Here is a 270,070-nt window from a genome sequence, read left to right as displayed (position 1 = left end):
TCACTCATATGTGGAATTTTAAAGTATTTATCTCATAGAATAGAATGATAGTTACCACGGGCTAGGCTGATTGAGTGTGGAATTTGGGGAGATGGACTAGCATTAGGGGTGGAATATGGGAAGACTGGGCTAGAATTGAGGGAGATTTCCAAAGGAGAGGAAATTTTGGTTAGGGGGAATAAGTTGAAGAGATGTGTACAGGGAGATGATAATAATAATATATTCTCAAAAAAAAAAAAGGCAAGAGTGGATGTTAAGTGTTCTCACAACAAAAATGATAGCTATATAAGGTAATCTTACCTGAGGCTTAGGAAAGGTGATGGTGGAAAGCAGGAATGGGACTTTAATTGGTGTAGATATACCAGAAGGCACATGGGACCTGTGTCCTCAGTCCTGCCTTCGAGGATAATGAGGACAAGGGTTGGGGGTTCAGATAGCTGGAGGGCTGCACTGTTGTCAAAGCAGATACTCTTGATCAGGTGTGGTCTGTCCATCATCATCTCAGGACTGATCAGGCGGGGCCTTGTGAGTGATCAAGTTGCTATTACCTGGAAACAGTTTGAACTGAAGGAAAGATGTTTATCCACCAGACCTGTTATTCCTGGAATCTAAGGTGATGCAGGGCAAAGGAGACAGATGCATAATGGAGGCAGAGGTGCCAACTTTTTAACCCTGCTTTTAGTTATCCATCAGATATTTGCAGGCAAAAGTGAAGAGTCCAAATATTTGTTATAGTAATATTATTGTTAATTATATAGATTTAGTTACTCCACAATGTATATGTAATTCAAAATATCATGTTGTGCATGATAAGTATGTCTTGTTCTGTTGGTTTAAAAAATGAAATAAAAATAATGAAAGAAGTTAACATCTGAACTACAAATTTCCTATGACCCCTTGCCTTCTTAATTGGTATAAGACCAAACTGTGCAACTTCACTCTTGCTTACTCAGTTTCCTGGTTACCTAAAACTTGCCACCTACACATGCTTCTGCCTTTGTTTTAAAAGATGGTTTGCAAGCCCGGATGCTAGCCATACATTAGATTTCACTCACTCTCAAGTTTTACTCAGGCATATGAGACATATATGTTAATAAGCTTCTTTCTGTTGGGTTTTTTCTTATTAATCCGTCTTTTGTAACAGACACTCCGGCTGAGGAGCTAGAAGAGCAGAAGGAAGAGATTTTCTTTTCTTGCCCTACACTGCTGACATGTTTGCCGTTTGTTAAAGGCAAAAGAAATAAAAACAGCATCAAAGTCTTCAGAATGTCTTTGTTAGCCTGAATAAGATCTCACCTCTAACAGAGGGATTTACTTGCTGCTTCTTCTGGTTAATTAAGACTGATGATAAAATGATATTGAACCACTTTTAGATTGTAACTGGTATAAAATATGTAACAATTAGACTATTTGCATTCAGTATACTTAATGCATTTGTATTTAGGGGAGTGGAAATATTTCTACCTTACAAAATGTGTCAAAATATAACTTGGATATGTGTAAGCATGGATGATTAATAGCATTCTTATTGGAGTCTAGGAAATTAAGTCAACAGGCAGCCTGCTTTATATGCCAATAGTTTGTCTTTACATTTAAAAAATATATGAATTAGATAAATGGATGCTTTATCATTTGTAAAAACAGATATTTTAGAATGTCTCAATATGACTAGTACTGTGAATACAAAGATAAATAAGACAGTCTCTGCATTTAAGGATCTCAAACTCCACTGTGGAGGCAAACATATAAGCAGAAATTAGTTCTGGGAGCCCAGGAGAAGGAGAGGCTAGCTTTATCTAAATTTTAAAAAGTCACACAGAGCCCTTAAGATTTAATGCTTCAACTAGATCTTAAAGTATGGGGAAGACTTAGAGACAGGGAACGGTAGGGCATTCTAGAAAAAAAGTTCAAACATGGGCAAAAAAAAGGGGGAATTTGGAATCTTACAAATAAAGGATGTGAGGGGATTTCTGAACCCAGAGTTCAGGTAGAATTTGAAAAAGATCTTAAAGGTCAAAAGAAATTGTTAAATTAAGTCTTGAGACTTGCTTGGAAGGCAACAAAAAGTCAATAAAGTATTACAGAAGGGGAATTGGTTTTGGTTTTTGGAAGGATGGTCTAGGTATTGCCACTGAACAAGGGTCTAAATAGGTTCAAGGAAGACCTTAAGCCAGGATGAGTGGATATCTCGACAAACATCTCAGAAAAGAATGTAAGGACATGTCAGATAGAAGTGCAACCCAAGGTGTATTTAGGAAAGCAAATATTATGCACATAGAAAGGAAAAAGTGGGGATGCTATCTTGAAAGGAAGAGGCAAGGCCTTGGTCGGGGCTTTAACATTCACACAGCGACGGCAGCAAGGAGCTGCAGCCAGGGTAGTAACACAAATTTATGCCACTTTCCTTCACGTGGGCATTGCTGCTTTCTGCAGGCAAGGACAAGGGTACAAGGCTGGGTTGCTTACAAGTTGCTTAGTTTGAATTCCAATGATTCATGAGCATTTCCCACACTCTCATGGTTCATTGGGGATTCTCTTTCGATATGCAGTATTATTTTCCCTCTTTCCCCAAATTCTTAGGTCAGTATGACATTTTATATGACTATACACTGCAGCAACAGTAGTGAACACAAGGTTTGAAAAGTCCAGGTGAGAGACAATCAAGTTCTAGAGTAGGTCCTTGACAAAGCATTCAGAAAAGAGAGATTGGGATGCAGAGATGTCTCTGAGTATAGAACTAGAAAGACTTGGTGAATGACTGGGGAAGCCCACATTAAAGAGTTGGATGAACACTGGATTTTGCAGCCTGTGATTTCTGGCTTCGCTCTAGGATTTGCCATTAAGTTGTATTTTGATCTTGGACAATCATCGTGTCCTTCTTATTAATAAGTATAGCTATCTCTACCTAATGGAGTTTTTGATAAGCAGACAAGATATTTATAAGTCTCTTTCATATCATTAGCTCTATTATCAGGACTATTCAGAGTCTTGAAGAAAAGGAAATCCTGTGATGACTCCCAAGTTTTTGACATAGGAGACTATCTAGGTGAGAAGGTCATGACCAAAGGAACAAAAGAGGTTCTTGGAAATGAACATGAACTCAATTTCAGACTCTGTAGGACTCAGGTCAAAGTGCCCTGAGAATAGTTAAAAATGTAGTCCAGAAACTTAGGAAAGAGAGTCTGAGGTTTAAAATGTAAATTTTAGAGTTTGTAGGTATGTAAATCACTTATGAAGATGGGTCAAATGGAGAGGAAAGCTAGAAAAATGTATTCCAGTAACTGATATTAAATGACCTTGAGCCTTGCCTTGAAAAACAATAAATTGTCTTAGAAGTACTTTTAAGAAAGATCTGTAATTTCAAAATATCTACTTTGTATTAATATAGGCTTGCTTTTGTCCTTGAATTGTCCAGACTCTCAGTTGGGGTAAATATTGACCAGAAAAAAATGAAAAATTATTGCAAAATTTAGTAGACTGGCAGGAGGTTTTGCAGAAATGCAGCTGTTAGAGCATGTGTCCACTGACACTGAATCCTTACTCAACGCATTGGGCAAAGCACATTGTAACCCAGAGGTAGGCAGCAAGGATAAGCAGAAGCCTAGGATCCATGGCAAACCAGCCAGTCACAGTTAAGGAAAGCTGCCCAGGGTGGGTGGATTTATGCATGTTCCACGGAACACTGTAGCTACAAGCTCTCCTGGTTTTATACCCTACATATGACCAGAATGACTGAGCACAAGTGTTGTAGAATTTCCAGTTCTGGAAAGAATGAGAACACATCTTAGATTGGTCTGGACCGTTCCTTCCTATCTCAAGATGTTGTATTTTTGGTGTATTCTGCCCAAGAATTACAAGCAAGTGGGGCAGGGAGATAGATCAGACAATGTCTTCTGATAATTTTTCCTCCAGAAAATGGAGCCCAAATACTGTTATGAAAGTTTAGGACTATGAGAAACTAAACTTATTTGCATAACATAAAATTTGTCCCTGTTAAGTAGAGAAAAAAATGACTGCTATCTTAGTTTACTCTGGCTGCTATAATAAAATACCGCGTACTAGGGAGCTTATAGGTGACAGAAACCTGTTTCTTATGGTTTGGGGGCTGGGAAGACCAAATCCAAAGTGTCAGGAGCTTACAGATTTGGTATTTGCTGGGGGCCCACTTCCTCATAGATGGCACCTTCTTGCTGTGCTCTCCCATGGCAGAAGGGACAAACAAGTTCCCTCATGCCTCTTTATCAAGGACACTGATCTCATTTCTGAGAGCTCTGGACTCATGATCTCATCATCTCCCAGATTTCTCGCCTCTTAATTACCATCAATTCTGGAGTTAGGGATTCCACAGATTAATTTTGAAGAGACACAGATTCAGACCATGGCCACTGCACAGATAAATATAACATTAAGTTGTCTTCTTCTCCCATGTCTCTCTCACAGAAATGTTCTTCCCCGGCTGAGCACCATCTGTAGAACCTCTGGTATTGAATTCACTTGGTTATTTAACTTAGTATCGAAGCTTTAAATACAAAATAAATACCAGTGACTCTCAGACTCTTAAGTACAATCCAAATATTTCCTCTGAACTACAAATTTATACATCCAAAGGACTCATCAACTCCTCCACTTGATGTGAAAGAGCACCTCAAGTTCATCAGGTTTAAAACTTAACTCCTGATTTCCCCCAACCTCTGATGAAAGATCCTCCTTCACCAGTCATTTTCAGAAAAGGACAATTCCATCCTTCCAGTGGCTCATCTGAAAACCTTGACTCTAGTCTCTCTCTCTCATACTATTTAGAATGTTTGAACTTCAGAATATATCCACATATCTAGTATCTTCTTGTGAAGCAGGACTTTTGGAATCAGGTTGCTATCAGCACTTTAGACATACATAGTCTCAAAAATACCAACAGATTTAACAACACACCTGCAGTATCTTATAGTTTCCTTGTGTCTCTCCTACCTCGTGCAGCAGGCTGCTTCCAACATGGCTCCCTGCTCTCCCTCTTCCTGGTAGCCATGACTCTAGGTAATCCCGTTCCCTTGAATGTGGGCTGGACCACATGACTTCCTCTTTCTTTTTTAATGGTGTATATTTAAGGTGTACAACATGATACTTTGATATACAAATACATAGTGAATTGGTTACTATAGTCAGGAAATTAACATTTCCATAATCTCACATGATCACCTTTTTTGATGGCATGAGCATCTAAAATCCATTCTGTTAGCAAAAGCACTGAAACAATATAATATGATTAACTCTAATCCCCATGTTACACATTAGACCTCTAGGCATACTGATATCAGCAACTGTGCATCTCTTTTGACCTGTATCTCCTCATTTCCTCACCTTGCTCCCCATAACCACTGTTTTAAGTACAAGCTCTGTGCATTCATTTTTACAATTTATTTTAAAATTTTATTAATATTAATTTTTAGTTTTCACTTATCTCTAATTTTTATTCTTTTTTCAGTGCTGGGATTTGAACCCAGGGCCTCATTCTAGGCAAATATTCTACCACTGAGCTACATCCTCACTCTTAGTTCATTCATTAAGGTCTTAATGAATCAAACATTGCCAAATTGAGAAGATATTGCTTCCATAGTAGGTTAAAATGCCCCTGATGTTCTTCTTGCCGAGATCCCTCTCTTTGACTATTCCAGCTTGCTTGTTCTGATGAAGGGAGCCACCTGGTAAGGAGTTGAGGATGACCTCTGCCCATCACCACAAAGAACTGAGGTTTTCACCCCAGAAACCCACAAAGAACTGAACCCTGTTGATACCCCCTGAGTGAATCTGAAAGCACATTCTGCCCAGGTGCATGTTGACATTACAGAGAATTTTGATGCAGCTTTGTGAGGACTCTTAGGCAGAGGACCCAGCTAAGCAGTGCTCAATTCCTAACCCAGAGAAACTATATGATAAGAAATGTGTAGCTGGGACTGGAAGCCCATGCCTGTAATACCAAACCTGGGCAGCCTGAGGCAGAAGGATGGCGAGTTCAAAGCCAGCTGTGCGACTTAACAAGACCCTGTCTCAAAATAAAAAAATAAAAAAGGCTGGGGTGTAGCTCAATAGTAAAGCACCCCTGAGTTCAATCCCTGATACTGGAAGAAAGGAAGGAAGGAAGGAAGAAGGAGGGAAGGAGGAAAGAAAGAAGGAGGGAAGGAGGGAAGGAGGGGAGGGAGGGAAAATGAGAGGGAGAAAGGAAGAGAAAAGGAGAGGGAGGGAGGGAGAGAAGGGGAGGGGAGGGGAAATGTGTATTGTTTTAAGCCACTAAACTTTGAGGCAATTTGTTATGCAGCAGGTAGGTATCTAATATATTAGCTGAAGTTTAATCTTAAATAGCAGCAAAAATGACTGCTGCAAAAGTCAGATAAAGCCACTGATCCACCACAAATCAACCAATGCCTTTCAGTCTCACTTGGAGGAAAAGCCAACAGGTTACCGTCCATTGCTAATCTGTTCCTATTGGTTCTCTGACTTAATCTCACATGAGTCTCCAGTGTCTTGCTTCCCACTGGCCCTTAGACTGTTCAGGAACATGAAAACACGCTCCCTTATTCAGAGTCTTGCTCTTTCCTCTGCTCAGAAGACTTTTCTCTGGGTGTCCCCATGGGTAGCTCCCTCACTGCTTTTAGTAACTGCTCAAATGTCTCCGTATCAGTGAAGCCTTCAGCATTCACCGTATGAAGCCTCAGTGATTTCCCTCCCTAATACTTTCTATCTTCCTTTCCTACTCTACTGTTCTCCCTATTCATCACAGCTGATCTATGCCTTTGCTGGTATACTTCTGTTGTTGTCGTCTTTCTCCCCTGATCAAAATAAAAGCTCCAGGAAAGAAAGGACCTTTGCATTCATTGTCTGCTTATCTCCAGGACTAGAACAGAGCATGACATATAGTAAACACTCAGTAAATATTTGCCAAATGAATGAGAAAATGACTGGTCCCTTAGCAGCAGAACTGGTATATGTGACAGTTCTAAACATTTAATGGGAGAAAAATGAGATGGCACAGGATTTGCCTCAGAAACTCAATGGTAAATATACATAAGCAGCCATAGGAATATGAATTACCATTAACAACCTACCATTGATTAGGAGACGGAGCAAAAACATAATTCTATGTTATTATAAACTAGTAATTTTTCACATAAAGAAAAAAATCTGTTTCATGATCACAGACTGTACCCCTAACCTTGGTTAATCATCTTGCAAATGCATGCGATTAGTCACGATGGGTAATGTGAACAGGAGTGCCAGTGGCTCAGGCAGCGCCATCCATCACCCACACAGGGGAAATAACTCAAATTTTGTGTCCTACTAATGGTGGGTCAGTAGCATCAATTTTGTATTTGAAGGGCAATCTAAACCAAATTCCCTAAAATGCACCAAAATTTTGACAACTATTCTCTACTAAAACTAGCATTTTCCAGCAAAATGACAGATTTAGCATTAGAAGAATTTGTAGCAGTTGGGAAAGCAACAGAATTAAAAGCATAAAAATGAATCATGCAAAAAAATCAGGTGGCTTGGTTTTGATAGCACTTCTGAATATATGACTATTTAAGGGGACAGCACTTTATCAAAATGTCAGAAAAATCTTACTCATTTTTTTAGGGAACCTAATAATTTGTTTCAAATTGCTCTTCAATCCAAATACCATATATTGAAAACAAGTTGAAAGGTAAGATATATTGCCCTATGTGGAATTATCATGGCATTGATCCTATATTTATTGCTTTAAGACTGGAAGTTGAATATAAAAATGTAACAAGAACAAGGTTCAAAAAGCTAAGTGAATAAGGGTATCTAAAGACATTAAAGATGACAGAAAGGGCTTTTTCAAATGCTTAGAACAAGCAAAAGTGATGGATAGGCTCACCATTTAAGGAATATAATGCTAACAGGTGACAGAACACTAAAATATTTCTATTTGGTCTCCTTCAAGTTGGAAAGGTGCAATTTAAAAAGGGGAATTCTAGCCCAAGATAGTTGAGAAGATAATAAAAAGGGCACATAGCCACTTTAACTGAATTTAAGTCTCTAAGACCAAGCAAATTACATTCTCAGAAGCTGAAGGAATTTGTAGATGGAATCTCTGCACTGTTATTTAGGATGAAGAATGGTATAGAAGTCAGAAAATTGAAGGTACTCCTCTATACTACTGTGTTTTTTAAAAAGTAAGAAATACATGATTTTTTTTTTTTCAAGTGACAGATGCAGGCAAAATCCAAGGATGGATTTCCTAACAAGACACATTTTAAACATCTAGAAAATACTGTAGCAATGGTTATGCATCAGTAAACGGCTTTACAAACACAAGGTCTGAATGGAACTAGTTTTCACTGTTGTGAGTTTAATTTATTTTGTTTTTTTGATTCATTTTCAGAAGAAGCAGGTTTGAGCTTTAGAGGCAGGGAATTAAACAGATTGGAATTGTGGCTCTACCGTTTCCTTCCTGAACGACCTTAGAGATGCCCCACTTTCTCTTTTCTTCTCTTACTCTTTCTCGTGATACCCCGCTCCATGACTACCTCAAAGAGCAGCAGAGCTGTGAACTAATCAAATTGGACGAATCAAAGTCAAACACCTTGTCACACCATTCCTAGCACATAGCTGACTTAGTTTATGAGTTAGTGGAATCCTCCATTCTCTCCCACTATCTTCCATTGGAGAAAGACCAGCTGAGTGACACCCCTGACTTCTCTCGCTACTCCTTACATTTACTGTATTTGTGAACGTCCTATCCAGCTCAAACCCTCTTTCCTTTTGGAACCAGCTTATTGGAAGGACACAAGCATTCTAATTAATTCTTCTGCAGGCAAGAAACTTACTAAGATAGGTTTGCCTCATCCAAAGAGCAGGCACACAATTGTCCAATACTATAGAATATTCTCCTACATTAGGTAAGTAAAATTACCTGCTGTAGGAGGATATCTGAAAGTCCCATTGGCCATAAAGCAAACCACATTCTCCCATTCAGTTTTATCAATATTCAAATTTCCACCCAAGTCTAACTTCTGTTTCTGTTTCATTGGGGGTCAAATTTAGAGCTGGAAATGGAAATGGAAAAACTTGGTTGGTACCAACCAACTAAAACAACAAGACGACAATAACAATGTTGTTGGTGATAAAAACTAATAGAGACTATCAGAATAATTCTTAGATATTTTACACTTGAGTCTCAGTTCCTTAAATGACAAGATCTCCTATTGCATTTTGATGAAGAAAATGGTGAAAGATATATAACTAGATAAGCAATAAACCACATAATAGCCAAAGAGAATTGGTTAATAATGGTCATAAATTATTTAGCAGCAGGCACTTAGCTAAGCCGCTCACATGCACTATTTTACATATATTTTTTTCATCAGTCATATATGAGGCAGATATCATAATTTCTCACTTTAGAAATAAGGAAACTAGAGCTCAAAGTGGCTATGTGAATTTTCCCAAGTCACAGAGTTAACACATAGAAAAGTCAGGATACAAAGCCAGGTCTGTCTAATTCCAGAGCTCATACTCTTATCCAAGAATTGGAAAGCTACAGCCCTATAAACCCAATGTGGCCTCTTGTCAATTTTTGTAAATAAAGTTTTATTGGTACCCAGCCACATCCATTTGTTCATGTATTAGGTAATGTTGTTTTTGTGTTATAATGGAAGAGTAGAGGTATTGGTGAGAGAAAATCTATAGCTTATAAAGCTGAAAATATTAACTATCTGTACTTACGAGAAAAAAATTATATACCTCTCCTTTACTGTAAATTAATGTACAATATTCTTCCAGTTGAACATCTCAAGGGCTTCCATCTCATACTCTGAAAATAAATTGAAACCGATCTTTCGCTTTACACTAAATGACAAAATAAAAGCTGAAATCTTTGAGGTATACTCACTCCTTTTTCAAAAATTGAAATTTAACAAAATAATCTAATAGCTCCATAATGTTCTTTTTTATTTATTTTCTCCCAAGAGCTTCAACATTGATTTAAAATGACTACAAGTTCTCCTGACTGTTGCAGACTTGACCTTTTGGATGAACCAAGGCAATTGCTAACTGGTGTAACTGTTAGTACCAACTTCCAAATTGAATGTGCAGAGTTTTTTTTTTCTATAATTATATCATTAAAAGTTTTCAAATATATACAAAATCATTCTGAACAATATACTAATTTCCTGTGACTTCATCACCCTGTTTCACTTATCTACTTTGAAGCTAATATTATTTCATTTATTAGCCCTATTCCCCTCAACCTCCACCAGACCATGTGAAACTGTTAATAGACAACATACCATTTCAGTAAAAACTCGAAAGCTCCTAACCCAAAGGTGGAGAAGATGTACCAAGATCAGACAAGCACATAGGACCTATAGAATCTTTATTCTCAACCAACCTGGAATCCTGCTCAAACTTGGATGTCTTTACTAATTCTCTGCTTATAGGAATGACATTGTGTACTATATTTTCTGTCAAAAAAAAAAAAAAAAAGGTTACTCTACAAGAACATGTCCAAAATCTGTTAGGAAAAGACTCTGGGAAGAGTCATAGTACTTTATATTGTGTGATATCAGATGAACTCCATCATTTACCCAGCAGTGAGTTCCCAAAGGGTCAGGAGTATGGGAATCTCCATGTAATAAGTGAACAGGAAGGCAAGAAAGAAGACAATACCAATCATAATGGGCCAGCAAAATGAATATCCCACCTACCAGGTAATCTTGTTTTGTTTTGTGTTTACATGCTAGGAATCAAAACTAGCCTTGAGCATGCTAGGCAAGTGCTCTATCACTGAATTACATCCCAGCTCATATTCCTGAAAAAAAATCTTATACCAAAGTTACATACCTCTCAAGATAACAATGATAAGACCATATGGCAGTTGCTGTTGGAAGATGTGTTTTAAATGTTGGGGGAGAAGTGATCATTTATCTTTTAAAGAGGCCAATAAAAACTAGCCATTTGTAAACTTTCTTGAAAGCTAAAATCATAACTTTTTTTACGCCAAACAATTTTTAAAAGCTCTCAGAGACAAGTGGCTCCTCAAATATCACTAAGCACAACCTATTGATAAGGCAAAGCTCAATTAATTGTTCACCATATCAAGGGGGAACCCCGCTTCCACACGACTTTGGTAATTCTCAGTAGGGGAAAGAGGTCTGAATTCATGGAGGTTAGAAGTTTAGCTTGGGGTGGTTCTTTCAGTACAAGGAGGAGTGACTAGAATTCGGTGAGGATTAAGACGTAACCGCCCACACTGGTGAGAACAGAAGGTAAAACAGCCTAACCAATGGGGGACAAGCAGTCTTGTCACACTGCCAGTGAAGAATGGATGGGTATACTGGGAAGTCACACCAACAGAGACAACAGAATAGTAAGTCATAGTAAGGTGAGCAAGCAGCTGTGGGGGTACGAATGCATGGGCATTTGAATTCCTCCATCTCTAAGCAGTTAGTGAGCGTTGCCAGTGTCAGTTCTTGACCTTCATCTTCAAATAAAAAAAAAAAAAAATGTCTTCACATAAGCAACAGAGAGGTAGATAAGCAGTAAATATAGTCAAAACATATCCACATAAGTATACAGAGATGACTTTCTGTATGTAGTGTATGTTTTTAATAAAATGTAATGTACGCAGTGCATAATTAGCCTGCCAGGTTCATGGTTAATTTGCTAGTAGGCTCTGAATGTGAGTATTTGGTTATCTTCATTTTGGAGACCTGCTAATCTTCAAAGTTTAGATCATTAAAGCAGACACACCTTTGTCTGTAGTAAAGGAAAAGGTCTTTCTTCTGTTCTCACATGCTTGCTCCTAGTTACATAAAACCCAGAAATGTTTTGTTTGTTTCCAATTTTTGTTTTATTTTAGTATTAGGGATTGAACCCAGGTCTTTCATATGTTAAGCATGCACTCTACCACAGAGCCACTGCAGCCACCAGAAATGTTCTCTTTCTTCTTCTGTTAAGTAGCACTTTTGCAATTCAACCTCAGGTAGTTTAATGGAGGAAAGTACGGGCTGCTATGATAAAATAGGACTTAAGAATACATTTTTAGCTGAGCCCAGTGGCATATACCTATAATCCCAGTTGCTCAGAAGGCTGGGGCAGGAGAACCACAAATTTAAGGCCAGCCTGGAAAACTTGGTGAGAGGTTTTTTCAAAATTTAAAATAAACAAACAAACTGAAGGGCTGGGGATGTAGTTCAGTGGTAGCACACACACACACACACACACACACACACACATCATTTTTATACTTATTTATGTTGTAGTGGCACCCCTTCTCCCCGTCTTCCACAGAAAATCTTAATTAAGCTTCTCTAGAGACCCTCACCCTAATTGTTGTGTGTTCTCAGCAAAATTTCTGCAAAAGAATTTTCAGGTAGGGGATATGCCTGCAGAGGCAGAGTGTGATAAGAAAGACTAACCCAAGAGGCATTTGCATTTCAAAGTTAGGTCCTTGAAAGCCAGCTGGTCAAATAAGGGGGTGGGGGGCGGATTCTGTCTTTCCCAGGCACTGATCTTCACAGAGAGCATCTTTGAGATTATTTTTGTAAAACCTGTCCTGAGTTGGGAGCCCTGCAGAATGGGTAAGAACCTACTGTTATGCAGACTTAGGCAGATTATGAATTTCCTGAACTCGGTGTGGTGTTCAGGGGGATTGACTGATTGTACTGAAAGCTTTTTCCCTCTGACCTGGCTGCAGCCAAAAAACCTGCTTCCTGCATCTTCCTTGGTGTCTAGCTTGGTCTGTCCTACAACAATGTTATCACACATTCAATACGGGAGGCTTCCTTGTCCCCAGGTCTCTACTAGAGGTTGAGCCAGGGGAATTATGGGGTGGCTGAGGAAAAGTTTTCTTGGAAAATGTCTATTTTACAGCATATTTGCAGCCAGGGAGTTTTCTTTAGTTTCAGAAATCTGGCTACTGATCTGGGACTCGATTTTGAGAAATATTTTTGGAAAGTTGAGTACCTGTTATGGACTGAATTGTCTCCCTAAAATTCACATGTTGAAGCCCTAATCCCCATTCCTGGAGATAAGTCCTTTAAGGAGATAACCAAGGCTAAATGAGGTCCTACGGGTGGAGTTCTCACTCAATGGGTTGAATGTTCTTATAAGAAGAAACACCAGTGCTCTCTTCCTCTGTTCTTCTTTCCTTCCCTGCCTTCCTGTGTCTCCCTCCCTTCTTCCCCTCCTTCCTTCCTGTCTATTCCACAGGAGCACACAGTGAGAAGAAAGAAGCCATTTGGAAGCCAAGAACCAAAACCTCATCAGAAACCAGATTGGTCAGCATTTGATCTTGGACTTCCCAGGCTCCAGAACTGTGCATAAGTAAGTTTCTGTGTTTAAGCTACCCCAGTCTACAGAATTTTGTTATGGCAGCCTGAGCTGAGTAGTATAGTATTCTGTCATCAAAGTTTATGGTCCTTAGTCAGCTTTTTTGCTGCTGTGATTACAAGATCCGATCGGAACAATTATAAGGGAGGAAAAGTTTATTTGAGGGCTCATAGTTTCAGAGATCTCCACCCATACACTACGGGCTCCATTCCTCAGGGCTCAAGGTGAAGCTGAACATCATGGCAGAAGAGTGCGGCAGAGGGAAACGGCTCACACTGAAGCCAGATTTAAAATTAGGTAGTCAGTGTAGTTAGGTAAATCGGGTCTAATATCATATTGAGTGAAATCTAAAATGGAGGCCATGCTGATAATGATTCCTCGAAACGCAGGACAACTCATGGAATGCTAATGAAGTCCCAGAAAGGCCCTAGGCCAAAGTCCACCCCAAAGAAATGTTAATGGAACCCTGGGAACAGCCCCAACAGATTTGGAGATAGCCCATCCCAAGAAGTGATAATGAAGTCCTTCCTGCCCAGACTACTTCTTTGGCCCACCTGTGTCCCACCCCTCGGGCCTTCCAATCTACATTCCATCACCAAAACTATAAAAAGGGGAGACAACCGCACTTCCACGGATTCCACCTCTTGGGTCCCCTTCTTCCTCCGGGAGAAGTCTTTTCTGCTGTCCTTTAATAAACTTCTAATTTCTACTCTGACCTTGCCTCGGTGTGCTTTTCTGGTGTTATTCTTCAACATTGGGGAAGCAAGGACTCGTCACCGGCCAACAGCGGTAACAACATGATGATGAGAAAGCTGAGAGAGACTCCACTCACTAGATACAACATACATATACCCCAAAGCCATGCCCCCAATGCCCACCTGCTCTAGCCACATCCTAATTGTCTTTAGTTACCACTCAGTTAATCTCTATCAGGGAATTAATTCTCTGATTGGGTTAAGACTCTCACAACCCAATCATTTCTCCTCTGAACCTTCTTGCATTGTCTCACACGTGAGCTTTTGGGGGATACTTTGCATCCAAACCATAACAATCCTCTAAATGTTTGTGTCTTTCATCTGATCATGGTACAACAACCCATTTTAATCCATATCTCGAAAGAGAAAAAGAGTGAGAATATAAAATAAAGATTTGACCTCAAGTCAACAGAATGAGTTGGTTTTGTATAAAGAAAGAATAATATGGAGAAATGAGGGTGCTTTTCTAAAAGAAAGTCATCAGACCATCTTGAGTGTAAATCTGTCAGGAGGAATTTGCATGACCTCATTGCTTAAATTTATGTCAGGTAGCCTTAGACAAATATGAAGAATGAAACAACTGTAAGAGTTGTACTACATTCTAGCCTACTAGATGTTATTGGCCCAAGGCCATTTCAGACTAAGGGCTTCTGAGCATTCAAAATGCAATTCAAAAATTCATATTGATTTTGCAGGTGATACCAAAAGAAGAACGTCTTGGGTTAGACTTCCTCTCAAAACGTCTCTAAGTGCTTATAATTACATTTCAAACATCTGCTGCAACAATCACAGCTCTGTGCTAGTTTTTTCAACACATAGATTGACAGACACCATCTTTACTGACAACAATTCTGATTCAACTTCAGCTGGAGTTGTGAGAATTTATAGTCCGGAGCCTTATCTAAACTGTCACCATTATGTCTTATCAACCCCAAGCAAATGGCCATCCTTGGATGGTGCAGACTACTAAGATTGCCTTAAATAAGAATGTTGGAGGAACTGGACTCCAATATTTGCCAGGTTCCTCCCTCCCCCCAAGTTTAACATTTTCACTTTCAACAACTGGAATTGAATTTTCTGAATTAGTTATTGGTGGTGTGAGGAGGGGATCAATTGATGACAACCCCAATGAAGACCTGCCATGATGCTCTTTGTCAGAGCAGGGATCACCTACCATCTGTTTTTTTAGAAGACCCTCAAGTTTTTATGGTTTTTAAATTTTCAAATGGATTGGGGAGACATTTAAAAAAGAATAATGTGAAAAGCATATTCAATTACAAGTTCATGTGAAAATTATACAAAACGCCAGTTTCAGTATTCATAAATGGAGTATAATTAGAACAGAGTTGCGTTGACTCATTTTTTTTTTCTACCACTGCTTTCACCATAGTATTGCAGCTGAGGCCATAGAGCAGACAAGGGTGACATATATACCTTTGTGACACTTTTTACACAAAAAATTTACTGACTCCTACTTTAGCATGACAAAGAAACTCCCTCTGAAAGTACCAATACTTTTACCTATTTTTGCCCAAAGGGTCAACTTTTGCCTGAGACTTTGTAGAGAACTAGACTAAATATTTACCTTAAAGACAAAATGGGCAAAGGCTGGCCTTATTCAATGACTGATCCATAAGATACTCTTCCCTCATGACCTGATGACAATAGAATTCTAACGATTACCTTGTCAGATGCCATCTGCCAAGGAATTTTTAGCTTTTGTCTCAAGAATTGAGCAGAGACACAGAGAAAATTGTCATTCTCCCTTAAATCCTGCAACAACTAAAGGAAACTCAGCAAGAAGTTCATGTTTATAAGTGGAGCTCAGAGGCAATCTCACAAAAAGCTGTGCCACCAGTGGCCATAGGGTATGTTGGCTCTGGGATGGGACCAAGGGAGGGGAGGACAGAGTGTTCCAGGGTGTGGGGTGTTCCAGGTGCTTTGGGCGTTAGAGGTTTTTGTCCCTTTGGTATCTCAACCACTGTTCTGCTCCTTTGGAATTCAGGAAAGCAATATACAAACAGTTAATGTAAGACAGATATTATTCTTGATAAACAAAGATTACTTAAATCTTGGTCATTACTAAGTGATCTCATTAACTCAATAAAACAAAAGGAACTCAGATGATCATAAGGATTTGTCACCTCTCTCTTATTACATTGTCCCTTTAGAAATGCTAGACTTTAACCTGGTTCTGCCTTCTGGTGTCAACTGTCTCTGCTACCAAATCCTTCATCTTCTACTTTTGCTTCTTCCTTCTCCTTTCCTGACTTTTAAAGTTGAATATTGACACCAGCTAATCCCTTTTCCTTTCTCTAGTTTCCCTACTCAGGAAATCTCATGCACCCCTATGGCTTCAAAAACAATTTATATACTTTGATGAAAAAGAAATGTTAAACCCTAGGCCTTGCTGAAAACTCAACTCTTCGTAATACTCCCTAATCAACAGAGCTGTTGATTGCTTAAAAGGGATCTCACACTCAACACCTTCCATACCTGCCCATGAAAACTGGTCTCCCTCTGGGGGCTCCTGTCTTGATAGATCTGTCTTCCTCCACTCAGGCCAACCAGAAAACTGGGAGTCATTTTGATGTCTCCCTCAAATCTTCCATACAAACAACCACACAAATGAGTCTCTTGGTTTCTTAAATATGGTATGATATTTTTTTTAATCTCCATTCCCACCACCCTAGTGTAAGCTATTTGAGTTTATGATCTTGTGTAGTCCCCATCCCTCTTCCATCTCAATGTGAGAGCCAAAGGAAGCACATATACAGGCAACTTGTATTGTGTCTTCTCTGATTTAAAATCTTCAATGTCTTTCAAGTGTTATTAAGGTGAAAAACAACATTTTTTCCTTTTTCTTTTTAGATTTTATTTTGTTTATTTATTTACCTGGTGCTGTAGATTCACCCAGGGCCTTGGGCACGCTAGGTAAGCACTCTGCCATTGAACCGAATCGAATCCCCAGTCCCCAAAACAACATTCTTAATTAACAGGCTTCTGCTAGATTCTATCTCTGCCCATATTGCTAATCTCACTGGATGATGTTCTCACTTTCTCAAATATGCCATTTTCTTTCCAGCTACAGGAACCTTTTATAAGCTGCTCCCTCTCCCAGGGTTCAGCTAAAATATCACTCATTCCCAATAGAACTAACTACCTGAAGACCACTAAGTCTGTCACTTCAGGGGGTCCAAAGGCTTCTCCAAAAGCTAAGGAGATCTTTTCTCAGAACTTGTAGGTTCTTGGCCATGTCACGAAAAGGAATTTGAGGACACATTGGGCATCAGTAGCAGAGCAAGAGGTTTATAATAAAGGCACAGTACATGCTTGAGAATGGGAGCGAGGAGGTTTATAGAAGGACAGTAGCAAGGGGGCTGCTAGAGTGGAGTCAGGGCAGAGTTACACAATTTCCTGCCTTTTTCCTTGTGCTCACTCATTGTCCTTGCACAATTCAAATCAATCTCCTTCCTGCATCACATCTGGTTAGCATCTACCCAGGGGTGTGTGTCTTACTACTATGATGGGGCTAAGGTCATTTCTTGGCCACCAAAGCCTTTAACACACATATTTCCTAAAGGAGCAGTACCTCCAGGTACCTTCTGGTATTTGTGGTTTTGTTGCCTTTTCAAGGCAAAGATCAGGGACTGGGCTGCTCACCAGGTGTTTGTTCTGTATTCTGAGTTCATGGGCATTTCTGAAGTGTTCTCTTTGTATTCCTAGATTCTCATCTCAAATCCATCAGAGATCTGAAGCTATTGAGTCTGAAAGGGGTTTTAGTCTTAAGAGCCTCCATCGCTTCACTCCTGAGAATCTCCTCTGCCCCCTGCAAATTTAATCACATCTGCCTCCTCCAGCCCCAAAGACCTGATTCGCATTTGAAGAGATATTTAAAAAAAGAAATTTGGGTCAACCTGCTTTTGAAAAAAATGACTTCTCCAGAACACAAAGGGTACCACCGTCCTTTACATTCTTTACTCTTGCATAATTAAGAGACTTCTTTCAAGGACCAACACCTGTAAGAAATAGAACATGCTCTGAGATCATTTTTTATCTATTGATGCCAGAAAATTGAAAAATGTATTTACAATTTTGTGCTCTTTGTCTCTTTTTATACTCAATGTGTCTTTTTATTAAAAAGCAAATACATGTATAGAGCTTTTAAAAGAATCATATAATTTAACAAAGGTAAACCCAATCAAGCATAAGCCTTCTTATCCCCGAGCCTTTCTGCAGAAGCAAGCAACAGGCTGCTCCTCTGCAGTTGTTGTTGACTTTGCTCTTGTGCAAGGTTGTTGGTCCTCCCTAACTTTTTTACATCACCTCTCATTTGCAGGGAATGCTAAATTCTAAAGAGAAGACCCACATATGTGGTTAAGATGTTATATCTGGTGACTTTTGTCACCGCTTCTTAGTATTTAGTTTCATGCAACAATGACACAAAACATGTAAATTAAACCGAGATTTAAAAGAACAGATCTGTCTAAAAAAAAAAAAAAAAAAAAAAAAACAGGAGCTAGCCCCAGGAGGTCAATTTCCACTGTATTGTTTGGAGAAGAAAAAAAAAGGAGACTCCCACTGGGTGAAGACACTTGCTCATCACATAGCCTTCCTGCTCTGCTCATCCTCTCTTCCCTATTACAGCCTCACAAGATGGAGCTTTGCAATTCTCATCTCCTCCATTTTCTTGAGATGCCGAACCCCCACCCCATAAACCTGATTGCTTCCTGCCAACATTCCGGTCACAAATATTGGACTGTGAATAGTAAGCAGCCTGGATTTCTTACTGTAACTTCTTAATGTAACTTCTTCATTACAGTTTTTATATATCCTTGCAGAAATACTCAATGCATGCACAGTACACACACACACACACACACACACACACACACACACGCTTGTTTATAGAAATGAAGCTCTCCTGCTGGGCATGGTAGAACACACCTATAATCCCAGCAACTCAGGAGGCTGAGGCAGGATGATCACAAATTCAAGGCCAGCCTCAGCAACTTAGTGAGGCCCTCAGCAACTTAACTGAACCCTGTCGCAAAACAAAATAAAATTTAAAAGGGTTGGGGGATGTTGGTCAGTGGCAAAGCACCTCTGGTTCAATTATTCCCAGTACCAAAAAAATATAAAAGGAAAGGAAAAAAGAAAGAAAAAGAAATAGGGACCCACTGTATCTCTCTTTTTTATGTAATTATGTAGGAAATGATCAAAGATGGCATAGGAAGATCCTCTTGAGGCCAGAGAAAGGGTTAAAATAGGCAGAAAGGAAATGTGGGCCCCTTCAAGGTCAAGTCTCTGTGTAGCGGGGCTGAGAAACTACAGACACAAAGAGCCAGGCCTCATCAAGGTCAGGCTGATTCCTGTTTAAGCAGAAAAACTGATAGTGAGACATCTGTTGCCTAGTGCCCAGACCTCCTCCTTAAAAAGGCACAGTAACCTGATTGGTGTGTGAAGAACTGAGTACACCGAGTGCCTTACCCAGGATTGGGTTGGTGGCTAGCTTCCTTAACCCTGTAGATTCATATAAACCCCTAGACAACAGACAGGAATTGGCAGCCCTTTCTTGGGGCCCCTCACCCTTCAGGGGGCTCTGCTTTCTTTCTTTCCATTATGCTAATAAATCCTGTTACTTTGCTCTCACCCTTGAGTCTGTGCATTTCATTCTTTGATTCATGAGACAAAGAACCCAACCAGCCCTGCTCCATGCTACACTCTTACTGTTCTTAAAATCCTCACGGCCCTCTACTTTACTTTCCAATAATTTATTGAACCTGTTTCCTTTGCTCATATGTTATCTCCAGCCTATTGTCATGACAAAACAACAACCAAAAAAATGTGTGGCATTGTTCCACGTGTACTCTTTCTGCACACATGCCCATGTTGACCTGACGGAAAAATTTCTAGAAATAGAATTTCTATATCAAAGATATTTGCAGATATCTTTTTGAAAGACGGTATTAAGTCATCCAAAAAAAAAAAAAAAGTTGCAACAATTTGAATTGCCTCCAGCAATGTAAAGAATGTTGGCTTTCCTGCAACAGGAGGTGACTAAATATCAATGTTAGGTAGCAGTTAGACATAAAACAGTGGGTCAAGAGTTTAAGAAAATAGTTAGTATAAAGCAATTGAGCAAATCAATTAACGAACAGCCTTGGCTCAGTGGCACCTCAAGGTCTGACAAGATAGCTACTTCAGACCCCTTGTCCAGTTGTAGCCCTATGGGCTATTTCTGTTAAGGCAGGAGGAAGATAGATAAATTCAGGGGGAGCAAAGGTACATTTGCTCAAAAGGACCTAATTGCTAAGACATCTTAAGCAAGACCCTATACAAATAGCATGACTTACTAAAGCAGGATGATTAAGATTGGAGCCCACCCACCAGAAATTCTGTAAAACCAATTCCAAATATGACCTGTCAGCCAGGCAAGATGACCAGCAGTGACCCTTCGGTTGTTAGCTAATGCAGTTGGTTACTCTAGAGCCAAGAGGTGATACTTGGGAGGTACCTTCTAACAATCTCTCTCCTAACAATCTCCTACACAGATGAAAGAGGAGAGTTGTAGTTCTTCTCTTGAAGAAGATTCATTCCCTTGGGGATGGTTTTACCCTCTTTTTCTTTCTCTTCTAATAAACATTATTATCTCAGGTATGATCTTATCTCTGTTATCAGTAAGTCTTTTTTTCCAATCCAATTTGATGGGTGAAAATTGCTATCTCAGTTTTTGTTTGTCACTTGGTGTGTTTGCTTGCATTTCTTTAATTATTACTGAGGCTTGGCATCTTTTCATATTGTACAGCTTTCTATTACCCTCTGTCTGTGACCTAGATATTCCTATTTTTCATCTATTTTTATTTAGTTGAACATTTTCATAAAATTGATAGTTTTTAATATAATTAGGAAATCATCCCTTTGTCATATATAGTGTAAATTTTAAAATTTAACTTGATGATTTTTTTTTTTTTGGTACCTGGGATTGAACTCAGAGGCACTCAACCACTGAGCCACATCCCCAGCCCCATTTTGTATTTTATTTAGACACACTGTCTCTCTGAGTTGCTTAGCACCTGGCTGTTGCTAAGACTGGCTTTGAACTTGGGATCCCCCTCTCTCAGCCTCCCTAGCTGCTAAGATTATAGGCGTGTGCCACCATAACTTGATGTTTTTCTGTGTTTTTTTTTTTTTTCTGGTTGAATTTAAAATTATCTGAGATAAAGTTTATCAATTTATTTCTTACTATGGTACATGGGTGTACCCATGTATGTATATATAATTTTAAAAACATTTTCTATTTTTATGTTTAAATCTTTGATCTGTTGTGGAAGACAGTAATTTGGAGGAAAGCAGTGAACAATAATAGCTGACTACTTTTTTTGAAATGCTGGAGATTGGACCCATGGCCTCATTTATACAAGGCAAGTGCTCTACCACTGAGGTCTGACCCCAGCCAGTAGTTTGTAAATTTTAGTGGCCATTATCCTTGGCTGAAGGATTCAAGGAGCCTCACAGCAGAAATTTAGTGGATTTGTGTTTTTCTTCCTTATCTAACAACAAGAACATTGAAGACAGTAACCAAGCCTGTCTATTCACTTAGTTCTTTCTGAGTACACAAAAGACTGCTTTGCACTGAAAGGATAAAAAAAAAAAATTGAAATGTAAAGGATAAGGTTTGTCCTGAAAAGTTTTTAAGTTGCATTCGGAAACTGAAATTCATGTGGCAGTAAAACAATTCCCGGAACTGCCCATTAGATGTGTGTCGAAATCTCCCCTGACCACCTAGTTGCTCAAGGAGAACAACCCCCTTTCCTCAGAAACCGTGCAGTCCCGCACATATACACCTCAGGGCTTAAACCAATCAGTTTAAATATATACCCATCTTAGTACTGACCAATCACCCCCACCCGACCTGTTCCCGCCAGTGAATGTGCTAATCATGTTTTAGAGTTGTTATTTGATTTTCCCTCGGTTTGTGATGATTTGCTAAAGGATGCTATGATGTATGTAAAGTTCCTGCCCCCTCCAAAGAATGTATATAAGCTCTGCTCAAGTTGTTCCCAGGGCTCTTTGTTCTTTGCTCCTCTGAAGTGAGCTCTGAGCCCCAGCATGCTGGACCCCCAATAAACCCTTTGCTGTTGCATGAGACAGTCTCTTGGTGGTATTTTCCTCCGACGTTCGCCCGACCTTTACATCACACAGCAGATTCTTAGTAACAATATTTACTCATTTACTCAATAAAAAGAGATTTACAGCATAGTAGTTAAGTTTTAAAATTATATTAGTTTGTGTACTTTTTAAATGGCAAATAAAAGCAAATTAAAATTCACTTATAAGTGAATTTTACCATCCAGAGATAACCATGATAAACATTTTTGTCTCTATTCCTTCCTATTCTTTTGTCTGTGTCACAGACTATTAGGAGAAAGAATAGCATAGCAGATGGTTTTGTTTATTTTGCTTTGTTTTGCTTGTGTGACCCAAGACTATGGACCCTATTCTTCACTGGGAAGGCTGTGAGGGTAGACTGATATTTTTACTCCATTATTATTATTATTATTATTATTATTATTATTATTAGTAGTAGTAGTAGTAGTAGTAGTATGATTATAGGGAGAGCTTCCAGTGGCCTCCCAATTACAGAGTGAGGAGTTCTTTCCTGAGAATAAGTTACCCAAAAGACCTGGAGGGATTTTTTCAGACCCTAGATCCAGCTATGCCTGAATCCATTTCCTATTTACATGGAACAATACATTTCTTGTCATGTTTAAACTAGTTGGAGCTATTTTTCTGTTACTTTTACTGAATTAGTGTTGACTAATGTTGGAGGAAGTTTTGATAGTATTTCATGGTTATGATCAGAGACTTGATTCTTGATTTTTCCTCCTTCCTGCATTCTGTTGAACAGAAGGAGGTCAGGGCATTGGATAGCCATAGGAGGAAAAAATTAAAAAAAAAAAAAAAGAAAAAAATATTCTTGGCTTACTAAGAAACAAATAACCCTTGAGAGTCTCAGATGCTGGACAAGTCCTAGGCAGAATCTCCTGCTCAACTTAAGACTATACATTGCTATATTCATTGCCAGAGAGGTTGTTTTTATTGTATATTTCCATCAAAAGGGACTGCTGAGAGTTATTTAATGATGATTAAAGAAGCTAATTAAGTAGATTTATAATTTAATATACAGAGCCTTTACTGCCAAATAGACTTCAGACAGATGACTAATCTTCTTGATTGGGACTGGCTATGAATTCAGGCTTCTGGGGCTTTACCATTTATAGTCTAGCAATGATAACATCAAACACACAAAATGTTTTAAGGAGTTTTAATGCATATTCAACTAAACTAAGGGCTGGGGACAGGGGGCAGGAAGCTCAGTGGTAGAGACTTACCTGGTGTGTGCAAATCCCTGGGTTCAATCCCAGAATTGCAAAAAATAAAAAAAACAAACCTCCTCCCACTCCAAAAAAAAAAAAAGCAAAATTCCGGTCAACTGATATGAGAGTTGAGATCATTAAAAAAAAAAAAAAGTTTGTTAAACCTATCAGAGTTTAAGTTGTAGTTATTTTGTAACATGAAAAGACAAATTAATGAATTCAGAAATATTATTCTGTCTTTTGTTATTTATTAATCTATCCATTCATTCTGTAAATGCTTGTGGAATGTCAACTGGTGTGCCAGGCTTTAGTCAAAATGCTAGCAAGGGCTGGGATGTAGCTCAATGACAGAGCATTTGCCTGGCATGCAGGAGGTCTTGGAGTTTGACCCCCAGTAGCACAAACAATAACAACAACATCCACAACAACAACAAAAAACCAACTTAGGCATACACTAATAAACAAGAAAAAAGCTTGTCCTCATGCAATGCACATTCAAATGCTTTTCAGTTACATTGAAGTGCGCTTAGGATGCATGTTATTAGTCTTCTAAAGTGATGAGCATTTACTTGCAAAGTGGTTAAGACCACTGAGCCATGACCTGGATAAACAAGACTGCAGGAATTAGGCAGTGTGGAGAAGATGGGCTTGCTTTCTTCTGACTTTCTGTATCACTGTCTCAACACCCCATTTTGTCTTGCTGGTAGAAGCATTGTCTAAGAATGTTTAATGCACTTATTTTGGAGGAATTTAGAGATATGGAGATAGAAAGAGCTCATATATATAATTGTAATGTAGTACTATTAAAGATGAAAGGCATTTATACTGTTTATAATAATGCTTGCATAGAATATTTTTCCCAGGGATTTCTTTGATGTATTACTTCTTTACCTTTCTAATATTACCAGATAGTAGGCAGCAATTATTATCCTTCAATTTTGCAGGTAGGGAAACTGAGATTTAGTGAGTGACTTATCCAAATCATAATGCTTGACCATTTTTCTAAGAAAGTTGGATTATGGATTTATAAGGGAAAGAAATCATACCTGAAAGCTTCTCCAGCGATCTGGTTCAGGCTTTTACAAGAACCAAGGATATGACCCTGGATACATTAATTCAACTTCTTTGGGTTTCAGCTTCTTCACAAGAAATATGAAGCAGGGGATCAGCTCAGATTTAGCTATTCTTTATGAAGTACCTATTATATGCAAGTTATGTGCTACCTGCTTTCAATGTTACTTTAAATTAAATTTAAATTAAACTTCATAATAAATAAAGGAAATTAGGTGCCAAAAAAGTTATATAATTTGCCCACGGTAACCCAACTTAAGATATAGTCAATATGTTAATCTGATCTCCTGACTCTAAGATCAATGCTTTTTTTTCCTGTACATTTTATCACTTTTCTCTATATTTTATCATTCTTGGAATTATACAAAAATATGCATGTGTTTTCGTGTCTGAACATATAAACTAAAATAGTCCTATCATCCTCAAACTAAAAATGTATGGGTGATGAGTGAAGTAATACATTTAGATTAAGAATTTTTTAAGTTTGATAAACTTTATAAAAATTCCTTATGATGTAATAATGTTTGAGGCTTTCAAATGATATAAGAGGTTGTTAAAAAAATAAATGTATTATCGAAACACAATTAACAAGAGATCCAATGTGTTAACATACTGGATCAGAGATTGATTCAAAGTAGTCATTACTTTGTTGAGAAAGGAATACTTTCAATATAACTTCTCATTTTGCTTGAATCAACAGGTGGATTTTGGTACATTCATTGACACAAAGGAAGATGGACGCCACTGTTTAAAATAAATAAGGTTTAGTTGGAAATTTTGTGATGGGTAAATCTGCTTCTGAGCCTATCATTAATAATTATTAGCCAGCTAACAGATGTTAATCATTACACTTGGTACCCAGGACTAAGCTGATAAAACCCTAGATAGTCAATACGAGAAGAGAGGTTATAATATATTTGGGAGATTGATACTCAGGAAACACTGCTGTTCAGAAAAACTAGCTTCATCTCTGTGGTGGATCACATTTCTAAATTATCCCAAAGGCTGTTCTTTCTTCCGTCATGTAATATGTTTTCAGTATTAAGAACTTTTAATTCTACTATAGAAAATTGGGGGCAAAGGCAAGGAACATAAATGACACTATGTATAGAAATAAATGGCTCTTGAATCATAGCAGATACAGGAAAAGTACAGAATACAGTGAACCGGTAAAAATGCAGGAACGAATGAAAAAAATCACACATAGAACAGAGTAAAAAGACGAGGAGGCACCCGAATCCATGATTCACTAAGTCCATGTGAGTTATATGGAGCACTCCATATTTATTGGGTTGAATATCAGCCTCCCATGGCTGAAATCTAACTGACCTCACATGTCCTCCATCTCAGAAGCACACATGAATTCACAGCTGCTTACTGGACCATTTGGTAAGTGGCTAGGCACCACGGGCCCAGTGTTTCTCCCAGCAGAAAAGTAGCTCCTGGTATCTTTCCTGTGTTGGGCCTCCATCAAGTCTAGGCCTTATCACCAGAGGGGAAGAGTGATGTGGCCGTGTGGGAAGGGAGAGAGACAAATAGATGGACAAATCTAGACAGCTCACATGAAGCTTGACCCAATACTCAGGTAGTGTGACCTTTTATTTGTACCCTATCCTTTGTGAGCTAGACTATTCTCTTTCTCTACTTCTCATCATGTATTTTAAACCTGTACTAAATCATGCTATTTGAGCATCTTAATTTGGGCTACACCCTGTTCCATGACATCTGTGCCATCACCCTGGCCATACATATGTTTGGAGGCTACAGTTACATGGAGGTAATCTCTCACACAACACTGCTGGTCAATTTCTCTCTTGTGTCTCTGCCTTGTATTTACAAACTGATGGTAATTACACTGGAGTGGACCAGGAAGATACCGTTTTAGAAAAGTGTTTGGTCATCGACAGAGAGCATTTATCTAACACAGGTATACATTCTAATACTAGTCTGGCTGCAGCAAACAAAAGAAGAATTTATGGTTCAACAGGACAAAATCATAGCACATTAAAACTACTTCCAGTTCAAACTCTTATTTCCAAAGATGAGACTTGGTGACTTGTCAAAGGCCACTATTTCTCAGAACTAGGAAGCCAGAATAGGAGTCAACATTGTCTAATGAGACTGGGGGGATATTTGAGATAGTACTGCTGATTCTATCTGGGTCCTGGGTAATGACCAAGGACACATTCTAGCACATGCTACGTAATGACTAAAAAGTAAGCTACAGCTGTCATAATTAAGAGATTAACATTAAATGATACAAAAATAAACAGAGCATGTCTGTTTATTCTCAGGGCTTATTAGAGGTATCACTAAGACATTTGAAGTGCTAAAAATTGCTGTTCTTTCCAGTTGCTAATTTGATCATGATATGATACAGTTCCATCTGATCAGAGAAGATGGAATTTCAGTCAACCATTTCAAGTTCACTTTAGCTGGGAGTTTATGCCTGGTTATCCAAAATACATAGTTCAAGAAAAATTGTTAGCTAATATAGGAATTTTGTTAGTTGTTTCAAGCATAGAAATGAGTAAGATTTAAGCTATGTGAATCAACAAATGCTTTTGAGTTACTTCTAAGTGCCAAGTACTGCTTCAAGTGTTAGAAAACTATGATAACAGTGACTACAAACACAGAGTATTTACTGTTGATTAAAAGAAGCTCAGAACCTTGATTGGCAGTTCACTTACAGCTTCAGTGAACCAAGTGTTTTTATCTTTCATTTCTCCTATTATTTTGAAATTTTCCTTTAGGCTTTTGCCTTGTGACCACAAAATACCTACTTCAGTTCCAGGTGTCATGTTCTCATAGGACCATATCCAAAGCAAGAAGAATAAAAATTGTAGAAGAGAGAGAGAGAGCTATTAGTTTCTTTTTAACACACACACATAATAGATGCTTTTGTAATGTTGTATTCTAAAGTCTGTGCTGTCCAAAATAATATCCTCCAGCCTCATGCAGTCAGTGAGCACTTGAGCTGTGATTAGAATGATGATGAAGTGGAATTTTTAGTTTAATTTCAATAACTTTAAGTTTATATACCCATATGTGTTTTGTATCTACTACACTGGATGGTCTCTTTTGGGCAAAAGTAGGTTTTTTCCCACCAATAGTTGCAAAGGAGGTTAGAAAGTGATTATTTAGCCCCGAAAGACAAAAAGTTTTAGAATGGCTTTTTTTTTTGCATTAACTAACAGTGGATGCCGTAAAAATTAAATAAGGGTATCATAGAACTGATATTGTAATGGGGGAGGATAATGATGTAAAATGTAAAGAAAAAAAAAAAGGAAGCTACGTTTGGGTTTGAACAAGCCATAAAGTTTACCTAGCCAGGTATGACAACACTGCCTGTTATCCTAGCAACCCAGGAGGCTGAGGCAGAAGAATGACAAGTTTGAGGACAGCCTGTGCCAGTTAGCAAGACCTTGCTCACAATGAAAAGAAAAGAAGGGCTGAGGATATACCTCAGTGGCAGAGCATCCCTGAGATTAATCTCTAGAACAAAGAAAAAAAAAAACATTAGTCTCAATAATTTATCTAGAGTCTAGAGTAACATAATAGGGGGTGATGAAAACTGGGAGACAATGATTTAAAAAGGGAGTCCATAAGCTCACTGTCCGGTAGAGAAGGAAGACAGGCATATAAAATAAATTGTTAATAATAAATATGGATACACATGTTCATTTTATATATATATATATATATATATATATATACATATACATATATATGCATATATATACATATATGTATATATACATATATACAAAATCACATGTTTAAACACATATGCACATATTTATTTTATATATATATATATATATATATATATATATATATATATATATTTACACACATACATCTATACACACAGTTAATACAGTTTATCTATTGAGAAGAGCAAATATCTCTGAGTGTTTCTCTGGGATCACCTACAAGCTGCACATAACATGGCAAGACAGGATTCGCAGCATAGCAGCTCTGGAATGTGGTCTATCTACCATCCTTAAAGCAACAGTTGATGCAATAGTGTTTTCCGGCGCTAAGTGCACATAAGTACGGTTAACAAGCAGTTCCTTAGTTTCTATAGGACTTTCTAAAGTGGCACAACCACAAACATAGTAGGGACTTTGAATGGACCTATGAAGTCCTATAACTTCAACTAGTGTGATGTTCTTAAGGCCTGAGGGGGATCAGCAGTAGATAGACCTGTCTGGCAAGAAGCTGTCAGGGATGGGGTAGCTTAATGCAAGCTTAGGTTCTGTGTGACTGAAGGGTAGGAGACAGGAAGTTTCAGATAGTGTCATCCTCTGAGATCTTTAGAAGTGGAAAGGACTGCTTGTCATATCCTCATGAATCCGTGATGATACAAAATAATAACTGTGCCTTCCAAGGACTATAATATCGTTACTTTGAAGGCCCTGTTCAGCTTTAATATCCTATTTGTGATCTCTAATGATCTTTATTTTCAAAGACGTTTTGATCTTTGTGCAAGAACAACTGATACTATCCATAAAATAAAAACATTTCTTTCATATTTCTCCTTGGATTAACTTGTGAAATCTATTTTTCTCATAATTCTGTACTTTATATAACTTTCTTGACTTTAGGGAAGCAAAAAGAAGACATGTATTAAATTGATGTTAGTTGTGGTAAACACATTTCAAAATTAAGACAAGTACATTATTACTTCAAGTATTGGCTTTAAAGTATTCATGCTTGAAGTTCACATGCCAATCTACAGCTATATGGTGATTAAAAAATTCCCTATTTCTATGTAAGTTTTTACTTTATAAAAAAACAGGTGATGATGATCATCAATAATTATGTTAGGGAATAATAATTCTTCTAATAAATTCAAGAGAAATGTGAATTTTTACCCATCTTAATACAGGTTACCATTTTGCCCTCTAGGACTATATATATGTTTAAAAGCTACTTAATAATGGTGATAATCTCCCACTATTTATTGTAGTGTCCAGACCTGGTGCATCACCAACAGGGCAGCCACCAGACACTTAAACTCAAATTTACATTAATTAATATGAAATAGTATGAAAAACACACTTCTTACATTTCAAGGGCTACACAGCCACAAATGACCACCCTCTTGGACAACAAGCCCATAGAAATTTTTTTCTTTTCTTTTCTTTTTGCAACGTAGGGAATAGAATCCATGGCCTCCATGCTTGGAGCTCTACCACTGAGCTACATTCCCAGCACCAGATCTAGAACAAGTCTATCATCATAGAACGCATTATTAGACAGTGCTGGACTCTTTTGGGTTTATATAGTTAAATCACAAAAAGTGTTGGTCAAATGATCTGCTCTTCAAATTTATTTAAGTGTATGGCAATCCGGGATCATTTACTATTGAGAATGTTAAATAGATTCCTGGGAATTGATCTCTGAAATAAACTTCGTAGGGGCTAAGTATTGCTGTAGACCCAGGCAAGAAAAGCCTGCCCTGGCCTTGCATTTCAGAAGGCAGCAATCTAACTCCTCTCCATGGGGTGAAAAATCTCCAGGGACCATGCCCAGAGAGCCTTTCTACTCTGGACTATGTCCCCGGGACTCAGACTCTGGTATTTTCAGATGAAAATTTCCGCGCGAAATTCCAGACCTTGGGCTGGCCTCTTTTCAGAATCCTCTTTTCAATACCAGACCAAGTAACTGGTACCTGCACTCTTGGGCCCAAGGAGCAGCTAAAGGGTGGCCCTTGGAAGGGGTGGAGAGAGCTTGGTGGAGTGGGCTGGAGTGTTCACACCTGTAGCAAAACCCTCTTGTTGAACAGAGCTGGGCACAGGAAGCAAAAGGAGTGGAGATGTACAGGCCAAGATTCAGGTCTGACCCTCTCCAGACTGTCATTCTGGATGGAAGAACTCCCAGGTATCTGTGAGTTCTGCATTCAAACCTGCCTTTCGGGTTATTTTGCAGGTATATTTCTCAAGGTAGAATAAAATTCATTTTACTTGTTAACTTGATAGATTCCTTGTAAATTTCAAATATAGGGTAATGATCCCTGGCCTTGCAAATGTTAGGGCAGGGTCTGTGTTCTTAGACTCAGTTGGCCTTTCCTGGCGGTTTGCTCACTATGGCTCGGGCTGGTTAACTTTTGGCTATCTTTGGGCTCTGAGAGAAACTTTTTTTCAAAAGGCTGCCAGTCCAGCGAGACCTTCATGAAACCTTTGAAGGGTCCATAGTTGTGGCTGAAGGCTAGAAATAGCTTCAGAGTTCGTTTTATTGGAGAGGAACCTGTATGAGGAACACAGGAGAACCCTAGTGCGGTGGGAAGGCGATGCCTTTCTTGATACTTGGTTTGGGGTGCTTTCACCCTCGGGTCCTGGGAAGGAAACTCAGCTCTCTAGCAGCCCCGGGCTCCATCCTCAGGGCTGGGTTCCTCAGGCGCCCCGGGCGGTCCCAGGGGCGCAAAGCGCGGCTTTGTCTGGAAGGCGACAGCGAAGAGAAACCTGCGGGAGGGCAGCCACCACGGCTGGAGTTTCGACTAGAACTTTGTTCCACGCCCTGCACGAGTTACTGTCCTCCGTGGGCCCCCAAACTCCCGCTTCCAGGCGCGCATCGGGTCTGGTCTGGCCCCCGAGTCCGCAGCGCGCCTCCTCCGCGAGCGGCGGGCAGCGGTGGGCGAGCCCAGGGCCTGAGCGGCGTCGGCGGAGGGGCGGGGGCGGGGCGGGGAGGAGCCGCCGCGGGCCGGGGGAGGCGGCAGGGAGGGGGCGGCGCTCCTGCCGGGCCGTAGAGCGGCGCTGGGACCCGGCGGTCGTGACCCTGCGGCTCCCCCGAGGCCGAGCGCGGCCGCAGCGGACAAAGGAGCATGTCGGCGCCGCGGAGGGCCAGTCCTGCGGCCGCCACGAGGCTCCGGGCGCCGCCGAGCCCGCACCGCGCCCCTGTCCGCCCTCACCCAGGAGCCACCCGCTAGGCCAGTGCGCCGCCGCTCGGCCTCAGGCCCCGGCCCGCAGCATGGAGCCGCCCGGGCGCCCGCGGGGCCGCGCGCCGCCGCCGCCGCTGCTGCTGCCGCTCGCGCTGCTCGCAGTGCTGGGAGGCGGCGGCGGGGCCGCGGCGCTGCCCCCGGGCTGCAAGCACGACGGGCGGCCCCGAGGGACCGGCAGGGCGGCGGGCGCCGCCGAGGGCAAGGTGGTGTGCAGCAGCCTGGAGCTCTCGCAGGTCCTGCCCCCGGACACGCTGCCCAACCGCACGGTCACCCTGTGAGTAGCCTGCGGGCCCCCGCGTCCTCTTCCTCCCTCTCTCTTGTCTCCCGGCTTCTCGCTACTTAACTTTGGAGAAGGGTCCTGCCGGCATCCACGCGCCTTTGTGTGAATGGAGCTGCAGGCATCGGGTGGTGCCGGGGGAAGGCTACTTGGCGTGGGTGCAGTTTGGGGCAAGGCGAGGCAGTCTGCTTCTGAGCCGCCTCCCGGGCTCTGCTAGTTTGCAAAGTAAAGTTTTCGGGCTCCTGGGCGCTGCGCTTGTGTGGCTGTGCCTTGCCACGTGAGGATGCAAGTAAACATGCAGTCGGCACAGTTAAAGCTCATTCATCCTGGTTTTAGACTTCTAGAAAATAGCGCTGGCTTACAAGAATTCGTCCTGCCTCCATGAAGATTAAGTTACATCTAGGTAGTTGAGTTTGCAGAGTACAAGAACTTTGAACGCCCTTGTGTACTCCCCAGACCCAGAGACTTCCCTTACCCTTTGCTGCCCTAATTTTCTTGCAGTTAAAGAGCACCTTTTGAGGTAGACTTGTGATTAAGGGCTGCAAACATGCACCCACTTTCCAGTCCCATTTTCATTTCTGTGAGAAATCATCTTGAAAAGCCAGGAACTACAGAATTAAAACTGCTTTGTGGAGCCCTCCAACTCCACTGTGATTTTCGGATTGAGTTACCACCTGGAAGGAAAAATTTTGGTAACTCACTTTGTGTTAGGATTCAAGGTCCAGGTTTTTGAAGGCATAGTTCTGCCAGTTCTAGCTGAATCGTTGGCTCCAGTGACTCCAGACTGTGTTTTCTGAATGATAAATTGGTTTGGAAAAGTTTAAGTCTAAGTGTTTCTAATGGATATTTTGTCAGACTGAAATATGAGTCCCTTGGCTCCGTTTTCCTCTATGTTGTTTTGGTTGGTTTCCTAAAAAAGAAGGCTTCCACTAAAAACATGAAGGCAAAGGCCACAGCATCTTCTATGAAAAAAACCCAAAATATGTTTTTTAATTTAACCCAAATTCCTCAGCGGGATATACAGGTATACCAGGGAAGGCTGTGACACGGGGGGGGGGGGGGGGGGGGAACTGTGCATATATATAGAGAGGCAAAAAGATAGGTAAAACAGTTGTTTTTTTTGTTGTTGTTTGTTTGACTCCTCTGCCAAAACTTTGCCATTTGGTGGTGGCAGCAGTTGTGTTTATTTACTACTTGGCTAGATGCTTTGAAGTGGAAATTTTGGGTATGGGACCTTAATTACATTTTGAATCTACTGTAGAAAACCCCAGTGTTTGAGAAGTCCCTTGTTACTCTGCAAAAATTAGTCACCAAGCAATGACATTGTAAACATTTAGGTTCTGGGTCAGTGAGTGGTGCTTAAGTTGATTCATGTTTGGGTCCGGTTTTTCTGAAATGTCAACGATACCAGCTGGATTTGATCAACTTCTTCTAAATTGTTGATTTTGCTTTGCAGAAAAAAAGTAGGTGATATTGTAGAAAATCACTTTTGGCCATATTAATCACTAAATTATTTTACTAAAATTTTCAGGAGTTGAAATACCATTTTTATCCAACTTTTTTTTTGGTACCTGAAAGCCCTTTGGATGAAAGTAAAATTAACAAAATTTATTTTTGTGAGTGGGAAGAAGTAATTTATTTAAGGATCAGTTTAAACTGATGTTTTGGGTAAAGTGTGTTTAAGCTATTTCAGACCTGGTAGAAGGTCTTAGGGATCAGTTCCCTTATTTTATTAGGCAAGGAGTCAACTGTGGATAAGTGACATGTCCAAGAGTAGTGATGATTTGGTATCTGGGTCCATGTCTCAGATTCTTGCTCTGCAGTTCAGATATGTTCTCATCTTTCCCTCTTGCTTTTCATCTGTCTTAGTTCAACACAGTTTTGATTGGGAGGCTCTTTGGTAGAAGCTGGCATGTTAAGCTTTGGAATGTGTGTGTGTGTGTGTGTGTGTGTGTGTGAGTGAGTGAGAGAGAGAGAGAGAGAGATTTCTTAGGCTGCTGCAAATTACTTCATACTTGGTTGCTTGAAATAACACATTTATTTTCCCCACAAATCTGGAGTCCAGAGTCCAAAATCAAGGTGTCAGCTGGGCCATACTCACTCTGAAGAAGTTAGGGAAGGATCCTTCCTTACTCCTTTCATCTTCTAATGTTCTTGAGTTTGTGGCAGCCAGCTCCAGTCTCTTTGAGTCTCAGATTCTCTTCACTCATAAGATCAGCAGTCACTGAATTTAGGGTCCACTCTTAAGTCCAGGATGATGTCCTCTCAAGACCCTTTTCTTACTTGTACCTACAAAGTCCCTATTTCCAAATAAAGTCACATTGAAGGTATTGGGGTTAGGACTTGGACATGTCTTTTGGGGAGACACTGTGTAACTCAGGAAAGAAAGGAGAACGTGATTGTGTTGGGGATGTAGCTCAAGTTAGAGATCTCCTCACATTCTCAGTATCCTAGGTTTGATCCCTAGCACAAAGAAAAGAAGCATGATCTTTGTTCTACAGGAACTTGCAGGTATTTGGAGAGGAAAATTCATGCATAAATCAGAGAACAGCATGGTACTGCTCTATTATTGGGGTGCAGAAGCAAAAAGAATCCAGGGAAAGGATAATGGTACTTCTTGGAGTATAGTTGGTGAGATTGAGGATCGAAGGATCATGGGCCAATTCTGGAAAAACGAGAAAGATAACTGAAGAAAATAGCTAGGGGACCAGAACTGGAAGTGAGCAAGTTGGAGGGAGGAGACCCCAGCATGCTCAGACTTGCTGAGGACAGTATTCGGGTACATGCTGTGTGATTGCTGCTGTTAGAATGTCAAGGGCAGAGGGATGGCCAGAGCAGAGGCTGTAGGGGCCAGTGTATGGGTGGACCGGCTCCTGGGTTTGAGTTAATCCCTTAGGTTTGGTCAGGGGTTTTCAGTGAGTTATGATGTGGCTGCAGAGAGGGAGATTAATTAATTGGCAATTGCCAGGGGTTGGAAGGGGGTCAGATTGGATCAATTTTTTTTTTTTTAAGTAATGAAAATAAGACTTTTTCTATTTGGTTGGTGAAGTGGGCTTGTCATAGACTTTCAACTGTCTCTGTGAACCACACTCCTTTCTACCTCCTTAGCCCGGTTTACCAAGAAAAGTCTGGCAGAAATCCTTGACTGGACCATGTTTGTTCTCCTCTCTCATGTAAACTTGTATTGAAGGATTAAATTTTTTTTTTTCAATAAAAATTTACCTGAATTTAATGTTTTTGCAAGAAATACAAATTATTTACTATATTCCTGTTTTATAGGAAATGTTGCTTAATATTTTCAGTTTAAAAATTTCTGAGGAGTTCATTGACAGAAAATCTTACGGATTTTGTCCTACTTTTCTAACTGTCTTCATCATTGCTACCTGGTGATTCTAGACAAAGAGAATTATTAAAAAAAATGTGGTTTTTCAAGAAGCTTAAGGGTGAAGAGTTAAGGGTGAAGAGTCTACGTTATTTTTATTTTTTTGGTACTAAGGATTGAACCCAAGAGGTGCTTAATCACAAAGTCATATCCCCAGCCCTTTTAAAAATATTTTATTTAGAGACAGGATTTCACTAAGTTGCTGAGGCTGGCTTTGAACTCAGAATCCTCCTGCCTCAGCCTCCTATGTCACTGAGATTACAGGTGTGTGCCCCTGTGCCCACTGAAGTCCAGGTTTTTCTGTTTGACAGTGCATGGGTTTTAGTTTTGACTCTATAAAATATTAGGTTGGTTTGCTGTCAGAAAACTGCTCATTGTTTGTACTTCTCCATCATGGCCAGTACCAAGAACAAGAAAAGGAATGCTGGTATTGTTCAGAAACCTAAACCTCCTTGTGGAGAAAGGATTTACACAATAGGAAGCAGACATTTAGGGACCAATTAAAGACTGTGTGTAATTAAGGAGTAAATCCTGCACTGCAGACTGGCTCAGTGTTCTAGAAGGCCTGAAGGGGGAGAGCTCTGTGTGGCTCTGGAGTCCTCGGAGTTCTTGGAGAAGTGAGGAGTTGAGCCTGGCCTGCAGGAAGGGAAAGATTGGATGGGGGACAGAAGACCTGCTGGGTCCTGCAGGCCTGGGGGTGGCCCAGTCAGAGTGGAGAGACAGCTTGGGATCATTGGCCTGTACATGGTATTGCAGACACTGGCCTGGTGGGGGTCAGTTGGGGGAGAGAGAGGGCAGATCAGAAGGAAGAGGAGGGACCCACTGGAAAATCTGGACTGCAGAGGAGGCTGGAAAGGACACCCAAAAGGAGCAGTTGCTGAAGCTGGGGAGCAAGGGGAGAATCTGGCCATTGAAGCCAGAAGAAGAAGATGTTTGAAGCCAGGAGCTATTAAGAGGTAGGTGCCTAGAGACAGGTGGAGAAAGAACAGGAAATAGACCCCTGGCCTTGACAGCTGGATGCGTGGGCCTCTCTGAGAGCAGTGTCAGTGTGTGCAGGTGGAAGAAGCCAGGGTGGGTGGCTTGAGGGTCACAGGGGCTGGCGCTGGTGGAAAAAGCATGTGGATGAGGGAGGGGTTTGGTGTGAGGGACCCAGAAGGAGCACTGTGGAGGGAAGGTTTGAGTTTCTTGGGGAGCATGAGAGCCCCTCTAAATAGTGTTGGGGATGATTTCCAAGAGAGAGAGAAATGGTGATGGGAGAAGAGACAGGCTGGAGCTAGAGCACGGGATTGGCTCAGAGGAGATGGCCAGCACAGCCATTTTCTCCAGTCCCATTCAGCCTAGAGATGCGACTCCTTGGGTGTAGCCAGGTTACTGCTTTGCCAGGTGAGTGTAATCCAGGAGAGATTTCAGTGATTTCTGCTATGGCCTGAAAACTCTACCAGGGAGCTGCTGGATCGTGGGTGAAGGTGTTGTCATTGAATCCAAGGTCCTACACACCTTGATTTCCAATACTTAGCACACATTTTTTTCTTTCTATGGCTCTCTGCTGAAGTGGTGTTCTGTGCCAGGGGTTTGGGGATAAAATATAAAGGCATAATGCTTTCATCCAAGGAGTAGCCTCAGAACAAATTCTCTGCTTAACCAAAGTGTGTTTCTCATTGTCCTCTGAGTGGAGTTCATCCTTGGCTTCCTGTGTGCTTTGGCTAAGACTCACCTGTGCCTGATAATCCTTGCTCTGGTGCTTCCTGATCCAGCTCAGCTGCCATGAACTAGTCTCTTCACTAAGTGCCCTGGCATGTTGATTCCTTTGTTTTCTGAAGTTGGGTAGCTTTTAATCTCTAAGCTCTTTTCTTCTTCTTCTTCTTTTTTTTTTTTTTTTTTTGTGTGTGTGTCTGCGGTGCAGTATGCATGCTACGGCCAAGTTGCACCCCCTTCTCTCTCTTGTGCCACTTTCATAATGCTGGATGTTGCTCTCATTATACACATCCCTTGAAGGGAAGGACTCTGAGATATGCCTAGTGCATGGAATAGGGGGATCCACAGTTGTTCTATATGGGCAAGAGAACATGAGATACAGTGGATGGTGGAAAATCAGGAAAAGTAGCAATGAGAACATTTGTTTATTACTGATTAACTCAGTCTACAATTACATTTGTCCTAGTTGATCTTATAAAATTGTGTTGGTAGTGGCCTGAATTTCTACCAGGGATGTTGCTTCGAAATATTCCTGAATTTGGGCCCAACTTAGGCCTCTGGTCCTTGAATGTAAGTCTTACGTTTTAATGATGTGACAAGGTTTTGCTGGGTCCTGTTGCTTCTTGCCTGCTTGGAGTCCTCCAGCATCAGGAGTATGGGAGAGAAGTTGGTGGGTTTGGCAGTATGCCAAGTGTAGACACAAACAACAGGAAAGCTTGGAGAGGTTTGCCCAGTGCCATTCCAGCTTCTGTTCCTAGGAGCCTATAAAGATGGGTTAGAAAACAGACAAAAGAAAGAAGTAAAAACCCTTGCAAGTAACTTAGAAAATGACACTGGATGGTTTCTAATCAGAATCTTAGTGTCTTTTTTTCTTTTCTCCCTCTTTCAGCTGGTTCTCAGGAAGCAGTTGTTTTCTGCCTTGTCTTGACCCTATGGGGCAATCTTCAGCCCAGAGAGTATAACTAATTCATTATTGTGTTAACTTCTTTCTCTATGTATACAGACAAACATGAGGATACAGAGTTCTTTAAGTCTTACGTAGCTTGTTATTCAGTTTTCACAGAGATTAAGAAGCTGAAGGTGGAAACTTGCCCCATAAGTTTTTAACTGATTGCCTGGCTGAATTTATTTTATAATTTAATATAATTTTAATGCTTTATGTATGGTTTAGCTTGCCTGTATGTTCAAATACAGACAGTTTTAGTCCAAAGAGGGACCTTTGAAAAGTAAGCAGTTTTTCCCAAGGTTGGGATTTTTTTTTAAAATATAAACTTAGTTAACTGCTTGTTAAGTTTGGCTGGGGTGGACATGTAGTGGGTGCCTCCCACAGGGCTCTCATCTTTCTTGGCTGTTTTTAAAAATTAATTAATTAGTTATTTTTGCAGTGCTGGGGATTGAATCCAGGCCTTGAACATCCTAGGCAAGCACCCTGCCACTGAGCCACAGCCCCAGATCCTAGGAAACATTTTTATGCCCCCTAAGAACAGGTGTGAGCTTGAGACTGAGTGATGGATCTTTTTGTTGCATGATACTCCTTGCTTTCTCTCTCATGTCCATCTCTTGGGCATAAATCCTTTCTCCAACCTAAAAATATCCTGGACCTTCAGAGATTTTCAGTTCTATCATTTATGCAGGTCTTTGTGAGAATTTTCTTGTCATGACACAACACACATGGACATTAGTGATGTTGTCAAGGATGCTCCAGAGCTCCCTGTTCCAGGCCTGAATCCATCCCAGCCCCAGGGTTAAAGGGAACAGTTATCTTTACCTTCCTGGTGTGAGAATTTGCGGTTGAGAATTTTGTTTGACTCACCAGGGAGCTTTGAATTTCAGATGCTGGACCACACACCCCATGTACTGATGGGATTGTTCAGGGATGGGGCCTGGAGGTTGGTGGTTTTCAGAGTCCCATAACGTAGGTGGTTCTGTGTCTTCTATGTTAAGAACCTTTTGTTAGTAGCCCAGCCATCTGAAGGGTTAACCGTAGTCAACCAGCTGTCAACCTTTGCAACAAAAGAAGATCCAAGGAAGAACAGAGAAACAAATTTGAGGGCATCTGCCTCCAGGGGAAGGTGGGGCTGTTCCAAGTGGAGCAGAGATGTGTGAAACCAAGAGAGGTTTCTAGGACAGTGGCTGAGAGCTGCTGAACAGGACCTTGTTCTTAGGAGTCAAGAGATGTTGGGACAGTGCGATGATGTGCTAGAAGTTGGACTCAGTATCAGCTGTGGGCCAGGACAATAGGGTTTTATTTTTTTTATTTTAAATGTTTATTTATTTTATTTTTCCGGCAGACACAACATCTTTGTTAGTATGTGGTGCTGAGGGTCGAACCCGGGCCGCACGCATGCCAGGCGAGCGCGCTACCGCTTGAGCTACATCCCCAGCCCACAATAGGGTTTTAGATTTAGAGATATGTTATGGATTTAAATGCATAAAGGTGAAAGGGTCTGAATACTTCAAGCAAGCATTTGTCCAACTGGTATCTGAAGGCCCCCACACTGTGAGTTTTTGGTTGGGGTGGGTGGGCAACAAAAATATACAGCCCCTGTTCAATGTCCCTTTAATCCTTTCTTTTAGATTTAAAATAAGAGCTTTGTTTCCTGGCAATTTCCCATGCATTCCAGAGGCAATTTCCCTCTGGAAATCTTAGGGGGAAAAAAATTTACTGGTATTATCAGAGGGAAAAAAAAAAAAATCCTTGTTATGGTTTACATTCTGATCATAAGCAAAGTTTAATATAATTTAACAAATCTACAGAAGGGTCATTTATTTGGCCACCTCTAATTTCTAGTAGGTTTTTTTTTTTTTTTTTTTTAACACTCTTGAGGTTTTTAGGGAGATAAGTCATCATCTGATAATCCATTTGTAGCATAATTTTCTTGCTTTGTTGGGCTGGGACTGAAGGAGGCCAGACTGTGGACTTCCTTGAGGTGGTGGTGACTCTCTGTAGAATTACGTAGTCCATACAATGAAGGCAAACTTGTCCATCGCCCTTGTGATCTACAGTTCAGAATTTTTATCAAGCCCCTGTGTGATTCTTCCTGATCACAGCACCACCGTAGCGTGAAACAGCTTTGGGCAGGATTGCAAGCTCTGCATGGAAGTGCCTTCCCACCTGTTGAATCCTACTTGCAGATCAAGATGTGTCTCCACTGAGGAGTAAACAGGAATCCTTCCGAGGCTGGGGAGAGAAGTGACGGATCCCTGAGGTTACTGAGGATTTAGACCCCTCAGTCTAAACCCTCCTCCAAGTTAACTGAGGGAAACCGGGCAGCCTCAGGTGTAGCCGAAATGCAGGTTCTTTAACAGTGTTGTTAAAATTTTCTTTAAGTGTGCTTGAATCTATGCCTAATTAAATTGATCCCTTTCCAATCAAGATAAGACTTAAAAAGCATTCTTTGTTTGATTGTGCAACTCTTCCTGACTCTTCTCATGAAAAAGGTGAAGAGAAATTGACTGCTGGTGCATTTATCTCCAGGGCAGTGTTTAAGACAGATGTCCTTTCATTAGGTTCACCTTTCCCCCCCCCCCCCCCCTTTAAAAAACCTTTCTTTTATTTTAAACAAGCCCAAGAGTCAATTGCTCTTTTATGGCCAACCCCCTGTTAGAATTCTCAAATCTTCCCAATGTAAACAGGGAATTTGCAGGCTACTCAGCGGGCACTGCCAGCTTGGCCTTGGCATTCCTTACAGCCCCATCCTGCCTGGTGTCTGCTGCTCTATGGCAGCTGTCTTCCTTTTTGGAATGATTTATTTCCAGTCCTTGCACTCTTACCAGATTGTGTTCTCTTTCTTTCCTTTTTTTTTGTTTAGTCCCCCGAACGGGGTGCACCGTTCCTGGACGTACTGCAATACCAGGTGGAGTGGACAGAGCAAGCTCCTATTCCATCTCCCTGCTCCCAAAATCCATTTACTATATTGTCCCCAGATGGAGGACCTAGCAAATATTAAACTGATAAGAACAGATACTACACTTGATCTTAGCCAAAAGGCCGAGAAGCAATAGATGTCGTCAGGTTATCTCTGTATCTGTAGCATCTAGCACGTGAGCACTTGGCCATCTTCGTACAGAGCATTCCCATTTTCCCCACGACTCTTGTTCTCGGGTAGGCCCAGGAAGCCGGAGACTCTTCAGAGCAGAATAGCCAGCATCCAAGTTCAGAGCTTAACCTCTTACTCTTCACCTGATAGGGAAAAGTGTTTCTCTTTTACCCCAATTCTTTTTTTGTTTCTTGATTGTTTCTTAAAAGGTAGTAGGACCTTTTAAGAAAGAATGCCTTATCTATCTTCTCTTCTTTAAACTTACCTAGTTTGGGATGCTTTTCCTTAGCAGATATACCTATGTCCTTTTCTCCTCTGTTAAAACAAACAAACAAACAAAAAAAACCTCCCCTCTCCAAAATACTTACCCTTGGCGCCATGATGAGTGACACTCTTGTTCCTCCACAGTCATGTTCTCCTTCGAATCTACCACCTTCTTCGGTCCCTGTCACTTCAGTTTGTCCACTGCAGTCTCATTTCTGCCCTGGGCTCTTGTTGAAATCTGCTTGGAGAAGAACCTTTTTCTGTGAGCACTTCATGTTTCTTCTTATTCTGGTCCTTTTGCTTGATGACCACATCTGTTATCACTTTCACTGATGGAATCTTGACAACTGTGTTTACTGTTGAAGCTGTTCATCCTCCTTGGTGCAGCTGGGCAGCTCTCAGGAGGAACAGGCTAGCGTGGCTGTGTGGTTTCCCTGCCAGGCCAGACCAGGAAAGGTAGTAGCACTCCTGAGGAAAGTGGGGATCATGCTTTTTGAGGTGAGGTTCTTGGGAATGAGTGTCATCCAGTAGAAACCTATGAGAAATAGAGATTGCCTGCTTGAGATAAAGAATACTAGGTAACTGTTCTAGTGGGATTTGATTTTTTCAGGGTCCTTTGTTGGCAGAAAAAAAAAAAAGACATTTGATTCTTTTCTCAGGGATAAAGTTGAAAAACTTGTCCATCAGCTTAGCTGAAAGCAACCACAAGACTAAAAGCAATCTCAGGACTGAGATTGTGACTGTAAGAACTTTATAAGACTTTTTCTTTTATTTGCTTGATTTTTTTTTTTTTTAAGCTGTGTAATATTTTCAGTTCTTTGTGTTAGTTTCTTCATCTTTTACCATTTTGGTGGGAACTGTGGTGTGGGCAGCAGGCATGAGAGGGGAAGTAGGGAGACCTTCAGAAGCAACATTAGTAGGTCTGGCTGAGAGGAGGATGATAGCTTTAACTTGGGAAGGAAGGTGTGGGGGGTCCCCAGGACTGTCCGCAGGGGAGTATGGGCTCCCTTCCTGGCTGGAAGGTGAGCATATCGGGGCTTACTCGGGTTCTTGCTTGCTATGCATCACTGTAATGTTTTAACTAGTCTAAAAATGATGTAAGCCTAAATGGTTCTGATTTGTTCTGACTCAGAGTTTATTTTCCAATGATGCATTTAATTTGCAGTTGGGATGTTGCAGGAGAGTAAGAGTAAAGCTCCTGGCTCTCTCCTTGCTGCTTTCTTCCAGGAGAAGAGAAAGAATACTTCTGTACTAGTTTCTGTGTTTCAGAAAGCACTCTCCTTATCCTTCTGATGAAATTGGTTTGAGGGACCTGCTGGTTCTGTTTTCTAGTCTAAGGCCATCCACTTTACTCAGTTCACAAATTCAAATGCCAATCTCTGCAGGAAACATTCTCGGAACACAGAAGAATTAATGTTTACCAGCTATCTGGGCATCCCTTAGCCAGTCAAGTTGACCTCAAACTCATCATCTTAAAAAGGTTTAAAAACTCTTTTTTTTTTTTTCTCCCTCTAATGCTGGTTGGACTTTCTCCTCAAGCTGGTTTGGTGATTACCTTGAACTATCATGACTAGAGAGACCCAAGGTGTCTGTAGAACTCTTTGACCTTCAGAACTTTAACAGCATTAACTGATTTCTAAGTTCTAATTACAATTAAGGTTGGATATTCATCACATGCTATGTGCCGTGCTAAATGCAATGTCTCTGTGGTTAAAACAGCTTTCTGTGGTTGTTATTGTCCATGTTTTACAGGTGTGCTGGCAGAAGCTCGGACAGGTAAATTGGTTTTCTCAAGTTACAGGGTTTGTGGGTTGCAGGGTCCTGGCTTCTGGCCCAGGACTGTGACTCTGGACCTAAAGTCACTAATAAATGCTCTCGTGGGCAGCAGACTTGGGCCTAAGTCTTTGTACAGCAGTTGGTACTGAAGACAGGTTACGTTGAACCATTTCTTTGGAGGCAGCTGACTGATGGGGAAACTGTAATGGAGAATTTCCACCTACTCCATATCAAGTGCGAGAAGCTACTGAAGAATTTTAGTATCTATTTTGCTCTCATCCAGTGGTTGTGGAAATGACCCGAGGTGGTCAGGCTTATGTTTGTATTTGTATTGTATTGAATTTGAATTACGTTTGCAGTTGTATTGGTTATTACTCAATCAGGCCTTTTTTGCTTATCCACATTCTCGAGATTGAAAATGTTATCCTGGTGTCATAAATGACTCTGTCAGACATAGCTGCTGTGCTATGATGAAAGGAATCAGTGTCACATGGGGGAGATGGCTGTGTCTTTGGTAAGTCTTCACCTGAAGTAAAAACAAATTTATGGCGCTGTTGCTTTCCTTTAGGGACAGTTCAGTCTCCATGTCACTCTGCTGGGTGCACAGGGTACTACCATTCCTGCCCTTTACTTAATAAAGACCACCAGAAGCAGCATGAGACTGACTGGATAAGGGGGACTCTCATTGGCTTTGCCACAGAGTAGAATGTGGCCCTCAGCTGCTGACAGCACCTCTGGCCTGCACTTTTCTGACTCACAATGAAATGAGGTTTTGAATTAGATTATCCTTAAGGGCTCTTTAAATGCCAGAGTTCCACAGAATTTTTACATAGCCCACAAAGCCAGGCCAAACCTGACAAGATCACTGAGGTGTTTTTTTAAAATCCACAGACATTAATGAAGCCCCAATAGTTTTTTTGAAAAGGGTTCATGCACCATTGTATTGCATTATGATGGTAAGTGCAGGGGCTGTCCTCTTGTTGGGGAGGGCTGGAGAGGCCAAGTCTGGCCAGCCTAGTGGCTGAGCTGTGCTTGTCTTTGCTTACTGATCTTAGCAGTGCTGATTGCCCCTCACTTCTAGCCTTCATTTGCTAGGGGTCATCCCAGCATTGGGACCTTGAGTTCTCCTTGTGTTACACGAATTCCTTTTTTTTTTAAACCCGGATTCGTGAGCAGGTCCCCTGCTTGTGTGAATTTTAGAGCACCCAGTGAATCTGCTGGGTATCCATAAATTTGGGAAATATAAGACTTTTTTTTTTTTTAACATGTTGAAGATATCCACCTTCCACATTCTTTTTTCTTCTACCTTCAGACTTTCTATCCTCCTGAAGAAGTGCATCACGGGCTGTTTTTCTCACTGCTTTGCCTGAATCACTGCATGTTTATGACGGAATCCTCCCACGCCAGTGTTCTGGCTTCTTCTGTTTCACAGTGGTTCCCTGTGCTGCTCTGTACCCCCCTCACCCTCTAGCAGGAGGCTGATTCCTGATCACGATCTCTTCCTGAGTTATAAAACGACATTTGAGCCGTAGTTGCCTTTACTATGGTTTCTGCAATAGCACAAGTGGGGCAGATAGATTTCTTGAATGTTCGTTTGCAGTTGTATTGGTTATTACTCAATCAGGCCTTCTTTGCTTATCCACATTCTCGAGATTGAAAATGTTATCCTGGTGAAGTGGGCTTAGACGTGGGGGGTGCTGTGTGAGCTTATCAGGAAAGGGCCAGGGCTGAATAATGATCTGACCTGGGCATGGTATGAGGCAGTGGCTCACGGGCCATTGTTTGCCGGTTGCCTTAGAAGCCCAAGGCTCCTTTAATAAATGTATTTATTGTTTCTTTGGCTTTAGAGTCTTAGGGTCATAGAGGCTGTCTGTGCACGTCAGGGTTCTTCACTGGTTGACATAGAATTTCAGCAGCTACTTTAAAGGAGTGTCACAGACACCTGCATTTACAGAAGGTCTCGGGATATTTTACTGGTGGGATTAAATCTATAATGAGATTCTATACTGAGTGGTGAGCTTTGTAGTTGCCAAAAAATTGATTTTACCTCAGTCATAGATTGTAAAATGTGCATTTCAAGTGTATTGGTTCCCAGCATTCAGACCAGTAGCTGAAGGACGTTTGGGGGGCTGTACTGGGGAACACCTATAAATGAGTAAGGAAAGACAGGTGACGGTCCACTGGAATTTAGACCCAGTAATAATAGGTGGTGTTTGCTGAGTGTGCCAGGCTCTGTAGTAAGTGTCCAGTGTTGTATTGCTTTCTCTAATGGGGTTGTTGTCATGATGATCGCTGTTTCCTTCATGAGAAGGTGAGGTATTGAGGCTCCTACCTTCCCGAGGTCACCTAGGCAGTGAGTGGTGGTGGAGTCAGGATTTGAGCCCAGCCCACTGAAATTCTGAGGTGCCACTTTCATATCTCAGATTCCAGTGTGACTCTGGCACAAAGGTGTGATATGTATACTTTTTTAAAAAAATAATGTTTAGCAGCTTTTGATACTATTGTCTAAATGAATGGTGTTATTAGTGCTTGTAAAATAATGCACATTTCATTTTATCATTCTTAATTTTGGCACTGGGGATTGAACCCAGGGGGCACTTAGCCACTGAGCCACATCCTCAGCCCTTTTTAAAAATTTTTTTATTTTGAGACAGAGTCTCACTAAGTTGCGTAGGGCCTCACTAAGTTGCTCAGACTGGCCTTGAACTTGTGATCCTCCTGCCTCAGCCTCCTGAGTTGCTGGGATTACAGGTGTGCACCACCACACCCAGTTTATCATTCTTCATTTATGAGCTCAAATACTTCTATAAAAGAAATCCGCCCCCCGCCCCCTTCCCGGATCAGTTGCTTGAATTCCTTGAAGTCCAGGCTGGGCAATATAAATCTCTGTTTAATTTTTATCTATTTTAAAAATAGTGAATTAGGTTTTTTTTTTTTTTTTTTTTTCCTATAAAGTTTTTAGCTTTGGCTCATGTAAGTGCTTTATATTTAGTTAAAAATTAACACAAAAATCATCTTTGAAAATGAAACAGATTTATTTAGAATTTGGTATTTTGACTAACTTTAAACTGTTCTAACAAAAAGAACTAAAATATTGTTAAACTCTGCTCTGTAGTTTATTGTAGCAATTTGTGGTTTTATTGAGCATAATACATGTAGGAGTTTTCTTTATAGAAACGTTGCTAAGTTTATTCAGAAAGTTCTCAAACTTGAGTGCACATAAAAACCCCTTGGTAGTTCTTGTTAAACAAATCACCAGGCCCCACCTCTTAGAAGAGGTCCTAATGCTTCACCTAGCTGCCAGAGTAGTCCAGGGTGTAAAAGGATTGGAACCTCAAACATAGATCTGACAAGAGCCTGCAGGTATTGGGGGGGTGAGGGGAGGGAGGGGGGGGGTAGGTGTGTGTGTGTGTGTGAGAGAGAGAGAGTGAGTGTGTGTCGGCAGCAGCAGAACTATCAAAACGGCACCACAAAAAATCACCCAGAATATTCAGTATTTTTTTTTAATCAAAGAGCAGGGTTGGGCTCTGTCGTCATGCTGTGAGGAACACATCAAGATACAGGTGTGGTTTGGACCAACTAACTGTAAATGATCTTTCTGAGATAATTAGAAATTTGATTATGGTCTGGATGTGAGATGAAAATAAACCGAAATGGAAAAGTGGAAATCAGTAGCTTAAAACAGCTAGTTAACACCAGTGTCTGTGATATGAGCTCATTTTTTTTGTATACAAAACGTGTACTTGTCAATGGGGTGACAGTGTCAGGAAGGAGCTTTTTTAAGTCATTCAAATGGTCATCTCTAGGTAAGGGTAATATAATTTTCTCATTTTTTTCCCAGTCTTTTCTAATTCTTTACAGTAGATGTCTGCTGCTACTGTAATAAAAAATCATTTAAAAAGAAGACACCTTTTTTCACAAGAATTATCATATTGATCATGTCTCAAAATGATAACTCCCTCAGCTATCCCTCTTTATCCCTGTTTCTTATGTTACTTTTTGCAATGGAAATTTTCACCAGCTTACATATTCCATATTTTGTCTACTTTCTACTCACTACTACATAAACTTTTGGGGGGCTCTTATTTTATTTTGTTGTTTTTTGTTTTCCCTAGCACCTTTTCTTTGGTACTGAGGATTGAACTCGGGTCACTTTACCACTAAGCTACACCCCCAGCCCTTTAAAGATTAAAAAAAAAAAAAAAAAAAAAATTCTAAGATAGTCTCACTAAGTTGCTTAGGATCTCAGTAGGCTGCTGACACTATCCTCAAACTTGTGATCCTTCTGCCTCAGCCTCCCAAGTTGCTGGGATTACAGGTTAGTGCACCACTGCACCTGGCTCTCTGACATATTTAATTGTATCATATAGTTGCCATGCAATAAAGCTTTGTAACTGAATATTGAATGCATGATATTCAATTTGTATGTTATTGCATACCCTTGTATATGATTTGTATACATTGAGTTCTTTGAGGAAAACTGTGGGTTGAAGTCAGATTTAAAAATCACTGTATTAGCCGGGTGTGGTGCTGCACTCTTGTCATCCCAGTGGCTTGGGAGGCTGAGGCAGGAGGATAGCAAGTTTGAGTCCAGCCTCAGCAACTTAGTGAGGCCCTAAGCAATTTAGGGAGACCCTGTCTCAAGATAGAAAATAAAAAGGGCTGGGGATGTACCTCAGTGGTAGAGTGCTACTTGTTCAATCCCGGTACTAAGAAAAAAAAAATCACTGTATTAAACTGAATTCTTTGTTAAAAAAAAAAAAAAGCAAAGATGATTTGACTTTACATTAAAGTTTATTTTTGCAAGAAAAAGTGCTAGAGCTGGACTGGGAAGCACTGGGGACTGAAGATGGTTCAGAATGTCAGACCTTATCACATGTGCAGATCATATTTTTAACCAGGGAAAAGGAAGTGATATACAGAAACAGCCTGATTGGCTGTATTTGACAGTTGACTCATTTGATCATGATTTGTCTGCTTTCAGTTGTCTGATTGGCTGACACTCATTTGCTTGGTTATAAGCATATTATATACTCTTTGGTTAGATTACAGTCTGTTTGCATATCAAGCTAGGTTACAGTTTTCTATGGGCTGTATTTGAGTTAAACTCAAATTGAGTTAAACTCAAGGGCTGCTTTGCATTAGACTTTATCATCTAAGTACAGAGGCAAGTTTGGACCAAACTTAATTTAACATCTTAAAAGCTCTAGCTAGGCTTAGAGTCATACACCTGATAAATTTCTGTTGTTAGGATTTGCCTATTTTCATTATTCTCTTTTTTTTATATATATATAATGGAAGTAGGCTCAAGGAAATAAGAGGTAGCAAAAGGGGGAGATGGAGTAGGCTTTCTTCTTTAATATGGCTTTTCATACGAGGCTAATCCTGCATTCCTGCATTTTCTCCACATACACCAAATGTGTTTTCTTGGGTGCTGCAGAGCTGTGATGTCGGAAGTGCCTTGGAGGGATATGTGCATTAGGCTTTCTTAGCAAGTTTTATTTCCTCTTTGAGAGCTGTACATTCTCAAGAGCAAGGGTCAACAAACTATCACTCTGCCTGTTCTTGTACAGCCTGTGGCCAGCTAAGAATGGATTTTTACATTTGAGATTGATTTGCAGAGCGGTAACTTCAATTAAGTGAAATTTTATCTTCCCTTTCCCTCAACAAAAAGAAATGTTTTTCTCATTAGTTAACCGGTATGCTGTAGAAAAAATGATCATGATCATGACCCTTGTTAAAACAGTAGAGATGATCTTATGACAGGTGTCAGGACTTGGCATAAAAGAGACAGATTGGGCTCAACCCCAAATAGAACAAGGGGGCCTGATAGCTAGAGAGGTCATTGGGGGTGGGAGGGTCAGCGGATGGGAAGTTGCAAAGGGGCAGGGAGATTCTTGCTAAACCCAATTGGATTCTTGCTGAAGGCAGGCAAGTGTGATCAGACATCCCCTGAGGATGTTGGGGGTGCTGGTGGGGGGGGTGAAGAATTTGATCAAATATGGAAGGCAATCAGGAATCAAGAGTGGGAGGATTCTAAGTTAGCAGGATTCTTGCTAAAACTAGACTCTAAATACAGACTGAGAAGCTCAAGGTTGGGACCTCCTTAAGAAGAGGGCTTTGAGGAACCCGACCTAAGTGTGTTTAAGGAGGACATCTTTACCAAGTGTTACTGAAAATGATACTCTATTAGTATTGCATTTTGAATCTTGTCAATGAATGGTGAATGTTTGTTTTCTGTCTTGTTCTATCCATATCTCCATATTCTAGGTCTTGCCTGTTGGCCTCCCAAGTTTGAAATAGCAGGCCTGTCAGAAAGTTCTTGACCTCTGTTGTAGAGTTTTGAACTCCCCTTATGAATTTTAACAGCCTTGCATTTTAAACAAGAAGTTTCTGATTGATATGCGGACCTTGTGCTTCCACTCTCAGGAGAGGCTGGAAGGCTCTCTGATGGCACCTACATAATTTTTCAGGTTTCTTCCTGGATGTTTTCTGCTAGACCCTAGAGCACGGCCTGCCTGTGCCTGTGTGGCTGTCCAGGTGTTTGTGCTGTCCATGACCAGAGAACCCATTCGCTCCATGCTTGGATTTATGAGCCACAGAATAGGGAGCTAAGTTTGGGGTAATTTGTTACATAGTAATAGTGAATGAATGCAGACCTTGGCCAGGTTATCTCCAAATAAAAGGATTTTCCTCTTCCTCGTCTGCCCTTTATTTATTTATTTTTTTTCGTCTGCCCTTTAAATTTCTACTTTTTTCCCCGCCAGCATAGTTCAGAAAATTTCTCCAATCTTCTCACCTGCTTTTAAACTCTGCCTTCCCTTTGTGCCAGTAACGCATGCTTCTTTGGCATCTAGTAGAACTCACCTCTTAGATTCAAGTCTAAGGTTAGTCCTGGAAGTCTGTTTCTATACCCTGGGTGTCACTTCCAGCATACTAGTTACCTAAATCTGTCTGAATTAATGAGTCATTGGTGCATCCTAAAGAAAGTCAGCTGAGAAGTAAAAGACTCAAACTCCTTAAGAACCTCAGTATGGTCCCAGTAGAAAGCTCTCCATTTGATTAAACTGCCAAATAAACTTGCTTTTATTATATTCATAGATACTTAGTGTCTGTGTTCTGTATGCTGTATGAACACCTTGAAAAATGGTCGTCTTTTTCCCATGGAACTAATGTTCTTAAGATAAAATGAAGTATTGTTTACTAAATAACCTTTCATTTTCTTAGGCTTTTTGAAAGTTATCTAGTGTAACATTACAGAAACACTTCAGCTTTTCTTAATCAACCAAATGCTGTTTAATTTCATGTAAACTCATCGTGTTAAATGTTAAAATGGAAAAACAGGTTATTTCCTTTTATTTATGAAACTGCTCAAGGATCCAAAATAATAAGGGAGGAAAAACAGGTGTTGGTTGATTGACTGATTATGGTATTGGGGACTGAACCCAGAGACACTGTACTTCTGAGCTATAGCCCAGCCTTTATTTATTTATTTATTTATTTATTTATTTATTTATTATTTTGAGGCAGGGTCTCCATAAGATAAGTCGTGGAGACTGGCCTGGAACTTGCCATCCTCCTGCCTCAGAATCGTGAGTTGCTGGGACTACGGGTGTCTACTACTGCACCTGGCATGTTTGTTTATTTTTAAAATGTCAGGCCTTTGTTAAAAATGGCTGGGAAATTGAAGGGTTATTTAATGAGCGCCTTGAGGAGTTGAGGGTGGCCATATATCCAGGTGATGTCTGTTTTCCTTGGGTAATTATTAATGGCACCCCCTTTTCATCTCATGACTATAATAGTATGTTACCTGTTGGCATCTTTGGCTTGCTATCTCATTTTAAATAATTGTTCGCCCTGCAGAGTTTGAAGTTGGTGCTGGCATAGTTTAGAGCTTTGAGAAAGCAAACTAAGTTCTGTTTCTTGAGTTCTCCCCAGTTTGCCAAATCGGTAGCAGAGATTTTAAAAACCAAGTAATAAAAATACCCACAAGTGTTTATGTCTGTTTGGAAACTTTGTTATGAAATTCAGAAATTTTACTAGCATATGCCTGATGCACAACGTTTTATCAGTTTGCCTGGCATATAATTAGTCCTTGGGAATTTTTCTCCAAACTGAGGAAATTTTTCTTTTTTAAAATTTACATTCATAGGTTTGTTATACATTATTTTTTATTTTATTTTTTGGTACTGAGTATGGAACCCAGGGGCACTTACCACTAAGCTACCTCCCCAGTTGGGTTATTATTTTTTAATTTTGTTTTATTTTGAGACAGGGTCTCACTAAGTTGATGAGGCTGGCCTCAAACTTGTGATCCTCCTGCCTCAGCGTCATGAGTTGCTGGGATTACAGGTGTGTCACCACCCCAGGCTATATTACTTTTCTATTGTAGTAAAATATACATATTTGTTACCCTAACTTGTAGGTGTATAGTTTAGTGGTAATAGTGTTATTTGCTGAGTGTGTGAATATAGGTACCATCTACCCAAAGTTTCTGTCATCCTCCTCATAAAACTCTGCTCATTAAATACTCTCTATTCTCTCTTGCCCCCAGCCCCCTGATAATCTGTCTTTTCTGCAGAGATGTCCTTTTATTTCTTTAATTATTGCCACTCTTCTTTCTCTCCCAGCCCAAGAATTTCTATCATTTGCATATGTTCCAGGTTTTTTAATGATTTGTTCTTAGTAATTCTTTTCCTTTGCATTAAAAAGGTTAAATTTTGTTTCTCCAGAATTGTGTTAATCTTTAGTCTTCTGAGGATGATTCATCTCTGTCTGTCCTTATGTTTGTGTAGCATTTTCTTTTTCCTCTTTTGATAGTTCCATGTCATTTGAAGCCACATTCTGGATCGTACCCTTGTTTTTCTCTGGCTTCTGGGGGTTGGGAAGCAGTCATGGTTCCCTGTGTGTCACCATGGTCCTGATCACACTTGGACTGGGTTAGACCCCTTACTGCCCTTGGCACATGGGTGCTCCAGCCCCTGGAGGCTGGAGATGCTGGTACTGGCAAAACCCACCTGGACAGTTAAATGATGTCAGATCCCCATCTAAGATTTTGAGTTAATTGTTGCAGGCTTTAGTAATTTGGGGCTGGGGTTGTGGCTCAATGGTAGAGCATTTGCCTAGCACATGAGAGGCACTGGGTTCAGTTCTCATCACCACATAAAAAAATAAAGATATCATGTCCATCTACAACTAAATATATTTAAATTTTAATTTGTTATATATGACAACAGAATGCATTACAATTTACACATATAGAGTACAATTTTTCCTATCTTTGGTCATACACAAAGTAGAGTCACACCATTCGTGTCTTTATACATGTACTTAGGTAATGATGACCATCACATTCCACCATCTTTCCTACCCTGTGTCCCCTCCCTTCCCCTCTGTCCCCTTTTCCCCTTTACCCTATCTAGAGTTTCATTTAATCCTCCCCCCACCCCCACAGCATATTATGAATCAACATCCTTAAATCAGAGAAATCATTCAGCATTTTTTTTTTGGGGGGGGGGATTGGCTAATTTCATTTTGTGTTATATTCTCCAGCTCCATCCATTTACCTGCAAATGCCAAGATTTTATTCTCTTTAAATGCTGAATAATATTCCATTGTGTATATATGCCACATTTTCTTTATCTGTTCATCTACCAAAGGGCATCGAGATTGGTTCCACAGTTTAGCTATTGTGAATTATGGTGCAGTAAACATTGATGTGGCTGTGTCCCTGTAGTATCCTGTTTTTAAATCCTTTGAGTATAGACTGAGGAGTGGGATAGCTGGGTCAAATGGTGGTTCTATTCCCAGTTTTCCAAGGATTTTCCATACTGCTTTCCATATTGGCTACACCAATTTGCAGGCCCCTCCAGCAATGTATGAGTATACCTTTTCCCCACATTCTTGCCAACACTTATTGTTGTTTGTATTCTTAATAGCTGCCATTCTGACTGGAGTGAGATATTTTTTTTAAAAAAGTAATTTGTTTTTAAAATTCCATAAATGATTTTGATGTGCAATTAGAGAACCAATACTCTGCACCAGGGGCGAGAAAATTTTGTAAGGGTCCAGAGAGTAAATATTTTAAGTGTGTAGGACATAGTTTTTGTTGAAGTTGCATATAACCGTGTTTGTGAAAGCAGCCGTAAAATAATTCATAAGTGAGAATGCCGCAGCCCTGTTTATAAATAAACTTTATTTATGAAAACAGGTTGTGGACCAGAGTTTGTTGACTTCTGCTCTAAGGAAATGAGCATGATTACTATTCCTGTTTGTAGATTCTTACGCTGAAGGTCAGAGAAGGGGCCACTTGACCGGTTATGTGGGTGCTAGGTGACATCTCTGGATTCAGGTTCAGGTTCACATCATGCTTCCCAGGGCAGCTGACCACTCTGATTCAGCTTTTTGCAAACTGGGTTTGGCAGGTCGTTGCATTGTTATCCCTGAAGAACGTTTCTTGGTTGAGTAATTTTAAGAAATATTGAACTAAGCAAATTTGAGCAATGTAGGATGGTTTGATCCAGCAGGTGGTGCTTTCTGAATGTGTGTGTGTGTTTGGTTGCATTGCTCCTGTTTCTCCAAACTCTCTGCTCTGTGGCTCTCTTGCTGTGAAAATGATGGTTTCTGGAGAGTCAGATGTGTGTGCGCCCTCGTCCTAATCTGTTATTGGATATCACCTGTTTTGTTAAATGTCCATAATGTCTCAAAATGTTATAAGTTCGTGAACGTCAGCTGTGTATTAGCTGGAAGAGTCTAGCATGAAGGAGCAGGTGCGGTTGACCTTGTGAAAGGCAGCACAGTGCCCAGGCTCTGTTGGAATGGAAATGTCTCCTGATCCATCCTGAGATTTCCTAGTTGTGATGTTGAGCAGTTGCTTAGGGGCCTGCATTTAGTGCTTCACCAGACAAGTGCATATATATTCACCAAAAGCCTTTCCTTTTTCTCCTAGAAATGCCTGGGTGATTGACAGATAGGCATCCAGTGACTGAGAGATTAAGGACCTTATCCGGATCCTGAAGCCAGACACTGGTTGTTAAAAAATCAAGTTCAGGGGGCTCAGGGTGGCAGATGCCTGCTATCCCAGCTGTTCAGGAGGCTGAGGCAGTAGGATCTTAAGGTCAAAGCCAGCCTCGACAATTTAGCGAGGCCCTGTCTCCAAAAAAAAAATAGGTGGGGGAGTAGCAGGGGTGCTTTGGGTATATATATAGCCCAGTGGTCGATTGCTTGTGTCGTCGTGCAAGGTGAGGACATGGGTCAGTCCCCAGTGCCAAAAAAAAGAGAAGTTTCAAATTCAGGTGTTTTAGTTTTGTGTTCCCGTCTGTGCCCTTCATCATGGTGTTTTCATACTTAGTTATTCCTGGTGGAGGGCAGGGACTGAAAAAGTGACCCCCAAACAAGGAAAGTGGTTGGACTCTCCAGCCAGGAGCAGAACCCTATTCCTTCCCAGCCGGTCCCAGCGCCGCGCACCCTTTGCGTTTGTTGGGTGGAGATGGGCAGGATGGTGTCTGTGAACACCTGGTCCTGTTTTAACAGGCACCCTTGGGATAAAAAGAGAAAGATGACTGGGTTTCTTGTTGTCATCACGTATTTGTAAGGGGAAAGGTTTGCTTCTCTACCTAAAGGGGAAGAAATGGGCCGGAAACCAAGCCTCCCCTGCCCCAGTCATTTAATATACCTAGGAGAGGAAGGAGACCTCTTATTTTAGGGAATGACCCATTTACGACCCCCTCAGTGAACATCTATTGAGCCACGTTTGTTTATTTTTTCTCCTTTCCTTCCAAAATTCTGTCAAAAATGATAGAAGAAACATAAAAATATGAACAGACCCATAACGGGGCTGAAAAATGAGAGAAGGGCTGCAGCGGCCCAGAAGCATTGGGGACGCTGTGGAATAAATAAAGCAGATGGGATCAGATTGATGGTGAAACTGGGCAGCGAAAGGCTTACAGCCCAGGAGAGACAAAAGCAGGAATAAGTATAAAAATGAATTTTCTTAACAGCATCCTGGAAGAGTCCCAAGAATCAAAACTATAGGGAGTGGCAACAAAATTGGGTAATGAGAGTGCTCGGCCAGGAGTTAATAACCTTGAAACAGCTGCTCCTTCTGCTGCCCCAGTGGCTCAGCAGGGCTGGTGGTCAAGGTTGCTTCTGCAACAAAGCCATTTAGCGTGGTTTTAAATAAACCGGGCGGTTTGCCAAGGTGGAACACGGTGGATGACTGTCACAGGAAGAACTTGTAAGTCTCCCAGTGTCTCTGTGTCTCCATCTCCAGGGTTATGAGGATGCTGAACCTTGGCATAGAGGTTCACAAGTGCTCCGTCCGTTCACATGTGCCGAGGTCTCTGTAGCCACCAATACGGATCAGTCCAGCTCCCACATGTGTAAACAGCAGCAAACAACCAAGAAGGATTCTTAGTCATCTGAGAAGAAATCAACAGAATGAGGCAGTGTTAGGGGAGGTCAGCGGAAAGACAAAAATTAACAGGAAAGTTCTGATTCATCGTCTCAGATCCCAGAGAATCACAGAGCCCTGAGGCAGGAAGGGTACGTGGGAAGGCTGAGAGAGGAGGTCTAGAAGTTAGCCATCGGATGAAATGTTAAAAAGCTCCGGCTGGGGGTCAGTGCCTGGGATGAGGGCAAAATGGAAACAGCTCAGGACTTAGAAAATTAGTGGTCTGGAAAATTGAGCAGAGGATTTATTTGAAAATTCAAAGCAAAAGGATTAAGACGAGAATTATGAAGCAGAATTAAGAAATGTGGAGCCTAGATCTAAGAGACAGAGTATCAGCTGAAGAGCAGATGGAGCCGGAAAGGCAGGCTGAGGCATTCTCGGCTTCTCAGATGCCATCAGGGAGCCGGAGCCATAATTACTCTTAAGAGCTAGTTTCTCTAAAAGTGTGGATTTCTTTTTCCCACACCATGAAGTGCCACTTCTCCAGGCCCTCTGTCCACCCCCTGGCCTCTGATTTAGAGCTCTTAGTAGTCACTTAACCATTCATGATCTGCACAGTATCATGTGAACACAAAGCCTTTTCCAATTGTGTTTTGAAAATAATTTCAAACTTACGTGAAAGTTAAAAAAATGCAAATGATGGGTACAGAACCTCCTTAGTTGTTTTTTTAATCCAGATTTATCTGATTTGTCTGTTACTAACATTTTATCCCTTGATCAGTTGTCTTTTCTTACCTACACTTGCTGAAGATTTGAAATCATTTCCAAGTATGTTGCATGCATCATGATCCTACAGGGCTTTGTTTTAAAAATGATCTTGACTTTTTATTTGCATCTTTAGTCATAATACTATAATTTCCATGGCTCTGAAGCATATTAAGGTTTTGTTGGCATTTTTTTAACTTGGTTATTTCATGAGTGCCCCCCCCCCCCCCCCCCCCCCCCGCATTTGATTAATCACACATCATTAGTGGTTTAAGTGTTTTTCTTATAGGCAAGTTACCTGGGAACACAAGGAGAGATGCGCACTGCTTCGGTGATAATACTGGACCCTCCCCTCATCACCCAAGATGTTAAATTCTGAGAGACCTAACATTTCTCTGCCTTTAATTACACTGACTAGCTTACAGTATGCAATCTTCTATGGCGCAGCTTTTTATTGCAATGCTGTATCATAGTGAAACCTTAATGTATACACATTAAGCCATAATTAAGGATCCGAACTTAAAATGCAGCCAGTCTGTGTATGCCCCCAAGGACAGCTGCTGATAAATTCACAACTTCTTGCTTTTTCTGACAGCTGGACATTTCTTTTGGCATCAATTTTAAGATGGTCCTAATCTTAGAAGGGATGTAGAAAAAGTATCTCAGGACACTTTTATTGCACTGTTAAAAGAAAGAGAATGAGACATGTTTTGGTAGATTTTCAAAGAAAGTCCCGTAGCCGTGGAGAGAGGAAGGGAGGAGAGTGGCCTGGGATTCATACTTCTTCTCTGTACCACTGGAGGCCAATAAGTTACAGATGCTGTGTCATCCATCCTGGGGGAGGGATCTTTGAACATAGAAACTTAAACCCAGCCACATTTTCTATTCCATTAATTTATTGAACAGATGTTGTGAGCACCTTGTTGTTGGATCCTATGGGAACTTGGTCAGGGTAGAGACAGAGTGCAAGATATTTACTGGGGAAAATGAGCTAAAAAATAAAGGGAGAGGAAATAGAAGTAGGCATGGCAGCCTTCTTACTGGGGTGCAGGTCTAGCATCTGTGAAAGCAGAGGGGAAGGAAGGGCAGAGCGGTTGGAGAGGCCTCAGACCCCCATGCAACTGTGAGAAAGTTGGGCCAGCCCAATCGGAAGCACTGTGTGGAGAAGGCCCCCGCGATGTCTGCACTGGGCAGACATGGAGAATCTGTTCCCATGGTGGCTCCAGCCGCAAAGTCTGTGGCTTCTGCTTGGAAATTAAAAATGGAGGCAGATCCTCCAGACACCTGCAGCTGGGGGCTGTCAGCCCAGTGCTGTGCTTTTGTGAAAGATGGTCCCAAATAGCACACCTCCGCAGGCCGCCAGGTACCCTTGGAATTGTAATTCTGCTGCTTACTATGATTGGGAACCTGGGCAAGTTAACTTCTCTGGTTATGGAAAGGTTTGTTATTGTTTTGGAGAAAATAATCATGCCTTTGTCCCAGAATTCTTGTGAAGGATGAGTGAGTACTTCTGCACAAGGAGGAGTGGCTGCACGAGGACCCTCAGGTGTTCACCAGCATGTTTTTTTTTTTGTGGGGGTACAGCGATGGTCACATTGGAAAAGAGCTCTGCCGTTTGGGGATCTTGCCTTGCCACGGGAGACTGGGTGGGAATGCAGACACCTCAGAGTACTTTTCAGGTAATTTTTCAGAAGGGCTGATCAAGCAAATTGGATCCAGCAAAAGCAGAACACTTGTCGACATGCAGGAATAAAGCCTTCCACCTAGGATGCTTTTCTGTAAAAATGAATGAATGTTTGTATCGAATCAAGACAAGGACATGTTGGTGAATAAAGCAACTGATAACTTAAAAAATATTATATGATTGCCAATACCATCTGGAATTAAGTGTAAATTTATAATAAAGATCATTCAGGTCGATGAGGAGTTTTGAAATTCATTAGATACTCTCTTATTCTTACTTGCTGAGAAGAATTCATTTAGAAATTAGCACTTGGTTTGCATTTACCTGAAGACAGAATAAACTGGATGGAATAAAGCAGGAGTAGGCAAAGTGTGCTGCTAAGTGCCGGTTTGTAAATACTGTAGGCTCTACAGAGCCGTGCTTCTGTGGCTGCTGCCCAGCTGTGCCCTGGTAGCGTGAAGCAGATGCAGAGTCTACAAGTGGGTGCTTAAGGACTTGGAAATTTGAATTTCATACAACTTTCATGTGTCCCAGAATATTTTTCTGGATTTTCTTTCACCTATTTAAAAATGTAAAAACATAGTTGTAGAGGTCACCAGTTTTAAACAAACAGGTGGCTGGGTAGATGTGGACCGCCCTTGGACTAGAAACCTGAGAACATTGTGAGTCCCATAGTTTCATTAGTGGGATAAATGAAGCAAAGCACTAACAATTCATTTTTGAGGAGTTAACTTCCTGGTTTTAGCTTATTACAAGTGGCCCTAAAGATTTAGGATGTGTGCCAGTTGAGGTTCGTTAGTGACTCACCTTTTCAAAACCTAGCCTACATTTCTACATTTTTTTTGCACTTGATAGAAAAGGATGTAGCATATTATAGACTTATTATGTAGAATAATATGTTAAAATAAAAATCTTAACACATATCAATTCAGATTACTAGTTTGTATTATTTGAGCAAATCAGAAATGTCAATGGACAGAAACTTCTGACATGAGTGTGCATGCCTTGATCTTCCTGTAAATCCCTTAGGAGGTCCTTCTCCTTGCATGTGCCTTTCTCCGTGGGGCCTGTATGTGATCCCAAAGGACATCCTATTTTATAACTAGAAGAAAATCCCATAAAATCTTCTATTTCTGGATCTAAACTAAATGTTTAGTCACTAATTTTTACAAACTGTAGTGCAGTGGGTAATTTTGTTATATGAATATATGTAATTATAAAATAAGTAACATGTTAATATATTTTACCCAAGTGCAGGTGGGTGTTTAGGATAAATTACTAGAAGAGGAATTAGTAAAGCAAATATCATATGCATTGGTACTTTTACCTTCCTTTGTGATTGTGTTGATTCATAGCAAAATATCAGTGTCTGTTTTGTCTTGGAATATAAAATGTTATCACGTTTTTTCTTCCTCTGATGAGCAGTTTATGGCATCTTATTTTAATTTTTATTTGTATTCCATCATGATTGAGGAAGTATATTTCTTCATATGTTTATGATCTCTTGGTATTTACTTATTCACTTATTTTTAAGGAGACAGGGTCACCCTTTGTTGTCCAACCTGGCCTTGAACTCTTGGGCTCACGTGATTCTCCCGGCTTTAGCCTGCTGAGTTGCTGGGACAATAGGCCCATGTGCCTGGCCTAGTGTTTACTTTTATTGAACTATCTGTTCAGGGTCATTGCCAGATTTTCTATTGGGGATTTTTTAAAATTGATTTCTTTTAAAGTTCTTTATATATTTGGAAAATATTATTTCTTTGCTGTTGATGGGAGTTATATATATTTATCACTTATCTTTTAACATTTCTTATAGATTTAGAATAGCAAATAGTTTTAAAAATGTACTTCTTTTGGTACTAACGATTGAACCCAGGGATGCTTTACCACTGAGACACATCTTTAGCGGCTTTTAATTTTTTATTTTGAAACGGGGCCTCCATAGTTGCTGAGGCTAGTCTTGAATTTGTGATTCTCCTGTCTTAGCCTCCCAAGTCACTGGGATTACAGGCCTTCATCACTGCTCCCAGCTCTACATTGACATATTTACTCCTTTCCTTAGTTCTGCAAGAGCCTTAGCTAATATGACTTCGGATTCTGCCTGCCTTGTGTTTTCAAGTTTTTATAAGTCGGACTTGATCTTCACGTAGTCTTCTCTCCTACTTGTCTAGGATATTTGTCACACTGGGTTTAGGGCCTGTTGTAATCCTGGACGATCTCATCTCTAGATCTTAATTCTGTCTGCAGATGTTTAGAAGCAACCTCTTTCTAAATAAGGTCAGCTTTGTAGGGGGAGGTGGCCACCTAAGTCCATCCCACTGGAACCATTCAACCTGCTACCATAAGCCTATGTGATTACTTGTCTGTTTTTTTCCCTTTAGCAGTTGGTGTCACAAGTTATAATCCTAATGTTGATTCGAATGGTTAATGCTGTTGAAATTTAATTTCAAATTCCCCTCAAAAGGAAAGTTGTTTTGTGACTTCTACCATACGGAGAGTGTGGGTTCTGGTAACAGCTTTCCAGGTTTCATTCCATCCCGGGGCTTGGAATAGCAAGCAACTGAGAATACCTAAGATCTCATTTTTATTTTTTTTGTCCCATAAAATTATGATTTTTTTTAAAAGATTTGCATTAAATCTTTATACTCCTTTTTTCACTTTCTAGTCAGTGTACGTGATGTATGGTACTAACCTGATGCTCTGTTAGATGGTAGCAGTGGACGACAGACTTCCCCTCTGGTCTCTGAGTTCGAGAGGTGGAGCCTGAACAGCATCTCTGCTCACTGTGTATAGATCATGTGGCGTTAACATCGTCGTCGTCGTCAGTGTAGAACAGAAGTGGTTTAGACAAGCTTTATAACTTTGGTCAATTTTATATTTTTCATTTAGTTACCTCCTAGAAAGTTTGAAGTTTCAGAGATGTCAGCAAAAATATTGATTATGAATGGGTTTTAGGTTGATAATGATATGTGGTATTATGCCTTTGCTAGTTCCACAATCCCTCGTTTCAAAATTGAGTATAAAAGCTGTCTGCAGAGTAGATTTATTCATACCGATCCTGTTTTCCTGCACAAAATCCTTAAACACATTGGGTAATGTGTAGACTAAATAGATTAACTTGAGGTCGTAAACTATATTTTTGAGGTTACAGTTATAACTTTTTAAGTGTGATGAAATGTCTTCCTTTTTACTCTCTCCTCGATAAAACCTATCATTTATTGTACTGCAGCCTTTATGACTGAGCACATGACAGTCCCTTTGTGGAAGCAGTACTGAGTCGTAGCACACGCAGTCCAGTCACCAACCACCCTGACAGTTGTTTTACAAGCTACTTCCATATTGGAGTTCCATTCTTCACCCAGAAATGGGATGCTGATGTCACCGAACTGGGGAGTTGTGTGCTTTTCTTTTTGTTTCTTTGTTTTTGGTTATTGGGTATAAATCCTCAGTCCCTGTGAAGCTCAACTGCTTTGCTTATTAAAATGTGAATGATTATAGAAAGTTAAAAGGTGCTGGGGTTCTGGGTAATCATTCTAGTCTAATATATTTCTGTCTTAAAGGTGGAGTCCTCCTACAAGAGGGGAGTGACTGTCACAGATGGAGTGGTTTGTCCTAGTGGGGTCTCTGTTAGAACCCCGCCTTCAAAGGCGCCACTGTCTTCTGCACCGCCCTTGGTGCCTGTTATGTTGCCAGCGTCACTCGCTACGTGAACTCTTTAAAGGATAAATTAGTAAGTGTGACTCTTCAATCTCAAAATGTAAAGTAGTTCCTTCAGATTTTATTTCTAAGATATACTCAGAATTGGCTCAGTTTCAAGCTGTGCTTAGTTATTAAGGTTCTTATGTTTATCATCAAGAGAAAATTATTTTGAAAATAAGAGTCTCATTCTAGATATTTCAAAAGTTACTGCAAGATTGTAAAGAATAAAGAGGAAGTGAATGAAAACCTCATCACTAGGATAGTGATCATTTTGATGTATTTTCTTCCTGGTGTGTGTGTGTGTGTGTGAGTGACTGATTGTGTGTGCATACATTCTTTTCAATCAATGGTATTAATTTAATTTTCTTCTCCAAATTTTCTTTTTTGAAAGACTAATTTTTATGGATGCATAAAATTTTGTCGTTTAATTATATCTTAATTAATTTAATTCTTTCTCTGGTCCCTGACCTCCTTGGTAGACGGTAGTGTTTGTCCAAAAGGAGTTGTATATACCTTTTGTCAGATTTGGTGACTGTTAGCTTGAGGTCAGTCCTGTCCAGGAAGATAGGTGGAGGTACTTGGTGTGCTCTTCCAGGCTGCTGAGAGATCCTGTCTCTCAAGTGACTGTTGTAGCCATGCATCTCAGTTTGCTTTTCCCAGGCCAACCTTTCTTTAAAAAAAAAAAACCCAAAACCAAAAAACAAAAAAAAAAACCTTTGACATTTCTATTAAAGAAAATGCTGTTGTATTTAAAACATTTTTTTTAACAGATATACAAAGACATAAAAGTTGTATGAAGTAATGGGGTACCATTTGTTGTTCAATACATGTGTATGTTGCATGGTGTTTAAATCTGGTTAAACATACTTATCTGTGTAAACATTTATCAGTTCTGTTGAGTAAAAACTTTCAAATTCCTTTCTTCTGGCTTTTTGGAATATACAGTACATAATTGTTATCTGCAGTCACCACACTGTGCAACAGTACCCCAGAGCTTCTTGCTGTGTCTTAACTGTAACTTGGTACCTGCTGATTATACTTCCCCAGCCCTCCTCCCCTGCTGTATTTTGGTTGGAATGCTTTTGAAGCCTTATCCTTGCTTTAGTAGCTGCTTTGGGGAGGGATAGAATACCGCATAGTGTAATATACTTTGATTGCAAGATGCACCTTGACTGCATGAGCCCTGGAATGAAGAATGATGTATCTTAAAACCAGGGCGCCCAGATATGAAGCTTACTCATTGGGGTTGTACTGTTTTTTTCTGACCCACTTTCTGGGGTTTGTGAGGCAGATTCTGTTCTTCCCATTTCATAAAATTTCATAAGAGGGAACTCTTAGAGAGCTGGCATGGGTTGCCTGGGATCAACATAACTTGAATGACAGGTAGGCTTCACTTGAGGAATTTCTAGTCACTCCACAAGAAAGCTCTGGATAGCAATCTCATGGCAGGGATTGTTTTTTTTTTTTTTTTTTTTTTTTTAAATCCTATTTTTATTAAAGAAAAATTAAATGTCACCTGGCCACTTTTGTTTGTTTCAGTAGGAAAAAAAAAAAAGTCTAAATGAAAAAAATCCAACTCTATTTTTTAGACAAAATAAAACAAATACCTGAAGTCTCATGTGCCTTTGTGTGCATATGTGGCTGTTGTGTTGTAGTGCTGTGAGGCTACTCCTGAGAGTTATGAGACACCAGTGTGATGAAGAATTTCTGCCCCAATGTCTATGGCGTCTTGACCATCCCTGGTGTATATCGAAGACCATGGGATTTGGAGTAGGAATTGCATGGGCTCAGAGAGCGGCTCTGCCATCTGCTAATGGAATCTGGACCGTTTACTTAACTCTCAACTTGATTTTTTTTCATTCATTATCCTTACCTTGATGTCCCCCCTGCCCCAAATCTGGTAGCTTCAGCATTTTCACCTTCTTCGCAAGCACTCTGTGTTGATCCTCAGGCTGCAGAAGTTACATAGAGTTCCAGAGCCCGGAGAGGAAGCGAGGTGGTGGTGTCCACCGAGTCTCTCTCAGGACAGTCCTGCAGGGGGAGTGGCTGAGCACTGATGGAAAGCAGGATCACGCACAGCACATTTGTTGTTGAAATAGAAACAATATTCAGCATTATAGAAATGAAATCCAGAAAGTACTTTATTTCTTTGTAAGGTCAATATTTTGTTGATCACATGTTGTGCGTACATTTTTCTGCCAAGTTTCCAATTTTAAAACAAATGTGCACCTTTCATGTATGGATTGACTACATTAGTGCGCATGCCATCTTCTCTCCTAATATCGAGCTTAGAGTTACTTGTGTGTTGATTTTTCTCTCTTTTCATTTTCAGGTTTTGGTTACGTGTGACAGGAATGATTTAAGCTGTGATGAGATGTATGAATGAGTTATTTTGGCACAGAAGCCCCCTTATTCTTGTTCATCTGGGTGTAGTAGATGATTTCTGAGAATTCCCTCGTAGGTTTAAACTGAACAGGTGGAATTACTTTGATACTGATGGTGTATCCTGAACAACTTATATTTTTCTTTCTTGTAATTTTTTTAGGATTCTGAGCAACAATAAAATATCTGAGCTGAAGAATGGCTCGTTTTCCGGGTTAAGTCTCCTTGAAAGATTGTGAGTATTCCTTCATTATCATTTCTTTCTCTCTTAAAAAAATATTTATGTTTTAGTTGTTGATGAACCTTTATTTATTTTTATGTGGTGCTGAGGATCAAACCCAGTGCCTCACACATGCTAGACAAGTGGTTTACCACTGAGCCACAACCCCTGCCTATCATTTCTTCTTCTTTTATTTAATACATTTTCATTGTGAACATGTTGCCAAAGTCCCAGGCATTCAGAACAAAAGGTGAATTTTCCCAGCATTTTATCATGCAAAATTTCAGGACTTGAATTTTTAAAACAAAATAATTACTTAGAGGGAGGCACACCTACTGAAAGGGTGAAATAGTAACAGATGTGGACTTTGTGAGCCATAGGCTTGTCACAGCCCTGCCACTCAAGTCGTAAAGCAGTCATAGACAAAAAGTAGGTCACTACAAAGAGGTGCTGTGTAAGACAGGATGGCAATAATAATAAATTGACCTGAATGTCTTCCTGTAAAACTATTTGCAGAACACACCATGGACTGTTGTGGACTGACCATTGGCTTAAAGCATGGATAGAATTTTGAAGTTCTGTATCATGGAATGCATATGTTTTATAATTTGAATTTCAGAAAATCAAGGAAAAACTAGAATATTCTGATATCTTTGAACAAAATATTTGCTTGGAAGTTGCCTAGTTTTGCTGATGATCTGATGTGTTTTAAATAGCACTCATTTTTTTGCTTTGGTAAATTTTAGGCAATGGATATTTAATTTGCTTGTGTTCTCAGTGTGATTCCAGGATACTGTTTCAAATTCCCCTGTTACTCATGCACTTAGCATTAAATTTCAAAGTGCATGAGGGAGCCACACTGAGTGTCTCCGTTTCTGTGAAGCATCACTGTCGTTTTTCTTAATTCTCCTTGCTCTGCCTCACTCTGCTTCTCTCTGAGGCCTTACCTGTGACTGTTTTACCTGGGGCTTCTGTGCTTGGACTCCCACAGGACTTCGTTGCCTAGATCACTGATGTGTATTTTCTTTTTTGGTACTGGGGATTGAACCCAGGGGCACCTTGCCACTGACCTGCATCCCCAGACTTGTTTATTTTTTATTTTGAGACAGAGTCTTGCTAAGTTGCTGAGGCTGGCCTCAAACTTTGGATGCTCTTGCCTTAGCTTCCTGACTTGCTGGGATGACAGGTGTGTACTACCACGCCCGGCACTGTTTTTTAAGTTTTTAAGTGCATAGTGCTCAGTGTTCTTTATCTTTTCGTGTATGTCTTTTTCTCTTTCTGTTTTTTGGATCAGATCTCTTTAATTAGGTTTTATATATACTTATATGTGTACACATGTATGTAGCACTACGTCCTTATTTATACACACATGCATATACTTCATAGGCCCACGTGTGTGTGTGTGTGTGTGTGTGTGTGTAAACACATACACAACCACTCATATATAAATACTCTAAAACATTCTTGGCATGACAGTACTTAATTTTCAGAATTTTATTTTCTATTTTAATTTAATAATTCTGCTTGTACTCCTTGGGAGCCTCTTGAGGATGCTGGTTATACCCTCAGCTCCATGTCTGTCCATGCTAAGAGCAGCCTGTTAATAGAGCACATTCCATGGCTCCTGGTTCAGGAGTGGGCATTTGAGCCAACTTGACTGAGTTCAGATGTGCTTGGATCTTTTGGAAGGGAATTACCTCTCTGCCACCAGGAAGATGTGGTACAGGAGCCATCTGCTGCTAGTGTGGGCTGGGTCCAGCATGTTAAAATCCCTGGGGAAGGCCAACAGGTTTCCAGTGGGAAGCCCTGGGGGACCCTTCTGAAACATGACACTGCTTACCAGAGGCCATACATTCCTGCCATGTGTTTACTCCTTGCAAAGAAGTTCTAGGTAACTATCCCAGCATGTAGCACACTGCCAGGCATTCAGCATAGCTCAGCTGATGATTGGTGTGGTCCTCCCTTTCCAGAGGGGAGGTGACAGACACCCTCAGGTAGAAATAGCTGTCATATTTAGAAACACACTTCGTGGGCTCCATGTGGTTATTCATGTGCACCTAGGAAGTGTAGCCAGCATGGCCAGTGTTCTGTGCTGTGATGTGCATTGCTGCTCCTCTTAAATTCATTTCTTAATTTCCTTTCTCTTTGACCTTATTTTCAACTTTTTGTTGATGATAAATCTCTACATTTTGGGTGATATTAAGAGCGCGTGCGCCCCCCCCCCCCCCCCCCCCCCCCACACACACACACAGACTGTGAAGGACTCTGGTTAGTGGGAGCTTCAGCCCAAAGCCCCAGTGCTGGATCTGGACAGGGTCCTCCTGGGTTGAAGAACACCTATACCTGTGCAGCCCCTACCCTCAGCACTTTTTCAAGCACTTAGGGTCCCAGACCTGAGTCTTGGCCTTAGTGTTGCAGTGTGAGGGTGGCCAGGCATGCCCAGGTGAGACCAAATGTCCGCACTGCCTTTGTGGGAGAACAGCCCCTTCAGAAGGAAAGAAAAAGGGGTGGTACGGCTGGGCTCTTACTGCTCTGGCTCTGAGGAGCCCAGACATCTCCTGTGTCCTTAGTCCTCCAGAGGACAGATTTACTTCTTCAGCAGTCACCATCCTGTGCATCTCTCCCTGGGTCTTCCTAGTGGGAGTCTGGGCTCCAGTACTTGAGAGGAACCACTCTCCTGCCCTTTCCTTGCTTTCAGTTGCCCTCAGCGGTCAGTTGATAGCAGAGGGTGATAAAGGCCCCGACTCCCTCACCTCTCATGTGGGGCCACACCGATGTGTGCTCTGCATCGTCTTCCAGAGTCCCCAGGGGATTGAGGCTGACCACGGTGGCACCTGCAGCGGCACACCTTTTATTGGCTCCTGTCTCCTCTTTATTCCGTGCGCTTTTCTGGTACATCCTGGGATCTCCCCCTGAATAGAGCCACTGCGTTTACAACCTTAATGAGGAGAACCTAGGAGATACAGCCAGCCAAACACAATGATTGCACTTCAGCTTTGGCTAGTTGGAGACCCCCAATAAATGAGAATGATTTAACCAAGTAACTTGAAGATATGGCAGAATATGATATGGTGTAAAGGATGTTTAGTAGAACAAGGAATTACTCAAACCGGAGTCAGAACTTCAAAGCTGTGAACATAAAATTAATGGAACCAAGACAATAGGAGTTGAGTGTAACAGAGTGGGGCCGGGAGGGAGGGGTGGGCCAGCCTAGCTGACCTAGCAGACATGCCCAAGATTGAGGGAATCCAGACACCAGGCTATCCTTGGCAGTTCCTTTGGGTTGAAGGTCAGACTTACAGAGTTCACCCTGTCTCTCCTTTTTTAGACTTTAAAAAACGAGAATTTTACCTACGTTGTGCATCCATTCATTCATCTACTTGTCTGTGTCCCTCCCTCCCCCTCCCTTCTTCTACCTTTTCCTTTTGATGTAGCATTATTCTCGTATTGTCTTATGTACTTAGTTATCAATATTTAACAACATGCTTCCCGCAGACACTGGAACACTGATGTTAAGATTGCCTACTGATCCAGGTGTGTGACTCCCCAAAGTTAACTCTACCCCAAGGGATGGGTTGAGGCCACCAAGGTAATTCAGCATCTCTCTTACAGACTTAATCATAGCTAAGAAATGAGGGGCAGCTTGCTGTGGGCTTTGGGGAAAGATTATATAGCTTCTGTGGCGATAGGAGAAGAAAGTCTGTTCTTTTCCATTCCTTTGTGTGGAGGGAGCTGGGGGGCTGGATATCTTTTGGCTTTAGGCAGTCACCTGCCAAGAATAATGGACCTAAGAGGTGGGTGGGATCTGCTGCCAACTTAGCTCTCCTCCTCTGGTTCCTGTAATGCCAGAGCTTTGTTCTCTTGATTATTGAAGACTTTTGAGTTGAGTGTTCTTATACAAGACGCATCCTAAAGGAGTCCCTGCTTTTACCAGGAGCTATTAAAATAGTCCTTTAATGCTGTTAAAGCAGTTCTTTGTGCTTCTTTTCACTTAGGTTTTAATGATCCATTGTATTCAGACTTAGTTCTGTTTTCTAAGGTTAGACTCATGTTTACTAGGGATGCTGTAGGTTGGTGGGGGAAGGGAAATGTTAAATGAGAGAATATGACTATAAATATCTCTTGGCAATGGCTGATTAATATGGCTATTATTAAATATTATGTAATATGTCAAGAATTTTTTATTATTAAAGAAAAAGTGTATCTTTAAATCATATTACGGCACTCAGTTATTCATGAGAGGTATTTGGTAGAAACACATGCAGTTCATCATTGGCCACAAATTTATGTACTGCTTTAGCTAAATCAGTTCCTCTTGTAGACGCTATTTAAAATCTGAAAAGGGAAACTTATGTTTTAAAAAAATGGAACTGACATTATATATTTCTATTTCCAGAGCTTTTCAGCTTATGCAAAACAAGTCAAAACCATATGGGTTGAATTTTCTCATAAAAATCATTTTCTTTCTTTGATGTGTGTGGTTGGGGTCAGGTAGGGAGGGGGAGATAGGAACTAATAAGTGGGCTGATGATAGACTGCACTTCCTGGGACTAACCTCAAAATCTGGAACTGTTAAAGTTGGGGATAAAAATACATTTTTGATGAAAAATTTCAAACACAGAAAAATGGAAAAGACAAAACCGTAATTTCCCATATAAGAGATTCTCTTCTCATATTTAGCAGTTCAGTATTTAGTAACTGCCATTGTTTATTCTCCTGTTGGAGTATACCAACATGCCCACGTGTGTGCTGAATTATTTGATGGTCAGTTGCAGAGATCATGGCACTGTTTTTACTGAGAATGTAAATGATTATGAAAGAGATGATATTCTCTACATGTTGTGTCTTTATAAATAACCTAGTGATTTTGTGGCTAACCATAATTCACTAAAAATATTTTTATAGTAAAGGTTAGTTGACATGATTTTGTCTCAGCCAGAGTTTATTTTTTTCTCCTGTTTATCCATCTGTCCACTTGCTATGTATCAGATGTCTCCCTCTCACTGGGCACAGCAGACCTTGGTCTTGTGGAACTTGGGCTCTGTTGGTAAAGACATTTAACAGCCCAGTATAGCATGGTGAGGCCTGTTGGGGGGCGGAGGGCATCGTTATTTAGAGGCATATTTCTGGAGGAAGGAATGGTGTTTAATCCAAGTCTCACGAGTGAGTAGGAGTGAGTCAAGTAGAAGAACTGTGGGGTCAGGGAGATTAAGGTATGTGTTAAGGAGGGGATGCCCCAAGTGTGAATGTCTCAAGGTGAGAGAAGATGAGCCACACTGCCTGCCCGCTTGCTGTCTTGCCTTTCCTTCTTTCCAGTGCTAGGGATGGAACCCAGGGCCTCAAGCATGCTAGATATGCACTCTACCATCGAGCTACATGAACCCTGGCCCAAAAATGGTCCTTTCTGGAAGTATCTTGGACTGTGACTGGCACATGCGAAGAGAGAAGGATGGAGGAGTGAGTGGAAGGGAGGTGCTGGGGCAGGATGGGAGGTGAGAGTTGGAGTGGGAACGATGGGTGAGGCCAGGGCCGGGGACAGCCTTGTGGGTACTTAAGCCTTTGACCTTTCTTCTGAGGTGGCAGCTTTTGGAGGTTTCAGCTAGAGCAGAGCCACAGTCAGGTTCACGTTGAGAAAGACCTCCTTAGGTGGAGAGGGGCTGCTGGGAGAGTGGCATGTCACCTGGGTTAGGGTAAAGGGAGAGGATGGAAGGGGGTGACGATGCAGCATTATTACTTTGTATAATAATTTCTTTTTTAGCTTTTTTTTTTAAAAACATACTGAGAAATTAGAAGAATTTTACCTTCCTCAGTCCCACTTCTGGTTAGCTCTTTAGTGCATGTGCTTTAGCTATTTTCCTGTTGCTCTAGGTAAAAATTTACTTAGTTCCTTTAATACCTTTCCACTATATCGGTCCAAGATATATTAAATCCTGTCCACTTACTAACGTCAGATCTTGGCCAAAATTTTTAATCTTTCAGCACAGAATTTCCTCATCTGAAATAAGGATACTACCTCGTAGGGTGATTGTGAGGTGATTGATGTGTGTGGTTGGGGTCAGGTAGGGAGGGGGAGATAGGAACATCATGGCATGATGAGTGACAGACATCAGCTCACTGGATTTAGTGGTTTTTCCACATGAGGAGCCCAGGGTTAGAGCTGGGTTTCAGGCATGGCCTGATCCAAGGCTTCCTGTCTGTTGAGGTCATGTTATAGGCTCTTTTGTCTTTGTAGCCAGAGGCCACTGATGGCCGCAGGCTCACATCCTTTCATCCTTTAATGTGGGAATGGCAGTCCCACCTCTGGTCAGACTAGGCTATTGTAATCATGCCAGTTTAAAACTTGTGCATTTGAAAGATCCGGACAATGTTGATTAAGAGCCACATATGGAAAAATTTGAGGTATATTCTGTGCCATTTGGAGAAGTAGGGGTGCATCTCCCTAATCAAGAGAAGGCTATCAGCATTAAACAGAGCCCCTAGACCTGTGCGCAGTGACCACCTTCCATACTCAGCAGCCGTCCTTAGTGCTGTCATTGTTGTATTCTGGAATTTTTCATAGGTGCTACCGTTTTCCATCTCTATCTAGCCTCAAATTTTTAAAAATTTCCATTGACTCTGGTTTGTTCCTCTGCTTTTTGCCCTAGAATGAAATGGACAGTCTCCGGCAGCTCTGCATTGGGTGTCAGTACTTGTCCGGGTACCGGCAGGGTCACAGGACCAGCCAGTGTGAGCAGCTGTTGCCCTGGAGCAGGTTCTGAGATGAGGTGGGGATTCAGCCAGTTAGTTTGGGAGCCAGACAGTGAGGAGGAAGGACAATGCTGGTGCTCTGCTGAGCTGGTCTGCAGCAGGCTCCCTGGACTTGGAGGGAGCCTTGAGGAGCAGGCTCAGACCACCCAGCCTGTAGCTGGGATATTGTCCCTGTCATCTCCCTTCCCAGGCCTGTTGCCACCCTCCATCTCTGATCTTCATGGGTAGATTCTCAGGAGGTGGCAAAAGAAAGCCATAGTGGACGGTTGCATATACAGGGACCACTGTCCACTGCCGTGGCTCCCTGGGCCCTAAGGCAGGTACTTAGGATAAGGGATCCCCTGGGCTGGGGCACACAGGAAACTTCATCTCTGCATGATTTTCCTTTTCAGTTCAAATTGCTAAACCAGGGACCATCTTCTTACTCACAGTTAAGAGCTTAAAATTTGATTGGAAATATAGAGAGAAGTGTAGGAATTGAATTCACTGACAATCTTCTAAGACTTTATTATTGTCCAAATATGTTTTGGGAAGCTTCCTAACCTTTTCTGATATTTTTAGTTAATTACTTTGTTTTCTTTCCTTTTTTCTTTTTTTTTTTTTTAAGGAAATACCGTAGAGCCTGGAGGGAAACCTCCTTCTCTGACCCTAAGTCAAGGTAGCTGCTAATGTTTAGAATATTCTTGTGAAACATACAATCTGGATTCTGGTCAATGAAAAACTTCATAACAGCAATCAGATTGGTTTTATGTCTGTGTTCAATGATTATTTCCTTTTTAAAAGAAGTGCGGTTTAGTTGTATTTAGAAAATCCTGACTCTGATGAGCCAGGGAGATGGTGGCATTGCAGTCCTGATCCTGGCTCCTGAGGAAGGGGCACAGGATGTGGTTAGAAGCAGGTAGACGGGGCTTGGAGGCTGGGGTTCTCTGGAGGCCATGTGGATCACAGGAGTCAACAGGGCATTATCCCAGAGAAGCAGTCTTGCAACCTCGAGTGGGTCTCTGTCCCCATGTAGTAAGCAGGCTGGGCAGTGTGGTGAGCCACAGGACAATGGCTTGTCAAGAATGCTGGGCTCACAGGAAATGAGTAACTCCTGCCACCAGGCAGAGGGTAGCCTCATCAGAAAGTTTTTGTGAATTTTCCGGGAAGCCTATCCAGAAGATGACCCCAGTGTTGCAACTTCTACTGTATTGATAGTTAAGTAACCAATATGTTATAAATTGGGCCATATAACGGTTTTCATGAGCTGGTGTGGCACTGGAGCCGGAGGGAGGAGACCCCACTGTGCTCTCTGCAGTAAGGCTTTCATGGAATCCTTTTCCTTAGCACGAGTAGAGAAAGGAGTCCTGATGCTTTCTGAACTGCAAGGCCTGAGATGGCAAACTGAGGATCTCCGAGTAGTTTAGACTGTCGGGACACGGGCTGGTCTGTCCACGACGGAGCAGTCGTTATTAAAGATCCCCCAGACACAGGTCCCTCATTATGAAAACGGGTAGCACCAAGGTCCTGGGTCTGTTTCTGGGGAAGCCTTTAAATCTCAGCTGAAGTACGTAAGGGACTTGGGAACCCCAGAGGCACCTGCTGTCCTGGCTGGTGTTGATCTTCCTCTGTACACCTGTGGTATTCACTGATGGTGTGGACAGGTGACATAGGAAGCCCAAACCTGGCATGTGAGGAAGGGGCCGGTTGGCATTGTTAGGTCAAGACTTCTGGGAAAGAGCAGCAGGAAAAAGTGTCTGCATATGGTCTGGCTTCAGGCCCAGATGGTGTCTGGAAGCCATTCTGACTTGGCCATCAAGGTTGTGTCCTGACTAGTAGCCTCACCTCAGAGTGTCTGGAATAACTTCAGTGTGGTCCAGCCATGGCAGGAGTGTGGTCCCAGGAAATGGATGATATCTGACTTCTAAGCAGGAGTCTAGCTGAGGGTCTCCATCTGAGCCTGGGTACTGGGTAGATAGTAGCAACTGCCTCAGCCTGCTGCCCACAGCCCCACCCGAGAGAGATGTACTGAGACACTGCTGCCCCCAGTGGTAGGGCCCTGGCATGGGTGTGCAGTAGTGTGCTTGAGAAGGATGAGTGTGTCAACTGTGACTGCTGTGGGTGCCCAGGAGATAAGGCCTTCTGCATCTTTGTTTTGAGCTACATAGTGTGATTTTTACTTATTCCTCAAAAGTTTTTCATATTGGGAAATGAACCCAGGAGTATTCTACCTCTGAGTTACCTCCCCAGTCCTTCTAAAAATTTATTTTCAGGCAGAGTCTTGCTGAGTTGCCCAGGCTGGCCTCAATCAAGGTGGTGACCCATCTCACCCTCATGAGGAGCTGGGATTCCAGGTTTGCACCACTGTGCCCAGCTTTACATATCGTGATTTATTGCATATCTTTTTGTATCTTCACTTTATAGAAAACCTAACTATGGAAGCCCAAGAAGAAAATAAGTGTGAAGAGCTAAGTGACATGAATTTTGGATTGGGTATTTAAAAAAAACTCAATTTAATGATGTTTGTCATAAATCCAGTAACTAGTATACTTTGATAACCAAATTAGATCATACTAAGAAAACGATTTTTTATGGTTATAGTTTAGTGATGATTTAGATTTGAATAATGGGAGGACCATGTCCCTTTTAAGACATATGCCTTTCTTCCTGTGTTGACTGAAACAAAAGGCTTTGGAGCCAGGTTTTTCAAATTTGAATTCTCACTGTCACTGCTGTCACTTGGCTTAATGTTTCTGGCTTCCATTTCCTCATGTCGCTGCTGTTAGTGTTGCTTTCTGTGCAGCAGGTAAGTGTAGTTGCCTGAATATTTTTGACAGTGTCGATCTGTGAGTTACATTTATTTTGTTTTTCACAGGGATCTCCGGAACAATCTGATAAGCAGTATAGATCCAGGTGCCTTTTGGGGACTGTCATCACTAAAAAGATTGTGAGTATTTGAATTGCTCACTTACGAGTTTGGAGTTGTGTATCTCATAAGCAGCTGTTAATTGACTTTACCATGATAGAAAGTAAATGATGAGTAATTTCTAGAGGCTCACCTGGCCAGGTCCCCGATCATAGAACAGATAGTATTTAATATGTGTAGTTTAGGAGGAGGTTAATTTGCACAGGTATGATATGTTTGGTGGTAGGTAGTTGTGTCTTCTGTATGCTAATAAAATCATTAATGTGGCCGCTCTGTGGGTTGACATAATCTATAGATGAATTTCAAGTTATGACTCTATTCAAACTGTCTGTAAATCAAGGCGCCTTTCTATAATGATGTGAAATGTTGCGGATTTCATGTATTTTTTTAATCTATGTATTATTATTTCAAATTCTAAAGTCTAGTTGTTGTACCTTCCAAAGCTAAACAACCCCTTTCTTCTTTGGGTTCTTTTTGTAGTTGCTCACTTTTGAGATGTGACTGCTGAGATTGTCCTGCCATCCTGCATTTCTTCCAAAAACAGTTGTTGTTCACTAGCTGCTTCCCAGGTTCTGACTTCTCCAGAAAAGCTGTCAGACTCTTGAGAGAAAATATATAGTGTAGGGGAAGAACAGTAACTTTTTTTTTCTCTACTTTGTAAGTTCTCATCTCGGACTCATCTAACAAAGATTCATAAGAGAAAAACAGAGGTTTATTAGCATGTGTATTTCCTTATACACAAGGGAGAAAACCTAGGAAAAGAGTGTGTCAAAGGGGTGGTTCAGAACTGTCAGATGGAACATCTTCAGCAGGGAGCAATACAGTTTTAGAGAAGTAACAGGACAAAGGATAAGCACCTTGAGTCTCTTGGGGCAGCAATTTGTGGGAAGGCAAATATATGGGAAATGAATAGTAGATAAAGTCTAATTAGTAATGTTTGCTGTATAGAGTCCTCTGGTGCTTCCTAGGCTGATAAGGCTCCAGAACCCTCTAGAGGCCGGGCTTTGTCCTTCCTAGAGGAGATGGAGGGACACCTTTGCAACTTATGTCCTGCTTTTAGTTGAACAAGGAGAACACAGAGACTTTCCTTCTATGTTTTTTTCTTATGTTTCCTCTCAGTTGCCATCACCTCAAATCATTCTTGTGCTATTTTCCCAGGTTTTTTTTTTTTTTAATTACTACTTTGTGTGTGTGTACAGCATGGAGATTGAACCCTAGGGCCTTCTGCATGCTAGGCAAGAGCTATGCACTGAGCTATAGGTATAGCCCCCAAATTACTACTTATGCAAATAAGATATCTTTCATCTAAGACATAGATATAGCTTTTCCCCCTTTTCTCTCTGTTTGGCAGTCTTGTTTGGAATTCTGTAAGATTAACAGTAGCAGGAGTTAAATGATTTCTTTTCAGCCTGCAAAATTATTTAAATTTTAATCAGGTCTGTAGTGGGGAGCTTTTATTACCATAGCTCTTACTGGGGTGAGTAGTGGCTCATTGTTTGTATCTGCCTTTGCCTACTCTAAGTAGAAGCCTAAGGAAGTCTGAAGGAGGGATTGCTACCAGTTTTCTTATTTTCTGTTCATTCTGTACTTGTATTATTTTGTAGTTAAGGCTTTTTAATGAAACCAGTAAAAAATTGGCCTGGCCTGTCTAGGGTAGGTCAGTATTGTTACCAGAGACCAGGGTTAAGGAGTCAGAGTGTGAGAAGCACTGGATACTAGGTGGGCATCAACATGGTAGCAGGTCAAGCTATGTATGGAGCTCAGTAAAAGTAGTATCAGCCGGGTACAGCAGCATCACCAAGGCCGTGGCAAGGCAGGGATCCAGGTGAGTTGAGTTCAACAAAAATTCACCAAGTCCATCTTTTGCACCCCACAGCGGGCTGGGCTCCAGGGGTACCAGGTGAGTCAGGGAGTGTAGCGGAATCATAAGAACCCAGAGCGCGGATGTGGACATGGCATCTATTCACAGAGGCTGAGCAGGAGTCTTGGGGGTTATTAAGACTCCATCATACAGACGCAGGCAGGGGTGCCGAACATGGTCCTAAATAGGTGACACAACCAGATAGAGTCCCTGGAGAGAGAGGGGGCAGCAGGGAGGCCAGGTCCTTCCTTTGTGCTTCTTGCCATGCTGAAGCACTTGGTTCCTGTGCTGAGGAACCAAGTCCTCAGGCAGAGGCCTGACCTGCCCTGTCTGAAATGGTGGAGCTGAAGTTGATCATTGTTTCAGCTGTCCTTCCTAGTGATTCTAATGCTTTTAGACCTTCTAGAATATTCTTTCCTTTAACATCTAGGAGAGAACGTGACATCATATTGTCAGATAGGATCACTTACTCTTCCTTCCCTCTGTGAGTCACACCACAATATTCGCAGCTCTGCTGGTGGTAGAAAGGTTAATGCTGCTGATATGGAGGTTGAAGGACACTTGACTATTTGTTAGAAGAATTAGTTTCATTGGGGGTGTTGTAGAATACCTTAGGTTCACCGTCTAGTACTTTGTCCTACATAATTTCTCCAGGACTACTACCTAAAATAAATTTAATGACTGGTAGTGTAGTTGGGCATCGCCTTAGCAGTTTTTCATAGCATTACACATGAAGTTGTCTGTTGTGTTCTTGCTTAGGAAGGTAATTGCCATGTATAATGCTCTTCTCACCACAAAATACATTCTTAAATCTAATAGCTGACTTATAATTGAAGGGTCCCTAGGGCCCACAGTGGGCAAGCTGAAGGGGTCCTATGTAGGCTTGGTGGATGTGGATATTCTGCAGTGGTGTTTGATGGTTGCTTGTGGATATACATAGGCACCTTTTCTTACGAGGCCTTTCATCATTCAGTTGAGCATCCTCCTCCACAGCCACACATAGGTCTTTTATAAGCATCTCAAGCCTTTGCCTTTAGTTTATAGGTAACTTGAATCAGGAAGATGAAGTGGTTTTCTGAAAATAGACTACCAGAAGTAGGTGAAACCTAGACATTCAGTTTTTCTGTATCAACAAATTCAGGCTGAATCCTCAACCCAAATGAAAACCATATGTCATTAATACCTAAATTCCTTTTTAAGTAGACATAGCTGTAATGAAATTGTTTCCTAAAGAATCAATGGTGATTATACCATTTAAAGCTCAGAAGTAAGACAAGGTCATGAGTAGAACCCAGAAGTGCTTGTTTAAGCAACAGTTCATGAGGTGGTGCTTACTTTTTTTAAATGGTAAAACAGAAATTAGAGGAAAATCTATTGGAATAAATTTTTTTTTTAAAAAGCCCCCTGCCCCTATAAAGAGCCTGAGCTGTACAAAAAGCAAGATGAAGGTGTGTATTGCTTGAGGTCTTTTAGCTAACGTTGCCTTAGAGGAGGGCAGCACTATGAAACTGTTGCCCACCAGGATTATTTAAGGCAGCTTTTGAATACCCCAGGGAAAAACTGAATGAGTAGGTACCTGCTTCAAATGCCACGTTCTCACAGTTGATGTCAAACTAATACATCTTCTGCCATTACCACGTGTACAGATTGGGATCTGAAGGTTTTCTGTTGGAAATGGGTACTTCAAATCACTTTCCTAGAGTACCCCAGAGACAGTGTACTTCCCATGACAGAGAAGGGTATGTACATCGAAGAAAACATGATAAAAGTAATTCTCAAAAAGTTTTGTTTAGAGAGCTTGTTCTAATTCTTTCATTGAAATTTGAAGTGTCTTGAATTATTCACAGCCTAACAACTAATGATAATTAACGTTTGTTGTTGTGGAGGTTTCTTGCAGCATTCCCTGTGTTCACTGATGAACTGGGATGAAAGGCACACCGTTCTAGTTGAAAGTTGTGGGACATGTCAGTTGTTATCTCCCAACATAGACTTTTCACTTACAGCCAGGGTGGGTCTCTGATTAAATATAAAATTAAAATTGTATTTGTGATGCATAGTGTGAAGTACAGTCAGTAGAGAAAGAACCCCAATACTAACTAAAAATTCTGTATAAATGAAAAGGAAAACATTTCCTAGATTGAGAATAAAAAATATTTAGAAAAAATAACATTCGTTAGGACATTGAATTTAGGACTGACTGTAAAAAATAATTAGATCATTACCTAGATATTGTTAATTTGGCTTGAGACTAAATGATAGACCTTTAAAGTAAAATTAATTCAGTTTTTAATTACAGTTGGAACTCTTTTGAGTATTTTAAGGAATGAAGTTAGAAAGCATTGAGTTTCAAGTGTTTGTGAGGAAATAAAAGTTTCATCATTTTGATAATTTATCCTTTTTCCCCATTGTCTCTTATTTGCTGGTTGAGAGTGCCCAGTGTAATTTAGCTGTGTAGGTCATCTAAGGAATTGTATCCCAGGCAGTAAGATAGATGGAGTCTCATGTCTACTATTCCAGGTTTATATTGAGTATTTTGGTAGGAATAAATGCTTAGAATGTAAGTAAGTTGCATTTAATCTTGTATGCCAGATGTAAACGCAAGCAGGAATCATTATCTCAATTGAGGTGGGTAAATAAAATAAAGATGCAGAAAAGAAAGGTCTTTCATGATACCTGGGTGGTGTTCTCCAGTATAGGAGGTGTGAGATCTTTATAAATGGAGAGAACTAATTGAAGACACTTTCCCCCGCCTCTCTCCTCAGGGACCTGACAAACAATCGGATAGGATGTCTAAATGCAGACATATTTCGAGGACTTACCAATCTGGTTAGGCTGTAAGTACCTTTTCTTTCCTATTAAAATATAAGGAGGCATTTGAACCAGTACCCAAATGTTTATGAGCAACTATGATGTGTTCCATCTTGAAGTAGCAACTGCAGGGTTGTAGAGGCAATAAGAGACCAGGGAGCTCACGGTTTAGTCATGGAAAGGCAGTGTCCTCAGAGTATAATGCAGGTGGAGGAGCACTTATCCAAGATGCTTAGGAACAGAGCATTTCAGATTTTAATTTTTTTTTTTTTCTGGATTTTGGAATATTAGTTACACCTAGTGAGGTATCTTGGGGGTGGTACCCAAATCTAAACACAAAACATAACTTCCAGTAATTGTTTGGAATAGAATAACATGGATGTTAGTGAATAATAAAATCATATGGAGACATGAAGGTAAAACAAATACTCCATTGTTTTAGTCACATCTCCCCGAGTTAGCTTCTGTTAGTGATCTGATATATATACTTTCACATTTTCTTTTTGTTGACCCCACAGATATAGAAGCACATGCATAGGGTTTTTAAAATGCATTTTATCTGAACTTTTTTATTTTAAAAAAAGAAAGCCCTAAAGGCATGTATACAAGCAGGAGCTGTCACTGCCCCCGTCACTCTTCCCTCTCCACACTAGGTTCTCCATCTGCATGAGTGTCACTCTGTCCCACATCTGAAGGATTCAGCCTGGACCCTGGAGGAGCTCTCTGCCCTGCTGTGCCCTCAACTTGATTCTTGAGAACACTGGTTCTGAATTCTGTCCATTCTTGATGCTGCAACAGGCATCTAACAGATCCTAGGGGGAGGTGGAGGTTGATTATGCTGCCATTTCCTAGAGCCCTCTGTCCCATTTTAATATTATAGGCACCTGAAGGTCAGGTGAGCATCCTGAGTAGGCCCCCACCATGATTCCTATCTCCCCCTCCCTGTTTCTAGCTGCCAGAGGCACCCAAGCAACATGCTCTCTGCTTCAGCCCCTGAATTCATGGTCAGGTTTGGAAGAAATACCCTGTTCAGTCAAGTGGGTGTAGCGAAGCACTCAAGACTGGAGCATCGGGTTCACGAGTTTAATTCATGTGAAACTCCACAGGGTTAGGTTATTAAGCTACCTGATGTGGGGTACTGGAGGTCAGGTAATTTGCCCAAGCCCAGCCTTGCAGTGTATTCCGAGTCTCCCTTAGCTCCTGGGCTCTGGCCATTCAGTTCTTGTTTCCACCAGTGAGGGTGTGTTGCTGCTGCTGATCATGGTTCTTTACCTCTTCTTGCTGCTAAAATTTTAATTCTTGTGATTTCTTATTTATTTTTACCGTTCTCTTTGCTGCTTTCCTTAAATAATGCTGAGTGAACACATGAAGAGTAATTCCAGTGGGAATTTAGTATACCTTTTAGAAAAAGGTAGACAGATAAAATCCTTATCTAGCTTTAGTCTATTTTTTAAAAATTTGTTTACTAGTTTATATTAAAGGTTAAGACTGATTTCTTCAACCTCAGAGGAAATATTTACTAGTAGCTCCCTCTTTGTAAGAGTTAAAACAACTTTCATGAGTTCTTGATAATATTATGTAATGATCATAGAATATTTCTAAAAGTTTAAAATAGTAAAAAGTGATACATGCCTATTTATTTATTTATTGGTTCTTTTTAGTTATACATTGAAAATAGAATCCATTTTGATAAAATTATATAAACATGGAATATGTCTTATTCTAATTAGGTCTCCATTCTTGTGGGAGTATATGATGGTGGGATTCATTTAGGTATGTACCAGTATTTTTAAAGGTGAAATTATTTTTTTCCCCCTCAGGAATCTTTCAGGGAATTTGTTTTCTTCACTTTCTCAAGGAACTTTTGATTATCTTGGCTCATTACGGTCCTTGTAAGTAAGAATTCTTTGTCCTGTTTAACATGTGTTAACTTTTGAAAATTAATATCACTTATTATGTGGTCTGAGATATTTCATAAGCAATATCTTGTGAATTTTCAAAAATTAGGCTCTTACTTGAGGGCCTGCATTAACATGGAAAAGCATACAGTAAATCTGAGTAATGCATTTCAGACTGGAATGGCTAGATTTTCCTCACAATACCGTATCAGTGAAATCTATATTCAGAGTAAATAAATGGGTAATTGTTTCTTTCTGCCTTTTCAAATCAGGAAATGTTTTTGTGGTTTGACTAATTAAATCCTCAAAGTATAAACTATTCCTTCCTACGAAGACTTTGTTGCAGGGTATTTTATACCATAAGGATTCAGTTTTATCCTGCATTCCCTGCTGTACATTGAATCTACTACAATTTATTACTAATGTTTCTAGGGGTGTTTATTGAGAAGACTTGCTTTGTGAAGTCAGTGTAAGAGCTTCATACAGTTCTCTGTCGCTTTAGAATTGGTTCATTTTTTTTCCCTCGGATGCAATTTTGTTAACTGAGAGATTGCACAAGAGTTATTTTGAAAGTAAATGTATATCAAGATAAACCTTAATCTATCCCAAATTATGTTACACTAATTTCTGTTGGAATTATACTTCAGTTTGTTGTTTTTAAAATTTTCATTGTCTGTAATATATGGAATTGAATCTTTTTCTAGAGCAAAAAATTCTTCCCTGCCAGATGCCTCTGTTTAGTATGTGCTGAGTTCTCCCTTTCTTCCCAGCCCCTCCTCCCTTATCTTCGTCATCGTCATCATCTTTTTTGTAGTGCTAGGGACTGAACCCAGAGCTTGAGTGTGTTAGGCCAGTGTTCTACCCCTGAGCTCTGCCCCAGCCCTTTTCCTTTTCTGAATCTGTCATTAGAGTCTCATGTAGCAATTGCCATTGGATGTAGCCAGTGGGTTCCAGCTTATTACCATCCTGCAGGAGGTGTATGCACTAAAGTCCCATCAGGTCACTCTTATCTGGTCTTCTTGCCACAACTGTTCTTATCCAGAGGGCTGCCTATGTGTGAAAATAGCTCCTTTCGACCTTTTGACCCCTTTTGACACACTTAGTGGGCTCAAGTCAGCTGTTTCTCTGTTTTTTTTGTTTGTTGCAGTGCTAGGATGGAATCAAGGGCCTGGAGCATGCTAGGCGAGCACTCTACCACTGAGCCGTATCTCAGCCCACTCTGAAATTTAGGAAATAAGATTGCATGCTGGGTGCAGTGGCACACGCCTATACTCTCAGCTGTTTGGGAGACTGAGGCAGAAAGATTATAAGCTTGAGGCCAGCCTGTGCCAAATGGGGACACTCTGTCTCAAAATGAAATAAAAGGCAGGGGATGTAGCTCAGTGATAGAGGGCTTGCCTAGCATGTATGAGGACCTGCGTTCCATCCCCAGTACCGTGGGGAAAAATTTGAAAAGGAAAAAGAAAGAGGAAGGAAGGAGAGGGGATGGATGAGTAGAAGAAAGGAAGATGGCAAAGGATAATCTGTCTTCTGAGATTTTTGAGCAGCTGGAATGTGGCAAGTATTTCCAGCCCAGAACTGGGAAACATCGCAGTGTTTGTACTCAGTTGTGTTAGGAACTGAACTGACCAGAAGGTGGAGCTTCAGAATTAGAAGCCAGCCAGGTCTTCTGTCATTGTCTTCCCTTGGCTTTGTTTCATCATGTCCCTTTTTTCCTTTTTTCCCCCTGTGCTAACACCCTGTTAGAAGCATGCACACTTAGGCTTGCTGTTTGCACTTAGTTGGTTTATTTTTATCAGGCATATTCCGTTCTATCTTAGTATGTTTTGTTCTTCCTGTTCTATTCTCCATGCTGGCAGGGGCAGCATCTTGTAGTTTTTTCTTAGCTGGATGCATATGGCATATGAATAGTCAGGGCTTAGCAAAAGGAGTGCCTGCAGGTTATTGCGCTTGTGTCCACACTTTGTGTGTGTACCCTTTCTTTGGGTATTTCATCCGACTTCAAATTACGATGCTTTTTCTGCCTCATATAAAGATGATTCTCTGCTTTCTTTCATATCAAATATGCAGTATTATTTATTTAGTTAGTTTTGGTGGTGCTGGGGATCAAACCCAGGGCTTCAGGCATTCTGGGCAAATGCTCTACCACTGAGCTACATTCCCCAGTCCAGTTGTGAAGTATTCTTATTTTCCTGTTTGTGAAATGTTGAGTCTTTATCTTTTAAGCCATGGTGTCACTTGTTGCATAGGAGGAGAAGGAAAGGTCAGAAGTAGTCTCTATCCTTGAATGTACAATCTAGTCAGACATCAAAGAATTTAGGCACACTGAGGGCTGGGGTTGTGGCTCAGCATGTGTGAGACACTGGGTTCAGTACTCAGTACCACATGAAAATAAATAAATAAAATAAAAGTATTGTGTTCATCTACAACTAAAAAAAATATTTAAAAAAAGAATACAACCACATAGAACATTCCTATATTACTTTATGATGCTATTTCATTGCCAAAATCAACGGGAGATTGTAAACATTTAGACCTTTCAGCCATGAATATACTGAAAAATTGGGGAAAGGCTTCAAGATTCAAAATTATTGCCAAATTCATAGAGGCTTGGTAGACAAAAAGGATGGGGACTTGGTATTGAACTCTGGAGCTGTGGGGCTTGTTGCATGGATGAGGATGTCTGGCAGATAGTTTTTCTTTGCATTCCAACTTCTATCAAAAGCAGAGTTCCAGGTCAGTGGGGGACAGTGTTGGAGGCAGGTCCTTGGAAAGATGACCATAACTAGTTAGTGGTATATGTTAGAGGCATAGTAGAAGTATTGTGCTTTCCGGCAAAGAAGTAAACCAAGATAAAGCATGGTGCCATTTCATTTTTTTCACGATAATCTCCAATTTGTATTTTACAGAGAATTTCAGACAGAGTATCTTTTGTGTGACTGCAACATATTGTGGATGCATCGCTGGGTAAAGGAGAGGAACATCACTGTGCGGGACACCAGGTGTGTTTATCCTAAGTCACTGCAGGCCCAGCCAGTCACAGGAGTGAAGCAGGAGCTATTGACATGCGGTAAGGGAGAAATCAAAACTGAGAAAGCATTTACTGTGTTTTGACTTGCTACCATGTTTTTCTTGACAAACTGTAAAATTCTTTTGATGGAAACTGAAGTACAATCATTAATCTTTGAGGATTTGATAATATTGGGTTTATGCCAGCAAGTAAGCCAGCTGGATTAGAGAGCATTATTTTTTCGATTGGTCTTTAAGTTAACTGCTCTTAGGTTCTGAAAAGTTTTCTTTATGAAAAGTGATTTAAAAAATAGTGTAGGTAATTCACACTTTGCAGTGGCAGACCAGGAATTTGTTGATATTAGTAAAGTTTCAGGATGTCCACATATTGTTTGTTGGTAGGAGTGTGACATGATGTAACCTTTTTTTATTTTTATTTTTTTTGGTGCTGTACCTCAAACCCAGTACATCCTGCATGATAGACAGGGGCTGTACCCACTGAACTGTACCTGCATCCTGTGGCACAGTCCTTTTTGAAGTTTCTATAGTTCAACCAAGTGTCAGTGTCCCTAAAGTAGTGATGCAGTGCAGTTAGATCTTATAATTTTATGTCTTGCTAATTCTTAGGAAATGATCACCTGTGTGTGTAAATAATCAAGACTATAAATTGCATCCTAAGTTCTCAAAAAAATAGAGGAATAGTTTAATTACTTTTGACATGTTCATTCAGTGAGGTAATATGTTGCTATTGAATATCTGAAAACATGAGAGAAATAACACATTTACCATGTACTAAGTGGAGTTAGGGTGGATGAGAACAACCCATAAACCCACAGTAATTCCTATAATAATACAGTTAGATGCCAGCCCAGTCTTTGTGTTTGAAAAGAAAAAAATCTTGTCATTCTTTTTCTCTTTATTAACATTATTTTTGTTATTTAACAAGTAAAATATGCTCATTGAAAATTAAGATTTATGGGAGGAAACAAAAAAAATTAAGAAAAATCAAAACCCCTGTGTACGTTCTTACCACTCGAAGATAGCGAGTGTTGAGACATTGGTGTGTTATCTTCTGCACCTTTTCCCTTTGTTTTGTTTGGTTGGTTTGCAGTGCTGGGGATCATACCAGGGACTCACCACTGAGCCTCTTCCTCAGCTTAAGAAGCAGGACTCCTGTGTTTTGACAAAAATATTCTCTAATGACATTTTTCTAACTTTTTCAAAAATTGAAATAATGTAAACTTACCTCCTTATTGTATAAAATAGATGCATACTAATGCATTGTAAAGAGGTAGCCATAATTTAGTAGCTTCCTATTACTGCATATTTAACTTGTTGTTTTCTCAATCCATAAATAATGCAGTGATTAATGTCTTTGAATATATTTTTGTATATTTGCAATTATTCTTTAGGATATACACTGTTAGAATTGTGTTAAACAAATGAACTAATACTTTAAAGGCTTTTAATGAACCAATGCTGTTTGTGTACATTTTCACAAACATATTTAAAATCTTTTCCTTTCATTTTTCTGACTTGGAAGGAAATATATCATTTTTCAAAAAACAATTATAAAATATGGGATTTTAAAGACATTTTTTCTTAAGTGTTCTAAATTTTCCACAGTGAATGTGCATTACTCTTACAGCCAGAAACCAGTGTTTTAATCAAAGGTAATATAATGTCCAAATGTATTTTAAAATTGTTTCAGCATCTACTTATCCCTAGTTTCATGCTCTGGACTTAAGTTTTACATTTTTTTTCTTTTCTCTTGCTTCAGTGATCATCTGATAGTTTTATAATACCTAAGAGGAAAAATTATAAATATTAGAACTTGAGTATGTATTGGTTTCCTTTTAATTTTACTTAATTTTGTTTGCACCTGTGAGCCACTTTTCTTAGTCTGTGTTTTGTTACTATTACAGAAAACCTGAACTTCATTAAAAAAGAAAGAGATTCATCTAGAAGGAAAAGAAAAAATCCCCCCCAAAATGAGAAATAAGACATAAATGAAAGAGAAACTCTAAGTTTCTTTTCCGAAACTTAGATTTCAAAATTGGGAAGGCCCATTGGGTTGGCCTCTGGTGAGGGGCTTGTAGCAGATGGCATGACAGGTGAATGTGTGGGAACAGAAGGTTGCATTTCAAGATAGCACCTGAGAGCAATTTAGGGGGCAAGCTCAGGCTATTCTAGCAACTTGCTCTTTGGAGAAGAGGATGCTTGGTCGCTCTAAGAGACCAGCATTGCTTCTGAGGACAGGTGCCCCAGTGACCTGAGAGCCCCCTGCTTGGCCCCATCTTATAAAGGCTGCATCACCTTTCACCTTGCTGAACCAGGGACCAAGCATCCAATACCCGAGCCCTTGGGGAGCACACCCAAATCAGAGCACCACTCAGCTCAATAGCAGCCATCCCTAGGAGCAATGCTGATTACTGAGGGATGGTCATTGTTTCCTGTTATAGTTGTTTACCAGGTCCTTGTTTTACTCTCTCCAGATCCACCCCTTGAACTACCCTCATTTTATATGACTCCATCACATCGGCAAGTTGTGTTTGAAGGAGACAGCCTTCCCTTCCAGTGCATGGCTTCATACATTGACCAGGACATGCAAGTGCTGTGGTATCAGGACGGGCGAATAGTTGAAACTGATGAATCGCAAGGCATCTTTGTTGAAAAGAACATGATTCACAACTGCTCCTTGATTGCAAGGTAAATTTTTTTTTTTAGATGAAGATTCATCTCTAGATTTTATTTACCCTTTTGGAGTTGCCATGTTTAGTTGGAAATGCGGATTAATATTGTATCTTCTTGTATTGGAAAATGCAGACATTTTGCATTTGTTCTCTGGACTGTTATTCCTCTTTTAAAATTAAATAGACATCTTCCCATCCACTTTTGGAAGGAAATCTATAAAAGAGAAACACTTAAAAAGCTGGGAATTTTTTTCACTTAAAGCCTTCAGAAGAAATATGTATACTTTTTGTGCCAAACCTTATTTTCTTAACCATTTCCTGCTACTAAGCTTTTATTTTTACTTGGAAGAATTATCTGATTTTCACTGTTTTGTCTCATGATTAATAGTATATTTTAAGATACTTCTCTCTACCTACTAGTATAAAAGAATATGCTATCTGAACTGTCAACCCCATTGTTGGTATGAGCACCAAAATAGTTAATCTGAGCTTTATAAAAAAGGTTACAATATATGTGATGTTATCACCCATCAGTTATTTTATTTTGGTGAGATCTTTACTTGTAGACATTGAATTTTCCCCCTCCTTCCTTCTCTCCCTTCTTCCTGGTTGAATTTTTATTCTAGTAGAGCTATAGCTTCCAAACTCTGCCAGGGCACAGATGCCATAAGAAAACTGCTGAGAAAGTACAGGTTCTCTTGAGTTGATTCAAGTCTGATAAATTCTGAGGTCAACTTTTCTAGTTTATAATTCCTTTCTTGGAACTTTTTATTTATTACAATCATACTTTTATTTATGTCTTATTTCTTGTTTTGGGGTTTTTTTCTTTTCCTTCTAATGTCTGCCACTTTTAACAACTGAATCATCATTACTGTTTTTCTTTAGAATATGGTTTATATTTTCCTATATTTCAAAAATATAATTTATTTGTCTAATGATAATTTTGGATTATATCCTGAACAATACTTCTATAATATCCTGGATATTGCTTCTTGGCCAACAAATTCTAAAATATTTACTCTCTGGCCTTTGAAGAAAAAGTTTGCTGACTCCTAACTCTGGGTTCTATTTCATTTTTCTGAGAAGAGCTGATTTTTTGTTCGGTCAGGCAATAGTTGTGCTAAACTCAAACTCTGGTAGGTGGCAACTGAAATCTTGGTGTCTGTCCTACCTGTGTATGTACCCACAGGTCAGTAGCAGATATGGGTGGATTTGCATCCTTGGGTTTCTAGACAGGCTACATCCTCCCTCCTTCTGCCTCTCCCCGCTCTGTCTTTTGAGTCACTAAGATTGTGGTCTGTTTGAGTGGGGCCTGCCCTTTTGGGGGGCGAGGGGCAACGTGCACATTCAAAAGGTTTCTGGGAAGGGAGATCAGTAGAGGAAAAGTATCAAGAGGTGGGGAGGGAGAGAGGAAGTGCTGGGGAATAATATTGGCCAAATCATATTGTTACATATGTATGTATTATATGCATGTACACATATGTAACAACAAATCCCATCAATATGTACAACTATAATGCACTCATAGATAAATATGGGGCTGGGAAATAAGTGAAAAGTTTTCTGGTTCCTCTCCAGTGCTAATCCACTCTTCCTAATATCAGCTCCTCTTCATTTTCTGCTTGCTTTTGATCACTGGTCATGTGTTCAGATAGTTGTTATTTTTATTATTTGTTCAGAGTTTGAGTATTAATTGTAGGAAGTGTGGTTTAGTATGGGCTACTCAACCGTCCCCAGAAGCAAAATCCCATTATTAAGGGATAAGGTTGATAGAGATGATATATTCATGTTTTATTATTTTTATTGTGCTGTTAATTTCCCAGGCATGTGCATATGTCAAAATTCATAAAATTGTACACTCTTAAGCAATTTATGGTATAAATAGATAATAATTGATATACAATGCACCAGTCTTGAAAAACAAGCTAGACTTTGTTCTATGTAAAAGAATTTTGATTTAATTTATAGTCACAGTTGTGTGACTGTAAAGCAATTAAATTTACTTTATAAATCTAATAATAATCTGCAGGTTATGCTTAAATTATTGTAAATTCTTTATAGTAGTACAAAAACAATTTCTAAGCATAGCAACTCAGCTATTTTTACAATAATGTTGTTGGTAAAAACTTTTGACTAAAGTGAAAATTTTGTGAAGACTGCAAAGTTCTTCACCTAGACTTAGCCCAGAATAATAAAAGAAGTTTCAGGAGACAGAAGTGTATAACTTTTAAATTGGAGGGAGCTATCTGTTGATTTTTCATTGGTTTCTTCATGTCATTGATCCTTCTAATCAGTAAGAATTGGTGGTTGTAGTTCTCTTAGAAGATGAAATTGAAGTTATTTTTCTTCCTAAATTTCCTTAAATCTCTGTGAGTCTGTTTCCTGGAGGAGTCCTGGAGATTTTATCCCGATGATTGCCTTTATTTATTTTTTATTGTTTTTAATTTTGAGGGGGGGGTACCAGGGATTGAACTCAGGGGCACTTGACCACTGAGCCACATCACCAGTCCTATTTTGTATTTTATTTAGAGACAAGGTCTCACTGAGTTTCTTAGTACCTCTCTTTTGCTGAGACTAGCTTTACCTCATGATCCTCCTGCCTCAGCCTCCAGAGCTGCTGGGATTACAGGTGTGTGCCACTGTGCCCGGCCCAGTAATTGCTTTTAGACACTGAGGTATTGCTAAATGCTGTCCACAAACATCTTTGTATTGTGACTACAGTTCCCAAAGCCAGGTGCTTATGTGTCCAGGGACACCACACTGAATCCATGGAAGATCTGCAAGCATTTGTGGTGTTGGAGGAGTGCATACTGAATTTCTGAGCTTGACATTTGATGGACAGCACTCAGCCCTGAACCCCCAGCCATGTGCAGTGTCAGATTCATATCATTACTGTGCCCCTTTTGTTGGAGTCATATTTTGAGATGTGGGATTGTTTTTAGCAGTTGCCATGGTCCAAAATGAGTACTGTGTGAAAATTATTGTGGAACAGGATATAGGGGTGCCACTGCCTTTATGAATCCGAGATTTGAATTTTATTTATTTATTTTCTGAGTATGCAGTGGGCACTCATTTACTGTCAGGAAGTTGTGGTTATGTAAGAGTGAAATAAAAATTCTATTTCAAATTTATGTGTTGTTTTTTTCAAATAGCTACTAAATTGTTAGAGACACAGTCTTGGATTTTTTTTTCACCCCAAACTGAGGAAGTTTGGAAGCCTCTGGATCAAGGATGATTTTCACTGACAAACTTTCTACATACATTTTCCGAGTTGAGCATAGCCATGTAAGATAGAATGTTTGCAGACTTTATGGTTATTTAAATTTAATGTCAGACTTTTCTTTCACTTGATCTTGAAAATGTTTATTACAGTTATTGACTTCTTTTCCACATTTTGTAAAGATAATAAACATATTTGATAAATCAGAATAGGACAGTGTCTTGGAGTCTTTATAAGAACATTTTCTGCAGAGATCAATGGTTTAGGAGACCAGACAAATGTATCTTAACTGAAAGACATACTTTTATAAGTTAATTAAAATGCTAAATGCTATATGTTTTAAGTTTTATCATTTGTGTCTACATAACAGCAAAGTAGAGTGGGTCATGTGGGTTGGTAAAGGTTAATTGAAGGTTCTGACATTTGCTCTTTGATTAATAGGTTTTATATGAGAGAATTACAATTTCATCTTGAAAATGGGATTTACTGACAGTTATTTGGAAATATAGGTATTTAACTGGGCATGGTGGGCCACACTTATAATTCTTGCTACTACAGAGGTCAAGGTGGGAGAATTTTTAGTTTAAGAACAGCTTGGGCAACTCAGAGAAACCCAGTCTCAAATAAAATGAAAAGAAATACATCTGTCTTGTAAATAGAAATATACCTTTACATGGAATCCACCTTATGAACGCCATCAGTTGTTCATTCACTGAATCTTTTTAGAGATTAAATGGTTGTTTTCAGGGTAATCCTTCTTCTGTAGAATAATTTACCTTTAGTATTTTCTTTCTTTCTTTTTTTTTTTAAATATTAATTTTTCAGTTGTAGTTGAACACAATGCCTTTATTTTAATAATTTTTATGTGATGCTGAGGATTGACCCAGGACCTCACACGTGCAAGGCAAGTGCTTTACTGCTGAGCCACAATCCCAACCCTACCTTTAGTATTTTCTTGATTTCATAATTCACATAGTACTGTCCTTCCTTCATGCTTGAGTATTTTTGCTCAAGATTCTTCTGAGAATCTCTGAGAAGGTAGGTGTGACTTGGAAGCCTCATGTTGGCTGAGGAAGTACAGTGCTACTTTGGCCTTAGGGCTCTTGGCTCCTTTCCCTTCCCTAGGCTGGAAGGAGAGGCCTTCAGCATCGTGACCACTGCACTCTGTACATACTCCTGTCACTGCCCCAACCTCCTGTTTTAGGAATCTGTTCCCTTGGGTGTTTTGACTTGCCACTGAGGGACTTAAATTGGGGTGGGGGTGGGGGTGGGGCGCTGTTTCTTTATTTGTTTTTATCTAGCAAGTGCTTGGCTCAAGTGTGCGTTCAGTTACCTTGTTAGGTGACTGATTGAAGCCCACAATCTCTCTCTCACTGCCTAACCATATTTTCTCTATTTTTAAAATCTTTTTTTTTTTTTTTTTTCCCATGCAGTGCCCTAACCATTTCTAATATTCAGGCTGGATCTACTGGAAATTGGGGCTGTCATGTCCAGAGCAAACGCGGGAACAACACAAGAACTGTCGATATTGTGGTCTTAGAAAGCTCTGCACAGTACTGTCCTCCGGAGAGGGTGGTAAATAATAAAGGTGATTTCAGGTCAGTGACACGGAAAGTACTTCAAAAGTCTTGATTTGTCCTAAGTCTTTTTATTCTCAAAGGTACATAATTGGACTCTATTCTAAGAAACAGAATTTGAGAAATGTATATTTGTACACGTATATATCCTCATATGTCTAAGAACTAACTTTAGAATGATAATTTCAGAAGTATTTATGGAGATTGGAAAAAAAAGAAGCCTGAACGTTATTTCAGACATAATATTTATTTATTTAATTCTCTCTCAAAATAATCATTTTAAACAAATGATTTTGTTGTGTAAGTTAAAAATCACTACTTTAGGAAAATATTTTGGATATTCTGTTAAGATAATACAAAACTTAGGCTAATGGTTTTGTCAAGGACTGCATTGTAGATGAACATTGAGGGTTTGGCAGGGTTGTGAAGTCACTCACTCATAGCTGTGCTGTCCACTCAAGAGCCAATAGCTAGGAAAGATGCATATCTCATTTTCTCTCCCTACTTGTTCTTGTGGAAGCTAGGTGAGGACTTTGGGAATGAAAGGTGGTGGGGAGTCTTGAGACTGGGGAGCCACTGGAATCTCAGGGGTTGGTTATGGGACTCTGTTAAGATGAGCTGAACAAGTTAATTTGTTTTAGTAGAAAGTTTAGAACATGTGAGAAATAACAACTTTTACCTTAGATATGTCTTACTTTCAATGTTGCTTTAGCACATTTACATCTATTATTAACTCTATTATTTGAGGGATTTTATTTAAGAGTTTATAGTTGATATGAACAAAGGGAAATATATGACTCTTTAAGGCAGCAATAAAGATTAACTGTAATTTGGCATGGTCTCTGGTGAGTTTATTGTCACCTCTTGACTACAATTGTAATATTTTAAGAGTTAGAAAACCCTTTGGTGTTAATCTTGCCAATCCAAGGAGAAGTAGCAATAATAAATCTTATAGCTCCCCTTTTTAAATTTTGCTTTTTTTTTTATCGCTCCTTTCTTGTTTTTCTTTTTTTTAAGATTCTTCTTGACATACGGAAACCAGCATTTATTATTGCCAATGAGAAGTCTTTATGTGCATTAAATATTGATCTATATTTATATTGTGTACTTTAAGGTGAAATGTTTGACATTTATTAATTTTGTTATTTTCAGTATCTTTTATTAAATAATCATAATCTGATGTTTTCTGTTTATGGTGAATTTTATGTTTTACTCATAATTTTTGAGTGTTTTACATTTTTTAAAATAGGAGAAAAATCTAAATATTTAACTGATTAATGAATTATTTATCTTTTGACACTCCTTAAGATATTATACAATTAAACTCCCACTGCATTAATAAGACTTAGTTTAGTGTTGCTTGATCTATTTATGTAGTTTCTGGTAATGAATTGCGTTTTGATGTGACTGACATTATAATTCAGTTGTTCCTTGTTCAGCATCATTACAACTTGTATTAAAGATGCTTAAGTTCATTCCCAGTTTTTGAGAAATAGAGCTCAAATAACAGAGCTTTCTCCTACCCCAAGGGGCAATGAGCCCCGTCCACAGGGCTTGTAGTCACTGGTCAGGGAGTAGTTCCCCCCATGATTTCTGTAGTCTGCTGTGTTGGAGTCTGTAAGACCACGCCCGTGTTCAGACATTGCTGGGAGGACTCCAGGGACTCAGCACAGAGCTGAACTCACAGATACAATATATAGTATTAATGTATTATGGCACATGAGTGGATGGAAGGGGGAAAGACCCAAGTAGGTGCTGGAAGAAGTCTCCTATAGGCTTGCTTCTTTATGCCTGAAGGGGGTCACAGAGACCTACTCTGCCAGCAGTTGTGAAAAGGCAGGGATCCTTCTGTAGCATTTCTGCCCAGGAGGCCCATTCGAGACACAGAACCTTGACTTTTCCTGACAGCTGGTCCAGTAGCCCCCTCTGGTTAGCATGAATCAAAATTCCAGACTCCTCCACGGAAAGCAGGGACTCGTCCTAACCATCTAGGCAGAGTGAATGACACTCACTGGGTAACTTCAAGGGCATGTGCTGGTCACTCAGGTTCCCAGGCAACAACTGAAGGGCCGGTTTTGCAAGCAGGCCTTTCTAAGGACAGCAGTCACGGAACTGCTCTGGTACCTTTTTTTTTTTTTTTTTTTTTTTTCACATATCCTAACCCTACAAGTATAAAAGGCCAAATTCTGTTTATTGGGCAAGAGTCTATATGCCTTATGATTATATAATGGTATTAAATAGACATAAGACCATCTGTTGCACCAACTTTCTTTTTTCTCCATTCATAGCAAAATCTAGAAGGTTTTACAATTTTATTTCAGAAAAAAATATTATTATTTTGTTGAGATATCTTTAGCAGGTGTTGGGGTTGTGGCTCAACAGTAGAGCTCTCGCCTAGTGTGAGTGAGGTCCTAGGTTCGATACTCAGCACCAAATAAAAGTAAATAAATAAAATAAAGGTATTAAAAATAGTAATTTTTATTATTAAAAAAAGAAATATACTCAGTAGATTGATTAAAACAGGCTAGTCTGTGTATATTGTTTTTCTTTTTCTCCAAGGAGTTTCGCGTCTCCTCTTGGTTTTTGTCTGTGATGATGCACGGTGTGTCCTCTCCTTGGTTTTTCTTCTGTTGTTGCTACCCTTGGTTCCCTCTGTCGTTCTAGGTTTTCTTAGACTATTCTGTCTTCACCTCTCTAGATGGCCCAGGACGTTGGCAGGCATTACCGCATATCTGCAGTGTACCCGGAACACCCACGGCAGTGGCATCTATCCTGGAAACCCTCAGGATGAGAGAAAGGCTTGGCGCCGATGTGACAGAGGTGGCTTTTGGGCAGATGATGATTATTCTCGCTGCCAGTATGCAAATGACGTCACTAGAGTCCTTTATATGTTTAATCAGGTAACCAGATCATCTTCATATTTACTCAGGCTGTGAATAAAACATGGTGTTCCAATCTAATATGTGATTTGAAAAATTCCCCGGTGAAGTGTAACGCCCTGGTGTTACGCCCTCAGTTGACCTGTCCTCGGGATCATGCTCCATGTGCCCTTCTTCCCTTCCCGTTGCTGGCTGGCCTCGTGCCCTTGATAGGGGGGTCTTTGTCATCTGTGTCCACCAGGCAGAATCCCAGCACCTTCCAGTCCTCATGGAAAGCCACATTCTGGGTTCCTTTTATGATCCCTGTGTCCAGAGTGACTCCTTGGTACACTAGTGTGACTCATGTGCCTCTCACTTTTGCTTCTCTGCTCTTTGTCCTGTATTGTTTCCCTGATCCTTAGCGGCAGCTTCCCCTTTGTGCAGTGGTTGATGTTTAAGTCAATAAATAAGCAAATGCAGAACAGCACTGGCCGTGCATGTCAGTAAAGATAAGTGCTCAATAGTGGTTGCTACTCTGGTTCAGTGGGAGTGCAAGGAGGTTTCAGTCAGTAGTAGCTGGGGTACTTGGGAAAGGCATTCCAAGGTATGTCTAGAATTTGGGTGAGCTGGGAGGAGGAGATAGTGCACTGTGTTTACCGATGTGTTGTGTCTTATTATGTTTTATTCCAACGATACAAAAATTTTCCTCTAGTTGGTTTCCTTTAAAATCCCAGTTTTCTTGAATTTGAGAAATGTGTTTTAAGGTTATGATGAGTAAGTAATAGTTCTGTTCATTCCCATGCTTGTGAAATGCAGAGCTAAAATTTCAACCTTTTACTGGTCACTTGCCAAGTGCTGCTCTTTGCCTTCCTCTCGCAGATGCCCCTCAATCTTACAAATGCTGTGGCAACAGCTCGGCAGTTGCTGGCTTACACCGTGGAAGCAGCCAACTTTTCTGACAAGATGGATGTTATCTTTGTGGCTGAAATGATAGAAAAATTTGGAAGATTTACCAAAGAAGAAAAATCAAAAGAGGTATTTTCCCCAAGTTCAGATTTGTAGCATATATTGTCACCAAATAGAAATGGAGCCAAAGCTTTGTTTTAAAAACTGGCTTATGTTTGCTATGTCTGAGCTGGGTATACTTTTTATTTTCCAACATTGTCATGGAGGTGTGTATACTCCAGTTAGTATGGGAACCTGTGTACTACTGCAGGGAGGAGAGGTGAGCTCAGATCTTGCACCTTGAGGTACTGTTAGGGCCTAGGGCAGCTTTCGCTCTGTGAGGGTGTGCCAGGGCTTCTTGTTTCTGACACCCATCATTTCCCTCATCCACACAACTATGTGTCATCCTCCTGGGTGTGAGTTTAGTCATCCAGATCTTGTTGTAAACTGCCTAATTGCTTCCTGAAGAAATAGAGGCCATTGAGAGCCCTTTTTGAAGTTCCATATGGTTGGGATATACAAGTTCTGAAGGTTTAATGAAATGATAGTTGAAGAGATAGATATGTTTACCCTGACTTGAATACTGCACAGTATACACATGTGGAAAAACATCACATGGGACCCCATAGATATATACAATTTTATGTCAGTTACAATTTTTTTTTTTTTTTTTTAAATTAGTGACTTTGTCAAGGGGTATATTTCAACAGGACCAAATTAAAACTATGATATCCTTATCAACATGATATTCTTCAGGGGAAAATAAAAAACTACGTATTTTAGATTGAGTAGTAAACAACAAAAAAATGAAAATAATTGTATGAGGCAAGATTATTTATTGTGTTCTGAAGGTGTAAGTTTTGAGCTATGTGAGAACTTTGTTGTTTCCTTTGTAATATAATCCCTCATACCAAAATGAACGGTAGGTAGAAGGAACCTGCCCAGTCCAAACTGGAGTGCAATGCAGGGCTGAAAGAAAGCAAGCAGATCCCAGGAGCGTCTAGGATGTTCCAAAAGAGTGTCCTGCAGCATCACCTTTGCCTTCTAGTACAGTGTTGCCCTGTCTTGCAGAACTAGGGGAAACACACTGGCCAAACAAAACATGAATCTTTATGTAGGACATCTCAGATACATTGATATGGATCAAAGGTAAATTATTCATTTTGTTTTCCCTAGATCATTTAACCAAAGATTTTTTTTTTTTTTTTTTGGTAGAGTATCTTTTGGCCCTCTGATGTTAGACATTTTTCTTGTTAGGATGTAGTTGTTCAAGGAAGGAAAATAGATATGTGTACATTAATGGAACTCAGGCAAACGGGGACTTCACAGGCCAGTGGGAGAATATTTCAGTACTGTTATCTGAACTCTAGAGACTGGGGTTTTCTAATGAGCTGTCCTGCTGTTACATTGTGCTCCAGGCCACAGCCACTCCCTGTGGTAAGTGTTCTTAGCACTGGGAGAAGTGGTTTGGATTCTGACTCTTCTGCTTTTGTTTTTCATTGTTGCTTAAATCACAGGTTAGCAGCCCACATGATTAGTGGTTGTTTCTGGAAGTGGAATGTTTTGAGTTACTAGAATAATTATAATGACATTTGGAACGTGAGCACTGAAAAAAGATTTTGCCAAGTTATAATGCCTGTTTCTTCCTTCCCTACCCTGTTTGGATGTGAGGAATTTCTTGCTTACCTCTCAATTTGCAAAGAACAGTTTAGCCCTGAGGTTCAAGTTGAACTGTTGCCAGTGCGTAGAGTGAACAGTCTGCTGCTTTGATGCTTCTAGGTGGAAGTGTCCTGCTGAACTGGGGGAAGACAGTTTTGTGGGTTAACTAACCGTGGGCCCTTCCTTATTTTTAAAATGGAAATGCTGCCCTGTTTAACTTGCAGAGTTCTTATGAACAAATGAGAAAATCCAGGTAAAACTTTTTTTTTTTTTTTTTCAAAATAGTTGCAAAAATTGGGTCTGTTTTTTTAGGGTATGAGATTAATCTTCTTAAGATCTTACAAAATCTTGAGTACTTTATTTAGTTATCTTAAAGTTTAGTTTGAAGGAGATTGCTATCATTTCATGGTATAAAATTAATGATTATCTTTGAAAACAAGTAACAGGAACTTACCAAACATAAATAAGAGAAAGAGAAGGAAAATATTCAAGACTGAGTCACTGAGTTGTGGGCATATAAATGTAATATTACCTGTGATGTGGTGACTGATTTCCTATACAGTTCTTTGGAACCTTAAACTGTAGGCTGTAGCTTTCACTGTTTATTAGTGTAGTAAAAAGAAATTATGAGGTTTAAGAACTTCATTTTAAGTTAATTAACAGCATAAAATTATGCTAGGATATCCTAAAATGCACGTGTCTTAGAGGGACAAAAAAATTAATTGATTTTTGTATTATATCCCAAAAGTTAATTCTGCTGTGGATAATTTGTTAAGTAAAGTATAGCGAGGTAATTGCTTTTTAAATTGTGATCGAGTCTAACCAACACAGACTAGTACTCTTTTGTCTTAGGAATAGGTACTAAAAGCTATCAAACTGACGTATTAAGTTATTTTCTAAAAACAGCTAAAGATTGTCAGACAAAGTAAGTGTCTATTCCATATTCATTAGAGGTATTTTTCTTATGAAACTAGTATATATCCATTTCAGAAGATGATAAAGTGCATAAAGTGTAGATTTGGTTTATATTGCTTTATTGAGCTCTAGTTTTAAATATGCAAGTGAGACACATACCTTAGGCTAGTTTACTAAGTTCATTTAGTTCAATTTTATGAACATATTCTTAAAAAAGTATATTTCTTTTATTTATTCATTTTTAAATATTCATTTCCTTGTTGACATTTATGATGATCCTTTATTTTTAATATTTCTTTATTTTTTTTCTTGATCTTACTTGGTAGACTTTTCTGTATGATTAATCTTTTCAAAGACCCGGGTCTGGCTCTGTGATTGAGCTCGGGTCAGAATCAGTGGCAGGGTTTGTTAAACAGAGACTGCTGCTGTGAGCAGACCCCTCCCCGCCGTTCCCAGGTGCTGACACGGTAACTCTGGGGCTGGTTCTGAGAATGTGACTTGCAGAAGGTCAGCTCAGGTAATGCTGGGCAGTGTGTCCTTGGCATAGGCTTTGAAAACCTCTGTACTGTCTTAATTTTCTATCCTTATATTGCTTTTAAAGATGTTTTTCCTTTGGGTTTAACTTTTTGAGAACTTTTTCTTTGGAAAAATGTGTCAGTTTTCAGCTTTCACCATCTCGATTCACCCATCTTTCCCCCTTACCTTCCTTCCCTCTGCCCGCCCTTCCTTTTTCCTTCTTTCCTTAGCTCCTTTGCTTCATTCTTTTTTTCTTAGTGCTGGAGCATTTAAAAACAAATTCTGTACATCACATTTCATTCATAATTTTCTAAAATAAAAGGAGCTTTAAAAATTGCTCTTCTGTCACCAGAATTAGCCCACGTCCCTAGTATCTGCAGATATATAGTCCATGTTCTATTTTCCTTGATTATGATTTCTTAAAGATGTGGATCTCCTGCCTAGTTACCGTGTAGAATTCATTCATACCATTTTGCAGTTGGTGAGCTGTTATTTTCTAGATGAACAGTTAGGTCATCAGCAAATAAATAATTGGTTCATCAGTTCTTATCTAAAAATGTACCCCTCTATTTTTATTTATTTATTTTTATGAAAATACGGGGCGCCTCCAGATCAGTATGGATTAAGAGGTGTTAATGGGAATGTTCTGACATCTCTCTTAAGTGTAATGTTTGCTTGTTTGACGATCATGAAGACCACTCCGTTAATAGCAGCCGTGATGGTGAAAATGCTGTGACGTCTTAGTCAAGTTTGGATGACAGGTTACTCCAACCTCTCGTCTCCATCCTCCGTATTAGCTTCCCTGCAACAGATGCCCAGCTACATATCTGTTTGTCATTCTTGTTTCTCTGGTTCTTAGAATTGACAGTGTCCCTCACCACTCTGCACTTGAAAATATAAATACGGGAAAGGGCCTAAGTCACTTGGCCTTTCTTAGAAACTGCCTGCTTTTCTTTATTTCTATTTCCACTAGGTTGTGTGAGAAGACATTTGTCTTCTGGGTTTCCTTTGTTTTAATTTAGCATGGAATAAGATGTGCTGAGCATTTCTTACAGGGAACCTGGTCTCCTTATTTTACACATGAGCAAACTGGGTCTCAGCGAGTCCAACTGATTTGCTCTGGAATATCTAACTTTGTAAGTGACAGCCTTAATCCAGGAACATTGAACTACAGGCCACAGGAGTATTCTGTCTTCAGTGTTAAACACCGTACGCCTACTACATTATAATTAAAGATCGAGTTTGTATATTATCTTGTCTGTTTATTAATGTAACGTATCAGACATTTATTGAATTTGCAGATGATTTTGACTTTAGAACATAGAATGATCTGTCTCTTACAACTGTGGCTCTGGACACTTTCATTGTTATGCATGTGGCATTTTTATTTCTTCACATTTCATCTTTGATAAAGTGAGTTCCCATGTGTTTTCATTGGTCCTTACAGTTTAGTGTGACAGGTGCAGGAACAGGTGCCTGATTCCTTCCGACCCTTTGGAGTGACCTACAGGAAATGAGTCCAGGGACAAATACGATGCTTTGTATGGAATGCTGGTTGCACATTAAAACTGTCTCTGAGTGTCCGATTTCGGGCATACTTTTTCAATCCAATGCATTGTTCCCTCTTGTGTCCCTTTTGGCCACTGTGTCGGATTCAGAGCCACTTCCCTAACCAGGCTACAGAAACATGTAGCATTCTGTGATCATCTGCTCTACAAATATTTTGGCAACAAATTCCTTTCTTTGGTTCTTAGCCATTTGGTATAAAAATGAGAAAAATGTCTTGTTCTTGGCTAGGGTCATCCTCTTACCTTCCTAGAGGTGCTCAGTTACATTCCTACATGGGTCTTATCTAGTGGAGCAGAGCAGAATTCTTTGGTCACATTATCATAATTTTTCTGGAAAGATGACACGTCTTCCAGGTTTTATGTTAGATCATTATACAGACCATATATTTTAATCTGCAAAAAAAAAATGGTAAACAAATTTTAATTGTACTTATGCTGTGCAGGTATTTCATATAGTTAGTAGTGCCTCAGAATAGAATCAGTATTTTATGTGCTTTATCTCTTAAGTTTTTGTAGCCAACAGGAATTTCATTTCTGATAGTCATAAAGCATATTTGACTACTTCATCTCTCTTAGTTTTTTGATTTCCACCTAGAAACTCGAGGTAACAATAAATCATAATAATGGACAAAAACTTAAGTCATTCCAGTTGTTCTGAATTCCCATTTAAAATTAGGACTTCTTAGTTAATCTCTGTATAGACACCTGACTGGTACATTCAGTAATGGACATATCAGGAGTCAGAACCTGTCTGTAACTTCCTGTGGAGTGGAATTCACCAGCCCTGTCATCAGAAGGAAAATGTCCTGGGATGATAATATTCCTGTGAATCATATAAAATGGAATGAATGGAATTCTGTAAAATGTGGTTGTTAGCCTCTTCTTCTTTGCCTTTCTTTTTTTTTTTTTTCTCTCAAGACAGAGTCTTGCTCTGTTGCCTGGGCTAGTCTACAGCTTCTTTGCCCAAATGATCTGCTACCTTGACCTGTGTCCTGGGATTTGTGGGCAAGTGCCACCTTGCCTGGTAGGCTTTTTCTCTCTGCCATTTGATTGTGTTGATATCTTAGATTTGGGAGAAGTACCTGTGAGAATATGTGAGTCCATTAAAATAGGGGGGTTGGATTGTTTTGTTATTCTCCGTCATTGCCATGATCACAGTCTGGATCATTTTTAAAGAACGGGATTACTGGCTTGTTTTGTATTTTCTTCACTGGGCTCTAAGCTTGAAGACCGATCATGTGTGTTTCCTTCACTGCTGTATGTCTACTGCGCAGGGCTCACTTTGGCCCCTAACAAATGTTTACTTAATACACATTGTACATGAACAGAATAATGAACGTTGATAAGCATTGATTAATAAACATAGATAACTATTGGGCTCCATACCAATTCTACTAGTGAATAATGGTATAAGTAAGATAGTATGATGTCCTTTTTCCTAGATGTTTACATTGGAAACAAAACATAGAAATAATCATGGTCCATTGTGATCAGGACAGTACAGAGTCAGGATTTTTTCAGATCAGATTGAGGTTGGGGGCTGGGGCTTTAAGAGGGCAAAAAGCCGGTTTTGTTAGTTCTGGTTATATGTGAACACAGACTTGTGAAATATACTCCTTGTCACTTCTGGAGCCTGTCATCTTAAAAAAGAAGTCTATTTTAGCATTAAAATGCTTTAGTAAAATAACAGGCAGAGTCAACATTTTTGGAGTGCTTGTTGGGTGCCAGACGTGGTCTCATGAGGCCTGCATTTATCATTGGAGTGTGATCTGCACCTTGTTCAGAAGACAGGACCATTGCTATGCGTTTACTGAGCGGGAAGATGTGGGCAGGTGGCGGCGTCACCATTAAGGTGCTGGTCTCACCTCTCTGCCCACTCCATGGTTCCAGGTTTTGGATCTGCCTGTCTTCTTTGTAAAGTGAACCATGGGGTTTTGACTGAACTTGTTCCAAAACCTCCTCTGCCGTCATAATTCTGTGCACTGGGAAGAGTGCTGGAAGCAGAACAGGAGTGAAAACCTTAGGTGGGATCTTCTTGGGAGGACCAGGAGACAACTGCTGAAGCAGCGGTAGCTTCCTGGCTTGCACTGGGGCCTCCACCTTTGATGCCTACTTCTGGGGGAGAGGGCCAGCCAGCCTGTAGATGTTTTTATTATCCTCTCTGCAACAGACTCCTTGTGAAGAATTTGCTCTGTATCAACCTCCCTCTTCAACAGTGTGTCCTGTTAGCTGGATCATTCAGTGCATTTCTCATGGGGAAGAGGGTTGTGCAGGGATACACAGGTGACAGTAGCAATACTGGCATTGCTTGATTAGATGTTTACATCTGCGAGGCCTGAAGTGAGCTAATGAAAAAAAAAAATCAGTCATACGAAACACGTAAAGCAAACCGTGGAGTAGTTCCTCTTAGGGTCCATTCATTTCAAGGTACTGGGTCTTGAAGCATTCACTGAGTCCCAAGGAAGGGAAGAATGATTTCATTCAGGGGGAGGAAACCACACACCAGAGTACAGATTGCACCGCAGGAACGGGAAACTCATGGTGCTTGGACGTGCCTGGAATTTTGAACATGATGAGATTAAACAAGAGGGGGGAAGTACAGATTTTTTTTTTTTTTTTAACTAATCATTGAGTTTTATTTGAGCTAATGCTTATACAAAAAGAAACGTTTATCATATAATGGTTTTGAGGTGAAGACTAGAGCTGTTTTTGTCCTGGGGTCCTGTGACGTCATCATTTTGTTAATCTGCCAGGCAGTGGTCTCTTCACTAGTGAGGTAGTGACTACTTCAGTACCTGTTTTGAGCTAAATATTTTTAAATGACCATAGTTGAATGTGCTGTTCCTATCCAAAGCTGTTTTAATGAGAAACAAGAAAAGTACCTGTTGGGTTTTCATGTAAAAAATTTAGATGGACATTCTTGTTGTCTCTGTAGGATTTTGATGCTATTAGACAGCTTGCCTCTGCTCCAAAGATCTTTCTTTCTTTTTCCTTCATGCTCACTAGCTAGGGGACGTGATGGTTGACATCGCAAGCAATATCATGTTGGCTGATGAGCGGGTCCTGTGGCTGGCGCAGAGGGAAGCGAGAGCCTGCAGTCGGATTGTTCAGTGTCTACAGCGCATCGCTACCTACCGGCTCGCCAGTGGGGCTCATGTTTATTCAACAGTGAGTGTGACAGTATCCTCGACAAAAAATTCACTGTAGTGACTCTAACCCAAAAGACACAGGTCTCTTCCTTTACAGGGTGTGCAGTTTCTGTTACTGATAATTAGTATAGAATTTCCTTTTCTAAAATATTTTAAAAGCTAAATTTTGCTTTTGAGTAATCAATTTCATTGGTGACTGGAGAGAACTCTGAAAATTTCTCATTTGAATGTTTAGCACCATGGAATCCACTGAAACTGTTTCTACAAGGAAAGTAAGAGCGCTGTTGTAGTGTTCTGTTGGCTCTTACCCACAGTCCATTGGAGCTAGGGAGCTAGCTAGTACTCTGTTCTGGGCCCTCAAGAGTGTTTTGAGAGAATGCCTGATTGCTTGCCCAGACACTGGTCTCAGAAGAGCACTGGACACCCTCCAACACTTGTGAAGCAATTGGCATGATAATCACCCAGTTAAATAGTACTGAATTTTATCTATGCTAACTTGAACTATTTCAACTTCCTCTGTTCACTGCTTACTTTTTGTTCTAAAACTGTGAGAAGTATGGTATGTTGTTCCTTTAGCAGTCTTATTCTGATGGTCCACGGTTTTCATTTTTTAACTCTTTGGATGGGTTCGTGTAGTGTTGAATATTCTACCCTTACAGCAGAGATTTTATGCAATTTTAAAATTATCACTTTTTCATTGATTTCTGAGACCATTTTTTATTGTACTGTGTTTTATTGTAATTTTTGCTCCTTTAAGATGAGGATTACTCTCCTGAATAGTAAATAAAATAGAGGCCCAGCATGGCTACCATCCTCTCCCTCACAGATCCATGACCTTACTTGAAACCAGCTTCTCACCTTACGTTTTCCCCAGCCCATTAAACCCAGTTTGAATGCCATCCTTGGGCCTTCTTATCAGCGAAGAGAACCTACTTCCTTCTTCTGAACCTCACCAGTTCTGAGAAGTCCTGGGTGTAGTAAAGGTGATGGTGTGTATTTTTACCTGCCATTTCAATGTGTAAAATGAGTATAGGAGTGACACATCTTACATAGTAGCAGTCCCTTCTCCCTGGGGAAGTGTTCTGAGATCGAAGTGGGTGTTTGAAACCACAGATAGTACCAAATCCTATGTACGCTGTGTGTTTTCTTATACGTCCATACTTAGGATAAGGTTTAATTTGTAAACCAGGCATGGTAGCAGGTTAATAGTAAATAATAATAAAACAAGAGTTGTAATAATATAGTCTGATAAAAGTTATTAAAATCTATGAATTATTTATTACTGGAAATTTCCATTTAATATTTTCCGTCTGACCACAGTTGACTACAGATAACTGAATGGGGGAAAATGGAACTATTTGGGGGGGGGGGGGCTGCTGTATTAAGAAAGGATATGGTGCCAGGGGGTCTTGGAGGACAGGTTTCTTTCTTTTAACTGAGGTTTCATGTGCTGATCATGGTTAGTGCTACTCATCAAAAACTCAGTTTTTTATGTGAGGCTTTGATCAATAAAAAATTGGAACACATGATTTGTTAACTAACAGTTTAATTAAGCTTTTCTGTGAGACAAAAGCTAATGCAAATTTTGTTTACTCTTGAAAAGTTTGAGAACCAATAATTATTTTCTGTCATATGTAGAAAATACCATCCTTTGGAGTCAGTACCATGTATGCCACACTTGCCAAATTCCTTCGTCCTTCTCACATTTTAGAATTTGTATCTTCCTAATAGATTTTAAGCATCTCATACCAGAGTCTCATGTAAAAAAAAACAAAAAAAAAAACAAGAAAAACACTGTCCTCATATAGGACATGAGGTGCTGCTTTGTTCCTATGATAGAGGTTCACCTAACACTCTCTAGGAAATGGAGAGACACCACATTGCCCTTGGCATTGGCAGTAGGTCCTGTCACATTGCTGGATTTGAACGTGCGGCTCATCAGCCTGTTACTTCTGGAGCCCGTTCTGGTGTGCTTCTGACGAATGCGTGATGCTTGGGTTCTGGCAGCTGTGGTATCAGCAGGTCCTACATTTTGGCAGAGCCCCCAAGTTTAGCTTACTTTTGAGTCCCTTGAAAACTCTGGGGCAATTTTTCTAATCTGATCACTCTTAAATCTGTTTCTTTCCTACTCTTGGAACTAGCACCTCCCTTTCTTTTCTGAAGAAACAGCTTTGGAGTGAATCTCTGTAAACCTAATGCAAAGAGTTAACTTGCTCTCCCTGGAAAGGGAAAAGGTGAATATGGCCTGAGATCTTGAACTTTCAGGTGCTGATTTCAAACCCTACTAGTTGCCTTCCATTTCCTCCCATGAAATGGTCATTAATGGTTTACTGATTTCTCTAGTTGCTTTTTTTTTTTTTTTTAAATAGGACCTTCCATTTTGACTGTGTAGCTTTTCTTCCTGCAAAGTGCTTTTCAAATTAATTCTATTCTTTTTAGATTAGTTTACCTTTCTGCAGTGCTGGGGATTGAACTCAGGACCTGTGCCTACTAGGCAAGTCCTCTTCTACTGAACACCCAGCCTGCAGACTATTTTTAATTGACTTCTCATTTATAGCTGATTTCCTGTACAGTGTAGCTTGTTTTACTTGTCATTGATCATCTTTCCATTTTAGGACTTTTTTGTTGTTGTTTTTGTTCCATCGCCTTTTAAAATTTTGTCCAGTTTTCTACATACTTTTTGTTTAATGAGAACTTGTGCTTTTTAGTTTGGCTTATACGTAGTGTTTTGTGTTTGAAAAGTCTTGGAAAGTGCTTTTCCTCCAGATTATAACTCTTTCATAACTCCTGTTTTGGTTGGTTTTTGAAGTATTCACCCAATATTGCTCTGGAGGCTTATGTCATCAAGGCCGCTGGCTTCACCGGGATGACCTGCACCGTGTTCCAGAAAGTGGCAGCTTCCGACCGCACAGGACTTTCTGATTATGGGAGGCGGGATCCAGATGGGAACCTAGACAAGCAGCTGAGCTTCAAGTGCAACGTTTCAAATACGTTTTCAAGTCTGGCACTAAAGGTAGGTTATATTCTCTAATTGCTATTCACATTAGTTTAGTACAAAAGTCTTTTGCTTTGTAAAATAACCTTATTAAAAGTGTTTTTCGCTATGTTCCTCATTATGGATCAGCATCCACTTATCAGAAATTTGGCCTTTGGTTTTTTGGGATTGGCTAACCTCACTTAGCATGATATTCTCCAACTCCATCTGTTTATCTGCAAATGCCATGATTTTATTCTCTTTTAAAGCTGAATAATATTCCATTGTATATATATTTCTTTATCCATTCACCTACTGAAGGGCATCTAGGTTGGTTCCACAGTTTAGCTATTGTGAATTGAGCTGCTACAAACATTGATGTGGCTGTGTTACTATAGTATGCTGTTATAGACTGAAGAGTGGGATAGCTGGGTCAAATGGTGGTTCCATTCCAGGTTTTCTAAGGAATCTCCATACTGTTTTCCAGATTGGTTGCATCAATTTACAGTTCCACCAGCAATGAATATGAGTGTGCCTTTTCCCCCACATCCTTGCCAATATTTATTATTGTCTGTATTTTTGATAAAAGTGGTTTTTGGAGGGGGGGAGAAGTATGGGGATATTGTGGGTTTTTTTAAAAAAGGAAATTTGTACCATGAAGAGCCCCATAATGACTTTCCTGGACCTTAAGCATTTTTGTCTTGGACTCCCCTTTCTCTACACAAAAATAACAAAAGTTACATTTTATGACTATAGTACTATAAAAACAAATATATTAATATTATATATTAAAACAATTTCTTTTACCTAAAAGTGTTTTTGTTTTGATCCTCATATTAAGACACTAAAACATTTTTATGGGCCCCTACAAATATTGTGGGTCCTTACCATTGTGCCTAACAGGGAAGTCAGCCTTGAGGCCAGGCATTTAATCAGGCAAGGTGAATATCAAGATTTTTGGCAAAGAAGTGTGTGTGTGTGTGTGTGTGTGTGTGTGTATAATCTATATCTACATATATCTCAATATCTCATTTTTATTGATTTCTTTTTGAAATTGGGCATATAGGTGTGTTTCACTAAGCCACATTGAATTAAGTAGCTGGAGGCAGAAGTTCAGTTCCCTAATGGAGCAACATTTTCATTTAGCTTTGTATGGTTATGTGCTATTATATTCTCTGTGATTTTTAATTACTCAGAACTTCTTTTCTGGTTTATTCCTGACTGGCATTATAAACAGTATTCTAGTCATTTTGTTTTGGGTACCAGGGATTGAACTCGGGGGCACTAGAGCACTGAGCCCCATCCCCAGCTGTGTTTTGTATTATATTTAGAGCAGGGTCTCGTTGAGTTGCTTAGCCCTTCACTTTTGCTGAGGCTGGCTTTGAACTCATAATCCTTCTGCCTCAGCCTCCTGAGCCACTGGGATTACAGGCGTGCACCACTGCTCCCAGTTCTAGTCATTTTAATGGCTGTACAAAAATCAATCAAATATATTCTGGTATACTGTAGGTGCCTAGTAAGTGTGAATGGATGAATGCATAATCAGTGTATTCTGTCAAACTTTACCCTGGTGACTTCCATAAAGAGAGCTCATTTGCCAAATTTAGAAATATCACAACTCACCAAGATAACCTCAACAAGTCTGATAATATTATATTTCTTTGGTACCATATACTCAGGAAAATGGGCAAGCTTCTTCTGCTACTTTTGGCTCTGAGAATACTTGATGTACCCAGCCTTGCACTGTAGACCTGCTCAATTTTCTGTGTTGCAACATTTATTGGTAAAAATAAACCACAGAAGGCGTAGGAATAGCAACACACACAAGGGCATGTGTTTTGAGGAGCCTTAAAAGTGATAAACCTTGTGTCGTAGATGATCACGGCTGGTAGAAAGGGATTAAAAATGATGAAACTGTACGTTTCGTCGGTTTCACGGCCTACACCTCTGTGTAAGGAGGGTTTCTGCCCTCTAAAGCAGAAAGCTTTAAATGAATACTCTCAGATTTTCCAATTTCGTGTTCTGTCCTTTTAAAGATCATCCTGTGACCAGAGCAAGAACACACTACATTATTATTCATGCTTCATAGATGGACATCATTACACTGAATGAAAAAGGAACATATCTTCCATGAAATAAAATTAGTTAACAGTTTTAACATCAGCAGCACCAAATGTACTTAAGCTTTAGCACTTTGACAGAGGACTTTCTTCACATTTTAAACTTTAATGCTAGAGCAGTTTTTATTCTTCCTGTGCATACTTTTTTTAATCCCTTGAATATACCAACTAGACAATTTGAACATCCAGCAATTGATTACATTACCCTTAAATGGATCATATGAAGTTAAACCCATAAAGAAGATATATTTTTTTTTATATATATATATTTTTTAAGAGGATATTTGAGTTGGCAGGAGATGTCTCAAGTGATTTGCCTCCTGCATGTTTTGACTCTCTGCTTCCCTGAAGGCTCCCTCGTAGCCAGATTTGGACTCCCATCCTCTGTAGATTCAAACTCATTGTAAGGTTAAAAATATCCCAAGTTGAACATGTATTGATGGCACCTGACCTCCCAGACACCATAGTTCAGCAACACAGAATGCTCGAGTCTCAATCGTTTAGCCTTGTGAGCTCACGGCTGCCTGGGAGCTGTGGTTTGCGACTGCCCTGTGTTGTGAGAAAATATATCACTAACACATGTCACTAACCTGGAAAAAGCTCAAAAATCAAAGTGTGGTTCCTGCTGAATGTGTTTCTGTTTGTTGAAAAATTATACGTTGACCCATCCTAAGTCAAGTTCCACCTGTATTGCCCAAACTATCGTAAATTCCCTAACTATTGCAGATTCCTGTTTGGTTTTGGTACTATAGGCTATTCCATACAAATCCATGACTCGTGTAGGTTTGTCTACCTGGGGGTACTATTAATCAGCCAGCATGTGCCAATGTAACCCTGCCATTTGGTAAATAAAATACTGAAATACCTTCTTACCATTTAGCAAATAGTGGGTGCTCCCATCCCCTGAGTGCCTCTTGGCCCTGTGGCCCTCTGTGAGGACCACCATGTAGACCGTCCTTCCCACATCCTGCAGCTGGTACCTGCAGAGCAGAGGGCACCTAACAGTGTCCCCTTCCATGGAGCCTGTTCTGACAGTGCCTGTGCCATCTCAGGTTGTTGATATTTGTGAGCATTGTCTCCAGATCTGGCTGGAAGGGAAGTCAGCCTTAGTCAGCCCTTCATAACATCCGTCTCGGAGGTGTCTGCTGGGTGACTTTCTCACTCCACATTAGTGCTCTTGCTCTCTCCTCCTGCCTGCTCTTCCCTCTGCCCAGTGACAGCAGACTTCTGTTTCCTTTTCCAACCGCCTATCCATGTTGGGTGCAGGCACCCCCTGATTTTTCTCCTGGAGTCCCCTGCTTCTCCCCTCCCTTCCTAGCTCCATGGTTATGTTTAAAGACCCTTCAGAAATGTCCCCTCTGTGAAGTCTGACACCCTCTGATCAGTCTTCTCCTGCCTCACCTGCGGGTCCTCTGTTTCTCCTCACTTTTCAGTAATGCTGCCCATCTCTGTCATCATGTGCCACTCATGGGTCACAGAGCTATGCTTGGGTCACTGGTGAACCCAGTGCCCCGCCTTGTGGTCTCCCATTGGAGGTGGAGTTGCCTGGTCCTTGACTCTTGCCAATAGCATCAGTCAAATCTATTCTGACTTTTTTCTTATCAAAATGATGCCTTTCACTGTTGATTCCATAATTCACATATGAGCCTAATAAACTCATGTCTTTCCAGTAAACTGCCAAGGGCTTTTTAGCAGTTAGCAAGTGTTTGAGCTCAGCTATAATCTAGCCAGCAGGCGCTGATTCTTCCTAATTTACTTGACCAGAATTGAGAAGTCAGTTTTTCTTTACACGTCCAAGAGCGCTCTCGTCCTGGCCACGTCCTGTCCACGTCCTGTCCTGTGAGTTTTAAGAGCAGTCATTCTGGGTCTTCATGTTGTTTTCACGCCTTCTTTCTCTTCCCTAGGCAGAGCTAATCATTGCCTGTGAATCCCCTGGGGGCTTTGCTCATTCTCCAGAGTAGGTCTAAGGCAGCATAATGATTGATAGTGAAGCCTACGACATGGCAACTAAGAGTGTGGTCTCTCCAGCCGGGCAGCCTGGGTTCCTGTCCCCCCCCCCCCCCTTAACAGCTGTGCGAACTTGGGAAAAGTATCTTAACCTTTCTGAATGTCAGTTCTTTATCTGTTTCATGGGGGATTATGTAATGGTACTTAAGGAGTTACTGAAAAGATTAATGAGGTAAATGTGCAGACATTCACAAGGGTACTTAGCACAGAATAATCACTCGATAAGTATTGGCTCATATTGTTTTGTACTTGTTGGTCATCTTTTTAGAATATGAATATTAGATGGCAAGGACCACAGCTTCTTTCATTGTATGTCTTTAGGTTCTGCACAGTGTCAGGCACAGAGTGGCTAAACATCTAACAGCTGCAGTTAAATACAATTAACAGTGGACTTAATTAACAAAGAAAGTCAGCTAAACTTTCTGAAGGCAAACATAATCCCTGTTAATCTATAGCAGTGAGGTAATTGAAAGGTGATAGGCGGCTAATACCTAGTAGCTACACACAAGAAAATGATTCAGATAGGTCATAATACCTATTGTTTGAAAGTGAGTAAGTAGGAAAAAAAAAAAACTTGGGTAAATTAGTATATTATTGTTTGGCATCTGATGGTTTTTGACCCATTTGACTTTAGTCATGGAATGCTATAGATTTTAATAAGATTTCTGAAAATTTTTATGAGATTTCTGCAAATTTTAAAGTATCGATTATGAAGTAGAGGAAATCCTGATTCTTTCTCAAGGAAAGATGGTAAAATCCAGCAGAGGGATTTCTGTGTTTGAGTTGTCATCCTTGATATCACTTATTTTCTTTTTAGCTTAATGTCATTGAAAATAGTAAACTGTACATGAGTTTAGCAAATAGGAAGAGCTCCGTGGTAACATTCATTTCATATGTGTTCCTATTTCATCAATTTTTAAAGTTAATACTAAACCAGATTGTAGAAGTTGGATCATGATGAAGGTCCACCTTATTGGCGAGTTGATCACTTCCAGGCATTTCCTCTCTCCACCTCTTCCACCCTGTCCAGGTTATGATGACAGGAATACCATCCGCCATTCCACAGCCTTGGTGCTGGTCAGAGTCAGGGTCCCCTTGGGCCTCACCACCATTTGTTAGATACTCAGCTGTGTTCAGCAGGTGAGACTCAGGTTAGCCCAAGTGGAGCTTCTACATGCTGTCCTTGGGGCACAGATCCCACCATCATGTTTCAGATCACAAGTTCTTCTCATGACACATGGTCTTTCAGTCATGTTTTATTTATTTATTAACTGTAGTTCCTGTGTTATACCTACCTCATTATTGTAATCCATACATTTAAAAAATAAATGTAGGGCTGAGGATGTGGCTCAAGTGGTAGCGCGCTCGTCTGGCATGCGTGCGGCCCGGGTTCGATCCTCAGCACCACATACAAACAAAGATGTTGTGCCCACCAATAAATAAATATTAAAAAAATTGACGAAGGGTTTAAAAAAAAATAAAAAATAAAAAATAAATGTATACTTAGTTACATGAAATTAAACTTTGTGTTCTATGCCTTTAGGTCAAGAGACTTTTGTATAATCATAGTAACTATAACAAACTAAATAAGTGTTCTTTCTTTGATTAGATTTATAAGACTTTTTAAAAAGAAATGTGTCAGTTTTACATTCCTACCATAAAAATCTAAACATAATTGATAGAGGTGAGGTTCACTTTATCAAAAACCCATAGAGGCCCCTTTCTCCATTCCAGGGAACCTATGATTATTGTTTAGTAATATCTTTATTGGACTTGGAAAGAGATTTTAGAAAGCGTTTAAGTGTATAACAGCCATGGATATGTAGCTATTAATATTTGTTTTGTTGTTGTTTGGGGTTGGGTTTGCAAGTTAAACTTGTGTAGAAGACCTTTCTTGTCTTATAGAAAGTATGCATGTTTTCCTTCTGTAGCTTTCTTTTAGAACCTGCTGGGTATTACTTTTTAAAAATAATTGTAATTTATCATTATTATTTCTTTCTCCAATAACTATGCTTTGTTTTCAAGTCATTTTGTGGTCTATTCTAAGAATTTATTACCAAGTAGAACTATTTTATGATTTAGAGTACTTAATTTTTAATGAATATGCATTATGTAACATTTTAATAGGATTTTGAACTTCTAATCTGTTTTTCTTCTTCATATGCCCATTATATACTTCAGAGAAATTTATATACTTTATAGAAATTTACTAGATTAGCAAATGAATTTATAATTAAACTTTTTTCCTCCATCAGGATGTATTTGTTAGAAGCCTCTGTGTTTTTTCTTAGGCAAAATATTTCTGGCAAATATTTTTCTTGGCATTTTAAATTTAAAAATCATATTTAAACTTATAAAACATATTCTCCAACAGACACAGACATCTGCTCATCTTGACGTTGTTGCAAAATAATTTTGTAGTCAATCATTTGCCTCAGTGGAATCCTTTTTGAAAGAACAAACCTGACTTTGTTCATGCCATAAACAGCTGTTTTTATCAGATACCAGTGCCAGGAAGCATTAATGTTGGGATCCAGAAATGAGCATTACTGTCCTCAGAAATCCTCCTAGATGGGCTCGTGCAGCAGAGAACGAGTTCGCACTGAATCTGCAGTACTTGGTTGTGACACGGATGTGCACAGAATGCTCCAAGTTCAGAGCGGGTGCGGCCAGCTATAAAAGCCGACTACTTCCTGCAAAGACGTGCTTCATCGTCCAAAGAAGCCCAGTGTGAAGGACCTCATGTAAAGTCCCGGGTAGATCCTGGCCGCCCATCTCCCTTAAGCAAGAATTAACCTTGCTAAAAATCAAACCAGATAAACTCAAGAGTTTGTCAGAACAGGAGAGCATTTCGTTCATTCAGGCCCAGTAGAGTCAGGGAGCAGAGGGGAGCTCTGAATGGAGAAGTTTGTGGCTGGGTTATCAGTGTGCTGGAAGAGGCCTGAGCAGCAGGTCTGGGTCACATTGTTTGCCATACTTGGGATTTGGGAGCAGTGTATGGTGACTTTGCAGGCCAAGGTGCTGTTTAAACTGGAAATCCTGTTGGTGCTTTGAGCATTGGTTTGGAGGGAGGGCGATCAGTGGCCAAGAGAAAGACTTGGTAATAAATTTTTAAAATAGAGAATTTTTAAAAAGATAGTTAATTGCTAGCCTCTTTGGTGTCTGGGCTTTTTATATTGAATGCTGAATAGTTTAAAATCCCCAATAAAGAAATCAGAAAAACATTCCATAATCAGTCAGCATCTTCAGTTGTTTTTATCCGTTACTTTGTTTTTCCAAGTATGATCTTAGAGTCAAGAAAAGGGGTGCTGTAAGAAGAGTTTGCTGAATTTAAACTTATGTTTGTAAATGTCATTCTTTTGTTGTTTGAGTGTTTGAGTCTGTCATAAACCTCCTTAAGTTCCATAAGCCTAAATTAGCTACATTCACATTCAGGGTGCACAACCTTGTCCTTTGTTTTTACTGTACTTTGCCATACATGGCAAAATTGCCATGAGGAGTGGCTCTGAGGTCCTCGGTCTGTTTTAATGCTCTCTGCTTCAGCAATGTGTGCTCTTATGGGAAAATTAACTTTGTAATTTGAAATGATTCCCTTGTTTACTTCGTAAACTCTTTGAAATAGAGTTTGCATTTCTCTGTGTTTTATGCTCTTTTGGTCTGGGCTGCCTTGGTTTGCTTAGCTTATCAGTTGTAACTATGAGATTTTGGATATACAACTTTAAAAAAATTCAACATGTATTTAGAAGACTTTCATAACTATCTGACCTTTTCCTCTTTTCTGCTTATGAAGATGGAAACCTCACTTCTATTTTTTTTTTGGCTTTTGTTTATTTTTTCATGTATTTTTTTTTTTCTTCAGAATACTATTGTGGAGGCTTCTATTCAGCTTCCTCCTTCCCTTTTCTCACCAAAGCAAAAAAGAGAGGTTAGATCACCCGATGACTCTCTCTACAAGCTTCAGCTCATTGCATTCCGTAATGGGAAGCTCTTTCCAGCCACTGGAAATTCGACCAACTTGGCTGACGATGGGAAGCGGCGCACAGTGGTCACCCCTGTGATTCTCACCAAGATAGGTTCGTATGTGGCATATGCTACCTTGTGCTCACTGGACAGTGTGGCTTTATTGTTCAGTGTTCCTAAAAACTGCTTATTTTTGTTCCTTCTCATTTTAATGAGTCACTAGCGAAAGAAAGATCTTGCAGAGTACCCATTAGTGTATACACTGACATTTAGTTCTTTATGAAGTTTGTTTCAAAAATATTGTTATTTCCCATCTTCTCCAGATGGTGTGAATGTAGATACCCACCACGTCCCTGTTAATGTGACACTGCGTCGCATCGCACATGGAACAGATGCCATTGCAGCCCAGTGGGATTTTGATTTGCTGAATGGACAAGGAGGCTGGAAGTCAGATGGGTGCCGTATACTCTACTCAGATGAAAATATCACTACAATTCAGTGCTACTCCCTCAGTAACTACGCAGTTTTAATGGTATGGCAGTTGTTAACTTTATGCATAAATACTAAGTATTCTAATTTCTTCCTGCACATAATTAAGCCTAAACAAAGTTTTTGGTTTTTTTAAATTTTTAACATAAATTGCTTTCTTTAATTAGGGTGATGTTTGTTGTAATTCTCATTTTAAAGTGAAATGTAGTTACTGCCAAATGAAAGGTATGGGAATAGTCTTTGGAATTTCCAGTGAACTTCGTGAGTTCAGCTAGACTTTGACCTTCTCAACCCAGAGAGATCCTGGGTGTAGGCAGTCCAGCTCTGTCAACCAAAATGATTTCTCTGCTCAAGGATAGGATGCACACAGTGAAAGAGGGCTTCCTGCTTTGCCTCTCTAATGCCACTACACACAGTCATCATTAAACTCCTTTTGAATTCAGAATGGTGATACTTTGAGTTTTGCACCTACAAGCGACAGTATTGACATAGTGTCTTTTCAGTTTTAATGCCAATCAATCTAATGTTGGTTGCTATTATTTACTGTAGTTAACAACTATTAATCTTTTTGGTTAAAGTAACATATTAGTGTACAGGAGCAGGTATTTTTAATAATGAGATATTTGGATCTGATTCCTGAGCAGATAATTAGGAAATTAACCATGCTAGTTGTTATTTTATGCTGTAATTATTATATGATACTAACACCGTGGAATGTGTTGAGAGTTCAATGGAAGGAATTATTGACAAGTCTGAAAGACATTTCTCAGAAATGGCTTGAGGTTAGCCTAGGGGATGAGGGCTTCCACATATTTATCTAATTTCACCTGTGAATCTGGAATCTAGACAGTATTTTATCAGTACTCCATAATCTTGAAATGTGATGTTTTCTGAGTTTTTTGTTTTTTTAAAAATAACAAAATAGGATTTTCTACTAGAAATGATCTTAAAGCCAGCCTGGATTATATTAAAATTTGCTTAATACTTTTTCATTTTCTTTGCTTCTCAACTTCCTCTCCCTTGTCCAGCACACCAGCCAAGCATAAGTGAATAATAGATAGATTATCTTTTCAATCAGTGAGGAGTTTGTACAACTGTACTTGAGCATGTACGTTCTTGTGCCCAGTTGGCAGTGGCTGGAGTCTGCATAGTTAGATGCAGCTGGATCTGCTTGAAGGGTTCTTCCTCTTGGGCTTAAAGTGAGTGTTGATAGTTCCTGATTCTTTTCACAAGTGCAAGATGTCTGATTGCACCAAGTCTGGCTTCTGTAAGTTCACATTTTATTATTTTATAGGCACCTTTTAAGTTAAAGCATGAAGCATCAGTTAAAGGGTGAGATAGTTTTTCAGTTTAAGTGCTTTCTAGTTTGGGTTTAGAGTATAAGATAATCTGAAACTCTGATTGTCTTAAATGTATATGTTAACCAGGAAGAACTGAGTAAAATAAATGAAACACAAAATTAAAAAAAAAAAATGGACGTTTTCTAAGTTTCACTTTGCTACTGTACCCTGTGAAACTTTTATTTTTATTTAATCTAATACCAGTTTAAAGCATCTATTTTTGAACTTCCTAGCTGTTCTTCTCAATTATTTAAATTAATATAATCCTTTTCTAGAAGGAATAAGCTATTCTTTTATCTTTCAGACTTTTAATCTTTTAAAATGTAAGACAATTATTTAAAGCTAAAATACAGTACTAAGATTTTTTTCTATTTATTTTCAAATATCCTCTTCCTTTTCTTAGAGGTAACTGTGCCATCTAGAGGCAGAAAAGTGAAGTGCATCTGAAATTGTTGACAAAGTTATAATAAAGTTAGTGAGTGTATGGGAATTTTAGAGGTGCTAGTTAAATATGGAGGCAAAGTTAGTGAAATTATAACCCCTCTAAAGTAATTAAAGTTATTTGCAAAAATAATTATCTTAAAAAATAGGAAATAATCTTTTTTTCTTCTAAACTTTTTAAATAATAAAATTCTGTATTTCTTGAATGCTATCTTAAATATATCATTTTATGTAGAAGTCTAAATCCCTATCTTGGGAGATAGTCCATATAACTTTTCCTGATCCGATTTGAGAGCAAGAAAATCAGATATAAGGAATATGTTTACTCATAAATCTAGAATAGACACAGATAGACAAGGTAGCTCCTCTCAGTGAGAGCCAAAGGAAAAAGTTAAGTGGAAACTGGGGTTGTTTGACTGATGTGATCAGAAGTTACCTTTCTGAGCAAGAAGATTCACAGGCTCTGGGATCAGTCAGGAAAAGAAACGCTGAACAGAAAGTAGGGTAATGATTACAGTCAAGCTGTGTAGGACTTAACACCCTGACCAGTAATAGCAGTGAAGATACAGTAATCCCCGTGTCTTGGTTTACCTCTTGTTACTGTTCAACCAGATACAACAAACTAGAGAGTAGTCATTCATTTTCCTCTGTCTTGTGATGCTTTTAGTATGTTTATATGAAACATGCTGAACGAAAGCAAACTTCTGTTTCATTTACTCTATAATCAACCATGGATGCTAGTAATGTTTTTGTTTCAATTGTTTAGTGTGGGAGATTTAGCCTACAGTCTTACACATGCTGGGCAAGCCCAGTACCATGGAGTACCATGGAGCTCCCATTTTCTCCCAAAAGATGCATGCTACCTACATTATTCTTCAGTGAACATTTTGTAATAATAGTGCTCTGCTGTATACACTTTTTTTCATGGAAATATATATATATATAGTAGTGAATATTTTAACCCAAGGGTGCTTTACCACTGAACTACATCTCCAGTCTTTTTTGTTTTTTATTTTGAGATAGGGTCCACTAAGTTGCTCAGGGCATTGCTAAGTTGCTGAGGCTGACCTTGAAGTTTCAATCCTCCTGCCTCAGCCTCTCAAGCCACTGAGATTACAGGCATGTACCACTGCGCCTGGCAGAACTATATATCATAAATTTATGATATATAGTTATCTAAAGGTTGATAAGGGAGGTGGTAGTTCATCTTCATTAACCACTTAACATATCAGGTGATATCTTTGTATGCATTAATTTATTTGGTCCTCAAAACAACTTCTTCAAGAATGGCATTCACTGCAGTGAATCCTATGTAGTAATTACCACAGTTTACAAGTGTGTAAACTGAGGCACCAAGAGGTTAAGAAAAAATACTGAACAGAAAGTAGGGTAACCAAATGGTCCTGTTAGTTTATACCCCTTAGCATGTCTGCAAAGCTAGTTTGTGTTAAAATAAGCATTTGAACTCCTTGTTCCAGAATCTGTGTTTCTAAACCCTTTGCTAAATGTCATTTCTCAAATCTCATGTCACTATAAAAAAGTTTCCTCATTCTTTTCTTTATCTCTGAATATTAATTTATCCCATAATTTTTTAAACATTATTTTATAGTTTTTTTTAGGTGGACACAATATCTTTATTTTTTATTTTTATTTTTATGAGGTGTTGAGGATCGAACCCAGCACCCCACACATGCCAGGTGAGCACGCTACCGCTTGACCCACATCCCCAGCCCAATTTGTCCCATAATTTACTTCAGATATTTATCTATGTGTTTGCTTGTGTGATACCATTTTACATATTTAATAGGATATCTGCAGGATAAATCTCTCCACAGTGAAATTAATCATTGAAGGGGCCAACTCTTTCTTCCTTTTTTTTTTTTTTTCCCCCAAATTGAAGTAAAGCACACTGATCTTAAGCGTATGGATTAGTGACAGATTTACATGCAATGCACACATTTAGCTACCACCGGCATCAAGGTTTGTACCTCAGCACTCAGTAGCCCCTGTGTCTCTTTCCATTCAGTTCCTACCATCATCTCAAGAGGTGCCTACCCTCTGGTGTCTGGCTAAAACTTACGAGCAAATATATTCCATGTTCTTATCTTTCATATAATTGGAGCTACAGCTTGTCCTCTGTTTGTCTTATTACAACAATGAGATTTATCTTTGTCTTTGCATGTAGTAGCAGTTTATTCTCTTCCATTGCTAGGTCGTAGTTCATTGAATGTACCAGTTTTTCCATTTTATCGCCAGTGAACATTTGGTTATCACATACCTATCACATTCCCTGATTATTCACATACATGTCTTTTAGTGGACATGCATGCTCAGGAGTGGAATGGCTCTCCAGGTGTTCGGCTTTAGTAGCTAGTGCCACCTGATGGCAGCAGGACTGAGTGGTCCTGTTGGTTTATACCAGTGGCAGCAATGAATGTTGCAATTGCTCTACCTTTTCACAGATTCTTGGTATTGTCAGTCTTTAATTTCAGTGTTTTTTGGTGGCGGTGATGTCATTGTAACCCTGATTTGTATCTCTGATGACTGGAGAGGTTTCCTTATTGATAGTTGGGTGTTTCTTGGTGAAGCTTCTACAAAGGTTTGCTGACTTTTAATTGGAGTTTTGGAGGAATTCTTGATGTGGGTTCTGAGTGTAAAGTCTCCTCTGCCGGATGCATTGCAGACATGCCCTCTCTCTCTTAACAGTCTTTTTAATGAACAGTTTCTTAATTTTTCTGAAGTCTGATTTCTTAGTTTTGGGTTTGTTTTTTGTTTGTTTGTTTGCTTGTTTGTTTTTTGTAGTAGTAGTAGTAGTAGTAGTTTTTTTAATGTCCCAATTAAGAAATCTTAGCCTGTCCCACAGTTATGAGGATCTCTCCTTTGTTTTCTTCAAGGAGTTCTGGGGTATTTAACCTTTCACATTTAGATCTATAGTTGGATTGCAACTGATTTTGTGTGTTGTATGAGGCAAGGAGGAAAACAATCTTAAAATTATTCTCTGTTCTTGAAAAGGAAATGAAAAAGAAGCATACAAGTCATGGTCTGTTTTGGGTTTTGGTTTTTTTAATACTTCTGATTTTAGATCTACTTTTTATTTAATCGTGTTGTTCAGGTCTCGTTATAGGTTACTGTTTCTAACACACTAAGGTGCCTTGAGATGTTTTCTTTGGATTGCACCCTCTTGTTCGACCCTGGGAAATTTAATTCCTGATTTTAATTATTCTTGTTATTGGTATGATGATAATGAATTATTAAATACTTCCATAGTTTTATATTTAGCAATCCTTGGGCTTGAAGGACCTCTTGTAAGGACCTCTCGCTGCTCTGTCTGTCATGTACTCTCCTCCCCTTCATTTGGGGCCTTAGTAATTCTGGTCTTTGTGACTTCCCACACTCTAGGCCATTTTGGTTTTCTCTGCATCGGTAAAGTTAACTTCTGTGTGCATTGTTAGTTTTTAACTTCCTGCCTATTTTCTCCTTTAATTTTGTGCCCTATAGAAGTGTGACCAAGATCACTGATTGTCACAGCCTGCCTTCATGTGAGCATTTGGGGCAGGGACTTTTGTCTCACTAATTGCCAGGTTGCCAATGCAAACTATAGTTTTACTTTTCTCCTAATATTCTCTTAGTGTCATTTTTAAAATAGTGTATTTAGTAATTTTTTATGATTATTATGAAACCTATGTTTTTATTACTATAATTAAAAATAATTTGATTCAGATTTCTGCTTTATCTCTCCCTGTAGATCTCTAACTTGTTTGATATCACAATATCCTAATTTCCTCAGCTGTCTGAAGGAGTCTTATATTTTGTCCTATTGTTCAGTCCAGCCAGGTTCTGTGTGTGTGTGTGTGTGTGTGTGTACTTTTTTTCCCTTTCTCTTTAAGGCTGAAAAGCAAAGAATGGTTCTTAAATTTTTCTCCCCACCCTCCATCCTTTTTCTTTATTGGTGCATTACAGTTGTATATAATGATGGTGTTTGTTGTTTTGTATTCATACGTGCATACAGTATAACAGTATAATTTGACCAATGTCACTCTCCAGTACTTCCCTCCTCCCTCCCCTACTTCCACCCTTTGGTCCCTCTCCTTTAATGACCTTTTGATTTTTTTGGAGATCCCCACCTTTGTTTTCCATTTATCCTCTCTGGTTTCTGTATATGAGAGCAAACATACAACTCATAACCTTCTGAGTTTGACTTAATTTTGCTTAACATAATGGTCTGTAGTTCCATCCATTTTCCTACAAATGCCATATATATTTTTTTAATTGCTGAATAAACTCCACTGTGTATATATTTTCTTTATCCATTTATTCATTGATGGATACCTAAACTGGCTCCATAGTTTGGCTATTGTGATTTGTACTGCTAGAAACGTGGATATGTATGCATTACAGTCGTAAGATGACTTTAATTCTTCAGGATAAATACTGAGAAAGAGAGATAGCTGTGTCATCTGGTGGTTCTATACCTAGTCTTTTGAGGAACTTCCATACTGATTTCCGTAGTGCTTGTACTAATCTACAGCCCCGTGGACATTATAAAATGTGTTCTTTTTTTCTCCATATCCTCTCAAGCATAATTATTTGTATTCTTGATGACTGTCATTCTGATTGATGTGAGATGAAATCTTGGTATAGTTTTGATTTACATTTCCCTAATGGCTAATGATGTTGAACATTTTTTCATGTATTTGTTGGCTATTTGTATTTCTTACTTTTGAGAAGTATCTGTTAAGTTTTGGTGTTCTCATTGTGAATAGTTAATGAGTGTCTGTGTGATAGCTTCAGTTTGCCCCTTGGTGTGTAAAGCCTAAAATATCTGGCCCTTCATATTTTGTCTCCTTAGGTCTGTTTTGGCAGGTGCTCTCTTTGCATTTAGGCAGCTCAAAATGTGCCCATGGGAGCAGTGTCTTCTGTGACCCAGCACAGAGGTGCTTGCTTATGCCTTCCTTGGTATTTTAAGCATTTTTGCATTCTGTTTCAAGATCCAGTCTCTTTCTCTTTGTATGTCACATGCATTTAGCTTTTGAAATATACCAAACTTGAGTCTTTTAAACTTGAGTAGTATATACAGTGTATCTTGGGAATTAAATCAACACTGTCTCCTGTTTTATTTGCTAATATCTTCCTCCTTATGTTTTGTTACCCTCTACCAAAGACTGTGGAAGGCATCTTTACATGCCCTCCTTCTGCCCCCTCCCAGGCCCTGCAAGATGATTGGCGTGTCTGCATTTTGCATGTCTGCATTTTACAGTGAAGCAATGTCCCCAGATCCTATAGGTATCCAGTGGCAGTGTGTTGTTGAACATTTCCTCCAGAAATCTAAAGCAGGCAGAGCGTGAAAAGAGTCTGTAGACTAAATCCTAGATATTGTAAGTTTATCCTCAATTATTCTACAGTGGCATGGTAGTTTTTCAGAGAAATCGAGGGGAAACATGTCTACTCTTAATAGCATCTAACTGGTTTTTATTGTCCCAACTCTAAAAAAATCTTCCTACTCTTTATATTCTGACTGTTAACAGATTGTGAATGCCTTGAGGCCACGTGTGTGGACAGGTACTGTGGGTGCCTCACAGGGCAGGTGGTTTGGAATTGTTTGTGATAGGCTTTCTCTGGTGTTTTCCCTTTTGTGTGCTTAGTCCACACTGTCAGTCCTCTGAGACTGTTTTGCCTCTGCGCGTCACGGTGGCTGGCATGGTAGGTGCTCGTTGAGTTGAGTGAATAAGTAGGTTGCAGCTGAGACTTTTTAGGGTGTAGGAACACACACAGGTTTGAATTTCATTTCCTGTGTTCTGGTTGTCCATTAACTGGGATTTCTGTCAGTTTTTTGTCATTAACTCTTCATCTTTTGTTTCAGTGAGGGGTTTGTTAGGGTGTTCCGATAGGGTCTTTGTCCATGTATAATTTTGTATCATCAGCTCCATTTCTTCCCTGGGAAATTCATCCATTCTTTCCCTACTCTGTTGGTGGCTTCTTCCCCTGTTCCCTTCCTATATTATGTCAAGTGCTTCTTCACTGCAGATACACCTTTAGGAACCTCTCCCCACATCCAGCCGTGATTGTTAGCTCTAGGAGTCAGTGCAGGAGAGTGGAGTGAAGGGGTTTGCGGAATCGTAGCTTTCACTTCTGTAACCTAGTTTTCCCACTGGGCAGTAATCAGATTTTTATCACCGTGACCAAAATACCTGACAGGAACAACTTAGAGGAGGAAATCAGGCTGGTTTGGCTCACAGTTTCAGAGCTTTGGAGCTGTGGGTCCATGGTTGGCTGGCTCCATTGATCTGACCCTGAGGTAAGGCGGTACATCATGGTGGAAGGGCGTGGTGGAGGAAAACCGCTCAGCATTTGGTAGCTGGGAAGCAGGGAGAGGCAGGAAGGGACCAGGGGCAGATATGGTCCAGGGTACATCCACAGTGACCTGCTTCTTCCCACCCCACACCACCTGCCTACACTTACCCCTGAATAGTCCATTCGAATTATTAATCTATCAAGTGGATTAATCCACTGATGAGAGTATAACCCTCCTGATTCAGTCAATTCCTAAAAGCCCCATCTCTGAATCTTGTCAGCTTGGGGGCTGGGCTTTCAACACATGAGGTTTTTTCAGGGACATTCCAGACCCAAACCATAGCACACAGCCAGAGGGGGGGGATATCTTCCCAGTAAGGAAGGCAGCAATTAAGGCATCTTGTCATTTTCATTTTAGCAAGTCAGTGTCAGCGTTGGGTTTGGGGATAGAACTGGCAGTCATCTTCCTTTGGATCTAATACTCTTGACACTTATCTTCTTTGGGCCTCAGTTTTTCAAGGTATAAAATGGAACTAACCATAAACCTACCCCATAAGGTTACTCTGTAGAGCGATGGACATAGTCAGCGTCTGGATTATGGTAAATACTGTGTAAGTGACTCACTGTTACCTTTTTTGGGGGGAACTCTTACAGGGCTCTTCTCTGCTCCTATAACTGTACTTACATCTCCATCATACACTATCTGGATCTGATTGTCTGTCTGTCTCCCCTGTGGCTTTGAACTCTGAAGGGGCAGGAACCACGTCTTTCCGTCTTGTCTGTAGTCCCTTTCACCACGTCGAGTCTCTTCATATTGTGGATCATGAGGTTGACTTGACTTCCAGTAGTTACAGGGATCAATTTGGGCTTTGCTGACTGTGAAGGCTGATCTTTGTTGTGCTTCCTCAGCTTGTGAATCTGCAGATGGGCTGAGTGGGCATTAAAGAGAGTGAAGTCTGATTGCCCTTCTGGGTCACCTGCATGTGGGCTGCACTTCTCTATCCATTACCCTCATGGCGGAGCAGAGTTCACACTGAAGAGGTAGACGACCTGGGTCAGACAGGTGTATGCCACAAGTAGTTCGCAGTGGAACTGGGGAAAACAGACACGTGTGTGAAGATGGTAGCAGGAGACATCAGGCCTTGCATACCACAGAGATGCACGGGCCAAAGTGTATGTTGAACTTTCTCAGTCCCTCAGGAAAGTCCCCATGGTTAAATTAAATGTCCATGAAAGAGCCACTCGCATGATTCTCTGCTTTTCCCCTCAGGACTTGACAGGATCCGAGCTGTACACCCAGGCAGCCAGTCTCTTGCATCCTGTGGTTTACACCACTGCCATCATCCTCCTCTTGTGTCTCTTGGCCGTCATGGTCAGCTACGTGCACCATCATAGGTAAGAGATGCTCTTACCTATTTTGATCCGTGGACTTTGCTTTGGAGGACTTGTTTCTGCTTAATTTGAACACCATGTGGTCCTTCCCAAGTCCCGGTGCTTACTGTAGAATTCATGGGGGCCTTTTTCATTTCATGCCATTGAAGACATGAAGAGTGAGTCATGGAATGGTAAGTTCACCTTCATAGCATCCAGTCAGTTTGCTGTGCTTGTGTCTAGAAAAGGACATGGGGGTGTGTGTTGGAGCCTGGGGTGGGTGCGGTTACCTGTACAGGTACCTGTACATGTATCTTTAGGTGGTGGACTCTGTCACCACTTGTATTTGATGCTTTTTGCCTGTTGTGATTTTTTTTTTAATAGGTGGCATTTTTAGGAAAGTTTGTGGCATTTAAACATGGGATACAGTTTTTGTTAATTGGAGAGAAAGCTACAGAAACTTCTATTTTATGGTTGAAATAATGAACTAAAAGGATTTGTGAAGCTAAAAATTCACTTTACAAAAGGTTTTGCTGGAACATATTTTCCTATTTAAGCTGGACATATATGGCATTTCTTGACATTTAGTTAAGAAACAAAAGGAGATTTTGATGTGGGGAAAAGAAAGAAAGACTCCGACATTTCATTATGAAAGGCCAGGAAGAAATGCAGTGGGCCATGCATTTATCCTAGTTGGTCAGGAAGAAGACCCACTGGCACACTGCAGAAATCTCTAGGGAGCCAACCAGGTAATCCAGTCAGCTTAAGACACCATAAATAGCGAATGCTCATGTTTCTTATTGGGCAGAATCGCTTAGCTTTTAATGGGTGCAGTGTTTGCATAAATGGATTTGTTTTTTAATGCATAAAGTTAAGTGTTAAACTATAGAGTTAAATGATTTCTTAGATCCTCTGTGTGTATGTGTATGAGAGTATGTTTGATTTATTAAATGCTTAAACATAATACATGTTAAGTTTGAGCTTTACAATTGGAATTAACTTACGGATGAACATTATGCTGTCCTACTTGACTGTGTCAGGCTGAATGTTAATATTTTACCTTTTTTGAAACAGTTTGATCAGGATCAGCCTCAAGAGCTGGCACATGCTTGTGAACTTGTGCTTTCATATTTTTCTGACCTGTGTGGTCTTCGTGGGAGGAATAACCCAAACCAGAAATGCCAGCGTCTGCCAAGCAGTAAGTCAGAGTGAAACACTGAGACAGAAAAAATGCTGTTCTTAGAAAATAATTTCATGTTTCATTAAGTGAGAAGAAACACGTTTCTTTGAAGCCTTTTCTTTAACTAATTAGAGATAAACCTAATGCCTGTCCCTCAGACAGTTCACCAGGACATGTCAGGTTTTGAATCACTTCACAACCAAATACCTGACTGCACTGCTTGTCTCCTTACCCTTGGGGATTGAGTGTTGCTTGTCAAGCCTGTGACAACACCTAACCGTTAATTTAAATATTCACAAAGTCCTGACTTTGATGGAAAGAAAAGTGATATTTTCTGACATTAGGATTTTTAAAATTATTTCATCCATTAATGAAAACAGTAGGAATTTGGTACAAGAAAGAAACATTAAGTTTGGTAAATATAAAGAATTAAATATTTGATTTTTGTTTTCAAGTAATTTGTTACATATGCAGCCTTATATATAACAGTATTCTTATAGTGTGAATATATCAGATCGAAACTCCTCAATGTAAGAAGAGGAAATAAGTGAAATTTTATTTTCATATTTAAGTATGGTCTTCCACATACATGATAGCAAGAAGTATAACATAATGATTTTTGAGTTCATACTGCCTATATCTATATCTCAGTTCTACCAATTACTGGCTGTGTTTTTATGACCAATTTATTTAACCTTTTTCTTTTCAAATGGGCAAACCATGCAAGACTTATCCTCTTAATACTTACGTGTACACTACTGTTAATTATAAGCACAGTATTGTACATGGATCTCTACAACTTTTTATTTTGTATGGCTGTGTGTCAACTTTATACTCATTGGATGCAGCCTTACTTTCTTGTCCCTAGTAGCTTGCCGTTAGGCTCTCATGTAAGTGGAATTAGGCAACATGTATCCATCTGTGACTGGCTTGTTTCATTTAAAATAATGTTTTCAAGGTTTATCTGCATTGTAGAATATGATAACATTTCACTTTTTATTGTCTTTGTGTATTCATTGTGAGTAGATAGTTTCGTCTTCTTGGCTATTGTAAATAATACTGCAGTAAACAGATGGAGTCTAGATATCTCTTTAAGGACCTGATTTCAGTATTTTATCCGTAGGTGTGTCAGTTTTTTCACCTGTAAATTGAGAATGTTGTTGGATGATGTAATTCTTTATATTAAAAAAAATTTACACATAAATTAGAATAGGAAAGTTTCAGATACAAAAGTTTATAGTTTGTATATAAAAATGCAACTATGAAAAATGCACATAAATGAGTTCCTATTTATATAATATCAATGACTATGATGCACATAAAAATAATAAAAGATGTTTAAGATTTACAAATAAAATTAAAATACGTATTAAAGAAGACCTACTCAGATGGAAGGAAATATTAGATCCAAGAATGTGAAGACTCAACACCAGAATGCTTGTAGATCCTCCTAAATTAATCTATAGATAAGAAGAGAATTTTTTTCATGAAACTTGGCGACTCTTCAGTTTTTGTGCAAATAAATGGACAGAGAAGAAACTGAGACACAATACTGTCTCACTAGTCATCAGGGCTTGTGAGGCTATGGTGATTAGGATGAGTGACATTAGCTGTAGAAGTGGATAAACTCACCAGCACAGTAGAATAGCAACCTAGTATATGATGGAGGTGAGTAAGTAGAGCTGGGGACAGTCCATCTACAAGGAAAAGGATTAAAGGGTCTGTATTTTATACCATATTTTAAAAGTTGCTCTGCACTTCTTCCCTGGTAGCACTGTTGCGAGTGCAGTTTGGAATCACTATAGTGAAAGTGTGTGTATGTGTGTGTGTGTGTGTGTGTATGTGTGTAGCCAGCCCTTTCTGTGCTGAAGTTTATTGGACAGGTCAGACTTGCTGGGGGCCACAGGCCCAGTGGGGAACATCAGTGTTGCTGGATGTCAACCAGTGATAAATTAAACCACCACCAACAAAAAAGTCAACTCTGAGTTGATTGAAAACTTAAAAATCTAAACCAAAATGTTAAAATTCTTATTAGAAAATGCCACAGACCCTCAGATAAGGAAGGGTTTCTTAATTATGACTATAAAAGGCATTTACTAGAAGATGGGTGAATTTTATAAACATAGCTTTTGTTTAGTAAAAGAACTTAAAGTGAAAAGACAGATTGCACATAAGAAGAGGCTATTACAATACATAGAACTGACAGAGCATTAGAATAAAAATATACAAGAATCATTGCTGGACATGGTGGTGTGTGTCTGTAACCCCAGAGACTCAGGAGGCTGAGGCAGGAGGATCACAGGTTTATAGCCACCCTGAGCAACTTAGTGAGACCCTGTCTCAAAAAAAAAAAAAAAAAAAGACTAGAGATGGGGCTTAGTGGTTAAGTGCCCCCTGGGTTCATTCCCTGGTACCCCTGTCCCGTACCACAAAAGAATTATTTTCCATGAGAAGACCAAAATGCACAGCAGAAGCAGCAGCAGGAGAATGGACAGGCATTTCTTAGACTAGTACACACAGGAGCCTGCATGTACAGAGATGTTCCACATCTTTGGAGTTTGTGAAGATGCAAATGAAAACAGTTACTATCTTATGCCTTTTCTGATGGCAAAAATGAAGCCTACAGCTTTAAGTGTCAGGTTTGTCTACAGGATCTTGTATACACTGTTTGTGGAAATGTTAGTGATGTGCTCTGGGATGCTTTACCTTCTAAAGCAGAAAACTCACATACCCTGGATCCCAGCAATATCAACTCCTGGGCCCAGAGAGTTACCTTGTTTGTGTGCAATATGAATGTGCACATGGGTATGAATATTCATAGCAGCACTATATACAATAGCAGAAACCTGGAAGCAACCCAGATTTCCCCCCCACAGAGGAAATGAATAAATAAATTCCACAAGAATCAAAAAATAAATTATACAAGAATCAAAATGAATGAGTTATAATGATGCAGAACAATGCCCACAAGTCTTAGGTGCAAAAAAGCAAGTCAGAAAAGTTACATTTACTCAGTAATCTTTTTATACAAAAACACAAACACTTAAACAGTGTATTTTTAACAAAAGTAGGTTGGCACAACAAAACTATATTTAAAAATGAGCAAGAGCATAGGATTTAGGACGATGGTTATCCTGAATGGAGGGGTCCTGTGGCTAGCATCAGAGGTTATCCTCAACCTCCTAATGTTTGTCTTGCTGGTGGTAGATTATTGGGTGCCTATTATATTATTAATAGTAACTAAGTTAAAAAAAAAAAAAACTGAGTCAAGGCAGGTCAAGCTCTTGTTTGGCTCAGTCATTAGAAGTGTCACGAACCTAAGGCTTCTGATTAATCCAAAATTGTACACCAGAGATCTGATTTAATAAATATGTAAGAATTGTTATGAGGATTAAGTGATTCAAGGATTAAATGATTCATCTTAATAGAAGCGGCACACAGCCAGTGTTCACTGAATGTTCACTGGTACTTAGTAGTATTAATGCTGGTACTTCCAGCTCTGCAATGCATTTCTCTCTTTCACACCATTACTCTATGCTTGAAAGCAAAATTCTGTTTTCAGCCTAAGAGAAGTCAGAATAATGGGTCTTGGATCACTTAATACCTGGGCAAAAGACATACCTCCAGTGTTCTCAGTATCCCCCTTCTTTACATCTTGTTTCTCAACCACCTTGAAGGTCTCAGTTTACTGTTACTATTTCAGAGCTATCATCCCTCACCTCCCCTGTTAGGGTGCTTACTAAAATCCCCATGGCTCCTACAAAACTTTATAACTTCCTCTACCATTCCTGCTCTCCAAGCCCTTTCTGGACTCTGAGCTCTATCAAGGCAAGAACTGTACCAGTTTAATTCACCCATATTTATCCAGGGATCTGCACAGGACCTGACCCATAGTAGGTGATCAGCAAATATTTGTTGGTGAACCAAAAGAAGCCCGTGTTTGCAGATTATGGAAAGCATTCAAACCCGAAGCCATTGTGTGCACAGGCTGTGTTTGGAGTACTCGGCACACATTGGTATTAATGGTCTCAATTTTATCTACAAGTATTCATTGATTTCCTGAAACAGACACATTAATTTATTTCATTAAGGAATGAATACAAAGAGGCCATTGTAGAGATGATTGCCTTTCATCATGCTGAATGGTGTTTTATACCACTTCTAAAGTGAAAGGGATAGGAATTGCATGGATGTCTTAAGGCCTTTAGAACAAATGCCCATCCATTAAAGATTCACAGAAGAAAGGGAAGGCAAGTCTCTAGCTGCTTCCACTTGTCATTTTCTGTGTCTACAGTGTCCTCCCCTCCTTTTTTTTTTTTTTTTTTTTTTTTTTTGTGAAAGACATAACATCATTCTTGCATTTCTGACTCAGGTGTAACTTGATTCACTTTGTAATCCTCAACTCTGTTTATAGCAAGCCAAGAGGAGGGGAGAAGTGCAGAATGGACAGATGTCAGGTACTAGGTGCAGATCCTGGTCTGAACAGCGCATACTTACTGTTCTTACTGCAGTCGCTCAACCCAGTTGGGGCTTCATGTGTCTTCTGTAAAATGGCAAGTGGGACTGGCTACACTACATGCTCAGCAAGGTTCTTCCACCTGTGAAACTGACCCCTGGCGTGTACGTGTTTTTAGATGCAGTTTTGTGTACATACTTGGTGTGTGTAGTTTTGTCTTCATTTTGTCCCTTTTAGCCCCCATGTATTTATACACAGGTGTTCGGCTCTGAAACAGTATCTCCCCCACAGAGATTGGTTGAGGCTCTTAAAGGTGCCACCAGCCAGACACTTCCTATTCAGGTTGGTTTCCAGTCATTCCCAGGAGCTGTCTAAGGCTTTTAACTCTCTTTTGCAAAAGGAGCTGCTGAGTGAAAGAGTACAGGGGCCACTGACTCAGGGTGGGAAGGAGCTGTGCTCCAGTTGATGCTGTGCCATGCCACCAAACAGTTGTTTGATCATCCATTTTCTGGCCCATGGTTTTCTTAACTATGCAGGAAAAGGATTCGGCTGGGTCCTTTTTAATTTACCATGTTGCTTTACCAGTTCAGCCATTCAGTCTATTAGATATGGTGCCAGCTGCCCTTCTCAGGTGTCCCTCCTGTCTAGGTTTATAGAGAATTGCTGCAGTGGTACTAGAGGTGAAAAACCTAATCAGGAAGTACACTGTCAACTTGCCAATGACTGTGGGTATGTTAACTTTCGTATTAACCCCAGGAGGTACTTTTTCTTCATATAGCCCCTAAATATATAGGCAGAGTCTGACCCCAAACCATGACAAAGGCATGATTCAAATGCTGGTCTGTTTGACTCTGAATACCCTTCACCCCCATCTATGTGCTTTCCTAAGGGCAGAGGTATTGGAATCAACAGATTTGTTTGAATAGCCCTGCTCCTGGCCAAGCCGCCAGGTAGATGTCACTTCTCTTAGCTCCAGTCCCTGTGTCTGTAGCTCAAGGTTAATGATCCAAACAGTGATGCTAGGAGGATCAAGTAAGAGCACACACAGATACACAATTCTGGACATAAAACAGTCATTCACTACTGAAAACTGAAAACGTATTAATAGTTGTATACTTTTCCTAAAGGTCATGCAGTAGTATAGTTGCTATGCATGTTACACTGTCTTAGGTTACTGACAATTTAAAAACTCTCCAGTATGTGTGAGCTTATAGTTAGGTAACACACATATGAAGAGGAACATTTTAGGGTAATTATTTTTTCCTATTGTTTTACCTTTGAAAGTCATTGTTCTAAGATCAGGTGGCTTTCTTAAGTATCAATCGTTTGCATTTAATTAGTAGTTTACATGCCCTGTGGAATACATCACTTATTTCCTATTTACAGATTTCTACATGGATCTCTGATTTATTTAGAAAATGTGACACTGAGATGGTATTTCATGGATAGTCCAAGGGTTGGGTGGAAAAGGCATTAGGAGGTACCACATTTCAACAGGAAGCCCCATCTGCCAGATCTTCATTCCTCCACTTTTATGTTTTTGTGGAATATTTAGTGATTTGCTTACCTGACTGTTAGCAGATGGATTTAACTGGAGGGTCTCAGTATTTTTAAGGGCAAACACTTCTCTGGGAATGTAGAAATGCCAAATAGAAGACTTCAGAACCTGAAGATTAAGTTTTTCCCCTTAGAAAACACTTCATCTTGTAATGTCTATGTAGAAAATATTTTAAACTTACGTAATTTAAAGTTCTCATTTTTTTTTGACCCATGTGTCAGAAAACTCCAGCAATAGTAGAATCTACCATTTTGAATTAAAATTGGTGATTTGTCTCAAATTTATGGGTTTCTGTGCTTCAGGGTCATTTACACTATTTTTACTTACAGTGTGTGGTGTGAGTGACTTCAGATATCTCCAAGGGTTATTTTTTGCTCTTTGTTCCACTTCTGTCTAAAAATTTTACTTAGCATCGTACAGTCAGCACAACTAACAGGAGCCAAGGAGCTCCTTTAGGAGAAGAAAACTGTAGGTTTTTTCTGGTTTGGCCAAGCTGGACCCACCCTCCTGATAATTCCAGAGTCTTCGCAATGTCCACCCTGTTTTTTTCCCTCTCCAAAATAAGACCTAGACGTTCACGTCCCCGGGTTTTAGCCATGCATTGGTTCTGGTTAAGCTCTGGACTGTGCTGCTCATCTTTTGTTATTGACCTGGGTCTGATGATGTCGATCGATTGGATTTTCTTGAGATTGGAGAGCTTTTCGTTTTAGAATTAGAAATTTTTTTCTTGGAGATTTTCATTGCTAGAATTTTACCTGTGATAATGTGTAAGAAAAAATGATCCAAAAGATAGCAAATCTTAGGAAAGGAAACTGGATTGTGTCCTTGGTGTTTCAGTGACACATGGCACTTACTTTTCTTAAAAAACACTTTCAAAGTCTCATCTCCTCTTGTATCTTCATCTAGAATTTCATCCTCAGCCAATGTTGCTTTACATAGATGTCCTGTGACGAGGATGCCCCTGTCATCAATCAGGGAGGAGACTTGATTGGCACCATCATTACATACCTGCAGCTGTCTTTTATTTTTTGAACAAACCTAGTGTATCCCAGGTATTATGGCCATTTAATCTCTACAAAACCCTAGAGCCGTCTATTGATAATGTTCCCACCATCACATTGAGGGAACTTAACTTCAAAGAGTTCACACTATTTCCTGGACACTACACTCATAATAAACAGTGCAGGTATTTTTTACTGACCCTGGACTTATCATGTGCTGAAAGCCTCATTTCTCCCCACAGCACTTTCATAGAATTCTTAGCTCTCAGGTGAGAAAGATGGTGACTTTGCTTAGGTCACATAGCAGGTAAGAGGTGGACACAGTTTTAAACCCAAGCAGAATTTTGTTCTCAGGTTGGCCCTCTAACCTGCCAGTGTGTTGTGATGTGCCCATATGTGGACACTGTGAATCAGAATTCAGGTCCCTTAGCTCTATAGCTTTCTCTGTGCTCTGTGTTAAAATGGACATTAGAAAATGAACTCTGTAACGCTGCATCTATGGAAAACACGCCTTTGGTTTCTTGTTGTCCAGCAGCAAGTTCTGTAGGATCTTAAGGGTCACGCATGGCAATGTGTGTGGGTCTCCCAATCTAACAGTTGCTATGTGTATTAGAGGACTGTAACTGCTAGGGTTGCATTGTTTTTTTTAGCCTGCAAAGGAGTTGGTCATTAGAATGTGCCTTCGTACTTCTTTCTAATCAGCCTGTGAAAATACATTCTTCAATCTCCCTTGCAGGTCGGGATAGTTCTCCACTACTCCACCCTTGCCACAGTCCTGTGGGTGGGAGTGACCGCTCGAAATATCTACAAACAAGTCACCAAGAAAGCTAAGAGGTGCCAGGATCCTGATGAGCCGCCTCCTCCACCAAGACCGATGCTCAGGTATCTGATACCTTGGTTTGCTTTATTATGTTAAGTGTGAGTTTGGTTTGCTTTAGTTGAAACATAGTCATAAATTATAACAAAAAACAACAAATGGATTTGGGGAAGGAAACCAATGGCTGTGTCGGCCTTGTGCCTGCTGTGGAGGGTGGCTCTGCACCCTTCTGAGAAAGCCCTCAGCATTGTACCCTCGCTGGGCTTCCCGTGCTCCTGTCTAGTGGGGCTTGAAGGTGGATTCTGCCTCACAGAGCTGTGGTGACAGATGAACGATTTATGTTCAGAGCATTTAATGTGGAACTGGTCCTACCATAGGCTCCATCTAATGTGAACTTTTTATTTCCTTGAGGTCATGTGTCATAGATTTTAATCTCCTCAAGAGAAAATCAATTTTATTCTCTCCAAAAGATAGACAGATCTGGAATTATGTCCTTCCCTCCCATTGGGATTTAAGAAATTGTGCGTGGATTAGTTATCATGCCGGATGGGTGACAATCTGCCCGTGGTTAAGGCTTATTGAATGCCTGGTGTGGACCTGGCACTGGGCTAGGGCGAGAGCAGCCCTCCCTGTCCTGGATGAGTTTCAGTCACCAAGGAGAACTGGCTGTGGGCTGGGCAAGGACTGTAGTACAGATAAGGTCTTTGAAAGTACAGAGAAAGGAGCTCTTAATTAGGGGGATGGTGGGCTTCAGGAAATGCTGGCCATTGCCACAACCTTGCTCTGTGCTTAGGACAGAGGCTGGAGGTGCGCTCCAGATACAGGATAAAGATGAAAAAACTGACATGGAGTTTGGCTGGAGTTCAGGGTGTGCAGTGCAGAGGAAGAAGAATTCAGGGTGGAAGCTGGCCCTGGGGCTTTTGGAGCCTATATTAAAATGTGGGCATCCACTGAAGAGTTTCAACCAAGGGAGTGGCCTCATATGGTATCGTTTTAGGATGGCTGGGCACATAAATTGGAATGCCCCCCAAATGCCTGTACTGAAATCACTGTGGTTTTCCCTGTGAGGACCAAAGTCACAGCAGTGTCACAGAATAGAGAAGTCACATATTTGAGAGATGGGGGGGGGGCAGTTTCTCTAGGATTGGTGACCAAAGAGTGTGTGGGACGAGAAAGTTGACAGTGGCTGCAGATGGTTCTCTCCAGTTCCCTAGGTTTCTCAACTGACGCGCTTGCAACAACCCAGGAAATTGCTGCAGGAAAAGTAGAAATGGTGGGGTGCCGGGAAGCCCAGGGGAGGTGTGCTCCCTGGGGAGGTGGGCAGGCCCAGGGGAGGTGGGCTGTCAGTACTTTCTTGTGAAAATTGTACATTTTTGGAAACCCAGTGCTCAGCAGTGAGGCCTTATCTGGTTGTGGCAGGAGACAGTTTCATGTGTGCCATCATTGATGCCATGATAATGCAAAAGCTCCCCAGGGAGAAGGTAGTTATGAGAGTGATCCCTGAATCACACCCATGTTGAATAGATGGGCCATGGAGAAAATCACTGGAGACAGGAGACACCTGAAAATGGAGGTGTTTCTGAGGGAGGGTGGCTCAGGGAGCCTCAGGGGTGGCAGGGGTGCGAGGCTACTGTAGTGTCACACCCACACTGTGGATGAGATCACACCCCTTTGCCACTTCTGTTAAGGAATTGACAAATGGTGTTTGTCTAAGAGGCCTGAGAATCCTGTCTGCCAGCAGCTGTTCATTCTTGTCGTGATCTGAGAAATGCAAAGGGTTAAGGAAGAGCAGCCCAGCTCTAGACCCTCTGCAGCCCCCAAGTGACCTACAAATGCTCACTTTGCTTTAGAAGCTGCCAACATACTTGCAAGGACCCCACCCCCAGGTCCTTGGATGTAACCTGAGCACTGCTGCTGCATGGAGTCTGGGGCAGGGGCTGCCTGCATGTTTGTCCTGGTCCTGAGGGCAGCTGCTACATCATGGTGGGGTAACAGCAGCCCCACCACAAGGTCAAGAAGGCAGGTGCAGGTCTCTGTTTCCAAGAGTTTGAAACTGAAGGGGGGAGAGAGAAAGGAAGTGGAAGTCCAAGGAAGTTTAGGTGTAAGCTAAAAATCAGAGGCACTGGAGGAGGAGATTTTAAAGCTGCACAATAAGACTTCACTCAGGAAGTTCCAAGGGAAAAGACACAGAGATGATGGTAGAAGCCAAGATAAATTTTGGAAAAGTTACCTTCTTTTGAGATAAGAAGCAGAAGGGAGCTAGCATGGGGGGCAAGAAGAGGAGGGTCTCATGTCAGCTTCTCCTTAATCTGTGACACGGAAGGGGTGGTTGTAGTTTTGTAGGGTGGCTAGCAACCTCTTCAGCAATACTAATACCATATTTAAGGATTTTTGTTTCTGTATATGATGAAGAAACCATTTATGGAAAAATGCATCAGAAATATTTGCCTTTATCTAGTCCATTCAATATTTGGGGAAGGGTAGGGGGCAGTTTCTCAAGAAAAGGCAAATGAAGAATTAAGATTCTGACCGTACCCAGGGTACCCCGCCAGGATAGAAAGTTCTAAAGCTCAGAGATGTTCTGGCCTTAAAAGTTTTTCCTTTGTTGGACTAGTCACAACTATTGCATCCATTCTTGCTGCACCAGTGTGTCCTTAGCTTTCCCAGCTACTCCATAGGAAGGGGGGGGTGGGTAGGGGTCTCTGCACGCTGTGAAGCCACTAGGATCTGATACCCAACCTCAGCTGACCAGGGGATGTGACACACAGTAGTTGGAGGTCCTGGAGTGGGCAGGTGTTCGTTGAAGGCAGTAGCAATACATCATCACATTTTTTAAATTTAAACTGTGGTGCAGCGAGATCTTAAAATGAGCTTTGCAACAGACTGATTTTTAATTCACCAGCTGAATCTAAAAGACACCACTTCCCCCTCAAAACAAAATGTAAGGCAAAAGCCTGCCTGAGGTGTTCCTTTGCCTGACCACAGGGTGGCAGGAGCTGACCAGCTTTCCTCACTCAGAAACTTCCTCGACCTCATTGATGCTTTTAAAAAAGAAATTCCAAACCAAAGCAAAACAAAAACGTTATCACTTAAAAAAAAAAAAATTGAGCATCCAAAAGTTAACTCTCAATGCCTTTTTCGAATAAGGATAACAATCTTTAAGGAATGACTTCTGAATCCTCAGATACTGTAATAAATATGCCTTAAAAAATGGAATAAGGAACATTTGTCCCTTCCTCCTTGCAGGTTCTACCTGATCGGTGGTGGGATTCCCATCATAGTTTGTGGCATAACAGCAGCAGCCAACATCAGGAATTACGGCAGTCGGCCAAGTGCACCCTAGTGAGTATTTTGCATTCTCTGTGTACCTGACCACTTGCTCCTGTCTTGGTGTCTTCTAGGCGCCACAGTTCATTGCACCACAGTTTACTGGTGCCGAAGTATGTAGCCTCTGAGCTGATTCTCCCTGTTCTCTTCTAGTTGCTGGATGGCGTGGGAACCCTCCTTGGGAGCCTTCTACGGACCTGCCAGCTTCATCACTTTTGTAAACTGTATGTACTTTCTAAGCATATTTATTCAGTTGAAAAGACACCCTGAGCGCAAATATGAGCTTAAGGAGCCCCCAGAGGAGCAGCAGAGATTGGCAGCCAATGAAAATGGGGAAATAAACCATCAGGATTCAATGTCTTTGTCTCTGATTTCTACGTCAGCCTTGGAAAACGAGCACACTTTTCATTCTCAGCTTTTGGGGGCGAGCCTTACTTTGCTCTTGTATGTCGCTCTGTGGATGTTCGGGGCCCTGGCGGTCTCTTTGTATTATCCTCTGGACTTGGTTTTTAGCTTCTTCTTTGGAGCCACATGTTTAAGCTTAAGTGCCTTCATCATGGTTCACCACTGTGTGAATCGGGAGGATGTCAGACTTGCGTGGATCATGACGTGCTGCCCAGGACGGAGCTCGTATTCAGTGCAAGTCAATGTCCAGCCCCCCAACTCCAGTGGGACAAACGGAGAGGCACCCAAGTGCACCAATAGCAGCGCAGAGTCCTCATGCACAAACAAAAGCGCGTCAAGCTTCAAGAATTCCTCCCAAGGCTGCAAGTTAACAAACTTGCAGGCTGCTGCGGCACAGTGCCATGCCAATTCTTTACCTTTGAACTCTACACCTCAGCTTGATAATAGTCTCACAGAACATTCAATGGACAATGATATTAAAATGCACGTGGCGCCTCTAGACGTGCAGTTTCGGACAAATGTGCACTCCAGCCGCCATCACAAAAACCGGAGTAAAGGACACCGGGCAAGCCGACTCACGGTCCTGAGAGAGTATGCCTATGATGTCCCAACCAGTGTGGAGGGAAGCGTGCAGAACGGCTTGCCTAAGAGTCGGCCGGGCAACAACGAAGGACATTCGAGAAGTCGGAGAGCTTATTTAGCCTACAGAGAGAGGCAGTACAACCCACCCCAACAAGACAGTAGTGATGCTTGTAGCACACTTCCCAAAAGTAGCCGTAATTTTGAAAAGCCTGTTTCCACTAGCAGTAAAAAAGATGCATTAAGGAAGTCAACTGTAGTTGAACTTGAAAGTCAACAGAAGTCTTATGGCCTCAACTTGGCCATTCAGAATGGACCAGTTAAAAGCACCGGGCAGGAAGGCCCCCTGCTAGGTACCGATGGCACTGGCAATGTCAGGACTGGATTATGGAAACACGAAACTACTGTGTAGCTTTGCTGGGCTTTCCTAGGCAGAAACCAATATAAACTGTGATATTCACATTCCTTTAAGCTATGAACGTTTGAAATAAACTGTTTACAGCCACCTTAGGGATTCAAAACAATTTTGAATAAACTTCTAAGTTTTGAATTTTATTTACGTTGTATCCCCAAATTCTTGCCTTTTTTTTTTTTTTTTTTTAGGAATTAAAAAAAAAAGCCTTTAAAGCATTGTTTTATTTTGTCAAAAAGTCCCAGCAGAACATTTTGGGAATCGGAGATGTAATTTCTTTGAATCTGTAATACCTACTTATCACATTTCAGGCTTGTATTTAATAAAATAAATAGGTGTTTGTCATTATGTCATTCTTTTATTTTAATATTTTTCTATGTAAAATGATTTAGCTCTGTTTTAAGGAAGTTTATATTGTGGGATACTTTAATGAGAATCATACATAAATCAGTTATCAAATATATTGGTTAACTATACAGATTATGGCATTTAAATCAAAGTGATTTTTGAATTGATAGACTTTATAGTTTTAAATGCTGCAGGTTTAAAAAAACTAACAATGATTTTTATAAATGGAAAAATGTGTGAAAAACTTTCTATGTCCTAAAATTTTTCACTGTCACTTTGCTTCTACTAATATTTTCAACACTTCTGTGACTTTTCAATTGTTTATATTTGGGTTTAGTCTTCCTTCCTTCCTTCCTTCCTTCCTTCCTTCCTTCCTTCCTTCCTTCCTTCCTTCCTTCCTTCCTTCCCTCCCTCCCTCCCTCCCTCCCTCCCTCCCTCCCTCCCTCCCTCCCTCCCTCCCTTTTGTGGTGAGGGGGGATGGGGCTTTGTGCATGCAAGGCAAGCACTCTACCAACTGAGCTATATCCCAAGCCCTGGGTTTAGCTTTCTTATTCATTATTTTTGGTGTGTGTGTGTGTGTGTGTGTGTGTGTGTGTGTGTGTGTGTGGCGGGGGGTTGGGGGGCATATGCTGTGTTAGTCTTAAATTTAAATGAAGAGCTACCAGGTAAGGTTTGAATTCAGTTCTTCTGATTTCTTTAATATTGGCCCTTTTGTTGGCTTTTGTTTTATACTTCAAGTTCCTTAGGTTCATGCTAACATACTGACCTTTAAGTTGCATTCTGATGGCAAAACAGCTCTCATCCAAAAGTTATCATTAGTTGTCATAGAGGCACTGCAGTTCTTACCCGTTCCTGTCCTGAATCTCACTGGGGTTCCCTCTCAGATGCTGAAAAATTGCACAGCTTAGATCTATTTTCAGAAGTCTAAAGGTTTGAATCAAGGCAGATTCAAAGTACATATTCAAAAAATTCTAAAAGAAGCAGACAGCTCAAAAAATCTCAAATTCTAGAAATTAGGTGCTCACTTACAGAGAGCCATTCTTGGAAGCACTGCGGGACCACCCATTGTCGGGGAGGTGTTCACTCTTCATTAGCATACTGCATTAGAAATGGGTTATTTTTCTTTGCAGTAATGAAACTGGTACTTCCAAGTCTTTTTTTAGATGTTCATATTTTAGAGAAATTCTTTTGGGTATGGGAAACAAGGCAACCAAGGAATGGATTTGCTATTGTATATTTAATTGCTATTTGTATATTTAATATCCTTCCTGGCCCAGGGTCTTCGGGTAAATTGATGTATTGTGTGTAAGGTGGTGTTTGGAAATGACAACAATAAGCTAATAAGAAGTGGAGTGAACAAGTCTTAATTCCTATTCCTATTTTTATTTTGCTCTGTTATTTTGCATTGCATTTTGCAGTGTTAGCCTGCCTGCCTCGTTTGTCAACTGTACACATGGAGAGATCTTTATTGCATTTCTTTCCTACCTCTCCTTAGGTCATGAGGGATTTCCTGTCCTGGAATTATTCTCCATTCAATGAGTATTTATTAATTTAAACATAATTTCCCTTTAGTAACAGAAAGAACAGGGGCCAGGGTTGGGGAAGGACTAAATAAGAAATCAAACACTTGAATCCCTAAAACTGTCCAAGGGTATATTGTTACTTGTAGCATAGAAAGTGATGGGTGATGACTTTCTGCATCCTAGCATTTGATTGAATTAAAATTTGATGCTTATATATAACATATGAATAATACATTGTGTTTTCCCTGACCTTTGCCATTTATGATTTATAGCTTATTGCTGGCTGAGATTTCTGCATTTTTCATAGAACTGTAAACTTATCAAATACTGCAGTTTTCTTAGAAATCAGCACATTCATTTTGCTCACTTAAAAAGTTTGATGGCTGAGACACGAAGGATTTCTGAGTTGTTGGACAGGTCAGCCCAGGACCAGGGCCATGTTTCATGATGCTGAGGCCACTGTGCTGGGTACCTCATTTCCTTGTTTCTGTAGTGCTTGTTGTTTTTACTTCCATGAAACTTTATTCTTATCCCAGTTGTTTCAAGTTTTAGTTTTATAATGAATTATAATTGGTTATAGGTTTATTCTTTTATTCCATGAATGTTAATTTTCTAATCATGCCATATAATGTGTATGATGTACATACTATAGACATCTTCATATAATTTCATGTTATGCTGACTTATCATTTAGTTAAGATTAGAAATCAGGTTTATGAATGAGTACCTTTGTAACTAGATTTATATGCTAATGTAAATGTAAATAATTCAGGTCATTAATAGTTTGCAACTAATATGTAACTCAGGATATTTTGGATAAGCATGTAACTGTAGCTACCTCTGTGTTCAGTACATTATATAAATATAGACGACAACACGCTGATTGGCCTCCATATGGAGAAATAACAATATTCAAGTGGATGTGTTTGTCTCGGACATTGAGTTCTGAATGCCCAAACTGAAGTTGGTTGAGAAAACAAAAGATGAGGAAGTAAATTAACTGAAAGCATCTCATAAGGGATCAAGTAAATCATCAAGGAAAATCATGTAGATAACAGCCATCCAGAGTTTATACCATGTTACTTCTGTTTTTCTTTTCAGATTCTAAGACCATTTTATTTAACATAGTCATCCTGCATATCGGTGGGGTTTGCATCCATGGATTCAATAAACTGTAGATTGAAAACATTAATTAAAAGTCGTGTCTTTACTGAACATGTAAAGACTTTTCTCCTTGTCATTGTTCCCTAGACACTCGAGGGTAATAGCTTCTTAAATAGCATTCATGTTGGATTGGGTGTTAGAAGTAATGTAGAGTTGACTCAAAGTACAAGAGTGTGTGCAGAGGATATAGGCAAATTGAGCCATTTTACTTGGGTCTTGAAAGCATTTGTGGGTTTTTCTGTCTGTGAGGGGAACAGATCCCCCACAGATGCCAAGGGATGCCTATATTTACTCCAAGGCTCATCTGAGAGATGATCTGATCCTTTGTAAATATAGTATTTCCTAAACTTAATCCATTCCATCACTTTGGCTAATTTTGCCATATCATCCCCAACTTTTAAAGTAAAGTGGCCATGTGGATGAACTCACCTGTTTTCACTGAAATATAAGCAATAATAAACTCAAAGAGTTTAATCTTTACAAACAAAGCAAATACCTCAAGGAATATTTTATAATTGTTTGTAATCTGTTAATCCTAAAAGTTTGACTGTCTATTACTTGTCTTAGATAAAGATGAAATTACAATCAGGTAAGAAGACTTTTTTTTTTTTTTTTTTTAAAGAATTGGTATTAACTCTTGAATCCTCTTTCTAACTTAACTAGGTCCTTCCCTTACAGCCATGTCTCTTATTGGCCACTTGGAGGCTTCTAGCTAATGAGGATCCTGGGAAAGAGGCACATTTAATGATAAGCACAAACTTGAACAGCGTGTATTAACTTAGTCACTGTAACTGACTGGTCTTGGCCTTGCTCTCCTTCTCTGCATGGGTACCCAGCTCCGTATGAGATGATGTCCTTACACCATGGATACCAGAGGCTGAGAGGTGAACACTGAGTGTGAACTTACAGGACCCTAGTATTAAGAAGTTTCCATTTACACAATCACTGCCAGCCACTCCCTTTTCTTATGGAATTGAGTGCTCAGGGTTAGTTTTCGGCCAAATCACATTAGATTTTAGATCATAAGACTTTTTATGTTGCTGGAGACATTGACCTTCTCAATGAGTCCTATTTATAAAATGATAGAAGAAAAGAGAAAATGTGTATGTATGTGTTTAATCCATTATCTGCTGCTGCCATCTGCTTTAGTCCATTTTCTGCCACTGCCATCTGCTTTGAGAAGATACTGATGAAGACCTTTATCAGAGTATTCTAGGTTATCTTCAGAAAGTTCAGAATATTTCCAAAGGACTCTTTAGATGCAGATTGTTGTAAAAATGTAAACAATGCAGCTGATAAAATCTTCAATTATCATTGTCCTCACTCTGTCTTGGCATATAATACTGATGAAGATTTTTACAGATAACTTTAGAGTGTTCAAATGAGGAAATACATTTGCAAGGTCTGATTGCTTGCAGATCTGGAAGTCACAAGTACCAACTCAGGTTGAATACTATTCAGGAACACATTCATATGAAAGCATAAGCACTAAATAGGGTGTTTCCTTGTCAGTATACATTCTTTTATAAATGGTAAAAATGTTAAGTTTAGTAGTCAACTATGACTGACAATTTTTACTGCTTAGTGAAGATTTTATTTTGTTTTTTTAACTTCCATGTTGAGTGTGGGTGAACTGTGGCTTTTAAAAAAAAAAAAAAAGCCGTATTTCAGGGCCTTAACAATAGAAGTTTCTCTCTGAAGTAATAAAGTCTGGCATGTATCCTCTTAACATGGCAGCGCATCTCACCCAGGCTTCTTGCATTTTGTGACTCTACCTTCCTCTAGGTCCTTTCTCAGAATGGAGGATTTGCACATAGGAAGGTTTTCTGAGCCAGTCCTGGAGATGACATGTTATTTCTACCTACAGGCCATTGGATAGAATGCCACTGGGGCCACACTTGACTGCAAACCAAGTTAGGGAATGTAGTCTAGCACTGTGTTCAGATGGGTTGGTAAATAAAGAAACAGATTGCCACACAAATAGATGGCTGGAATGTACAACTGAGTTTTATTCCCACCTGGTCTTTAACTAAAATTTTAAAATCTAACCTTTAAGTTCTGAACCATATGGATTCCATGGAAATGCGAGGTAGTTTGAAAATTATATGTTGATGTCTCACACCTTCGGATGCTATGGTAAAAGAGCTATAGATTGGGAAATATATTTGTAACTGTTATGGAGGTTTGAAGTCCAAGATCAGGGTGCCAGCATGGTTGGGTCCTGGTGAGGGCTCTTCCTGGCTTGTGACATTTCTTGCTGATTCTTCACATGGTAGAGAGATCATCTCTCATGTCTCTACTTACAAGGGCACTAATCCCATTTTGAGGGTTCCACTCTGATGTCCTATTTACCAAAAATCCCTCCAAGTATCACGTTAGAAATTAGGGTTTCAATACAGAAATTTTGGAAGGGGACATTGAGTCCATAGTAGTCTGTGCTTATTCTTCCCCACATTTGTGTCTCTTTACATATATAAAATGCATTTATTCCCTTGGGCTGGGGTTGTGACTCAGTGGTAGAGTGCTGGCCTAGCATGCATGAGGCACTGGGTTCGATCCTCAGCACCACATAAAAACAAAATAATGTGTCCGCCTAAAAAAACTAAAGATATATACATAAATAAGTGTTTAAAAAACGCATGCATTCCCTTCCACCAGCCCTCAAATCTTCATTTCAGTATCAATTCTATGATCTCATCAAAATATTATACAAATTAGATATGGGTGAGATATTTATCCTGAGGTAAAATTCTCACTGAAGACCTAAGCCAAACAAGTTGGGTACTTTCAAAAGCACTGGTGGAGTAGGTGTAGGATAGTCTTCTGAACTCCCATCACACCTAAGAATTGATGCTAATCTGGTTTGGAGCTCTGCCCTCCAAATGGGAGTGGTTCTGCCCTCCAAATGGGAGTGGTAACGCTCATTACTAACCCCAGTGATCACTGGTAACATGGTTGCTTTCTGTTCCTGTGATCTTATGCTTTCCTGGCCTGGACATCTTCCAGAGGGAGAAATTCATGCCTCAGGAAACAACCGTGATTCTACTGAATTGCAGATGAGGACAGCTCTCTGCCTTCTTTGCCCACAGAAGCCTAGCCTTTGAATCAACAGACAAAGGCAGTTACTGTGCTGGCTGCAGTGGCTGGTGCTGACTACCAAGAAGAAACTGGATTAGTATTCCACAGTGGAAATAAAGAAGTTTATGTCTGGAATACGCTTGGGGCATCTCTTAGTAGTACTATGCCCTATGATTGATGCTCAATAGCAAACTAAAACCAACCCAGTGGAGACTACTAATGGTTGAGCCTCTTTGGGAAGGAAAGTTTGAGTCACCTCATGGAATAACCACAGTAGGTTGAGATGCTTATAGAAGGCAACAGGAATTAGAATGGGTATTTTTTATGGTTTTTTATTTGTAGTAGCCCCCAAAGGCTCTTGTGTAGGCTTCGTTCCTTGTGTTAGTGATCCCAGAGGTGGGATTTGGAGAAGTGATTAGGTGATGAGGGCTCTAATCTATTAGATGGATGAATCACTGATGGATTCATGGCTGAATGGACCAGTTGGAGGTGGTGGAAATCATAGGAGGTGGGACCTAGTTGAAGAGAGTCAGTTCTTGGGGTCACATCCACGGAGACCATATTGTCTCTAACTACCCACTCCCCTCTATGTCTGTGTGTCTCTTGCCTATGTCTGTCTGTCTGTCTCTCTCATTGCTTCTGGCTTCTGTGGGTGAGCAGCTGTGCTTTACCATGCCCTCTCCCACAGTACTACTCTGCCTCAGCACAGGTTCATAGCAATGGAGTCAGCCATCCATTGACTGAATGAAACTTCTGAAACTGAGCCAAAATAAATTTCTCGCTTTGTAGTGATTTTTTTCTCAGGTATTTTGTCACAGTGACAAAAAGCTGAATAACACAGTACTAGAAGAAAGTACTTATAAATGACAGCAATAACCATGTGGCCAGTTACGGAAATGAGGATTATAATTGTAAATATTTCCTGATTTTTGTTATGGATATGTTTATGTGTACACATACACTGCAAATACCTTTGTATTCTTATTCCCTTGTTGACTGACTTTATATAAAAGTATGTATGTATTATTAATTTTACCCTTCCTCTTCTGGGGAAAGGTGAGTACATTTTTTGGTTGTATGCAGGATGAATACATCATGTTATGTGGAATTATGATCTTATTGACTGTATGTGGAGATTAAGAAAGGTTTAAGGAGATGCACATGATGCCAAGTAGACAACGGTAGACTCCTAATGGTTAATTTTATGTGTCAGGATGAGTCATTGTGCCTGGATTAAACATTGTTTCCTGGTGTGTCTCTGAGGCTGTTTCCAGAGGAAGTTAGCATTTGAGTGAAGTAGGCTTTGTAAAGTAGATTGTCCTCCCCAGTGAAGCTGGGTAACATCCCAAACATCCCATCTACTGAGGATCTGAACTGAACAAAAGTGGAGGAAGGGGAAATTTGCCTGCCTGCCTGCCTGCGTGAGTTAGAACATCTGTCCTCTGCCTTCGACTGGGATTTACATGAGCTTCCTGGGTTTCTAGCTTGCGGAAGGCAGATTGAGACTTCTCAGCCTTCATAATCATGTGAACTGATTTCCTTTTGATTACATATATTATCTTTGTCTTTGGAGAACGCTAATGCAGTTGGTATTTTGATGGGGTATTGCAAAGAATTCAGTGAGTACATGAAAAATTATTGTGTAATTTAATAATCTATATCTTTAATAGTTGTATTAAAAATGATTATATTAGAAGCTCATTTCCTGAAGATTTGATTTGTTCAGAGTAATGGCTAAGCACTGGACCTATAATTTATTCAATCTGTTAAAAAATAGATTGCCTTGTGGCTGTTTTTTAAAATAATTTTATTATTTAATATACAATAAAATGCACAAATATGTGTATATCTTATTGAACTATCACGCAAGTAAAGAATCATTTATGTAATACCTAGATGAAGTTATAGGATATTGTCAGCACTCTAGAAAGATCCCTGTGACTCCTTCTAATTGTCTTCCAAACTAACCACCATCCTAACCTCCATTCCACATATTAATTTACCTTTGGTTTATACATTTTATAGGTAGAAGCAACTCTGTGTGTATTTGGTATTTTTGTTAACATTATGCTATTTATTCATGCTGTGTATCAGGGGTTAGTTCTTTTTCTGCTGCTGTGTAGTGATTCCTCTTGTGGCTATTTTAGTTTCTATTCTCCTGTATTGAACATTCTTATATTTGGTGTTAGTGGACCTGGTCAATTCTCTTGTATATATACTGAAGTTGTAGGATGTAGACTTAGTCAAAATGGCTGAGCCACTCCCACTAGCTGTGTTTGAAGCTTTAGCTACTTTGAACCTCACCATATCTGATAGAAGTAGAATGTCTCTTTGGCTTTGGTTTGCATTTCCCTGATGGTTGATGAAGTTGTGTACCTTTTTATATTCTTATTGACCAATTGGATATTCTCTCTTGTAAGGTGCCTCTTTAAAATGGGTTGTCAGAGCCAGATACAGTGGCCCATTCCTGTAATTCCAGCAGCTCTGGAGGCTGAGGCAGGAGATCATGAGTTCAAAGCCAGCCTCAGCAACTTAGCAAGGCTCTAAGCAACTCAGTGAGATCCTGGCTCTAAATAAAATACAGAAAAAGGCTAGGGATGTGGCTCAGGTGTTAAATGTCCCTGGGTTCAATTTCTAGTACCAAACAAATAATAATAAAATAAAAATAAAAATGGGGTTGTCAGTCTTTTTTTTTTTTTTTTCTTATAGAAGACCTTCCTTGATCAGATATCTCGATTTTAGATATTTCTGCCAGTCTCTGGCTTGCCTTTTTAAGCTCTTAATATTGTGTTTTGCTAAACAACAGTTCTTAATTTTTATATGAGGTTCAGCACATTCATTTTTTAATTTTATAGTTAGGGCTGTGTATCTCCTATTTAAGAAGTCATTGCTAACCATGAAGTTGTGAAGATATGTTCATTTTTTTATAATATTCATTTTTTAGTTGTAGTTGGACACAATATCTTTATTTATTTTTATGTGGTGCTGAGGATCGAACTCAGGGCTTCACATGTGCTAGGCAAGCTCTCTACAGCTGAGCCACAACCCCAGCCCTGAAGATATGTTCTTATATTCTTGATTTCACTCACATTTAGATCTGTGGCCCACCTCAAATTAATGTTTATGGTTTGAATTAGGTAAGACACAAGATCCTGTATCTGTTTTTATGCCAGTACTGAAGGTTTGTAGCAGGTTTGGAATTAGGAAATGGGATCTCTCCAGGTTTTTCTTCTTTTTAAAGGTTGCTATCCTAGTTTGCCATAACTATTCTAGGAAAACACTAAGGTCTGGATGGCTTAAAAAAGCAGACCTACAAAGAACCTTTGTAGACCAAAGGTTCAAGGTGTCAGCAGATGTTTTCTCCTGAAGCCTTTCTCTGGCTTCAGATGGCCACTGTCTTGCTGTGTCCTCTGTGGCGTATCCTCTGCACTCACATCCCTGGTGTCCCTCTTTGTCCCAGTTGCTTCTTATAAGGACACTATTAAATTGGATTGGGGCTGCCTGAAAGACATTAATTATTTTAATTTGGTCACCTCCTTAATGGTCTTATCTCCAAAAGCCTTGCATTTGGAGGTACTGGAATTTAGGGCTTTAGTATGTTAATTTGGGGAGATTAAAGTTCAGCCAATAATTGCTTTGGCTATTTGGTATCTCTTGGGATTCTATGAATTTTAGGATAAGGATTTCTGTTTTCTGCAGGTAAAAATAAAAAAGAAGAAGCCATTGGGATTTTGGTAGGGATTACATTGAATCTGTTGATCCCTTTGGTTCATGTTGACATCTTAATATTAAGCTTTCCAGGCCATGGGCAGGTGTGTCTTCCCATTTGTGTTTCTAATTTCTTTAATCAATGTCTTGCAGTTTTCAGTGTACAAATCTTTCATTTCCTTGGTTAAGTTTATTCTTAGATATTTTATTATTTTTGATGTTATTGTAAATGGGATTTCTTTTTAAATTTTCAACCAGATAAAGCTGAGAACCTCAACATGTGACGTCCACAGGTATAAAATCCACACGTTAGGGGTAGAGAACAGGGAAGTTTATTAGCAGTGGCCTGGGCCTTTGTCTCCTCTGTGAGTTTATGACTATATTGGTTTGGTGGTTGACTTTTTATATACTTTTTTGATTATCCCCAATGAGAAATAAAACATTGAATGTATTCCTTATAGGTGCCACTTCTGGGATTGAATAAAGCAAATAGAATAAATAACCCTGGTTATTTAAACTAAGAAGTCTCTTTAGTGGTTAAATTATAATTTAGAAATTTAGTATCCATTTGGCTGTGATATATTCTGCCATGAACTGTTTAATGCAGAACATTAGAGGCAACAGAAACCAAAAAAGAATCCCAAGATCTTTTTAGTGCTTAGTGTTAGAAAGTTCCTGAGTTCTAGTTGCATTCTCTACTTGTGGGTTCTGTCACATGCACTCTACAATGAATCCCTCACTTTTTTTTTTTTTTTTAAGGAAGGCTGTCATTAAATCCAGGAATGATTTCTTTTACTTGCATCCAAAAATAATTTGAACTAATAATCTAGTTCTGTCTCATTTTTTGGCACGTTCTCAAAGATGTCTGATTTCAGTGTTTGATGAATGAAATACTCCAGATTGCCAATCAAGTGATGGATTTCTTTTTTTGGATAAAACATTAATTTTTGTTATTAGAGTAAAAATGTTGGATAATACTGTGTATATAATTGATTGCATAATAATTTTATGAATTTTTAAAATGATCATTTAAAAGTGATTTAGTAGAGAGGGATTTAAGAATAAAGAAATGCATTTCTCTAGGCAAATATAGCCTGTCAACCTCATATGTGCTTTTAATATTTTGCAGGTGAAGTTTACTCTCTAGCTAAAATTATTCTTTTTCATATGAACAGGAGATTGGTTGAATGATAGTTTTTAATTTAAGAAGGAACAGTATAATGAAGACTGAAAAGCTATTCAGAAGCAAAAATACTCTCCTGGAAGTATTTTTGTGTTCTATACAATGTTATTCATTTAATATTCACCTTTGAATATTGAAATTCTTTGATTCATCAAATACATTCTCTCATGACATAGAAGACATGTTTTAAGAATTTAGCTATTCATGAAGATCCATTTATGATTTCCTATTTCTACTTTAGTGAAATAGTTATGTGCAGGATGTTAGAATGGAATTCCCCTGCTTTAGTGTCAGCTGAGGTGCCCATGCAGTGAATCTCAGGGTGCCAAAAGAGGAAAGTGCCAAGTGCTAATTGTACGGGAGAAATGCGAAGGGACCTGTTCTTTCACATTTTACCCCTATTAAACTGATTGCAGGTACTGATCTCCAAAAGCATAAAATACACCTGTTACTGAAGTAATGGGAAACTAATACACAGGCTGATACATTGGTGAGGACTCAGAGAGGGCTGCTGCTCTAATGTAATGCAGCATGTGGACAGAAGGAAGAATGAGGATTTTCCACCGGCCAGAAATGGATCACAGGAGCGTGAGCTGGCAAAGGTAGGTTTTTATTGGGCCTATGCAATAGTGCCCTCTGTAGGAGCAGGGAGGTCTCAGCAGGAGGCTAGGGCAGTGCCATTGATCTCCTGTTGGGGAAGGAATTCCAGTGGCCTGCCTTCGTCAAAGGAACCACAGCAGAAGGAGCCCAGAAAGCTCCAGGCCGATTTCCAATGGTTCTTTTTTTTTTTTTTTTTAATATTTTTTAGTTGTCAATGGACCTTTATTTTATTTACTTATATGTGGTGCTGAGCATTGAACCCAGTGTCTCACACATGCCAGGCAAGTGCTCTACCACAGAGCTACAACCCCAGCCTTCCAATGGTTCTGATTCAGGTAAAACTTGTCCCCTTCCCCCACAGGTCAGTACTGATAGAAGCTAAAGCCACCTTTAGATGGATTTTGAGGGAAGATACAGAAAAGGAGAATGTTACAGTTTTAAACTATAGTATTTCCAACAACTGGAAGGAAAGTAGAAAATTCTGACATGAAAGCCAACTTAAAGCTTTATTATCTTGAACGGGGCTTTGTAATAGGTAAACACATATCTTTAATGATACAAGGGACCTATAGAGGCTCCCAGAATTTTCTTATAAGGAGAATTATCTCTTAAAAAAGTGCAAACAGATGGCAGAAGATACTTTTAAATTTCATGAACGTTTTCAAATATGTAAAATTCCAGAAATAACGATATAACAAATTCGTTCTATATAACTGAATTATATCCTCCCCAAATTCGTATCTTGAAACTAATACCCTCCACGTGGTTGAGTGGGGCTTTTAGGAGTTAAAGTCTAATAGGTTTATTGGAGCAGAGTCCTAATCCAATAGAGTGGATGGTCTTAAAGGAAGAGGCGATGTCTTTCTGATGGACTCTCAGAGGAAAGGCCATGTGGATACACAGCCAGGAGGCAGCCATCTGCAGACCAAGAAGAGAGCCCTCACCAGAACCCAGCCGTGCTGGCACCCTGGACGCACACTGCATTCTCCAGAACTGGGAGAAGATCAATTTCTGCTTTGTAAGCTACCCAGTCTGTGGTATTTTGTTCTGGAAGGAAGCCTCAGTGCATGAGTATACCCTCTATCCATCGCCTGTCTTCAGTACTTGTCCACATGGCATTGCAGTGTTTCCTTCATCTCTGTCTGTCTGTCTGTCTGTCTGCCTGCCTGCCTGCCTGCCTGCCTACCTGCCCTCCCTCCCCACTCCCTTCCTATCAAGGCTGTTTTACATCATATAGTATACCTTCATTTATCTTCATTGTCAGATTTAATTTTGTATTTCCTTTAAGATAAAATGTTGGTTGTCTTTATAATCATTCTTTTTAGTCCTTTTGCTAATTTCATCATATGTCATTTTAGGTTTTTGCTTTTCTGTTAATAGTTTTTTTTTTTTTTCAGGTTACTAGGTCACATTTTCTAGTTACTTGGTATGTTAATTTTGTACTTAATTGCCTAATGTTATGGTTTTTATGTTGCTGAGTTTTGGATTTTGTCGTCTTAAGGATCATTGAGGGTTTTTTCCTGGAAATAATTTTGATCACATGTTTAATCCATTTGTTCAGTTCCTAATGCAGGGTGAGTAGACAAATCTGATCTCAGTTACTCTAGCACAGCTACAAGTGAAGATCCCCCACTTCACTAGATTTTAAGACAAGTTTTTGTGTAGGAAATCAAACTCTGCAAGGTAAACAAAATATGTAAAACTGCCTAAAATGTATTTCCTGTTTATAAAATGGACATTTTATCACACTTAGAGGAGCTAATTGTGAAATATTGTAAGGTAGAAATAGAGGCCTCTGTAGTTCTTAAGAATGTTTCCTACGTCATAAGACAAAACCATATAATTAAGTCCTGTTAGATCGGTTAAGGAAGCATTACTGCTGAGGGTCTATATAATTTTTGTTATTTTTCTTTTGACTTTGGAAGAACATTTTTTAATTGTCCATATACCTTATAATTATATCATTTTTTTAAAGATTGGATTTGATTATATTTTAAGGAATCATTAATTCTTGGTTTATATGACTTTTAGAAACTTCATTTTTCTGAGCCAATTTGTCTGGCTGGAAATGATAAAAATTTCTTTCTCCCTTTTTTACTCTTACATAAAGAGCTATGAGGGGACATTAATTTGGAACCATTTATTCATCTCCAGAAACCAAATAAAGGTTGCTAGAGATTTCATTTTGTATTTGTTATAGAAATTACATTTTCACAACATTGGACCCCTTATAAGTAAATATATAATAGGCTATAGTTTTAGGATAAACCAGGAAGAATATCTAGAAGATCCCATATTGCTAAAGATATAAAACAAATCCAAACAAGAGGCCCATTAAGTGCACTGTTCTCTGTTTCCTCTTATGCCCATCTCTGACATCTCAAACTCAGTAGAAGCTTCTTAATGAGCTGATCATATCAAAACCCACGTTCTACATAGCCACCAGTAGTGTGGAATCAGTTATCTAGGAACAGGCAAAGTCAAAATCAAAACCAGAAACTAACAGAATTCAGAACAGTGTCAAATTTAGTACTGTCCAGTTGCTCAGTTACTTGACATGTGGCCTGATTTCAATAGCCTGCCTGAAAGAATTGTAGATGTGACTTCTGGGGTCTGGAATAAACCCAAATAATTTTCACAGGATGCTCACATAGCTAGTAAAAGTACTGCCAGGTTAGTCTACAAGGAACAGACAGTTGAAGATGAAAAAGGGCCTCTGGGGTCCCAACTTTCTATGTCCAGGAGGAAGGCTGAGAAGCAGCTGTAAACATGGGACAGTTTTTATTGAAAAGAAAAGACATTGCAGAAGGAGAGGCGAGAGCTTCAGTGGTGGAATAGAGCACTCCAGGGAGAAGAACTGGGCCCCAAATAAGGCATGTTTCCTGCTCGCTGACAATGTGTGGTGAGGTGGATTTCAGAATTGATACAGACCAGTGACTACTATTTGCTTCCTGCTTTCTCTCTTTTTGAATGAAGTTGCCCTTTTTAGTTTACCTGTTCTTGTCTCACCAGTATATGTACCTTTAAGGGAATAGATGGAGATTCAAGATGGCAGGTGAGAGAAAGGCTGGATTTCCAGTTGCCCCAAGGTTTGGGATTGAAGCAGCAGAAGTACTGCTTCTCAGGAAGGAAGATAAGAGGTAATTCATTGAAATTCAGTATCAGTCAGAGACTCTTAGAAACCCAGAAATTTGAGTGCATGCAAGAAAGGACCTAGTACAATGAAGCCAAGCTGGTGGTGACAGTGGCAGTGGCAGCAGCACCAGTTCACCCCAGAGGGTAACAGGATGCCTCTTAAAGTTCAAAATTCACACAAGCAGCAGAAAAATGGACAATTTTGGCATGGGAACACCTGTCCAACAGAAAACCAGTCTGAACTTAGCTGAACTAGAGGCTGCACAGTGAGCTGGTATTTGAAAAGTGCTCTGTGTTTCCTCGCTGGCAGTGGAGAGCTGAAACTGGTGCCACCTTGAGGAGGCCACACTGTAGCTTGCTGCTACAAAAGCCTGGGAGATCATAGCAAATATTGCCATACTGTCCCAGCAAGAACCTACCAGGTGGCCTAGGGTGTAGCTAGCAGAATGTAAGATAAATAGGCACAGATAAATTGTACCTAGGGGATTAAAGTCAAAGTTAGACAGGAAAGATAACTTGAATTGCCTTTGAGTCTGGTGGCTCATGTGACCACCAGAAGAGGTTCAGGAAGCTGAACAGAAGAGTCTGATTACATTTTCCAAGCTTGGGTGTTGAGTGTGTGAGTCCTGTGGAAAGTTGGCTTCCCTCCCCTACAAGTAGAATTCTCAGGAGACCCCAAAATCCAGATGTAAGGCACAAATTGGTATTTGCCAGACTCTAGGAGTATGTTGATTTAATCTTTCCAGAGCAAAGTCTCAAAGGCAAGGAAACTAGTAACAAAATCCACTTGGAAATATTGAAAAATTCAGAAAAAGATAAGCTATCCAAGAACATTTTGCCAATAGAAGACTGTGCTCTAAAAAGGCACATAAGAATGGAAGAGAAATTCACCTAACAGATGTGTAAAACCCAACACAAGAATATAAGAAATTAAAAAAAACAAGGTAACAGGATGCCTCTTAAAGTTCATAATTCACCAGCAACTAACTCCAAAAATATTGTAGTGGGTGAAATACCTGATAAAGAATTCAAAATAATGATTAAAATATCAATGAATTTGAAGAAAACAGAAAAAAACAACTGAATGAATTGAGGAAGTCAGTATAGGACATGAATGAGAAATTCAATAAGGAGATTGAGATATTGAAAAAAAATATTGGAAATGAAATGCCCAGTAAATCAAATATGCAATGTTTAGTTGAAAATCTCTCTAATCAAGTAGGCCACACCCAAGACAGAATCTCAGAGCTGGAAGACAAAGTAGCCAGGCTTGAACATTGAACAGTATTAAAATAAGAAACCATGACTAGAATATGCAAGAATTATAGCACAGCATTATGATAGCAAATATAAGAATCACTGGAATTGAAGAGCGTTGTCAGATGCAAGCTAACGGCATGGATAATGCCTTCAGGGAAATCATTTCCAAACCTTGGAAATGAGATGGACCTTCAGATTCAGGAGGCCTTCAGAAACCCATATAGACAAGATCAAAAAGGAAACTTTCTATGACTCATTATAATTAAAATGCCTAATATAGAGAGCAAGAATAGAATTTTAAAAGCCTTAAGACAAAAATGTCATATTTACAGGCAGGCCAATCAGAATTCTGATTTATTAGCACAGACTTTAAAATCCAGGAGCACTTGGAATAATGTGTTCTAAGCCCTGAAAGAAAGTAACTGTCAACATGGATTGGTATATCCAACAAAGCTATCCTTCAGAATCAAAGTAGAAATTAAACCTTTCAAGGTATGCAGAAACTAAAAGATTTTATGATAAGCCTGTACTACAGAAAAGACTTTTAAAAATACTGCACAGAGAAGAAATCAAGAACAAACACCAGAGATCACAAATGGAAAAATCTCATGTGAGGTATAGCTAAGCAAATGAGAAACAGGAACAAATTAAACCTTAGAAATAAAAATGCAGGAATAATGAATATTTTTCTTTAATGGCATTTGATGTAATTGGTCTCAATTCTCCATTTAAAAGACACAGCCTAGTATAATGGAATAAAAAACAACCCAACCATTTGTTTACAAGAGACTCACCTTATAAGCAAAGACAGCCACAAACTGAAAGTGAAAGAAGGAAATTAATATACCATGCAAACTGAGTCCCCAAATAAGCAGGACTAGCTATTCTCTTATCCAACAAATCATATTTCAAGTCAAAATTCATCAGAAGAGACAAAGAATGTCATTTCCTATTGGTAAAGGAATGATCCAACAGGAAGATCAATGATAGTGTATATTTATGCTCCAAACATCAGTGCACCTAATTCCATAAAGCAAACGTTAAAAGGCTTAAAAACAGCCTTCAATGCAATAATGCTGGGTGGTTTCAACATACCTCTCCCACCAATTAGTAGCTCATTCAGACACAAACTCTATCCAGGTATAAAAAATAGTATGTATCAAGAGGATGTAATAGAATATTCCAACCAACAGATGAATTCACTGCCTGCTGCTCATTGAATATTCTGCAAAATAGACTATATTTTAGGTCACAGAGCAACTCTTATACACACACACACACACACTCTCACATATACGTACATACATACACACACATGCATGCACACATATTTAACTATATATGTATAAAATTATAATGGAGTGAAATTTTATATAATTTTAATACAAATTTATAAAATTTCATAATGGAATGAAATTAGAAGTCAGTACCCACCAGGTGGAGTAACCTACAGAAACTAGTCAAACATTTGGAGATCAAACAATACACTTTTGAATGATAAGTTAGTTAAAGAAGAAATCAGAGAAAAGTTGAAAAATTTTTTGAAATCAAGTGAAAATAGTTACCCAACATGCCAAAACCTTTGGGACACTATGAAGGCAGTTCTAAGAAAAAAATTCATAGGTATGAATGCCTACTTAAGAAAACCATAAAGATCCCAAATAAACAACCTACAGATACTTCTCAAGTCCCTAGAAAAGCAAGAACAAAACAAATTCAAAACCAGTAAACGGAAGGAAATAATGAAAATAAGAGCCAAAATCAATTAGAGAATAAAAACTTACAAAGTATTAATAAAACAAAGAGCTGTTTCTTTGGAAAGATAAACAAGATAGAGAAATCCTTAGTCAAACAACCAAAAGAAAAAAAGAGAAGACACGAATTAATACAATTAAATTTTTTAAATAGGAGAAATTACTACAATGTCACAGAAATCCAGAGGATCATTAAAGACTATTCTGAAAACTTACATACCAAAAAACTGGAAATCTGAGGAGAAATGCATACATTTCTAGACATACATCAAAGTCAAACCAGGAAGATACAGAAAACCTAAAGAGACCAATAATAACTAATGAGACAGAAACAGTAATAAAAGGCTTTCCAACAAAGAAAAGCTCAAGGCCAGATGAATTCTCAACTGTATTTCATCAAATATTTAAAGAACTAATGCCAAATGCTCCTCAAATTATTTCATGAAATGGAAATGGATGGAATACTTCCAAATTCATTCTGGGAAGTCTGATTTCACCCTGATATTTGATATTTGATATCACCCTGATATCAAATCAGAAAAGGGCACATAAAGAAAATAAAATTATAAACCTATAACTCTGATGAACTTAGATGCAAAAATACTTAATAAAATATTCATTATATTAAAAACATATTAAAAAGAATATACATCATGACCAATTTGGTTTTATTCAAGGGATACAGAAATGGATTAACATACAAATCAATAAATGTGATTCATATAAATATCACAGTCATATCAATAGTTTCAGAGAAAGTCTTTGACAAAATTCAGCATCTGTACATGATAAAAACACTGAAGAGGGCTAGGGTTGTGGCTCAAATGGAGGAGGGCTCACCTAGCATGCGTGAGGTACTGAGTTCAATCCTTAGCACCACATAAAAATAAAATAGAGATATTGTGTCCATCTAAAATTTAAAAATAAATATTTTTAAAAAACACTGAAGAAACTAGGGATAAAAGAATCTTATCTCAACATAAAAAAGGCTATATTTGACAAACACAAAACCAACATCATAGTGAATGGGAAAGAACTGAAAGCCTCCTTTAAAATCCAGAACAAGTCTAGGAGGTTAATTCTCACCACTCCTATCAGTATTATACTGGAAATTCTAGCCAGAGAATTGGGCAAGGGAAGGAAATAGAAGGTATAAAATAGAAAAGGAAGGAGTCAAATTTTTACTGTTTGCTGATGATCTGGGCCTAGACTTAGACGATCCAGAAGACTCTACCAAAAGACTGCTAGAGCCAATAAACAAAGTAACAGATTACCAAATCATCATACAAAGATCAATAGCTTTCCTATACATCGATAATGAATCTGCTGAGAAAGAAACCAGGAAAACATCCCCTTCACAGTAGCCTCAAAATAAAATACCAAGGAATGAATCTAATCAAGGAGGCAAAAGACCTCTACAATGAAAAGTATAGAGCATTGAAGAAAGTAATTGAGGAAGACAAAAGAAGATGGAAAGACCTCCCATGTTCATGGATAGGCAGGATTAATATTGTTAAAATAATCATACTACCAGAAACAATATACAGATTTAATGCAATTATCAGATTTAACACCAAAAAACCTTCAAAAACCCAATTAATGAATGGCCAACAAACATGAAAAAAAATTTTCTCCCACATCATTAGCCGTTATAAAAATATGAATCAAAAGTAGATGGATAAAGAAGATGTGGAATATCTACACAATGGAGTTTAATATAGCCATAAAGAAGAATGAATTATGTCAATTGTAGGAAAATGGATGGAACTCAATGGATGGAACTCAAGAGCATTCTGTTAAGGGAATTTTGTCAAATGACAATAACATTCTTCACAGAACTAGAAAAAGCAATCCTAAAACTCATTTGGAGGAATAAAAGATCCAGAATAGCTAAAGCAATTCTAAGTCAAAAAGCAATGCTGTAGGCATTATAACACCTGACTTCAAATTATACTGTAGAGCTAAAATAATAAAAACTATGTGGGCTTGGCACAAAAACAAACAAAAAATGGTACAGAACAGAAGACACAAAAACAAATCCTCAAAGATACAGTAATGTGATCCTTGACAGAAGCACCAAAAACATTTTAGTAAAGAGTATTTGAAACAAATGATGCTGGAAAAACTGGTTATCCATATGTATAATAATGAGACTAGATTCCTATCACCCTGCACAAAAGCCAATTCCAAATGGAATAAAGACCTAGGAATTAGAACAGGAACTTCACACTCCTAGAAGAATACGTAGGGTCAATACTCTAGCATATAGACTCGGGCAACTACTTCTTCAATAGGACTCCTAAATCTCAGGAAATGATCCCAAGTATTAATACATGGGATGGCTTCAAACTAAAATTTTCTACACAACAAAGGAAACAAGATAACAAAGAGAAGAGTGTACAGAATGGAAGAAATTCTTTGCTCCACTTCTGACATAGTATTAATATCTGCATATACTTAAAGAACTCAAAAGACTTAACACCAAATAAAAAATCCAATTACTAAATGGTCAACAAATATATGAAAACATTTTTTTTCACATCATTAACCATTAGGGAAATATGAATTAAAACTATTTGGATAAAGAAGATATGGAATATATTCATAATGGAGTTTAATATGGCCATAAGGAAAAATGAAGTATGTCATTTGTAGGAAAATGGATGGAACTCGAGAACATTCTCTTAAGGGAAATTTGTCAAACTCTGGGAGGATCCTCTCATATGTTTATCTGATCTTAAATTTGGGTCATAAGTTTTTGAAAATTTGCAAGAGTCTAGTTGTAATCACAGTATATAAGACTACTGTCTCCCTTCTAGCTCGTACTTTGTCACACTTCCCCAAAGCAGTTTTGTCCTTTTGAGTGGTCCCAATATAGAAATCACAAGAGTTAGACTGGAAATATATTTCAAGTTATTGGATTGGAAACATAGATTTCAGTTCTCTTCCATCTAGAATCTACTTACACCATGTGCACAATTAAACATACTGTGCATGATTCTTGTTTTGGTGAAAAGCACATGAAATAGAACTGATCATAAGTCTTGTTTTTGAAGCTGAAACCTTTAGCACTACTACAAACAATACAGTTGTATCTTAAGTTACATGCTTTATACATTCCTGATGTATGTTTTATATAATACAAAATAGGTCTGATATTGTCATTACCAATAATAGATCTTGACACTGAAAGAAACTATTTTAAATAATCAACAATAAAATATAAATTTTTATAAACCATTGTATTTGTCAGCTTTTCTTCACTGTTATGAAATGCCTGAGACAGGCTACTTATGAAGAAAAGAGGTTTATTTAGCTCATAGGTTTGGAGACTAAAAGTCCAAATAGCATGGTACAGATTCTAGCAAGGGCCCCAAAGGAAATAGCATAGCAGGTCTGAGAGTGAGAAGTTGCATCTTAAAAAGGAAGCTGAGTTGAACCAGGCTTAATCTTTTATAACAGCCCTTTTATGAGAACTACCAAGGGTCCCATGAGAAATAACAATCCCTTCCAAAGGCAGAACCTTCAATGACCCAAGGCCCTTCCAGTAGGTCATCCCTCTTAAAGGTCCCACAGCCTCATTAGGCTCAAGCTTCTAATACATGGGCCCCTGAGGGACAAACCACAGCCCAAACACAGCAAACATGACAGTTTTTTTTTCTATTTTTCTATTCTTTCTATAGAAAGTGATGGGATAGAAATGCATATCAAGAAGCAGTCAAAATATGGTGTAAAAATATGGGAAAATCATATTGAGGTTTGGCGAATGGTTAATGACAAATTTTATTATGGATTTTGTGATACTTGCAGAATTTGAAAAAAACTTATGCATTTTAAATCACATTTATGTACGTGTTTTGTTTATTGCTGTAGTTTGGACCTTGAATGCCCTCCAAAGGTACATGTATTAAAAACTTGGTCTCTAAGGTAGCACTCTTTGGAGAGGGTGGAACCTGTGAGGTGGGGCCTTTGAATGAGATTGTGGGACCCTGGTCTCTTTTCATCTATTTTTTTTTCCCTGACCATGAGATAAGCAGTTTTGTTCCACCTCATATTATCTTGCAGCTGGCTCAGAGCAAGAGAATCAATTGATCATGGACTGGAACTTCAAAAACTTAGCCAATATAATGCTTTTCTCTTTGTAAGCTGATTATCTGGGGGTATTTTGTTATAGTAATGGAAAGCTAACAGATATCACTTTGTAATTAATTTTGTTTTCCTTTTTCTGACTCCATTGATTCATTATGTCTGTTTCAGGCTCCACAAAACTTAGATCTCTCCCTGGAGCATGAGACTAACTTCTAGAAAAGAGGAGACAAGCAGAAGGATATATATGATATTAGAGACACATTCTTTAAATGTATCCTTTTTCCTCTCCACTCTTAATTAGAATAATGGCATGGCAGTGGTAATGAATTCTGAACATATAGATGAGGACAACACCCTACAGTTTGGCAAATCACCAAGAGAGAAGGACCTGGAGTCCATGTATGATCATGTAGAATCTAGTTTTCCACCAATCTCGGACCACCTGTCCACTCTGGACTACTCTATGGAAAAGAGTAAACTTGCTTTCTTGAGTCATTGTGTTTGGCTCTCTTTGCTATAACAGCTATGCCTATGCTTGAACACAGTGCTTCATTTGCAACAAGAGAAAGGTCAGTCTGGCACATTTGCTCCTCTTCAGTTTAGAATTTCTGTTCCTTTTATTTTGTGTCTTGGTTAACTAAATTGGGCAATTATTGTAGGTATGCTTCTTTGGCCTCCTTGACCGATTCTATAATCCTTCTGGAAAGGTGCAAAAACTGGTAATAAATCCATGATGTGACACTCATTTTATAATTGCAACTCATATAATTTGTAATGATTTCTTCTTTTTCATATAATTTTTTATTTCTCTTCAGTGGGAATGTGCTTGTGAGTTTCCAACTTATAAGCCTCATAGAATCAGACCATGGCACAAATTTCAACCATTATTAGTTGAGTACCTAAAATGTGTCAGAATCATATGTGGGAGAAGAAGAATTATAAAATATGGTTCTTATCCTTAGGGAGTTATAATGAGGGGAAAAGGAGGTTCATAATTATAATTTTTTCCAAATTGTAGTTTCAATAACAGTAGTATAAATTAAGATTAATTTCAAAGTGAAATGGTCAATTTTTCATGAAGCAAATAAAAAATAATGCAAAAATTACTTTTGTATGCCTTTGAAATTCATCAAATTATTCCTCCAAGGATCACATTATTTTTTACCCTTGTAACATGCAGGTGGTACAAGGAGTGGGGTATAAACACGAACTTGAAGGCGGACGGCTACTGTATGAGAGTAAAAAATTGCCAGTAAGTACTTTGGTAGTTACCAGAGAGCAAATATATGTGTTATATTATAGCTTTCCTTGCCCAATGTTTACAATTCAGGAGGATTAAGCCTTAACCCATTGTGATATGCAAAATAATTAGAGAAAATTTGTAATGTTTTTTCTTCTATTTAATGAGAAAAACAATTCTTAATACAAGTGTGTTTAGTAGAATCTTCACACTTTCTGAAATTTTTCACAACAAGAGGAGCATATGCCAACATATTCCTACAATAAGTTTCATGCTGGTGGTGCACAGAAAATTTTTATTTTGGTTTCATCTCCATAATCTTAAGTGAATATATTGAGTAACATTTCATAAAATTCATACCAAAGAGGTATTTAAAGTTTGCTTCATAAAATAGCAATCTGAAAAAGACTGAGCTATTGAACACTATACTTAAGCTTTTTCAAAATAAAATTTGGACACAAATATACAGTTCATAAATTATTCTCTTTCTTGTTTGGTTTAATTCAGGTCAGTAATTCCAATCAAGGAATGTTTTGAGCTACTGCTGTATTTAAGGCAGTGTGCTTTGTTGGCCTAAAAGCTGAAGGAAGTTTCCAGCTAGTGGATAAATGTGTGTTCTATAAATAGACATGTCAAGTAAAGTCAGTACCATGGTTCTGCCACAGAGGGCGAGTTGGCTAATCTTAATTGTCAATTTGATTGGATTAAAAGAGGCCTAAGATTAGGAGGCTTCTATGTGTGTCCGTGAGGGTCATTCTAGGAATGATGTACATGGAACAGCAAACTGAGGTGGAGACCCACTATAAGTGTGAGCAGCACAGTCCAATAGATTGCAGCCTCGATGGAACAAAAATTTGGAAGAACAAGGGAGAAGCAGTTGATGCAAGCTCTATTCTTTTTAAAATTTTTTTTTTCTTTTGAGGTCAACTTGGAAGGCGTGTGTGTGTGTGTTCTAATTAGTTATACATGACAGTAGAATGCATTTCAACATATTGTACACAACAGAGCACAACTTCTCATTCCTCTGGCTTGGGCAGGTCCTTTAATTGCTGCTGTGATCACCTGGGGACATCAGATCCAACTCCTTCACTCTTCCAAGTGCACTCTAACCAGTGACTCTCCAGGGAGTTTCCAAGCCTTTGCTCCTGGCCCGGGGCTACCTCATTGTTACCTCTTGTTCTGGGGCCTTAGCTTCTTGGACTGTGCAGCTACTGATTCCTCCAGCTCTCTTGTCTGCAGACAGCCATTGTGGGATGATCCAGCTTCTGGTTGTGGAAGCCAATTTAATAAACCCCCTTTTTGTAATCATACCTGTATGTATGTATGTATGTGTATGTATGTATGTGTGTGTGTGTGTGTGTATATATATATATATATATATATATATATATATATATATATATATATATATACACACACACACATAAATATCCTGTTGGTTCTGTTCCCCTAGAGAACCCTAACTAATACAGAGGGGCTGATTCATTCTGAGTTAAGAAATGTCCATTAATCTATACACCAAGGATGTGGCATGTAGATTGGCCCTGAAACTTGCTTTCTTTTCCTAGTGCTGCTGTAGTAAAGTACCATAAACTAGGTGTCTTAAAGTAACTGAAATTTATTCTCTCACAGCTCTAGAGTCCTGAAGTCTGAAATCATCAAGGCAGTGCACCCTCTGAAGGCAAGAGAGGGGATCCTTCCTCACCTCTTCTACCTTCTGGAAGCCCCAGAAGGCTGGACTTGTGGCAGCATGGCTCCCATCTCGGCCTCCCTCTTTGCAGGGCCATCTTCTCCCTGAATGGCTCCACCTTCTCAAGGAATTTGCCCCCAGTGTTTCCGCTTTCTCTTTTCATACAGCACCATCATCTTGCCTTAGGGACCACCAGGGCTTTTATGACCTCATTTAATCACGACCCTGTTTGTCAAGATGTTTTTTTATTTCTAAAGGAGGTTTCACTCACAGGTATCAGGAATTAGGACTTTGACTTATCTTTTTGGAGGGCACCTTTGTTCATTGATACGTTTCTTCTTCCCTTCCTGTCATGTTGTGGATCAGGAACACCCCCCAGAACTTATGTGGAGAAGATTTGGGCCCTAATGCAGCAATGTTCAAAGGCGGTTGTTTTGGGGAGAGTTTGGATTATGAAGCTTTGATCTCATCAATGGACCCACTGAGGGTTTATTATTTAATGGAGTATTGGAAGGTGACAGAAACTGTAGGAGGCATGGCCTAGTTGGAGCAACTAGTTCACTGGGGGTTATGCCCTGGAAGGAGCCAGCTTGTCTCTGCCCACATCCTCTACACTCACTGCCTGTCTGTCCTTCCTTCTCTCTCCCAGCACCCCCTGCCCCACCTTCCTGCCTTTTATGAGGTAAGCTGCTTTACCTCATCACAGACCCAGAAACAATAGAGCAAAGTGACCATGGATCGAGCCTCTTAAGCTGTGAGCCACAATAAATCTTTACATAACTTTGGGAGGCATTACTTTAATAATGTATAAAATGGACACAGTGATAATGCTGCATATTTCATTGAGGATCAAAAAGGTTCATTTATGTAATATGTAAGGACATATTAAGGTCCTTACATAAATATAAATTCTTAATGTCTCAGTGGTCTTGCTAGGCATGACTTAGTTAGTGTCTGAAAAAAGGAATGGATACATGCCTCAAGGTAAAAAACTTCTCCAACAGTGGAGGCTGTGAGATTCTAGAGTTAAAATGTCCATGTAGCAGAATAATGGCAGGTGAACTCTGCATCGGTAACAAAGGCCATAAAGTGTGCAGTAAACTTGATAAAAGTGAAATGAAGTTAAAGTGAAAAGATTATAAGAAAGCAACTAGCAACAGATGATTGCTGTAACATGAGCTTTTGGCTACAGCAAATTGCAATCCAGAGTACTAAGAGACATGGCAAATGATACCACAAGCTGGCCATGGACATTCTTTGAGTAATTTTGAAGATAATTTGAAAAGAATAGAGTTGGGTAAATTGATTTCTGATTTTAAAGAAACAAGAAGTTTCCACAACTGTCAAGCTTCTCCACAGAGAATAAGACAGAGCCAGTGCCCAACTGATCTGCTGGAAAAGATGCAAGGAGCTACTTTTAGACTTGGACTGCATATTGTTTATAGAGACAGTGAGGAGAAGAACAAGCCCATGTGCCCAGCCCCCAGACACAAACCAGGATGGCATGAACACAAAACAGAAGAGGCTGCACCAGGAGTTGGGAGATACCCTCTTTCTAAGGAGCTAAATCTGGACTCCAGCACAGAGATTTTATTTTCCACGGCTCTCTTCTGAGGGAGGGGGCAGGAAGGTCTGTGTGTCCTCAGAGCCCAGGAAGCGATGAGAAACTGTCTCTTGACACACTTTTTGGGAGGTAGAGTGTGAGTGGGAGATTTAGAATAGGCCTTAGATGCCTCCCTTCTCTCTGGTCCAGGAGGTTGCCTGCCAAGACTCTGATAGCTGTCTTTCAAGCTTTATTCATGCCGTACCTGCAAAGTGGCCAGAGCGCCAGGCCGCAGCTGTTCCCCCACACAAATCAGAAAACTTGGATGGATTTAGAGAAAATTCTGAAACAGATTATTAATGAGCCGTCAGATGATTCTAGAGCACCTAGAAGAGACAAGGAGAAGAAGAGGCTGATGCTAATGAGGTAGGATATGATATGAATGAATGAATCCTTATGTTTTTTTGTTGCCAGAATCTGGCCTTTCCAAATAGGTTGGAAGGAGACTTGGCTCAGCAGAAGTCTCCAGAAATGGACTGTGGAGCTAAGACGACTCGGGGGGTTTACTTGCTTTGAATTTATTACCCAGTGAGTGTTAAAATACTAAAGGCGCTATTAGGTACAATCATTAGGATGTACGTTTCCAGCTGCACAGGAGTGAGATTTTGCCTCAGACACAAGCATAGGCACAGCATAGGACCTGTGGCTTAGGTTGGGGGTACTAAAACCATTCCAAAAAAGATAAGAGGATTTCTGAGACTGGAGAAGGATCAGTAGTGATTATTATCGTTATTAGTACTCAGTAAAACTTTGTTATGTGCTAGCTATTGTGTGACGTGCTTTATGTGAACTGTGATAACAAACCTTCACCATGAACCCGATGAGCAGTTACCATTACCATATCATATACACTAGTCCTCTCTTTCGGTGGTTTTGCTTTCAACAATTGATTTAACCCAAGTCAAGAGTTGTTAGTTTAGTACAATAAGACATTGTCAGAGAGATGAGAGAGAACCATATTCACAAAACTTTCATTAGAGTATATTGTTAGGATTGTTTTTACTTTATTGCTATTTCCTTGCTGCACCTAATTTACAAATTAAACTTTATTATATGTATGTATGTTAGGAAAGAAAATAAGATATATACTATCAGAATAACTCCTAATGTTTTGTAGCACAATAGGATAATTGTTGACAACAATTAACTGGATATTTCACAATTCTAAGATAAATTAGTTATAGTAGCTAGACTACTAATTCTAAGGTACATCCATATATGTATATTACACACATGCACTAACATAGCATATCCATGGTTTCAGGCTTCCACTGGGTGTCTTGGGCCGTATCGCCCCTGGATTAGAGACTGCTTCTATTGAGTAATTGCATTATCATCTTCATTTTCCTGAGGGAACAGTGAGGCCTCTCAGGGAACATAACTGCCCAAGGTTACACATGCTGCTAACTAGTTCCTGAGCTGGGATTGTTCCCAGATGTATAATTCTAAATCCATACTCCTAAAATATACTGTAATATCTCACTGTACTTTTCCAACAGCTGAAAGGTTTAGTGCATAGAGGAGGTGATATGGACTAAGTTGTATCTTATTAAGATCTCTGCTGAGGTCCTAACACCCACTATGACTGTACTTAGAAATAAGGCCCTTAAAGAGGTGATTAGGTCCAATGAGATCCTGGAGTGGCGGGTCTTAATTTGATAGGGCTGGTCACCACTAAGAGGAAAAGATATCAGGGATGAACAGAGAAAAGGCTATGGGAAGACACAGCCAGTAGGCAGCCATTTACAGGAGAGAGGCTTCTAGAGAAGCCCCAAACTGTCAACAACTTGACCTTGGACTTCAGCTTCCAGAACTGTGAAAAAATATCTGTTGGTTAAGCCCTCCATTCTGGAATTACATCACGGCAACCTGAGCAAACTAATACAAGAAGTTAGATGTATTTTATAATTTACATGTATTAGTCTGAGAGGGCAGAAATAGAATGGTTTACTGCGACCCCAAAGACCAGCTCCACAGCTATTCCACAGAGAGACAGATTGGGTCTCGATAAAGGGGAGAATGTTCTCTCAGAAATCTCCCAAAATATACTTTCTGGGCTGTGTGGGCTTAGAGAATTTCCTGATGAAAATACAATTCAAGTGAATCTAGCCTGAATGACCCTTTTTGGATGATGTTGATGAAAAGATTCTGACATTTTGTCAGTTGGTTGGACTAAATAATATTTAAAGTCCCATGTAATTTTCACCTCTTATTTCTCTTCTTGTATGTGTATATGTGTGTATATAAATATATAAACATATTTTATATATGTATACATATATGTAAGAATATGTATGTATACATACATAGTGTATATATGCGTGTGTGTACATGTATTTTTTTTAATGGTTCAAGATTCACAGAGAAGTTTCAAAATTAATGCAGAGAGCTCCTAAAAACATACACTGAAACTCATGCTAAGATATGATCTCTACTGTTCTGCTGTTGACAGGTGTCTTTAAGAGGTGACTATACTATATATATATATATATATATATGAAATAATGCTTTTCCCACTGGGGTGCTTTAGGGCATGTGGGACTGGATCAGCTAAGAGTGGTTATTATAAAGCCGGTCAATCTCCCCTCCATCTTGTTGACACATGTGCTCTTCTGCACATGCCTGCTTCCCTTCTGCTTTTGCAGCATGATTTGACATTTTATGAGCCCCTCCCCATAAGAAGCAGAGCAGATGCTGGCACCATGTACTTAGACTTCTAGAAGTGCAAGGCAAACAAACTACTTTCTTTATAAATCACCCAGCTTCAGGTATTTTGTTACAGCAACAGAAAAAAGACAGGTCCATTTGTCATAACTAATGAACATCCCACTGAACTTTTGAACATTATTTTTACTTGGAAAAAAATGAAATTTCATTTTGCTTTTAGTTTCATCACACTGGAGTATTTCCTTTCTTTGAAAGTAACTTTCAAAAATAAGAATGATTGTTTATGAGACTTTTAACGGAGTGAAAAAGTTTCAAGGAAAAAACAAAAACTTACTCCCAAAAGTTTACATAAACAGGTGAAATAAAAGCCTGAGGATCTTGAGGAATGGTGGGTGTCTTTAAATAATAGATTGCATACAACCATTAGAAATAAGAAATATGCCTGAGAAAGGCAAAAAAGAAACAAGACAGCTATTTCTGAGGTTCTGTTATCAGAATGCAGCTAGAATGAACTTATGTTAAAGCATAATGCAGAGTTGCTATCTCCCTTCCTTCCTTTCTTTTTTGTTAAGAAGATAATCTTAAAGGTAAAGCAAAGATTTTATTTTGCTGTCTTTGCATTTAGGATAACAAATTTCTCTACATTTCAATGTAGCTGCAATTTGTAAATTTTTTCTGATTGGCTTCAGAAACTTCCTGGACATACTTTTGGATTGCAGATTGGTCTTAAGTGCTTCTGGTTGCCCTGTGTGGACTGCAGTTCCCTGTGGTGCAGATTGGTTATGAGTTCTTGACTTTGCACTGGTTACCTGAGGGGTCTGGAGATAAGAGGTGTTTGTTGTAGATGCACCAGAGTAACTACCTCTCCTTCTTAGCACTGTATTTTTTGCAAACTAAGTCATTTTAGAATTCTGAAATATTCAATTAATTATTATCAGCCATATTTATTGTATTGTGATACAGGACATTTCGAGGTGTTGCTCCTAACCAACCTCACCCCTGTATTTTTTAACCATCCTTTCTCATATTCCAATGCAAAGAAATTATATATGTGTGAGTGTGTGTGTGTGTATGTGTATGAATGTATGTGTGTGTGTGTATATGTATATATGTATGTATGTGTGTGTGTGTGTATATATATATATATATATATATATATATAGTGATTGATATGCCAATTGTCCTGATATCATCATTGCATGTTGCAGTACAGGTATTGAAATGTCACACTATAGTCCTAAATATGCACATTGTTTTGTGTCAATTAAAAATATGTATTTTTAGAAAGAATTTTTTAAATTGAAATCTATACAATGAAGGATATAAAGAAAAATTATGTAATCATGTGATTTATTTTTTTTTCTAAGAAACTAAATTATCCCTAGAAAATGTAGTTGGAAAAACATAGATCAACCATCTTTCAACAATTCTTGCCATGTTGAAAATATATCCTATATGATAGTATACCCCCACCTAAACAAACGTAATCTTTAAAATTCCTAACTTTCTCCATAAACTAAAAATGTCTTTTGCATCACAAGTTGCAACCCCAACAAGATGATTTTGATGCAATTCTGTTTGTAAAGAACCAATGTGGAAATGTTAGCTAAGCTCGTGAAGCCCACACAGCAGAGAGCTTGGTTTAAATAGCAGCATCCATTTTGGCATTGGTTATGTGACACATACTAAAAGCATAAGAGCCTTCTGCCCATGGTTGGAAACCATGTCAGACATCACCGAGTTTGGCAACCCTTTTCTTCCTGTGAAAAGGCAAGGCTGCCTCTGTCATCCTCATTGCGACATAACAAAGATGCTATCTGTCCCCAGGCTGTCACAACTGGACGTGGCCAGCATGTTCACCAAGCTGGAGGAGAAACACATTTTAATTCCACACAGTTTTGTACGATATCTCATGAAAGACTGAATAACCAAAGCTGCAGATGTATAATTGGTGGAGACCTTTATGAACAATTGCAGGTACTCTAAAAATATTAAAATTAGCACATGTATATCAAATGATAGAATTTATATTAATGCCTATGAGACAGGATAAGAAATCAGCAAATCCCAGTAAGTCAAAGAGAAGGGGAGGGGTTGGGTAGTAATAGGACAAAGACATTACCCCTAACCTCATCTGGGCAGAGGTTTCACTAGTATTCTAGTGAGGAGAGATTAGAAATCAACGTATGTTAAAAGTTTGTTGTATGCATGTTTGTTTACATTATCTGTAGCATAAATGTTACCTAGTTTATTCTGTATTCCAGGACAGTTATTCCCACTTAATCTTTGTGTTGGTTTTGGAGTCTCAAGACATAGAATCCTCCAGCAGTGGTTAAGGGAGGTGCCTTACCTGTTTAGTCACACAGCCCTTGACTGTCTGCAGAGCTGAGAAAACCAGGTAGATGGCCTTCTGACTAGGTGCTACCTGAACCAAACATTTAGGTCAGGTAGAGCTATGGTTTTCAGTGTGAGGTTGACTGACAATCTTCCCATAGGAGCCTATTTAAGGTACAGATTCTGGGGCCCTTTTCAGACCCATTGAGACAGAATCTCTGGAAGTGTCCAGGAATCTGTATTTTAAAGACACAATTAGCCACTTTGAATGAGCTAAGGATTGAGAGCTACTGTTTTAGATACTGCCAACATTAACCCACTACATCCCATTGTCTCAAATGTAGGACACCTATAAAAACCTTCAGGATTTTACAGGACACCTCTAAAATTGCTCAATTTAGGTTTTTATAAGTTTCCTATATATAGGCAATGGGATATGATAGGTTAAGGAGGAATTCATGCTATAAAGAAAATCAATGGGAAACCAAGAGATAATTGCTAGTTTGTAATTTTCCCATTGTAACAGTTCTCTCATGGTGTATCTAGATGATTCTCTCAGGAAGGTTTTGCTTTACGTTGAGAATATTTATAGTAAGATACGGAGGTAGCTATAATAACCTATCTGAGAAACCATGACTGCCATGCTGTATAGCTGCAGATGATTTTCAGATTATTCAAGGAGTGTGTAAAGCACTTATTTAAAAACTAATTTGATATCATCCAAATCAAGTCCCACGTTTCTACATCTAGCTAACAACCACCTACATCTGTTCACAGCAAGTTATATGTGGTTTTGTAAGTCATCAATGTAAGTCAGGTAATTAACATAATTAGTTACTGTCACCCCACTCAGAAGCTAACAGGAAATATTCTCAATATGGTTCCATTTGCTACATAAAATATGCTTTTTTTACTTGACTGATGCTGCTATAAAGGCCAAAAAGACTTGATCTTTAATTCCCTGGCTTATATGAAGTAATAATCTTTCGCTATAAGGTGATAATGTAAAAAATACTATTTATATTTTAACTATTATCCAGGAATGTTCTTGTTGTTTTGTTTGGAGGAAACAGTATTTCAGCAAAACTTACAGCATTATGTTCTTATAATATGGAGTAGTGATAAATAAAGAGCAGAGACTCTGGAATGAGATAAGTTAAACTCTAAATTCCCCTTCTACCATGTATTAGCTGTGAAACCCTGAGAAATGCATTTACGTTCTCTGTTCTTGTTTTCTAGACTGTAAAATGGCAAAAATAATTGTACCATTCTTATCAGTTTGTTGTGATAACAATGTATGTGTTGTATGTTTAAAGGCTGAGACCAGTGTCTGCCTTGTTGTAAACATTCAGAAGAGATGCTCTCTGCCCTCCTGAGCACTGGGAAGCTTCCTCTAACAGATGGTGGGGAGCCTGGCCTTCCTGCGTGGTTTGTGATCTTGAAGGGACAACCTCAATCTTCTAGACCAAGCTGTATTCAACCAGTTGGGAATTTTTCTAAGAACGAGGTATGGACAAACAATTGCTTTTGCCATTCAAACACATGAATCTACCTAACATAACGGGAAAATGCTGCATTCATTATGAAAAGATCAAGCTGGTGTTGCAGTGGTTTTAATTTCCACATTATAGAATTATAGGAATTACACAACCACACGGATTAATTGTAGATTAATCCATTTGAGAATACTTAAAAACATCAGATCCTTTTAAAATATTTCTTCTCCCCAGAATTTTAAATCTCTCTCCTGAATGAATAATTTCCCTTTATCCTTTAACAAAAGTAGGATTTTTTAAAAATGTAGAAAATTACTTTCTCATGACATAAACCTCCTCAACCTCCCACCACCAACTACCATATCTCATAATTTTATGTGCACTCTGAATGACTGGCATTTTGCATGGCTAGTTTTATGTATGGTTTCACTATTTGTTCTCTCCCATATCTATATATAGATATGATAGTATATATATATTATATAAGAATGGTATACATACATGCAACTAGGAAAACTGCATTTTCAAAATCCTCAACCAGCTTACTTGTACAAGCCTTTTTCAGTCATTATTTTATTTGAATTTTCAGAAACATATGACACAGGTTTTCTTATCTACTTCCTTGAAATTTTCCACCTTAATTTCTACAGTATTACAGCATGGTAGTTTCCTCCTTGTCTTTCTAGTGTCTTAGAGATCATCCTCGGCCTCAGGGAACTCACAATCTAATAGTGCAAAGACCAACATGTTGACTGACATTGCTGAGCAGCTGACCCCATCTCAGGGCGTAAACCTCTTCTTCCCAGTCATTTTCTTCTCCCCCTCTGCAAGTTCCCAATTAAGGGTAAAGCAAGTTCCCAATTAAGGGTAAAGCAAGTTCCCAATTAAGGTGTGATGTGAAAGTGTGGCCAGGGAGCCATCATGTAAATGGAGGAGTTGGGGAAGTTTTATACAGGAAGTGACTCTTGCGATGACATCCAAGGGTGAGAGAGATTTCAACAGTAAAAATCAGAGAAAAGATATTTCACATGGATGCAGCTACTTGACCAGTGACCCAGAAGTAGAAAAATGTTACGTATTCCAGATAGTTTGTATTCTGGATAATTCTGGTACAACTGTGTACTGGAATGAAGTGAAAGATGGTAGTTGCAGTAGACTGAGAAATGGGGGCACATGGATCAGACGTGTGCTGCAGAGCTGGGACTTTTTATGCAGGTATAAGGAAGTCATCAACAATCTGGGAACAAGGGAACATCAAGTTTGGAGGTGTGTTTTAGAGAATTCATGTCACTGTGGAGATGCTACTAGGGTAGGAGATTAGTGGTGAGAGATTTTTGTTTATTTATGTGTGTGTTTCATTCCATACTAAATATACATTGTTTTCTTGTATAACTTATCCTTTATTTGCTAAATATTGACTCCTTGCCTTCTAAGAATAAAAACCTCTGTAAGGCAGGGGCCAATCTTGTTTTCCTTTTAAGCACACTATTTGATACATAGAAATGATTACCCTTTCTCCAACAGAAACAGGAGCAGCAACAACAACATTTTCACCATTATTATATTAACTAAGATTTGTGGCCCTCTTACCCTGTGCCAAGCCCTATGTAAAGTCAGCTAATTGCATTATCTCATTTAAACCTTATAAAACAATTATCCCCACTTTAGGCATGTGTGAATAGGAACTTGGAAAATATAGTCATTTGCTCTAAATCATGCAGTTGTTAGGAAGTAGAGTCAGTTTTCAAAACAAATTGTGACTCTAAAGCTGTTTACAATGGTGCTCAATGGATTCTTTACAATGACCAATTAATAATGAAAACTTTAGAATGATTGGATAAATAGAAATGATGGTTCAAAGAATGAAGGCTTGTTGGGTTGAGTTGCTTAATGTAGGCCAAATAAACTTATCCATTGATATTGGGAAGATACCCTGTGTTTAAGCTGTATAAATATGTTTATCTAGTTTTTAGCATGATAAGGATAATATAATGGATAAATTGCTTAAATAAATGAATGAATGTTGTTAAAGAACCACACCATGAATAATGTTTGTGCTCTGTCCAGATTCACTAATACCATTTTTATTGTTCCTGTATGTTTCTGGACTTTAATATGTGTTTGTCCCCATTATTTATTAATTACATACATGTCTTGAAATCTTCCTTCAGTCTTCTGGAGACTTCTTTGATTGAAACGTAGGTCTTCTCGCTGTCACCCTTTGCCAGTGTCTGGTGTGGAAGTTTGAAAACCCAGCTCTCTTGACTTGGGTTAGGGCAATTCTGAGATGCAACTTTCTCTCCAGGGTTTGCCCATGGGGTACGGCTGAGGTTGGCCTGTGTGGGAATCTTGCTTGAGATCACACTCTTAGCTTCTTCTTCTTTACTGTCCTATTTACTTCACTCTTTTTTGGTTTTGCTAATGAGGAGCCATGTTCTTATGAACTGTCATCTCAGGCCCTGCTTCTGGGGAAACTGACCTTGAAAAAAAATTATACTCTTTAAGTTCTAATAGGTACATCCATTTTTTTCTATTAATTAAATATGAGAGTTTTTTTCTATATTTGATATGATATGTGCCTTCTTAATTAATTTTAGGTGAAAAAAAAAAAGAAATGATAGCATTACATGCAGTGCCATATTGTAAAATCCTGTTATTACATGACTTTTCTTCAGACATGATTTGATCTATAACAATATTTTTAAGTAAGCCATATGGAAAATTTGTCTATCAGTTGTGTTCAGGTATAAAAAGTACATCTTATATGTTTGTTGTAGGAAAACTAGAAAAATGGTTTAAAAATTCCATTATTGAATTTCTAGAAGGAAATCCTAAGTTCTTAAGTTGCATTCTAAATATAGTAAATGTGCTTTTGCAACGTGGATGCGTCTGAATTCACATAGTTAAGATAATTTTGTCTCTCTCAACATTATGAACAAAAAATTGATGTTTCCTTTCTTCATTTCCCAAGCTGAGCGTTTTATTTCCTCCAGCAGGACCAGAGATAAGCAAATCATTCCAAATTTAGCACATTGAAAACCTCTCCTAAGCAAGTCCTAGAAGGTTTTTTTTTTTTTTTTGGTTTTGTGCCTTGTGCTAGCTGTGTCCAGCTCTTGGCTTCAGGTAATGCTCTGAATGATGACATTTACTTCTGCGTCCATTCTGGTGATGGTGATGAACTCTCAGAAATGGAAAAGCCATAAATAAATCTTGTATCCTTTAAATAGTCAACAGTCCTCATTAGATGCAAATAACTGCCCTCTCCATCCTCTGGCCACTTTCCTTAGATTATGAGCAATTAATGTGGCCCATCAGCATCTGAGTCCTCCTTATATGGCTGGGTACTGGTGGCATGGAGTGAAACTACCCAACCTGAAAATCCTCCTTGAACTTGTTGGGGAAACAGACACAAGGAGGATTTTTTTTATATAAAGAGAGAGAGAGAGAGAGAGAGAGAGAGAGAAGAGAAGAGAAGAGAGAGAATTTTTTAATATTTATTTTTCAGTTTTTGGTGGACACAACATCTTTATTTTTATTTTATGTGGTGCTGAGGATCGAACCCAGTGCCCCGCGCATGCCAGGCGAGCGTGTTACTGCTTGAGCCACATCCACAGCCCCCAATTTTTTTTTAATTGTTTATTTCAATTAGGTATATATGAGACCAGAATGCATTTTGATTCATTGTACACAGTTGCAGCACAACTTTTAATTTCTCTGATTGTACACGATGTAGCATTGCACCATACGTAAGGTCATACATGTACCTAGGGTAATAATGTCCATCTCATTCCATCATCTTTCCTGTACTCCACCTCTTCCTCCCGTTTGCCCAATCAAATTCTTCCATTTTCCACAAGGGAGAAATTTTAGTTGAAAAGAAGATACATTTTCATTCCCTGTTCAATTATATATGACTAGATACATCCTATGTCCTGGAGGTTACATTTTGAATTCTGATTAGAGGATGTTCTAAAAATTTACACATGAAGTGCTTTTGTATCTGTTGTTAGCTGATCCCCACATCCCCCACCCAAGGGAGATCAAGGTGTGGTAATTCAGGGAGAGGCAGATGCAATAAAAAAAAAATGTTGGTATGCAACAATGACCAAGGAAAAGTGCTGAGATTAAAATCTATCATTGACTAGGGCCCATTGGGTGCTGAGCCTGGGAGATGAAGCTAAAAGGGCAAGGACTGATTAAAGGCAGGGATGGGTGGGAAGGGGAAGGTGATGTTAGGGATGAGGCAGAAGATTTGGGACTTTTGCAGTGTTCTGAGCTGACAGGAGCTGCTGTCTCACGATGCCTTGGCGGTTTGGTTCCTGTTAAAACTGCAGGAACCATCAAACACGTACTATATTAAAATCCTCATATAATAGTTAAGAATGACTCACTCTTTATAATTGAGGGGCACTGCATTAGGCAGTGGGGTTATGAATAATAATAATGATAATAATCACCACTGTTATAATAAAAGTAATAAAAATAGCTCACACTTACATGGAGCTTGCTTGTATGGTATACACAATGTGTCAGATATGTTTCCAGGACTTTGCTGTGATTAAATTGTTACAACTACTCTACAAGGTGTTGGACTCTAATAATTTCTGTTGTATGGAGGATGCATCAGAAGCACACAAGGATAAGCTTCTTTGCTCAAGGTCACTCATCAGGTAAGTGGTACATCCAGGACTCAGACTCCAGGAAATCTGGCTTCAGGGTCTGCAGTAAACAGGCTCAAATGACAGACTCTTAGATCAAGAGGTAGGAAATGTACATAACCAGAGAAATAACCAAGTAAATTACTTTTCTTTTTCTTAGTCTGTTTTCCATTGCTCTCACAAAATATTTGAGATTGGGTAATTGATAAAGAATAGAAGTTCCTTTGGCTTATGGTTCTGGAGTCTGAAAAGTTCAAGAACAAGGCTGTGGCATCTGCTCGGCCTCTGGTAAAGGCCTTCTTGCTGCATCATAATCTGGCCAATGGCTTCACATGGCCAGACAGCAAGTGTGCTAGCTCATGTTTCTCTTTCTCTTCCTATAAAGCCACTAATGCATCATGGAGGCCCCTCTTTGATGACTTCATCTAATTCCAATTACCTCCCAGAGGCCCCACCTTCAGATATAATTAACATGAACACGGGGAGTAACTTTGCAACACATGAAACTTTGAGGGATACCTTCAAACATAGCAGTAGTGAGTGTGGGATTGGTGTGGAACACTAGATGCCTCAGAAGCCTGAATGTTGTGGGTGACTATTCATAAAGGGGGTGGGACTTCAAGGATTCAAAAACTCAAACCTACTTAAACAAAGAAGGGGATGCATTAGTGACATACCTGAGAAGCTCAGGAATCCATCTTGTGGCATTCCCATAGCTCAGAACTTCAATGATGATATTAAGAATATTTCTCCTGCCTAGTACAGTGGCACATGACTGTAATCCCAGCTACTGAGGAGGTTGAGGCAGGAGGATCCTGAGTTCAAAGCCAGTCTCAGCAATGGTGAGGTGCTAAGCAACTCAGTGAGACCATGTCTCTAAATAAAATACAAAAGTAGGGCTGGGACATCGATGTTCATAGCAGCACAATTCACAATTGTTAGACTGTGGAACCAACCCAGATGTCCTTCAATAGATGAATGGATAAAAAAAATGTGGCATTTATACACCATGGAGTATTACGCAGCACTAAAAAATGACAAAATCATGGAATTTGCAGGGAAATGGATGGCACTAGAGCAGATTATGCTTAGTGAAGCTAGCCAATCCCTAAAAAACAAATACCAAATGTCTTCTTTGACATAATGAGAGCAACTAAGAACAGAGCAGGGAGGAAGAGCAGGAAGAAAAGATTAACATTAAACAGAGACATGAGGTGGGAGGGAAAGGGAGAGAAAAGGGAAATTGCATGGTAATGGAGGGAGACCCTCATTGTTATACAAAATTACATATAAGAGGTTGTGAGGGGAATGGGAAAATAAACAAGGAGAGAAATGAATTACAGTAGATGGGATAGAGAGAGAAGATGGGAGGGGAGGGGAGGGGGGATAGTAGAGGATAGGAAAGGTAGCAGAATACAACAGTTACTAATAGGGCATTATGTAAAAATGTGGATGTGTAACCGATGTGATTCTGCAATCTGTATTTGGGATAAAATTGGGAGTTCATAACCAACTTGAATCTAATATATGAAATATGATATGTCAAGAGCTTTGTAATGTTTTGAACAACCAATAAAAAAAAAAGAAGATTCATTATTGGAATATAGGAAAACTATTGATCTATGAATGTTGATCTTGCATCCTCCTACTTTAAAAAAAAAAAAAGTAGGGCTGGGGATGTGGCTCATTGTTGAGTGCCCCTGAGTTCAATCCCTGTACCTCCCTCGCCCCGCCCCCCCCTCCCCAAATAGATTATTTCTCCTTACCTTTGCTGGATGTTCTTTCTCCCCGTGGCCTACTTCCTCCACATGTCCTCTCCAGGTGGGCCTGCTAGTGGCTTCCGAGTCTCATTCTGCTGCTGACCACCACTGCTCAGGAGCTTCTCCCCATGTTCTGGGACTGATTTCACTGATCTAATGCCCACCACTTCAGAGAAACATTCACCTCAGAGACCACACCGTTGCTGTGTACTGGTCTGGGTCCCCGACCTGGGTCACCCAGGTATCCCATAGACCAAAGAGTGTCTCTCCCAAAATTATATGGATGAGAGTTGTAGGAGAGGTTGTTTCCCAAAGGAAAGCCTAGAGGAAGGAAAGATGCTAGAGGAAGGGAAGGACGTGGACTTAAGGGAAAAAAGAGTTACAAAGCAGACAGAGCAAGGGTGCTAGCTTGCAGAAAATCTCTTGTCCCTACATCTTCATGTGGTTTGCTGGCTAAACCAAGTCAAGTACACAGACAACTGAAAGGAGGCACGTAGAAGTGTTCTCCTCTCTTCCAGGAGTAGGGCTTCCTATGGAGGTTTGGATTTCAGATGGATTTGAAGGATGATTTTGAAGGGAGCGTGAAGAGAAGGCCACAGTCTTTCAGTACATGGAGAGGCACTATCAAAGCCGTATAAAGGAAATCAGAATGCTTAGAGAATGGCAAACAGTTTTACATGACAGGAAGAAAATGAGATAGGGTTAAGCTGAATTTTTTAAATTTTGACCAGATTCTAGAGAGACCTTGAATTGCCAGAGTAAGAAATATTTAGATTGTGTTATGTACACAGTAGACAGGGACCTGCTGCCTAAACTTCTACAGAGATGGTAAGTACATCCAATGCTGATTTGAGATTAACCCTGCAAGTCATGGATTCCCTAATTATTTACCATTCTCCTGACTGACTGAACCAAGCAGCTGAGGTTCTCTAGAGGAAATCACACAATTGGACGAGTTGATACGTGGATAAATGGTGTTCTTCAAACCCTGCAGAACAGTTCTATTCACTTTCTTTTGTAACTCTTGTGCTACCACTTTCTGAAGTGGATATTTCACTTCTCCTCCTCTGTCCTCTAGACTTTACCCCTTGCTCCTGCCTCTCAGGCCTTCCCACTCTCCTCACTGCCCATGTGCCTGCCAAACCCCTTCTATGTTCACCTGGACTGTCCCAGCACCTTGTCATCAATGCCCTCCATTCTACCCTTGTTTGTTCCTGGCCCTGTCTTGTGTCTCCTGCTCAAGTGCCAACTATTGTGGGTTATGTGGTAGAATTAGTCATTAAAAAACAATAAAGCCCCAAAATGATAGAAAGGAAGAAAATCCTCTCCCCCCAAAAAACAGTGGATAAAAAGACATGAATAATTTTTCAGTTGAAGAGATGACACCAATAGAATGAATAGGTAAAGAAATACAAAGAAAAGTGAAAAAGGAAGACTATTGATGGAGCAAATCCACATGGGACAAATACAATAGTGTCACAATCAGCTGGAGTCGCTGTGCGAAGAGGCACACACTGGCCGACTTAGACCATAAGCATTCATTCCTTCAGTGCTGGAGGCTAGAAGTCTGAGGTCAGAGTACCAGTTACGAATTTTCCACTGAAAATTGTTCAAGTGTTCCCGCCTTCATCTTTCCTACTTTAAAAATGTTTTGTTTTAATTTTATGGTGGTAAAAAATGTTTTGCAGGAGATCTGTACTCCTAACAGATTTTTAAACATATAATGCTATGTTCCCAATTTAGGCACAATGCTTCACAGAAGCTCTTGAACTCATATATTATCTTGTATAATAGAAACTTTAAATCCCTGACTTGCAGTACCCCATCTTCCAGACCCATCCTTTGGTACCATTGTTCTCTCAGTGTCTGTGAATCACACTAGTTGAGAAGCCTCCTATGTATGATAAGCTGTGCAGTATTTGTCCTTATGTGGTGGCTTATTTCATATTGTCCTTAAGTTTCATCCATGTTGTTGCATTTTGCAGGATTTGTTCATTTTTTTTTAAAGATGGAATAATTTACCTGATGGGTAGATAGCTCTCACATTTTCTTAATCCATTCAATTGCTGGTGAATTTCGGTTGTTTCCACCTCTTGGCTATCATGAATACTGATGCAATGACATTAGCATTTTGCTAATGTTTCTTTGAGATACTGAAATTTATTTAACTAAATGCCCAGAAGTGGGACTGATGAGTCATATAGATGTCCTATTTCTAAATTTTTGAGGAAAGTTCATAATGTGTCCCACTGCACCTGCACCGTCTTACACTCCCACTGAGATTACACAAGGTTCCAATTTCACCACTTCTGGTGTCAGTTGTCCTTGGTGTTTTTGATAACAGTTATTCTAGTGTGAGGTGATATCTCATTATGGTTTTGATTTGCATTTTCCTGATGATGGAAGATGTTGAGGACCTTTTCAGGCACCTCTTGGCTTCATGTATCTTTTCTCGAAAATGTCTATACAGCTCCTTCGTCCATTTTAAAATCAGGCTCTTTTTTTTTTTTTTTTTTTTTTTTGCTATTAGTTTAAAAAGTTCCTTATATATTTTGGATATTAGCCCCTTGTTGGGTATGTGGTTTGCAGATATTTTCTCCAATTCCACCAGTTGCCTTTTTACTCGGGCAGGAGCTTTATAGTTTGATATGATTTCACTTGTCTATTTTTACTTTTGTTGCCTGTACTTTGGGAATTATAGCCATGAAATTATTGCCAATGTCAAAGTGCTTTCCCCTTTATTTCCTTCTAGAAGCTTTGAAGTTTGGGGTTTTATGTTCAAGTCTTTAATCCATTTTGAATTGATTTTTGTGTATGAGGCCAGTCCACTTTTATCCTTTTGCATGTGAATGTCCAGTTTTCCCAGCTCTGTTGAAGAAGTTATCCTTTCCTTATTGTGTATTCTTGTCACCTGTTGAAGATCAGTTGGTCACATAAGCAAGGATTGATTTCTGGGCTCTCTGTTGCATTCCACTGGTCTACATATCTGTCTATATGCAGGACCTACTGTTTTTTTTATAATTGCTGAAGCTTTATAATATATTTTGAATTCACAAAGTATGCTGCCTCTAGCTTTGTTCTTTTTTTCTGAAGATTTTTTTTTCAATTTAAGATTCTTTGTGCTTTCACATAAATTTTGGAACTGTTTTTCTATCTTTTTAAAAAAAATTCATTGGGATAGAATTGAATTTGTAGATTGCTTTGGGTATAATCTTATCAATATTAAGGCTTTCAATTGTGAACTAAGGATGGCTTTCCATTTATTTGTTTCTTTATTTACTTTCACCAATGTTTTATAGGTTTTGGTTTTAAAGTATTCCAACTCCTTAATTAAGTTTATTCCTAAGTATTGAATTCTTTTTGATGCTGTTGTAAATAAGATAATTTTTCTAATTTCATTGTCGCACACATGAGCTTTTGGGGGACACCTCGTATGTAAACCATGACAATTGTTTTTTTTTTTTTTAATTCTAAACCAAATAGGCAAATGGGATTTTTTAAAGTAAAAAAAAAAAAAAAAAAAAACCTCTGAAGCATAGTCCTAAATTAAAAAAAAAAAAAGTACACTGAAATTAAGGATTTTTGTCAAAGAAGGACACTGAAGGTTAAAAAAAAAGTGTCAAATTGGGAATTCTATTTGCAGCATCAGAAACCAAGGGATTATTTTCTACAACATCACAGAAACATCTGTTCATCTGCAAGTTATAAAATATTAAATGGTGAGTGGCTGTGAATAGGCAACTCATAAACAGGAAAACCTAGATGCCTTAGAAGTAGGAGAGGTTTTTACCCTCACTTATAGTCATAGAAATGTGATCTTAAACAGTAATGAACTGATCCTTCAACCCCCTTTAGATTGGTGAGAATTAGAAATTAGGGTCAGAGCAAACATCGTGGATGGTAATGAAGTGAGACTCCTCATATTCTGTTGGAAGAAATTTAAGCCAGTTGGAAATACCGAGGAGAGAAATTGTCAGTGCCTCATGAAATGTGGTATGTAATGCCCTGAAATTCCTCAACACTGCTTTCAGTTGTGGATTGCTCTTCAACACGTCTAAGGCTGTCTGTTGCATCATTGTTTGTGGTAGAGAAAACCAGAGGAAACCTATGAGGAGAAAAGATTAAGTAAAACCAGGCAGATGCACACAGAGCCCACTGCCCAGCATTTGGAAGCAATATCAGGGTGTTGTGTGCATCTTGAAAGTATATTGCTGACTGAAAATAATGAAAAGAATCAGACTGATAGGTCTATACAAATCATATTTTAAAAGATTGTAAACGTACCTAAAACAACCCCTGTAATCTTGCAGGGGTATATATTTAGCCAAGGACACCCACTTTAGGGAGCTAGGGAACAGAAGGAAGGTAATAAGGTGAAGGGAGAAAATGTATAAATTGGGCAGAGCCTGGTGGAGCCCCATGGTAATGGTCAGGCCTAAGCGTTCATCTGCAGTAAAAAGGGGAGTGAGCAAAGAAGTCAGCTTCAGGTTATAAAACTCTTCCAATTTTTCTTCAACCATTCTGCATCTGACTCATTCCCAGGGCGGGAGCCTCTAGCTGCAGGACTGGCTGCCAGCACAACATCTGCTGTGTTTCCTATGGCAGAAGATTGAAAGATTGGTGAGAAGACTTCTGCCCGATAGTGCAAATAATGCATCTGGAAAGAAGAAATGGGCATCTTCAGAATACCTTAGCAAGGAGCTCCCTTAGAATTGCAGTCAGGGTGCAGAGACTGACAGGAGATCACAGGTGAGGTAAGAAGGACGCATACAAGAACAATACCCATTTACACCTAAGTGACCAAAGCGGGCAACAGCTTGCAAATTGTTGTAAAGTGCAGTTTCTAAAACCACCACTGTGGTGTCATAGATTTTCCCATGTCCACAGTATTTGGCCTTTGTCATTCTTAGAACATAGCTACTGTCATTTGAGCTCTTTCTCTACTAGGACACACAAGCTATTTGATACATCTTCCTCTCATGTTTTTATCAAACCCATGTAAGTAGACTGCCAATCTACTCATCAGAAAATGTCTTTTTCAGTCGGAGCTGTGATTTAACTTGTGTTTAAAGTTTTAAATGTCTAATTTTATAAACAATTCTCAAATTATAATCAATTTTATTTTGTGACCTGAATATGTGGAAATGAGAATGTCTTTATCACATAAAATGAAAGCTATGAATGGTTTGTCATTTTCCAGGGTAACCCACTTTTCTGGGATCCTGGGCCTCCCTAAGCAAAACTTTGAGAGGTCTGACATTTATCCCTGGCAGTTTCCCTACAACATAGTTACAGGTTTTGCTTCATACTTCTGGCACACCTACACACAAACACACACCTACACACAGGGACATTATACCGATGCTGAAGAGCTATCGAGGAGGAACTGCAGGCAAAGTAAAAATTAGGCATATATTATTTTCCCTGAATCAGTGGATCTCAATCCTTTCTGGTTATGGAAATCACTTCTAAAGTGATTCAAGGAAGGAAATCACAGTCCCCACAGATAGGGTTCAGGTGTAGGACTGCCACACAACTCTGTCCACAGTGGCATTGTAAACCAGTGCCATGGTGATTCACATTCTATTCTGTCTCTTGCTCACTTGTCATATTAATCAATGCCACAGGAGCTCTGGATAGCACCAGGCATCCTCTGCTGTATGAAGTGACAGAAAGAGACTCAGAGCCTACAGGTAGCTTTCAGACCTCACCCTGTCCTGGGTGCGATCAGTCACATGTTGAACAGATGAATAAGCACTACAGCCTGATCTGCATCTTGCCTAACTCTGAGGCTCTCATGAAAGTGACAGACTTTCTTCTGATCTGGTGACAGGTGAATAGAATTGTTCTTTGTGTTTTTGAAAATCACTAGGAAAAGCCAAGCCGCACAGTCTGAAGGAGGAAGGTGTAAGTCAAACCCTGAAAGAGGTTCTGTTTTCCAGTCTGCTATTAGGTCATTTGATCAGCAGATGCTTTGTGAAAATCTGCTCTGACACAGGCCTTCTCCAGGCTCTGCAGCCACAGGGGTGGATGAGACAGAAAAAAAGTCCCCTCTCTGAGACCTCCGAGTGACAAGAGAAATAAGTCAGCAAAACACATGAAATGTTGATTAGATGGCAGTAAGTGACAAAGAGAAAAATGAGCTAGGAGAGGGGCTCAGGGAGTTTTCAGAGGGAGGGGTGGGGCAGGGAGGCCTCAATGCAAGGTGGCATTTGAGTAAAGACCTGAAAGCTGAGGATGTGCCATGTTGGACAAGTAGGTGACAAGTCCAGAATGAAGCAGGAACGACAGGAAGTCCGAGGAGTGATTGAAGGAGAATGTGATCAGAAATAATGAGAAACGAGTTTTATTTGATTTTGAATGGGAATAAAAGCCCCATAGACACAAAGAACACCATCCCTCTCTTGCTACCTTCCTGGATCTTACAGCCTCCCCATCAAGACTAAAATGGACTCAGTTCCCATTTTCCCACATCTGTTTCTAAGGGTTGGTCTTAGTCTCACTCAAGGCTTGTCCAACTTCCTTCCTCAAATACTCCGCCTCCCCCAGGAGTTTTCTTCCCTCCCCTCCACTCAGCCCAGGCTTGCACACAGAGGAGAAGTGTTTGCAGTAGAAAGCTCAGATCTAGTTCAGTTCTTGCTAAGGTGCTTGTTAGTAGCAGTGGATCTGACTTGGGTGACAGCGAGTCTTGGGGGACAGAAGTTAGAGCCCCTGCCTTGGCCTGGAAGTCACCTCTCAGATCAGGGCTTTGGTTTTGTTCCATTTTGGAACCTACAGTGTCATAGATCCAGGACCTCCACTCGGCTCTTTGGGAGTGATGGTTTGCTTCTGGCAGTTCACGTATGCACACATGCTGCTAGGATTTGAATATGCCATCCAGATTTCATGTTTTGGAACTCAATTCCCTAAATCATATGTTAATGGTATGTAAAGGTGTGGCCTCTGGGAGGTAATTAAATTAGATTAGTTTATGACAGTGGAGCCCCTTTGATGGCATTAGTGGCTCCATAAGGAAAGGAAGAGAGATCTAGGCAAGTGTGCCTGGTGTGTCTTGGCACCGCCTGAGGACTCTGCAGAATCTCCACCAGCTAAAGGAATCTCACTTGATGGGGCCCCTTGATCTTGAACTCCCAGCCTTCAGACTCAGGAGCTAAATAAACCCTTATTCTTTAGAAATTACCTTGTCTGTGATATTTCACTATAGTAATGAAAACTCAACACACTTATCCCATTTGAGAATATTTATTACTTTCCATTAGAATATCAGAGGAATAATCCCCTCTCTCTCTTTTTCTCTCATAAAGGTCCAGATTCACTCCCATGATCCAAAGGAAATGTTAGAGGTTTTACTAATTTAAGTTCTAAACTCAAGGCTTCTCGTACAGGTTAACAGGAGGCCCTGGGGCACTGCAGAGTAGCCAGGGCTGAGGCAGTGAGAACCAGGTACCAGGACAGCATGCAAGAGGGAAGGCATTTCACAGCCTCATCTTCCAGGGCCATTGAGAATTATTAGCAAGATAAGAACTTTGGATTTGTGATTACAAGATAGGAAAAAAAGTGCTTGTTTTTCTCAATCATCATGAGTTCCAGTTGGAACAGACCCTTATGACAAAAGCCCAATGAGCAAGAAAATGCGAGTGGACATTTATTGGTATTTTTGTTTTATATGAAAACGAGACAGAATTCCCCAAGAGGTGTCTTTGAATTCTAGCTTAGACACATCTTTACTAAAGAACAATGAAGTTTTAGAGAAATGGTAGCAGCTTATGGGAGGGCAAATAAATGTCAAGGCCAGTTAGTAAAGCTTGAAGTTCCTTGGGTGCTGTCTGCAGCCTGATGAGAGGCTACAGTCATGTTCAGTGGTTAACCTTTGTTCTCCTGGTGGAGAGAGCTCATGGAGTGGGATACCTTCTGTCTTTGTAAGTTTGTGTTCTGCTTCAGGGCAGAGCTTTCCTGCACCTACTTCCTAATCACCTTCAACTCAAAAGAGTTCTAATAAAAAAAGGAGAGGGGCATATTCTGGCCTTTCACACGATCTAATGCAACTTGGGGCCAATACTTGAAATGCATGGAAATACCTTTGATAATATAGTAGAAAGAATTCAAAAGATCATGAAAAAATATTCTCATTTTATTATTCTTAAAGAATTTTTTGTATAAACACTTTGATTTGGATTATTCACATTGTGAATAAGAGATTTGGGGGTACAAAATTAGCTCAGTTGATTTACATAACACTTCTATCATCCCCACTTGCATACAAGTTAAAGGACATTGAAGCTGATCAGATATTTAAATAGATAATCCGAGGGGCAAGTCTACATAGTAAAGTCTTGGAAGAGATTCCTGTGCAATGAATGAATGAATCAAGTAAAGGAAGCACTCTTGGGGATTATAACAGCATTTTTCAAGTAAAGAGAGCAAAATGGAGGAAATGAAAAGAGAAAGGAAAAAGTTACTTGGTTTAAGTTGTGAAATTAAAAAGGCATGCTATGAATATAAAGCAACACAAAGTACATATTCTTAGCAGTGGCAGATTGTAACCTGAAAATAAATACATAGAGAAAACAACATTTTATCGTGCAGCTCATTATCTACTTGGAGTTGAATTGGTTTTTATAATATGGTGAGTTTTTGTGTATGGCATGTATTTTGGCTACTCATTTATTCCTGTGGTAGAGTATTACAGCAAATTAACAAGCAGTTTCTAAAACTCATCTGCTCAAGATTTCAGGGAAATAGAAATGTTATCTGGTAAGGTCCTGAAGTCACCCTCCAAACATAATTTTTTTCTTTGCTGTGACATTAATTATCTGGCATTAACAAATCCAGGTTACTATGTCCATTCTTCTAAAAATAAAAAATATTAGAAAACTATTCAATAAGCCTTTTAGAATTCTGCACCTGGGCTGAGGGTGTAGCTCAGTTGTAATGTGCTTGCCTAGCATATGGAAGCCCGGGGTTCAACCCCAACACCATAAAAAAGAAAGAAAAATCTTCATCTACTTCATCTTCTCTTGGGCTTTCCTGCCACTATATTAAACTTCCAACAATATAATTTTGACAATGAACCCTCCTTGGTCTAAGACACGCAATAGCTTTTGCCTAAAGCAGCATTCCCCAAAGTACATACCCTCTGCCACACCAGGGTTCCACTAGACATTACGAGATGTTTCTTTCAAAAAGGGAATAGTTACATAAAGAACACAGAAAACTCAACACAAAAAAAAAAAAAAAATAACACAATCAGTAAATGGGCTAAGGAACTGAACAGACACTTCTCAAAAGGAGATATATAATCTATCAACAAATATATGAAAAAATGTTCAACTTCTCTAGTATTTAGAGAAATACAAATCAAAACTACTCTAAGATTTCATCTCACTCCAGTCAGAGAGGCAATTTAATTATTAAGAATACAAGGAATAATAAGTGTTGGCGAGGATGTGGGGGGAAAAGCTACACTCATAGATTGCTGGTGGCATGACAAATTGGTACAACCACTCTGGAAAGCAGTATGGAGATTCCTCAGAAAACACTGGATGGAACCATTATTTGATGCTGCTATCTCACTCCTTGGTACCCAAAGGATTTAAAATCAGCATACTATAATGACTCAGCCACATCAGTGCTTATAGCAGCTCAATTCAAAATAGTTTAGCTGTGGAACCAACCTAGGTGCTCTTAAAAATATAAATGGATTAAAAAAATGTGGTGTATATATAGACAATGGATTGTTACTCAGTCGCAAAGAAGAATGAAATTATGGCATTTGCAGGTAAATGGATGGAGTTGGAGAATATCATGCTAAGCGAAGTAAGCCAATCCCCAAAACCAAAGGCCAAATGTTCTCTCTGATAAGTGGATGCTGATCCAAATGGGGGGCGGGGCATGGGAAGAATGGAGGAACTTTGATTGGATAAAGGGGAGGGGAAGGGACATGAGGGCAGTAAAGATGGTGGAATGAGATAGACATCATGACCCTAGGTACTTGTATGACTGCACATGTGGTGCGACTCTATATCATGTACAACCAGAGAAAGGAAAAGGTGTGCTCCATTTGTGTACAATGAATCAAAATGTATTCTTCTGTCATGTGTAACTAATTAGAACAAATAAAAAAAATGAAATGCTTTATTTGAGGGAAAAAAAGAGAATGGTATCCAATAATTTAAAAAAATGGTGAGCTAATTGGATTTATTTATGCAGCATTTGTCACTATTTTAAAATGATTATACAATACAAACTGGTTATTACATGCAATATTTCTTATACTCTCATATGACAAAAAAACTTGTACTTTTGAGGTATATATATTAAACCTCAGAAGATGCTTACAGAAGAGTTTGAAAATAAAAAATAGTGAATGAAGGCTAAGCTTTTGACATTTAGAGAAGTCTTAAGGATCAGCATCACTTTGTGTCTTCTAGTGTGTGTGTGTGTGTGTATGTGTGTGTGTGTATATATATATATATATATATATATATATATATATATATATGCAAATTTTATTTAATATTTCCAAATTCTATTTTGTTCTTTGACTCATTTATTCAAAATGTTTTTTTTTTAAATGTCTAGTAAATGGCAGGCATTGTGCTTGATGTTGAAGATTTCATAATAAACAAAAACAGATATATGGTCTGTGCTCTAACGGAGTTTAAAATAAAGTGGGAGAGTCAGGATATAATAATCACATAATAATTACATGGTATATAATTAGGATTATGATATAGTTATTATGATAAGCTACTAGTTATTTCTCAATGTCCATTATTCTACCCTTTGTAATAAAACTTTGATTTATTTTTAATCTGGGAAAAGCACCAAAAGGAACATTGACTCTATTTCTCCGTCTCCATTATAGCTGAGTGTGAACAAGTGACTAAGTTTTAGCTAATAAGACATGAATAAAGGAGTCCTCTATACTTCCTGCATAATTTTTCTGTCCACTTACAATTCCTCTTAAGATAGCCTATTAAAAAAAAATAAAAAGCAAGAAGGATGGTACGACTCGCACTGGCTGAGCATGCCAGTTTTGACCACGTAGAAAGGACAATCCCCTAGAGCTGGTGCAAAAGCGAGTGGCAAGGCCTCCTGGCTGGTGAGGGCTTAGCAGGGTATCCTTTATTAGTGATTTTAGAGAGGAGACAAAATGAGGCAATGACTTGATTAATATTTCCAAGGTTTAGATTACCAAGATTTAGAAAAGCAAGATCTACATCAAGAAGCCGAGCTACTAACTCACCTTATTAAGAATTCCACATTTTGAATGGGAGACTCCTGGACTTGAAAGAACCTAAAAACGTGACACTAGCTTAGCAGGTAGGCAGTAAACACCAGGGACACTAATGTGCTGCTTGCAAAGTATATAATTCTTGGTATGCCATGGCAAAGTAGAAATAGATTTATTAATAATACCATTGAAAACTGTTTTGATGGGGACATGTTTATACATAGAAGCTAAAAGCTACAACTCTTTGAAGTTTTACTGTTGGGGAAAGGAGGGAGGACAACTTTACCCTTTTTAAAATTTATATATGACAGCAGAATGTATTACAATTCTTACTACACATATAGAGCTCAATTTTTCATATCTCTGGTTTTATACAAATTATATGCACCCCAATTCATTTCTTCATACATGTACTTTGGATAATAATAACACCCTATCAGATGGTCCCTGATCAGATAATGGCTTCTCCAGCATTCTGCTTACCTGGTTTGCCCCTCTGGGTGTGAAAACCCTGACTGCCCTGATCTGACAGTCAGGTCAGGTCACTTCACGTACTGTCCTCAACAGTACCCAAGATGGTGGTTTACTTGTTACATTATAAAGACGGCAAGCATTGATTGAGAACTGAACTTACCCTTAGAAGAAATATTTACTAAATTAATGAATGAAATATGAAATACTTATTATCCCTATAGTATTATTTTGGGCTTAAATCTAATTCTTTCTCCCCCCAGGGAGGTAAAACCTTTAACAGATTTGCTAAGGGGGCTGTTTTTGTTCTGATTCTTGATGGGACCTCCAGTGCCAACTGGTTCTCCATCATTCCCTGTAAGTGAATCTGTTTGGATGTATTGTGAGTGTTGTACTTATGTGAGTTTAAATCCAGACTTAAATCTTCAGAGTGTTTTTGGAGCTGGGTAGGGTCTGTGGATCCAGATGCACTTGGATTTGGATTCTGATCTGCCTCCTACTAGATTTATGGTTTTGAGTAAGTTCCTCAACCATTTTTTAAAAATAATTTCAATACCTTTGTTTATTTAGGTATTTTTTTTTTAATTATGTGGTGCTGGGGATTGAACCCAGTGCCTCACACATGCTAGGCAAGTGCTCAACCACAACCCGAGCTCCCTCAACCATTTTTGAATTGCAGTTTCTTTCTTTCTTTCTTTCTATTTTTTTTGTTATACATAACATTAGGCTTTATTTTGACATAATTATAAAAGCATGGAATATAATTTGCTCTAATTCATTCCCTAGTACTTCCCCTTTCCCTCCTCTTCTCCCACTTCCTGTTCCCTTCTCTGTACTCTATTGATCTTTCAAGTTGCAATCTCTTTAGCTAAACATAGTGATGACAATTTACCCTGTGTGATCATTATGGGAATTAATGATAAGGGTTATGGTGATATGTATGTCATAGAGTGTATACACTAAAAAAGCATATGAGCAATATTATTGTTGTTCTTTTTATTATCCTCTTGCCTTGTACCCTAATCTAAGACATAATAGCCAGATCCTGAGAGTAAGGAAACATAGAAGTCACAGCCTGCATTTGCTCCAGTTTCCAGCCATAAGTCACAGGGTTCTCATCAGCCCTATCTCTTCGCCTTGGCTCTTGTATTTCTGTAGTTCCGTGTCTATCCACTATTGCAATGTTAACACTGAAGGAATCCTAGCATTTCTCCCTCAATTGCTCTGTCTTGCAATCAGGGAATGATTTCTCTCTGTTCCTTTTGTTACTGGTTGTGTGGTTGGAGGTTTTATGGAATACTCTGGCTTAGGAAAGGAAAACAAAAGCCTGCACACCACATCTAAGCTTCTCTTGCCATTAATCAAAGGCTGAATAATGTTTTATTTTGGTGTCATATTGCTGTTTACAGTTGTCAATGGAGCTACCTGGGAATTCGTGTTTTAAACATTTTGCTTTCCTGTAATGTAAGATATAGTGCAATAGCTACAACAAAAAAGAATAAGTTACATGGAATGACTGTCACACTGACAAAGCCAAAGCTGTGCAGTACCTGAAGTCTCTAGTGGTCAAGTCACATGAAAAGTAACAGTTTGATTATTTACCAAGACCTTTAAATATCAATGGCTCTCTCTCCCAGGATATTAAATTTAATTCCTTCCAAGATTTTAGTCGTTTATTCCAAAGTACTCTGCTCATATATAATTTGTATAGGCCAATGAAGTCTGCTAGGTAAAACATTCTATCAAGTTCAATTCCATTTATTAAACAAAGATATATTGAAACCCTTCTTAGCTTGGTGGGACCAACCTAAACCCTAGAGGGCCTCTAAAGATTTCCTGTTCATAAGCAACATTTTATTTTTTTTTCTCTATAAAAAAACACACAATCTGTTTACTATAAATAAATTATGACACATCTAAATCACAGTCATAGCTTTTTTATTATAGATGGCATCTGTTTTCCCACATGGATAATATATTTAATAAATCAGGACACAGAAGGATATGTTCAGCTTTACCAAATACTATGTTTCCAAAAACTCAAGTGATTATATTTGCAACATTTTACCTCAACTCATGCATGTGTTGAATAAATGTATTTTGAGCACTTACAGTGTTCCAGGTACTTTGGTAGTATCTGGGATATAATATAACATCTGTGCTTTCCAGAAACTTGAAATCTATTAACATACAAGTTACAACGAAGCAGGGTGTGCCAAAGATGTGTAGGAGCCTGCTAATGGTCTAGAAGAAAGAGCGTGGGATGGATCTCTGGATTTTCTGCTCCAACTCCTCCAGGTCTTCCCCATACAGTAACAATGTGGTCTTTAAAGTTACAGATCAAATCACATCACCGTACTGTCCTTAGCTCTGTTATACCTAAAACTAAACCAAACACCTGGCCAAAGCCACGAGACCCACCATGGTTTCTCCTGTGTTTTAGTATTTTCTTTCTTCATCTCCTTCCCCTTTCCGCCGAGGTCTACTTTTTAACAACCTTGAAAGGTGCATTAGTGCACTAAGTTTCTACAAGTGGTATGATGCAGATAGGGGCACACCAATCTCCTTTCTGTTTTTAAATATGCTTATTATGCTCTCACTTCAAACCTTCTGAATAAGCCTCTATTTCCTAGGGATGCCAGGGGTGAGATCTTACAGATCTCAGCTCACAAGTTATTGAGTTACCTCCTCAGCCTCTCATCTCACTCTCCTTTTTTCTTCCTCATAGCAGCAAATACTATCTGAAATTGCCCTGCTCTATCATTTGTGAATCTTTTCTTTCCTGTTCCCAACTTTGCCTTACACACACACATACACACACACACACACACACGCGCACACACACACACACAGTAGCTATAAACTTCATGAGATCAGGGACCTCTTCTATCTTGTTTATATTTAAGTTATCTATCCAGTACTTTTCACTAAATATTTATTAAATGGACAAATGAATGATTTATGAGGAAAAATGATATGGAGCTCTGTAAGAGCTTGTCAGACTAAAAGGTGGAATGAGAATCCACAACCGTAAACTGTCATTTGTCCTCAAATTGCCTAGTAAGATAAATAAGAAACCAGCAAGATAAGAAACTAGCAATATCATGGGTAATATTCTACCTGGGAATAACTTCCTGATAAGCAGGAATAGCGTGGCTTGAAGTATGCTCCACTCAAGGAAGTAAGCTAAAACTAAGAACTAACACTAGCAATATGTTTAGATTTTTAAAGTTTCAAGCATCAGACAGAATCGGTGCTGACATTTGGGAGACAGACATTACATATTTTTAAAATTATACCTTTACTCATATATATATATATATATATATATATATATATATATATATATATATATTTTTTTTTTTTTTTTTTTTGAGGGGAGTAGGGGGATTGAACTCAAGGGCACTTGACCACTGGGCCACATACCCAGCCCTATTTATTTAAAGACAGGGTCTCACTGAGTTGCTTAGTACCTCGCTTTTTCTGAGGCTGTCTTTGAACTTGAGATCCTCCTGCCTCAGCCTCTCCAGTTGCTGGGATTACAGGCTGCACCATCACACAAGCACTTGTATTTTTTAGAAACAAAATCACAGCTTATAATTTAAATACTTTGTGATTTTTTTTAATTGGGAAGAGCTGTCTTGAGAGTTCACTGGCAAATATGTTAGTATGTATGGAGCGTATTCGATGACAGTATCACAAATCATTTGCTCGAGTTTCAGAAATAAAAGTTCATTTAATTATCCATTACCACAGCTTTTAACATAGGGAGCCCTGAGCTAAAAGTGACAAGAATCTGCAAGAAAAAAACTACCTCTATTAAATTTTCTAGGGACAATTTCTGCTCTTAATTGAATCTTTCAAGTTTTCCTGTGATTTATGGAACTATTGGAAATAAATCCACTGCCTCTTCTCATTGTCTGTATAGGGAGTTTACTATTTTTCCAGGAACCATGAGACTTTGTCAGGTAATTATGAAATCTGGCCTCTTCCAAGCCAACAATATCAACTTCTCTATGAGATTGCAAAATTCAGATGAGGATGATTTAATAAAGAGTTGTTGTTTTCCTTTTAAAGCATTTACATTTCCCCAAGAAATTCATACCCTAAAACATGCAGCATATGTAACTTACATTCTTAATATACAAAGTCTAACCATTTTGTTTATCTGCTTCCAGTAGATAACTAGCTGTTGCTAACTTGTTTGGCTCCTGGAGTTGGGTTTGCTTCTGCATCTGTTCTGTCCATAAAGCTCATCAGTTTCCATTGCTTGCAAAGTCACTCTCCTCCACTGACACCCAGCCTTGCAGGCTAACCTTCTTACCTAGACCAGGCCTATGCTGGAAACCACCACAGGACACATCCATACAGAAGCCCCAGGACCACGTAAAATTCAGCAAACCCCAGCTTGAGTGAAATTGCTTCCTGCATTTACTAGAGTCTATCATGCACCTCCTCTCTCCTCACATCCCTCCCTGGCACTTCCTTCCAAACCACCCGCAGCAACCCATGTATTACCTCTTGTGGTTCCTCACTTGTACTGACATCATCCTGCCTGCATCAAGCCAATAATGTTATTACCTGTCTCTTTCCTTCTTGTTTCTTTGCCCTTCCAATCCAGATACATTTTCAAAAATAGTATTTCCAGTATAACAATGGTTATAAAGAGACCCCCATATGGTTCACTGACCATGAAAAGAAGAGCTTTGCATTATCTGTCAAAACAACTCCTGATGGCTTCTCTTAGGGCGCCAGCCTTCCCTTGTTCTGGTAAACTTGCAATCAGGATAATCCTGTCTCTGTTAGGTGGTCCTCTGTCATTTTCACCCTGGAAAGTCTCCTTTCTGTTAATCACTTATCCAAGTCAACTTTTCCTTCAAGACGCTTTCAAACCTCATCTCATTCTCTGGCCAACTGTGTTAGTTAGGTTTTGTTGTTGTTGACCAAAGCACATGACACAGACAAGTTAAAAAAGGAAAGATTTATTTGGGCTCACAGTTTCAGATGTTTTAGTCCATGGTCAGCAGGCTTCATTGCTCTGGCAATGAACATTATGACAGAAGGAGTCAGCAGAGGAGAGCTTCCCAGCTCATGGTAGCTGGGCAGCAAAGAGAGAGGGAGGGGAGCAGAGAGTGAGAAACCCTCTCAGGGCATGGCCCCAGTGACTGACTTCGTTCAACCAGGTCCACCTCCCGGTAGTCTGTTCAGCCATCAGTGGATGAAAATGCTGATGAGGTCAGAACCCTCAGATCCTACCACTTCCCCAAAGCCCCACCTCTGAACACAGGAGACAGTGGGCAACGTTCCAGAGTCAAATTATAATACCACTCAACTCTATACCCATTTCCATTAGGGACAGTATACTCTCATGTGTTGTTTTATGTGTTTAGATATTGTCTGCCTCATGAGATCATGAATTCCAGGAGGACAGTGATATTATTTTCTGCATCTTTCACAGAAATAAGAACTTTTAAAAAGTTAAATAGTTGATGAATCAATATTTATATGTCAGCAAAGATTAGCATATAAGCTCTATGAGGACAGCTTATATCCATTCTGTCCCCCATTTTTTTTTTGTACTGGGGATTGGACCCAGGGGCACTTAACCTTCAAACCACATCTCTCCCTACCCCTGTTTTTATTTTTAACTTTGTGACAGAGTGTTATTAAGTTGCTGAAGTTGGTCTCAAATTTGTGATTCTCCTGCCTCAGCCTCCCGAGTCACTGGGACTATAGACCACATCCAGTGGTCTGTTCCCAACTTTGTATCCAGTAATACAATTTCTGGCATCAAATATATACATACCTATGTATACACACACACACACACACACACACACATATATATAATGCATATACACAGTGTATTTGTATATATATACATACTTACATGTCTACATAAATACATTTAAATACACACATATATACACATACACAATATACACATATGCATATGTGAGAGAGAATATGACTAAGAGATAAGAAAAACACAAAGAACAGTAAGACTCAATTATTTCAACTATTTTCAGTTTGTACAGTGCATTTAATAAATAAGAGTAATCAAAAGAAAGGTACTTAGAATGGAATTTGAAATCCAGTGCCACATATACATAGGTTAAAAATAGGAACCATAGCTTATATATGTTAAAACACTGGCATGGGTAGGTACATCATGACAATCAGTGTACAATAGTCTTGCCCTTATCTGTGGAGGATTTGCTCTAAGACTCCCAATGGATGCCTGAAATCATGGATAACACTGAATCCTATGTATCCTATATTTTTTTCCTGTAATATATACCTATGGTAAAGTTTAATTTATCAACTAGTCATAGTAAGACATAAACAGTACCTAAAATAAAATAGAAAAATTATAACAATATACAATAATAAAATTTTACACTTTGGCACCAATATTAAGTAAAGTAAGAATTATTTGAACACAAGCCCTGAAATTCTATGACAATTGATAAATTAAGACAACTACTAAGTGACTAGGGTGGATAGCATATACAGCTTGGAAACACTGGATAATGGATGATTCATGTCCTGTGTGTGGCAGAGTAAAATGTGTGAGATTTACTTAGAAGGGCACATCACCTAAAACTTAGAAGTTGTTTATTCCCGGAATTTTCCATTTAATATATTTGGATAATGGTTAATTAGAGGTAACTAACACTGTTGAAAGTGAAATGTATCGGTGGAGCTACTATACAGGCATGCACGTCCTCAAAAGCACTGAGAGTTCTGTGATCTTTGGTCAGGCCTAGCATGGAGAGAAATATATTAGGGATCAAGAAATATATTAGGCAGCCAGAAAGCAAGGGGAAAAGTAGTTCACACAGCCAGGAAACAAGTGGAGCTGTCTGAAGAAGGGGGTTCCCCTTTTCACAATAGGTTATAATAAAGATGGGATTTTCTTTTTCTTCTCAATTGCAAGGTAAGTCCTAATGTTAGATGCTCTTATTTTGTGTTTTGTTCTACTCCACAACTTGCTGAAACTATAATAAAATGCCTTTTAAAAAATTTTTCTTTAGTATCTATCACCCCTGGGAAGTGGAACATTCATAAAGGCTTCTTGTGTCCCCCATTCCTAGATTTAGAGCTGGGTACACCGTAGGTGTTCAATACATATTTTTTTAAATGAATTAGTAAAGAATTTTAGGTCTGTGATCAAGTGTGTGTGTGTGTGTGTGTGTGTGTGTGTGTGTTGCGAGCGCGCGCATGCGCATGCACACATGCACACATATATAAAAGACAGATGAAAGTTCTGAGTAGACGTGAAGACTAGAGTGGGAAGGTCTCAGAGAAAAATGGTGAAACTGTGAAAAATAAGTACTCAGAGGAAAAAAAAATCAGAGTTGAGGTTACAACACAGAGGTAAAGATGTTATAGAAGGAGGCAGCCCTGCCAAGGGTAAGTATCTGCTCCGGGCTGTCTTATTTCCTTTGTATCTGTACAATGGGGGCGACAGCAATTTTCTGCCACACCAGGGTTAATTGGGGTTGTGTATGTGAAGCACTGAGCCCAGTGCCCAGTGTCTACACAAGAAATTGCTCACCCTCTTGACAATTGTCTTAATTCATGAACTCACCAGCTATTCTTTCTTCAGGACATATAATGAAACAAATTTGAGAAAGATACAGGAGCAGGAGCTGTAAAACTGTGTAATAGAATGGATTATACTTAGTCAAAAACCCTTCAAAGCTTTACAAAAAGATCTTAGAAAAAGTTTCCTCTGATTTCATTCTATCCCAAATTCTATGTTTATGTGTGTCTGTATGTGTGTATATATATATATATATATATATATATATATATATATATATATATATATATATATATATTTATATTTCAGACTTCATTCATCTAAATATAAGAATGAATTTTTATAATCCAAATAAATGGTGGAACTCATTGTTCTTTTTTCCACCTTGCTACGGTGAGTGAATCAAATCAATACCAAAATAGGTTTGCTGTTGTTGTTATTTTGGAAAACCTTACACAATTTTGATAAAATTTCCCTTCATTTACTAAGGGCTACAATTAAGCTTTTAAAGTGAACACCAAAGCAAATTCTGCTAATGTCTATATCTCTTAAGTACTAGGTATTTTTCCTTTATTCGCAGGCTGGGCAACAATTTTTGTGAAGGAATTATTCCATGATCTAAGTGCCCAGCATGGTAGCATAAAACATCTGTTATTCATAACCAACCACCTTCCAATGGGAAGGCTAATGGAGTTAACCCAGTCTTGGGCTGGGATCTTTTCTGAAACATATGGTCAGGCAATGGAGAGCTCGGAATCTAAAATTCTTGAAAAGAATCTTGCGATTAAAATAGGGGTTTTATTAATAAAATTGGCTGCATCACTCAAAACTCTCTTCCCTCTTTTAACCAAATCCAAAATGAAGCTCCACTGGGCTATCAAAAGAGCAATGAGTAGAATAATACTCAGGAGAAGGGAGAAGCATGAGTCAACCTTACAAAATAAAACCATTTACCTCTTGAAAATTCTTTCAGATTTTTTTTAATTTAACAAGGTAAATGTTAATACCACTTATTGATCATTTAACATATGCCAGATATTTTGCATATGGTTTAATCCTTGTCACATCCCTGTAAATCTTACTGTGACCATTCTTCTTCTTCTCTTGGAAATGTATAGAGGCACTGAGAGGTTTGGAACTATGCTCATGCTGCATGACAAGTAAGTGCCAAGCCCAGGTCAGGCCAGGAAAGTGGAATCTCAGTGCCACAATCTTAACCACTGTGCAGTTGTGCTATTGCTGGCTCATTTCCACAACAATCAGAATCTGTCTTTAGAACAAGGGTACCATGGACTGATTATATATGATTGAATGATTTTCTTATGATCAAGACAAATGGCTGATATGTCTTTACTCACTTCTGATGGGAAACAGGTGTATAATTTCTGCTAAAAAATGAAGAAGTTTAGCCTCCATCAAGGTTTTGGTATCTGATGTAGCCTATGTGATAATTATTTTATTTGTAGTTCACCTGTCACTGACCTACTGTAGCATCTGGCTTGGCTTACTGAAAAGCAGGCTCTCATGATTAACTGTCTTTGACTGCTCTTTTCCCAGAGCTCTCTACATCTGCTGTGCTTTGCAAATGGAATTTCCAAAGAAGCCCCTCCTGATAGGAAAATCATCCTGTTTCATACAAACACGAATTTTGTATGCAAAGGGAAAATGAGTGGCAGTTATAATTTAGTGCTGGGTGTCCAAAGAAGCATGGCCCCAAATCACATGTGAACAAAAACCCATTTAGATAAAGTCCCTAAAATGAGCAGTATTTTAACAAGTGAAAATAATTTCTGGCTTCCCCAAGCAGTTGCTGTTGTCAGAGTGTGTCTGAGCATGTGGGGGCACCTAAAGGAAGTCAGGGAAGTCTTGAAGGAAGAGGACTTGTCAAGGCTGGAATGTGGGAGGAGTGAAGTGTGTTAGGCAGAGGGGGAACATGAACCAAAGGCCAGAGACGTGGGAGGAATCAGAGAAGTTGAAGAGGACTGGAATGCCAAGTGGGAGAGGCAGAGTGACTGGCCAGATAGTGGGAGGCAGATCTGGAAGAATCTTGTACATTATGCAAAGGAGTCTAATTTTGTTTTATAGGCAAGAGGGAGCCATAAAAAGATGTAAGCAGAGTAGTAGCTTGATTAGTTTCAGATTTTAGAAAAGCTACCTGCTAGCATGGTAGCGGTTGGATTGGAGAGAAGGGAAAATGGAGCCAGAGAGGAGTTTACTGGAATGAACCTTGTCATATGGTTTTTGAGGTTTTAGCAATGAACTTGAAATGTGGATGGATCGATGTGAGGGTACTTTAGGAGTTTGAATCTATGGCCTGCACTGATGGTGGAGATAAAGCAGAGCCAAAGGTGACTACTAGGTTCATGACTTGGATAGCAGGAGGATGAGAGAGAATTGCATGTGTTTGTTTGATAAGAGAGAAGAACCAGGAATAGTGGGACATGGTGCATAGAAAGGGAAGATGGAGGGTAGTTGATGACATGAGGTCTTGGATAAGCGGGAAGACAGGGATGCCAGTGGAAGGAGAAATACTGCCTCCCACTGAGATAGGAGAGCCAAGGGTCAAGAAAAAAGAAGATGAAATAAGTAGGCTGGCTCAGAGGATGGAATGGCGGTGCTCATAAAGCTGAGGACATTTTTGAACTATGTTGAGAAGTATGAGACCAGTTTTTACTGAGTGTGAGAGCTGGGACATTAAGGTGAGAGACCTGAGGAGAATGGTGAAGGCTTGGACTGCTGTGGATTATAGAAGGGGACGTTGCCTAGGAAGGAGTCGGCGGGGGGGGTGGGGTGGGGGGGGTGGTGGGCCCCACGGCTGGATGAATTAGTGGCGTGGAAGTTTTTGAAGGAAAACTGTAAATCAGTTTGGTACCAGACCGCTCAGTTTGTGATGCAGGATTTCACCCTCCATTGTGTTATACTTGACTGTTCCGAAGAGACCCTATCTCATGGAAACTGGAGAATCTTCAGCATTCAAAACAGAGCAGGACTCGTATTAGCTGCTCAGTGTATTTTTGTTGACTTGCAATTTGTGGAGCTGTCGAGCAGCAGGCATGAAATGCTATTAGGAAACAGAACTTTTTGTTAAGATTCTTCTCCTTCTCAAGAGCATCAAATGGCAGTGCCTTGGAGAACACTAAAAGTAGAACAGTCAATATTTTAGGATGATTCTCCCAGGAGTGACTGCTCTCTGTGTGAACAGGTGTAGCTGAAAAGACCAATTTGCTGCCAATAGTCACTTTCCCACCACAGTCTCAGGGTTTAATGATTTAAGACAAGACAGAGCACCCGCATTGTTTATGGTGCTCTTTCTTCACAAAGTGACAATCTGAAAGAGACTTGTGTGGGGATTTCAGGGAGAAAAGTGAAGGGAATTGGAAAAAGTGATAAAAAAGGGTAATGAAGGAAAAGACTGAGCTGAGGCCAACTGACAATTGAAGAGGGTTGATTGACACTCGAGTATATGCTGTAAGGCAAAGAAGAGATGGAATGGGAAATTAAGGAACACCCAGGTTCCAAGTTTCAGCTCAACCTCTAACTAATGGATTGTATGACCTTGAACTGTGATCATTGATCAATTTTCTGAGACTCGAGTTCTTTGTTTTCAAAGCAGAGTCACATCCTTGCCCAGATGATTTTTTTTTTTAAAACGAACATTTTGTGAACTTGCCAGTATTGTACAAAGGTATTCGTTATTATTGTCAAAAGTTGCAGGTAAGAATCTTAACACAAAGAAAGCTTAAATTGCCTTCATGGAATTTCCATATCTTTTGCCTTATTGTTTATTTTTAGCTTACTCCCCCCATCCAACTCATCCCACCTTTAGGTGGAATTTTGTCTCCAGGAAATTTTTACATCAAAATTAAAGCTTAAATCTGATTCAGTATTTACTTTCCCAGGTATCTGTTTTAGTTTATGATCATTCATCCTGCTGGTCTCTGTCAGATCAACAAATACTGAAATGCTATTATGCGCCAAGCTTTGTTTGGTACAGAAAATACAGTGATGAGTTACAAAAAGAGAGATGAGTATAACTGATTCTGCTCAAGTAAATGCTTAATGTTCATATTAAAGTGAAAAGTACTAATAGAAACACAGAAGAGAGATTGCTTTATTGAGTGGGTCAGTTGCTATGGTTGGGATATGGCATGTCCCCCATAGATTCACGTGCTGAAACTTGTGCCTCTGTATGGTGGTGAGAAGTGGTGAAACTTTTAAGAAGAGGGCCTAATGGATAGCCTAATTAGGCCTAATTAATTAGGTCCTGAAGGCTCCACCCTTGTAAATGTATTAATATTGCCAGGAGTGGGTCAGGTCTCTTAGAAATGGATTAATTCTTACAAGAGTGAGTTGTCATTAAAGTTTGAGCCTGGCTCCTCCCTACTCTTCCTTCCTCGCATGTGCTCTTCTGCACATGACCATTTCCCTTTCTGCTTCTCTGTCACATTGTGGTATAGCTAGATGGGCCCTTGCCAGATGCCAGAGTCATACTATTTGTATTTTACAGCAACCAGAATCATAGGCCAATGACCTCTTTTCTTTAATACAATACCAGCCTCAGGTATTTTGTTATAGCAACCCAAAATGAACTAATACAGCCGTTTAGTGGAAGCTTTGTAGGAGGTATGATATTTGACCTTGGTCATGAAAAAATGATCAAAGGGAAACAACTTAGAGAAGGAAGAAAAGACATTCCAGTTAGATAAAACCATGGACAAGGGCACAGAATGTGGAAGGAGTGCAGTGTGTTAGGGGGAACAGCAAGTAGCATAGCTTCTGGGTTGCTTATTCTTTAATATTAAGTTCATACTAGAAGTAAGAAAGATAATCAAATATGGACACAAAGTCTTCAAAAATAGAGACTTAAACGGCTTTCAGAGGGTTATGGCTATCAGAGACTCTGAGACTAACATAAAACGGTAGTGATAATCTCTGTTGAACATACAATAGGAGCCGTCACTGGGAGCAACACAGGGAGAGGAGAGGACTAAGCCCTATATTTTGTAGAAGGGCCCAAGGATAGCTAAATATTTGCTGTGATTTAGGAATGAAATAACACAATAGAAGAAAGGAGCATGACAGCCATACAGTCACTAATCACTTGAGATGCATAGAAGCCCACCACCTCCCCCTAAGTTCTTCTAAATCTCATGATAATTACAGAGCTATAGCTTGTTCATAAGAGCCAGAGGTGAAGCTGGATCTAATCCCAGGCTCTGCTCCCTGTTAAATGTGGGAACACGGCCAAATTATTTGACCTCTATAAACCTCAGTGAGCTCATCTGTTTGCAAGATGGCAGTGAAGATGCCAATGATAGATGCAAAGCAACCTGCAGAATTTCTCCCATTTACCAGGTGCTCAGTGAATGGTCTCCATATCACTCTTATCTTATTTCCCCTTTTTCTACATTTACTAATGATGATCGTTTAATATGTCACATTTCATCTCCACATCTCAAACTGTATTTTAAACACCCTCATCCCCACGTAATTGGCCTCGTTGGAGCCAGAGCTCTGGAATAGGAATTGATGTGGGTAGTAATTTTCTTGTGGGAAGATAGGTGAAGAGTTGTGCTCTACCTATTTTATAAATGCTGACGCCGACGCAGGAACCTTGGATGTTCCCCAAGAAATTCAGAGTCTGAACTAAAACTATAATTAAATGCCTTCACCTCTGAGCCTGCACACTCAGTCATTTGCTTCTGCACTCTTGTCTGTGCAACCACACGTCAACAGAGGGCTGAAAGGAAGAACACTCCTAAAGCTCTCTGCACCATGGCTAGCATTTCACAAGGTGTAAGATCTTTGGAAAAATCCAACTGAGAGGAGCAAAGGCAAACACAATTCCAAAGATAATCGGATCGTATCCAATCCAAGGCTTGTGCATGTAAAATGATATTCTTACAAATGTGGTAATATGAACGGAAAAAGGGTAACTAATGCTTTGTGTTTCTAAAATTGGACTTTCTCAAAGATGAAAATGAAACTCAATTCTTTGGACTCATGTGGATGCTGTTGCTCGCAGAGAATGTTGATAGCAAGAACTGAAGCCACTGAATGTTGAATAGCTTCCCTCAGAATTTATTGTCCTGTTTATGTATTTGAAAATCTGAATTGTAAAAGAAATGATATATGTCTCAGTTAGGTATGGCCTTATATAAGGTTTTTCAGCTTGGAAATTTATTAATATTCCTTAGGCAATTCTTCTTTCATGAGAAAGGCAATGGTGGCATGGCATTTAATAAGTTTGCAGTGACATTAAGCTATATTGATCTGAATTAGTATATCTGCCTTTTGCTTTGATAGTTTATTACTGCGATTCACAGGTAGCAAGATGTACAGTCCTCCAGTTTCTATTGACTACTCCAGAAAATATATTATGTGTCATCAAATATATTGCAATTCGTGGAGATAATTTATATAGCAGGAAATTCATATATTAAATTTTTTGTGTTAACGCTAATGTCAGTGCATAAATACATGAAACAGTGCTTGGTAAACGTGAAACAGAAGAAAGAATGAGAGAATGTCTTGTATAACATCAAAGAGAATAAGTGGTGAGTTCAATATTAAAATTTTATGCTTGAGAATGTCCAAGACCTCTGGTCAAGGAGAATCTTCTTGGTTTGTTAGGTTGGGTTTAGGTTCCAAAGGTTGAGATTTAGATCTTGATGTACTATGTGGGTACATGTCCTAATTATATATGATCTAAGCTAGGAGAGCCAATGCAATTGATCTGAGTCAGATTTCCCAAGACAGGATTAGTTCCTACAGAGACCACAGCAGTAGACATAACTTCTAGGCCTTAGATATGGTCTGTCTCCCAAAGGTTCACACGGTAGCAACGTTGGATCTCAAGGTAACAGAGAAGCGGTGGGGTGTATTGGTGGGGAGCTCCGTCATCACAAATGACTTAATGCATTTCTCAAGAGACTATGTTAATTTTCTCGAAACTGGACTTTGTCTTTTAGAAGTGAGTTTGGTTTCATAGGACTGGATTAATTATTGCATCAGTCTCCCGTTTGTCTCCATCCCACAAAGCTGTTCTTTCTCCACATGCCTGCTCTCTTTTTCTGCTTCTTCTCCACCATGAGTCGGCAAAGCACAGGGCTCTCTCACTGTCAGCTGCCCAGACATGGCTGCCCAATCTTGGATAGAGCCATGAGCCAAAATATATCTCTTTTCTTTATAAAGTACCTAGTCTTAAGTACTTTGTTTTAGCAACAGACTAAGATAATGAATGCCAATAAGAAATTAGATTTAGAACTGGTATCCTGGTGGGATAGACTTAGGAACTAATTGGCTATAATTTAGAAAGGTCCGAGGAAATAGCTGTGAACATAGATGGTTAATTGTGGTTGATTTTACCTGTTAATATATATGTTGATGGTTTTTTTGGGGGCGGAGGGGGGCAGGGCTAAAAACTATGAAGTTAAGATGAATTAAAAATATTTATAATTGAGCTTAAAGATATTATAATAATGCCACAGTATGCTAGACACAGTGCTAAACTTTTCCAGGGATATTATTATTACCTTCTTCATGAAAATAGTACACGGAGGCCTATAAAGTGCTGAGAGCCATAGCCAAGTAGGAATGACGCATGGCAATTTCCTTGTCAGCCTACCCAATGTTGCTTAGAGGGAGGACTCTCCATTGTGGAAATGGGCTTGCCTTGGACCCAGGTCATTTGCAGTGACATTGCATGAATGTTTGAGAAAGGTGACCCTGCTCAAGGACCAGGGCGGATCCGGGGTTTAGGGCGGTTCCAGGTTTAGGGTGTGGATCCTGCTGAGAATAGGGCGTATCCTGCTGCCTCTAGCTGCCCGCTCCTTGAGTTCCCGTTGAGTTCTCACGGGATTCAGAGAGTATTTGGTATGCAGAGCCCGGTGGAGTGTGTGGATTTTCCCCAGAACGTGTGTGTAGAGTGCCGGTGAGAGGTCGGGAATAAAGAGTTGCTGTTTGAATCTACAAGGCGGTGTGGTGGCTCGGTTATTTTGTGCCCAGCCAGACTGTGGCAAAGTTTTGGTAATGGGCACAAGTTGAAGAATATGATAATTTCAGCACTATTTAACCTTTGGAAACTGACTTCAGAGCATGGACTCTAAAAGTGGGATGCTTAAATTCCATCAGTAGGGTGTACCCTGGCCTTACTTAGGAATATTTTCTTGATTTTGTTTCCCTGGCCCCTATATATAATCTGGTTTTCCAAAGTTACTGATAGTTGTTTCAGGGACAAGAAATTAATAAAGTATATTTTGCCCTAAACCAACAAAAGTCTTCTGAATATAATTCTACTTTAAACTTACCATTTATTTGAGTCAAGGTCTTCTGTATTTGGCATTTTGGGGCTGATGTTTGCGTTCATTCATTAAATATTTATGGAGAGCTCATAATGTGCCAGTCACTGTTTTAGGACCCTCATTGCATCATAAAATGAAACTGGCAAAAATCTCTGACCTCGTGGATTTTGAATTCTAGCAGGGGAGATAAACAAAGAGGAAACAGAACATATAAGTAAATTGCAACATTTAACAGAAGCAGGCTATTGCTATGGATAAAAGAAAAAAAAGTAAGGAAACTCGGGTGTGCCCTTAGTTTTTGGGTTGCTAGTCATTTAAAATAGTGTGATCAGTTCAGATTTCATTAAGAAAGTGATAGTTGAGCCAAGGCCTGAAAGAGGTCATTGTGACCAGGGAGTTAAGTGATCTTAAATGCCTGGTTTGGGAGACTGGGGCTGAACTAGTATCTATGGGAAAACATAGCTATAAGTTATATATGCAAATTGGTCCCTAAACTTGGCCTCATAAAAATTATGAGAACCGTTAAAGTGTAGCCTACTATTTCTCAGTGGACAGCTCATAATGTGCCTGTCAAATATAGCTTTGCCTAGACGTGGTCATGAGAGCTCATAAACCCTAAAGCTAGCATGACCATCAGTATGGGCCCATATCCAGAATTACATTCAGTCTGTCTAATCTGAGGATAGTCCACCTGTGAGCCCCAGTGAGAGGGGCCAGCACTCAAGCCTCTAGAAGGACCTCTAGTTTCCTCTCCTTGCCACTTATCTAAACTTTCCACCCCCCAATATTCTGGTTTTCTTATCTTCTGAGCTCTTAGGGGCTTGGACAGTATTTGACTTTGGTGCTAGGAATTAGGGCTCTTTGTATACAACTACATTATCTCAAAATGATAATACAGATGAACTTCTGCTAATCAGAATCTCAGACTAGCATTTACAAGTGTTTCCAATTAATAAAAAGGACAAGACAAAGTATTTGTTAGTTTTCCATTGATGTGGCAGAATATCTGAGAAAAACAAAGTAAAGACATCAATCTTATCTGTCTGGACAAAACTCCAGTGGGCAATACTTCTTATTCCACCCTACCTTATCCTGGTGAGATGGGAAACTGAGAGCTATTTCAATTTTAGGCCACTCCCACTGGCAGCTTGGTGAGCAACACAAAAATAGAAAGGGTTGAAAACCTTTAGCCTTGTACTCTTTCTTTCTTTCTTGGTACATAGCCCAAGAAGAAATGGAAAGAAGGTCAGCTGGGCATAGACAGTGACCATCCATCCTAGTTTACAGTTTTGACTATCTCAGTGGAGACAATTATTTTTTATTAAGTATCTATTTTCCTGTTTTTTTTTTTTTTTTTTTGGTATTCTGGCTATGCTGATTTGTTCATGATGTTTTACATATTATACTAATATATTTATATTCTGTTTATATTCTACATTAATATGTATTATAAATCAACATATACATATTTATTTCTTTTGTTCTCATTTTTAGCATATTTATTACAGTTATTTTTCCTTCTGTTATCTTTTGAGGCTTAGGGTTTTCTCCTTTCTTCTGTTGCCAACAGTGAAATTCTCTTGTACTCTCTTTTCTCCCCCTTTATTTTGCTATTTCTAATTTTTCTCCACCCTCTTTATAGACATCACTTACTAAATGTCTTCTGCATTGTCTCTTTTCATGTTTTGAACATTCCAAACTTTATTTTACCTTCCTTTCAAATTTTCTTTTCTCTTAGTGAAAAGCAAATGAGAAACAGGACCACATTAAACCTTCAAAACAAACAAAAATGGCAGGAATTTATAAACTTCTCTCTATAATAACATTGAATATAAATGGTCTCAACTCTCTAATTATAAGACATGAGGTAGCAGAATAGATTTAAAAACAAGACCCGACTACGTAGTTTACAAGTATTTTTTAACCATCTTTTAGAACTATTTGGTTTATATAATGCCTATCCCACCATTCATGTTATTGTAGTTATTAGTACTGTGTATGGCATAACTGACACCTGCTGATACTTTAATACCAGATCTATTTCATGGATATTTATTATTTTTGATGTTGGCTATTCTTGTTGTGGTAATTAGCATTGTAGATGTTATGAAAGGCACTGGATATTTATTTTAATGCTGTTTGTTTATTGTTTGAGAGTTTTTTGTTGCCATTGTTTTTTTTTCTTCCTTCTCCATGAGATGCTGGGATTCTACAGGGATATTACAAGTTCCAGGGTAGAGGCTGTCCTGCTGAATTAAACCTAGTCAAGATAGAGTGCACCTTGTTCCACACACAAAATAAACACAGTCATACTTTAACTATACTTTAATACAAAGACAGAAGACACAAAATTCCAAACTAATGACAAGGCCGAAGTAGGAATGGTTTGAAGGGCCCTCAATTTCCACTCATGGACATCCATTCCTACAGAAACAAACAAACAAACAAACAACAACAACAACAAAGCAGAATTAACACTAAAGCAAGAGAAAGCTATGCCTTAAAAAGGACTAAACATAAGAGTAGAAGAGAAATCCATCCCAACAGATTTATAAAACCCAACATAGGAAGACAAGGAATTTGAAAAACATGGTAAAATAATACCTCCTAAAGTTCATAATTCACCAGCAACTGGCTCTAAATATATTGAATAGTATGAAATATTGGATAAATAATTCAAGAAAATTATTATAACAATAATCAATACATTACAAAAGAATACAGAAAAATAACTGAATGAGTTAAGAAAGTCAGTAAAGGATATAAATGAGAAATTCAATAAGCAGATAGAGATACTGAAGAAAAGCCAAATAGAAATCCTGGAAATAAACACAGTAAATCAAATGTTCAGTTGAATGTCTAACTAATAGAGTAGACCATGCTGAAGACAGAATCTCAGAGGTGGAAGACAAAGTGGCCAGCCTTGAACTTTGAGATAGTATTAAAGAAAATAAGTAGCTATGACCAGAATGTATAAGAACTCTTGGACAACCCTTAGAGATCAAATTTAACAATCATTTTAGTTGAAGAGGGGTATTATGTTATTTTTCTCTTCAGGAAAATAATAACAAAGTTTTCCAAACCTTGAGAATGAGATGGATACCCAGGTACATTCAATATCCCAAATAGACACAATCAGAAAAGAATCTCTCCACAACACATTCTAATTAAAATGCCTAACATACCAAAGAAGGACAGAATTTAAAAAGTCTCAAGAGAAAAACATCAGGTCACATTTAAAGGAAAGACAATCAGAATCAATTCCAAATTCTGATCCAGAAGGTGCTGGAATGATGTGTTTCAGGTCCTAAAAGAAAATAACTCTCAACCAAGATTGCTATATTGAGCAAAGCAATCATTCAAAATAAAAAAAAAGAAAGAAAAAATGTTCAAGATAAGCAGAAAAGAATTAATGTCTACTTAGCACTAAAGAAAGTATTCAAAGAAATACTTCAGAAGAAATCAAAGGCAAACTCAAGAGTTCACAAATGAAAAATTCTCATTTGAAGAATAACTAAGCAAATGAGAAACAGGACCACATTAAACCTTCAAAATAAACAAAAATGGCAGAAATTTATAAACTTCTCTCTATAATAACATTGAATATAAATGGTCTCAACTCTCTAATTATAAGACATGGGGTAACAGAATGGATTTAAAAACAAGAACCGACCATGTAGTTTACAAGAGGCTCACCTTAAAAGCACAGACAACCACAAACTGAAAGTGAAAGGATGGAAATTAATATAGTGGGCAAATGCAACACAAAAGCAACAGAAGTAGGTTCTCTCATATCTGATATAGCAAACTTCAAACCAAAATTAATCAGAAAAGGCAAAGAAGGGAACAGTCTAAAAAGAAGATATAACAGTAGTCAATATTTATGTTCCAAATGTTGCTGAACCTAACTACATAAAAGAGACACTACTCAAATTAAGGATTCAGATAGACCCCAGTACAATAATACTGACTGATTTAAATGCAGCTTTCTCACCATCGATAGTTCCTCCAGACATAAACTCTGTAAAGACTCTTCAGACCTAAAGATATTATATACTAAATGGACTTAACAAATATTTGTGAGAATCAATGACAAAAAGCCTTCCAACAAAGAAAATTCCAAGATTAGATTGATTATAAGGACTCAGCTGAATTCTACCAGATATTTATAGAAGAACGAATTCCAATGCTCTGCAAATTATTATACAAAACAGAAAGGGATGGGACACTTCCAAGTTCATTCTATGAAGCCTGTATCACTCTGATGCCAAACCAGATGAGAACACATAAAGGAAACAAAACTATAAACCTGTATCTCTAATGAACTTAGATGCAAACATACTTAATAAAATATTAGTTTTATTAAAATACATATTAAGAAGATTATGCATTATGTCCAATTTGGTTTCATTCTGGGGATGCAAGAATGGTTTAACATATGCAAATCAATAAATGTAATTTATAACACAAATATTAGGGTCATCTCAATAAATTCAGAGAAAGCCTTGGCAAAGCTCAGCACCTGTTCATGATAAAAACACTGAAGAGACTAGGGAATAAAGAAAATTATTATCTCAATATCATCAATCCTATATAAGACAAACCCTAAGCCAATATCATAATGGATAGAGAAAACTAAAAGCTTTTCCTTTAAAATTTAGAACAAGTTTAAGATGTTCACTCCCACCACTCCTACCCAATACAGTACTAGATATTCTAGCCAGAACAACTAGGCAAGAAAAGAAAAGAAAAGGGATAAAAAATAGGAAAGGAAGAAGTCAAATTATTGCTGTTTGCAGATGATCTGGTCCTGTACTTAAAAGATCCAAACAACTCCACAAAAGAATGCTAGAGCTAATAAATAAATTTAGCAAAGTAGCAGGTTACAAAATCAACATATGAAGATCAATAGTTCTCCTAAGAGCAATAATTAATCTTCTAAAAAATAAATCAGAAAAACAATCCCATTTACAATACCCTTAAAAAGCAAGCAAGCAAACAAACAAACAACAACAACAAAATGCTAGGGATAAATCTAACCAAGGAAGTAAAAGACCTCTACAGTGAAATCTATAGAACATTGAAGAAAGTAATTGAGGAAGACACAAGAAGATGGAAAGACTTCCCATGTTCATGGATAGTCAGAATTAATATTGTTAAAATGGTTATGCCATCAAAAGCATCATAGATATTTAATGCAATCCCTAACAAAATACCAATGACATTCTTCACAGAACTAGTAAAAGCAGTCCTAAAATTCATTTGGATAATAAAAAGCCAGAATAGCCAAAGCAATTTTAAGCTAAAAATGCAATGCTGGAGGCATTACAATAATACTTCAAGTTACACTACAGAGTTATATTTACAAAAATTACATGGTATTGACATGAAAACAGACACACAGACCAATGGTACACAATAGGAGACAAAAAGAAAAACTCACACAGTTGCAGACATCTGGTCCTTGACAAAAGTGCCAAAACATCATCAAAATGGCGATATTACCAAAAGTTCTCTATAAGTTTAATGCAATGTCAATCAAAATCCCAACGGCATTTCTTGTAGAAATAGAGAAAGCAATCATGAAATTCATATGGAAAAATAAAAGACCCAGAATAGCAAAAACAATGCTAAGCAGGAAGTGTGAATCAGGCGGTATAGCGATACCAGACTTCAAACTATACTACAGAGCAATAGTAACAAAAACAGCATGGTACTGGTACCAAAACAGGCGGGTGGACCAATGGTACAGAATAGAGGACACAGAAACCAATCCACAAAACTACAACTATCTTATATTTGATAAAGGGGCTAAAAGCATGCAATGGAGGAAGGATAGCATCTTCAACAAATGGTGCTGGGAAAACTGGAAATCCATATGCAACAAAATGAAACTGAATCCCTTTCTCCCGCCATGCACAAAAGTGAATTCAAAATGGATCAAGGAGCTTGATATCAAATCAGAGACACAGCGTCTGATAGAAGAAAAAGTTGGCTACGATCTACATTCGGTGGGGTCGGGCTCCAAATTCCTCAATAGGACACCCATAGCACAAAAGTTAATAACTAGAATCAACAAATGGGACTTACTCAAACTAAAAAGTTTTTTCTCAGCTAAAGAAACAATAAGAGAGGTAAATAGAGAGCCTACATCCTGGGAACAAATCTTTACTCCTCACACTTCAGATAGAGCCCTAATATCCAGAGTATACAAAGAACTCCAAAAATTAGACAATAAGAGAACAAACAACCCAATCAACAAATGGGCCAAGGACCTGAACAGACACTTCTCAGAGGAGGACATACAATCAATCAACAAGTACATGAAAAAATGCTCACCATCTCTAGCAGTCAGAGAAATGCAAATCAAAACCACCCAAAAACATATATTGGAGAAAAGACAGTCTTTTAAACAAATGGTGATGGAAAAACTGATTATCCATACGTAGGAGAATGACACAAGATCCTTATCTCTCACCCAGCATTAAGTCAACTCAAAATGGGTTAAACACCTAGGAATTAGACCAGAAAGTGTGCAACCCCTAGAAGAAAATGTAGGGTCAACACTCAAATAGAGAGACACACATAATGATTTTTTTAAAAATAGAATTTCTAAAGCTCAGGAAATAATGTCAAGACTTAATAAATGAAAGAACATCCAATTCAAAAGCTTTTGGACAATAAAGGCAACGATTAAGAATGTGAAGATAGAATTTATAGAATGAGAGCAAATCTTTGCTAGCTTTTCTTCTGAGAACAGATTAATATTCAGACTATAAAGAAAAAAGAAACTTACCATAAAAAAATAGCCCAATTAATAAATGGGCAAATGAACTAAACAGACACATCTCAAAAGGTAAATACAAACATCCAACAAATATATGAAAAAAAAGAGTTCATCATTAGCAATTACAGAAATGCAAATCAAAACTACACTGAGATTTCATCTCACACTAATCAGAATGGCAATCATCAAGAATACAAGTAATAATAATTGCTGAAGAGGATGTGGAGAAAAAGGAACACTATTACACTGTTGGAGGGATTTTAAATTAGTACCACCATTAAGGAAATCAGTATGGAGTTTCCTCAGAAAAGTAGGAATGGAACCACCACTTGACCCAACTAGCCCACTCCTCAGTACTTATCCTAAAGTGTTAGTGTCAGCAGGATCTAGAAAAGGTGGTGGAGTAGAGGGAACAAGCTTCACCTAGCAGCTCCTCAGCATTAGACCTACAAAGAGGGACGCTTCTTTGCAAGGTGGGTAGCCAAGGGAATGCAGTGAAACTTAATACTAAACTGAAAAAATATATTTTTAGTCATAAAGTCAGATACCTGAACATAGGAAATAACACAAGAAGTGCCAGCTTGGGAGAACCAACGGGGCCACTAGTGGTGGTCACAAGGGGGACTGGCAGTGCAGACAAAGGGGAAGTTGAGAACTGCAGATAAACAAATATTTTTTTTTTCAAATAGTTTTTCAGTTGTTGGTGGACCCTTATTTTATTTATTTATATGTTGTGCTGAGACTCAAACCCAGGGCCTCACACATGCCAGGCAAGCGCTCTACCACTGAGCCACAAACCCAGCCCCAAGAAATATTTTTTAAATGAAGAAAATTGACTTGGAGAAACCCGTGGATTAGAGAGAAAGGCTGATTTTAATGGACTCAGAGTTGCTGGGTGTAATCGCTCGGTAAAAATAAATCCAAGATTAGCTCCTCCCACCCCCAGGAACACACACCAGAAACCCTCCTGGACTGTGAAACCAGCTGAGAGGCCCCTGGGGAAAATGCTCCCCAGGCTCCTGGTGGAGAAAGCCACCTCTGTGCTCCACGCCCCAGGTAGCCCTGCTTGTCCCCTGATCATCTCATGGGGAGAGCGGCTGGAGTGCTCCAGTGTCTGGCCCCTTGGGTGGCTATGCCCCAGCCTTTAGTTCCTCAGGGGAGACTGGACGGATCACTCCAGACGGCCCTGCCTCCTGCCTCTAGGCCGCCTGCGTGAAAGTGAAACGTGGCTGCAGCTCCTGCCTGGGGCAACCAGGCAACTGAGAGAGGAGGTCAGACTGGAGAATGGGATCCCCTGCAACTGACTAAAAAAACAAAAACCAACCAAACAAACAAAAACAGACAAACCCCAGGAAGCAGAAAGTTCCTGAACCAGAGACACTGACATAGACACAAAGAAAAATTTTACCTGGACCATTCAGGCTCTGGATCCCAAGAAAGTAAGCCCATACTGTTGTTGCTGTCACTACAGGGGTCACACGGGAGCATTTGCGCTCCAAGGCACAGATTTTATTCCTATGCCCCAAAAGTGGATTTTACCAAAGACCCTAGAGAGCAGACAGATGACAGAGACTAGTATACCCACCCCCCCCCAATAAGGGGTGAGGATTAATTCTCAAACACCCACTCACAGAGTAAAGTTGGGTGAAGTCTAAACTGCAATTACTGGAATCTCTAATGTAGCTCTCTACATAGCCCCTGTCAGAGAAATATACAACTTGTCACACCCAGATTGTGCTAAAGCACCATATACCAGGGGGTTGGGAACTGAGATCTAGTACCACCATCTCTCCCATCTAACCACAAAGGCTGAAACACAAGTTGTCAGCTTCACAATCTCCAACGCTCAATCCAAGGGTGACAAAGTCAAAAGTAATTACAAAGAATGAGTTGAGCATCCATCCCTGCCAACAGTTTTGACCTCCTCAGTAGAAAGGAGCTCATTATCTCTCAGCAAGATTTTTTTCTTTCTTCTTTTGTTCCACCATACTCTCACTTTTAAATCTTTTTTGATTCATCTTCTTGGAAATTATAACTCTAACATCTTTTTTTTCAAATATCATTTTATCATATTGCATTATTTTTCACTTTTTTTCATTATGCATCATTGTGTATGTGCATGTATGTAGGTATGTGTGTGTACACTCACTGTGTGGTTAGATTTGAAAAAAAAATATGTACTTTCTCAAAATTTTACTTTCACATTAATAACTTCCCTCTGCAGTTGTTTATTATTTAACATTCCCACTCTACTTTCTCTTTTCCTAAGAAGCTGTAATCCCACTAAATAATAGAATCATATAGTTTATGCAGTTCACACATCATCCATATTAATGGGAGTATTAACACAGTGGATGATATAGCAGAAACCTGAGATTGAATGCCCAATCTAGTTCACAGTCTTGTATTGCTGCTACTTATAGTAAATGTTGACATCCCCCAACCATTTCTGTAAAGGTGATAATTAGGGCTACTGCTTTCAAAGGAGACACAAGACATTTATCTTAAAATGTCTATATCTATCACTGTTTGCTAGTCCTGGCTTCCCCTCCCTCTGAGAGGGGAAAGAAAGACATGGGGACACTTCAAGATTCCAGAAAAGAGACTCTGATGCTGAACAATACAGTTCAAGAAGACTTCAAGCATTTCAGCCTGGCCCCTTACATCAAGAAGGTCATAGAATGAGATATTTCAAGTTCTAAAAGAAAAAAAATTGCCAATCAAAATTGCTGTATCTAGCAAAACTCTCTTTCATATTTGACGGGATGAAAACCATCCATGACAAGGATAAACTAAGGGAATATATGACAACCAAGTCACCACTATAAAGGATATTCAAAGATTAAGTTGAACACACAGGAACCCCAAAACAAATTCCAAAACCCCCCCAAAAATGAAGAACAATAGAAGATAAATCATCTAAATGAGAACCAAGACAGAATTAAACACAACAAGAAATCAAAGTGGCAGCAAATCACAAGTACATATCCATAATAACACTGGTTATAAATGGTCTCAATTCCAGATAGAAGACATAGAATAGCAGAATGAATGAAAAAACAAGTTTCAACCTTATGCTGTTTGTAAGAGACTAATCTCATAGGTAAGGACACTCGCAGCCTCAAAGTAAAAGGATGGAAAAAATATTTGATGCAAACAGACTCTAAAATCAAGTCAGGGTAGACATTCTCATATCTGACAAAGCTGATTTCAAGCACAAATTAATTAGAAGATACAAAGAGGGCCATTATATTCTGGTAAAGGGAATGATCCAACAAGAAGAAATGATGGTAATATATATGTCCCAAATGTCAATGCACTGAATTAAAAAACCAAAAACAAAAAAAACTCCTTGTCATTAAATCCCAGATAGACCCTAATGCACTAATACTGGGAGATTTCAACATACATTATCACCAATAAAAAGATCATTAAATCATGCAATCAATAAATATCTGTCTAACCTAAATAATATTATAAAGCAAAAGGATCCAATGCACATCTGCAAATTATTTCACTCCCAAACAGCTGAATTTACCTTCTTCTCAGAAGATCATGGGACTTTCTTCAAAACAGACCATATTCTAGGTCCCAATGTAAGTCTTAGCAAATACAAAAAGTTGGTATGATTCCATGCATCATATCAGATCATAACATTTCTGGAATAAAACCAGAAATCCACAGCAAGAAAAAAAATAACAAAACCATACAAACATGTGAAGATTAAACAATACTCTTTTAAATGAAGAATGGATCAAAGAAGAAATCAAGAGGGGGTAGTAGGAATAGGGAGGACAGTAGAATAAATCTAACATAATTTCCCCATATACACATAAGAAAATGCCTAAGTGAATCCCACCCACAGGAATGGGATCCTAATTAGAATCAGATATATTCCATACTTGTGTAATCTTATCAAAATGGATCTTACTGTCATGTACAACTAAGAAGAACTAATAAAAAAAGTGAATTGAAAAAATATATGAAAATATCAAAATCTCTGTGACACTGTGAAAGCAGTACTAGGAACAAAATTTATTGTAGGTACCTATATTTAAAAAAATGTATTCCAAATAAATAAACTGATGCTGAACCTCAAGGCCTTAGAAAAAGAACAAACTAAGTCCAAAATCTGTAGAAGACAGGAAATAATAAAGATCAGAGCCAAAATTAATAAAATGGAGAATAAAAAAAACAATCTACAGCAAAAATCAATAAGTGGGGGGCCATCAAAGTTAAAAGCATCTGCGTATCCAGGGAAATAATTAACAGAATGAAGAGAAAGCCTACAGAATGGGAAAAAATCTTTTCCAGCCACTCCTCCATCAGGGGATTAATATCCAGAATATATAAAGAACTCAAAAAAAACTCAATGCTAACAACAACAAAAACAACAACAAAATTTTAAAAATTGGCCAAAAAACTAAGTAGAAATTTCTAAAAAGAGGAAACACAAATGATCAGTAAATGTATGAAAAAATGTTCAACATTTTTAGCAATCAAGGAAATGCAAATCAAAATGATACTAAGATTTTAGCTTACCCCAGTCAGAATGGCAATTATAAATAACACAAACAATAATAAATGCTGCTGAGGAATGGGGAAAAGGATACATTCAGACATTGCTGGTGAGACTGAAAATTTGTACAACCACTATAGAAAGCACTGTGAGACTCCTCAAAAAACTGGGGGTGGAACCACACCCACACTGCAAAACAAGAAAAAAAGAAAGAAAAGAAATCAAATACTATGTATAATTATACTGGTTTAATAAAAAAGAATATCAGTATACTATTGTTATAAATACATACCCATGATTTATTAATTTTTTTTTTAATTTTTTATTGTTGGTTGTTCAAAACATTACATAGTTCTTGATATATCATATTTCACACTTTGATTCAAGTGGGTTATGAGCTCCCATTTTTACCCCATATACAGATTGCAGAATCACATCAGTTACACATCCATTGATTTACATATTGCCATACTAGTGTCTGTTGTGTTCTGCTGCCTTTCCTATCCTCTACTATCCCCCCTCCCCTCCCCTCCCCTCCCCTCTTCTCTCTCTGCCCCCTCTACTGACATTCATTTGTCCCCCTTGTATTATTTTTCCCTTTCCCCTCACTTCCTCTTGACATACCCATGATTATAGCAGCCCAATTCACAATGATCAGACTATGTAACCAACCTAGGTATCCATCAATGGATGAATGAAAAAAGAAAATGTGCTTTATATATACAATGGAGTTTTATTTAGCCAAAAAAACCCAAAGAATGAAATTATGTCATTTGCAGGAAAATGGATAAAACTTGAGAATATTACTTTAAGCTCTATAAGCCAAATTCAGAAATCAAAGATTATACTTTTTCTCTCATGTAGAAGCTAGAGAGGAATAAAGAAAAGAAAGTTGGGGGGTAGAGGTCTCATGGAAATCAAAGGGAGATCAGTAGAGTAGCAGAAAGGGATCAGGGAAGGGAGGCGGGGAGGGAACAGGAAAATACTGGGGAATGATGTTGACCATATTATATTGTCATATTGTGTGCATGGGCAGATGTGTAACAATGAATCTCACCATTATGTACAACTAAAATGCACCATGAAAAGGTGTGTGTGAGGGATTTGTCCACGATTTTAGAGGTTTTAGTCCAGGGTCACTAGGCTCTATTGATTCTGGGTTCATTGTGATAGCATGGCTGGGAGGGTGGGACAGAACAAATATGCTCATTTCATGGTGGCTGGGAAGCAGAGAGAAAGGGTCCAGGGACCAGATATAGTCCCCAAGGGCACACTTTCAAGAACCCACTCTCTTCTACTAGGTTTCACCACCCACAGTTTCTACCACTTCCCAATAATGCCATCAAATCATGAATCTATCAATGGACTAATCCATTGATGAGATCAGAACAATGATGATCCAATCACTTCCCATTAGTCCTACCCTCTGAATATTGCTGTACTGCAGACAAAGCCTGCAATACCTGGGCCTTTGGGAGACACTGAAGATCCAAACCACCACCCCTTTCAAAAGCAATATGGAAGGCCAAGTATTTCCAAAGATCTACTCCACAGAGGAAATAGCTATTCACAAATATTCCCTTTCCTGTTTATACTTTTTAACAGCTCTTCTTTTAAGGCTCTCTCTTCTAAAACCTTTGCAGAAGATTTTGTTCTCTACTAGGATTGGCTATTTGTCTGCTGAACCATGAAATCAGGGCAAAAGCCAGAATTGACAATAACAGAGTCATAATACGGTCACTGTCTTGCTGAGGTTGGCACTCTAGGAGAGAGTTTTTGTCTGTTTGTTTGTTTGTTTGTTTTAGTTGAAACTTTTATACTAATCTGGCCTTAGCAACTGATTTGTTTACCTGCAAGCAGTTGTCAGATACCACAAAGCCTCTGAAGATTGCTGACACAGGCCTCTGTTGAGATCCCTGTCAACATTTAGTGTCAAATAGATGAAACTGAATGTTAATTATTCATAGAATCTTTTGTGAATAGAGAATTTGTGTTTGTGTGCATGTGCAGTGTTTTTAGGTTGGCTTTCTAATGAAATATTTTATGAGAGTAACTCAGGATAAAATGAAAAGATATGATTGAAGAGGTGCACAGCATGGTTTAGTAGAAAGAGGAGATTTTTAGAGTCTAGCAAAGACTTGGTTCAAATACAGACCATGTCTTTATCTTTTTTTAAATGTGCTTTGTGATCTTAGGGAAATTAGTAATGTTAATCCAGAGTTTACTGATTTCTAAGAATTAGTATTGAAATAGTTCTCATCCTGAAGACTTCTGACTAAATGAGAGGAGATATGGATAATGAGTAAAGATATTTGCAAACTTGTTCAAGGGCTTTGATTTACAAATAAGAAAATGGCTGTTGACATGTTTATAAGGTGGAAAACCAAGTTTCTATCTTCATATGCTTAGATCTTAGATCTGGTCTGCAGGAGGGTAAAAATAATACCCGCAAAGAACATGTTATGTACCATAACTATATGAAACATAAAGGAACACACTTTACCTATTAATTATAATCTTGGTGAACAAATAAACTGTTAAATCAGGCAAAAAGATGCATGAAATGGCCACAGCTTGTTGGATCTCTATATGGTACATCATGGGTGAAAGGTGGTATAGTAGATTTTAGTTGTGGCTTCCAAAAAGATATATCCAATGTCTAATCCCCAGAGTCTGGAAATATGGCTTTATTTGGAAATAGGGTCTTTAAAAATATAATCCAGTTAAGGATCTTGAGATAAAGTGATGATCCTAAGATATCTGGGCCCTAAACCTAATAGCAAATGTCCTTGTAAGAGACACACAGAGGAGACACACACAGAAAAGTGGAGACCATATGACCATGGAGAAAGATTGGAGTCAGGAGAACACTACCCCCAGAAATGCCAGTAGCCAACAGAAGCTGGGGGTGGCAAGGAATGGACACTCCCATAGAGCCTTTAGAGAGATGACCATTATGCCCATAGAATGGATTTCAGGGACTAGGGTTGTGGCTCTGCAGTAGAGCGCTCGCCTACCATGGGCGAGGCCCTGGGTTCGATCCTAAGCACCACATAAAAATAAATAAATTAATTGAAGATATTGTATCCAACTACACTAATATATATATATATATATATATATATATATATATATATATATATATATATATATTAATAAAAAGAATGGATTTTAGTCCTTACTTCAGACTTCTGGCCTCCACAATTATGAGAGAATAAATTCCTGCTATTCTGTGTCACCAAATCTGGCAAGTCTTCTGGTATGTAGAGCATCTGATGGCAACCACATAAAAATAAATAAATTAGTTAAAGATATTTTATCCAACTACAACTAAATATATATATATATATATATATATATATATATATATGTGTGTGTGTGTGTGTGTGTGTGTGTGTGTGTGTATATATATATATATTTTTTTTAATAATGGATTTTAGTCCTGTGATGCCTTCTTCAGACTTCTGGCCTCTACAATTGCAAGAGAATAAATTCCTGCTATTCTGTGTCACCAAATCTGGCAAGTCTTCTGGTATTATAGAGCTTCTGATGGCATCCCGAAGAAATTCACTTGGGTAATTAAAAGCTCTGAGACAATGAACTGAAAGCATCATTTGTGCTAGCTGGGATGTAACTCACTTGCAATCACTGACAAGGGTGAGGATATTTTAAAAACCCTGCTTGCTTTCATTCACTCGCAGTTGGAATGCTTTACCAGAACTGTGAGTCTTCAGACATTAATGCAACCATTGTTTGAGAAATATAGAATGCTTGCCTTTGAGTCATTGACCAGAGAACAAATGTACTGACCAGTCAGTTGCAATACAGCACACACTATATGGATGTTATGGGGTGCATGGAGAACTCTCTTGTCTGGAGCTCAAATTTCTATCAGGATGGGGCAGCCATCAGGGCAGACTTCAGAGAGGCTCTGATGCCTGAACTGAGACTAATTTGTTGACTTAGATAGAAACAGGTGTTGCTGACAGAAGGAGCAGGATGTGTTCTTTCCCCCACCCTTGATATGGAAAGTTCAGCAGCTCAGATGATCTGTCATTGTGTCTGTTCTCTTTTTTCCATGACCTGGTATGTCTACATGAGGAATGCTGCAGCCATTTGCTGGACTGAGATAAGTATTAGATGATGAAATGTGTCTGACCAGCACATGTGAGCCAGGTGTTCTGAAAAGATAAGCCCACAGTGGGTGTGGGCAGAGTCATGGGGATGGAGGACTTAGAGCTTCTGGTGGCTATATGGGAGGTCCTCCGGCTATCCAGCTGTCACTTCTGCCTGTGGCTTACTTGTCTCTGACTTGGAGCTCCTGCCCATACCTCCAGCCTCTGACTGTCCTTCAATTCACACCCTAACTCTCATTCTGGACCATGAAACTGAGCAAGAGAGGGGACAAATCCCTTTCTGTCTGTGACAACACAGTATGGTTCTTTACAAATGTGATCTGATTTAGCATTCACCACAGTCCTCTGGGAAAAGTATTTCAAGTTCTATTATTCCAAGGAAGAAATACTCTGGATAAGTTAAATAACTTTCCTGGAGCTGAAAGATATGAAAGGCCTTTGAAGACCTAACTTTCATTTTCTTCTCCATCTCCAACACCAGTTTCTGTCTGCCTGCCTGCCTCATGCTTTGTGTCCTACCTGTACCAAACTGCTTCGAGTTCTTTCTATCATGCTGAGCATGGTGTTTCTCAGATGGGGGTGGAGACTTTTAGGATTGCTAGAACTGGGGAAGGGGATGGTACATCTGATGAAGAGTTACCAGGGAGACTGCTAAACACTTGATAATGCAGAGGACAGCCTCTTCCCCAGCAAGAAACTATCTGGCACAAAATGTCAGAATGCGTTGAGAAACCGTACTGGGGTATATCATTCCCCCTGACTGAACTCATCTTGTCTCTTTCTCCTCTCGGCTGAATTCCTTCTGTTCTTCTGAGACCCACGGGAGGGATCACTTTCTCCATGAGGCCTTTCCAGTCAGCTCCAGACTGAATCAGGTGATCCCCCCTCTGCGCTCCCACACAGTCTATCTAGCCTTGAACTTGCTACTGGTTCTGCACTGTTCTCTCCATCTGTCTTTATGTTCCTAGAAGCTCGCGCAGAGCTTGGCAGGTGCTTAAAGTCTATTTGTTGGATGAATGAAGTGGAGATTTGGGATATACACACAACCTGGAAAGAACAATGGAGAGAGTGGAGATAGCTGTTCTCAGCAAGGAGGCCCTGACATGGCAAGAGAACTGCAGGCCCTTCTGCTGCTGGGAATCTAGACTCAACCCTACTGGTGTTGGCTCTAGTTTCCTGAACTTAGAAAGAGAACTAAGAGAGTCTCAGAGAAAAGAAAATGCAGTTAAATATCCTGGATGGATGTCCTTTTCTTCTTAACCTCCTACTCCTTCCCCATGTTGTGATCATTAAAGGAATGACAAAAAAAAAAAAAGTTCCAACTTGAAAAGCAATAATCAGGACTGGTTATTGTCATTGGAACAGCTGTCAGATCCAGTGCAGGAAGCATGGAGAAGTGGCAATGTTTGCACAAAGACACACGTTTAGGAAACTTTCTAGGTCCCTTTCCTTGCCTCTGTCAGAGAAACTCAGTGTCAGTGGCACTGGTGCAAGCTGACAAGGAATTGGCTGCAAGCAGCAGATATCTGAGGCTCTTGACACGCTATTTCTTTTAAGGAGGGCGTCTGCCACAGCCTGTAAACTCCCTGGCTCCCCGGGGCACTTGGAAGTGATGGCAGTTGTAGGAAAACTGAGGACTACTCTTTATTGCTTTTCCTCTGTACAAATTCAGAACTTGGATGAGCACAGGCATAGGAAATAAAAAAAAAAAAAAAAAGGCAGCTTCAGCTATGTTAGTTAGCTGAAGAGGATCCAAAGATAAGGAAATGAGATGTGGATACCCTGGAACCCCCAGACATGGGCTAATTCAAAATTTGGCTTCAGTAAGGCTTATAAAGTTTTAAATGTATATAACTTTGGGTACTATTTTTAACATTTTAAAATCCTCTTATTGATAAAAGTGAACAAAAGCTCTTTACATATTTTTTTTTCTTTTACTCCTCCCAGTACCGGGATTAAATACAGGGCACTGTGTCACTGAGCTACAGCCACAGCCCTATTAATTTATTATTTGGAGATAGAGTTAAGTTGTTGAGGCTGGCCTTGTACTTATGATCCTCCTGCTTCAGCCTCCTGTGTAACTGGGTTGACAGGTGTGCACTACCAATCCTGACCTTAAACCCTTGAATTACTGTCAGACCAGCCTGAAGGGAAAGATGGTGACAATGGGCATCTTTTCTCCTACAGCAACTTTTCACTTATTCCAAGTACCCTTGCTTTCCAATCTAATTCTTGCCCTTTATTTCTGGAAGGAAAATGTCATGGGTAGGGATATACAAGACTGGCCAATGCGAGTATTTCATGGGTCACATGCCACATGGAGCAGGTGCTGTCCAATGGTCCAGAGGATGAAATGACTATGCAGCAAGATTTTGAATTGCTTCCACCAAGGTGAGTGCTTTGTATTTTATAACAGTGTTGCAAACAAAGTCCATGGTGGCCACTTCCTATGCAGTAGAATTTCCATCTTTATCTATGGCCAGCCTTGAAGCTATTCCTTCCGGGAGCAGGAAGGACAGGCTCCTCTCACTCCTGTAGTGTCTTCAGAGAGGTCAGGCTAAGAGGACAGGGGCTGGATAAAGACACAGGTGCACGGGAGTCAAAGGAAAACTGGGAAGAACTTAAAGTTTAATAGAAGCTTAAATTTTAATGTAGTTAAATTTTCACTTTTTCCTTTGGGATATGTAATCTTTAAAGAACACCAAGGTTATAAACTATTTTATCACATATCTACATGTTTTGAAGTTTTGGTTTTGTAAGAATGTTTTTAATTCATAGGGATTTTTATTTTTTTGGATGGGAGTGATGTCAGAATTTATTTTTAACTTTGTCCATATATCTAACAAATGATTCTAGTTAAACTATATTAAATAGTCTACTTTTGTTCAGGGGTACAATTAATAGAAAGACATAAACTTCAGGGGCCCTTTTCTTGTGCAATGTGTCCATACAGTTGTAAATTTTTCAAAGATACTTTTCTATTCTTTTCCTTAAGAGAGTATCTGCTCCAAAATATAAGCTTCTGGCTTCATAAAATGTGGGGGGCATCCTGTGCCCATTGATTTTTTGGTGCTTTCTGAGGTAAGCAGGGTAATGGTATCTCCACAATATCTACATCATCCTGATTCCCAGAGTGTGTGACTATGCTATGTTACATGGCAAAGCGGATATAACATTGCAGAAGAAATTAAGGTTACTACTCAGTGACTTTAACATAATATGAGGCTTATTCTGGATTACCTAGTAGACACTGTAAGCAAAACGGCAAAAGGATCATCCAAAGTGCTTCTACTTTCAAGGCAAAAGAAGAGTCACAGGGAGATGCAACTGGAGGAACAGTCAGAGACATGCCATCATTGCTGGCTTTGAAGGTGGAAGAAGGGACCATTAGTCTAACAACGTGACTGACTGGCTACTAGAAATGGGGAAGGCAAAGAAACATAGTCATCTTCAGAGACACCTGAAACAAGAACAGTTCTGCCCCTACCTTTATTTTTGTCCTGTGAGGTCTGTGTTAGACTTCTCACCTACAGAGGCGAGGGCAATGAGTTTATGTTTCTTCAATTTTGTGGTCATTTGTCATAGTAGCAAGAGAAAAAATGACACACTGTGTCTAGCTGTCCTACAGGAAAGGGTTTGTTTGTGTGCATTTTATTTTATTGCGTTGATACTCTTGTATCCTTGGGAAAATGCCAAATTTCCTCAATTACCAGAACATAGAAATGATTCTTGATATCAGAGTAATTCTTTCTTCAAAATCTCTTATCTTCCATGTGAAATTTATACTTGTTTGTCACACAAACAGTATGAAACAACACTTTGTGGATATTTGATTTAAATTGCATTGCATTTGATTTGTAGATAACATGGAGGGAAAGTGATATTTCAAGATGTTAATTCCTCCCATTTGTGAAACTGATGTAATTCTTCATTTTTTTCTTTTTTTTACAGTAGCTTTTTCTTTGCCTTTCCCCTCTCTTTTGTAATGGTTTACAATTTTCTTCATCAAGTTTTTGAAAATCTTTTGTTAAATTTATTCCTGTATACTTAGGATTTTTTTTGCTAACATTATAAATGAATTAGTTTTCTAATATATTTTCTTTTTTTGGCCATTAACAGCGTAAAGAACCTATTCATTTTTTTCTTGCCAGTGCTTCTAGAAATTTTGCTGAACTTATCTAAGTTGTCCTAATAGTGTGTTGGTAAATTATTGAGAAATTTCTAAAAATATAGTTCTTGAAAAATGGTTCACAGTTGAATGATTTTTCAATTCTTATATCTGATTTCTTTATATTGAACAGGGTCTTATATATTGTTGCCTATAAATAACCTTAGTTGTATACTTAGTTGTCTTGTGTTTCTATTCTAAAGAATTATTCTAAAATATGGCCATATTAGGAATAATATAAAATTAAGTTTTTGATATATAACTTTTATTAAGAAAAAATAATTTTCTTTTTTAGTTGGTTTTCATCATAAAAATGCTTTTATTAATTGATAAAGGTGTTAAAAAGAGAAATGATGTACAACTTAGAGTCAGTGGAATCTGGTACAAAGAGAGATGAGGAGTTCAGGAAAGAATTGAAGTTTGTAAGAAATAATGAAAAGAAAAAAAGTTCTACAAAGTCAGGATCCTGAAAGACTGGGGAAGTCAACTGCTCCAGGAAAGAGATGTGATTCTAGATGGCTTGGAGAGACAAAGACCAGTGCAACTTCTTAGTCGAATGCAGTGGCTTAACAGATTTGAGGCATAGAAGTGGCCTGTGGACTCAAGCCTGGTGGCCTCAAGGTTAGCTGGGAGACAGGATGACTCTTCAGTGAGTCTCCAAACAACTCTCATGCAGGAATTGGTCTTATGAGCAGTGTAGCTATCAGGGAGGACACTTTCCAACAGTCATGTTTGATCTGGCCAGGATGGGAAATAAACCAGAGAGAAAGTTCCGGAGGAAACACAAGGGGCAAATGAGTTTCTGCTTCAGAGAGCAGAATTGGCATCTATGCACGGGGATTTCGTCCCTTCCACGGAACATCCTTCACAGAGTGGGCCCTGGGTACCTCAGATGCTTATTAAGCATCTCCCAACTGTAGTTTTTCTGTGTAGAAGTGCCTACCTGGTTGTTCTGTCCTTGCACATTGTGTGTGGAAGATGAGGAAAACTTGTCTTTTTAATACATGGGATGTTGCACAATGAGGAGCCATGTTTTAGTTAGCTTGTGTCACTGTGACCAAAAGAACTGACAATATCAACTTTAAGGAGGAAGTTCATTTTAGCTCCTGGTTTCAGAGGTTAAGTCCATGGTTGGGTGACTATAGCTCTGGTTCTAAGATGAGGCAGAACTTCATGGTGGAATGGTTTGGTAGAGGGAGTCATTCAGGACATGACAGCCAGGACGGAGAGAGAGAGAGAGAGAGATTGAGAGAGAGCGCGAGCGCGAGCGCACGCGCGCTAGCTCTGCTCAACAGTGACAAAATATAACTCCCCAAAGGCACACTCTCAGTGATGTTCTTCCTCCAGCCACACCCGACCTGACTATAGTTACCAACCACATTAGTGGATTAATCCACTGATTAGGATACACTAATCATTTGCCTCTGAAAATTCTTGCATTGTCTCGTATGTGAGCTTTTAGGGGACACCTCATATCTAAGCCTTAACAAGCCATATGTAGATGTAAAAGGAAAGGACACCCAAGAGTCCTGGACTTGAAGCTATTTTCAACCCAGATTGGGTCTTTGTGATGCCATTTTTGGGAAGAAGTGAGCATGTATTAGGTGTGGGCAAAAGAACGAAAGGCATATTTGGTGATGAGAAATAAGGATATGCAGTGGCTATGATAGGTATTTGTCAAACCCACTTTGTTTTCCTGCTCTCCACATCAGAAGACCATATTGTTCACAGTCCTATAGTATTAGTGGAGTGGTATGACAGAATTCCAGCCAGTGGAATGTGGGTGGAAGTGATGGGCACCTTGTTCATACTTGGTCATTGGCTTCCTGCATAACTTCCATATTTTCTCTCTCCTATTGGAATATGGAGACCGTGTTGACATGGAAGGAGCCTTATTGAACGACTGCAAAAACCAGAACAGAGAATTGTACCCCTCATGCCACTTCTTCCACCAGTGACTATGATTAAGAGTGAGCAATAAAATTTTGCTGTGTTAAAATTAGTTTTTAAATTTTTTTTTTACTGTACACTAACTTAGCTTAGCCTAATTAATACAATTAATCAACTTTTCTCCAATGCATTATTCTTACTGGCTTACCATGCATCTGTTAATATTGCCCTACTTTGAAAAGATCTTTCCCTTGGCCTTACGACTCCTCCAGCCTATTTCTCTGTTCCCTATTCAAAGCAAAACTCTGTGATGGTCTCCACTTCCTCCTTCTTCCATTAATTCCAAACCCAATGGTAGTTTCTCTGTCTGAATTCAGTTTGAACTCTTAGCAACATTTCTAATAATTGACTATGTCATTTCCTTGGTTTTATTCCCCATTCTATTGCATTTTTTCTTAGATTCCCTTGCTAGTTTCATTCCTTCCCCAAATCTCATAGTATAGAGACAACTCAGAGCTTCTCTTAGCTGTCTAATTTCAGGCATGGTGATATAAGGCATACTTTTATCTCAAAACTCTAACCTGAGCACAAGATTCATGTATTCAACTGTCTATATAATATCTCAATGTGGAGACCTGATCTGTATCTCAAACTTAACATGAACAAACAGGCTATTAAAAACTCCTTCTATCTGATCTTTTCTTCCCCAAGGTTTCCCATTTCTGTAAATGTGCTCACTGTTCTTACTTCTTACTTAGGCTACCTCTCTGTCTCTTCTATGGTCACCTTTTCCTCACATCCCTTAATCAATTTATTAGGAATTTTTCCCTACCACTGCTGTTTACCAAAGAGTAATTCAAATCACATCACTGAATGGTTTGATAATGCCTCCTGGGTGGAATTGCTGCATCCATTGCAGTCATTGAGTTGCTCTGGGAAGATGAAAATCAGAGAATGTGACCTTCTGCTAAAGAGCTTCAGGAATCTCGGTTTGCTATTAGAATAAAATCCAGATCTTTCCACCCACAGGCTTTGGGTAGTCTGTCCCCCGCCTGACTCTCCAATGGCTTCTCCTTTATACCACTCTTCTCTCTCCACATACACTGGACTTTTCTCTTACCATTCTTCTTATTTTCCCTCAGTGATGTTACCTTCATTTCCAACTCAAGGCCTCTGCTCTTCCTAATCCTTTTGGTTGGGATGGTTTTCTTTTGGATCTTATCATAATTCTCCTCATATTTCTGATTCTGTTCCAATGTTCTTACCTTATAGAAACAAATAGACAATTCTTCAGATATTTTCCATCCCTTTAGCTAATTTTCTTTGCTTTTTAGAACAAATTTGAATCTGAATTTATTACTTTTCTTTATGTGTGACTGACTGTAAGGAGGTATGATTATATTCTAATGAGGGATATGCTTCCAGTATTTTAAGTTAAATCATTATGTTGTTATGTTTGAACAGGTGAAGGAAGGAAACTTTGCTATTTAGCCTTTATGCTAGGAAATATCCAGCAGGAGCTAAATATAATAAATGTGGCAGGAACTGAAAAGAGGTACTGGCTTTTGTGCAGAGAAACTTAGTAAAATCATTGGATCAAATAATTACTTAATTACAGTATGCCAGAGTTGGAATGCCACCTGATTATGGCTCCATTTCAATTTATAGCCAAGATTCTGGTGCAGCCACTTTAGATGCCATGGCAACATTGCCTGTGGGAGCATCTTTCCTTGGTTGAACATGTTTTGTTTTTGTTTTTTTTCTTTCTAGTTGCTTGGGCACCACTTTTGTTAAATTGCAGTCAAATCTTTGCTCTACATTGTTCTTATTTTCAGAGGTAGTTCCATCCTTTAATCATTCATCCTCCACTTGATGGTATACTTGCTCAAAAATCTTTAAAGACACACCTCCATGCAGGACCCTCTGTGATCGGGGCTTCCTTCTAGCTGCAGGCCTCACTTCCGTCCTCTAGCCTCCCCATGTCAGCTCCTACCTTGTTCCTGTTCCTGCTTTTATCCTCTAGTCTGCTAAACATGTGGCTTGCTCCTCTCAGTCTCATCTCCCAGCCTCTCTGGGTGGCCTGGCACTTCATGGGTATAGTATTAATATTGTCACCAAGCTATTACTCATTGTATTCCAGGAAACACTTATTTTTGGATGCTGATTTCTGGGCAGCTGGTATGGGGCACACAGCAGGAGGTTTAAGCTTAGATAGGGCTTGACCTTCAGCATGTTGTTTTCCAACCAGAAGACCTAGAACCTCAGATGGTAAGAAGATTTAAAGTGCTTAGGCACTTAGCAGAAGATTGTTCCTCACTTTTCCCCAGTATCTTAATTCTTGCCCTTCAATTCATTCACGAGGAGGATTAACAATCTTGAGTTTCTCAGGAACTTTCAATGCTGAGCCTTGACTGTCCACATACCAACTGGGAAACTAGTTTGCTTCTAGACATCTTCTCATTCAACCAACCCAATTGACAAAAGTTCTGGGATATCTAACCTGAATCAACATTTACTACCCTTCCGAATGGATCAAAATGTAGGGGGATGAACTTAAATTTGAATGATAAATAGACTTACCTGAAGGGGAAAATTCCTGCTTATTCCTAAAGTGAAGACCTAATGCTGCATTATTTCTATTTTTTTTAAAGCTACAGACTGCATGGCTTCAAAAGAGAAATGTGTTTTCTCATAGATTCAAAGGCTAAAAACCTAAGACGGAGGTGTCAACGGGACTGAGCCCTTCTGAGGAACATGAGAGAAGGGTCTTTTCTAGGCCCCTCTGGGCTTGAAGATGACCATTGTTTTCTTTTGTCTTCTCATCGTCTTCCTTCTTATTGGCCAGTGTCTTAATGTCCAGCCTCATTGGATGAAAGTCCATATAATGAGTTTATTTTAATTCAATTACCTCTGTAAAGGTCCTGTCTCCACATATGGTCACGTGCAGAGGTACCAAAACTAAGGTTAGGACTTCAATATATGAATTTTCAGCTCATAATAAGATTGTTAGTCTTTTGAGAATCAGTCTAAAAAATTTATACTCTGTCTCTTACCTGACCTCCTATAACTAAACAAGTGATTTTTTATGAGCATCTTGGTTTATTTCTGGCTAAGAACATTTGTACAAGTTCTTCCTTTGACCTAGATGATCCTTTTCTTCATTACCAAGTGAATTGCATCACTTCATTCAGGCAATATATATCTATCTCTCTATATATCCATCTCTCTATCTCTCTCTCTCTCTATCTATCTATCTAGGTCTATAGCTATATATAGATGTAGATGATATAGATAGGTAGATATAATGCATATATATGTTCTATATCTATATCTGTCTGTATTTAATGTCTATTGATATACATGATATAGATATAATATATGATCTGAATGAAGAGATGCAGTTCACGTAGCAATGGAGGAAAGGATCTTCCAGGACAAATACTCTTAGCCAGAAATAAATCAAGATGATCATATAAAAATTTACTTGTTTAGCTATAAGTATAGACTTATCTATATAGATCTATTTAGCTATCTATATAGACCTTTCTCTCTATATATAGATATCTATAGATCTATCTATATAAATGTATATATAGATAGGTCTATATAGATAGCTATAGATACATAGATATGTATGTATTGTATCATTTCATTGAACTTGACACCAACCAAGGCAGTAGTCATATATATTTTGTCCTTGAACTTTAGTCACTATTTTTGACACCATTTTGCCAATGAGGAAACATGTTTGTTGTCCAATTTATTTACCATTTTGTATTGCATCACACCTATTAAAAGCATAAATATATGTTGAGTAAATGAAGGACAATAAGTGCAAAGCTGAGACAAATTGAATGATTATCCAATTCAAAATTGACTTAGAGTAACGAAAACAAATTATTAAAATGAGAGCCCAATTCTAACATTTTCTTGTGGATTTATGAATCTCTAAGAATGTACATATGGACTCCCATATTACGGGATCACTAAATTATATAGCCTATATTGATGTAAAGTGTGCATTAGAATTAACTAGAGCAATTTTGAAAATTACCCCAGGCTCAGCAAGTAAAAGTCCTTGGAGGAAGGGGGAGGGCATGAGTTTTGAGTCTTAGAGGACACTTCAAATTAAACCCAGGGGTGGAGGAACAAGTCTTATTGACTTGGGGTCAGGGTGACCCTAAATCTTTCTTGTTATGCAGAGGATGAAGTAGCACATTGAAGCCAGTATAGACTTTGGGAGTATTTAGACCAGAGTTCAAATCCTAACTCCAGTGTTATGGACTGTGTGTGTTTCTTCCCAAATTTACATGAGATGGTATTTGGAGGTGGGGCATTTGGGATGTGATGAGGTCATGAGGGTGGGGCCCTCAAGAATGGGAATAGTGGCCTTGTAAGAAGAGGGCACAGAACCAGCTTCCTATTTTTCTGGCATGTGAGGATATAAGGAAAATTCAGCCAGCTGATACTGGCAAAAAGGGACCTCACCAGCAATCATGCTGCTACTTTGATCTTCATCTTCTAACTTCGAAAACTATGAGAAAGAAATATCTATTGTCAATAAGCCACTTAGCTATGGCTTTGTCATAGCAACCTGAACTTTTATTGAAGACACTACAAGAATAGGAAGGAACTTTGCAGCCTTAAATATCAAGGTGATCACAGCACTTTCTTGCTATGTGAGATATAGCATGGTGTACTGGAAATCACTTGGACTTGGAAATCACTCATACTAGGATTGAAATCCCAATCCTGCCCTTGTTTTTTGACATAAATAATTTAAACTCCTAAAGCCAAAGATTCTTTGATGATTCCTCAAATATAGTATGAATATAATATTTTATTATGAAACATAATTTTATAATGTTCTGAAGATTAAATTCAATTATGTACTATTTATTAGAGTGTCTGGCATATAAGTCCTCAATCTATTAAAACTATTTTAAATATAAAATTCATGGGAAAGTCAGGAAATGGTGGAAATTTATTTTATTATTATTTGTGGTTGCATTACACCAGTCTTTGGGCTCTCCTAGAGACCCCTCTGTGCCAGCATGTGCTACTGTAAGCATCCTGAGCCTTTCAAGTGTTCCAAGCTGCAGTACAGCCTCTGGTATCAACATTTGCACTTGTGGAATCACCTTCTCTGCCACAATCAAAAAAATCTCAAGCCTAGCAAGAAATGGGGAGTTATTCCTTTTTCACTCAGAAATTCCTGAGGCCGTTTCCAATGGTTGATGGTGTTTTTAGCCACAGTTACAAGTAATTGAAGTCAATTCTTAATTTGGTCCAAGATGAATAATTTGAGAAAGAGTATTAGGCATTGTTTTATTATCCCACGTCATTCTTACACTTCAGCAGAGGAGAACAGTCACCCATTAAGTAGATTGAAATAGAGAAATTCCCAAAAGGTGACAAAGATTCTTCATCATATGGATAATCTGGTAGAGTATTCACCTCCAGGAAACTGTCATTCTTAACCCTGCAGAAAAATCTGACCTTGTCGACCTTGTTTTTTCTAGAGCTCTGTAGGTGTGAAAATGATTGGCATGCAGTTTAAACCACTTATTCCTCAGGATGTTCATTGGGCACAGTCTAAATGGAAATCATTTGCATAACTGAATTTTTTCTTCTTCCACGTTGGCTTGGAAGCTTCTTATTGTGAGTTATTCCATAAGGTGAATTATATTAATGGATTCAGTGTGTATGAAAAATTAACAGATGTTTGTGGAAGTCTAAATCCTTTGCTTTGTTTAAAGATGTGATTTAAGCTCATCTGTCTTCAAATCGCTTCTAAATGATTCAAATAAATAGTCAACCACTGAGCGTGATACTCAGGGAAGGCTCTGCCCAGAGAAAGGGTGCATGCCAAATCACATTTTAATTTTTTAAAGAAATGGATGATTTTCATTGTTTGAGGTGTTTACCATTTCTAAAGGAAGGCTAGAACCTATGCCTGTGCTGAGCTTTTCTGTAGCTTCTATAAAATTGAGGAAATGAATTTACCAGCAGGAGTGGTGTTCTATATTAGGAAATGTGCACATTGGCAGATGTTCAAGGGAGCACTACCTGAGTGTAGAGAGCCATTTAGGTCTATTCAAATTTAAATCTCTGATTTTAGCTGAGCACCAAAGTGGAGCAATAAACCCATTTGTCGCATTTATGCTTAACTGAAGTCAGAGGAAATGCAACATTAGTATTATCTACTCTTGTAGTTATGGACATACCCATCTGCAAATGGGTCATTGTTTAAATGTATTTGTATAGTCATGCAAATATAACCTTCCACTGCATAGCTAATGGAGATAATCACAATATTTATCATACATCCATAGCAGAGTATTTTATTGTGTCATAGATGTAATTTAGGAACAGGATTGTGTAATCTAGGAGACTGTCAAGATACCATTGGCTCTACAGGGCAATAAGATTTATGCAGACCTGTTTTAGGTTTATAGTTACAAATCACCCACTTTTCTTTGAAAACACTTTTCTTTTAGTTATTCTATAAAAAATTATGGAGCATGCAGTTTGTGTAGCTATTTTTTAAACCTGCCCAAATTCCCAAAGTAGATTTTGATGCAGTTTGGTTATACTGGACACTTTACCTTGACTCTCTTGACAATAATAGACAACTAGGAAATGGTAAAATCCACATTTAATCAATTGAGATGTTAAATCCTATTTAACTCCCTCCTTGAACTAAATTGAAATATTTTTTTCTGTTGTTTAAGTTTATTAATGACTTAGTTACTGTGATTAGTATGGGGAAAGGGAGTTTAATGTGTTGTTAGATTATGACTATTTTACTCTCTATTTCTGCCATACAAATTCTATTGGAGCTAAAAGAAACTTTAGAAGATGCTCTGGTTTAACTTCTTCATTGGGTAGATAAAGACAGAGAATGGGTTGCATGAGGTCAAAGCAGTAAGTAATGGCAGAACCAGAAGTAAAATTAACAGCAAAAAGAAGACCTGTCAATAATTGTCCTGACAATGTCTTATTGCACAAGTTTCCTTTTTGTACATAATCAAATTGATAGACCCAACCTGATTTTCTCTCAAAATTGGGAGCCATCTTGCCACAAAGCCATGAAAAGCTAATTTTGGCTTTACTATAAATTACTGCAAATTCTGAACCTGCTTGGAATGCCTGCCCGTGCCTTGAACTCACCCATGCCTGGCTCTCTGACCAGATAGCAGCCCTCTCTGAAACTTTAGTGACGCCTCACAAATCTTGGCCTTCTCTGGCCAGATAACAACCTTCTCTGAGGCTCTAATGACCTTCATAAATTCTGATGTTGGGGCCAGCAAAAATGTAAACTACCATTTGTGTTATGCTCCTCAGAGTTCTGTTATCTGTAACCCCCTTTGTGTAACTTCCTGGGCTATAAAGCTGGGCTGCAGGAAAGCTGCTGCTGCTGTTTTGTTCCCGTGGTTTTGGGTGGGAGAGGCAGCCCGGCAGGTCGAAATAATAAGCTTGCTTTAATATGATTTTAATTGGAGTCAGTGGTCTTTTCTTGTGTCCTGGTCTAACACAAATATTATTAAAAAATAAAATTATATTTTAATCACGGTGGTGTCCTCTCAAAATCATATCTATTAATGTTAATGTTAATGTATTGAATTTACTAGAAATTCTGAATGAGTAGGGTTTTTTGAGACACTATGTTTGTGAAGGTTATATGATTTCCTGATATTGCTTTCCATGGATCTCCTTCTAGGCTCTTCTTCTAAAAGCCTTAGCACTGCTGAAAAAACTGCATTGAGTAAGAGCCGAACTTGCCTCAAGGTTGGAAGGTTGGTTCTATGGACACTTGATAGGCATAAGGTAAGAATTTGGGCTTTGAGATTGTCATATCTGTGTGATGTGTCAGTATGTATGTGTGCCTATTTGTATGTTTTGGTTTGAGTTAATACGTTAACTCTCTAGCCAAAAGCATGATGACACTCTTAGAATTCCAGAACATATGGATTCAAGTTCATACAATAACCTGGTCCTTACATTCCCTGCTAATCATACCTTTGGTGCAGATTTTTAATGTGAAATTCTAATTATATTTCACACATAGTGTATACTTGGGTGCATGAGTACCTATCTTACTTCATATATGATTTTTTTTTTTTGTGAGACATAGGGAAAGAGGGAATAAAAAATGAAAATGAAAAATGGGTGATTCCAGATTCCCTAGATTTCTCTCTGTTTTAGTCTTCATATTTAATATATTAACTCACTTAACCCTTGATGGCTTCTACCTCTCTCCGTCCTTCTCTCCCACCACTATCACGGCCAATAATTCCTCCTTGTCCATGTTATTGGCAGAGAAGTAAAGGAAATAAACTTAAGGCTCAGAATCATACATAATTGTGTATGGTCTCTTATAATCGTCTCCACTTGTATCCCCATGCTAACTTCACTCCCCACATAGCACAAGGCTTTTCATCACGTGGGTGCTGCTGCCTCTCTTCTTTGCCTGAGTGATGGTTTGATCAGACTGAACCCGGGGTAGTTCATAATGCTCCCTTAGGACTACCTTTGGGCCTTCACCAATATTCTAGTGATTACCTGAACACCATTCCCTGCCCCATCTTCTCCCGTCTAAACCCTACTTGTGAGTTTTTGTTGAGAGAAGGAATACTTATTCACTGAGCAAACATTCTTATTCCATTTGTTGTATATTGATGTTTGACTTTTTATAGTGGATGTTTGACTATTGTGGAGTTTTAAGAATGTTTTATATACTGAATTCAAGTTTCAGATCAGATGTACAATTTACAAATGTTCTCTCCCATTAAGCAGATTGCCTACTTACTTTCTCGAATCTGAGTTAGATTTTTCCATTTCTTTTTGAATTCGTTTTGGTAGTTTATGTTTTTCTAGAAGCTTGACTATTTTATCCAGGTTATCTAATTTTTTTAAATTGTTCGGAGTATTCTCTATATTCTTTCCAACCATTTTTTTCCTTCATTGTCTTAGATTGAGGTTTAGTTTTTTTGTATAATTTATGTTTTATATTTTATTCCTTTGTGTTGAATAGAAATTTTTCTAGTGTTCTACTTTGATTTCTTCATTTTTTTCTCACTACTCTTTTCGGAGTCTTCTCCTTAGTGGTATCCCAGAAGATCTGATCTCACCTACCCACCCAGAGTTTATTGTTTGCTGTTCGTTGTTATTTGCTTGTTTAATGTCTTTTCTGAACTAGTCTTGTAATGTCTGTACTCTTTGTTGTATGTGGTCACTGAAGTCTGCTCACTTAGTTTAGTGGCCAAGTAATGACTGGACAGAGGGCTTCTTAAATGCCAAGTCTGCACTCGGCACTTTGCAGAGGCACTTTGCAGAGACCCTCTGCAGGTTTTGTCATGAAACTTTACTAACAGTTTGGCCATTTATAACTCCACATCAGCCTTCACTTACTGCTTGCAAAGAGCCTGAAAGTCAACCCGAGGTGAGAACTTAGGGTCTTCTGAGATCTTTCCTAAGTATGTGCATGTCCTTCTAGATTCCCAAAGTGAAAGTAGACATTTCACTCTCCATATTTTCCTTTTAAGATTTTTGAGAAGTCTCTTATTTTCTCAACTTGTATCCCCACCTCAGGCAGCTGAGGTGTTAAAACATTTGTGTTGATTGTTTTCAGACAGATGCCTGGAGTTAGGGAAGCTTTCACTAACTGAGCTCTGTGTGGGGCCACCTGAAGACAAACTCTGTGAATGGGGTGTTTATAGGAAACTGCCAGAGAGGTTACATAAAAACAATTTCCTAGGGAGGGGGCTTTTTGCAGTGCTCCAAATCCATTTGGCTTCCCTCAGTGTCTTCCAACTTGCTGGGTTTTTTTTATAGCTCTTCTTTTAGGAAGACTATTTCTTTTGAAGGCTACCGTAGAACTGGGGGGAAGGGAATGGGCATGAATAAGTTAAGTTAAAATACAAAAAAATTCCACTGTTCTTACTGAGCTATCTTTGGGCTATGTTTTCTTAATAAACACTCCTTAGATTTTTTTAAGCCTTTGATTATTTCCAGTATTCTGAAAAAGTTGTTTTTGATAAGATTTCACCACTTTCTTCAAAGCTGTTATGGAGGAATGTATTTCTGGCGGTTTTTACTCTGTTATTACAGAAGTGTTTCTCCCCTACTGGTGATTTTAGGATTAGTTCAAACATGATCTCTAATGGAAAGTCTATCCTGGACCCTTGAAATGAACTTGATATCCCAATTCTGAGTCCTCAGAGCATCCAGCGACTATCTTTCCATAGTGATTGCATATTGTAGTGTAATGATATATCTCTTTGTTTCTGTATTTCTCTCATTGTCCTATGATTCCATCAAGAACAGGAATGGACAGCATCTCGTGATTCTTTGTAGCCCCAGTTCATTTCACAGTGCCTGTCTCATCTGACTTACTCATTTGTCTTCCTTTTTGTTAAATGTATGCTGTCTTCCCTCATTCCAAAATTATTTAGGGCAAAAATGAACATAATAGTAAAGGTCAGGATGAATGATTGAGAGGACTTACGGATACGGAAATAAACTTAAGGCTCAGAATCATAATTGTGTATTGTCTCATATAATCATTAGGCTTAGGATAAAATTTGGCCTTAAGATTCCAAGCTCCAGATATCTGAAAAACTCTCTCATTTGAAATATGAAATGGTGATTTTAAAGAGAGAGAGAGAGAGAGAGAGAGAGAGAGAGAGAGAGAGAGAGAGAATTACCGCCTGTTACATACATATCCATACATAATCAATATCTGTTATCATTTCTCACAGTCACTGTGGGAGGCTGTATTTATTTCCAGTAATGTTTCACTAACTCAGATCTCTTCATGGAAATCAATTTTTTTTTTTGCCAGTGACATTTCATCCTAAATCATCAGCCTTGGCTCTCATTGGCTCTGATTGAGTTTGCTCATTTCCTATGCTATGTCCCTGAAGATTTATTTCTACCAAAGGGCTATGAGTAAAACAAATGTTGCATGAGGGCCAAATCCGTGGTCTGAGGCGGCTGGTAGGAGGTGCTGTCCTCTGGACTGCATGTGGGGGCTCCACCTGAGCTTTCTCTGGCTGAGATATCAAGCTGCCCTTTCTACTTGGAGTGGCAACAGCAAAACCTGCCAAGTTCCTCACTGTGCAGCTTCCTTTGTCTAGAATTTGTAACATAGAATAGATTGCAAAGAAATGAAGATGGGGGGAAAAGGTGTGTGTGGATTTTAAGTCCTATTCTCACACCAAGCTGCAAGCTTATCTTTGGAAGAGCGTTAGAGTGGTAATGGGTATGCAGCCCTTTTAGATGCTGATTAAAGGGTCTGTAATATGTCTCTCATTATTTTGTGCTGCCTTGGCATTGAGCTCAGCAACTCAGAGCCTCGAGCCTGTCCCTCATGGAAAAAATATAGAAATAATAGAAATTAACTCCTTCCTCCTCTAGGGAAGAATTGAAGGGCTGGTGACTTGGGTCAAGAGATCTTCAAATTAATAAAAACTTCTTCCTGGCCACCTGTGATTCCACATCTCTAAAGAAACAGCTATAAATTTTTAGGACAAATTCATGATATGAGCATATCATCCTTCTGAATAAATGAATGGTTCATAACTGTAATTTTATCAAGCTGCTTAATTTTCAGCTCCTTCAAAATCAGATTTTCTAAAAAAAAAATAACATTTCAAGAAGAATTCTCTACACTCACTATAATGAAGCTGCTCTTGGGGTGAAGGATTAAGGTAATGCTTTTCTGATTAATAATAGAAACTGACTGGAATTGGGTAGTTTAAAAATTATTTCTCATACAGTAATGGTGAATGAATCTAGGTGAGGCAGGTCAGATTCAGCTAAATTCAGACTCAAGTCTCTAATTTCTGTAAAATCAGGATTAAAAACTTGAAATAATTTTATGTCTGGAACATTCTGAACATTTTTCTCTCTTTTTATAGCAAGTATTTGGTATATTTGATTGACTGATCATTTTTTTCCATTGGTATAGCTCAAGGCATAAAACAAAAAAAAATTTAAGCAGTAAACAATCTAATTTGAGTTTGTTAAGATCCAGAAATAAGATAGAGAACCATGACAAGAAGATATAGGAAATCTAATGAGAAAGGAGAACATACTGCCAATTATAACATTCTTATTTTCTCTCTCAGAAAAGATGATTATATGGTAAATTTCTCAAGTTTGGAATTCACATTGTACCTGCTTTGTACTTCCAAATCCCAGTAATGCTCTCTGTGTTTTTAGAAGTGATTCACAAATTTCACCAAATGACAGACTCAGGTAGCTTGAGTAGTTAACCTAACTCAGTAATTCAAAGTATTTCATTTTTATATTATCTGTTGAGAAGAGATTATTGACAGAGACAGTTCCATTGGTTTAAACCATGCACACCTTTTATTTTATTTTTTCCTCACAGTCATGGCAGCTAGGAAGTCCAACAAGGCACTAGCACATGTAACGTCTGATGAGGTCCTGTTTCCTTGTGTGCAGAGGACCATCTTCTCTTTAGACACTAGGCTGACAGACAGCAGAGAGTTCTCATGTCTCTTACAAGGGCATTAACCATATTCATGAGGACTCTGTCCCATGATAATCTCCCATAGACCTAGTATTGTTACACTGGGGATTAAATCTCAACATAGAAATTTGGGCAGGGGAATACCAACATTTAGTCCACAGCACATAAAGAATTTTCCTAGCTGCTTTCAATTCTGCCAGAGCTGTGCCCTTCCTAGTATTTATAAAGGCATAGGCACAAAGAAGCAAGAGGGGAATCTAGTTCCATTAGACACAGAAGCACCTCCCTACATAGAAATATGATAGGAAAGGAAGCAATGAGTAATACTAGCTGGATTCAAGAATGATGTGTCAGAATTAGAGAGGAAGGAGATGTGGGGGTGAATGCTTTTTCCAAATTTTTTTCCATCTAATGTCATGGACTCATGACTGAGTGTTCTGAAGAAAGGGTTGCAGGAGACAGCCAGAAGAGCCATCTCAAACTCTCACTAAGCAGTAGGAGTCCTGGCCACCCAGATACCGAGTGTGTCTCAAAGGTGGTGAGAGAATGTGTTCACTTTTCTTTGAAGGTGATCATGATAGCACTCTCGGCTACAACTGACATGTTGAGGTAATAATGATGCATACCAGGTTAAGAGGGAAAAATAGGGACCAACTTCCAACTAAAGACGTGGCTGAGCTGACGATAAGAAGATGGAACCAGTGGTAAGAGCAGAAACTGAAAATTAGCTGCCTTTTCCATGTTGGTCTATAGTTCTCAAAGAAAGGTACCTTTAATTGTGGTGACAGTTTTCGGAGCTTCTGAGACCTTAGAGAGAAGGAAGGAGCAAGAATAATGGTGCCACCTTGTATCTGAGGGGATGCAATTATGAGTCCTTCTGAGAACTCTGAAGTGTCCATGGTGGCTTCAAAGGGGAACTGGAGGTCTTATAAAGATGGGTGGGTCAGAGTAGAGAACCCAGTGGGGAACTCCGCATGAACCTTCAGTTTGTTGTCAGTTGACGAGGCCAGGGGAAATGGAATAGAACTCAAGGAAAAAAACTTTCTGAATTCCCTAAAACAATTAAGCTTCAAGAAGTATAAGAACTTGAATAGACGCCTTTGTTTATTTTTAGAGATCACTTTCACTTATGTTTTGGTGGCATCCTTCCTGAATGGTTTTAGAGGACTTCTAATTATCCCCATTGCATAAATGATAAAAGTGGCTCTGTTTCCTCAAATTTCCACATATCCCACATTGATATGTGGGAGAGTTTGGATTAGACTCCAGAGCTCATAAGTCAGTCTCTAAGAAGCATTGCTCCAATAGGGCATTGGGGTCCTAAATGTCATCTCACTGCAATATGGCAGGTATTATTTGTGAGCTAGGACTTTTAATAGTTAGGAACAAGTTTTAAAGATTACAGAGGAAAGCAATAATTACAAAATTGAATTCTAGACTTGTGAAGTTATGTGTGATGTTCTTTTAAAAGAGAAACCAGAAGCAGATTGAAGCAGAATAGATGGATATATCAGATGCTCAGTGGCCCCTGGCAGGCCCTCAGAACAGAGGTGGGGTGGATGTGGATAGGTTCAAAGAGTATCTCTGAAAAAAAGATGCTTGCTCCAGTTCTCAGCACCACCAGCACAATATAGAGATTGAGGAATTTCAAAGAATTTTCAGGTCAGTGTTTTTATTTTTATTTTTTTCTGCTTTTGATTTGGCAGCTGGCTCCAGTAAAAGGCATTCAGTACCACACAGACTGTGCGGCTTCTCAGGAGTCCAGCAAAGCCCTATAAATCCTATAAATACCTTTCCATCCTTTGATGATACTCTAGACCATGCCAATTCCTATTTCTTAAGAACCAGCAAGGGCTGGGGTTGTGACTCAGTGGTAGAGCACTTACCTCGCACATATGAGGCACTGGGTTCAATCCTTAGCACCACATAAAACTAAATAAATAAAATAAAGGTATTGTGTCCATCCATCTATCTATCTATATGTATTTTTTTTAAAAAATACATAAATAATGTATTTTTAAAAATTCTATGATATATACTCATGCAATTGTTTTTAGAACTCTTTAATGTGAAATGTTCAAAAAAAAAAACACAGATAAAGTAGTAAAATGACCCTCTCTGTATGTATTGCCTACCCTCAACAATTATTTACACAAAGACAATCAATTCTAAATTATTGTTTTAAAATATATGCTATGGCATAGTCTGCTGGTTCTCCCTCAAATCTGTTCATCTCTTGTTTTGTAAGAGTAGAAGTCCAGACTTTTAGCTTCCAAGAATAACAACTATATTTTTCATTCTAACTTGTGGCCAGGTGTGACCATGTGATTCAGTAGGTCAATGAGATGTGGACAAAAATGATGCATGTACCTTCCAGACGTGCCTTCTAAGGGAAGGAGCATGGCATTCCTATTTCTTTTCCACCCCCACTGGTTTATTTTGTACATAAGAAAATGAAGTATCTTGGACCAAAGACAAAGATTGTATCTTAATGATGATACAGCTACAAAATAGAAAGTGTCCAGACCTGTGAGTACTCAGAGTAAAAATGCCATAGAGTTTTGGATCACTATATATATATATTAAAAAATCAGTCATGTTTACTATATGTAGTCCTTTAAATCAAACCATAGTTTACTTGGGTCTCTTGTCACCAGCACAAAATGAGAACCCTAATTAATAGTCGTGATAAGCAATTTTATGATGTTTGGAGGATAGAAATCTGAGCATGTATATTAATGCCAATTCTGTGATTTGAGAGTGTTCATTAGATTGTAGCTCATCGGTCATGTTGCAGGTGACATGACCTGCTCTTTGTTAACAAACATTTCCTGAATGGTTCCTCTGTGCTAGGTACTATTCTAGATGTTGGGACTATATCACTAAAAGAGACAAGAATCCTTGCCCTTGATATGGACTGAATGTTTTGTGTCTTCCTGAAATTTGTAGTCTGAAGATCTAATTCCCCATGTGGTGGTATTTTGAAATAGAGCTTTGGCAGGTAATTAGGTTCAGTTAGGCTCATGAATACAGGGGCCTTACAATGGGCTCACTGTTATTTATTTATTTATTTATTTATTTTTGTAGGTCAAAGCCTAGGACTTCAATTCATTCTTTTTTTTTCTACTATTATTTGCATTTAATTTTAATTTTAATTTGTTATATATAACAACAGAATGCATTACAACTCATATTACACCTATAGAACACAATTTTTCATATCTCTGTTCACAAAGTAGAGTCACATCCTTTATGTCTTCATACCCTGTACTTAGGGTACTGATGACCATCACATTCTACCATCTTTCCTATCCCTATGGTCCCTCCCTTCCTCACCCTCCTTTTTCACTCTTTGTCCTATCTAGAGTTCATTTAACCCTCCCCCACCCCACCCCCTACAGCATATTATGAATCAGCACCTTAAATCAGAGAAATCATTTGGCATTTGGTTTTTGGGATTGACTAATTTAACTTAGCAATATATTCTCCAGCTCCATCCATTTACCTGCAAATTCCATGATTTTATTTTCTTTTAATGCTGAATAATATTCCATTATGTATAGATACCACATTTTCTTTATCTATTTATCTACTGAAGGGCATCTAGCTTGGTTCCACAGTTTAGTTATTGTGAATTGTGCTACTGTAAAATTGATATGGCTGTGTCCCTGTAGTATGCTGTTTTTAAATCCTTTGGGTATAGACTGAGAAGAGGGATAGCTGGGTCAAATGGTGGTTCCATTCCCAGTTTTCCAAGGATTCTCCATACTGCTTTCCATATTGGCTGCACCAATTTGCAGTTCCACCAGCAATGTACCTTTTCCCCCACATCCTCGCCAACACTTATTGCTGTTTGTATTCTTAATATTTGCCATTCTGACTGGAGTGAAATGAAATCTTAGAGCAGTTTTGCTTTACATTTCTATAATTGCTAGAGATGATGAGCATTTTTTCATGTATTTGTAGATTGATTGTATATCATCTTCTGAGAAGTGTCTGTTCAGGTCCTTGGCCCATTTATTGATTGGATTATTTGTTTTGAGGTTTTTTTTTTTTTTGGTGTTAAGATTTTTTTGAGTTCTTTATACATTCTAGAGATTAGTGCTGTATCTGATGTGCTTGTGGTAAGAATTTTTTCCCAGTTAGTAGGCTCGCTATTCACCTCACTGTTTGTTTATTTGCTGAGAAGAAGCTTTTTAGTTTGAATCCATCCCATTTATTAATTCTTTAAATTAATTGGATGGTAGAAGGAGAAGGTCATCATTATACAAAATACATGTATGAAGATGTGAATTTGGTGTCAACATACCTTATATGCAAACACAGGTATGATAAATGGTGGTATAATATACCATCTCACTCCAGTTAGATTGGCAGCCATTATGAAGTCAAACAACAACAAGTGCTGGCGAGGATGTGGGGAAAAGGGTACACTTGTACATTGCTGGTGGGACTGCAAATTGGTGCAGCCAATTTGGAAAGCAGTATGGAGATTTCTTGGAAAGCTGGGAATGGAGCCACCATTTGACCCAGCTATTCCCCTTCTCGGTCTATTCCCTAAAGACCTAAAAAGAGCATGCTACAGGGACACTGCTACATCGATGTTCTTAGCAGCACAATTCACAATAGCAAGACTGTGGAACCAACCTAGATGCCCTTCAATAGATGAATGGATTAAAAAAATGTGGCATTTATACACAATGGAGTATTACTCTGCATTAAAAAATGACAAAATCATAGAATTTGCAGGGAAATGGATGGCATTAGAGCAGATTATGCTAAGTGAACTAGCCAATCCCTAAAAAACAAATGCCAAATGTCTTCTTTGATATAAGGAGAGTAACTAAGAACAGAGTAGGGTCGAAGAGCATGAGAAGAAGATTAACATTAAACAGGGATGAGAGGTGGGAGGGAAAGGGAGAGAGAAGGGAAATTGCATGGAAATGGAAGGAGACCCTCAGAGTTATACAAAAGTACATACAAGAGGAAGTGAGGGGAAAGGGGAAAATAATACAAGGGGGACAAATGAATGTCAGTAGAGGGGGCAGAGAGAGAAGAGGGGAGGGGAGGGGAGGGGAGGGGAGGGGAGAGGGGATAGTAGAGGATAGGAAAGGCAGCAGAACACAACAGACACTAGTATGGCAATATGTAAATCAATGGATGTGTAACTGATGTGATTCTGCAATCTGTATATGGGGTAAAAATGGGAGCTCATAACCCACTTGAATCAAAGTGTGAAATATAATATATCAAGAACTATGTAATGTTTTGAACAACCAACAATAAAAAATTAAAAAAAAAAGAATTGTATGCAAAAAAAGAGAGCTCATGTATAATGGCATAATTTGGCGTGAGCATACTTTATATACAGAATTACAAAAAATTGTGCTGTGAATGGATAATTATGAATGTAATGCACTCCACTATTGTTATGTATGTAAGAAATAAATAAAAAGAAAGAAAGAAAAAAAATTCTTGAGGTATAGGAGTCTTATTAAGGAAGTTGGGGCCTAATGTGACATGATGGAGATTTGAACCTACTTTTTCTTCTTATAGACACAGTGTCTCTGGTTTAATTCCTAGGTCCTTGATCCACTTTGAGTTGAATTTTGTGCATGAGAGATAGGGGTTTAATTTCATTTTGTTGCATATAGGTTTTCAATTTTCCTAGCACCATTTGTTGAAGATGCTATCTTTTCTCCAACGTACGTTTTTGGTGTCTTTGTCAAATATAAGATAACTATGATTATGTGGGTTAGTCTCTGTGTCCTCTATTCTGTACCATTGGTCTACAGGTCTATTTTGGTGCCAATATCATGCTGTTTTTGTTACTATTGCTGTGTAGTAGAGTTTAAGGTCTGGTATAGTAACACCACCTGTTTCACTCTTCTTGCTAAGGATTGCTTTAGCTATTTTGGGTCTCTTATTTTTCCAGATGAATTTCATGAGTGCTTTTTGAATTTCTATGAGAAATGTCATTGGGATTGTTATTGGAATTGCATTAAATTCTGTATAGTGCTTTTCGTAATATGGTCATTTTGACAATATTAATTCTGCCTATCCAAAAACAAGTTAGATCTTTTCATCTTCTAAGGTCTTCTTTAATTTCTTTCTTTAGTGTTCTGCAATTTTCATTGTAGAGGTCTTTCACCACTTTTGTTGATACCAAGTATTTTATTTTATTTTTTTGATACTATTGTAAATGGGATAGTTTTCCTCGTTTCCCTCTCAGAGGATTTCTCACTTGATATACAGAAGACAGAAAATAATTAAAAATCAGAGTTGAAATCAATGAAATTGAAAGAAAAGAAACAATTGAAAAAATTGATCAAACAAAAAGTTGGTTCTTTGAAAAAATAAATAAAATTAACAGACCCTTAGCCATGCTAATGAGAAGGATAGAAAAAACTCAGATTACTAAAATACATGATGAAAAAGGAAATATCACAACAGACACTACAGAAACACAGAAGATAATTAGAAATTATTTTGAAAACTTGTATTCAGATAAAATAGAAAATATCAAAGATATCGACAAATTTCTAGAGTTATATGATTTGCCCAAATTGATTCAGGATGATATACACAATTTTATTTATTTATTTATTTTTTTAATTTTTTATTGTTGGTTGTTCAAAACATTACATAGTTCTTGACATATCATATTTCACACTTTGATTCAAGTGGGTTATGAACTCCCATTTTTACCCCGTATACAAATTGCAGAATCACATCAGTTACACATCCATTAATTTACATATTGCCATACTAGTGTCTGTTGTATTCTGCTGCCTTTCCTATCCTTTACTATCCCCCCTCCCCTCCCCTCCCCTCCTCTCTTCTCTCTCTACCCCCTCTACTGTAATTCATTTCTCCCCCTTGTATTATTTTTCCCTTTCCCCTCACTTCCTCTTGTATGAAATTTTGTATAACCCTGAGGGTCTCCTTCCATTTCCATGCAATTTCCCTTCTCTCTCCCTTTCCCTCCCACCTCTCATCCCTGTTTAATGTTAATCTTCTTCTCATGCTCTTCGTCCCTACTCTGTTCTTAGTCACTCTCCTTATATCAAAGAAGACATTTGGCATTTGTTTTTTAGGGATTGGCTAGTTCACTTAGCATAATCTGCTCTAATGCCATCCATTTCCCTGCAAATTCTATGATTTTGTCATTTTTTAATGCAGAGTAATACTCCATTGTGTATAAATGCCACATTTTTGTTATCCATTCATCTATTGAAGGGCATCTAGGTTGGTTCCACAGTCTTGCTATTGTGAATTGTGCTGCTATGAACATCGATGTAGCAGTGTCCCTGTAGCATGCTCTTTTTAGGTCTTTAGGGAATAGACCGAGAAGGGGAATAGCTGGGTCAAATGGTGGTTCCATTCCCAGCTTTCCAAGAAATCTCCATACTGCTTTCCAAATTGGCTGCACCAATTTGCAGTCCCACCAGCAATGTACAAGTGTACCCTTTTCCCCACATCCTCGCCAGCACTTGTTGCTGTTTGACTTCATAATGGCTGCCAATCTTACTGGAGTGAGATGGTATCTTAGGGTGGTTTTGATTTGCATTTCTCTGACTGCTAGAGATGGTGAGCATTTTTTCATGTACTTGTTGATTGATTGTATGTCCTCCTCTGAGAAGTGTCTGTTCAGGTCCTTGGCCCATTTGTTGATTGGGTTGTTTGTTCTCTTATTGTCTAATTTTTTGAGTTCTTTGTATACTCTGGATATTAGGGCTCTATCTGAAGTGTGAGGAGTAAAGATTTGTTCCCAGGATGTAGGCTCTCTATTTACCTCTCTTATTGTATCTTTTGCTGAGAAAAAACTTTTTAGTTTGAGTAAGTCCCATTTGTTGATTCTAGTTATTAACTTTTGTGCTATGGGTGTCCTATTGAGGAATTTGGAGCCCGACCTCACAGTATGTAGATCCTAGCCAACTTTTTCTTCTATCAGACGGCGTGTCTCTGATTTGATATCAAGCTCCTTGATCCATTTTGAATTAACTTTTGTGCATGGCGAGAGAAAGGGATTCAGTTTCATTTTGTTGCATATGGATTTCCAGTTTTCCCAGCACCATTTGTTGAAGATGCTATCCTTCCTCCATTGCATGCTTTTAGACCCTTTATCAAATATAAGATAGTTGTAGTTTTGTGGATTGGTTTCTGTGTCCTCTATTCTGTACCATTGGTCCACCCACCTGTTTTGGTACCAGTACCATGCTGTTTTTGTTACTATTGCTCTGTAATATAGTTTGAAGTCTGGTATCGCTATACCGCCTGATTCACACTTCCTGCTTAGCATTGTTTTTGCTATTCTGGGTCTTTTATTTTTCCATATGAATTTCATGATTGCTTTCTCTATTTCTACAAGAAATGCCGTTGGGATTTTGATTGGCATTGCATTAAACCTATAGAGAACTTTTGGTAATATCGCCATTTTGATGATGTTAGTTCTGCCTATCCATGAACAGGGTATATTTTTCCATCTTCTAAGATCTTCTTCTATTTCTCTCTTTAGGGTTCTGTAGTTTTCATTGTATAAGTCTTTCACCTCTTTTGTTAGGTTGATTCCCAAGTATTTTATTTTTTTTGAAGATATTGTGAATGGAGTGGTTGTCCTCATTTCCATTTCAGAGGATTTGTCGCTGATATACAGGAATGCCTTTGATTTATGCGTGTTGATTTTATATCCTGCCACTTTGCTGAATTCATTTATTAGCTCTAATAGTTTCTTTGTATACCCTTTTGGGTCTGCTAGGTATAGAATCATATCATCTGCAAATAGTGATAATTTAAGTTCTTCTTTTCCTATTTTGATGCCTTTAATTTCTTTCGTCTGTCTAATTGCTCTGGCCAGTGTTTCGAGAACTATGTTGAACAGAAGTGGTGAGAGAGGGCATCCCTGTCTTGTTCCAGAATTTAGAGGGAATGCCTTCGATTTTTCTCCATTCAGAATGATGCTAGCCTGAGGCTTATTATAGATTGCTTTTACAATATTGAGGTATGTTCCTGTTATCCCTAGTTTTTCTAGAGTTTTGAACATAAAGGGATGCTGTACTTAGTCGAATGCTTTTTCCGCATCTATCGAGATGATCATATGGTTCTTATTTTTAAGTCTCTTGATGTGGTGAATAACATTTATTGATTTCCGTATATTGAACCAGCCTTGCATCCCAGGGATGAATCCTACTTGATCATGGTGCACAATTTTTTTGATATGTTTTTGTATCCGAGTGGCCAGAATTTTATTGAGGATTTTTGCATCTAGGTTCATTAGAGATATTGGTCTGTAGTTTTCTTTCTTTGAAGTGTCTTTGTCTGGTTTAGGTATCAGGGTGATGTTGGCCTCGTAGAATGAATTTGGAAGTTCTCCCTCTTTTTCTATTCCCTGAATTAGCTTGAAAAGTATTGGTATTAGTTCCTCTTTAAAGGTTTTGTAAAACTCTGCTGTATACCCATCCGGTCCTGGGCTTTTCTTAGTTGGTAGTCTTTTGATGGTTTCTTCTATTTCCTCAATTGATATTGGTCTGTTTAGGTTGTCTATATCCTCCTGACTCAATCTGGGCAGATCATATGACTTAAGAAATTTATTGATGCCTTCACTATCTTCTAATTTATTGGAGTATAAGGATTCAAAATAATTTCTGATTATCTTCTGTATTTCTGAAGTGTCTGTTGTGATATTGCCTTTTTCATCCCGTATGCTAGTAATTTGAGTTCTCTCTCTTCTTCTCTTCATTAGCATGGCTAAGGGTCTGTCAATTTTATTTATTTTTTCAAAGAACCAACTTTTAGTTTTGTCAATTTTTTCAATTGTTTCTTTTGTTTCGATTTCATTAATTTCAGCTCTGATTTTAATTATTTCTTGCCTTCTACTTCTTTTGCTGTTGTTTTGCTCTTCTTTTTCTAGGATTTTGAGATGAAGTATGAGATCATTTATTTGTTGGTTTTTTCTTTTTTTAAGGAATGAACTCCAAGCAATGAATTTTCCTCTTAGAACTGCTTTCAATGTGTCCCATAGATTCTGATATGTTGTGTCTGTGTTTTCTCTAAGAATTTTTTATCTCTAAGAATTTTTTAATTTCCTCCTTGATGTCTTCTATAACCCATTGATCATTCAGTAACCTATTGTTCATTCTCCAAGTGATGCATGATTTTTCCTTCCTTCTTTTATCGTTGATTTTCAGTTTCATTCCATTATGATCAGATAAGATGCATGGTATTATCTCTACTCCTTTATATTGTCTAAGAGTTGCCCTGTGACATAATATATGATCTATTTTTGAGAAGGATCCATGTGCTGCTGAGAAGAAAGTGTAACTGCTTGATGTTGGGTGGTATATTCTATATATGTCAATTAAGTCTAGGTTATTAATTGTGTTATTGAGTTCTATATTTTCCTTATTCAACTTTTGTTTGGAAGATCTGTCCAGTGGCGAGAGAGGTGTGTTGAAGTCTCCCATGATTATTGTATGGTGGTCTATTAGACTCTTGAACTTGAGAAGAGTTTGTTTGATGAACATAGCTGCACCATTGTTTGGGGCATATATATTTATGATTGTTATGTCTTGTTGGTGTATGGTTCCCTTGAGCAGTATGTAGTGTCCCTCTTTATCCCTTTTGATTAACTTGGGCTTGAAATCTATTTTATTTGATATGAGTATGGACACTCCTGCTTGTTTTCGAAGTCCATATGAGTGATATGATTTTTCCCAATCTTTCACCTTCAGCCTATGTATGTCTTTTCCTATCAAATGCGTCTCCTGTAGGCAGCATATTGTTGGGTCTTGTTTTGTGATCCATTCTACTAGCCTGTGTCTCTTAATTGGTGAGTTTAAGCCTTTAACATTTAGGGTTATTATTGAGATATGGGTTGTTCTTCCAGCCATATTTGTTTATTTATGTTACTAAACATGGTTTGTTTTCCTCTTTGATTATTTTCCCCCCCTTTACTGTCCTACCTCCCACTGTTGGTTTTCATTGTTATTTTCCATTTCCTCCTCCTGTAATGTTTTGCCAAGGATGTTTTGAAGAGATGGTTTTCTAGCTGCAAATTCTTTTAACTTTTGTTTATCATGGAAAGTTTTAATTTCAACTTCCATCCTGAAGCTTAATTTCGCTGGATACACAATTCTTGGTTGGAACCCATTTTCTTTCAGTGTTTGAAATATGTTATTCCAGGATCTTCTAGCTTTCAGAGTCTGTGTTGACAGATCAGCTGTTATCCTGATTGGCTTACCCCTAAATGTGATCTGCTTCCTTTCTCTTGTAGCTTTTAAAATTCTCTCCTTATTCTGTATGTTGGGCATCTTCATTATAATGTGTCTAGGTGTGGGTCTCTTATGATTTTGCACATTCGGCGTCCTGTAGGCTTCTAGGATTTGGGGTTCTGTCTCATTCTTCAAGTCTGGGAAGTTTTCTCGAATTATTTCATTGAATAGATTGCTCATTCCTTTGGTTTGAAACTCTGTTCCTTCCTGTATCCCAATGACTCTTAAATTTGGTCTCTTGATGTTATCCCATATTTCTTGGATGTTCTGCTCATGGTTTCTTAACAGTCTTGCTGAGGTGTCTATGTTCTTTTCAAGTTGAAATACTTTATCTTCATTGTCTGATGTTCTGTCTTCTAAGTGTTCTACTCTGCTGGTAGTATTCTCAATTGAGTTTTTAAGTTGGCTTATTGCTTCCTGCATTTCTAGGATTTCTGTTTGTTTGTTTTTTATAACCTCTATTTCCCTGTATAGTTGATCTTTTGCTTCTTGGATTTGTTTATGTAATTCATTGTTGAAGTGATCTTTCATTGTCTGATTTTGCTGTCTGATGTCTTCCTTGAGACTCCAGATCATCTGAAGCATGTATATCCTGAATTCTTTATCTGACATTCCATCAGCTGCAGCTATTACCTCTTCTAACGTTGAGTTGACCTGCAATGCTTGTGGTCCTTTCTTTCCTTGTCTCTTCATACTGTTCGCGTTCCTTTCTTCTTGGTGAAACTGTTGTGCTATTGAATTTTCCCCCTATATATTTATATTGGTCTTGTATAGTTGCAAAGTCTCCCTCGCAGGCGCGGGCGGCGGCTCTGCCCCTCCTCCAATTGGGGCAATGTGCCTACCACGCCGGCAGGCCGCTGGGCCTGCTCTGCCAGTCGGTAGCAGGTCCGCCGACCTTGCAGGCGCGGGCGGCGGCTCTGTCCCTCTGCGGGCCGCTAGGCTTGTTCTGTCGGTGGTCGCAGTTCTGCCTACTTTGCAGGCGCAGTCAGCGGCACTGCCCCTCTGCAGGCCTCTGGGGCTGTAGTGCCAGTGGGTCGCAGGTCCGCCTACTTTGCAGGCGTGGGGGGGGGGGCGGCTCTACCCTTCCTCAGGCCACTGGGCCTGTTCTGTCTCTCGGTTGCAGGTCTGACCTGTTCTGATGGTGGTCTCAGTTCCGACTACCTTGCAGGCGCGGGGGGGAGTGGGCGGCTCTGCCTCTCAGCAGGCCGCTGCTCCTCTTCTGCCGGTGGGTCGCAGGCCCGCCTACCTTGCAGGAGTGATTGGAAGCTCTGTCCCGCCGCGGGCCACTGGGCCTTTTCTGTCGGTGGTCACCCTTCCCCTACCTGGCAGGCGAGGGGGGTGGGGGGCGGCTCTGCCCCTCAGCAGGCCGCTGGGCCTGCTCTGTGTTTGGTCCCAGTTCCCTCTACTATGCCGGCGCACGGGGAGGGGGCGGCTCAGCCTCTCAGCAGGCGGCTCCTCCTCTTCTGCCGGTGGGTCGCAGGCCCGCCTACCTTGCAGGAGTGATTGGAAGCTCTGTCCCGCCGCGGGCCACTGGGCCTTTTCTGTCGGTGGTCACCCTCCCCCTACCTGGCAGGCGAGGGGGTTGGGGGGCGGCTCTGCCCCTCAGCAGGCCGCTGGGCCTGCTCTGTGTTTGGTCCCAGTTCCCTCTACTATGCCGGCGCAGGGGGAGGGGGCGGCTCAGCCTCTCAGCAGGCGGCTGCTCCTCTTCTGCCGGTGGGTCGCAGGCCCGCCTACCTTGCAGGAGTGATTGGAAGCTCTGTCCCGCCGCGGGCCACTGGGCCTTTTCTGTCGGTGGTCACCCTTCCCCTACCTGGCAGGCGAGGGGGGTGGGGGGCGGCTCTGCCCCTCAGCAGGCCGCTGGGCCTGCTCTGTGATTGCTTGTGGTCCTTTCTTTCCTTGTCTTTTCATATTGCTTGCGTTTCTTTCTGCTTGGTGAAACTGTTGTGTTTTTGAAAAATTTTTCCCCCCTATATATTGGTATTGCTCTTGTATAGTTGAAAAGTCTCCCTTGCAGGGTCGGGCGGCGGTCTGCCTACCTTGCAGGTGCGGGCGGCGGCTCTGCTCTGCCCCTCCTCCAATTGGTGTGACGTGTCTACCACGCCTGCGGACCCCTGGGCCTGTTCTGCTGGTCATTCACAGGTCTGCCTACCTTGCAGGCGCGGGCAGCGGCTCTGCTCTGCCCCTACTCCAATTGGGGTGATGTGACTACCGCGCCGTCGGGCCGCTGAGCCTGTCCCGGGCGCGGGTGAAAGCTCTGCTCTCCCCCTACTCCAATTTGGGTGACGTGTGTACCACGCTGGCAGGCCACCGGGCCTGATCCGCTGGTCGGTTGCAGGTCTGCCTACCTTGCAGGCGCGGGCGGCGGCTCTGCTCTGCCCCTCCTCCAGTTGGTGTGACTTGTCTACCACACCCGCGGATCGCTGGGCCTGTTCCGGGCGCGGGCGAAGGCTCTGCTCTGCTCCTACTCCAATTGGGGTGACGTGCCTACCACCCCGGCCGGCCGCTGGGCCTGTTCCACCGGTTGGTCGCAGGTCTGCCTACCTTGTGGAAATGGGTGGCGGCTCTGCTCTGCCCCTACTCCAAATGGGGTGACGTGTCTGTTGTTCCTGCAGGCCACTGGGCCTGTTCCGCTGGTCGGTCGCAGATCTGCCTACCTTTTGGGCGCGGGTGGCGGCTCTGCACTGCCCCTACTCCAATTGGGGTGTCGTGACTACCACGCCGGCAGGTCGCTGGGCCTGTTCCGGGCGCGGACGGCGGCTCTGCTCTGCCCCTACTCCAATTGGGGTGACGTGTGTACCACGCCGGCAGACCGCTGGGCCTGATCCGCCGGTCTGTCGCAGGTCTGCCTGCCTTGCAGGCGCAGGCGGTGGCTCTGCCCTGCCCCCCCTACCACACCCGCGGCCCTCTGGGCCTGTTCTGCCGGTTGGTCACAGGTCTGCCTACCTTGCAGGTGTGGGTTGCGGCTCTGCTCTGCCCCTACTCCAATTGGGGTGACGTGTGTACCACACTAGCAGGCCGCTGGGCCTGATCCGCTGTTCTGTCACAGGCCTGCCTACCTTGCAGGCGCGGGTGGCGGCTCTGCCCTGCCCCTCCTACCACGCCGGCGGACCACTGGTCCTGTTCTGCCGGTTGGTCGCAGGTCTGCCTACCTTGCGGGCGCGGGAGGCGGCTCTGCTCTGCCCCTACTCCAATTGGGGTCACGCCGGCGGGCCGCTGGGCCCGTTCCGGGCGCGGGCGGCGGCTCTGCTCTGCCCCTCTGGCTTGATGATAAAGTGAGAGAGACTCGGGTGTTTGTGACTCACTTTCTTTACCAGGAGACCAACTGTTTCTGTCGCCGCTGGTATCGATGAAGTTCTCTCCTCCGCCGCTTTCTGATGACATCAGATCTCTGCCATGTTGGTATCCCATGCGAATGGCAGCATTTCGTTCCCTTTGCTGGGTGACCAAAGCAACGGGTGAGTCCTGACCGGCCCTCACAAGCCCCGTCTCAGTCCTGTTGCCACTGCCTATGAAGGCTCGGTTGGTATTTACCTCCACAGTATTCAGCAGGACCCGGACCGAGAAGCAGTTTCCGCGGATTCTTTAGCCCTGGGTCAGAGCAGTTCCGGGAGCTGGAATTCGGCTGCTCCGTGCTCGGTGTATGTTCTGATAGGAGCAGGCTCCAAGAAGCAGTTTCCGCGGGTTAATTAGCACTGAGCCTGATTAATTTGTCTGCGAGCCGCAGGCGAATGGCAGCCTGAAATTACCTGTTCTATGGCTGAATGAGCTGCGATCAGTCGAAAACAGGGATGGTGACGTCAACTCTCCAAGATGGTGGCCGCTGGCTTCCTCTGTGGTCTGACCGGTGTGGAGAACCAAATTGGACCGCTTCCTTCCCCCGTCTCAAACCCAGAATTCAATATACACAATTTAAACAGATCAATTTCAAATGACAAAATAGAAGACACCATCAGAAGCCTACCAACCAAAAAAAGTCCAGGACTGGATGGATATACAGCCTACTTCTACAAGACCATTAAAGAAGAACTAATACCAATACTCTTCAATTTATTTCAGGAAATAGAAAAAGAGAGAGCACTTCCAAACTCATTCTATGGGGACAATATCACCCTGATTCCAAAACCAGGCAAAGACACATCAAAAAAAGAAAACTTCAGACCAATATGTCTAATGAACATAGATGCAAAAATTCTCAATAAAATTCTGGCCAATCAAATACAAAAACATATCAAAAAGATAGTACACCGTGATCAAGTAGGGTTCATTCCAGGGATGCAAGGTTGGTTCAATATATGGAAATCAATTAATGTAATTTATCACATCTTAAAGATTCAGTATTTGTTTTTTTGTGGTTGGCTAACTTTACTTAGCATCATATTCTCCAACACCATCCGTTTACCTGCAAATGCCATGATTTTATTATCTTTTATTGCTGAGTAATATTCCATTGTGTATATATGCCACATTTGTTTTTATCCATTCATTTACTGAAGGATGTCTAAGTTGGTTCCACAATTTAGCTATTGTGAATTGTGCTACTGTAAAATTGATGTGGCTGTGTCCCTGTAGTATGCTGTTTTTAAATCCTTTGGGTATAGACTGAGAAGAGAGATAGCTGGGTCAAATGGTGGTTCCATTCCCAGTTTTCCAAGGATTCTCCATACTGCTTTCCATATTGGCTGCACCAATTTGCAGTCCCACGAGTAGTGTATGAATGTACCTTTCCCCCCACATCCTCGCCAACACTCATTGTTGTTTGTCTTCATAATAGCTGCCATTCTGACTGGAGTGAGATGATATCTTAGAGTAGTTTTGCTTTCATATCTCTAATTACTGGAGATGATGAGCATTTTTTCATGTATTTGTTGATTGATTGTATATCATCTTCTGAGAAGTGTCTGTTCAGGTCCTTGGCCCATTTATTGATTGGATTATTATCATTATTATTATTATTATTATTTGGTGTTAATATTTTTTTGAATTCTTTATATATTCTAGAGATCAGTGCTCTATCTGATGTGCTTGTGGTAAGAATTTGTTCCCAATTAGTAGGCTTGCTATACACCTCACTGATTGTTTCAGTCTGATTCATAGTAGGATAGGGAGGAATAGACAAATTCTAGGTAGGGCAGGGGGGTGGGAGGGAAAGGGAGGGGGCAGGGGTTTAGAAATGATGGTGGAATGTGATGAACAACATTATCCAAAGTACATGTAGAAAGACACGAAATGGTGTGAATATACTTTACGTATAAAAATATGAGATATGAAAAAATGTACTCTATGTGTGTAATATGAATTGTAATGCATTCTGCTGTCATATATATAAAAATCAATAAAAAAGAAAAATCTTCAGGAAAGCTGAGGTAGGAGGATCACAAGTTCAAGGCCCAGTTGGGCATACGTAATATATATAAATATTCATGTATACATTTATATGGTCTGTGGAAAATTCATAAAAGTCTGTAAAAACTATATGTGTATATATATATATATATATGAATATAAATTCATATATATAAATTCATATATATATATATATATATATATATATATATATATATATGAATTTATATTTGTATAGATTCTGTTTGGAAGAAACCTAATACACAGGTATATGGAAAAAATAGACTTAAAGATAAGAACCATATGATTATCTCAATAGCTGCAGAAAAATCATTCAACAAAAACACTAGAAAAACTAGGGATAAAAGGAACATATCTCAACATCAAAAAAGCTATTTGTGGCTAAGCTCCAGGCCAACATCATTCTAAATGGAGAAAAATTGAAAGCATTCCCTCTAAAAACTGGAACAAGACAGGGATGCCCTCTTTTACCACTTCTATTTAACATATTTCTTGAAACACTGGCCAGAGCAATTAGACAGATGAAAAAAATTAAAAGGATATGGATAGGTAAAGAAGAACTCAAATTAGCACTATTTGCCGGTGATAGGATTCTATACCTAGAAGACCATCCGAGACCACCTCAGTGAGAGGGTAATATTTAAATAAAACATGAAGGAGTGAGTAAAAAAATTCCACCGGACCCAAAAAATTCCACCAGAGAACTTCTAGAACTAGTAAATGAATTCAGCAAAGTAGCAGGATACAAATCAACACCCGTAAATCAAAGGGGTTAGTGCTCTTAAAGGAAGAGGAAGACTCAGATTTCTCTCTCTCTTTCTCCCTGAGCAAGTACTCTCTGAGGACACAATGAGAAAGCAGCTGTCTACAGACTAGGAAGGAGGCCCTCACTAGGAACCAAATCTGCAGGCACCTTGATCTTAGCTTCCCAACCTCCAGATCTGTGAACAATAAATGCCAGTTGTTTCAATCTCCCAGTTTGTTATTTTGTCATAGCTGCCCACGGTGACACATTATAATAGATTTTTCCCTTCCTACTTCAACTTGCTATTATCAGCTCATTTCTTTCACTTAACAAACATATATTGAGTACGTAACATATGTCAAAATTTTTCTCAGCACTGGGGTTGCAGCACTGAAGAAAAGAAGCCAAATCCCTCTGCTCCAGGAGCTGCTGTTCCAGTAGGGGAGAAGTCAATTAAACAAGATCAGTAGGTATTGCTAAAATATATACTACAATAAATAGTGATAAGTGCTAAGGATTAAAGTAAAGCAGGAAAAGAGGGCTAGGAAGTAATGGGGATGGAATTTTGTGTCACAGGGGGTCCATCTGAGACCACCTGGAGTGAGAGGGTAATATTTAAATAAAACATGAAGGAGTGAGTCATGCATATCCCTGTGGAAGAAGCCCTCCAGGCAGAAGGAAGTGCAAGTACAAAAGGTGATAGCACAGAGGTGATAGCATGTTCTGGAAACTGCAAGGAGACCAATGTGGCTGGAGCTGAGTGAGCCAGCAGGAGACTAGTTGGGGATAAGGTCTCATCCATTAGGACTTTGAAGGGCTTAGATGGCTTGCAACCTCAGACATCACTTACTTAAAAACTAAGCATCTGTTATGGTTTAGATATTAAGTGTCCCCCAAAAGCTCAAATGTGAGACAATGCACGAAGGTTTAGAAGATAAATGATCCGGACAGGAAAGCCTTAACCCAATCAGTGAATTAATCCCCTTGATTGGATTAGCTGGGTGGTGAGTGAAGGTAGGTAGGGTGTGTGGTTGGAGGAGGAGGGTCATTGAGGGAATGCCCTTGGGGTATGTATTTTGTACCTGGTGAGTGGAGTTTCTCTGCTTCCTGATTTTCATGGGGACTGCTTCCCTTGGCCACACTCTTCTGCCATGATGTTCAGCCTCGCCTCGAGCTCCAAGGAGTAGAACCTGCTGTTTGTGGACTAAGATGTTGGAAACTAGGAGTCCCAAATAAACTTTCCTTCCCTAAAGTTGTTCTTGTCAGATCTTTTAGTCATAGCAGTGAAAAAACTGACTAAAAGAGCATCCTTGCCTCACCCTTACTCCTATTATAATATGTCCCTATGAACCAATCATCTGCATAGTCTTGTGGGAAGTGCACATTGTCTCAGAACAGCATGTCTGGGCTGTTGACTTGGGAGCAAAATCACATGTCCAGTGAGTGAACTTGGAGCAGCAGGTGAGTAGTGGTGAGGAGACAAGCAGAGGCAGACAGCAGGCAGGGAGGGAATCACAAAGTAAAAGACTGGGATGTTGGCAGTAAGCAGGGTAAGGGGCCAACAACCTCTTAGCACCAGCAGTTTGTGATAAGTAGGATGTTTTGCTTAGACTAATGCTAAAGGGGAAAAGAATTAAGGATAGAATAGAAAGTTTTTTGGGAAAAATGTCCAAGTTGAACCCTCATGGAAAGAGAGACATTAACCTGGCAGACTGAGGAAGAGTTTACATACTGCTTACAGTGGAATGGTTTTTTAACCATGCAGGCGAGGGTAGCACAGAAAAAAGATGAACAAGGTGAGTTAAAGGGCTTCACATCCCTGTTGACTGGTTTGCAGAGATATTGCATTATGATAATGCCACTGTGATGAGAACCATGCCTGCTGGTGAAGTGGAGTCCTTAGAAGTAGGGCCACACGTAGTCTTGCCAGTTCCCGCTTAAGGGAAGGTCTGTTGAAAAGTTTGGAAAGGATTTCTCACAATCAGTATAAAGGTAATTATTTGACTTAATATGAAAAGACTTACTTGGTCCGGATGGCGAGAGCTTCCCTTTCATACAGCTGGCATTTTCCTTCTACTACCTACCTGGATTGAAGTCACCCTAGGAAGTCATTAACATAGCAGCGTACTCATGTGCTGGTGTGATCTGCTCTGATCATGCTGCTTGGAAGGAACCCAGAATCCTGGACTATAAAAGGTGCATCTGTACTCTCCTGGCAGCTAGGATTGCTTTCCAGGCTCTGATGGTTTGGACCTGGATACAGAGAGCTACAGGACAGGGAAGAAACTGTAGTATTAGGACTGGTTTGGGTCAAACAAATGTGTGATTGAATATGGATGATGAAAGTGCAAAGCATCCCTCTTTCTTTAATCAAATTCACTCTGTACCTTGTGTCCTTCTGTGCCATTTGGGTAGAATGCTGAGGCTGTGTCAAGTCAACAGAATGGAGTCATTTCTACCATGAGCAACCAGTGAATGGTGGTGGTCTGTGTGCTATGTATGTGCCATCTCTGCACTGTTATCGTTCTTTTTAAATAATAATGATTTAAATGTTTTTATAAATATTTCTTCATAGCAGGATATATTTCAATTTGAAATCGGTGAAATTCTATGTGCCCCCACCCCCCAAAAAAGGCCTGAAGATCCCAAGGCCAGAAAGTACATATATTTGCAATTTAGACTTTGTAAGTATATAGCAAGAAACTTGCCCTGCATTAGGTACACTGAGGCTTCTTCGTTGAGAGGGCCCAACTTTGGTTTTCTGGTGAATCTGGATGCAAAGATAAAATGATTAGTTCTGGGACATCATGTGTTCTCTGTCCCGGAAGAAGTTCAAGTTGAATAGTCTCTTGAAAGGAAGGAAGTACAGAAGAGATTCCAGCAGTATTTGAATTTCAAATAAATGTAAATGTCTAATTCAATGGTCTCTTTAAAATGGAAGCCTTCTGCTTGATTTTTCTTAAATTCTCAACTTATTTTAGAATGTTCTTGATTTTTTAAAGGCCATGGTCATTTAGATATTCATTATGAATGGTCCTCACCTTTAGTGATTCAATAGAGCCTGAATTAGTAAAAAAGTGATTTAACTTCAAAAAACCCCTTATAGTATTAATCAGGTTACAGAAGTATATGGAAGAAATAAGAAACACGATAAAGAGCACTTCTATATTTAACAAGAAATGCAATCTTTAAGCGTTTTATTAACCTTGGAAATGGGAGACCTTTGGTATTGTATCAGTTTCTGTTCCCCATGTTCTTTATTAATGCAGTATATTCACTAAGAGATAAAAATGTTTATTGGTGATGGTGGTAATTGCTCATAAAACTGTGGAGACTTATTAAATACTTTTCATATGTTACATAAGGCATATTGCTATTTTTGCAGGAAAAGTCTAGTTTTATTGCAATTTCCTTTGAGTTAAAGCTCTGGCAGCTTTTAATTCAAGTAAAAGCTTTGCTTCCGTGGTTGCCTCTATTTCTGCAAAGCATTGACCTAAACACTTTCTCTTGTGATTTTCACACAATTAAAAAAAAAAAAACCTATCATTTGTTGAGGATTTACTATGTTTCTTGGCATGGCACTTAACATGTTATATCTTTTATTTCTTCAGTTATTAGATATATCCTCTGCCATTAGTCTTCATGAAAACCCTGCAATGGTTTTTCAGCCTTCCCCATTTCACCAACATAGAAATGGAGACACTTGGGATTTAAGTAACTTACCCAAGGTCACATAGCTGTGAGTGTTAAAGCTGGTACTTGAATTCAGATTTGGCTTTGATGATTTCTGTATTTGTACCCTTAAACAAGTTGTTTTAACTATGTGGGCCTGTTTCTTCATTTGAAGAAATGAGACATTTATAATATTAGATTATCATATCATAAAGTTTCAAGAAGACTAAATTTCAAGGGTTTATTATATACAGATGAAAACCATGTGAGAACTCTAAATGACAGCCATTATTATCCCCATTGGCAGAGGCTAGTTAACTTCCCATTGTCTCATCAATTAATTAATATGAGACTATTCTCTCCCAGAACTGGCTTATTCAAAAAGTTTCTTATGCACTAATCTCTGAAAGGTCTCTTTATTTAATAACCGTTATCTCAAATGAAATGTCTCTGTCCAGTTACTAAGAATCTTTGTATTCTAGCTTAGATTAGAGTCAATTTAGAACTCTCCTTCCCAACTTCAAACAAAATCTCTGCTGAAAGAAGTACTTATGGGATTGATGGAAAGCTATAGTGCACCCCTCTACCATTGCATCTGGCTGGACCACCAGAGAGTTACACCTCTAACTTTTGCCGGTTTAGCCTGTTGTAGGATCATCTTCCTAGTATTGTTGTGTATCTTTTACCTTCAGATTCTATGGAAGGTTTTCAAAGAATCTCCTGAAATTTATCATTGCATGTGTTATAAAAATTCTTCTGAGAACTCTGTCCTCCCAAATACCTGGTATTCTATAAAGTGTTATTTTGGGGTGAGTTTTCTGGGAAAGGCTTTACTTATTTTACAAAACTAGTAAGTTTCCCTCTTTCCATTTTGAATAATTTGGTAATTGCTTGTCTCGTATTTTTCATTAAGGAAGCTCAGATTCAAATTTGAAGTAGCACTACAGTAATTGTTTTGAAATATTAGGCCATAAGTGGTATTGTAATAGGCTGCTGGAGGAAGATGATGTTTGAAACTGTGAAGACAGTACAACTTAGTTAAAGTTTTCCTTAATGTGGACTTTTATTTTTAAATAATTGTAGATTAATAGAGTAGTTCCTGAATCACATGACCTACATAGTAAGACACAGTATGGCAATTCACCTTGATATATTGGGTAGCACTTCAGACTATTATGTGTGTATAGTGGTTTCTACTACTTCATGATATAATAATTTATACTATTTTCATTATATAATTTCTATATAATCACACTATGTATTAAGTTACACTCCTACACTGTGTATAAGCTGACATGGTGTGTGGCTCACACCACTACCCTCTGTGTTAGTTCACATTGTGTATATATTCCTAACCTGTATAATAGTTCACATTGCATGTAGTTGATACTACTGCACTATTTATTTACTCACACTATGTAATTCACACTATACTGTTTGTTAGCTCACACCGTGGGTGGTTCACACTCTTGCCTTGTGGGATAGCTCACGCCGTTGTACACATTCCTACACTGTATGGTAGTTCACATAGAACATATTTCAGTAGTACTGAGCTTAGTACTGTTATATATATTATATATTATATAGGTGAGAGCTTCAGAAACAGAAGTTGCTCTTTAAAAATGGATTATAAGAAAACAGAGCCTTTCCAAGTTCATACTTAGAGGACAGAATAGTTATATTTAGCATTGTGTATCTGCCAAGTCTGTAAGTCAGGAGTTGAAGCTACAAACAGCTTCATGCATGCTGGAGAGAGCTCTGGTTTGGGAGCATCTAGTTTTAGTGGGGCCTAGGAGAGGATGTTATTTAGGTTTGAAGAATAGGGAGGGAACTTCTATTCATGGATTTGTGATAATCCACACAGATAATGAGACTTATCCCAAAGCCCTTGGAGTTACATCCCAATGTGTGGTCTGAGATGGGCTCTAGAATGTTAGTTAACTATGTAAACTATAGCCAAGGATATTGTTTCTTTCATAAACAAACAGTAGCTTACTCCACAAAGGATGTGGATTTTGTTAATAAAAAATGGATAAAATTTGGGATAGGAAATCAAATAGCAAGTATATGCAAACTGGTTAACGAATTAACTTTAAACATGCTGCAAATCTATTTATGGGCCTTATGTGGTAGGAGAAACACATTCTAAAGTGCCCTAAAAGTCCCCAAGGGGATGCCCAAGGAACAGAAGTTGATATTGAACTCTGGACTTGTGAGGATAGGAGCTTGATGGCACAGATTTCTTTCTTTTTTTTTTAATTAATATTTTTAGTTGTAGATGGACACAATACCTTTTTTTCTTTATTTTTTTTTTATGTGGTGCTGGGGATCAAACCCAGTGCCTCATGCATGCTAGACAAGTGCTCTACCACTGAGCCACATCCCCAGCCCTGATAACAGATATATGAGACCTCCCTGAGCAAACAAGTACAGAGTCTGGTTTATCATAGACTTAGTGACCAAACCCAGTGGGTTAAAAAAATAAAAACACAGGGAAAATGGGGAGGGGACTCTTTTTCCGTCCCCTGGACTCCAAGAGGAAGAACTGAATTTTTCCTAAAAATTCATGGCTTTAATCTTTGCCCTCTTTTGCCCCTACAGGGAGTGGGTGATCTGTCTGGTTGGTGTTTGAGGACCACGGGGGCAGGTCACATTGGGACCCTCTTTCCTGTCCACATCTGTGCACTACAGTGACCCTGGTGAGTACATCTCTTCTGCAGCTCCATGTTCCCCCAGGAAAACTGTAACAGGGCAGCCCACTTGCTACACACCTAACCCCTAGTCCCAGGCTAGTTTTATATATCCATCTCCATAAATCTTTGTATCTTTCAGCAACTCAGAACTCAGTGAAAAGATGGCTATAATGTATTAGCCTTCTAAAGCCTCAATGCTTCATGTCACTGTAGTTTTAATTTTGACTTGTGCATGGCTTGTATATGATTAATATCTGTCTTCCTGATTAGTGAGTACAGAAGAGGGGGAAGGTAGGCACATATCTGTTTTTGATTCACGTTTTATTCCCAGTGCCTGGCCCAATGTGCTAAAGTCACATGTACAACTAGTCAAAGGAAATGAGTGAGTCTCTTGAGCCCTTACATTCTCTTTCGATCTGGCTGTCTTCCTTTTGTAGGGTCCTCTTGTTGAGGTCTGTAAAGCTCACTTAGAATCATTCCCTGGACCAAGATTTTAACTCCTGCAAAGCCACCCACACATCACAGTGCCAGCGTCTAAGCTGAGGCAGCTCTGTGCAACTATATCCAAAGAAAAAGTCCTGTTCCAAGGAAAAGTCCTGTATTTTCCCACTCCCCACCCTGGCTCCTTGCTTTTGGCTTTGGGATTGTGATTTTTGTTTTTTTTCCTTCTCATCTCCTTCTCAGAAGTCCTTATCCTCATGAAACTCAGCACAGATCTATAAAAAGGTCCTTGTCCCAGGGAGATTGTGTTTTTATTCCAATTTGTATTCTTGGATTTGCTTCTTGAGCAAAACTCTTAGCATGCCTTCTCCAATACATCTATGTGCATTCTCTGTTGCAGATGCCCCAGAAGAAGTCCCAGGGTCTGAGATTGGATTGCAGGGTCATGAAATCCAACCTGGCTGACTTCCTTCTTCCCCTACCCATAGCTACCTTGAAGACTCAGGAGAAGCTGGAACTCAGTGGGGCACAGCTAAGTGCATTCACTTAGCTTCATGGCAGTGGTTGTGGGAAATAGGGGGAGAAGAGGCTTATAAACAGAGGGGGAAAAGAGTGGTTTTGCTTTTCTTCAGAGAGCATTTCTTTTAAATTTTGAAAGAGTGTAAGAACACATTTCCTCTTGCCCCTTCTCTGGGGTTTTCTAGGCTTTACTGTTTTATTTTGACACCGTTTTCTTCAAGGTTTATCTCCAAGCCCTTCCTGAGCTCCTTCCCTGCTATTTGGAAGGAGATAGGCAAAGTCCAGCACAAAGGAAACAAACAGAAGTGATGGGCTGCGAGAGGCCTGCTGGTGTGGGCCACCTGCTGGAAGGCCTCAAGGCAGAGCCCGGAGACCCTTCTTTTGAAACAGAGCCATGTGCCTACCAACCAAATCAAAGGTGCTTATAAAAAGAATTCCCGCTTTTGGGTCTGGGTAATTTTTTTTCCCCCTCCCAGATCCAGGTCCTGCTGTCTTCCTGCTGTCACCAGTGAAGGACCTCCAGGTTTATTCCTGCTTTGAATGGCAAAAGCTTTAAATTGCAGCATCTTTTCTTGCTCAGCTTGCCGAAGCCAGCTCTGCATGTAGCTCCTCAATGGGGCTGGGAGCTATTTCCTACAGTTTTACCTTCCTGTTTCACATTCTTTTTTTAAAAAAATGTAATCTTTTTCTCCTCCACTATGAAAGAGATGCTTCCTGTAGGAAACCACTATAGAAATAGGCAGACGGAGAAGCATTTCACCCCCGAGCCACACCACCCAAAGACAAACATCATAAGGATTGTTGACATTTTCTTCTGGGCTTTTGTTCTACCATCTTTAGAGTTGGAAGACTCCCAGCCCATATCTATTATTTTCTTACTCATTAGATATTGAAGAATCCCAAGTGGGATTTTATTTTTGGGTAAGAATATATTAAGGGAGAGAGAAAACTAACAAGAGAAAAATGCTGGACATACAAGAGGCATAAACTCAAGCAACATCTGTATAATAGAATTTGATCTTTTGAACTCCCAGAGTGGTGCTCAGTTCTAGTGTTTCACATTTAGACTCATCTATTAATTAGGGAGAGAAGTGATGAGTCAGCAACCACCTGGTGACAACTCATCCCTGTGAGACAAATAATTTTTCATTGCCTTCAGCTTTACTGTCTGAGTACCCTAGTGCTCAGGATGCTGGAAACAATCCACAGGACAGTACTGAGAGAAGTGTTGAGATGGCTGTGATGTCACTGGCAGTATAATCTCATGGGACCACCACTGTATATGCATTCTGTAATTGACTGCAACATGGTTATGTGGCACATGACTGCACTTCTAGATATTTCTCTAAGGAAGCCAGTGGATTCAGAGATATGCAAAATGGAAAATCATGCCCCTCTTGGCAGGTGCGTGTGGGGACATGGCTTAGAGAGCTGCTACAGTCCAGCTCCTGTTCTGCTCACCTTCTAGCACCTCTGGGAAGGGCAAGTTGGCATAGCCATATATGGTGGCTATGGTGAGAATGGGGTATCAGGAAACTTGGGTCTAGTTTCACCTTGGCTGTAGTGTGTTTGCTTTTGATCAGTCCCTCTCTCTTTGTGGTTGTACAACAAGTGGCACAATGGTTTCTAAGAGGCCTTCTGAGTCACACATTCCAGGTACCGAGCAAAATTACACTCATAGATGTTGCAGACATACATCTCACATATCACCCAAGATCTCACAGACCTGACTGCCCAGGAGGGTAGACATAGCCATCACGGGCATCTTGACCTTGTTTTTCAGTGGACATGAGTGACCTTGAGCATGTTATCTAACTTCTAAACCTCCCATTACTCCTTTGTTAAATAGTAACAATCACGTTTAGAATTATTATGAGGATGCACTGAAAAATATTTTGAATTCTACAAATATCTATTAAGCACTCATGATATGCCAGGCTCAGTTCCATCTTTGGACAAGCAGTGAGCAAGAAGAATAAGGCATCTTGTCTTGTGAAGCTGCCATGCTGGCAGAAGGAAAGGAGGATGGGAAATTAAAAAAAAAAAAATCAGTGCTGCTGAGCAGATCATCAAACTCATGCACCAGAAAGTGCCTAGGTAGCCGTTTTGGTCAGTAAAGGTCTATCTGAGGAGGTAACATTCAGGCTGAAATGGGAATGACAAGGAAAAGCTGACCACGTGACACTCCAGGAAGGGCATAGAAAGAAGAGAGGATGGAAATGCTAAGTCCTAAGAAGGATGGAGATGAGCTTGGCATGTTGAGGGCCTGTAGCGGAACCAGTGTGGATGGAGTGTGGCTGGGGAGGAGACGGAAGGTTCCAGAAGAAGGTGAAGGAAGACACTGGATCACAGAGGGTTGTGATAAGTCAGGAAAGCCATTTGGACAAGAAAGAGACTTCACACCCCTTACCCCAAGGAACTCTTGAGTGAAAGGGCTTGAGTGTGAAGATGGGGCAAAAAGAAGGTTCTGGAGATAGCGGTTCCCTCCTAACCCTGAAGGAGGAAGGAAAAGCTTCCATCAGATGCTGTAATGGGCCGGTTTCCATGGTGGAGAGGTCTGCCTACATCAAATAGAAACCCTGGGGAGAAATGGGCTCTGAGGAGACTTCAGAGCATTCCCAATCAGGGGCTGAAAGTGGGAAAGTAACTAGAGATAGCCATTAGGTTCACAAAGGAAGCCTTAAAATAGATTCAGTTAGAGATGCAAATGCAGTTCAGAGCAGGTCTCAGGATGCCTTGAAGCTTAAAAGACTCCTTTGGGAGGAAACGGGGGAGGTAGGAGATGGAGGCAGAGCAGATGGCTTGATGAACGTGAGCCCAACCCTGCAGGCGCCTCAAAGAAAGGGAGTCTTAATTAAGGGGAAAAAAAGCCCCAAATAACAAACCTGCTTGCCTTCCATTATGAAGAGTGTTATTCTTTCATTTATGAGTCGCTCACAGATCCATCCTGGCTCATTCAGGGCTGAGGAGGAAAGAACCATGCTTCTCTTATTTACAAAGTCCCCTTGAGCTGCCCACACATCATTTCCCAGGACTTCAAGGAGGGCTAATGTTCCAGACAAGAAGTAATTACAGCTCTTGGTTTCCAACCATCCGAGTGGCAGCTCACATGGTTAATTGGCTCTGCTGTCTTGGTCGGTTTTCCTGGGGCATTCACCATCATTCTGCTTCTCCTATATCTTGGGGAATTTTCACAGTCCAGTGAGCTCTGTGCATTTAGGTCCCCTCTGAGGGTAGGTCTATCATCAGGCAACAATTGATTTCCAAGTCTCTGCAGCTACCTTGCCTGGTTGTCCACAGAGTGAAAGGGAGCTGGCTGTTCATTAGCATCTGTGACATTTTCATTAGCATTAATGAGGATCATCTGAAAAACTCAGACCCGGAGTGAGTAGATTATTCTGTGCCATAGGAAGTGATTGGGGAAATTTTCCCTGGCTCATTTAAGCCCTAGTGAGGAGCAAAAGAACATTTAGTACATCCAAAGATGAGAGTAGTATTGCTTTAAAAGACGATTCTCTGGGAAGTTTAGGAAATAATATTTTCAAGACACTTTGTAATGGAGGATTTCAAACACACACAGAAGAAGCATATTGCACCGACCCTTTGTGAGCTCAGTGCTTGGCCTCAATAATTGTTAGCCTTTTGCCAATTTTTCTTCATCCGTTTCCTCCATTTCTTTATGCACTCTTCAGAATTAATATCATCTCATGCTTAAAATTTTCAGGGTTTATCTCTAATATAGAACTGTGCCATTGTTGCTGGTTGCAGCTGAGGGAAGCCAACTCAGATGAGAAGTGGCAGACAGACAGGTTATTGGGAGAGGCTGTAGGATCATGTCAGAGGCTGCAGGAAGGTAGGAAAGGAAGGAAGCAAGATTGGGTAGAGAGAGAATTTGGGCTGCCTGGCAAGTCCCGTAAAGGGTCAGCTGAATCCTTGATGCAGAACTACAAATCTAAGCACTTCTTACTTGTCTAGAGTCTGAGGGAGGAGGCTGGGCCTTCATATGTCTGTTATACTTCATATCTAGTGGGATGTCCCTGGGAAGTAGAGATAACAACCTTGGGAGTGTGTTCCAGGAACGAGAGGTATCTCTCTTCATCTAAAATCAAAATGAGAGTAATTTCTAAAGAGGCCCATTGCAAGGAAGTGACTGTTAGTTAGCCATAATCCCAACACTGGAGGGACTCTCCATTTCTAAAAGGGGGGTCAAGGTGGTTCATGACAGCATCCACTATAGACATTATCACATCTGACAAAATTAACAATAATTTTCAATATCATCTCCATATTATCTGAAGAAGGTCCACACATGGCAGAGTTATGTTAAATTAAGTTAAAAGGTTCTTTTACTGAAGTCCTAGTCTAACTTTTAAATATGGAAATGAGTATTGTGATTCTCTGTGAGAGGTCTTTAAATGTGCAACATTTAAAAAATTTATTTGACCACTGTGTTCTTGGTTCTGTTTTTATATCTATTTCTATTTTGGGACCTACACTGAGAAACAATGCCTCGGAGAGTTTCACAAACAGGGAGATGTGGCAGTTTTTATTTATTTTATTTTCCAGTGTTTGAGAATAGGTAAGGCTGAGATTCTCTTTAATGGTGAAGAGTTGAATGTCTGGAGAAGAACTGTAATAGAAGCAAATGCTTCTATTCTTGATGAGGCAGTCCCTCCTGAAACAGGTAGGAATAACATGAACTTCTGAAGATATTTTGCTATTGGAACAAGGAATGTACTAAAGATACTGTGCATTTTGTCACAAATCGACAGCTTTTTAATAGCGCCGTTTGTACTTGTGGTCATTTCCGCACAGTGTGGCAGGATATATGGAAATTGATGAAGGGTCTCTTTACAGAGACTGCAAAGAGCTTGCCAGAAAGCCTCATCTGTAACTGCTACCCCGGTCTTAGGAGATGCTTTTTGGAGAACTAGGGAATTGAAAACAAGTGGTGTCTGAGGTTTGGTGAAGTGTCCATACATCAAGAGAGTCAAGTTGTGCTTATGGCGTGGGGCCAGGAGTTGAACCCGATTAAAGAAGAGATACAGTTTGCTTCTCTAGCCATTTATATTGGAATGATGAGGGAAAAGAAGACACAATGAAGTAAAATAAGTATTCTGTATGCAATCCATTTTCCATTTTGTTTTACGGTTGGTTCTCTGTTGGACTCTTTTACAAACGTTACCTTGATTAATGTCAGTGTTCAAATGTTATCATTTCTGTATCTCATAAAGAACATTCTTAATGAAACAGCTGAAAAACTGGGAAACAATGATGTTTTGATGATAACTCTTCTAGACAGTGGTGCAGTGCTAAACTCATGGGGTCCAGAATAAGGAAAGAACAGAAGGTGAGGTGACAGGATGTCTGACATGAGACACAAGATTCTCTTTGTTCAGAGACTTGAGGTATTTTTTAAGAGAAGAGACATTCTTGGAGGTGAGTTTATGTAGGAGTAATAGGAGTTTATGATGCTGAAGGACTGCTAATCTCTCCACATCTTTGGGAGAACTTAGGTGCTTTGCAAACATCTGGGGTTGTAACACTGGTCCATTGTGAGACATGGGAGAGCATGGAAGAACAGAATGGGTCTCAAATTAGACATGACCGCTTTGAAATCCTAACTCTACTTACTAGCAGTATATTTTCATGCAGAATTTCAGTTTCCAGATCCATAAATTGAATATAATAAGGCCCATCTTGTTGCTAGGTGCTTATGGCAGTTCAATGATGTGTTGCTTATGAAATGCCCAGGATGAGCTGGATATCTGGCAGACACTGAGTAAGTACTAATTTTCTCTCCTGTAGCTACCTCATTAAATTACTGGCCTTTAGTACCAGAAATTGTTAGTATCAGAAGCACTGAACAGGTTTTTTGATAAAACCAGAATCCCAACCCACTCCTTGCCACTGACCCTTCCATTTCCTGGAATCCATGCAACATATGCTGCTGGAGGTCAGATGAGCATTCTACTGAATTATTTTATAAATTGGTAAATGAATCTCTGAAAGGTTCATTGTTAAGTGCCTTATGTCATTCAAAGTTCTCTCATTCAGTAATGGATAATAATAATAGGAGCTACAATTTATTGGGCATTTACTATGTACTAGTTAAGAATTTGACAGGCATTAAGAACTTTATGAGGTAGGTCCTCTTTTTTATTCCAATCATAGTGAAGGCACTTTTGAGTCTTGGACTGAATAAATTTTTCAAGATCATGGAGCTGGTAATGGAGCAGGCCTTAAAATCAGCAGTCCGTGACCCCAAAGTACAGGAGAGAAAGCCCTTGGGTGACAAGAACCTTGAGCTCTTGGTTGTGATCTTCTGTTCCTAGTGGGCTAAGACTGCTTGGGTATGTAGAAGTGTATAGGGTAAAGAGAGAGTTGGCTTTTGAAGGACCAGGCATTGAGCATAGAATAATTGGCCAAAAATCCAGCTGAGGTTGCTTTAGGAACGAAGTGAAATTTATTGATTTTGATCTCTCTCTAACCTTGTTACTGTTGGTCAGTCTTCTTCTTTCTCATATTGAAGATAATTGTCCAAATTGGACCTTAGTTTATCCTTAAGCTCATCGTTAGAGGGAAAGAAGGCATATTTCCTTCTGATCCATCACGTTCAGATCCTCAAATTAGCCATTGAGGGCAGAAGAATGGAGGACTCTCATTAGTGTGGCCAAAGTCATGTTCCTCTCTTCCCTGGGGTTGGGTAGAATGTCTTTGAAAAGACATGGAATGAGAGCCAGATGCGACAGATGAGGAAGAAAAGCTGTGCAGATGTTTTCCCCTTAATATTTAGCTATTTGAAAACTGAGCTTAAGTTACTTCTCTTTAAACCCTGTCTCTTCATATAAATTGAGAATAATGATTTTTATTGTCAGTTTGTTGAAAGGGACAAATGGAGTCACAGATTAGAAAAAAAAAAAGTCCTTTGAAAACTTTACAGACCTGTAAAAACATTACTTCTTATTAGTGTCTCTGAAAACTTACTGTTTCTCAAACTACCTTTGCTCTGACGTGTGTGAAGTACGACCTTTGCATCCCAGGGATCACCAGCCATGCACTGTACTAGGTTAATGAAAATACATGTATTACCACTTGAATATATGTGCTCTAAATTCTTCAGTTAGAAGAGGAGTAAAAATGAGAGCATTTAAAAAAAAATCTGGGAAACAGTTATTTATGTCTTGCGTCTGCCAAATACTCTACCAATGTACAGCTTCATTTCAAATTTACCTTAAAATGTTTCTGCTAAAAGGTAAAAGCTGGGTAACAAGCCTGCAGATAAAATAAACAGATGGTTTATGCAAAAGAAAAAAAAAAAGCCGGAATCCAAAGTTCAGGAAGAGTGGGTGAAAACTGAGCTATGAACAGTTTTAAGGTGAGAA

General features: G+C 39.3%; 1 protein-coding gene and 1 non-coding gene across 2 annotated transcripts; one reads left to right on the top strand and one right to left on the bottom strand.

Annotated features, from left to right (window-relative positions):
• The first annotated feature begins 31,309 nt into the window (after positions 1-31,309).
• On the top strand, positions 31,310-137,478 carry Adgra3 (adhesion G protein-coupled receptor A3). The gene is made up of 19 exons (XM_027937299.3): positions 31,310-31,773; positions 64,018-64,089; positions 73,676-73,747; positions 78,350-78,421; positions 80,216-80,287; positions 83,203-83,363; positions 85,798-86,011; positions 90,649-90,813; positions 93,491-93,692; positions 94,530-94,685; positions 102,260-102,421; positions 105,212-105,415; positions 113,363-113,576; positions 113,787-113,995; positions 123,295-123,419; positions 124,470-124,593; positions 132,327-132,472; positions 135,654-135,749; positions 135,888-137,478. The coding sequence occupies exons 1-19, from the start codon at positions 31,529-31,531 to the stop codon at positions 137,128-137,130; spliced, it is 3,954 nt and encodes a 1,317-aa protein (XP_027793100.3). The 5' UTR covers positions 31,310-31,528; the 3' UTR covers positions 137,131-137,478.
• Positions 40,674-40,856, bottom strand: LOC114101056 (U2 spliceosomal RNA). Its single transcript, XR_003584211.2, has one exon. It is a non-coding gene; the product is annotated as a U2 spliceosomal RNA (small nuclear RNA).
• Positions 137,479-270,070: the final 132,592 nt, after the last annotated feature.

This window comes from Marmota flaviventris, chromosome 7 (genome assembly GCF_047511675.1).
Source record: "Marmota flaviventris isolate mMarFla1 chromosome 7, mMarFla1.hap1, whole genome shotgun sequence".
Taxonomy (NCBI): Eukaryota; Metazoa; Chordata; class Mammalia; order Rodentia; family Sciuridae; genus Marmota; species Marmota flaviventris.
The sequence above is the reverse complement of the archived record's forward strand: the minus strand, read 5'-3'. Positions and strand labels throughout refer to the sequence as shown.

Excerpts from the sequence above, each read along its gene's own strand:
- Adgra3 (XM_027937299.3), top strand. The coding sequence starts at position 31,529 with ATGGAGCCGCCCGGGCGCCCGCGGGGCCGCGCGCCGCCGCCGCCGCTG. Across the intron at positions 86,012-90,648 it reads AACTGCTCCTTGATTGCAAG|TGCCCTAACCATTTCTAATA; the intron begins GTAAATTTTTTT and ends TTTCCCATGCAG. Across the intron at positions 113,577-113,786 it reads TGTGATTCTCACCAAGATAG|ATGGTGTGAATGTAGATACC; the intron begins GTTCGTATGTGG and ends CATCTTCTCCAG.